The 288,358-nt window shown below is 48.7% G+C and overlaps 3 protein-coding genes across 3 annotated transcripts; all 3 read left to right on the forward strand.

Annotated features, from left to right (window-relative positions):
* The first annotated feature begins 6,406 nt into the window (after nucleotides 1–6,406).
* On the forward strand, nucleotides 6,407–99,004 carry LOC147105795 (golgin subfamily B member 1-like). The gene is made up of 23 exons (XM_086010554.1): nucleotides 6,407–6,505; nucleotides 22,230–22,338; nucleotides 23,682–23,834; nucleotides 24,993–25,148; nucleotides 27,798–27,968; nucleotides 28,919–29,041; nucleotides 35,725–35,838; nucleotides 43,610–43,895; nucleotides 46,267–46,376; nucleotides 55,456–55,570; nucleotides 56,269–56,351; nucleotides 59,405–59,489; nucleotides 61,963–62,039; nucleotides 64,017–69,454; nucleotides 71,302–73,249; nucleotides 74,428–74,606; nucleotides 80,250–80,385; nucleotides 81,060–81,200; nucleotides 84,357–84,515; nucleotides 85,870–85,967; nucleotides 94,735–94,869; nucleotides 95,988–96,096; nucleotides 97,601–99,004. Exons 2-23 carry the CDS (start codon nucleotides 22,237–22,239, stop codon nucleotides 97,730–97,732), a joined length of 10,050 nt encoding a protein of 3,349 aa, XP_085866680.1. The 5' UTR covers nucleotides 6,407–6,505; nucleotides 22,230–22,236; the 3' UTR covers nucleotides 97,733–99,004.
* Nucleotides 99,005–102,919: 3,915 nt separating this feature from the next.
* On the forward strand, nucleotides 102,920–181,850 carry hcls1 (hematopoietic cell-specific Lyn substrate 1). The gene is made up of 17 exons (XM_086010555.1): nucleotides 102,920–103,030; nucleotides 123,349–123,434; nucleotides 131,968–132,041; nucleotides 137,927–138,056; nucleotides 138,973–139,083; nucleotides 142,878–142,932; nucleotides 143,469–143,579; nucleotides 145,625–145,735; nucleotides 147,447–147,557; nucleotides 148,352–148,462; nucleotides 151,568–151,623; nucleotides 153,449–153,518; nucleotides 155,114–155,262; nucleotides 163,254–163,490; nucleotides 170,361–170,496; nucleotides 173,291–173,359; nucleotides 180,681–181,850. The coding sequence occupies exons 2-17, from the start codon at nucleotides 123,351–123,353 to the stop codon at nucleotides 180,815–180,817; spliced, it is 1,752 nt and encodes a 583-aa protein (XP_085866681.1). The 5' UTR covers nucleotides 102,920–103,030; nucleotides 123,349–123,350; the 3' UTR covers nucleotides 180,818–181,850.
* A 9,938-nt stretch (nucleotides 181,851–191,788) lies between these two features.
* rabl2 (RAB, member of RAS oncogene family-like 2) lies at nucleotides 191,789–237,874 on the forward strand. Its single transcript, XM_086010557.1, has 8 exons — nucleotides 191,789–193,958; nucleotides 198,864–198,893; nucleotides 200,543–200,622; nucleotides 201,700–201,779; nucleotides 203,054–203,165; nucleotides 212,465–212,562; nucleotides 217,349–217,432; nucleotides 236,650–237,874. The coding sequence occupies exons 1-8, from the start codon at nucleotides 193,852–193,854 to the stop codon at nucleotides 236,728–236,730; spliced, it is 672 nt and encodes a 223-aa protein (XP_085866683.1). The 5' UTR covers nucleotides 191,789–193,851; the 3' UTR covers nucleotides 236,731–237,874.
* Nucleotides 237,875–288,358: the final 50,484 nt, after the last annotated feature.

The following is a 288,358-nucleotide window of genomic DNA, read 5'->3' on the forward strand; positions in this document are numbered from 1 at the left end:
GGGTGACAAAGCTTGTGAGGACTTAGAACTGGTCAAGAGAGTCTACTGTATAAACTGTGCCATAAGCAGACCAGATGACTCGGTGGATTCTGTAGTGAATAATTTCCAGGATGTGTTCAAAGGATTTGGAGTTCTACCATTCACTTACAAGATCCAGCTAAAGGAGGATGCTCAGCCAGTGGTACATGCTCCACGAAGAGTTCCAGCACCCTTGCGTGACCGGCTCAACAATGAGCTGGACAGAGTGACCACACTAGGAGTCATCAGGAAAGTCGAAGAGCCAACAGACTGGGTTAACTCCATGGTATGTATAAAGAAAAAGAACAATGATCTAAGAATATGCATGGATCCAAAGGACTTAAATGCAAACATAAAATGTGAACACTACCAGATTCCCAAGCGAGAAGAAATCACCAGTGAAATGTCAGGTGCCAGATACTTTACAAAGCTCGATGCCTCACAAGGATTTTGGCAACTAAAACTGGATTAAGAGAGCACTAAATACTGTACCTTCAACACACCATTTGGCAGGTATTGTTTCCTCAGAATGCCTTTCGGGATAATATCTGCATCTGAAATCTTTCATAGAGCGATGGAACACATAATTGAAGGTCTGGAAGGAGTTCGGGTCTATGTTGATGACATCATCATCTGGGGCTCCACACTGAAAGAACACAATGAGAGACTGACTAAAGTGCTACAGAGCATACGCCGGAATGGACTGAAGCTCAACAAAGCCAAGTATCAGTTTGGCATCCAGGAAGTCACTTTCCTAGGAGATAATCTATCTGGTAAAGGAATAGAGCCAGATATGGAAAAAGTAAACGCCATACTCAAAATGCCCCGACCCACTGACAAAAAAGGAGTGCTACGCATCATGGGGATGATAAACTTCATTGGAAAGTTCATTCCTAACTTGTCAGCCAAGACAGCCTGTCTGCGAGACCTGCTACATAAAACAAATGAGTTCGCATGGACAGAAAGACATGAACAAGAGTGGATAAACCTCAAAACAGTGCTGGCAATCACACCTGTACTCACCTTCTTTGACCCAACAAAAAGAATCAAAGTGTCAACGGATGCATCAAAAGATGGCCTAGGTGCGGTCTTGCTACAAGCAGAGGGTGAAGATTGGAAGCCTGTTGCCTATGCCTCCAGGTCTATGACTGATACTGAGTGTCGATACGCCCAGATTGAAAAGGAATGTCTAGGCTTGGTAGTTGGACTAGAAAAGTTTCATGGCTACATATATGGACTTCCCACCTTCACAGTTGAGACAGACCACAGCCCACTGGTTGCCATCATAAAAAAGAACCTGAATGAGATGTCTCCAAGGATTCAACGACTCATGATGAAGCTGCAAAGATATGACTTTGAACTGATCTACACACCAGGCAAATACATAGTGTTAGCAGATGCACTATCCCGAGCACCCACAATGAGTCATGTGAGCTCTACTGAAGAAGACGTGGATGTTCATGTGAGTATGGTCACTGCTGCGCTGCCCGTGTCAGACACAAAATCAAAGCAAATAGCAGAAGAAACAGTAAAAGATACAGTATTACAAACAGTAATAGAGAACATTCATCATGGTTGGCCAAAAGGTTCCTGTCCAAAATATTTTCACATAAGGTCAGAATTGAGTGTCGCAAGTGGACTATTACTAAAACAGAACAGAATAGTCATTCCACAGGCTCTACGTCAAGACATGCTCAAAAGGATTCATGAGGGACACCTCGGAATTGAAAAATGCAAAAGGAGCAAGAGACACTGTTTATTGGCCTGGCGTAAATAAGGACATTGAGAACATGATAGGCACGGTGGCATAGTGGTTAGCACTGTTGCTTCACAGCGCCAGAGCCCCGGGTTCGAATCCGGCCTCGGGTGACTGTCTGTGTGGAGTTTGCACATTCTCCCCGTGTTTGCGTGGGTTTTCTCCGGGTGCTCCGGTTTCCTCCCACAGTCCAAAGATGTGTGGATTAGGTTGATTGGCTATGATAAATTGACCCTTAGTGTTAGGGGGATTAAAATATGTGGGGTTACAGAGATGGGGTGGGATATGTGTTGGTGTAGGGGTTACGGGGATCGGGTGGGATATGTGTCGGTGCAGGCTCGATGGGCCGAAATGGCCTCTATCTGCACTGTGGGGATTCTGTGATTCTGTGATGTCAGAAACACCAAAACAAACAAGCAAAGGAACCAATGATAGTAGCTGACATACCAACAGCACCATGGCAAAAGGTTGGTATGGACCTTTTTCATTTAAATGGTAAAGACTATCTAATAGTGATTGACTACTGTTCTAACTATCCTGAGATGGCGCTGCTCTCAAGCACCACAGCAAGCAGTGTCATAATGCATGTGAAATCCATCTTCGCCAGACATGGAATTCCCAGGATTGCCGTTAGCGACAATGGTCCGTGCTTCAACTGTAAAGAGTGGCAACAGTTTGCAGCACATTTTATGACTTTCAACACATCACATCCAGCCCTTTGTATGCTCAGTCGAATGGTAAGGCAGAGAAAGGTGTTCAAGTTCTCAAGCAGCTACTGAAGAAATCGACAGAAAGCAAGTCTGATCCTTATCTCGCCCTGCTGAGCCTCACCTTTAGACTCTGGTTCTTCACCTGCTGAACTCCTAATGGGTCGCAAGTTGTGTACCACGCTACCCTGCTGTGCAAAAGAAAAGCAGAGTAAGGAACTGAGACAGAGACTTCAACTGTTAAAGCTGAAACAGAAATCATACTATGATAAGTCATCCAAAACTCTGAAACCATTGACAAGGGATGATGTTGTCAGGATTGAGGATCCAGATGCATGGAACAGGAAAGCTACAGTTCTTGAGGAAGTAGGACCAAGGTCATACACTGTTAGAACTGAGGAAGGACAGATTCTCAGGAGGAACCGCCGTTTCCTCCTAAAAACACAAGTGACTATCGAAGAGCAAATCGATGACAATGCCGCAACTGAATCTTGTCACTCACCACCAGAACAATCTAACACAAATACACATACAGGCTCTCATGAAAACACATCAGACTTACCTGTGCTGAGAAGATCCACACGTGAAGTAAAAAAGCCTGATAGACTTAATCTTTGAGTACAAAGAAAACGACATTGAAAATGTATTGACTGTTGAAGATGTTTATGTTGTTATTGATTGATATTGATTGATACTGATTTTGTTTAACCTCAAAGAAAGGGGGATGTAATGATCAGTAACCTGTCATTCTGGAATGGTACACTAGGTGGTGCTGTATGTATATGAGTGGGCTACCCACGATGCACTAGACTACCCACAAGGCAGCAGTCAAGATGGAGGCCTCTACAGATACTGTACCTAGTCCACATGTGCTCAATAAAGTGTCTAGCAAAAGCTAGCTGTTCTTAATAAAAGCAACTAGTTATTAATGAACATAACAAAACCCTCACGCTACGAAGGCCAACATACCATTTGCCTTCTTAACCACCTGCTGCACCTGCATGCTTACCTTCAGCGACTGGTGCACAAGGACCCCCAGGTCTCGTTGCACTTCCTCTTCTCCCAATCTATTGCCATTCAGATAATAATCTGCCTTCCTGTTTTTGACACCAAAGTGGATAACCTCGCATTTATCCACATTATATTGCATCTACCATGCTTCTGCCCAATCACCCAACCTGTCCAAATCATCCTGGAGTTTCTCGGCATCCTCCTCACAGCACACATGCCCACCCAGCTTTGTGTCGACTGCAAACTTGGAGATATTACATCTAGTTCCCTTGTCTAGATCATTAATATATATTGTGAATAGCTGGGGTCCAAGGACCGATCCCTGCGGTACCCCACTAGTCACTGCCTGCCACTCGGAAAAAGACCCGTTTATTCCAACTCTTTGCTTTCTGTCTGCCAACCAGTTCTCTATCCAAGTCAATACCTTGCCCCCAATCCCATGTGCCTTAACTTTATATGCTAATCTCTTATGCGGGACCTTATCGAAAGCCTTCTGAAAGTCCAAATACACCACATCCACTGGTTCTCCTTTATCTATTTTACCAGTTACATCCTCAAAAAATTCCAGTAGATTAGTCAAGCACGATTTACCTTTTGTAAATTCATGTTGACTTTGTCCGATCCTGTCACTGTTTTCCAAGTGCTCTGCTATTACATCTTTTATAATGGACTCTAGCATTTTTCCCACTACCGATGTCAGGCTTACCGGTCTGTAATTCCCCATTTTCTCTCTACCACCTTTTTTGAATAGTGGGGTAACATTAGCTACCCTCCAATCCATGGGTACTGTTCCAGATTCCATCGAATGTTGGAAGATGATCAGCAATGCATCTACTATTTCTAGGGCCACTTCCTTAAGTACCCTAGGATGTAGATTATCAGGCCCTGGGGATTTATCGGCCTTCAATCCCGTCAATTTCCCTAACACCATTTCAAACTCTTAACCTCTTTTACAGGCAGGTTCTGTCTTTATCATTCTCACCGTGTCATACTCACATTTGCACTCTCATATGCTTTCATTCTTTGTCTTCCTCAATCTCAAACTCGGTCATTCCTTCTCAATCTCAGTGTCTCAATACCCAGCCTCAGACCTGCTCATGTAGCTACTGTATTTATGTGGCTGGACCAGTTAAGTTTCTGGTCAATGGGGACTCCCCAAGATGTTGATGGTAGGGGATTCAATGATGGTAATGCCATTGAATGTCAAGGGAAAGAGGTTAGAGTCTCTCATTTTGGAGATGGCCATTGCCTGGCACTTGTATGGGCCGATAATTGACCGGATTGGATTTGTCTTGCTTTTTGTGGACAGGGCCTGTGCAATTTTCCACATTATTGGATAGATGCTGTTGTTGTAGCTGTACTCGAACAGTTTGGCTAGAGGTGCAACTAGTTCTGGAGCACAGGTCTTCAGCACTACAGCCCGGATGTTGTCGGGGCCTATAGCCTTTATTGTATCCAGTGCCCTCAGCTGTTTCTTGATATCACACAAAGTGAAGCAAATTGGCTGAAGGCTGGCATCTGTGATGGTGTGGACCTCAGAAGGAGGCCAAAATAGATTGTCTACTCGGCACTTCTGGCTGAAGATGGTTGCAAACGCTTCAGCCTTGTCTTTTGCACTCACGTGCTGGGCTCCGCCATTGCCGAGGTTGAGGATGTTTATGGAGCATCCTCCTCCTGTTAGTTGTTTAATTGTCCGCCATCGTTCACGACTGGCTGTGGCAGGAATGCAAAGCTTTGACCTGATCTGTTGGTTGTGGGACCGCATAGCTCTGACTATAGCATGCATGTAGTCCTGTGTTGTAGCTTCACCAGGTTGGCACCTCATTTTCAGGCATGCCTGGTGCTGCTCCTGGCATGATCTTCTAGATTCCTCATTGAACCAGGGTTGGTCCCCTAGTTTGTTGGTAATGTTAGAGTGAGGGATATACCGGGCCATGAGGTTACAGATTGTGGTGGGATACAATTCTGCTGCTGCTGATGGCCCACAGCGTCTCATGGATACCCAGTTTTGAGCTGTGAGATCTGTTCTTAATCTATCCCAATTAGCACGGTGATAGTGCCACACAACACGATGGAGTGTGTCATCCATGTGAAGACGGGACTTTGTCTCCACAAGGACTCTGCAGTGGTCACTCCTACCAATACTGTGAGGACGAGGTCAAGTAGGTTATTCCTTTGTGTTGGTTCTCTCATCACCTGCCGCAAGCTCAATCTGGTAGCTATGTCCTTCAGGACTCGGCCAGCTCGGTCGGTAGTGGGGCTACCGAGCCACGCTTGGTGATGGATATTGAAGTCCCCCACCTAGAGTATATTCTGTGCCCTTGCTACCCTCAGTGCTTTTTCCAAGTGGTATTCAACATGGAGGAGTACTGATTCATCAGCTGAGGGAGGGCAGTAGGTTTCCTTGCCCATGTTTGACCCAATGCCATGAGACTTCATGGGGTCCGGAGTCAATGTTGAGGACTCCCAGTGCCACACCCGCCCTCCCGTATACCACTGTGCCATCACCTGTGGTGGGTCTGCCTTGCTGGTGGGGCAGGACATTCCCAGGATTGGTGATGGAGAAGTTCGAGACGTTGGCTGTCTCTTTCGCTGTATCTCTATCTCCCTCTGTTCCTTTCGCCCCTTTTCTCTCTCTCTCTATGTTTCTCATTCTTTCCACTTATATATCCCCATTTCTCCTTCTATTTCTCTTGTTCCTCCCTGTTTCTCTCTGTTTTTGTTCTTCTATTTCTCTCTTTTGTCCTGTTTTCTGTCTTTCATTCTCTCTGTTTCTCTGTCTAGTCCTGTTTTTCTCTCTCTTTCTTTTTCACTCCTTTCGTGTTTCTCTCTCCTTTTCCTCCATTACTCTCTTTCTATTTTCTCTCTATTCCTGCTTTTTTTTCTCTCTGTCACTCTTTTTCTCTCTATCTCCCCCGGTTGTTATGGTAACGCTCCCGGAAGGGCTGTCCGTGCGGTGAGTTTTGGATCCGGGTCTCGGTGATGATGTGGCTGCTGTTGGTTCGGGAAGCGGGTGAGTGAGAGACAGAGAGCGCGGTGCCGGGGGACAGGCCCCGCCGTTCGATTACCGCCGGGCCGACTGGCCCGTTGGAGCCTACGTTACCCCGTAAATGGGCCACGGCCCAGAGGGAGGAATCCGGGCATAACATCGGGAGAGAGCGGGCCCGGCCCAGGGACACCACCATATACCAGGGCCCTGGTGGGGGAGGTGGGAGACCATATACCAGGGCCTGCGGGGGGAGACCATATACCAGGGCCCTGGTGGGGGCGGGGGAGAAACACCATCTACCAGGGCCCTGGGGGGGAGAAACACCATATACCAGGGCCCTGGTGGGGGAGAAACACCATATACCAGGGCCCTGGGGGTGGAGAAACACCATATACCAGGGCCCGGGGGTGGGGGAGAAACACCATATACCAGGGCCCGGGGGTGGGGGGGAGACCATATACCAGGGTGGTGGGGGGGCTGAGGCCATATACCAGGGCGGTGGCGGGGGGGGGGGAGCTGGGAGACCATATACCAGGGCTCAGGGATACCAGGTCCAAGGGGAAAACACCCAGGGCCCAGGGGCAGAACACCCGGATACCAGGCCCAGGGGCAGAACACCCAGATACCAGGCCCAGGGGGAGAACACCCGGATACCAGGCCCTGGGGTAACCTTGGGGGGGGGGGGGGATCCCGAATACCAGAACCTGGGGTAGGGTGGGGGGAGGAGCAAGGGGATGCCACAGCCTAAGGACACACACTGTAACATGGGGTGAGGTCTCCTTTTGGATTGAAATAAAAGGTGCGATTGTGAGTGGTCTGTGCTGCCTCCCCGTGTTCACCAGCAGCTGGTCTGCCTGTAGACTGGCGGAGGTTGTGAATTCAAATGGCAAATTGTGAAACTGAAATCAGTAAATCTGCTAATATGTGGGTTGACACCAGGAAAATGGCCACAGAACATAAGAAATAGGAGCAGGAGTAGGCCAGTCGGCCCCTCGAGCCTGCTCCGCCATTCAATAAGATAATGTCTGATCTTCTACTTCAATTCCATCTTCCTGCTCTATCCCCATATCCCTTGGTTCCCCTAGTATCCAAAAATCTATCGATCTCTGTCTTGAATATACTCAATGATTGAGCATCCACAGCCTCTGGGATAGAGAATTCCAAAGATTCACAACCCTTTGAGTGAAGAAGTTTCTCCTCATCTCAGTCCTACTTGGCTGACCCCTTATTCTGGGACTGTCCCTTAGTTGTAGACTCCCCAGCCAGGGGAAATATCCTCCGAGCACCTACCCTGTCATTCCCCCTCAGAATCTTAATGTTTGAATGAGATCACCTCTCATTCTTCTAAACTCTAGGGAATATAGGCCTAGTCTACTCAATCTCTCCTCATAGGACAATCCCCCCATCCCAGGAATCAGTCTAGGGAGCCTTTGTTGCACTCCATCTAAGGCAAATCTATCCTTCATTAGGTAAGGAGACCAAAACTTTACACAATACTCCAGGTGTGGTCTCACCAAGACCCTATATAATTGCAGTAAGATGTCTTTACTCTTATACACCAATCCTTTTGTAATAAAGACTAACATACCATTTGCTTTCCTAATTGTTTGCTGTGCCTGCATGTTAACTTTCAGTGATTTGTGTACAAGGACACCCAGGTCCCTCTGAATAACAACATTTCCCAATCTCTCACCATTTAAAAAATATTCTGCTTTTCTATTTTTCCAAGTGGGTAACTTCACATTTGTCCACATTATATTCCATCTGCCATGTTCTTGCCCACTCACTTATAACCTTTATAAATCCCTTTGCAGCTGGAAAATCCCAACTGGTTCACTAATGTCACGGACCACAAAACGACTGTCGCCTGGACATTGAGGCTGTCACAATTCACCAATCACAAGTACTATAATATAATAAACCAATTTACACCAGAGTAGGAGACAGAGAGAGGTGCTGCTGTTCCAGGCCAGACTGCGAGTGTTTGTGTTTCAGTCTGACCCGTGTTGATCCTAAATTACAATACTGGTGATACACAGCAGTCCCATCAGTATCTGTTGATCCTAAATTACAATACTGGTGATACACAGCAGTCCCATCAGTATCTGAAACAAGGAACGGCAGGTTCGTGTTTCAGGTAAAACCGTACATGGATTCCCACAGTCTCTACCCCAAACGTGAACCTGTCTTTTCCCTCTCTCTCTCTCCGATGGTCTGGCCTATACGTGCTTCCAGTCCCACGCTACGTAGTAGGTTCTTACTCCCCTCTGAAGTAGTCTAGCAGGCCACCCAGTTGTAAAACACTCGCTCAAGAAGCACCTTGGATGGTTTTACGAAGTTAAGCGGCACAGGCACAATGGGCCGAATGGCCGCCTCCTGTGCTGTATGATACTATGATTCTATAAGTGCAAATTGTTGTTGCTGTGTATAATGGTTTCTCACTCAGAAAAATACCCTGTGACTGGTTGATGGGACGTTGCAGAAATGTGGTGCTCAGGCACTCGATTGCAATACAGCCGATAAGTGTCGAAAGCCACAGGATTTGTTCTGTGATAGCGGTCGGCAGCAAATCACTTGCCCTAGGTATAATTGTACTTCCAGTGTTATTGCTAGGATTTGTTATTGTAGACCACAGGAGAGATTACAATTATGCCAATATACTCATGGGAAACAGGCCCATTTCAGACTGCTCGAAGCTTAACTGAACCATCTTGTGCATGTATGATCAGCTCCTGTGTCACACATTCATACAGTGTGTATTTAAAAGCCAGCATTCCAACACCGGACTCTCTCTGTCCTGTTTTCATTGCTCCAAACGACCAGAGTTTGGAAGGAATGAATCGATAAGTGTTATAACACTGTGAACTAAAACCCGAGCGATAACACCATTACACTGCACTGAAACGCTGGTGATAATACTGTTTCTGTCTCTTTATCCCTATTTTCCTTCCTAGAATTGCATAGAATATACAGCACAGAAACAAGCCATTCTGTCCAACTAGTCCATGCTGGTGTTTATATTCCACATGAGTCTCCTCCCATTCCATCTGCCTCATCTCAGCCCTTCAGCAGATCTTTCTATTCCCTTTTCTCTCATGTGCTCGTCTAATTTCCTTTTCAAAATATCTAAGCTATTTGCCTCATCCACTTCCTGTGGTAGCGAGTTCCACATTCTAACCACTCACTGAGGAAAGAAATCTCTCCTTCTTTCCCTATTGGATTTATTAGTTACTATCTTGTATTTATGGCCCCTAGTTTTGGATTCTCCCACAAGTGGAAACATTCTCTCCACATCTACCCTGTCCAACATATTCAAAATTTTAAAGACCTCAATCAGGTTTCCTCTAAGTCTTCTCTTTTCTAAAGAAAAAAGCCCCAACCTGTTCAATCTTTCCTGAAACCTGTAATCTCTCAGTTCTGGTACCATTCTTGTAAATCTTTTTTGCACTTTCTCCAGTGCTTCTATGTCCTTTTTATAGTATGGAGACCAGAACTGTACACAGTACCCAAAGTGCGGCCTGACCAGGGTCCTATACAAGTTTATCGTAACTTTTGAATTCTACACACCTGGAAATAAATCCCAGCATTTGTTAGCATTTTTAATTGCTTTGCTGACTGGCAATGCTGCTTTTAATGATTTGTTCACCTGTATCCCTGGATCCCTTTGCTCTTCTACCCCATTCAGTTTCTTATTTTCTAAGGTGTAGGTGATGTTTCTATTTTTCCTACCAAAGTGCATCACCTCACATTTATCTATGTTAAAGTTCATTTGCCACTTAACTGCCCAGTCTGCAAGTTTTCTTCAGTCACCCATCTAACCTATTCTTAAATATTGACATGGTCTCTGCTTCAATCATTAACTCCAATCGTGCATGCCACAGCCTTGCAACCCTCACAACCGTCTTTTGGAAGAGACGATAAACCGAGGCCCCATCTGCTCTCGTGGATGTAAAAGATCCCAAGGCACTATTTCGAAGAAGAGCCGGGGAGTTCTCCCCGGTGTCCTGGCCAATATCACTATCAACATCACTAAAACAGATTATCTGGTCATTATCACATTGCTGTTTGAGGGAGCTTGCTGTGTGCAAATTGGCTGCCGCATTTCCTACATTACAACAGTGACTACATTTCAATAAGTACTTCATTGGCTATAAAGCGCTTTAGGACTTCTGGTGGTCGTGAAAGGCGCTATATAAATGCAATTACGATAGCAAAATACTGCAGATGCTGGAAATCCGAAATAACAACAGAAAATGCTGCAAAAACTCAGCAGGCCAGGCAACATCCGTGGAGAGAAATTAGAGTCGACGTTTCGGCTCAAAACCCTTTATCAAAACCCATAAAGGGTTTTGACCCGAAACGTCGACTCTAATTTCTCTCCACGGATGTTGCCTGGCCTGCTGAGTTTTTCCAGCATTTTCTGTTGTTATATAAATGCAATTCTTTGTTTCTGTGTGTAAAAAAAAAAAAAAAAAAGTTCATCCTGCTCAGTCCTAAATCTCTTATATTTAATCTTAGATTTATGTTCCCTCGTTCTCAATCACTGGAAATAGTCTGTTTCTATCTACTATATCCTATCCCTTCATAATTTCAAACACTTCTATCAAATCATCCCATACTCTGTTCGAACAGAAACAGCCCAATTCTTCAAGCCATTCTTTGTATTTGTATTTCCTCATTCCAGGCAGCATGCTGGTGAATCTGTGCTGCACCCTCTCTATTGCTTCAACATCCCTCCTATAGTGTGGAGCCTAAAACTGCACACACTATTCCAACTGTGGTCTTACTGAGGTTTTATATAGATTCACCATTACATCTGGACTTTTATATTCTATACCTTTCCCATAAAACCCAGTATTCCATTAGAGGTGCTGCTTTAAATGTCCTGTGAGCCTGAACCTCAAAATTCCTCTGCTCTTCCACATCACTGAATTTACTCCCATAAGTATTTGATTTATTTTTACCAAAAATGTACCATCTCACTTTACGGACATTGAATTCCATTTGCACATTGCACCATCTTATCAATATCCCCTTGCAGAATCCTTTGGTCCTCTAGAATCATTTACTATTCCTCCTATTTTAGTATTGTCTCAAAATGTGGACACCACTCCTTCTAGCCCTATATCGAAATCATTGATTTCACCCTCTGGGACACCGCGACTCACTTCCAGCCACTCTGAGAAACTGCTTTATTCCCTCTCCCTGTTTTCTTCCTTCGAACCAGTTTTTAATCCAATTTGCTACCCTCCCCCTAATTCCTTACTCCTTAATCTTCTCCAGTAGTTACCCATGTGGTTCCCCTCTTTTTACTGATATATTTGTGGAATATTGTACAGTTCTTTTAAATATTTTTTGAGATTCTCGCCTTGTGCTCCCTCCTTGTTTTCCTTATTCCTTTCTTAACCTCTTTTCATATTTGCTCTGATTTTTTTTAATCATTGGTCCCCAAATGCCCTCTTCAATTTTTGTTTTTATCCTCTTTTTCTGAAACTTGACATAGTCTCCTTTTTAATGGTATATATTTATTCTGCAACTTTGCAATCTCCTTTTTAAAACCATGCCACTGTTCTACAGTCCCATGTACCAATTTCTCCTTCCACCTCACCTCTCCCCATATCCAATCTGATGCCCTTGTTTTTGGACTAACTTTTTCTTATTTCTGTTTGGACCATAAACCGCTCTCCCACATTTAACTTATCTACCTGATCTATTTTGTTATTCATAACTAGATCGAGCAACATTTCCACCCTTCTAGGCGTATGGAGGTGCTGCTTTAGAAATTCCTCTCCTGTTTCTCCGTTTACTCCCTCCCTCCCTGTCCCAAAATGAGTAATTAAAATCTTCTAAAATCATAGAATCATACACAATCATGACACAAAGATAGGCGGCATTGTAGGCAGTGTAGATGAAAGCATAAAATGACAAAGGGACATCGATAGATTAAGTGAATGGGCAAAACTGTGGCAAATGGATTCCAATGTAGGCAAATGTGAGGTCATCCGCTTTGGACCTAAAAAGGATAGAACGGGGAACTTTCTAAATGGTGAAAGGCTATAAACAGTGGAGGCCCAAAGAGACTTGGGGGTCCAGGTACATTGATCATTAACATGTCATGGACAGAAAACAATCAAAAAGCTCGTGGAATGCTGGCCTTTATATGTAGAGAACTAGAATACAGGGGGGTAGAAGTTATGCTACAGCTGTACAAAGCACTGGTTAGACCACACCTGGAGTATTTTGTTCAGTTCTGGGCACCACACCTTAGGAAGGATATATTGGCCTTGGAGGGAGTGCAGCGTAGGTTTGCCAGAATGATACCTCCACTCCAAGGGTTAAATTACGAGGAGAGATTACACAAATTAGAGTTGTATTCCCTAGAATTTAGAAGGTTGAGGGGTGATCTGATCAAAGACTTCAACATATTAAGGGGAACAGATAGGGTAGATAGAGAGAAACTATTTCCGCTGGTTGGGAAGTCCAGGACTAGGGGGCATAGTCTAAAAATTAGAGCCAGACCTTTCAGGAGTGAAATTAGGAAACACTTCTGCACACAAAGGGTGGTAGAAGTTTGGAAAACTCTTCCACAAATGGCAGTTAATGCTAGATCAATTGTTAATTTTAAATCTGAGATTGATAGATCTTTGTTAAACAAAGGTATTCAGGGATATGGGCCAAAGGCGGGTATATGGAGTTAGATCGCAGATCAGCCATGATCTCATTGAATGGCAGAACAGGCTCAAGGGGCTCAGTGGCCTACTCCTGTTCCTATGTTGCTATACAGCACAGAAGGAGGCCATTCGGCCCTTCGTGTCTGTGCCGGCTCTTTGAAAGAGCTATCCAATTAGTGCCACTCCCCTGTTCTTTCCTCAGAGCCCTGCAAATAGTCAGAGAGCAATAATTTTATTATTCCTGCTGCTCATCTCATAGAGTCACAGAGTTATACAGCACAGAAAGAGGCCCTTCAGCCCATCGCGTCCGCGCCAGCCATCAAGCCCTGTCTAATCTAATCCCATTTTCCAGCATTTGGTCCGTAGCCTTGTATGCTATGGCATTTCAAGTGCTCATCCAAATGCTTCTTGAATGTTGCGAGGGTTCCTGCCTCTACCACCCTTTCAGGCAGTGAGTTCCAGATTCCAACCACCCTCTGGGTGAAAAAGTTCTTCCTCAAATCCCCTCTAAACCTCCTGCCCCTTACCTTGAATCTATGCCCCCTTGTTATTGACCCCTCTACTAAGGGAAAAAGTTCCTTTCTATCTACCCTATCTATGCCCCTCATAATTTTGTACACCTCAATCAGGTCCCCCCTCAGCCTTCTCTGCTCCAAGGAAAACAACCCCAGCCTGTCCAGTCTTTCTTCATAGCTGAAGCGCTCCAGCCCAGGTAACATCCTGGTAAATCTCCTCTGCACCCTCTCCAAAGCAATCACATCCTTCCTATAGTGTGGCAACCAGAACTGCACACGGTATTCCAGCTGTGGCCTAACCAGCGTTTTGTACAGCTCCATCATAACCTCCCTGCTCTTATATTCTATGCCTCGGCTAATGAAGGCAAGTATCCCATATGCCTTTTTAACCACCTTATCCACCTGTTCTGCTGCCTTCAGAGATCTATGTACATGCACCCCAAGGTCCCTCTGATCCTCTGTCTTTCCTAGGGTCTTACCATTCATTGTGTATTCCCTTGCCTTGTTAGTCCCTCCAAAATGCATCACCTCACACTTTTCAGGGTTCAATTCCATTTGCCACTGTTCCGCCCATCTGACCAACCCATCTATATCGTCCTGCAGACTGAGGCTACCCTCCTCACTATTTACCACCTCACCAATTTTTGTGTCATCTGCAAACTTACTGATCATACCTTTTACATTCACATCCAAATCATTAATGTAGACCACAAACAGCAAGGGACCCAGCACCGATCCCTGCGGTACCCCTCTGGACACAGGCTTCCAGTCACAAAAACCACCTTCGACCATCACCCTCTGCCTCTGCCACTAAGCCAGTTTTGGATCCAATGTGCCAAGGCACCCTGGATCCCATGGGCTCTTACCTTCTTGACCAGTCTCCTATGCGGGACTTTATCGAAAGCCTTACTGAAATCCATGTATACCACATCCACTGCACTACCCTCATCCACACACGTAGTCACCCCCTCGAAAAATTAAATCAAATTGGTCAGACATGATCTTCCCTTGACAAAGCCATGCTGACTATCCCTGATTAATCCTTGCCTCTCCAAGTGGAGACTAATTCTGTCCCTCAGAATTTTTTCCAATAATTTCCCTACCACTGATGTTAGGCTCACTGGCCTGTAATTCCCTGGTTTATCCCTACTACCCTTCTTGAATAATGGTACTACGTTAGCTGTTCTCCAGTCCTCTGGCACATCCCCTGTGGCCAGAGAGGTTCTGAAAATTTGTGTCAGAGCCCCTGCAATCTCCTCCTTTGCCTCACACAGCAGCCTGGGATACATCTCGTCCGGGCCTGGGGATTTATCCACTTTTAAGCCTGCTAAAACCGCTAGTACCTCCTCCCTCTCGATGCTAATATGTTCAAGTATATCACAGTCCCCCTGCCCAATTTCTATGTCTACATCGTCCTTCTCCGTAGTGAACACAGATGCAAAAAAATCATTTAAAACCCCACCTACATCTTCTGGCTCCACACACACATTGCCACTTTGGTCCCTAATGGGCCCTACTCTTTCCCTAGTTATCCTCTTGCCCTTAATATACTTATAAAACACCTTAGGATTTTCCTTTATTTTGCTCGCCAGTGTTATTTCATGGCCCCTCCTCGCTCTCATAATTTCTTTTTTAAGTATCCCCCTGCACTTTTTATACTCCTCTAGGGCTTCCTCTGTCTTCAGTCCTTTGTATCTGCCAAAAGCCCCCCTTTTTTTCCTAATCCATTCTCGTATATCCCTTGACATCCAAGGTTCCCTGGGCTTGTTGGTCCCACCTTTGACCTTTACGGGAACATGTTGCCATTGTACTCTCTCAATTTCCTTTCTGAAAGACTCCCATTGCTCCGATGTGGATTTTCCTACAAGTAGCTGATCCCAGTCCACTTTGGCCAGATCCTGCCTTATCTCCCTGATCTGTCCACAGATTTCCTAATCCATTTGCTCCCCACTGTTAAGGGGTCTGTAGTACAACCTCACTAAGGCAACAACCCTTTTTATCTTTGATCTCTAACCACATTGACTCTGTCTGACCCTTTCCGTGTGGGCATTATTCCTCGACAGAATGTATTCCCTCCTTCACCAATATCGCCATTCTTCCTCTTTTCTTACCTATTCTGTCCTTCCTAAAAATATTACAACCTGATATGTTTATTTTCCATTCCTGCCCAGTTTGGAGCCAAGTTTCTGTTGGTGTTATTACATCAATATCTTCCTGTGATGTAATTGCTTCGAATTCCCTGAATTTCTTTCCCACACGCTATGCATTGCAATAAGCTCTTTATTTTTGTGTTTGTATTTAACACTACTCTTTCCCTTGATTTTTTTAACACCTCATTCCTTTAACTGTCCATTTCCTGCTTATAACTGGCTGCTTTGATTTCCCTCTTCTATTCCTTCTGTAACATCTCCATTTTATTGTTATTAACTTGAAAACTTGCCTCACCTAGTTCTACCTTCTCTACCTGCTATTTCTGATTGCTTTTATTTTTCTTGATCCCTTCCTTCCGTGTTTAAATGACTCTTCAATTCCCTATTTATGTATTTTACCATTTCATTAGCTCCCTTCTGGTTCAGGGTTACGGAACTAAGGTGGGTAAATGGAGTTAGGGTACGGACCAGCCATGATCTAATTGAAAGGTGGAACAGGCTCAAGGGGCTGAATGGCCTACTCCTGTTCCTAGATGTAGCCCATCCATGTGGAATAATGCCCCCCCTTCTCCATAAATGCCCCATAAAATGGAAACCCACTTCCTTATACAGTACCACCCTTCAGCCATGTGTTTTTGAGCTGCTAGATCTGTTCTGAATCTATCCCATTTAGCATGGTGGTAGTGACACACAACACGATGGAGGATGTCCTCCGTGTGAAGACGGGACTTTGTCTCCACAATGACTGTGTGGTGGTCACTGCTACCAATACTGTCATGGACAGATGCATCTGCGACAGATTGGTGAGGACGAGGTCAAGTACGTTTTTCCCTCATAATGGTTCTCTCACTACCTGTCGCGGGCCCAGACTGGCAGTTATGTCTCTGCCAGCTCGGTCAGTAGTGGTGCTAATGAGCCACTCTTGGTGATGGACATTGAAGTCCCCTACCCAGAGTACATTCTGTGCCCTTGCTTCTTGCAAGTGGTGTTCAACATGGAGGAGTACTGGTTCATCAGCTGAGGTTTTCTTGCCCATGCTTGACTTGAAGCCATGAGACTTCATGGAGTCAATATTGAGGACTCCCAGGGCCACTCCTTCCCGACTGTATACCACTGTGCCGCCACCCCTGGTGGGTCTGTCCTGTCGGTACAGATCAGCCATGATCTAATTGAATGGTGGAACAGGCCCAAGGGGCTGAATGGCCTACTCCTATTCCTATGTGCCTAGATGTAGCCCATCCATGTGGAATAATGCCCCCCGCCCTTCTCCATAAATGCCCCATAAAACGGAAACCCACTTCCTGATACCACCCTTCAGCCTTGTGTTGAGTTCCTGATCTTCCCTATCTTCTAGCACGTAGCTGGTGGAGTAAACCAGAGATTACCACCCTTCAAGTTCCACTCCTAAACCTGTTTCTTAAGCTCTTTTTGCAGCCATTCAGGCTTTTCCTGTCCTCGATCGTTGACTCCCAAGTGGGCCATGGTGACTGGCTACATCCCAGTAGCTCACAGTCACCAAGTGAAACCAGGAAGTAAACGTGCAGCAGTAAATGTGAGGGCAGCGATCCAAGCTGCATGACCTGCTGTTTACAGGTTCGGTTCAATATAGCAGTGGGTGTGGGACAGGATTTAAGGACTGTATTTAAAGTGGCTTTAGGATTCATTCTAATGAATGTCAGCTGTGGCTCAGTTGGCAGCACACTCGCCTCTGAGTCAGAAGGTTGTGGGTTCAAGTCCCACTTCAGAGACTTGAGTACATAAAGCTAGGCTGACACTCCAGTACAGTGCTGAGGGAGTGCTGCACTGTCGGAGGTGCCGTCTTTCGGATGAGACGTTAAACCGAGGCTCCATCTGCTCTCTCAGGTGGACGTAAAAAATCCCATGGCACTATTTCGAAGAAAGCAGGGGAGTTATCCCCAGTGTCCTGGCCAATATTTATCCCTCAATCAACATATCAAAAACAGATTATCTGGTGTTTGTGGGACCTTACTGTGTGTAAATTGGCTGCCGCGTTTCCTATATTACAACAGTGACTCCACTTCAAATGTACTGCGTTGGTCATGAAAGATGCTATATAAATGCAAGTCTTTTCTTTTAATCCAAGAATAAAAAACTTTATTTAATGATGTACTCAGCTTTTTGACCTCTGCAAACAAACCCCATCTAGCAGACTCTTTGCTAATGTACTCTGGAGTTTAACTGTTTGCTTAGTTGATTTATTATCAGATAACTACTGCTAAAGGATTATCTGTAAATTACACAGGAACAGGAGTTAGTCCATTTAACTGCTCGAACCTGTTCCACCATTCAGTTAGATCATATCTTTTTTTTATTCGTTTATGGGATGTGGCAAGGCCAGCATTTATTGCCGATCCCTAATTGCCCCTGAGAAGGTGGTGGTGAGCCGCCTTCTTGAACAGCTGCAGTCCGTGTGGTGAAGGTACTCCCACAGTGCTGTTAGGTAGGGAGTTCCAGGATTTTGACCCAGTGACATTGAAGGATCGGCGATATACTTCTAAGTCAGGATGGTGTGTGACTTGAAGGGGAACTTGGAGGTGGTGGTGTTCCCATGCGCCTGCTGCCCTTGTCCTTCTAGGTGGAAAAGGTCGTGGGTTTGGGAGGTGCTGCCGAAGAAGCCTTGGCGAGTTGCTGCAGTGCATCTTGTAGATGGTACACACTGCAGCCACGGTACGCTGGTGGTGGAGGGAGTGAATGTTTAAGGTGGTGGATGGGGTGCCAATCAAGCAGGCTGCTTTGTCCTGGATGGTGTTGAGCTTCTTGAGTGTTGTTGGAGCTGCACTCATCCAGGCAAGTGGAGGGTATTCCATCACACTCCTTACTTGTGCCTTGTAGATGATGGAAAGGCTTTGGGGAGTCAGGAGGTGAGACACTCGCTGCAGAATACCTAGCTTCTGACCTGCTCTTGTTGCCACAGTATTTATGTGGCTGGTCCAGTTAAGTTTCTGGTCTATGGTGACCCCCAGAATGTTGATGGTGGGGGATTCGGCGATGGTAATGCCGTTGAATGTCAAGGGGAGGTGGTTAGACTCTCGCTTGTTGGAGATAGTCATTGCCTGGCACTTCTGTGGCGCAAATGTTACCTACCACTTATCAGCCCAAGCCTGAACGTCATCCAGGTCTTGTTGCATGCGGGCATGGACTGCTTCATTATCTGAGGAGTTGTGAATGGTGCTGAACACTGTGCAGTCATCAGTGAACATCCCCATTTCTGACCTTATGTTGGAGGGATCGTCATTGATGAAGCAGCTGAAGATGGTTGGGCCCAGGACACTGCCCTGCGGAACTCCTGCAGCGATGTCCTGGGGCTGTGATGATTGACCTTCAACCACCACAACCATCTTCCTTTGTGCTAGGTATGACTCCAGCCAGTGGAGCGTTTCTCCCCCCTGATTCCCATTGACTTCTGTTTTACTAGGGCTCCTTGATGCCACACTCGGTCAAATGCTGCCTTGATGTCAAGGGCAGTCACTCTCATCTCACCTCTGGAATTCAGCTCCTTTGCCCATGTTTGGACCAAGGCTGTAATGAGGTCGGGAGCTGAGTGGTTTTGTGGAACCCAAACTGGGCATCAGTGAGCAGGTTTTTGGTGAGTAAGTGCCGCTTGATAGCACTGTCGATGACACCTTCCATCACTTTTTGCTGATGATTGAGAGTAAACTGATGGGACGGTAATTGGCCGGGTTGGATTTGTCCTGCTTTTTGTGGACAGGACATACCTGGGCAATTTTCCACATTGTCGGATAGATACCTGTGTTGTAGCTGTACTGGAACAGCTTGGCTAGAGGCGCAGCTAATTCTGGAGCACAAGTCTTCAGCATGATAGCCAGGATGTTGTCGGGACCCATAGCCTTAGCTGTATCCAGTGCGCTCAGCCGTTCTCACGTGGAGTGAATCGAATTGGTTGAAGGCTGGCTTCTGTGATGGTGGGGACCTCAGGTGTAGGCCGATACGGATCATCCACTCGGCACTTCTGGCTGAAGATGGTTGCAAACGCTTCAGCCTTGTCTTTTGCACTCACATGGGCTCCACCATCATTGAAGATGGGGATATTCATGGAGCCTCCTCCTCCCGTTAGTTGTTTAATGGTCCACCACCATTCACGACAGGATGTGGCAGGACTTTGATCTGATCTGTTGCTTGTGGGATCGCTTAGCCTTGTCTATAGCATGCTGCTTCTTTTTAGCATGCATGTAGTCCTGTGTTGCAGCTTCCCCAGGTTGGCACCTCATTTTTAGGTACTGCTCCTGGCATGCTCTTCTACACTCCTTATTGAACCAGGGTTGGTCCCCTGGCTTGATGGTAATGGTAAAGTGAGGGATATGCCGGGCCATGAGGTTACAGATGGTGGAATACAATTCTGCTGCTGCTGATAGCCCACAGCGCCTCATGCCCAGTTTTGAGGTGCTAGATCTGTTCTGAATCTATCCCATTTAGCACGGTGGTAGTGCCACACAACACGATGGAGGGTGTCCTCAGTGTGAAGACGGGACTTTGTCTCCACAATGACTGTGCAGTGGTCACTGCTACCAATACTGTCATGGACAGATGCATCTGTGACAGGTAGATTGGTGAGGACGAGGTCAAGAAGGTTTTCCCTCGTGTTGTTCTTTCACCACCTGTTGCAGGCCCAGACTGGCAGTTATGGCCTTCAGGACTCGGCCATTAGTGGTGCTTTCGAGCCACTCGTGGTGATGGACATTGAAGCCCCCCACCCAGAGTACATTCTGTGCCCTTGCTTCTTGCAAATGGTGTTCAACATGGAGGAGTACTGGTTCATCAGCTGAGGTTTCCTTGCCCATGCTTGACTTGAAGCCATGAGACTTCATGGAGTCAATATTGAGGACTCCCAGGGCCACTCCTTCCCGACTGTATACCACTGTGCCGCCACCCCTGGTGGGTCTGGACATACCCAGGAATGGTGATGGAGGAGTTCAGGACATCGGCTGAAAAGTATGATTCTGTGAGTATGACTGTGTCAGGCTGTTCCTTGACTAGTCTGTGGGACAGCTCTCCCAATTTTGGCACAAGTCCCCCGATGTTGGTGCGGAGGACTGTGCAGGGTGTTGGTGCGGAGGACTGTGCAGGGTGTTGGTGCGGAGGACTGTGTAGGGTGTTGGTGCGGAGGACTGTGCAGGGTGTGTCCGTAGCCGGTGCTGAGGCCGGGTGGTCCGTCCAGTTTTATTATTGTGTTTCGTGGCGGTTTGTTACAACTGAGTGGCTTGTTAGGCCATTTCAGAGGGCAGTTAAGAGTCAACCACATTGCTGTGGGTCTGGAGTCACATAGAGGCCAGACCGGGTAAGGACAGCAGATTTCCTTCTTTAGTGACAATCCGATAGTTTCTGACTGATACTCGCTTTTTATTCCAGATTTTATTTAATTAACTGAATTTAAATTCCCCAGCTGCCGTGGTGGGATTTGAACTCACGTTTCTGGATCATTAGTCCAGGCCTCTGGATTACTAGCCCAGTGACATTACCACTATGCTACCTTTGCTCGATATCCCTTGATATCCTTACCTAACAGAAGTCTATCGATCTCAATCTTGAAAATTTCAATTGAACCCCAGTATTTACAGCTTTTTGGGGAGAGAGTTCCAGATTTATCTGCCCTTTATGTGAAGAAATGTTTTGCGCTGAGGGAGGGTATAATTTGGTGATGGCTGCATCCCTTGGGTTGGGAACGGATGGCTTTGGTCTACATGGACATGTCTCCATTTCTCACCGAGCAATGTCGGCCAAGCCCCGTCACCCCTCAGGAAACGGCTCGTTGGCTGCTGGTGATTGACGTCTCACTTCTCCCTTTCACTATATCTCTCTCTGCCACAAGCTTTCTTGTCTCTGTTTTATCAATCCTTAGTCAGTGTGCCACTTAACTTTCCTCTGGTTCCTCCAACACACTGAATGCCCGGTCCTACACACACTTACAGAATCATACAGCACAGAAGGAGGCCATTCGGCCCACCGTGCATGTGCCGGCTCTTTGAAAGAGTTATCCAATTAATTCCACTCCCCTGCTCTTTCTCCATAGCCCTGCAAATTTGTCCTCTTCAAGTATTTATCCAATTCCCTTTTGAAGGTTACTATTGAATCTGCTTCCACCGCCCTTTCAGGCAGTGCATTCCAGATCATAACAACTCGCTGCGTAAAAAAATCCTCCTCACTGCATCCTCTCACTGTTTAAATCGAGACCCGTTGCCCTGCTTTGTTCTTCCTCAGGATCTAAGAACTATGGAGCTCTTCACCTCTCTCAGCCTTCCCTTCCTCCTACAAGCCCAAGCTCGGTGTCCTCCTAACCATGACTTTCTGATTCACCTCTTGTCCCTCCTACCCTTTCCAACCTGTCTTCTCAATAGAGGAGTAATCTAACATTGTGTGCTTGTCCCGTGTGCAGCTCCGCCATGTTGAGCCGTTTGTCGGACCTGGCGAAGGGGGTCAACACTATGCTGCAGGATATCTCGGGGGAAGATAGCGGAGATGGAACCAGTGCTTCTCAGGGAGCGGTGAGTAACGTACAGTCTGGGCTTAGTGATAATGGTCAAGTCGGGTGCAGTTCCTGTGTCAACCAGGTGTCGGAGTCACCAGATTTCTTTCTGCCCCAAATGTCTTCCTTAAGTTCTGTGTTGGGAGGAAGCCTTTCCTACTCTGCCTGCCTCGTAAGGAATATCGAGGAAGATATGGTTGTCGGGAATAAAGCTCTCCGGATCAGTTTGTGTCAGAACTAATAGGAATGTATCCAACTGGGCTAAATCGGGTCCGGGAATAGGGAGTGAGGCATGGTTTCCAAAGTTACTCGGGAGTGGGGTGCGTTATCAGGAGTAAAGGTGTAATCCACTCCTTATTCTGTACTGTACACGGGGCAGTTTTATCAGGAATAAAGGGGTAATATATCAGGGGCTGTAACTGGGTGAGAGGGGCTGGGCTGAAGGTGTAGGCTGGGTAACTCTCGCCTGCAGAAAGTTTGGAACAAATTAGATCTCCAACCTCTGGGGCTATAACAGACAACTGAACGAAACATGAGAACATTTACCTCGGGGGTGCAACAAAGGTTCACTAGCTGGGATAAGAGGGTTGTCCTATGAGGAGAGATTGAGTAGAATGGGCCTATATTCTCTGGAGTTTAGAAGAATGAGATGTGATCTCATTGAAACGTATAACATTTTTAGAGGGCTTGACAGTGTAGATGCTGAGAGGCTGTTTCCCCTGGTTGGAGTGTCTAGAACTAGGGGGCATAGTCTCAGGATAAGGGGTTGGCCATTTAGGACTGAGATGAGGAGAAATTTCTTCACTCAGAGGGTTGTGAATCTCTGGAATTCTCTACCCCAGAGGGCTGTGGATGCTCAGTCATTGAGTAAATACAAGACTGAGATCGATACATTTTTGGGCATGAAGGGAATCAAGGGATATGGGGTCAGAGCAGGAAAGTGGAGTTGATGTAAAAGTTCAGCCATGATCTTATTGACTGGCGGAGCTGGCTCGAGGGGCCGTATGGCCTACCTCTGGTCCTATTTTTTAGGTTCTTGGGTTCTAATATGCTCCTTATTCTGTACTGTACACAGGGCTAAAGAAGTAACATACTCCTTATTCTGTACTGTACATGGGGCAGTGTTATCAGGAGTAAAGGGGTAGACAGAAGGTTATGGGATCATGCCCCACTCCAGGGCTTAATGTGTAATTTTTCTGCTAGATGTAATATGAAAATTTAACACATGCTGTTAGACATTATTGAAATCGTTTTGACAACGCTGTTTGCTAAAGTAAGTGCAGTTTCTCTGAAGGGTCACACCCGTGGAGTGATTCCGCCTGTTCTGCTGGTTTGTTTGAGCTGTCGGTTTGTGTTGTGCAGGAGACCAGTCAGCAGCCTGAGATGGAGATCACTGCCAAGGTATCGGAGGATGTGCTGGAGCGTCTGGCACAGACCGAGCAGCTGGTCGTTCAGCTTAAGGAACTCGTACGAGAGAAAGACTTTCAGCTTCAGAGTAAAGAGGCTGCAATGAAGGTGTGTTGTGGTGTTTACACAGTCCACAGTACCCTAACTCTCCCATTGAAGCCCATCCCTCTAGTACCCTACCACCAATATTCCAAACATCTCTCATTGTTTGACAAAAGAAGTACTTTTACATATCTGTTTTCAATTTACTTTTCACTAATTTCCATTTTTCTCCTCTGCTTCTACTCTCCTGGTTTAATTTGCAGTGATATTCTTGCGATTCCATTTAATCTTTACATCCCTTGATTAGGACCCTCCGCAACAGCCTGCTCTCCAGACAGTAGAGCTGGATTTTCTCTAACCTTTCCTCGAGCTTGTCTCCCCCACACCTGGGATCAGTTTTGTTGTCCCTCTCTACATCCTTTCCAGTGCAGTTACATAAGTCAAATGGCACGGTGACCAGAACGGTACACTGTATCTAAGTGAGGTCTGCCCAGTGTGTTCTCCAGCCCCAGTGTAACCTCTAGAGCTGCTCTCCAGTACCATGCCAAGATATCCCACGATTTGATTAGCTTTTCTAATTGTTTAGTCACAAGGTGCATCCACTGAAAGTGACAAATCAAATATCTGTCCCAGGCCCTTCTCTGAGTCTCCCTCTGCCAAATCAGGCCCATTCATTGGATGCTTATGGGGTGCATTTCTGTACATGTGATCACACCACTCTCTGGGTAAAATGTTTCTCCTGAATTCCAGATTGGATTTATTAGTGAGTATCTTATATTTATGGCACCTAGTTTTAGTCTCCCTCACAAGTGGAAATGACTTCTCTACATCTACCCTATCAAACCCTTTCATAATTTTAAAGACCTCTATTAGGTCACCCCTCAGCCTTCTCTTTTCTAGAGAAAGGTGCCCCAGCCCATTCAATCTGTCCTGATAGGTATAACCTCTCCGTTCTGGTATCACCCTTGTAAATCTTTGCTGCTTCTCCAGTGCCTCTGCATCCTTCTTATGATAGAGACCAGAACTGTGCACAGTGCTCTGTGTGTGGTTTGCAGCTGAACCCAACCTAACCCTACTCTTCCCACTTTCCATTCTAGTCTGTATGACCCTGGTTCTACACCAGGCTGATGCTTTACTGACCACAGCAGCAAGGGAGTCACTTTGAGTGCACCGTTTGATAATGGTGAGGGACATCCTCAGAGTGAATGTGTGATTGTTTCACAGGAGGAGAAGGAGCTCTCTGATGCCAGACTGTCAAAACTAAAACTGCAGGCTAAAGCAAAGGTTGCCTCGTTGAATGCCCGGATCGAGGAGCTGCAGAAACGGGCTTTGCCCTCAGCCTCATCACAGTCGTCAAAGACAGAGGAGCATGATGCCAAGGTAAGGAGACAGGTATGCTTGTGTACTCGGATGTGTGTCAGGGTGTATGGTGCGGGTTCCGTCCATGTGGTTTTACACACTTGCACGAACGATCACACAAGTGCACCTGGTAATTAATCATGGTCAGTGCCATCATTTCTCAGCTTTTCTAGTTTAAAGCATCATGAACTAATTGCTTTTTCTAAGGGTGCTGACTTCATTGAGAAGCCTCAGGTGAAGGGCCAAAGGGATCCCATTGAGCTCAAACAAGGGGAGAGAGGGTGAAGTATTTCAAAAATTAGTGATCAGGTGATGCCAAGTGAGAACTGTTGCATTGCAGCTCGCCGTCCCTGTTGCGTTGCAGCTCGCCGTCCCTGTTGCGTTGCAGCGCGTTGTCTCTGTTGCATTGCAGCGCGCCGTCCCTGTTGCGTTGCAGCTTGCCGTCCCTGTTGCGTTGCAGCTCGCCGTCCCTGTTGCGTTGCAGCTCGCCGTCCCTGTTGCGTTGCAGCTCGCCGTCCCTGTTGCGTTGCAGCGCGTCGTCCCTGTTGCGTTGCAGCGCGTCGTCCTTGTTGCGTTGCAGCACGTTGTCCCTGTTGCGTTGCAGCGCGCCGTCCCTGTTACTTTACACATGCAGCTTTCCAGCACAGAGCACTGGTAAGCAATGGGGAGTATCCGATTGCTAACAGGGTTAACTGGAGTCGATTGGAAAGAATCCGAGTTCTCAGTGACCTGGGTGCCATCACTGGTTAATCATGGTGACAATACTGTGCAGCTGACTGCTGATGACCATAGCTGGACCTGCTCAGAGTTTCCCAATTAGTGGCAGTCGGTAACTAAAATAACAAGCGAGTAAAGGTAGAATCAGTGTGTGAGCAGTTTTTCTCTTTAACCTTTGTAGCTGACCTGCTCTGATAGGATTAAGGTCTTTCGGATTCTGCTCTATTTACTGTCTGCTGGGATTTGCTGATCCGCCATCACTTTAGCCACTGGCTTTTGACAGGTACTTGGGAAGGTTTGGAAATAACTGCTTTGCTTGGCTTAGTTACAAACTCTCTTCACCAAGTGAGGTATTAGCGGGTGCCAGGCTAAATGACTGACATCAAAAATATCCTGTTAGCTTTGTCTTCAAAAGGCAGCGCCGTTCCCTATCTCTCTAACCTCCTCCAGCCCTACAACCCTCTGAGAACTCTGTACTCCTTCAATTCTGGCCTCTTGCGCATTCCCTGATTTTCATCACTTCACCATTGGTCTAGGACCCTAGACTCTGTAATTCCCTTCCGAAACATCTCCGCCTCTGTACCGCTCTCTCCTCCTTACTATATTAAAGGTGCGATATAAATGCAGCTTGTTGTTGTTGTATGTATAAATGTTTTCTGAACAAATAACAGGATGTCAGCAGCAATTGTCCTTAGGATAGATTGATTGGCAAAGAGATCCCAATGCTGCATTTTCCTCCCCGTCTCTTGAGAGATAGCAGCCAAATGGGACATGGAGAGGTCACTATATCTAAAATAAGTTTGATCGGGACAGAGGGAGGATGCTGCAATAAAATTCTATCTATATTCTTTACTTGTCAATTTTTGAGCTCACGGTAAGAAATGTTAATACTGCAGAATATTTTTTTAATTTGCTTATGGGATGTGGGTGTCGCTGGCAAGGCCAGCATTTATTGCCTATTCCTAATTGCCCTTGAGTAGGTGGTGGTGAGCCGCCTTCTTGAACCGCTGCAGTCCGTGTAGTGAAGGTACTCCCACAGTGCTGTTAGGTAGGAAGTTTCTGAATTTTGACCCAGCGACGATGAAGGATCGGCGATATACTTCTAAGTCAGGATGGTGTGTGACTTGGAGGGGAACTTGGAGGTGGTGGTGTTCCCATGCGCCTGCTGCCCTTGTCCTTCTAGGTCGTAGAGGTCGTGGGTTTGGGAGGTGCTGCCGAAGAAGCCTTGGCGAGTTGCTGCAGTGTATCTTGTAGACAGTACACACTGGAGCCACGGTACGCCGGTGGTGGAGGGAGTGAATGTTTAAGGTGGTGGATCGGGTGCCAATCAAGCGTGCTGCTTTGTCCTGGATGGTGTCGAGCTTCTTGAGTGTTGTTGGAGCTGCACTCATCCAGGCAAGTGGAAAGTATTCCATCACACTCCTTACTTGTGCCTTGTAGATGGTAGAAAGGCTTTGGGGAGTCAGGAGGTGAGACACTTGCTGCAGAATACCCAGCCTCTGACCTGCTCTTGTTGCCACAGTATTTATGTGCTCAGGTACACCATGGATTAAATACAGAGTAAAACTCCCTCTACACTGTCCCATTAAACACTCCCAGGACAGGTACAGCATGATTTAGATACAGAGTAAAGGTCCCAATGCACTGTATTCAATTTCCACAGAACAGCATCCTCTGTTGTACCATAGTGCCATATCTATCTGAGTGAAATGGCCAATTTCGTGCTGTATTAGAGGCAGTTTTGTGATGTGGCCCAGTTCCTGTGGAGAACTGGGTCGAGACTCCCCAAATTCATTTAATGTAGAATCCTTACTGTCTGAAGACAGGTTCGTCCCTTCTGTTCTGGCTTCTTTTATGTTAAGGCCCACCTCTAACCTACCGCGCGTTGTTCAATCAACCAGGAAACCAACTTTAATTGGATTGAATTTTTTTTTCTGTAAACCACATTGACAGGTGAGTCTGGAGCACAGCTTGCAGCAGGATGAGATCGAGAAGCTCAAGTGTCAACTTCAGGAACAGGAGGAGAACTGTAGGACCCTGCAGGCAACTGCAGAGAGCATGAAGGACCAGCTTCATGCTACCAGTGAACTCCTGAAGCAGAAAGAGGCTGAACACGCACAACAGGTAAAGAGACTGACTTGTTGTGAAAGCAGGAAAGATACAGCATGGGTTAGATACTCAGTAAAGTTGCCTCCACACTGTCCCATCAAACACTTCCAGGGCAGGTACAGCACGGGTGAGATGCAGAGTAAAGTTCCCTCTACACTGTCCCATCTAACACTCCCAGGGCAGGTACAGCACGGGTTAGATACAGAGTAAAGCTCCCTCTACACTGTCCCAGCTAACACTCCCAGGGCAGGTACAGCATGGGTTAGATACAGAGTAAAGCTCCCTCTACACTGTCCCAGCTAACACTCCCAGGGCAGGTACTGCACGGGTTAGATACAGAGTAAAGCTCCCTCTACACTGTCCCAGCTAACACTCCCAGGGCAGGTACTGCACGGGTTAGATACACAGTAAAGTTCCCTCTACACCAACATTCCCTCTAAGCTGCAGCTGTCTGCTGGTCCCGCACAGCCCAGGACCGGCTTTTCCAAAACTTTGAATGGGCCGCACAGCCCGTTAAAGGGACCACGCACACAAATTTAAAATTAGGAGGAACATTGCTCTACACTGTCCCATCAAACACTCCTAGGGCAGCTACAGCACAGGTTAGATACAGAGTAAAGCTCCCTCTACACTGTCCCATCAAACGCTCCCAGGGCAGGTACGGCATGGATAGATGGGGTTGTATTCTCCAGCACCAAAAGAACACCCCATACTGCCCCAGTCTGGCCTTTTCCATTTCAGCTATCAGCCGTCATGTGAGCTTTGGAAGTAAGGTTGACAACTTGGTGTAAATTATTGTTGAATTCAAGGAAATATTGTGGTGTGGAAACATATGCAAAAGTGGACCATCCAAACTAATTTCACATAGGACCCCGGCGGCCAGCAGGCAGGAGGAAGGGCCTGTGTTTTTGACTCTACAACGCAAACTCATTGTGTAATTGTATATTCATGTTTTGTAACTGCAGCTCCGGTCTGTTCAAGAGGTCATTCTCGAAAAGGACACACGATTCCAAGAGCACATTCAGAAACATGAGGAGGAGCTCATACAGCTAGCATCTGGATTGGAGGTCAGCAGAGAACTGCAGCAAGTAAGTGTTGCTGGAGTAGTAATGAACTAACATGGGACACTGGTAAGGAGGGGAAAGGCTCATGGAACAGATCAAAAATTGTCTGGATAGATTGAGAATTGGCTTAGCAACAGAACAATAACAACAACTTGTGTTTATATAGCGTCTTTAACGTAGTAAAACATCCCAAAGCGCTTCACAGGAGTATTAAAAGACAAAGGCCTAGAAATTCGGTGGGCTGCGCCACCAGTTAGCGCCTAAAGAGGGCACTCAGTGGCTTTAGCGCCACTGGCCACGCTTCCCGCGATATTTAGGGGGGCGCTAATGGCGGCGTTAGCTTGTAGCGCTGTGCCGCCACCGATGACGTCATCGGTGTGCGCCCCGCTCCCGCCCCGATCGCGATATTTGGTCGCGCCCCCTGCTGTAACGCTGCGACCGGTTCACGGGGCCTACCTGTGGCGGTAGTGGCGCAAATTAAGGTGGAGGTGCGGGGCGGCCATTTTTTTCGGTGGCCGCCTGCCAGCACCTCCTCGCACCGCCGTCCCCGGCCTCCTGATCCCCCCCCCCCCACCCCGGGCAGTGCCGGCTGTGTCCCGAGAGTCCGGCACTTCTCCTCGGTGCCGGGCTCTTTTGCCGGCACTCGCGATCGGTCATCGTGCTGGTGCAGGCCCCTCCCCCTTAAGAAGGGGAGGAAGGCCTGCAGTACCGCAGCGCGCCGTGCCGCAGCATGTGGTGCTGCAGCACGTTGCGCTGCGATATTCAGTTTCAGCGCCCCAAGAGGGACGTGGGGCGCCTCAAGCAGCGCCCCGCGTCCCTCTTGGGGCGCTCCAACTGAATTTCCGGCGGGCGCAAGCGGCTCCGTTCACAGTGTTAATTCCGGTGCCCAGGCGGGCGCCACCGAATTTCTAGGCCAAAAAATTTGACACCGGAACTCTGCTGAAACTTGACTTCCATCACTGGATTCCCCGCAAACAGAACTTTCATTGACTACACGGTTCGACTCAGCGGCTGTGGCGCTGCTCTGCTTTTCAGTCACTTCAAGTCTTGTGCTGCGGAATTTCTTTTGTCAAATTGGTTTCCGATCTCCTGGACTTCTCTGGACATCTTCTACACTGTGTTTCTGCTTTGAACTACACTGGATTAGACTACGTTTCTGCACTGGACTACACGGGACTATACTGGATTACACTGCAAGACTTACCTGCCATGTCTCTATCTCTGCTGCTAAAAGATTTTTACCTTTAAACTGCGGCTGTGCCTCTGCTGAACTGGTTCTCCTGGTTTTCCAGCTCTGCTGGTTTGGAGGTAAGCAGCTGCTGTTTTCACTTAAATAGAAACAGAAAATGCTGGAAATACTCAGCAGGTCAGGCAGCATCTGTGGCAAGAGAAACAGGGTTAACGTTTCAGGTCGATGATCCTTCGAGAGAACTGGAAAAAGCTGGAGATAGAACAGGTTTTTAAGCAAGAGCAGGGGCAGGGAAAGCAGGGAGGGGAGGAACGAACAAAAGGGAAGGTCTGTGATAGGGTGGAAGGCAGGAGATTAAAAGACAAAAGGGATGATGGTGCAAGGCAAAAGGAGATGGCAACGGGACAAATTAATTCTCCACTCCACTCCCACTCAGACCTTACCATCCTCGACCTCTTACACTGTTCCAATGAAGCTCAAGGAACAGCACCTCATCTTTCGATTAGGCACTTTACAGCCTTCTGGACTCAACATAGAGTTCAACAATTTCAGACCATAACCTCGGCCCCTATCTTTTTTTCCATTTATTTATTTTTTCTCTCTCTCAGATGGCAGCTGTCTTTCATTCTGCCAGTGCCATTCACACTTCATCTAGAGCCATCTTTTGATTCTTAACTTGTCCCATTACCATCTCCTTTTGCCTTGCACCATCAGCCATCCCTTTTGTCTTTTAATCTCTCCTGCCTTCCATCCTATCGCAGACCTTCCCTTTTGTTCTTTCCCCTCCTTTCCCTGCCCCTGCTCTTACTTAAAAACCTGTTCCATCTCCAGCTTTTTCCAGTTCTGACGAAGGGTCATCGACCTGAAACGTTAACTCTGTTTCTCTCTCCACAGATGCTGCCTGACCTGCTGAGTATTTCCAGCATTTTCTGTTTTTATTTCCGATTTCCAGCATCCGCAGTATTTTGCTTTTGTATTGCTGTTTTCACTTGCTGTCTGGTGATTTGTTCTACCGGTTTTCAGCTTTGCAGAAGACAGAGATAATGATGAATGGAAAATGCTCAGCCTGGGAAAACCTAGTCAGGGATGTTCTGGGACCCTGCTATTTACAATATTTGTCAATGATATGAAATGGGGTGTCTATTAATTAGATTAAATTTGCTGATGACACAAAGTTCTGTGGTTAGGTAAGAAAAAGCTTGCATTTACGTAGCACCTTTCACGACCTCAGGGTGTACTAATGTGCTTTACAGCCAGTAAAGTACTTTTGAAGTGTAGTTACTGTTGTAATGTAGGAAACGTGGCAACCAATTTGCACACAGCAAGCTCCCACAAACAGCAATAACCAGATAATCTGTTTTAGTGATGTTGGTTGAGACAGTATTAGTAGTAGTGACCACCGCACAGTCCTTGTGGAAACGAAGTCCTGTCTTCACACTGAGGACACCCTCTATCGTGTTGTGTGACACTACCACCGTGCTAAATGGGATAGATTCAGAACAGATCTAGCAGCTCAAAACTAGGCATCCATGAGGTGCTGTGGGCTATCAGCAGCAGCAGAATTGTATTCCACCACAATCTGTAACCTCATGGCCCAGCATATCCCGCACTCTACCATTACCATCAAACCAGGGGACCAACCCTGATTCAATAAGGAGTATAGAAGAGCATGCCAGGAGCAGCACCAGGCATACCTAAAAATGAGGTGTTAACCTGGGGAAGCTGCAACACAGGTCTACATGCATGCTAAAAAGCGGAAGCAGCATGCTATAGACAGGCCTAAGCGATCCCACAATCAACAGATCTGATCAAAGCTCTGCAGCCCTGCCACATCCAGTGGACCATTAAACAACTAACGGGAGGAGGAGACTCCATGAATATCCCCATCCTCAATGATGGTGGAGCCCAGCACATGACTGCAAAAGACAAGGCTGAAGCGTTTGCAACCATCTTCAGCCAGAAGTGCCAAGCGGATGATCCATATCGGCCTCTTCCTGAGGTCCCCACCATCACAGAAGCCAGTCTTCAGCCAATTCGATTCACTCCACGTGATATCAAAAAATGGCTGAGCGCACTGGATACAGTAAAGGCTATGGGCCCTGACACCATCCCGGCTATCGTGCTGAAGACTTGTGCTCCTGAACTAGCCACACCTCTAGCCAAGCTGTTCCAGTACAGCTACAACACTGGCATCTATCCGATCTGCCCCACCTGTGACAGAGACTGTAGGTCCCGCATTGGACTCATAAGTCACCTGAGAACTCATATTTAATGTGGAAGCAAGTCATCCTCGGTTCCGAGGGACTGCCTAAGAAGAGAAGAGATCTATCTGACAATGTGGAAAACTGCCCAGGTATGTCCTGTCCACAAAAAGCAGGACACATCCAATCCGGCCAATTACCGCCCCATCAGTCTACTCTCAATCATCAGCAAAGTGATGGAAGGTGTCATCGACAGTGCTATCAAGCGGCACTTACTCACCAATAACCTGCTCACTGATGCCCAGTTTGGATTCTGCCAAGACCACTCGGCTCCCGACCTCATTACAGCCTTGGTCCAAACATGGACAAGGGAGCTGAATTCCAGAGGTGAGGTGAGAGTGACTGCCCTTCGCATCAAGGCAGCATTTGACCGAGTGTGGCATCAAGGAGCCCTAGTAAAACTGAAATCAATGGGAATCGGGGGGGGGGGGGGGGAAATGCTCCACTGGCTGGAGTCATACCTAGCACAAAGGAAGATGGTTGTGGTGATTGAGGGTCAATCACCGCAGCCTCAGGACATTGCTGCAGGAGTTCCTCAAGGCAGTGTTGTAGGCCCAACCATCTTCAGCTGCTTCATCAATGACTTTCCCTCCAACATAAGGTCAGAAATGGGGATGGTCACTGATGACTGCACAGTGTTCAGTGCCATTCACAACTCCTCAGATAATGAAGCAGTCCATGTCCACATGCAACAAGACCCGGACGACGTTCAGGCTTGGGCTGATAAGTGGCAGGTAACATTCGCACTACAGAAGTGCCAGGCAATGACTATCTCCAACAAGCGAGAGTCTAACCACCTCCCCTTGATATTCAATGACATTACCATCGCCGAATCCCCCACCATCAACATCCTGGGGGGTCACCATTGACCAGAGATTTAACTGGACCAGCCACATAAATACTGTGGCAACAAGAGCTGGTCAGAGGCTAGGTATTCTGTGGCGAGTGTCTCACCTCCTGACTCCCCAAAGCCTTTCCACCATCTACAAGGCACAAATCAGGAGTGTGATGGAATACTCTCCACTTGCCTGGATGAGTGTAGCAACAACATTCAAGAAGCTCGACACCATCCAGGACAAAGCAGCCCGCTTGATTGGCACTCCATCTACTACCTTAAACATTTGCTCCCTCCACCACCGGCGTACCGTGGCTGCAGTGTGTACCATCTACAAGATGCACTGCAGCAACTCGCCAAGGCTCCTTCGGCAGCAGCTCCCAAACCTGCGACCTCTTCCACCTAGAAGGACAAGGGCAGCAGACGCATGGGAACACCACCACCTCCAAGTTCCCCTCCAAGTCACACACCATCCTGACTTGGAAGTATATCGCTGATCCTTTATCTTCGCTGGGTCAAAATCTTGGAACTCCCTACCTAACAGCACTGTGGGAGTACCTTCACCACACGGATTGCAGCGGTTCAAGAAGGCGACTCACCACCACCTTCTCGAGGGCAATTCGTATGGGCAATAAAGGTTCACTGGATGAATTCCTGGGATGAGAGGGCTGTCCTAGGATGAGAGATTGTGTAGAATGGGCCTATACTCTCTGGAGTTTAGAAGAATGCGAGGTAATCTCATTGAAACATACAAGAATCTGAAGGGGATTGACAGGGTAGATGCTGAGAGGTTGTTTCCTCTGGCTGGAGTATCTAGAACTAAGGGACATAGTCTCAGGATAAAGGGTAGACCCTTTAAGACGGAGATGAGGAGGAATTTCTTCACTCAGAGGGTTGTGAATCTTTGGATTTCTCTGCCCCCGAGGGCTATGCATGCTGAGTCTTTGAGCATATTCAAGGCTGAGATAGATAGATTTTTGGACTCTCGGGGAATCAAGGGAGATGGCGATTGGGCGGGAAAGTGGAGTTGAGGTCGATGATCAGCCATGATCTTATTGAATGGCGGAGCAGGCTCGAGGGGCCGTATGGCCTACTTCTGCTCTTATTTTTTATGTTCTTGTAAATGCTGGCCTTGCCAGCAGCGCCCACATCCCATAAACAAATTAAAAAAAATATTGGCCAGGATCTCCCCTGCTCTTCGAAATAGTCCATGGGATCTTTTACGGGCACCGGAGAGGGCAGACAGGGCCTCGGGTTAATGTCTCATCCGAAAGACGACACCTCCGACAGTACAGCACTCCCTCAGTACTGCACTGAAATGTCACCCTAGATGATGCGCTCAAGTCTCTGGAGTTGACTTGAACCCACGACCTTCTGAATCCGAGGCAAGACTACGGCCCACTGAGCCATAGCTGACGCACTGACTATCTTTAGAGAGACTTGGAGCATCCATGTGGTTGGGCTTTGTCTGTTGCGTGCGTGCACGTGTCTGTGTGTATGGTGTGCGTGTCTGTGTGTATGGTGCGGGTGTCTGTGTGTATGGTGTCTGTGTATGGTGCGCGTGTCTGTGTGTACGGTGCGCGTGTCTGTGTGTACGGTGCGCGTGTCTGTGTGTCCGGTGCGCGTGTCTGTGTGTACGGTGTGCGTGTCTGTGAGTACGGTGCGCGTGTCTGTGTGTACGGTGCGGGTGTCTGTGTGTACGGGGCGGGTGTCTGTGTGTACGGGGCGGGTGTCTGTGTGTACGGGGCGGGTGTCTGTGTGTACGGGGCGGGTGTCTGTGTGTACGGGGCGGGTGTCTGTGTGTACGGGGCGGGTGTCTGTGTGTACGGGGCGGGTGTCTGTGTGTACGGGGCGGGTGTCTGTGTGTACGGGGCGGGTGTCTGTGTGTACGGGGCGGGTGTCTGTGTGTACGGGGCGGGTGTCTGTGTGTACGGTGCGCGTGTCTGTGTGTACGGTGCGCGTGTCTGAGTACGGTGCGCGTGTCTTTGTGTACAGGGCGGGTGTCTGTGTGTACGGTGCGCGTGTCTGTGTGTACGGTGCGGGTGTCTGTGTGTACGGTGCGGGTGTCTGTGTGCACGGTGCGGGTGTCTGTGTGCACGTGCGTTTGTCTTTCACTTGCTTTTCTGTTCCTCTTCAAACGCTGTTGATCAATAATATCTTTCAGTCTTGACAAAGGACCAGTGCAGCCAAAACACTGACTTGTGTCTTCTCTGAACAGAGGCTGCCTGACCCGCTGAGGGTTTTCAGCAATTTCTATTTTATATTCAGATTTACAGTATCTGCAGTATTTTGATTTCTGTTCTGATTGCGCTGTTGTGTGTTCCCAACACTTTCAACTTTTACTTCAGAATTCCAGTATGTAAGCTTTTCCTTTATTGATCTCTCATTGTTTCCTCTCTTGTATGTTTTGTTTTACCTGCAGACGGTGAAATCATTACAAAGAAAACTGGAAGAGCAGGAGGAAGCGTTGCTGGGACGGACCCGTGTGGTGGAGATGCTGCAGCAGGAACTAAATGACAGTGATCAGGAGAAAAAGGTATTGTGACCCATTTGTACAAAACTTATGGCTTTAAGTAGAGAGCTGTCTTAAAACAATTATTTTCCTTGTTTTTATTGAGAAACTTAGGTGAAATTGTGCAAAGATGCAAAGAGTAGCAGAGAAGAAAAGATAAATCAGGGAGTAGGGATTAGATTTTTTTTTTTTTTTAATCATTCTCGAGTCGTGGGCGTCACTGGCGAGACCAGCTTTATTGCCTAGCCTTAGTTGCCTTGACACCCGAGTGGCTTGCTAGACCACTTCAGAGGGTAGTTCAGAGTTAACCTGATTAGTCTGGGACTGCAGTCACATATAAACCAGACCGGGTAAGGACGGCAGGTTTCCTTCCCTAAAGGACATTAGTGAACCTGTTGGGTTTTTACAGCAGTGCGACAGATTCAGGATCACTTGTACTGATCCTGATGTTTTATTTTCATTACAGACAGGTGTCATGAAACTCATCTTTTGAAAGCCTGTAGATTATACTAGGAAAGAAAGACTGAGGGAGGGGAGGAGTTCCATAGTTTTCAAGTCCTGTGAAATAGTGAGTTTAATAGGAAACTGATTTGAAAACAGGGAGGATGAAGGTATGAGGCAGAGCATTCAAGGTATCTTGTTTGGAGCTTAGAAGGACCAAGAGAGGAACAATAAAGACAGTGGTATCCATAAAACAGCGAGGGAGAAGGAAGGCAGCCGCATGGGGAGGGACAGTCAAACTGGCCAGAATAGCTCATCGGATAATGCAGTTGGACCCATGGAGTAGATTGTTCTAACATTCGTGAAGCCCACTGAGGACAAGAATTCGCCAAAAACCTGGTGAGGTAAAGGGAAGTCTCAGGAGAGTTATTCCAAGTATTTCTTAAATGAGACCGAGAGGAGCCCACCTGGAGGGAGCACCGCGAGAGCGGAGCAGTTAAAAGGAGCAGCACCGAGCGGCAGGAGCCTGAGACCGGAAGGAGCGGACCTGGAGGGAGCACCGCGAGAGCGGAGCAGTTAAAAGGAGCAGCACCGAGCGGCAGGAGCCTGAGACCGGAAGGAGCGGACCTGGAGGGAGCACAGCGAGAGCGGAGCAGTTAAAAGGAGCAGCACCGAGCGGCAGGCGCCTGAGACCGGAAGGAGCGGACCTGGAGGGAGCACAGCGAGAGCGGAGCAGTTAAAAGGAGCAGCACCGAGCGGCAGGAGCCTGAGACCGGAAGGAGCGGACCTGGAGGGAGCACCGCGAGAGCGGAGCAGTTAAAAGGAGCAGCACCGAGCGGCAGGAGCCTGAGACCGGAGGGAGCGGACCTGGAGGGAGCACCGCGAGAGCGGAGCAGTTAAAAGGAGCAGCACCGAGCGGCAGGAGCCTGAGACCGGAGGGAGCGGACCTGGAGGGAGCACCGCGAGAGCGGAGCAGTTAAAAGGAGCAGCACCGAGCGGCAGGCGCCTGAGACCGGAAGGAGCGGACCTGGAGGGAGCACCGCGAGAGCGGAGCAGTTAAAAGGAGCAGCACCGAGCGGCAGGAGCCTGAGACCGGAGGGAGCGGACCTGGAGGGAGCACCGCGAGAGCAGAGCAGTTAAAAGGAGCAGCACCGAGCGGCAGGCGCCTGAGACCGGAAGGAGCGGACCTGGAGGGAGCACCGCGAGAGCGGAGCAGTTAAAAGGAGCAGCACCGAGCGGCAGGCGCCTGAGACCGGAAGGAGCGGACCTGGAGGGAGCACAGCGAGAGCGGAGCAGTTAAAAGGAGCGGCACCGAGCGGCAGGCGCCTGAGACCGGAAGGAGCGGACCTGGAGGGAGCACAGTGAGAGCGGAGCAGTTAAAAGGAGCAGCACCGAGCAGCAGGAGCCTGAGACCGGAAGGAGCGGACCTGGAGGGAGCACAGCGAGAGCGGAGCAGTTAAAAGGAGCGGCACCGAGCGGCAGGCGCCTGAGACCGGAAGGAGCGGACCTGGAGGGAGCACAGCGAGAGCGGAGCAGTTAAAAGGAGCAGCACCGAGCAGCAGGAGCCTGAGACCGGAAGGAGCGGACCTGGAGGGAGCACCGCGAGAGCGGAGCAGTTAAAAGGAGCAGCACCGAGCGGCAGGAGCCTGAGACCGGAGGGAGCGGACCTGGAGGGAGCACCGCGAGAGCGGAGCAGTTAAAAGGAGCGGCACCGAGCGGCAGGAGCCTGAGACCGGAGGGAGCGGACCTGGAGGGAGCACAGCGAGAGCGGAGCAGTTAAAAGGAGCAGCACCGAGCGGCAGGCGCCTGAGACCGGAAGGAGCGGACCTGGAGGGAGCACAGCGAGAGCGGAGCAGTTAAAAGGAGCGGCACCGAGCGGCAGGCGCCTGAGACCGGAGGGAGCGGACCTGGAGGGAGCACAGCGAGAGCGGAGCAGTTAAAAGGAGCGGCAGCAACTCAATAGAGGCAGTTTTTGAAAAAGTGATGCCAGGGTGAAAAAAAGTGACATCAGCACAAGGGAAGGAGCTGATTGGTGAGTAGCTGGTGAGTGTATTTTTTTTAAGTTTATAAGTTTATTTCTGCTAAGTTAGTTAATAGCCTATTAAATAGAGGGAAAGAGCTGATTGGTGAGTAGCTGGGGAGTGTTTTTTGTTAAGTTTTAAGTTTATTTCTGCTGGATTAGTTCTTAGTCTATTAAATAGAGGCATGGCAGGGCATCTCGGTCCCATGGAGTGCACATCCTGTGCCATGTAGGAAGTCCTGGACGCTTCGCGTAGCCTGAATGACCACATGTGTGGGAAGTGTCGCCAGCTACAGCAACTCGAGCTCTGGGTTTCGGAGCTTGAGCGGCGGCTGGCGTCACTCCGGTGCATCCGCGAGGCTGTGAGTTACATGGATAGCACGTTTCTAGAGGTGATCACCCTGCAGCTTAAGAGTACGCAGGCAGAGAGGGAATGGGTGACCGCCAGACACAGGAGTCCCCGGAGTGCATCGTGCGCTCCAACCAGTATTCTGTTCTGAGTTCTGAGGGTGAGTGCAGCCAGAGTCAAGTCCACGGCACCACGGGTGGCTCAGCTGCACAGGGGGAGAGGAAAAAGAGTGGAAGAGCAATAGTGGTAGGTGATTCGATAGTTACGGGAGCAGACAGGCATTTCTGTGGCCGTAGACTCTAGAATGGTATGTTGCCTCCCTGGTGCCAGGGTCTAGGATGTCACTGAGCAGCTGCAGGACACTCTGAGGGGGGAGGGTGAACAGTCAGAGGTCGTTGTCCATATCGGTACCAATGACATAGGCAGAAAGAGGGATGAAGTCTTGCAGGCAGAGTTTAGGGAGCTAGGAGAGAGATTAAAAAGTAGGACCTCAAAGGTAGTAATCTCCGGATTACTCCCGGTGCCACGTGCTAGTGAGTATAGGAATAGGAGGATAGAACAGATGAATGTTTGGCTGGAGAGATGGTGCAGGAGGGAGGACTTTAGATTCCTGAGGTAGTGGGACAGTTTCTGGGGAAGGTGGAACGTGTACAAGCCAGACAAGTTACACCTCAACAGAGCTGGGACCAATATTCTCGCTGGGAAGTTTGTTAGTGGTGTTGGGGAGGGTTTAAACTAACTTGGCAGGGGGATGGGCACCAGCATATAGGAGTAGAAAAGAGGAATATGGTGCATAAAAAAATGAGTGTGTTGGATAGTACTAGAGGCGGTAGTTGTACCATATTAGATAGGAGCAAACTAAGAAAGACTATGAAAAATTCGAAAATGGGTTTAGAATGCATGTACGTAAATGCACAAAGTGTGGTGAATAAGGTTGGTGAGCTACAAGCACAATTAGCTGTGTGGCAATATGATGTTGTGGCAATAACGGAAACATGGCTTAAAAACGGTGAGGACCGGGCACATAATATTCAAGGGTACAAGGCGTTCAGAAAAGATAGGGAAGGAATAAAGGGAGGTGGGGTGGCAGTGCTGATTAAGGAAGACATTGTAGTGTTGGAAAGGGAGGATGTTCTTGAGGGGACAAGGACAGAATCCATTTGGTTAGAGTCGAGCAAAAAGGGTATGATCATGCTATTGGGGGTATTCTATAGGCTTCCAAATAGTCAGAGGGAGATAGAGGAGCAAATCTGCAGGGAAATCGCAGAGATATGCAAGAGCTATAGAGTGGTGATATTGGGGGACTTTAATTACCCAAATACAGTATCGATTGGGATAATGCTAGGATAAAGGGAAAGGAGGGGGAGGAATTTCTGAAATGTGTTCAGGAGAATTTCCTTGACCAATTTGTTCTTGGTCCAACTAGGAAGGAGGCATTGCTGGATCTGGTGCTGGGGAATGAGGTGGGCCAGGTCGACCAAGTGTCTGTGGGAGAACACTTGGGTACAAGTGATCATCATATCATAAGATTTAGATTAGCAATGGAGAGGAGCAAATAACAATCTAGAGTGGAACTTCTAAACTGGAATAGGGCTAACTTCAATGGGATGCGAAAGGATCTAGCCAGGGTAAAATGGAACCAAAGACTGACAGGAAAAACTGTAACAGAACAATGGGTGATCTTTAAGAAGGAGATGTTCCAAGTACAGGCTAGGTACATTCCAACAAGAGGGAAGGGTAAGCGAACCAAAGCAAGGGCTCCTTGGATGATGAGGGAGATAGAGAAGATGATGAAACAAAAAGAGGGTGTATGATGCATGTCAGGTGAATTCTTCAAGGGAGAACCAGACCAAATACAATAAGTTGAGAGGGGATGTGAAGATGAAAATAAGATTGGCAAAGAGAGAATACGAGAGTAGAATGGCGGTTAACATAAAAGGGAACCCAAAAATCTTCTACTGGAATGTAAACAGTAAGCAGGTAGTAAGAGATGGGGTGGGGCCTATTAGAGACGAAGAAGGTGATATATGCTTAGAGGCACGGGGCAAAGCTAGAATACTCAATAAGTACTTTGTATCGGTGTTTACTAAGGAGGTGGATGCTGACAAAATATTGGTAGAAGTGGAAAAGGTAGAAGCAATGGAAGGTGTGAAAATTGATAGGATGTACTAGAAAGGCTGGGTATACTTAGCGTGGACAAGTCTCCTGGTCCAGATGGCTTGCATCCCAGGTTGCTAAGGGAATTGGGGGAGGAGATAGTGGTAGGATTGCCATCATTTTCCAATATTCCCTAGATGCGGGGGAGGTTCCTGAGGATTGGAAAGTGGCAAATGTGACACCATTGTTCAAGAAAGGGTGTAAGGACAATCCTAGTAACTACAGGCTGGTCAGTTTAACATCAGTGGTGGGTAAAATTTTAGAAACAATAATCAACGAAAAAGTTAACCGGCACTTGGAGAGGTTTAAGCTAATTAAGGAGAGCCAACACGGGTTTGTAAAAGGAAGATTGTGTTTGACTAATCTAATTAAATTTTTTGATGAAGTAACAGGGAGGATTGATGAAGGGAATGCATTGAATGTTGTCTATATGGATTTTCGGAAGGCATTTGACAAAGTACCACATAGAAGGCTGGTTAATAAAATTGAGGCTCGTAGAATAGGTGGGTCAGTGGCAGCTTGGATAAGGAATTGGCTTAAGGACAGAAAACAGCGAGTTGTGGTAAATGGCTGTTTTTCAGACTGGAAGATGGTAGACAGTGGGGTCACTGGTTTTTTTGATGTATATAAATGACCTGGATATTGGAATACAGAGTAGAATTTCTAAATTTGCCGATGACACCAAACTTGGGGGTGTGGCAAACAATGATGATACAATTGACTGCAACAGGACATAGAAAGGCTAGCAGAATAGGCAGACAAGTGGCAGATGGAATTTAATACAGAGAAGTGTGAGGTGATGCATTTTAGCAGAAGGAACAGGGAGAGGCAGTATACACTAATGTCACAGTTTTAAAGAGTGTGCAGGGACAGAGGGACTTGGGAGTTAATGTGCATAGGTCCCTGAAGGTGGCAGGACATATTGAGAGAGTGGTTAGCAAAGCATATGGGATCTTAGGCTTCATAAATAGAGGTATTGAGTACAAAAGTAGAGAAGTTATGCTGAACCTTTATAAAGCGCTGGTTAGGCCACAACTGGAATATTGCATCCAGTTCTGCTCACCACACTTTAGGAAGGATGTGAAGGCCCTTGAGAGGGTGCAGAGGAGATTTACCAGAATGGTTCCTGGGATGGGGATCTTAGCTACAAGGACAGGTTGGAGAAGCTGGATTTGTTTTCATTAGAGCAAAGGGGGTTGAGGGGTGATTTGATAGAGGTGTACAAGATTATGACGGGTTTGGATCGGCTAGATGGGGAAAGGCTGTTCCCACTAGTTGATGGTACAAGAACTATGGGACACAGATTTAAGGTTTTGGGCAAGAGATACAGGGGGGATGTGAGGAAAAACTTTTTTACGCAGCGAGTGGTGATGACCTGGAATTCGCTGCCGACGGAAGTGGTGGAAGCGGAGACACTCATTGTTTTCAAGGGGAGATTGGATAGGCACTTGAGGGAAATAAACTTGCAGGGCTACGGGAATAGAGCGGGGGAGTGGGACTGACTGGATTGCTCTACAGAGAGCCGGCATGGATTCGATGGGCTGAATGGCCTCCTTTTGTGCCGTTATGACTCGATGACTGTAAGCTCAAATTAGCCCCACTAACCAAAGGGATGCTACAATTGGCTCCAGTGTTGCAGGACTCGGGAGGTTGAAAATGACCCAGTGATGCGTGTTGGAAAGAGTGTGCGTGGGGACATTGGGTGAGGGCAGGATCACCCTCGGTTGTGATGCCCCCCCGCCCCCCTTCCCCCCCCCATCGGCCCCATAACACTCACTGTCCGGCCTCACATATAAAGAATAGCCACTGGGATGAAGTACCAAAGGGTGACTTTCTCCGATGGAACCGTACCCTAGCAAGGAGACCATGTCAAGTAGACCATGATAAACTGTTTCACCTTGTCCAGAAACAGTAGAACCAGACGACATCGCTTAAAGGGGGGAAATTCAAAACTACTGCGCAGAAAGACTATTTCATTGAGCGAGTGGTCAATCTATGGAACAGGCTCCCTAGGGAGGTGGTGGAAGTAGTTATAGTAGGAAAGAGAGGCTGAGGGAGGGGAGGAGTTCCATAGTTTTCAAGTCCTGTGAAATAGTGAGTTTAGTAGGAAACTGATTTGAAAACAGGGAGGATGAAGGTATGAGGCAGAGCATTCAAGGTATCTTGTTTGGAGCTTAGAAGGACCAAGAGAGGAACAATAAAGACAGTGGTATCCATAAAACAGCGAGGGAGAAGGAAGGCAGCTGCATGGATTTCCTGGATTAAGCATAGTCTCACACTACATTGTTGCGGTGATTTTGCAGGCTTAACATGTAATATATTTATTTGCAATTAAATAAACATGAACCAGAAAAGTTTGAAAATAGTGCAAGTTCAGTCTATAAACATATACACATTGACAGAAGTCTGAAATTGGTCAGTTACTCTATGTTGACTCATTCAAATGCAAATTATATAGATGTCTTTCAAAAAGTAATATTTTGGGATCCAGTACATGAATAATTTGAGACACGACGTATGGTGAGTGTAGCGTGCTTGGAAGGAACAGGAAAACTTGGACCTGTAGTTCCCATGCTCTCCATTCACTGGGGGTTCTCCTCATGTCTGGGCCTATTGTAGGCTAAATGATAGAGATTGATTGCTGTGATTAATCAACAATTCCATTATCGTTGTATCAAGCAACTACCAGGATGATAGAAGGTGAACTAGATGAACCTGGGTTTATGTCTAGCACTTCTTATGTTCCTTTGAGGCAGCGCCTGCAGAAGACGGAAGACAAGTGTTTTTTCAAGCAACCGATGAATATCTTACCTGCTTTTGTTCTTCAGGCCCTCACAGAAAGGCTGCAAGAGGCGGAGGCCAACAATGCTACTTTACAAGCTGCGCTAGAGTCCGAGAGACTGTCAGCTGAGACACGGCTGAAGGAGGTGACGGAGAAACACGAGACGGAGTTAGCGGAGAAGGATTGCACTGTCACACAGCTGCAGCAGGCACTGCAGGATGCACAGTCATCCTGTACTGATCTGACAGCACAAAGCCAGCGTCTGCAAAGTGCGATGGAGGACCGGGAGAGAACGTGCAAATCTCTGACCGATGAAATAAAAGAGTTGCAAGGTGAGGAAACCAAATTCTAAAGGAAAGTCATGGCGACAATTTCAAGTACTTATTGAGTTTGTTTCTCGTTCAGTGGTTCAACAGAGGTTCTCATGATCTTTCCGATAAAGTCCCTTTACAGTGGTGCTTACCCCGAGGATTAACAATAACCCTATTTGCCTATTATTTGTTTCCTGGATTAAGCATATTCTCACACTACATTGTTGCGGTGATTTTGCAGGCTTAACATGTAATATATTTATTTGCAATTAAATAAACAAACCAGAAAAGTCTGAAAATAGTGCAAGTTCAGTCTATAAACATACACACATTGACAGAAGTCTGAAATTGGTCAGTTAATCTATGTAAGAACTTCATAGCTTGAAAGACAGATTTTTGAGCAACAGGGGAGTCAAAGGTTATGGAGAGCGGGCGGGAAAGTGGAGTTGAGGCCAAAGTCGGATCAGCCATGATCTCATTAAATGGCGGAGCAGGCTTGAGGGGCCGAATGGCCTGCTCCTACTCCTATTTCTTATGTTCTTATGTAAGACAAAGCCCTGGTTACTGACCAAGCAAATTTAGTTGCTTCAGTCATTCGGTAATTTTGGTATCGGTGTAACACTGCATCAGATCGTCTTCCTACAAGCAGATAGTTCAGAATAAATCTGCATAAAAGATGATAACGCAAACAAACTCCCTTTTTAATCCATTAATTCCTTTGAACTTGAGATTTTCAGATGACTTATTGAGAAGTGCAGGTGAAAATTCAGGCCCGAGTACAAGAATGCACCATGGCAGAAAAGAGTAGGAGAGGAGGGAAGTAAATCAGGAAGCGCTGGTTTGGTGATGCCACTCTTTTTATATATTACCTTTTCTGACAACTTCACATTTGTCAAGGTTAGAGCTGTAAATTGGAAAACGGGAATCGAGTGTTGGCATCGAGTGCTCCTAGGGCAGGTACAACATGGGTTAGATACAGAGTAAAGCTCTCTCTATACTATCCCATCAGACACTCCCAGGGCAGGTACAACATGGGTTAGATACAGAGTAAAGCTCCCTCTATACTATCCCATCGAACACTCCCAGGGCAGTTACAGCATGGGTTAGATACAGAGTAAAGCTCCCTCTATACTATCCCATCGAACACTCCCAGGGCAGGTACAGCATGGGTTAGATACAGAGTAAAGCTCCCTCTATACTATCCCATCGAACACTCCCAGGGCAGTTACAGCATGGGTTAGATACAGAGTAAAGCTCTCTCTATACTATCCCATCGAACACTCCCAGGGCAGGTACAGCATGGGTTAGATACAGAGTAAAGCTCCCTCTATACTATCCCATCAGACACTCCCAGGGCAGGTACAGCATGGGTTAGATACAGAGTAAAGCTCCCTCTATACTATCCCATCGAACACTCCCAGGGCAGGTACAACATGGGTTAGATACAGAGTAAAGCTCTCTCTATACTATCCCATCGAACACTCCCAGGGCAGTTACAGCATGGGTTAGATACAGAGTAAAGCTCTCTCTATACTATCCCATCGAACACTCCCAGGGCAGGTACAACATGGGTTAGATACAGAGTAAAGCTCTCTCTATACTATCCCATCGAACACTCCCAGGGCAGTTACAGCATGGGTTAGATACAGAGTAAAGCTCTCTCTATACTATCCCATCAGACACTCCCAGGGCAGGTACAACATGGGTTAGATACAGAGTAAAGCTCCCTCTATACTATCCCATCAAACACTCCCAGGGCAGGTACAGCACGGGTTAGATACAGAGTAAAGCTCCCTCTACATTGCCCCATCAAACACTCCCAGAGCAGGTACAACACGGATTAGATACAGAGAAAAGTTTGTTCTACACTATCCCATCAAACACTCCCAGGACAAGTACAATATGAGTTAGAGACAGAGTAAAGCTCCCCTTAGCCATGTATGCTGTAAGGAGATCATTCCATGCTTCTCTAGTTCTCTACATTACTGAAGTCCCTCACCCTTGGTACCATTCTAGTAAAAATCCTCTGCACCCTCTCCGAGGCCTTCACATCCTTCCTAAAGTGTGGTACCCAGAATTGGACAGAATACTCCAACTGGGGCCTAACTCGTGATTTATAAAGGTTTAACATAACTTCCTTGCTTTTGTACTCTATGGCCAAGGATTCCGTATGTTTTAACAGCCTAATAATAAAAAAAAAATTCCGTAATTGTTTGCAGGATTTTGTTTCCACTGCCCTACGCGGAAGTCTGTTTCATGTGTTGCCACGCTGCTTGAAGTAGAATTTCCTGACATCACTCCTGAATTCATGTTTTGCCTTTTTTGAAAACAGCACCATCTGGATAAAGCAGGGAGAAATAAAATTGAGGAAAACTTTTTGTTTCTCCTGCAGATGAACTGAAGAAGGTTGAAGAAAGTGAGCAATCGGCAGCTGAACTAGCATCGCAAAGGGAGTCATCTGTCCGAGTCCAGGAGCTTGAAGAGAAAGTCCAGTCACTGCAGGTCAGTGAACTATTTCAGGAAGGGGGTTGGATGAGGAGAATGGAATTGAATTGAAACAAAGTCGATTCGCTGACTGATGGTGAAGTCTGCGGCTTAAACATGGGCTGCCCTCACACACCAGTAAGCAGGAAGTTCAGAACTGGCATAGCAGAGGTTCAGGAACTGCTCGTGGATCTGTTTGAAGCCTTGTGTATGGCATGCAGATGGCTCAGTGGTGAGTGCACGGCCCAGTGTAGAGCTGGGCAGCAGACACCAGCAAGGTCCTAGGTTTGATCCCCGCTCTGTGCTCAGGTAGCTGATCTCAGTTGGTGAGCCAGTCGAATGATGCAGCTGGATTCAGCCACTGCTGGGCTAGGCAGGTGATACATCAAGCAGGGTTCCTGCTAGAAACTTCATGTGTACAGGAAACTTTGTGCTATCCGGCACTGACGGGACCGAGCTGTTGTCGTCCCATCAAAACTGCCGGACAAACCAGCGCTAATGTTGAAACATACGGAGATTTTGAGCTCCGTATCTGGCAACAAACCCTGTTGCTTAGCAACAGCTTCTAAATAGTCGGCCATACCTTGCAAGCGTCTCTGTAGCTTAGCAACAGCTTCAGCGAGACCTTGCAGAGCCTGACTGGTGAAAAAAAGCAACGAAAAGAAAAAAGACCTAACGAAATAGCTCCTGATTTTTGCCGGTGGCTCGAGCATTCCGGACACTTAACCTCCGGATAAACCAAAGTTTCCTGTATCACTGTGGGTGGGACAGGATTGGACTCAGCAATGATGCCTCTGTAGTTGGGTTACCCATTGACACGGTCTAGCTCACATATGCAGAATGGGCATGTGAGAGAGGTACTGGAGGGTGCGAATGGAACTGTACTTGGCAAGCAGTCAGCAGCTGAGGGAGCGGAGGAGAGAAAATAAACCCTACTGGTGTAAATGAGGTGACATTGTTAAATGTACCTTACCCACACTGGCATTATGTAACAGTAACAGGAGAGGCTGTTTGCTAATGCAGAGTGGAGTAACTCTTAGCAGATTATTTTGCAAGTGAATAGTTAACACTGCATGTCCTACATCTAGCTCTCCCTCCCTCCATGCCTCCTTCCCTCCTTCTATCTATCCCTCCGTCCCTCCCTCTTTCCCTCTGTCTATCCATCCCTCCTGCTCTCTCTCTAGTCTAAAAATTAGAGCCAGACCTTTCAGGAGTGAAATTAGGAAACACTTCTACACACAAAGGTTATTAGAAGTTTGGAACTCTCTTCAACAAATGGCAATTGATGCTAGATCAATTGTTAATTTTAAATCGGAGATTGATAGCTTTTTGTTAACCAAAGCTATTAAGGGATATGGGGCAAAGACGGGTATGTGGAGTTAAATTGCAGATCAGCCATGATCTCATTGAATGGCAGAACAGGCTTGAGGGGCTGAATGGCCTCCTCCTGTTCCTACGTTCCTATCTATCCCTTCCTCTATCTATCCCTTCCTCTATCTATCCCTTCCTCTATCCCTCCCTCTATCTATCCCTCCCTTTCTTTATCCCTCCCTCCCTCCCACCATCCAAGCAGCAATTTCTTGTCTCTATTTGCTGTGTTTGGTGCTGCTGCCCTGGAGCTCGACAGCCAGTGGCCAGCACTGAGCATCTGTTCACCACAGGGTCAGCACCGGCAACACAGGAGATCGACTGGTCGTTAGAAAGCAAATGTATAATCTCAATAATGAGGGCAGGCCCTCGGGGAGTTAATCTAATCTTCGGTTTTCAGATGACTGGAAGCTTTGCTGGCACAGTTTGTGATATCAAAATCTCCCTCTCCTCTTGTAATGGGTTCTTGCCCACACTCACCCAGTTATCTCCTCTCCTGAAGACCCTGAGGCTCAAAGGGGCACGACTCCATGGCACTGGCTGCCCCCTGGTACCTCACCAGTTCTTTGTGTGTGAGCCGAGACTATGCATGTTGGCAGGCTGTTTGATCATGTGAAGCATCACAGCTGAGCATGGTCCTGACCTCACCCAACATCCACGCATGGGCTCTCTCCAGCAGGGGTCAGTGAATAAGTGCTCAGGGATGGGAGCTGAGGCCAACTGTAGCATCCCAACTGAGCCCAGCTAACCCAGGACAGATCGGGGCTGGAAGCTCCAAAGTTCTGCTTTGTCTATCAATACCACACCCTGGCGTACTTTTGGGAGCTTTTGGATTACAGCTTTTTAACTCCTCTGAAAGTTAATACGTTTCCTCGCTACAGTTCACGGGTATCGATGCTTTATTCGGTTTCCCCTGTTACTGTGCAGAGTCCCGGTACACTGTTGGGATTAACGCAGCACGTGTTCATCGTTCCTGAGTGCGTTAAGTAAGGTAATGAGGATGCAAACTAACATTGAGACCTATATTACTGCTTCAAACCTGCTGCTGAACAGCTATTTCAGGGCTGAGATTAAGCCTTAAGCAGCTTGGGTTGTAAACTGTCTCTGTGCCACTTCTAATTTCCCAGTTAGGTGTCAGTCTTGCTTATACAGCTGGATTTCACTGGTTATTGATGCTTGTTCCCGGTTGATTCTAACTGCTGAGTGAACCAGCAGGTGCTACAGTACAGTAATCGAGTGGCACCGAGACCAGGAACGGCTCAAACCATACTGCTGCTTACATTTTTATTTATGTGTCAGACATCAGCCTTTGTTTCCCCCAGACTAGACCTCTCCAAATCCCTTCTTTAGGCCTCCCTGGCCTCCTTAACAAACCCCAGCTCCTCCCAAACTCTACTATCTGCCCGTAGGCCTCCTTAACAAACCCCAGCTCCTCCCAAACTCTACTATCTGCCCATAGTCCTTCTTGCCCAGCACTCTGTACTCACCAGCTTCCATTGACTTCCATTCCTCAATCCACCCAATTCAACATCCTTGCTCTTGTTTACAATCTTTCCATGGCCTCCCCACCCTACTTCTGTAGCCTCCTCCAGTTATCTGTCCCAGCCCGTGTCCTTCTATTCTGCAGCTCTGTCCCCTTGTGCACCTTCCTTTCCCTCACCACCATTGAAGGCGGAGCCTTCAGTCATCTTCGGCCCAATCTCTAGGATTCCTCCTTAACTCTCTGCCTGCCTTCTTCCCTCCCCGCCTTTAAAAGCCTTCTCTAAACCTGATTATGCATTTAGTCACCTCTTCTGACCGTTCCACCATTCCTGCTCAGTGTCCGTTTCTCCTCGGTCAATCACCATGGGACATTCCTATGTTAAAGGTTGTGTGATGTTGGGGTGGGTGGCGAGTTTCTGCATTATTTCCATAACCAGTTCTACGTCATTCCTGGTCAGTCAGGCATGGCTTCTTATTTGGGTTTAATTTCCAAATGTGCTATGCAAATGAGAATGTAAATAAGAGTACAGTGTCTGCTGGGTGTATAATTCTGTTAATATTTGAAGCAGAGAAAGATACAGGACTATCGGGAGAGAGCGGGGCAGTGGGATTATTTTTGAACGGCCTCCTTCTGCACTGTAAGTTTCCATGTTTCTGTTCTTGGAGACTCCTGCAAGTTAGTGGGCTCGAATTTCATCGGGCCGTTGAGGCGGGATTGGAGGCGTGTGGGGGGTTAAAATCGCGAAATCGGGGGGCACGAACCCATCCCGCCCCCAACCCGCCTCCATGCCCGTTTCACAGGAGGCAGGTCCCCGACCTTTGCTGGGAGCCACCTCCCCAAGGCGGGAAGGGGATTAGTGCCAATTAACTGCCTGTTACCAGGTAGTTAACAGGCAGTTTTTAGCCTCATCCCTATTTTTATCCCTGAAGTGTGGGCTTCCCGACGGCTCCAAACCATGCCAAGTTAGCGAGGCGGACCGTCGGGCTGAAGGACTTGGAGGGTTCAAGATGTCCGGTGTTCAGGTGAGTGATGGGTGCATGAGTGCAGAGGTAAGTGTGTTTGGTGTGTGTAAAGTGTTTAAATAAGTTTTACTTACCTTTGCAGCCTTCCTTCAGGTCTCGGGAGTCCCTCATCTCACCGGCACAGAAAGCAGAATGGCCGCGAGCTGTCAAAATCTGCAGCATTCAGCTTTCTGTTCTGGAGAGATCTCTAAATCAGCCTGAGAGGAAGGAATTAACTTAGAGTACAGATTGTCAGTGTTTGACAGCTTCAAACAGTTGTCAAATGCTGATATTTCATCTGTCAAAAGCTCTTGACAGATGAAATGTCAATCTGTGACGTCACCTGTTGCCGGGTGGCCCTTAATTGGCCTGCTGAGCCCGCTGGACGGGCTCAACAAGGTCAATCAAGTGAAAATCACGTGGGTTGGCCACAACTCGATGGAGGCGGGAGTACAACCCCAAAAGTTGTAGTCCCGCCTCCTACACGCCTCCAATGATAAAATCCAGCCCCGTGTGTCTGGGCCTCCACTTTATCTGTGCTGCTATGGTTATGTCTGGGCATCATCTATTACATGTTTTCCGGCTGCCCACAACACTCAGAAATCTTCGTGCTTCTCTAATTCTGGCCTCTTGAGCATTCCCAGTTCTGTTTTAGGAAAGTACAAACTGGGACAGATTATTATAGTCCACCTGACCAGAGCCAAAGTTCAATAAATGTCATGTTCTATCTTTTGTTTCTTACACCCCTTTAAATCTTTCTCCATAGTACTATCCAGCTCTCTCTCAAATGTGCCAAAACTATCACCCTCCACTGTCCCCCCGGAAGTCTATCCCACACATTCCCCACTCTGTGTGAAGTTGTTAAATTTAAACTGTCTTATTTATTATTCGTTTATGGGATGTGGGTATCGCTGGCAAGGCCAGCATTTATTGCCCATCCCTAATTGTCCTTGAGAAGGTGGTGGTGAGCCGCCTTCTTGAACCGCTGCAGTCCGTGTGGTGAAGGTGCTCCCACAGTGCTGTTAGGTAGGGAGTTCCAGGATTTTGACCCAGCGACAATGAAGGATCAGCGATATACTTCTAAGTCAGGATGGTGTGTGACTTTGAGGGGAACTTGGAGGTGGTGGTGTTCCCATGCGCCTGCTGCCCTTGTCCTACTAGGTGGAAGAGGTCGCGGGTTTGGGAGGTGCTGCCGAAGAAGCCTTGGCAAGTTGCTGCAGTGCATCTTGTAGATGGTACACACTGCAGCCACGGTACGCCGGTGGTGGAGGGAGTGAATGTTTAAGGTGGTGGATGGTGTGCCAATCAAACGGGCTGCTTTGTCCTGGATGGTGTCGAGCTTCTTGAGTGTTGTTGGAGCTGCACTCATCCAGGCAAGTGGAGAGAATTCCATCACACTCCTGACTTATGCCTTGTAGATGATGGAAAGGCTTTGGGGAGTCAGGAGGTGAGACACTCGCCACAGAATACCTAGCTTCTGACCTGCTCTTGTTGCCACAGTATTTATGTGGCTGGTCCAGTTAAGTTTCTAGTCAATGGTGACTCCCAGGATGTTGATGGTTAGGCTCTCGCTTGTTGGAGATAGTCATTGCCTAGCACTTGTGTGGCGCGAATGTTACCTGCCACTTATCAGCCCAAGCCTGAACGTCGTCCAGGTCTTGTTGCATGCGGGCATGGACTGCTTCATTATCTGAGGAGTTGTGAATGGCACTGAACACTGTGCAGTCATCAGCGAACACCCCCATTTTCTGACCTTATGCTGGAGGGAAAGTCATTGATGAAGCAGCTGAAGATGGTTGGGCCTAGGGCACTGACCTGAGGAACTCCTGCCGCGATGTCCTGGGGCTGTGATGATTGACCTTCAACCACCACAACCATCTTCCTCTGTGCTAGGTATGACTCCAGCCAGTGAAAAGTTTTCCCCCGATTCCCATTGACTTCAGTTTTACTCGGGCTCCTTCGTGCCACACTCGGTCAAATGCTGCCTTGATGTCTAGGGCAGTCACTCTCACCTCATCTCTGGAATTCAGCTCCTTTGTCCATGTTTGGACCAAGGCTGTAGTGAGGTTTGGAGCCGAGTGGTTTTGGCGGAGCCCAAACTGGGCATCAGTGAGCAGGTTATTGGTGAGTAAGTGCCATTTGTTAGCACTGTCGATGACACCTTCCATCACTTTGCTGATGATTGAGAGTAGACTGAAGAGGAGGTAATTGGCCAGATTGGATTTGTCCTGCTTTTTGTGGACAGGACAAACCTGGGCAGTTTTCCACATTGTCGGATAGATGCCAGTGTTGTAGCTGTACTGGAACAGCTTGGCTATGTGAAGGAATAAGCCATATTTCAGAAAAATACACCATCCTATGATTTCTGACATTAATACATGAGAAACTGGGTTTAAAAATCTAAAATACCTCAGAGACACGAGCTGTAAACAGAAATACAGGCTTCTGAGATAAAGATCAGTTGTTTAACAAAGTTGTAAACATACAAGCTTTGAAATGGGAGTTAGTTAAATATACTAAAACAATGACCCTATTGAAATGGCAGTTTGGCGATTCCAGAGGGTCTGGAGTTTGGGAAAAACACAATGAAAAGACCCAAGTGAAGTTGAACAGAAACACAAACATTAAAAGAGGCATGTGCCTTTGAAAAGATGACATCAAGTAAAAGAAACACCTGCTGGTCAAATAGTTTTTATGTTAAACTTGGAAGACAGGAAACATAAGATTAAATATGCAACCAATTGAGATAGCTAGAAAACAAGTAAACACTCAGTCAAAGTGTCTTTAATTTATACATAGTAAATATGATACCAACAAGAACACTTTGACTTCAATAGATACACCAAGCAATTACATTGTGTTTGTATTGAACTTGGAGCAGTTGGGAGACTCGAAGTCTGTTAAACCAGCTAAAAGTAACATTAAGAATTGAATGGAAAATCTTCGATAAGAATGGCATCAAACAGAAATTGTTTTTATGATGGTTTTTGAAACACCTAAAGGTAGAGACATAATTATGCATGCAGCAGTTGAATTGACAGTGAGAATAGAAAGCATTCAACAGAGAGAATGAATAAGACAATTAGCTTACGTCAGCAGAGAACTTCAAAGAATAAACCACTGCAAAAAGTGTATAAAAGATAGACCTTTTCAAACAGAAAGTCAGAAGTCGCTGAACGGGCCAAGCGTTTCTCAACTTTACAGGCACCATCTGTAAGTTTTTAACTTTGAGTCTCGGGGATCAAACGGTACTATAATTTGATTTTGGTGGATAATCTGGATTTAGAAATAAGTAAGAAATGTAGAAATGTAATGAAGTTAAGATTTGAAAATAAGGATCTCTGAGAAATAAGAAATGTAAGCTATTTGTTTTTGAACTGTAATGTTGCAATGGACTCACCAGCTGTTAACTACATGTCGGTCCTTTAATAAATTTATATATTTTTAGAATTGTCTCAGAAAGTATTTCTGTATAATCTCGTGAACTCAAATCTCTGTACATTCTTTGGTGAAGAGTTGCAGAGTTCTGGGGGGTATTCCGGACCCTCATAATATCCAGAAGGTTACAGTCTAGTTAAACTTATTAAAAGTGCTATCTGGAGGACGGTAATATCTTCAGGTCGTTCCTTTCCTTTAGGGAGAGATAGCCTGAACCTTTAGACCCATTTAAGCGTCTTATAGAATTCGGCTATCTCTAACTTTAGTTGAAGGTGAACGTCTGGGGAGTGCACCTGATCTGATGTAGCCCGAACAGGGCTAGGACTTGTAATTATCCCTTCAGCTAGAGGCACGGCTAGTTCTGGAGCACAAGTCTTCAGCACGATAGCCGGGATGTTGTCGGGGATCATAGCCTTTGCTGTATCCAGTGTGCTCAGCCGTTTCTTGATATCACATGGAGTGAATCGAATTCGCTGAAGATTGGCTTCTGTGATGGTGGGGACCTCAGGAGGAGGCCAAGATGGATCATCCACTCGGCACTTCTGGCTGAAGATGGTTGCAAACGCTTCAGCCTCGTCTTTTGCACTCATGCTGGGCTCCACCATTATTGAGGATGGGGATATTCATGGAGCCTCCGCCTCCCGACTGTTCACCTCCCTCCTGAGTTTGAGTCCATGCCGTGGGCTGCACCATTTGTGGTTGTGACAAGTAATTTATTGGGGTTCAATTTATCTGCACCCCTTAGCTTCTTGAAACTTTCCATAAGGTCTCCTCTGAGCCGCCTTTTCTCCAGTGCAAATGTTCCCAGCAGCTCTTTGCCAGACTCAGGATAGTTAGACTTCAAAAAGACTCCCGTTAAGTTAGACATCCCGGATGATTCAACTTGCATTGAAACAATCTGAGGAAACAATCAAACCGTTGTCCTGACAGGCGACTGTAACAAAGAACCTACATGCTAGCCATAGATGTGGATTTTTCCACCTTCCCCAATAAAGAGAAACTTCAGACAATCTCTCCCAGAGCGCGATTACAAAAGTTAAAGTTGCTGCAATACTGGCTACCTCCCTCCCTCCGTCCTTAAAAATCTTACAGCTGCATGCACTTCCTGTCAAATTTTCCATTATAAATCCCTGTGTCCATATTTATAATGGAAACTGCCCCTGTAAACATGTCGCACCCTCCTGTCAGAGGTAGTGCTGTAGCACCTCAGTTTTGCATCTCCCAGTGAAATTTTTATACTCCAACCACCCCTGCTTCCTAACTTGTCATTAGCAATGCTATTTCTTCATCAATAATAATATAATATCAAGATATTATATAAAAATGGGGACTGAATTACCTTTGTGTGCCCTAGTCTAATTATCCCCTGTTCTCTAACCCACGTCTCCTGAAGACTGCACTTGATCTTGACTCCTAGTGTGCATTGCCACAGGAGATCAATTACTATTTATTACAAATCTTGTGTATTTGTGCATTTCCTGTTGTTACAATTTGTCCATACTTAACAATGAAGCTGCCGATGTAGACATTTAGAATGGAAATATGTAAACAGGTGCCTGTAACGGTGCAGTTGCAGGCTCTGGCCAGCAGATGGCGCTATGGGGTGAATTTCTGACGTCTCTCGCATAACTCAGTCACCATCTTGTATATAAAAAAAACTGATATTTGTCAACTGATTGTGGGCAATGTATTTAGTTCCCAAAAAATAAATCATAATATAGAGGTTTTTATGATCTGAAACAGGATGATCTGTCCCATCCAGTAATTTGTGTTTTATTTTTTATTCCTCCCCCACCCTATCTTCCAGACTGCTGCTGAGGAACAGGAGGTGACATCACAGAACAGATTGGCAGAGCTGGAGGAGGAGAAGGGAAGCCTGTTGTGGAGGACAATGGACTATGAGGAGGTCAAGACTGAAAATGGTAAATGGGTTTGTTTTAGAAAGGAGCTACAGATTCTTAAAACAGATGGATGACCATATAATCTGTATTTTGCAGATCTTGGTCGAGGGAGGTGTGTTGCTAGAACACTGGGAGAGCTCCCTGCTCTTCTAATAGTGCCATGGGATCTTTTATATCCAACCGAGTAGTAGGAGAGCATTTTGGTGTATGTGTGTGTTCTTTCCTCTTACCCACAGGAACACTGCAGGCTCTGAAAACATGCAGAGACCTGACTCTTGTGCGCGGCCTGACCCTTGTACCCGCTGTTGTACGTAGGTGTGAGAGCATTGTGGGGTTCTGGAATAAAATAAGCCATCGCAAAAATACCACTCGCGTGCGATACCGCAAAGCTCAGCACTCCACAATGAATCTCACGCATTTTTACACTTAATCTGATGAAGCACGATTTGCTGCCCAAGTATCTTACCTCACATACCTTACCTCCGGCCCCTTTAGTGCCTCGGTATATAGAACTGGGGGAGTCTGGTCTCTGTTTAAGTGTAGCGAATTGGGGTCTACCCTCTGTTTATGCAGGATTATAAATCCATGCATAGATGGGAATTGCTAGCGCTTTGAGGCACCGTTGTGTACTGTTCGGTTTGTTGCTCGGGTGCGGAAGTGTAGAGTGTCACTAAGAGCAGAAACCAAAACTGAAGAGATCCTCATTTGTGTTTCAACAGAACATCTGCGAGCCAGGATCGAAGAACTGGAACAACAGAGGGAGACTGTGGCATTGGCTCAGGACACTCAGGGGTGCATTCAGGTACTGACGTGAGACCAACTGTTTATCTTCAGGGGCCTCTTGGGGAGCATCATCTGTGCCTGGGCGTGAGCCATGAATTCACTGCTCCAGACAGTGTGATGGGCAGTACAGTTGGGAGAACAGTCTGCACCATCAGGAGACAGGAGCTGGCACAGGTACCTCAAAGTTTTCCCAGATAGATTAGGAGACTTGAAAAGAAAGAACTTCCAATTATATACCTTTTGCAAGCTCAGGACATCCCAAGTGCCTTGCAGCCAATGTAGTACTTTTGAAGTGCAGACATTGTTGTAAAGTAGGGAAACGCGGCAGTCAATTTGCGCACAGCAAGCTCCCACAAACAGTAGTGAGATAAATGACCAGATAATATTTTTTTAATGATGTTGGTTGAGATTTAAATACATTGGTCAGGATACCAGGGAGAACTTCCTTGCTCTCTTCGAAATAGTGTCATAGGATCTTTTATGGCCACCTGAGAGGGCAGATGGGGCCTTGGTTTAACAGCTCATCCAAAAGACAGCACCTCCAACAGTGCCGCACTCCCTCAGTGCTAGAGGGATGGGCTTTTGTAAGAGAGTTGGGGTACTAGAGTGCTGGACTTCAGTGGGAGAGTTGGGGTACTAGAGGGACGGACTTCAGTGGGAGAGTTGGGGTACTAGAGGGACGGACTTCAGTGGGAGAGTTGGGGTACTAGAGGGACGGACTTCAGTGGGAGAGTTGGGGTACTAGAGGGATGGACTTCAGTGGGAGAGTTGGGGTACTAGAGGGATGGGCTTTTGTAGGAGAGTTGGGGTACTAGAGGGATGGACTTCAGTGGGAGAGTTGGGGTACTAGAGGGTGGACTTCAATGAGAGAGTTAGGGTATGAAACAGATGAGCTTTGATGGACTGACCGGCCATTTCTCATCTTTGACTTTTCCTATGTTCCTGTGTAAACGGCCTGTTTCAACCTTCACCCCATTGGATTAGGCTGGATCGAAGACAGGTCGATATGAACGGTAGGGTTGTCATACCAGACTGCAACACCAATCCTTGGAGACTGACTTGTATGTTAAAGCAAGAAAAGAAATGCATTTAAAAAGAGCCTCATCACCTTGTCAGAACATCCCAAAGCCCTTCACACAATAAATACCCTTTGGAGCGCAGTCGCTGTTATGTAATCGATCATCAAACAAAAAGGAGGGGTGTCTAAAAATGGAACTCCGTGTCTGGTGCAGTGTGCCGTGTATAGGGGATCTGAGACGCTTCGAGCCTTAATGTACGAGTTAATAGGCTTTCAGTCAGAGAACATGGCATAAAATACACAGCTTGACTCAGTACTGCAGCTGGTTGAATCCCTCTCAGCTGATTAACACAGGGTTATTGGAGGTCGCTTTACTGCATCATAAGTGAGAACGATTTCATAACCTGCGCCTGCACGCAAACGGAGACGTGCGCACGCACAACACCATCTAAACTCTCCCAAGGGCTCTGCTGGTGAATGCTCCACTCAGTGTGGTTCTGAGCCATACAAACCAGGAGGTTCTAGATTCAATCCCTGGTCTGTGCTGTTAGGCGATCTCATTGGTGAGCTGCAATTGACTCCAGTGGCCCTGTGCTAAAGATGAGTTAAAATCAGTCTGGCATCCTGCTCCTACTTGGTACCCAGACTCTCAGTTGCACTGTGTAGACAGATTGAAGGGCAATGGTGTGACCAGTCCCAGTGGGGTGACCAGTCCCAGTGGGGTGACCAGTCCCAGTGGGGTGAGAGAGTCGATATTGACCCGCCATGCTTAAGATGTGGAGATTTCTCGTAAGTAGCGAAACCACGAATGAGTCATGTCAATCTCGTGGAGAGGTTTGTCTACTAGCCAATGTATATTGAAACACTTCTACGATTTCAACTGAAAATAACCAATCCTCAATGTGGAAAATTTCAGACTAGACTGTTTTGTGTCAAGCTTGCTCGCCTCCTTCTAGCTCCTCGCTGGGGTACGGTTCCATGGGCACAAGAGCCCTTTCATACCTCCTGTGAACCTAGAGGCTGAGTGACACCATGATATTCAAATGTATTGGGGGAATCATGGCTGAATCCCAACTGAGATCCACAGGTACACTCTCCAACATTGATCAAGAGCAAAGGGATACGGATCAAAGGTGGGTAAATGGAATTGAGGTACAGATCAACCATGATCGAATTGAATAGTGGAGCAGGTTTGAGGGGCTGAATGGCCTACTCATATTGCTGTGTTTGTCCCATGTCCTGCTTATTTGCTCCTTCCTCACCCAGTGCAGTGCAATGAGCCCAATTGCAGTGCCTGTATGGAGATCAGTTAACTCAGCGCAGACCAGGAACGATGGACCTTACTGGTCCGTTTAGCTGAGCACCACACTGGGCAGTACATTTTACTTATTACTTAGAATTACATTGCATTTGCAGCAGAGAAACAGGCCATTCGGCCCAACTGGTCTGTGCCGGTGTTTATGATCCACACGAGCCTCCTTCTACCACTCTTCATCTAACCCTATCAGCATAGCCTTCTATTCCCTTCTCCCTCATGTATTTGTCTAGCTCCCCCTTAAATGCATCTCTGCTATTCGCCTCAGCTACTTGTGGTAGCAAGTTCCACATTCTTGCCACTCTCTGAGAATTCTCCTGAATTCCTTTTTGGATTTATTAGTGATTATCTTATATTTATGACCCCAATTTTTGGTCTCCCCCACAAGTGAAAATATTTTCTCTACATCTACTCTATCAAACTCTTTCATAATCTTAAAGACCTCTATCAGGTCACCCCTCAGCCTTCTCCTTTCTAGAGAAAAGAGCCCCAGCCTGTTCAGTCTTTCTTTATAGTTATAACCTCTCCGTCTGGTATTCTTAAATTATATCAATTCTAATTAGAGAATTTGGCACCAGTTAGAGGGGAAAAAAAGTACAGAGAGCACAACTGAAGCTGGCTGAGGATACAGGGCCTCAGGGTTTTATAAGTTGGGGGAACTTGATTTTCTTTTTCTGTTGTATCTCTGCAAAAGCATTGAAGTTAATTATGACTTGTGCTTCTGTTCTTCTCTGTTTAGACTGGAGACACTGGCAGCAAATTATTGGATGCCACGGTACCGGACCAAGCAACCCAGTCTAGAGACATTTCACCTGGGGGTGCAGGTAATGATGATGGTTGGACCGGATTGGAGAAGTTATTAGCTGTGGTTGAAGAAGAAGGAAGGTAGCTATGGATAGGAAACATCACAGCATTATTTCTGCATGGAGTTCCCCTATAAGTTGTTACAGGTGAAAAAGGAAACCAGTCGTTGACCTGGAGCCTGAAATTTACACCGGTTCTGTTAGGCCAGGGTAGCAGCTAAACACCAAAACCGTGCTCCAGACCCTAGATTACCTGTAAGCGATGTGGCTGGAGGTCCGCTAGTATCAGTATAAACTCAGGTGTTACTTTATTTCATTGATAGGGATACCAGCTGGCCATCCAGAATGGGGATTTTACTTTGCAGGTCCTGGGGCAGATTCATTATTTAAACTTCATTAATTTTGGGCTTTCCCCCAGTTACTAATAGAATCATAAAATGATGCAGCACAGAAGGAGGCCATTCAGCCCACCGTGTCTGTGCCAGCTCTTTGAAAGAACTATCCAATTAGTCCCATTCCCATGCTCTTTTCCATAGCCCTGCACATTTTTCCTGTTCAAGTATTTATTGAATTCCCTTTTGAAAGTTACTATTGAATCTGCCACATTGGTGCAGTAGGGGGTTCTCTTCTGTGGCTGTGACTGTTGGGTTAAGTTAGAGGTAACTTTACTCTGTATCTAACTCATGCTGTACCTGCACTGGGAGTTTGATGGGACAGTGTAGAGGTGTTCCATTCTCCAGTATTGATAACCCTCACTTAGAGTACAAAGGGGTAGAAGTTATGCTGCAGCTATACAAAGCCCTGGTTAGACCACACCTGGAGTACTGTGAGCAGTTCTGGGCACCACACCTTAGGAAGGATATATTGGCATTGGAGGAAGTGCAGCTTAGGTTGACCAGAATGATACCTGAACTCCCAAGGGTTAAATTATGAGGAGAGATTACACAAATTAGGGTTGTATTCCCTCGAATTTAGAAGGTTAAGAGGTGATCTGATTGAAGTTTTCAAGATATTAAAGGGAACAGATAGGGTAGACAGTGAGAAACTATTTCCGCTGGTTGGGGAGTCTAGGACTAGGGGGCATAGTCTAAAAATTAGAGCCAGACCTTTCAGGAGTGAAATTAGGAAACACTTCTACACACAAAGGGTGGTAGAAGTTTGGCACACTCTTCCACAAATGGCAGTTAATGCTAGATCAATTGTTAATTTTAAATCTGAGGTTGATAGCTTTCTGTTAACCAAAGATATTAAGGGATATGGGCCAAAGACGGGTATATGGAGTTAGATCGCAGATCAGCCATGATCTCATTGAATGACGGAACAGGCTCGAGGAGCTCAATGGCCTACTCCTGTTCCTATGATGAATACAAAAATTCACTTAAACGAAACCATACTTTTGAAAAGGAAGGGAAAGAAATGTAAAGCAGAAGATACTCAGCAGGCCTCTCTGTATCTGAAACAGGAAAAAAGGGTTAAAGTTTTGTGTGAGCTTAGTTGTCAGAACACCCAACAAAATGTGTTTGTTTCTACATGTTGGGAGCATGGTGTAGAGGACCTCGGTGAGGGATTGTGAAAGTGGACAGGAGAGATGGGAATAATCGCTGAGACAGTTCACCTGACCTCTGTGTTAATAGGTTTAATTGAAGTGACCTGGAATAGACCCCTGGGTCAGCAGATTGATTAATCTTGAAATAACAGGAGGAAGGAGCCCGTTACCTGTAAGGAGACAGGATCAGAAGCAGTTTAATTTAGCCACTGACACAGTAATGCTTTCTCCAGCAGTTGATGTGCTCCTTCTCTTCTCTTCCTTCTGCTCTTTGAAAAAGAAAAAATCAAAAATTGCCCCCTCAAAGTCAGTCAAGACCCCAAATTCCGACTGGGAGAGGACAGAGGCAGACACTCACTGAGCAAGGAAGGTTAAAGAGAGTCAAGAATAACCCTTTCACTATTTGTACTCTCAATACCTTTCATAATTTTCAACTTTCCTGTACCCCTCTTCTCCTGCGCCCCTCTGTCCAACACAAAATTGGGTCGAGCCATTTCACAGGTGTCCCTGGCGGCCGCCTAAAGCAGCTGTTGGGTCCCTTAAACATGTAACTGAGGGGCTGAACACCTCTTTAGGTCCCCTTACAGATAGGCATCCGGCCCGCCCCTCGCAGGCGGGAGTCCGGCCTGCCCCTCGCAGGATTCTTAATCGGGTGCTGCGGCCTAAGCAGCGGCCAGCAACTAACAGTGAAGCTTAGTTGGGGTGCGTTGAGTGGCATGGCTGGGAGACTGGCGTTTTCCGAGTGCTGTGTGGCAGGCGGCATGGTTTTCAGGCTGGCAATGCCCATTAATGGGTAGAGATCAGAAAGCCGGGCTCTTCTTGCTGTAAGCAGTATGTAACAGTCACAAGCATCGCAGTGGAAGTTGGAATGCGTGTGCAAAAGTGTCTGAACTCACGAAGAAGGGTAGATAATAAATAATGGATGGAATGTTTGACTTTGGTTTGCAGGTCAGACAGACAAAATGGAGAATCTTCAGGAAATCCCTGAACCAGAACAAAAAGCAGCACAACTGACAGAATTTCAGGTACAGGAGCCTTTCAGGTACAGGAGCCCCTCGCTGTAACTCTCCCTATCTCGGCCTTGTCCCAGTGGACTGCAAATTTCCCTCATGGTACCTGCACTCATACAGCCTGTTCAATCGTCGTCATTTTTTTGCTCAATAAAAATTGGAATCATCCAGTAATTTAGATCAAACACCTTTGAATTAAGAGGAGTTGGTCGTACAGAGATTTACATAGTTTTGATATTGTCGGAGTTTCTGATTTTATGAGTTTCAGCTTGGCTCGGTTGGTAGCACTCTCATCTCTGAGATGTTTCAGAGAGACGTGCTATGTAAATACAAGTCTTGATGAGCTTCAGTTCTCTAAAGTTCAGCTTTGAATATCCAGCCATTGTTCATTTGAAGCTGCTATGGATGTGTCCTGATTGCTTCCACTCCCAGCCTTTTTGAACTTTTTTATTTAATCATTCTCGGGTTGTGGGCATTATTGGCAAGGCTGGCATTTATTGCCCATTCCTAATTGCCCTGAACTGGTGGAGGTGGTTTGATACAACTGAGTGTCTTGCTAGGCCACTTCAGAGAGCAGTTAATTGTCAAGGTGTCAAGGACTAGCATCACATGTAGGACAGACAAGGTAGGGGAGGTAGGTTCCCTTCCCTGCGGGACATTAGTGCACCAGTTGGCGCTTATAATAATCCAGAAGCTTCCATAATCATTTTTCTGGTGCCAACCAACAAATCACAATTTGCCATGGTGGGATTTGAACTTGTGCCCTCTGGGTTGCTCATTCAGTACCATAACTAGTGCACCATCATACAAGATGTGCAGACACCCATGGAGGATGCCGCAGCACTGAATGATCCATTGTGAGGGGGCACATGAGAGTTCTTGGAGGAATAAAGCTGGGATATGTGAGGGCAGCATGATGATGGAACGTGGCTTGCCAGTCACACACCAAGTTCCCAGTTTCAGCTGCACTGGAGAGCAGAGCCAAGTGGAATTCAAACTGAGGGTAACCTGTAGGGAGAATTACCCCACAGTGCTCTTGCCTACCTCCTGATGGTCAGTTTCAGAGGAGCATTGATGGAATGCTGGAGACAGGTTCTCTGTCTGTACACTCAGCTGAGATCTGGAATCAGGGCAATGAAGTAAATGGTAAAAATCTATTCTCTCTCCAGTAAACGTATAGGTGGATCACTGAGGGCTCGTGTTTCCATGATCTCCTGGAGCTTGCCTGATTGCCCTCGTGGGTTGGAAGAAACGTAGAATTTTTTCCTAACTTAGCCTGAGGTTAGCCAGTGTTGGGGGGCGGGGAATGGGGGGAGGCCGAGAGGTTTGTGAAGGGAATTCCACAGCTAGGGACCTAGACAGCTGAAGGCACGGCCACCAATGGTGGGGCGAAGGAAGTCGGGGATACACAAGAAAAAAGAAAGACTTGCATTTATATAGCGCCTTTCACGACCACCAGATGTCTCAAAGCGCTTTACAGCCAATGAAGTACAGTCACTGTTGTAATGTAGGAAACGTGGCAGCCAATTTGCACAGCAAGGTCCCACAAACAGCAATGTGATAATGACCAGATAATCTGTTTTTCTAATGTTGGTTGAGGGATAAATATTGGCCAGGCCACCAGGGATAACTCCCCTGTTCTTCTTCGAAATAGTGCCATCTTTCACGTCCACCTGAGAGAGCAGACGTGGCCTCGGTTTAATGTCTCATCCGAAAGACGGCACCTCCGACAGTGCAGCACTCCCTCAGCACTGCACTGAAGTGTCAGCCTAGCTTTATGTGCCCAAGTCCCTGGAGTGGGACTTGAACCCACAACCTTCACGACTCAGAGGCGAGTGTGCTACCAACTGAGCCACAGCTGACACAAAAGCCAAAGTTGTACCATATCAGATTATGTATGACCCATGTATGATTTAACTCTGGGTATGTGTTAAATTTCCTAGTTCCCCATTGTGCAGCAATTACTGAGTGTCTGTTCTTTTTTTAATCTAGCACGGGGAAGCAGAGGCCTTGGACTGCAGTGATCTCCACTCCTTACAGAGGGCTATCTCTGAGAAAGACAAAGAGCTTTCCACCGTTACACATCAACTAGCAGAAGCTCAAAAGGACATATCGAGGCTCAGCCTGCAGCTGTTGGACAGGCCGGGGCCGGTACTGTCAGACGATGGGGCTGGCTCCCTAATACAGATGGTGCAAGGAAACCAATTTCTGCCTCTGGAACAGAAGGCCATGTCAGCAGCAGATAAGAATTTTAATGTGTTGGTAGAGCAGAAGGAAGGAATGAGCTCCATCACGCTGATGGAAGAAAATGCTAGTTCAGGTGCTGAAATGGAGAGCACCACTGTTTCATTACAAATAGAGGGGAAGACTACCTCTGTCATACAAGTAGAACAAAGGAGTACAACAGTTGTCCATCTAGGAGAGAGCACCTACTCTACCACAGAGGTGTACAGTTCTGGGGAGCACCGAGAATATAGTTCCACCTCACAGGGAGGACTAGAGATGGTCTCGGGAGAAGAACAAGGTGGTGGGATGATAAGAGGTGTTCATGAGCTTCATGTGGTTCAGAGCAAAGAGTTTGAGAATCTACAAGCTCGCATACAGGAAATTGAAAAGAACCGTGAAGAAGTGGAGGCCTTGTACCGCAGGCAGCTGGAAGACAAGCAAGAGGAGCTTACGAGCTTAAATCAGATAGTTTTGGATTACGGGAAAGAGGCAGAGAATGCAAAGGAAACCATTAGAAATCTGAGTGTAGAAAAGGATCAGCTTCTCGATCAGATTCAGCGGTACGATGAGGAATTGTCCGCACTATCTCAACTGAAAGAGAGACTGACGAAAGCAGAGGAAGATGCGGCCGATGAAGAGAAGAGGCGTCTTTTGTTTTTGGAGAACACGAGTATGCAGAGCGGCTTGTTGGAAGAACAGCTTCACAGTGCAGAAAATGAATCTAGGTCAAAAGACATGAAAATTGAAGCTCTGGAGAAGGAGATGGACATCATCCAGCATCAGGTCTCTGAGCAGGAGGTAGTGGCTAAAGGTTTGAGAGGGCAGTTACAAGTGAAAGAAGAAGCAATCTTGAGCTTGAAGCAGCTCGTAAATGATGACGAATCTAAAGTCGAGGAGCTTGTGCAGACGCTGGCCTCCAAGGAGCAGGCATTGGCGTGCGTGCAGCAAAGTCTGTCCGAAAAAACAAGCAGAGTTCAACAGCTTCAGACGAGTCTGTCGGAAAGGGACAATGAAATGGCGGAGGTCACTATGAGCATGTCTGAGAAAATGGTTGCATTGAATGAAGACAAATTTTCACTGGGGAAGGAAGTAAAGCGGTTAAAGGAGCAGCTGTTATCGCTGCACAAAGATCAGGAGGAAAATGAAGACCAGGAGAAACCCACTGCTGAGTGCAAGCAGCCCACTCAGGAGAAAGAACAGATGGACCCCTCACAAAATGGCGCTGTCGGGTTTGAGATGTGGTTAAAGGAGAAGGACAGTTTGGAGAAACAAGTGGAAAACCTGAAGAAGGAGAATGAGCAGATAAAGAGAAAGCTGCAAGCCGCATTGATGAAGAGGAAGGAGCTTTTAAAGAAAGTGGAGGAAATGAAGCAGGAAGCACAGAATAAAGACCTTCAAACAGAGGAAAGCTCTCCACCAGGGGATGGAGCAGGACGCAGCGACCTAGAATCTTCAGAGCCAGTGAGGCCACCCGAAGAAGCACAAACCCAGGATCCACGTACTGTTGACCTGATTAAGGCACTTGCTGAAAAAGAAACAGATTTTCAGAATGTTAACAGAACGCTGCAAGATCAAGAAGCTACGGTTGGACAGCTTCAGAATTTAGTAGAAGATCTGAGACAAAACCTGCAGGAAAAAACAGATCACATGATTTCTCTGGAAGCTGATATATTGGCCAAGCAGTTGGCCATTCAACAGCTAACGTCACAGCATGAGGTGGAAAAGAAAGGCGTTGAACATGAGGGCACTGAAGTAGATTCTGGTAAGAATGTGGCTGAGCCCATTGCCACAATGGAAGGGTTGGTAAAAGATAAGCAAACTGAGCTTCAGATTAAGCTCTCCACTCTGGAGCGAGAGAAAGATCAGCTGCAGAAGAAGCTTGAGGAAGCTGTGAGCTCGCGCAAGGACACGATCAAAAAGGCTCAGGAGAAAAACAGACATCACAGGGAACAAGTGAAACAACAGAAAGAAGAATATAACGTCTTGCTGGAGAATTTTAACGTGCAAAGTCAGGAGAAAGCAAGCATCTGTGAGGAACTTTCAAAAGTCAAAGAGCAACTGCGGCTCTTGGAAGAGAAGCCTCCTGCAGCCGTAGTGTTGCAAGCAGGAAAGCTACTTCATCAGGGTAATCGTGAGGAATCGACTGTCCCAAAGGAGGAGATACCAGAGGACAATCAGCATTTAGGCTGGAGCCATGAGTGGGTAGACTCTTCAAAAATAGAACCAGTTCAGACACTTATAGACTTCTCTGAACCAAGAGGTGAGGATCTTTTGGTGGCACAGCTGAGGGAAGAGCTCCAGAAAGTACACGATGAGAAGAATGACCTTGAATTAAAACTGCAGCATTTGACAGATCTTGAACAGAGAACAAGGGAGGAATCAGCAGAGTCTCTGGATCGAATCTCTGAGCTGCAGGATACCCACCGCCTAGAGAAGGAGGAGTTACTTAAAGAAGTTGACTTTCTGAGAAAAAGATATCAAGACATAGAAGCACAAGCAGAAGACCTTAAATTAGCTTTAGAGGAAGCCAGGGCTGAAAGTTCTGTCTCCGAACACATGGCCACACTCAACAAGGAGAATGAAGAGTTAAAGGCCATTTTGCATAAAAAGGATGAATGTGTAGAACATTTCCGTATTGAGTTGAAGGAAAAAGATGCACTCCTCGCAAACCTGCAACAGAAGATATCTGATAAGGAAGATCTTGTCAAAGCTTTGCAGAATCGAATGGAAGAGCAAACCAAAGAGTTCGAAGAACAGAGCAAACGCCTCCAAAAGGAGATCCTGGAAGCTCACCAGAAGCAAGAAGAAGATACTGAAGAGGCTAAGTCCAAACAGCAGATACAGAGGAAGCTACAAGCTGCCCTGATCTCGCGTAAAGAAAATTTGAAGGCAAACAAATCACTGAAGGAAGAGCTAGCTACTGTAACAACATTGAAAGAAGAATTAAGTAGCAAAGTGGGAGAAATGGAGAAAGCCATTGAAGACCTGAGGCGGGACAAAGAAGACTTACTGGCAAAATTGTTGAATCTTCAGGAACAAAAGGAAAAATTAATCATAGAAGTGGATAAGTCACTGGCTGAAAACCAGAATCTCAGTGCTTCATGCGAGAGCTTGAAGCTCGTCATTGAAGGTATTGCACAGGAAAAAGGAAGCTTACAGCAGGAGATTGAATTCTTGAAAGAAGAACAAGTAGCAGAAAGCTCAGAGTGGCAACGCAAACACAAAGACCTACAGAAGGAATATGAAACCCTCCTACAGTCCTACGAGAACGTAGGCGGTGAGACTGAAAGGATGCGCCGTGTACTGGAGGTTGGCAAGCAGGAGAAGCAGGCGCTGCTCGGTAGGATTCGAGAGGCCGAGGCTCAGAAACTAGAAGTAGAAAAGCAACTTCAGGAGGTTGTGCAGGAGCAGGAGGGAATGAAAGAGAAAATGAGGAAGTTTGCTAAATCGAAGCAGCAGAAAATTATGGAGCTAGGAGAAGAAATTGAGAGGCTTCAGTCAGAACAGCAGCCTGAAACAAGAAGCCAGGTTAAACCATCTGAATCCTCGGACTCGACAGAAAGGCAGCTTCAGGAGGAGCTGCAGAAAGCAAAGAGGGAAACTGAAGAGGTGACAACTGAACTTGAGACATTAAAAGTTCAAAGGGATTCTTTGAACCTTGAGACCGATATGTTGAGACTGCAGCTGAAGGACATGACCAAGAAGCTGGAAACGAGTCAAAAAGAATTGGAGAAAAATCAAAGCAACGTCATTGAAGAACAGGAAGTTAAGATGCAAGAAGCGATTGTTGCATCCCTTGCAGTAGAAGTTAAACAAGAATTCACCAACAAATTGGGGTCTTCTGTAGAGTCAGCTACAGCCCATGCCTCTGCTGAGGGCTCACCAGACGTCACTGATCACAGTTTCCATGATGAAATTACCAGGTGCAGACGAGAACTGTCACAGCTGATGGAAGAACTGACACAGATGGAAAATGACAAACAAATGATAGAGGACAAGGTGCACGAATTGAAGAAAATGAATCAACTTTTGAAAAGTGAGAAAGACACCTTGGAAGAAAAACTGGTTAAAAATCAGGACGAGTTCAAACTGATGCATAAGTCTGTCTCTGAGCTGGAGCAGGAGAACCACCAGATGAAGCAAAAAGTAGAAGAGGTAAAGAAAGAGAAAGCAGCTGCAGAGTCAGATAAAGATGACCTCGAAGAGCGACTGATGAATCAGCTGGCAGAGCTGAACGGTAGCATCGCCAACTACCAGCAGGAATCAAAAGACGACAGCGACAAGGTTTCATGCCTAGAACTAACTGTGGAAGACAATCAGAAACAGCTGGACAAGCTGGAAGAAGAGGTGAGGCAGCTCACGAGGGAGAAAGCAGAAGCTGCAGCCAAGATGCAAAAGGACTTTGAGCAAAAAGTGAAGACGATGCAAAGGGGGAAAGAGGGGAGTAAGATCCACAACAAAGAACTACAGGAGCTGCTTAAGGAAAAACAGCAAGAGGTCAAGCAGCTGCAGAAAGATTGCATCCGGTACCAGGAGAAGATCAGTGATCTGGAAAAGACCATCAAAGCGCTGGAATTTGTTCAGCAAGAGACCCAGAAGAATTTGGACGCCATGAAGAAGGAAAAGGCAGCAAAAATGGAGGATTGCAAGAAGGCTCAGGCAGAGTTGTTTTCCTGTAAAGTCCGACTCGATGATACCCAAAGTGAGGCAGCTAGGATCCTAGCAGACAACCTGAAACTGAAAGAAGAACTCCAGACCAATGAAGAAAAGGCCAGAGAGCAAACCAGCAACATGGAAGAAGAGCACAAGAGAAGACTTAACCTGGAAAAAGATGAACATAGAAAGCATCTAAGAAATATGCAAGGAAAAGTGGAAAGTTTGGAGCGTGAGAAGAATCATGCTGAAGACTCTATCAATGCGCTGAAAGACATGTTGGAAAAGAAGAAAGAAGAATCCAACCAGATTCAGGCCAGCTTCAATGAAAATTTGGCCAAGCTGGCAGCCTTCACTCGTAGTATGTCCTCTTTGCAGAATGACCGGGATCGAATCATCGATGAGTCCAAAAAATGGGAAATCAAGTTCAATGATGCGATATTGAAGAAAGAGGAAGAGATCAGGGACAAGGAAGACAACTGCAACATGTTGAAGGACCAGCTAAGGCAGGCCTCCATTCACCAAGAGGAACTGGAAATCAAGCTTTCCAGGTAAAGTGAAAATGTTTTGGGGGTTATTCTCTGGGTTTGTCCTACTGTTGGGGAGCCTCACCCTCTGGCTGTGCGCATCAAAAAATCACAGGCAAACTAACCATGGTTTTCCAATATAATATAAAATAAAAACAGAAAATGCTGGAAATACTCCGCAGGTCAGGCAGCATCTGTGGAGCGAGAAACAGAGTTAAGGTTTCAGGTCGACGACCCTTCGTCAGATGTGTGGCTGGCAGACAAGGATGCTCAGAAGATTGTCCCTTTTATTCCTTAATTTAGATCAAATGCAAAGAGCCCAGTTCAGCCACTTCCCGAATGGCAGGGAAGATGAGAGTCTCAGAAACTGTCGGTCTTCTCTTCCTCCTATAAACTTTTCAAACTCAATCTAATCACTACTTCTTGATTTCCCTCATTATCACTCCCACTAGCTTAAACATCTGCTTCCTCCACCACAGGTATACAAGGCTTCTTCAGCAACACCTCCCAAAACTGCTACCTCCACCACCTAGAAGGACAAGGGCAGCAGGTGCATAGGAACACCACTACTTCCAAGTCACACCATCCCAACTTGGACATATATTGCCGTTCCCGAATCCTTGAACTTCCTACCTAAAAGCATTGTGGAAGCAATAAATGCCAGCCTTGCCAGCCCACATCCCGAGAATAAATATTTTTTTTAAAGCGATTTCAGTCTTGGTGGTGTCCTGCATGCTGGACCTTTGTCCTTCATCCAGGTTAAAGGAATATACAGAACTGGCCGGTCCTGGTGTTGAGGAACTCTTATATCCCACTATTGAATTTTCTGTCAGACCCTTGGCGAATTATTCAGGTTCCTTAATTATTTCTCCTATTCTTTTCAGCTTTGGTGGTGACCAGCAATATGGACCTTGGCCCGTCACCTAAATGTCTTCACTAAAAGTAAATCACCCCAGAAATGAGCACAATAGGAAATTTAGCACATATGAATAATATTTCTACTTTTGGTGAGAACTGTCCATTTATGTTTTAAAACAGCTCACTTCTTGGTGCAGTTAGTTAATTGATAGAGTAGCAGGCCAAAGTCAGGTGTGATCATCGACATGATTAGAAGTTTACCTTATTTGAAACAGTTTTTTAAAATTAATTAGTTGGTTGTTTTTGATGGCGTAGGACAGGCAACGAGGAGACTGGCTGCTTCTCCATGGTGGGGGGAGGGGAAGATGAAATAGGAGTGGTCACTGTGGGCTGACTTCATGCTCCTCCTAGTTGGTGGTTTATAGAGTGCTGAGGGTAGGGGCCTGCGAGTAAGTGGCCCATCCATTCGGACATGATACGAGGGGACCGAGGAGCAGAAGAGGAGAATATGTCTGAAAATAAGAGCGAGTCTCTCACTCAACAAAAAAGGCACAGTAAAGTCTTTCATTGGCAGAACTGATCGGAATTATTTTTTGGAAGTATAACCTGAACCCAGCTTAATATAGCCATCAAATGATTCCCCACTCAAATCAGGAATCTGATTTTGTTTATTCAACTGATTTTTCACAGATCAATTCTCAGATTCCACAATATCAGTTTTTAAATACTTTTTTTCCACTCGAATGTTGGCCGAATTGTCAACCCTTAGAATGTTCTGGAACTTTGCACTATTTTGTGCACCTCACGATTCTGTGCATCTCTGCATCTCCTCAGCTGCACTTGGGGCAAATAGCCTCTTCTCAGTCTATAGTTCCTGCCATTCTTATGACATGGAAGGAAGGGTTTGAGGCAAATAGAACCGGATTTGTTAGAACAGAGATTTGTAAAGTTGTGCTGGAGCTGTTTAAGTTAGCTTTGCTGCCCTGCATTAATATTGTGGATCCTTTTTCCAGGTTGGAGCACAGTGAGCAGGAATGGGAATCAAAGTTCAAGTCTGAAGAGGAAAATCACAGGCAGATGATGAAAAAAGTCGAGGAGGAAAACGGACAACTCTTGTCAAAATCGGAGGAATTCCAGAAGCTCCACAAGGATTCTCAGAACGAGCTACTGAAGCTAACGGAAGAAGCCAAGAGCCTGAGAGAACAGATCGCGGATTTGAAGAGCTCCCTGGAGAAGCTTGAGTCAACCAAAGGTGACCTGGAGAAAAACCTGAGGCAGCGAGAGGCAGAGGTGCAAAATTACCTGCTGACCTGCGAGCAGCTCCAATCTGACCTCCAGAGCTCCAAAGCGTTAACGGAGAAGCTGCACGAAGAGACCGGAGAAAAGGAGGAGAAGATTGTTGCACTCCTGGCAGCGAAAGAGGAGGCAGTTGCCAATGCCATCGGTGAAGCCCAGCAACAGCATGCCGAAGAAATCAGGCACTGGGAAAGTCGGGTTAAACGGATGGAAGAGGAGAAATCAGAGGGAGAGCAAGCAATCAGAAAGCTGCAGAGGGAAACTGAAGATCTGGATGCAAAGCTGAAGAGAACCGAAGAGGCATTAAAGCAGCACAAGATAAAGCTGGAGTCTTTTACAAAGTCCATGGCCTCCCTCCAGAATGACCGGGAGAGAGTGTTGAGTGACTACAAACAGCTCGAGCAAAAGCACATTCAGGTGATTGTAGAAAAAGATCAACTAATTCAGGAGGCTGCCACTGAGAATAACAAACTCAAGAACGAATTCAGGAGCCAGCAAGGGCAGAGGGACGATTTGAACTCAGAAAATGCCAAACTCAATGCACAGCTCATGCGATATAGGGAAGACCTCAACCAGGTGATTTCTATGAAGGATTCTCAGCACAAGCAGTCCCTGAAAACTCAGCTTGAGAAAATCAAAGTGTTGGAGAACGAGAAAACTGACGTGGAGAGACGGTTAAAAGAAGTAGACAACAGTTCAGAAGAGCTGAGTCAGGAAAACAAAACTCTGAAGGAAGAGAAGCAGAACCAGAACGAACAGTTGCAGTTAGCAGAGAAAACCACCGGTGAGCTGAAGGAAGAAGTGGAAAGGTTAACAAATGGTGGGCCTGTTCAGGTGCTTCAAAGTCAGTTGGATGAGAAGACAGAGGAGGTGGAAAAACTGACCACCAGTCTCTCCTCCATGCAGGAAAAGGTGGCTGAACTTGAGTTGAAAGTGGTCACTGTTGAGGAGGAAACTGGGCAAAAGCTCTGTGCCGCTGAAGCCAAATACGAGAAGGAACTCCAGAATCTGCAGCATAACGCCGGCATCATGAGAAATGAAACCGAAACGGCGGAGGAAAGAGTGGCCGAACTGGCAAGGGACCTCATGGAGACCGAACAGAGATTGCGGGGAACGATTGAAGAGATTGAGCAACTCAAGGGGCAGAACCAGTCTTTTGGGAAAGCCATGAGTTCCTTGCAAGACAATCGAGACCATCTCCTGGCGCAACTTGAGGAATTACAGAGCAAATACACGTCCGACTTGGAGACAGAGAAAAGCAGGAGTGAAAGTTTGTACCAAGAGCTAACCCTGTCTAAAACCAATTGCAATGAATTGGTGGAAGAGAAGAACCTTCTGTCCTCAGAGTTGGCAGCTGCGAAGAGCAGCACCATTGAAGACAGCCTCCTGGCCCGCATTGATGAACTGAGCAAGCAACTTTCCTCCAAACAGGAGGATGTGCATGACTTGACCTTAGAACTAGAAGGCTCAGCCAATCAGCTAAAAGCGTTCTCCAAGACTGTGACGACCCTACAGGATGAGAGGGACAGACTGATGGACGAAATGGTCAAAAGCAAAAAGGTTCATGAAGTTAAGCAGGGCTCCACATCGACCTCTTCAAAGCCAGGCGAGGTGCAGAGTCTGAGAAATGCTCTGTCTTCATTGCAGAATGACCGGGATAGACTGGTAACTATGGTTTCTGTCACTAGGCTTTACATGTAGACTTCCCTCACAGCTTGAAACTTTTTTTTATAGATTGTGTTTTTTCACTGAGCCTCATCCATAACTCTGCTGCCCATATCCTAACTCGCACCAAGTCCCGTTCACCCATCACCCCTGCACTCGCTGACCTACATTGTCTCCCAGTACAGCAATGCCTCGATTTTAAAATTCTCATCCTTGTGTTCAAATTCCTCCATTGCATTGCCACTCCCTATCTAGTGTAGTAAAACGTCCCAAGGCACTTCACAGGAGCATTATCAAGCAAAATTTCACACCGAGCCACATAAGGAGAAATTAGGATGGGTGGTCACAAAGGTAGGATTTAAGGAGCACCTTAAAGGAGGAGAGAGAGGCTTAGGGCCCAGGCAGCTGAAGGCACGGCCACCAATGGTGGAGCGATTAAAATCGGGGATGCGTAAGAGTCCAGAATTGGAGGAGCGCAGAGATCTCGGAGGGTTGTAGGGCTGGAGGGGGTTTAGAGATGGGGAGGAAGGAGCTAATGAAGTACGTCAGCTTCTTTTAACATTAAACTTTGTGAAGACATTTGTGGGCGTCGCTGGCAAGGCTGGTCATTTATTGCCCATCCCTCGTTGCCCTGAGAAGGTGGTGGTGGGCGGCCTCCTCCCTGAACTGCTGTCTTGTTTTGCTGATTAAACCTGAAATTACAAAATTTATTTTATTTAGGATCCAAAAAGGCCATGTATCGCCTAGCACAGAATTCACTTTATATTTTTTTACTCGGACAGATTCAGGAGAAAAACAAAACCTGAAAATCAGAAGCCACGACTATAACGCCAAAAGTGAAAGGAGTAGGAGAGAGAGACCAGGTGATTCACAAAGTAGTCGCCAGGTGACTCCAAGCTTGCATTCTAAAAGCCTGGGTTGTAGAAGGAAGGGAAGGGAAGGTGTTGCCATACAGTGCTGGTGTCCTGCACTCTGACCCCTGACTCCTCCCCCCAGTGTCACTGTACAATGCTAGGGTCCTACACTCAGATCGCTGACCTCACCCCCCACCGTGTCACCCCAGCTGGGGTCCTGCATTCGGTCCCTTCCCCACCCCGTGTTTCTGTGTAGTGCTGATGTCCTGCACCCTGTCTCTGTACCCGTGTTTCTGTGTTTTACTTTCCCAATTCTGGTTGCAGCTGAAGGAGTTGAAGAGCCTGCAGCAACAGTATGTGCGGATCGGGGAGGATACAGCTGAAATGCCACAGCTCCGGGCACAGCTCAAAGGCCAGAACCGACAGCTAGCCGATTACCAGGAGACCCAGGAGAAACTGAAGCAGGAGAGCAGTGCCTGCCAGGACGAGCTGAGACAGCTAAGGTTAATATTTGGTTGTTTGTTTAGTTATTTTCTGTAGGTTCCTGTTGCTGGCTCGCCCTTCCCTAGTCGAGTTTCCTCATTCCCCAAACACAGTGTGATCACTGCAGGCTCAAGATCATAGCCACGAGCAACAAAACATCTCCCCAATGGCTGTCGTACACAAGGAAGAAAGAAACATTTGCATTTATATAATCCTCAAAACTTCTCTCCATAATTCACACAGAGAATTACTTAGAAGTGCAGTAACTGTTGTTCTATAGGCAAAGGCGACAACCATTCTGGGCCATGAATGTCCCACAGGCAGTGCTGCAAGGAGGGAGCAATCTTAGCCAATGTCCTACCCACAGCGCATAGTGGAGGGAGCAATCTTGGCCAATGTCCCACAGACAGCACTGGGAGGAGGGAGCAATCTTGGCCAATGTCCCACAGACAGCACTGGGAGGAGGGAGCAATCTTGGCCAATGTCCCACAGACAGAGCTGGGGGAAGGGAGCAATTTTGGCCAGTCATCAGGACAACTGCTGGGCGCTCTGAAGGGGGAGGGTGAACAGTCAGAGGTCGTGGTTAACATTGGTACCAACGACATGAGTAGAAAGAGGGATGAGGTCCTGCAACAAGAATTTAGGGAGCTAGGTAGCAGATTAAAAAGCAGGACCTCAAAGGTTGTAATCTCTGGATTACTCCCGGTGTCACATGCTAGTGAGTATAGGAATAGGAGGATAGAGCAGATGAATGCGTGGCTAAAGAGTTGGTGCAGGAGGGAGGGCTTTTGTTTCCTGGATCACTAGGTCTGCTTCTGGGGACCTGTACAAGTCAGACGGGTTGCACCTGAACCGGAATGGGACCAACATCCCTGCGGGGAGGTTTGCTAGTACTGTTTGGGGGGGGATGGGATACGGAGTGGAGCTATAGTGATGCACAGCCAAATATAGAGGAAAAAACAAGTCAGCCTGGAAGGCAGAGCAAATATGTAACGGCACAAGGGAGTATGGCAAGGCTGGATGGCATTTATTTTAATGCAAGGAGTCTTGCGAGTAAGGCAGATGAATTGAAGGTGTTGATGAACACATGGGAGTATGATATTGTTGCTATCACAGAGACATGGTTGAGGGAGGGGCAGGACTGGCAGCTCAATATTCCGGGGTATAGAATCTTCAGGCGAGACAGAGGGGGGTGTAAAAGAGGAGGGGGTGTCGCAATATTAATCAAGGAGTCAATTACTGCTGTAAGGAGGGATGATATCTTAGCAAGTTCCTCTAATGAGGCCATATGGGTAGAACTCAAAAATAAAAGGGGGCAAGCACTTTGCTGGGAGTGTACTATAGGCCCCCAAACAGTCAGGAGGAGATAGAGGAACAGATATGTAGGCAAATCTCAGAGAAGTGTAGAAATAATACGATAGTAATAGTAGGGAATTTCAACTTCCCCAATATTAACTGGGATAGTCAGAGTGTGAAAGGCTTAGAGGGTGCGGAATTCTTCGAGTGCATCCAGGAGAGTTTTTTGAGCCAGCACGTAGAAAGTCCTACAAGAGAGGGGGCGGTACTGGACCTAATTCTAGGGAATGTAGCCGGGCAAGTGGTAGAAGTGTCAGTAGGAGAGCATTTTGGTGACAGTGACCATAATTCGGTGAGATTTAAAGTAGTCATGGAAAAGGACAAAGATGGACCGGAAATAAAGGCTCTAAATTGGGGGAAGGCCGATTTTAATATGATGAGGCAGGATCTGGCCAAAGTGGACTGGGATCAGATACTTGTAGGAAAATCCACATCAGAGCAGTGGAGTCTTTCAGAAAGGAAATAGAGAGAGTACAACGTCAACATGTTCCCGTAAAGGTCAATGGTGGGACCAACAACCCCAGGGAACCCTGGATGTCGAGGGATATACAAGAATGGATTAGGAAAAAAAGGGGGGCTTTTGGCAGATACTAAGGACTATAAACAGTGGAAGCCCTAGAGGAGTATAGAAAGTGCAGGGGGGTACTTTTTAAAAAAAAAAAAAAAAAAAAAAAAAAAAAATTAGGAGAGCAAAGAGGCATGATAAAACACTGGCGGGCAAAATAAAGGAAAATCCCAAGGTGTTTTATAAGTATATTAAGGGCAAGAGGATAACCAGGAAAAGAATAGGGCCCGTTAGCAAAATACTGCAGATGCTGGAAATCCAAAATAACAACAGAAAATGCTGGAAAAACTCAGCAGGCCAGGCAACATCCGTGGAGAGAAATTAGAGTCGACGTTTCGGGTCTAACCCTTTTTCAAAACTGGAAAGGAAATGAAATAGATGGAAAGGCAGGGCTGGGAGAGAACAAAAGAAGTGAAGAGACATTAAGAGGTATTCAAAACGAGACGAGATGGTGATAGGACTAGTGGAGACAAAAGACGGCTCAGATTAGGTGTGAAATGTTCTGGCAGAATGAGAGACAGCTGCCATGTGGGAGAGAAAAAAAAGGGGGGGGGGAAAAGGGCCAAAACAAAGATGTGGATAAAATATAAGCAAAAATGTAATGGGGGCCAAGGTTATGATCTGAAATTGTTGAACTCGATGTTGAGTCCGGAAGGCTGTAAAGTGCCTAATCTGAAGATGAGGTGCTGTTCCTCGAGTTTACGTTGAGCTTCCGTGGAACAATGCAAGAGCCCGAGTACAGTGAGGTCTGAGTGGGAATGGGGCGGTGAATTAAAGTGACAGGCGACCGGAAGCTCGGGGTCCCCCTTACGGATGAACGGAGGTGTTCCGCAAAGCGGTCACCCAATCTGCGTTTGGTCTCCCCAATGTAGAGGAGACCACATCGTGAGCAGCGAATACAGTATACTAGATTGCAAGAAGTACAAGTAAATCGCTGTTTCACTGGAAGGGGTGTTTGGGGCCCTGGACAGTGGGAAGGGGGCCCATTAGGGACCAAAGTGGCAATCTTTGTGTAGAGCCGGAAGATGTAAGTGAGGTTTTAAATGAATATTTTGCATCTGTGTTCACTATGGAGAAGGACTATGTAGGCATAGAAATCAGGCAGGGGGATTGTGATATACTTGAACAAATTAGTATTGAGAGGGAGGAGGTACTAGTGGTTTTAGCAGGCTTAAAAGTGGATAAATCCCCAGGCCCAGACGAGATGTATCCCAGGCTGCTGTGTGAGGCAAGGGAGGAGATTGCAGGGGCTCTGACACAAATTTTCGGAACCTCTCTGGCCACAGGGGAGGTGCCAGAGGACTGGAGGACTGCTAACGTAGTACCATTATTCAAGAAGGGTAGTAGGGATAAACCAGGGAATTATAGGCCAGTGAGCCCAACATCAGTGGTAGGGAAATTATTGGAAAAAATTCTGAGGGGCAGAATTAGTCTCCACTTGGAGAGACAAGGATTAATCAAGGATAGTCAGCATGGCTTTGTCAGGGGGAGATCATGTCTAACCAATTTGATTGAATTTTTCAAGGGGGTGACCAGGTGTTTGGATGAGGGTAGTGCAGTTGATGTAGTCTACATAGACTTCAGTAAGGCTTTTGACAACGTCCCACATGGGAGACTGGTCAAGAAGGTAAGAGCCCATAGGATCCAGGACAATTTGGCACATTGGATCCAAAATTGGCTTAGTGGCAGGAGGCAGAGGGTGATGGTCGAAGGTTGTTTTTGTGACTGGAAGCCTGTGTCCAGTGGTGTACCACAGGGATCGGTGCTGGGTCCTTTGCTGTTTGTAGTGTACATTAATGATTTAGATATGAATGTAGGAGGTATGATCAGTAAGTTTGCAGATGACACGAAAATTGGTGGAGTGGTAAATAGCGAGGAGGGAAGCCTCAGGCTACAGGATGATATAGACGGGTTGGTCAGATGGGCAGAACAGTGGCAAATGGAATTTAACCCTGAAAAGTGTGAGGTGATGCATTTTGGGAAGACTAACAAGGCAAGGGAATACACAATGAATGGTAGGACCCTAGGAAGAACGGAGGATCAGAGGGACCTTGGTGTGCATGTACATAGATCCCTGAAGGCAGCAGGATAGGTAGATAAGGTGGCTAAAAAGGCGTATGGGATACTTGCCTTCATTAGCCAAGGCATAGAATATAAGAGCAGGGAGGTTATGATGGAGCTGTACAAAATGCTAGTTAGGCCACAGCTGGAATACTGTGTGCAGTTCTGGTCGCCACACTATAGGAGGGATGTGATTGCATTGGAGAGGGTGCAGAGGAGATTCACCAGGATGTTACCTGGGCTGGAGTGCTTCAGCTATGAAGAGAGACTAGACAGGCTGGAGCTGTTTTCCTTGGAGCAGAGAAGGCTGAGGGGGGACCTGATTGAGGTGTACAAAATTATGAGGGGCATAGATAGGGTAGATAGAAAGGAACTTTTCCCCTTAGTAGAGGGGTCAATAACCAGGGGGCATAGTTTCAAGGTAAGGGACAGGAGGTTTAGAGGGGATTTGAGGAAAAACTTTTTCACCCAGAGGGTGGTTGGAATCTGGAACTCACTGCCTGAAAGGGTGGTAGAGACAGGAACCCTCACAACATTCAAGAAGCATTTAGATGAGCACTTGAAACGCCATAGCATGCAAGGCTACGGACCAAGTGCTGGAAAATGGGATTAGATTAGACGGGCCTTGATGGCTGGCGCGAACACGATGGGCCGAAGGGCCTCTTTCTGTGCTGTATAACTCTATGACAAATCCCTGCACTTCAAAAAGCACATGGGGTTTTCAACGTCTAACTGATCAGGCCGAAGAGGCCTCAGTTTATTGTCTCACCCAAAGAATGGCACCTCTGACAGTGCAGCACTCCCTCCGTGTGAGCCGAGATTATGTGTTGAAGTCCTGGAGTGGGGCTCAAACCCACAGCCTTCTGACTCAGAGGTGAGAGTGAGAACCAAGCTCAATTGATGCTGTCTCCATGTTTGTACCAAGGCTGTAATGAGGTCTGGAGCAAAGTGGTCCTGGCAGAACCCAAACTGAGCATTGGTGAGCAGGTTATTGGCGAGTAAATACAACCACTGAGCCAAGCTGACACTGAAAACAGCCTGTTGCATATATTGATAAACTATCTGTGGCCACCGCAAGGGTCACATGGAAATGTTGGAAAGTTGCAATGTGATCGAGCTGTCTGTGTGACAGAACTATGTTTCTGGTAGCAAGATGCTCTCTACAAAAATCTCTGTTGCTCTGTTACTTATTTGCCTCATTAGCTGGTGAGTGACCCAGACTAGTGATCACATACAGAGATGGAAGGGAAATTGTAGGGAGGGTCACAAGACACTCGTCAAACAAAATTATAGAAAATCAGTGTCATCTTCACACTCCCTCATTCCCGAAAAATGCAGAAAAAGGGGCCCGCATGTAATTCCGTTGCCCTGTGTGTGTGATTCCGTTGCCCTGTGTGTGATTCCGTTGCCCTGTGTGTGATTCCGTTGCCCTGTGTGTGTGATTCCGTTGCCCTGTGTGTGTGATTCCGTTGCCCTGCGTGTGTGATTCCGTTGCCCTGCGTGTGTGATTCCGTTGCCCTGTCTGTCTGTGATTCCGTTGCCCTGTGTGTGATTCCGTTGCCCTGCGTGTGTGATTCCGTTGCCCTGCGTGTGTGATTCCGTTGCCCTGTGTGTGATTCCGTTGCCCTGTCTGTCTGTGATTCCGTTGCCCTGTGTGTGATTCCGTTGTTCTGTTTTGCAGGTCTGAGAAGTTGTCTTTTGCCGTGCAGAGTGACAGACTGAAAGAACAGTATCTGATCGCTGTGTCAGATAAGGACAAACAGATCCAAGAGCTTCAGAGCCTGTGCCAGGAGATGAGGCAGAAGGTGACGCAGCAGGTATCGGCCTGGTCTTAACAGCTGTACTAGGTGTTGATCTTAACTCCGTGCTTGTTGCTGACACGAGACTCAGGAACCAAACAGAGTTATTTCTCTTCCTTTACACCTTCTTCAGGATGTTGCGAGCAATTTGGTCCCAGCCTCCAACCCTGGACTGTGCTAGAGTACGAGGGCTGCAGTTTTCCTCAGCCCACATGGGGCTAGACAGGGCCAAGGTCAGCCTAGGTTCCCGCTCCTAATCATTCTCCAGTGACTCCTGCTGTGCCTGTGTGCATGGGCATCAGGTGCGATCACGACCGACCTCAGCTGTGATGCCCTTGAGTACCACATCGGCACTCACTGTCTGGGCTCACATGTGACGAATGATCACTTGGACCAAGTACTGAGAGACAGCTGGCTCCTGTGGAGTGGTACCCAGCATGGCCAGGGCCTTCACAGGGGGAGAGGAGACACGGGAGGTATATCGGGGAGGAACGAGTACAGGACAGCATGGAGCTGCCCCTGCGTCCTGTGCCACCAGGTGAAGGGGTGTGGCATTGTGCCAACGATTCCTGCACAGGGTGAGTCACGGGGGAATGAGACAAGCCGAGGTCTTGGAGCCTCGTGACATCGAGGCAGGGAGCAGAATCTTTTTAGCAAAAAAAAATTCTAATAATATCGCACCTGTCAAACAGGCACCTGAAGAGGCAGCTAACCCTGGCGAGACCCTTAAAGGAGACCTGCAAACTGAGAACATCCAGCTGAAGTGCCAACTGAATGACAGCCTGAAAGAGCTGCATCAGAAGGAGCTTCGCATCCAGAAACTCAACAGCAAGGTGAGTGCAGCAGCAGGTTTGTTTTTATCCTGTTACGTGCCTTCCATTTCTCCTGATGTGCTTGTTCGTTTTATCTTGGGCTCAGTGGAAGCATTCCCGTCTCTGAGTTAGAAGGTGCAGGGTTCAAACCCCAGTCCTGGCGAGTGCAGATCGCAGCTCCGGCTCAGAATTCTGGGTTGACATCCAGCGGTATCCTCGCATCTGATGAGTGTGGGTGGCCCGCCCCAATTCATCATATGGGTTGTGGGAGCCCATAAAACACTACACCCCCCCCCCCCCGGTATAGGACTAACCCCCCTATCAGCTGGTATAAAGGTGACTACGGCCATGGAAGGAGCGTTGAGGTTGCAGCCTGTCAGACTGTTATCAGCCTGAGAGCCCTTCCACTACTTCACACATGAAGGGGTAGATTTTGCCGAACCCGTCGGGAAGAAGGCGGGACTTCCCCTTTCGGGTTTTTGACCTGCCTACTTAGACATCCGGCCAATCCGCGCGATTTTCCCTTGATTGACCTTGTTGAGCCCGCCCAGCGGGCTCAGCAGGCCAATTAAGGGCCACCCGGCAACAGGTGACGTCACAGACTGAAATTTCATCTGTCAAGAGTCCTTGACAGATGAAATATCAGCGTTTGACAGCTGTTTGAAGCTGTGAAACACTGACAGTCTGAGTTCTGGCATGAGTCATTCTACACAGACTCAGTTAGAACTCACACCGGCACTCAAAGCTGAAGGCTGTCACTTTTGACAGATCGCAGCCGTTCAGCTTTAAGTTCTGGCTGAGTGATGCGCTCCCGACGGCTACAGGAAGAAAGGCTGTTAAGGTAAGTACAGGTAAGTAAAAGTTCTTTACACACTTTAGACACACCAAACACACTTACCTTTGCACTCATGCACCCATCACTCACCTGAGCGCCAACATCGCGACCCCTCCAACTCCTTCAACCCGACGGCCCGCCTGCTCTACCTGGCGTGGTTTGGAGCCGTCGGGAAACCCACACGAAACCCCTCAAAATAGGGATTAGGCTAAAAACCGCCTGTTAACTACCTGTTAACAGGCAGTTAATTGGCACTAATCCCTTCCGCCTGGTTTCGGCGGGTCCCAGTGTGGGGCGGGTACCCGCCACCCCTGAAACTTACGTGGGGCGGGGTTTTGGCTGGGATGGTGTCGGGACCCCCAAATTTGGGATTTCCCCCCCCCCCCCACACGCCTGAAACCCCGCCTGACGGCTCCCCGAAAACCTAGCCTGAAGTGTTTGTTTTCTATCCCGGGTTATTTTCCCTCATTTTACCCATGTCATGCTTGCTGATTCTGGACCTTCATCTAGTCTTCGTTGCTAAGGGCCTGGCGTGGCCTGGCGAACAAGGGCTGACTTGGTTTGGTACTGAGCCTCCTGGCGAACAAGGGCTGGCTTGGTTTGGTACTGAGCCTCCTGGCGAACAAGGGCTGGCTTGGTTTGGTACTGAGCCAGAGGATTGCCGGTGCCCGGGGACCTGACCTTCAGATTAGGGAGGGGCGAGAAACGTGTCTAGCGGAGAAAAAACCTGCTGACTCTCTTCCCCCCCTCCCCTGAGGCTGCTGACTCTCTCCCCCCTCCCCTGAAGGTGCTGACTCTCTCCCCCCTCCCCTGAAGGTGCTGACTCTCTCCCCCCTCCCCTGAAGGTGCTGACTCTCTCCCCCCTCCCCTGAAGGTGCTGACTCTCTCCCCCCTCCCCTGAGGCTGCTGACTCTCTCCCCCCTCCCCTGAAGGTACTGACTCTCTTCCCCCCTCCACTGAAGGTGCTGACTCTCTTCCCCCCTCCCCTGAAGGTGCTGACTCTCTTCCCCCTCCCTGAAGGTGCTCACTTTCTCCCTCCTCCCCTGAAGGTGCTGACTCTCTCCCCCCTCCCCTGAAGGTGCTGACTCTCTCCCCCTCCCCTGAAGGTGCTGACTCTCTTCCCCCCTCCCCTGAAGGTGCTGACTCTCTCCCCCTCCCTGAAGGTGCTGACTCTCTCCCCCTCCCTGAAGGTGCTCACTCTCTCCCCCGTCCCCTGCAGGTGCTGACTCTCTCCCCCCTCCCCTGAAGATGCTGACTCTCTCCCCCCTCCCTGAAGGTGCTGACTCTCTCCCCCTCCCTGAAGGTGCTCACTCTCTCCCCCCTCTCCTGAAGGTGCTGACTCTCTTCCCCCTCCCCTGAAGGTGCTGACTCTCTCCCCCCCTCCCCTGAAGGTGCTCACTTTCTCCCTCCTCCCCTGAAGGTGCTGACTCTCTCCCCCCTCCCTGAAGGTGCTGACTCTCTCCCCCTCCCTGAAGGTGCTCACTCTCTCCCCCCTCTCCTGAAGGTGCTGACTCTCTTCCCCCTCCCCTGAAGGTGCTGACTCTCTCCCCCCCTCCCCTGAAGGTGCTCACTTTCTCCCCCCTCCCCTGAAGGTGCTGACTCTCTCCCTCCTCCCCTGAAGGTGCTCACTCTCTCCCCCTCCCTGAAGGTGCTCATTCTCTCCCCCTCCCCTGAAGGTGCTCACTCTCTCCCCCTCCCTGAAGGTGCTCATTCTCTCCCCCTCCCCTGAAGGTGCTGACTCTCTCCCCCTCCCCTGAAGATGCTGACTCTCTCCCCCCTCCCCTGAAGGTGCTGACTCTCTCCCCCTCCCCTGAAGGTGCTGACTCTCTCCCCCCTCCCCTGAAGGTGTTGACTCTCTCCCCCCTCCCCTGAAGGTGTTGACTCTCTCCCCCCTCCCCTGAAGGTGCTGACTCTCTCCCCCCTCCCCTGAAGGTGCTGACTCTCTCCCCCCTCCCCTGAAGGTGCTGACTCTCTCCCCCCTCCCCTGAAGGTGCTGACTCTCTCCCCCCTCCCCTGAAGGTGCTGACTCTCTCCCCCCTCCCCTGAAGGTGTTGTGACTCACCCCTCCCCTGAAGGTGCTGACTCTCTTCCCCCCTCCCCTGAAGCTGCTGACTCTCAGAGCAGCTAGTAATGGATAATAAATGCCAGCCGTGCCAGAGTGCCCACATCCCAAGAATTAATTGAAAAACAAGGCCTGCTGCAGATTTCCAGCATTTGCAGTGTTTCCTTGTGGACTCCACCAAAGATAAGATGAAACCGTTCTTGCCTGTTACGTGTTCTTGTGTTCAGTGGTGAGTGTATCTTTTTTTTCCCCACCCTCGCCCCCTCCATGCCATCTGCAGATGTCCCTAGTGTTTGAGGAGAAGATTGCGCTCTCTGCCCAGGTGCGGGGATCTAGCCAGAACCTGCGCGACACGCAGCACCGACTGAACGAGTTACAGGCGCGTCACGTAACCACTGAACGCCAGCTGCAGGCTGCCACAGGACTGCTGGACGAGAAGGTTGGTGAAAGGAGGATAAAGAATTGGGGAGCAAACAGCTTAATTGTCACATCTGTGTGCATCAGGGCACTGAATGATGATGATTATTGTTGGGAAAGAGTGAAAATTGAAACCTGGGAAGGATTCCAGCCTGTAACTCACTCCCTGGTATCTCTTATATTCTATGGCCTAGAAATTGAGTTTGCGCTGCGCCAGGGCTTTAGCGCCGGAAGTTAGCGCCGGCGCTAAGTCCCTTTGCGCGCGCCAAAAATTCAGTAGTGCCGCGCCCAAACGGCTGCCGGCGCTACTGAAGGGTTTTAGCGCCTGAAAACTGGCGCAACGCGCCGCATTGCGGCGCTATTCCGGCGCTGCGGCGCCCGGTGCGGCAGGCTCGGGAAGTGCAGGCCTCCTCCTTCCGTTAAGGAGGAGCTGCCTGCACCCGGCTGCGGCCCGCGCAAATCTCTTCAAAAATGAGCCCGGCACCTCGGACAAGTGCCGGGCTTGCATCTGTTCCGGGGGGAGGGGGGGGGGGGGGAGAAGTCCGGGGAGGGAGCTGCGGGCAGGCGGCCGGCCGCCGCGCCTCCTTAAAGCGCCGGCGCAGACTCCGGCAACACTCGTTTGCCGGAGTCTTAGTTGCGGCTGCCACTGGCGAGGCGGCCGCAACTGAATTTCGGCTTGGGGCCGGGTTACCACGGCAACCGGGACGCTGCGCACACCGATGACGTCATCGGTGCCGGCGCAGCGCTACCGGTCTACCGCCGCGGAAGGGCCCCAGGCAATTTAGGAACCGGCGCCAATTGCAGCGCTAGGCCCTCTAGCGCCGCAAAATCGGTGCTAAGGGCACTGAATTTCTAGGCCTATATATATAAACCCCTCGAACCCCTCAATTAGATTCCAGCCAGTAACTCACTCCCGGGTATCTGTTATTCTATATATAAATCCCTGGGAACCCCTCGTTTAGATTCCAGCCTGTAATTCACTCCTGCGTATCTGTTATTCTATATATAAATCCCCCGAACCCCTCAATTAGATTCGAGCCTGTCACTCATTCCTAGGTATCTGTTACTCTGTGTAATATAACGTAATGTTTCGGGGTTCTGTATTGTGGCGTTTCGGGGTGCTGTAGTGTGGCGTTTCGGGATGCTATAGTGTGGCGTTTCGGGATGCTGTAGTGTGGCGTTTCGGGATGCTATAGTGTGGCGTTTCGGGATGCTGTAGTGTGGCGTTTCGGGGTGCTGTAGTGTGGCGTTTCGGGATGCTGTATGGCGTTTCGGGATGCTGTAGTGTGACGTTTCGGGATGCTGTAGTGTGGTGTTTCGGGATGCCGTATTGTCCGTTTTGACCACTCTCCATGGTTGTGTTTGTTGGCCTATAGACGGACCCCACTGTTGACGCTGCCCCTGGTGGTCCCCAGGAGAAGGGCAGAATCGAGGCGCAGGTCAAGGAAACCGAACTGAGACATCTGAAGCAAAGGTAATAACCGCGACGGAGTCCCTCGGCCTTTTGTTGATACTGCACCGTGAAACGGCAAATGGACCGGTGTTCTGGTGCGGGCACCTGTCGAGCTCTTCACACAGCAGGAAACTGCTGTGGAGCACAGGGACTGTTGGTATGTCGATAAACTTTTCCTTACCCGGCGTTGATCTGCCTCTCACTCCACAATTTTCCTGCCCTTTTCCCTTAAACACTGATTCATGTTAGACACCTCTGGTGCCTCCGCCAAAAGGCCTCTCTTCATGTGAGAGCTCAGCTGTGCACAGGCTATTTGACTTTGTGAGACATCACAACAGAAGCCAAATCCCGCCCTCATTTGTCTTCACGGTGGACTTTGCAGCAAGGGTCACCGGATAGCAATCTGGAGCAGGAATCTTGCCCCTCTCTCCCCTCCCCATAAACCAGAGGACACTGAGGCACATTATCATCACTGGTATCACTTAGCATGAGGTATAACGACACATAAGGGAGGGGGAGGAATTTCTGGATAGTTTTATCCAGAACACAGTCACACCCCAGAGGAAAGCACAGGTTCAGGAAGGGGAGGATGTGACTGTCAGAGCAGCAGGTAGGAGGGGTTCAGAAGGAGGGCCTGCACTTGTCCTGTCCAACAGGTGCAATGTACTCGCTGCCTGTGACTTAGAAGGCTGTCTAAGGGAGATGAGCAAAATAGAAATTTGGTAGTGATGGGAGATTCTATAATTGGGGATAGATAGCTTCTTCTGCAGCCAAGAACGAGAATCCCGAAGGGTGTGTTGCCTACCTGGTACCAGGGTAAGGGATATCTCATGGCGGCTGAAGAGAAATTTGGAAAGGGAAGGGGAAAATCCAGTTGTCGTGGTTGATGTTGGAACAATCGATATAGGTAGGAACAGGGAGGAAGTCCTGCTGAGGGAGTATCAGGAGTTAGAAGCTAAATTAAAAAGCAGGACCTTGAGAGTAATAATCTCTGGATTATTGCCCGAGCCACATGCAAATCGGCATAGAAACAGTCAGATCAGGAGAATTAACACGTGGCTAAAGGGCTAGTGTGGGAAAGAGGAGTTCCTTTTCATGGGACACTGGCACCAGTACTGGGACAGGAGGAAGCTGTATCAATGGCAGAAGCTCCACCTGAACCGGAATGGTACCAGTGTCCTAGTGCAACAGGTAAATAGGGAGGTGGCAAAAACTTTAAACTAATGAGCTTGGGGGGTGGGGGGGTTTACAAGAATTAAACAGGCCTAAATATAAATGAAACAGGAAAGGTGAGCATAGGACAGACTAAACTAAGGGAGGTCATAAATGACCAGGGAATTAAATAGAGTTATAGAACAGGAGCAATGTTCCCGTTAAGCTGTGCCTTTACAATGGGACATTTAGCGCATGCGCGAAATTTTGAATATACTGTGCAGCCAAAAAAATTAGGGGGAACATTGAACAGGAGTGTAAAAAGATGGTTAAAAATAAAGTGAGAAGAGAAGAACTGCTATTAAAAATGAGTTAAACTGCCTGTACAGCAATGCACACTGTGCTTGTAATAAAACAGGGGAACTGCAGGCATTAATATGCTGTGAGGAACCAGATATAGTAGGGATTACTGAGGCATGGTTACAGAAAAATCAGGACTGTAGGGTATAGCATAGTTAGAAAAGATAGAGGGAAAAAGGGGAGGTGGAGTAGCTGTACTTATTAGAGATAACAGAATGGCAGTAGAAAAAAGTGACGCAGCCATCAGTAAGATAGAAATTGAATCCATGTGGATAGAGATAAAAAATAATAAAGGTTCAATCACACTAATAGGATTAGTCTACAGACCACCTAAAGGTGGAAGGGAGGTGGAGGAAGAAATATGCAAACAAGTTAGGGAAATGAGTAAAAATGTAGAAGAATAATCCTGGGGGATTTCAACTACCCTGAAATTAATTGGCCATAAGAGGTAGGTAAAGGGGATGAGGGAATGGAATTACCTGCAATGTATACAGGACTCTTTTCTAATCTAATATGCAAGAAGCCCAACAAGGGAGGATTTGCTACTAGATCTAGTAATGGGGAGTGAACCAGAGCATATAAGAGAAGTAAAAGTAGGGGAGCATCTAGGCAATAGTGACCATAATATAATACGCATTAAGATAATAATTGAGAAGGACATAAACATGACAAAGACCAGGTTGGAGAAAAGCTAATTTTGAGGGGCTGAGAATAGAACTTAGGAAAATAAAATGGACACAATATTGCCAAACAATGATGTGGAGCAGCAATGGGAAACATTTAAACAGAGTCCAGAAAAAATATATTCTGCTAAGAAACAGGAACAAAATAAACACTAATGAGAGCCTATGGATAAATAAAGCCGTAAGGGGAAAAATGAGGGTAAGGAAAGAAGCGTAAAGTAAGTACATGGACAGCAGGGGACAGCATGATGAGGGAAAATACAGAGATTGGGAGAGAAGTCAAAAAAACAATTAGGAACTATGAAATTAAATTATCAAGGAACATAAAACAAAATAGTAAAATATCCCACAGACATAAAAATAAAAAACGGAAAGTTGGGATTGAAATAGGGCCACTAAGGGATGGACAGGAGAAAATCACAGGCAGAAATATTAAATAATTATTTTGCTTCAGTATTTACCAGGGAGATGGATCAGGTAGACATGACATCAGAAAATGAGATTAAAAATGATATAACTGCATTTTAAATTAAAAAAAAAAAAGGAGCAATATTAAATAAACTAATCAAACTCAAAGAAGATAAAACCTCTGGTCTGGCCAGATTACATCTGTGCATTTTAAAAGAATCCAGAGAAAAGATAACAGGCGCTATTACACATATTTAATAATTTGTTAGAAAAAGGTATAGTGGCAGAGGACTGGTGGATAGCTAACGTTGTATCTATATTTAAGAAGGGAGATAGAACATGTCCAGGGAACTATAGACAAGTCAGCTTAACATCGGTGGCAGGAAAGAAAATGGAATCCCTACTAAAAGAGAAAATAGAAAAACATCTAGAAACCAAAAATATAATAATGAATAGTCAGCATGGATTTCAAAAGGGAAAGTCTTGCTTGACCAACCTCATTGAATTCTTTGAAGAGGTAACAGAGAGAGTAGATTAGGGTAATGCAGTGAATGTAATATATCTAGATTTCCCAAAGGGCTTTGATAAGGTACCACATAATAGACTAATGAATAAGGTCAGAGCATGCGGAGTCAGGGGACAAGTAGCAAAATGGATAGCTAGTTGGCTGCAAGACAGAAAGCAGAGAGTAGGGGTAAAGGGAAGCTATTGAGAGTGGTAGGAAGTGGGGTCCCACAAGGATCAGTGCTGGGACCACTGTTGTTTACAATTTATATTAACGATTTAGACTTTGGAATCAAAAACACAATTTCTAAATTTGCGGCAACACCAAACTGGGGGAGATAGTCAATACTGAGGAGGACTGTAACACATTACAAGAAGAAATTAATAAACTTGCAGAATGAGCATATAATTAGCAAATTAATTTCAACATAGATAAGTGTGAGGTATTCCGTTTTGGTAAAAAAAATTGAGGTCCCATATTAGTTGGAAAATAAGAATCAAATGGAGCAGAGGAGCAGCGGGTATCTGGGAATACAAATACGCAAATCACTAAAAGTAGCGACGCAAGTTAATAAGGCCATAAAAAAAGAAGACAAACCAAGCACTAGGGTTTATTTCTAGAAAGGTAGAATTGAAAAGTAAAGAAGTTATGCTAAACTTGTATCAAACTTTGGTTAGACCACACTTGGAGTACTGCGTACAGTTCTGGTCGCCATATTATACAAAGGAGATAGAGGCACTGGAGAGGGTGCAACAAAGATTTACAAGGATGATTCAGAACTGTGAGATTATACCTATCAGGAAAGGATGAACAGGCTGGGGCTCTGTTCTCTTAAAAAGAGAAGGCTGAAGGGTGACCTAATGGAGGTCTTTAAAATTATACGGTTTGATAGAATAGATACAGAGAGAGTGTTTCCACTTGTGGGAAAGAGCAAAACTAGGGGCCATCAATATAAAATAGTCACCGAGAAATCAAATAGGAAATTCAGAAGAAACTTCTTTACCCAGAGAGTGGTGAGAATGTGGAACTCGTTACCACAGGGAGTGGTTGAGGTGAATAGTATAGATGCGTTTAAGGGGAAGCTGGATAAGCACCGGAGAGAAAGGAACTGAGCGTTATAGAGATGGATGAGGAAAGATGGGAGGAGGCTCGAGTGGAACATAAACGCCGGCATGGGCTGGTTGAGCTGAATGGCCTGTTCCTGTGCTGTATATTCTATGTAATTGGTATCATTACTGATATCACGGACCGAAATGGGACTTTTTTTGACGCAAGGAGTTATCTGACACAAGTGTAGCTGACTGTCTGGTCCACGTACCTATTACTCTGCGGGAGATCTTTCTAATCTCAACACCTGCTTGAGGCTTGTTCATTTTATGCTGTTTTTAAGCTCACAGTACAAGTTCATAGAATCATAGAGTTATCCAATTAATCCCACCCACTTTCTCCATAGCCCTAAAAAAACTTCCCTTCACACATCTACATTATTTATACCTCTGAGCATCTGACAACTGAGTCTCCATTCCCCTCTTGTATGGCTTGTTAATTCAAAATTATCCAGGACCATTTTGACATAACTTTTCAATTTCTCGGTCATTACAATTAATCCCACTGAACTAATTCCTTTCCTCTGCTGCAGGGCCCATTTTTTAATGTATTTCTGATTGAAGGCTGCTTGTTTTTGCAGTCTGACTTCCTCTCTCTGAATAGCTCTCTGAAGTGCACTGAGCTCTGCGATCAGGAAGGGTAGTGGTCAGCAGTGAGATCTGAAAAGAGAGAAAGTACCGAAACAACACAGCAGGTGCGTCAGCATCTGAAAGAGAGGAGACGCGTTAACACTCTGTGAGGATTCCCTCCGTTAGATGTGATTGACCAGCTGTGCCTTTCCAGAGGGTTTGAAGGGGCAGTGTAGAAGGAGCTTTACTCTGTATCTAACCCGTGCTGTACCTGCCCTGGGGGTGTTTGATGGGGCAGTGTAGAGGGAGCTTTACTCTGTATCTAACCCGTGCTGTACCTGCCCTGGGAGTGTTTGATGGGACAGTGTAGAGGGAGCTTTACTCTGTATCTAACCCGTGCTGTACCTGCCCTGGGAGTGTTTGATGGGTCAGTGTAGAGGGAGCTTTACTCTGTATCTAACCTGTGCTGCACCTGCCCTGGGAGTGTTTGATGGGACAGTGTAGAGGGAGCTTTACTCTGTATCTAACCCATGCTGTACCTGCCATGGGAGTGTTTAATGGGACAGTGTAGAGGGAGCTTTACTCTGTATCTAACCCGTGCTGTACCTGCCCTGGGAGTGTTTGATGGACAGTGTAGAGGGAGCTTTACTCTGTATCTAACCCGTGCTGTACCTGCCCTGGGAGTGTTTGATGGGGCAGTGTAGAGGGAGCTTTACTCTGTATCTAACCTGTGCTGTACCTGCCCTGGGAGTGTTTGATGGGACAGTGTAGAGGGAGCTTTACTCTGTATCTAACCTGTGCTGTACCTACCCTGGGAGTGTTTGATGGGACAGTGTAGAGGGAGCTTTACTCTGTATCTAACCCATGCTGTACCTGCCCTGGGAGTGTTTGATGGGGACAGTGTAGAGGGAGCTTTACTCTGTATCTAACCCATGCTGTACCTGCCCTGGGCGTGTTTGATGGGACAGTGTAGAGGGAGCTTTACTCTGTATCTAACCCATGCTGTACCTGCCCTGGGAGTGTTTGATGGGGACAGTGTAGAGGGAGCTTTACTCTGTATCTAACCTGTGCTGTACCTGCCCTGGGAGTGTTTGATGGGACAATGTAAACAGTTTGGTTAGCTTTTTGGATTGCTTTAACTGTTCTTACTCTAGATATTTTTTGTTTCTGTGTTTCTGACTGCCCTTGTACATGAGCTTTTGTTCCCCGCATGCCAGACAGTGTTTACACTTGCCCCGATACCTAGGTAGCATTTAGAGCATGCTCAAGAAATGAGTGGATGCCCTGTTTTCAGATTATCTCAGCTCAAGACTCGGTCCAATATCTCATGATATTCTCCTTGTCTTTGGAAGCTGGCAGAATAACACTAACCTAGTCTGTGACTTAGACTTTAACTAGTGAATAGTAAGAGAACAAGTGAATAGTAGATTTTCACGTTAGTTGTTTAGCTTAATTAGATCCTCGTATTAATAGAAAATAACAGATGTTTCACAACTTTATGCTAAACTCTATTGCAATTAATTTTCTTACACATTGCTTCGGTTTCCTTTCCCCACTGACTATGGACATTATCTGGCTTTGCAACTTTGGAGTTTCCTGATGCACTCCAGTCTCTTCATAGGTTGACTCTCTGATTTGAAAAAGGACTGGGTGATAAATATCTTTGAAACAGTTACTGATCATAAGCTGAAGTTAAATAACTGCTTCTTAAATTTTGAAAACACCATGGCAAATATAAACATATTTGAACCAATCACATAGAATGTTTGTATTTGAATTGAGTGCTACGGCTCTTTGTTAGACACGTGGGGGCGATTTTCCCACTGGAGGCGGGTTTGAAACCCTCCTCCACTGATAGGTTTCAAAAATTTGCGATTTTCCCATGATTGGCCACTTGATTTCAGAGGTGTGGGATACCCTTGCTCAATTAGTGTTTTGGGATTGAAACTCACCTCTGTTGACAGCACTTTTCCAGTCTGATTTTGTGGCTTCTTGCTCCCTTGGCTCATTCCACAGCATTTCTGCATCTCCTGCACCACCTCTCAACATCTTTTGAGAAACCACTATGTCCAATTCCAAGGCAAGGGCCTACCCGAGGCTCTCAGATGAGGTGCTGCAAATGTTTTTGGAGGGGGTGACAGCTAGCACGGAGGTGCTCTTCCACTCATCTCGGAGGAAGAGGCCTGCCAAAGAAACCAAGGCTGTGTGGGTACAGCTGGCAAGGGATATAACCTCCAGATCTGTGTGCAGATTGGAAGACTGTTTCTGTGTATTGATGAAATGCCATCCCTGTTGGAAAGCATTAAAATGATTTGAAGCCAAAATGTTGGCGTTATGCCATCTGTTCTTTCGCCTTAGGCAGCTCCACATTGTGGGCACTGCCACACTTGCGTTGTCAGGTTGGTGGCCTGAGTGAAAGGAGCCAGAGAGTCATGTCCATTGTCAATGATGTCCTAGGATGGAGCCAAGGACATGTGCCAACTTGGGCAACCTATGCAAATCTGGCCATGATAAGTTCATCCCTTGCATCCTAGGCTCTGACCTCCTCCTCCTCCTCCTCCTCCAGATCCTCCTCCTCCTCATCTGAGGTCCATGCAGAAAGAAAACGAATGGTTCCCATGCTGCTTGTAGATGCCTCCTTTGGGGAAGCGCTCATTGCAAGCGGGGAGAGGGTCTTCCAAGGAGGTCCCACAGTTGATGGAGTCAAGCTGCAGCACCTCCGACTTCGGAAGGCTTCTAAAAGAGCTCAGAGACCTTTTAAAGCCAAGGTCTGGCACCTGCAAGTAATCCTTGCTACAATAAACGATGTCTCGTTAGACCTGCAGCAGTGAGGGGGCCACCCGCGAGTCAATCCGCCCGGTTTGCCTGGCGTGGTTTAGGAGGTGCGTGGATCATACCGAAAAGCTGGAAAAATCACGAGGGCCTCTCAAAATAGGCTTAAAGAGACCCTTAACGAGCATTTAAGGATCTTTAATAGCGCAATGGCCAGCTGGAGGCGGGAGCGTTTCCCGACCTCCAAAACCGGCACCGGCAAAATCCCGCGGAGGCGGGTTCCGAACCCGACCTCTTTGAAACTGATTTTCCCGCCTCCAAACCCGCCTCCTCCGACGTCAGAAAATCGCCCCCGTGTATTCAGACGAACAGACTACCCCGATATCTCAGTTGGTGGAGGCACTGCCCAGTGTGGAAGTGACTCACACAGACCAGGAAGGCCCTGGATTAACCTGATGGCCAGCTGGCAGTTGGGAAAGTTATAATTGGCCTCAGCACCGGGGCGGGGGGGGGGTGGGGAAAAATAATCTGGAGTTCCTGCTTTCCATTCCTATCCAGTGACTCATGCTGGAAAGTGTGGACAGGAGGTGAGGCTTAGGCTTGTGTGTGATGCTCTCGGTGGTCAAATAACCGACAGACACTCACTGCCTGAGGCCACAGATGAAGACTGGCCCTGGGGAATGTATTGGATGCTGGTCAGTACTCATTGATCTGTATCCCAGTAGATCACCAGGGGGGAGGAATAAATGGGGGGAATGGAGAAGATACTGTTCTTGAAAACAGGTTGCATAGACTTGGCTTATATTCATTCGAATATAGAAGATTAAGGGGTGATCTAATTGAGGTGTTTAAGATGATTAAAGGGGTAGATAGAGAGAAACGATTTTCTCTGGTTGCGGGGTAGGGGGGGGTCCAGAACAAAGGGGCATAACCTTAAAATTAGAGCCAGGCCATTCAGGGGTGATGTCAGGAAGCACTTCTTCACACAAAGGGCAGTGGAAATCTGGAACTCTCTCCCCCATAAAGCTGTTGAGGCTGGGGATCAATTGAAAATTTCAAAACTGAGATTGATAGGTTTTTGTTCGGCAAGGGTATCAAAGGATCTGGGGGTAAATGGAGTTAAGATATAGATCAGCCATGCTCTCATTGAATGGCAGAACAGCCTCAAGGCGCTGAATGGCCTCCTCCTGTTCCTATGAAAACCATTGCTTTTCTCGCTCTGCGTTTCACAGGCTACTTGAAGCCAAACAGGTGCAGGACAGAACTGAGCAAGAACTGAGCCGATTGGAGGGCTCGCTGGCTGAAGAACAGGAAAAGCGACTGGCTGCTGAGGAAGCCCTGCTGTCAGCAGAACATCAACTCAAAAGGTAAGAGGAGAATGGGGCGAACCATTTCAATAATAGGGGAAGGAATAGGGCATTCTACTTAATGGGGGTGAGAGAATGCGTAATCCATTTAAAAAGGGGGCAAGAGAATGGGGCGTTTGTTTAAAGGCCTAAGGATAGCAGAGAAAAGACACCATCTCAGAACTGAAACAGACTCTTAAAAGCAAAATGTGGCAAACGGAGAGGCATTAGATCCGACAAATCTGTCCCATTTTCAAAGGTGAACCCCAACTACTTCCTTCTCCCCGTATCCCTCAACCCCACCTATCCACCTTCTCCCTGTATCCCTCAACCCCACCTACCCACCTTCTCCCCGTATCCCTCAACCCCACCTATCCACCTTCTCCCCGTATCCCTCAACCCCACCTATCCACCTTCTCCCCGTATCCCTCAACCCCACCTATCCACCTTCTCCCTGTATCCCTCAACCCCACCTATCCACCTTCTCCCCGTATCCCTCAACCCTCCTATCCACCTTCTCCCCGTATCCCTCAACCCCACCTTCTCCCCGTATCCCTCAACCCCACCTATCCACCTTCTCCCCGTATCCCTCAACCCCACCTTCTCCCTGTATCCCTCAACCCCACCTACCCACCTTCTCCCTGTATCCATCAACCCCACCTACTCCCATATTTCTTCCGGTGGGACACAATCTTAAAACTAGAGCCAGGCCATTTAGGAGTGAAATCAGAAAGCACTTTATCATACAAAGGGTAGTCGAAATCTGGTACTCACTTACTCCCCAAAACGCTGTAGATGCTGGTGTTCAGTTGAAATTTTCAAGAGATGGATAGATTTTTGCTGGGTAAGGGTATCGAGGGATATAGAGCTAAGGCGGGTAAATCTAGTTGAGGTACAGGTCAGCCATGATCTAATTGAATAGTGGAATAGGCTCGAGGGGCTGAATGGCCTCCTCCTGTTCTTATGTCCCTATCTCTGTCTGCTGGCTGTGTGTGGGTCCCTCAGGGACATTCCAAGAACCCATGGCAGTAACCTGCCCTGAGTTTGACACCAGACGGGCTGTATTGTGGGGCCTGGGATGGTAAGTGGCTGTGGTAGAAGTTGTTGTAATGCTCTAGCTGATGCTTGTTTCCTTTCAGTGTGGAGCTGAGCGAGTGGGTCAATGCCCAGGAGCGGAACCTCAATGCCTCGGCCCTGGAGGAGCATTCCCTGCTGATAGACCTACCGGAAAGTGCCACTCCCAGCAAGGTCAGAGCCCCTGCACAGGATATACATCAGCATCAGTATATTCACATCAATAGCACTCACACCCCTCCCCTGGTATAACACACCCTTCCCCACCACCCCCCAATATAACATGCCCCACCCCCAGTATAACGCATGCTCCCCAGTCCCTTCGTTACAACTGTCTCTGTTACACCTGCCAACAGGCTCACTGTGGCCAGTGCAGTGCTGCCCCCTGCTAGCTCACTGTGGGCCAGTGCAGTGCCACTCACTGTGGCCAGTGAGGTGCGCCCTCCCCCCCGCCCCACTGGCTCACTGTGGCCAGTGTGGTGCGCCCCCGCTGGCTCACTTTGGCCAGTGTGGTGTTCCCCCGCTGGCTCACTGTAGCCAGTGTGGTACGCCCCCTGCTGGCTCACTGTGGCCAGTGCGGTGCGCCCCCGCTAGCTCACTTTGGCCAGTGTGGTGTGACCCCGCTGGCTCACTGTGGCCAGTGCAGTGCGTCCCCCTGCTGGCTCGCTGTGGCCAGTGCAGTGCGTCCCCCTGCTGGCTCACTGTGGGCAGTGCAGTGCATCCCCCTGCTGGCTCGCTGTGGCCAGTGCAGTGCGTCCCCCTGCTGGCTCACTGTGGGCAGTGCAGTGCATCCCCCTGCTGGCTCGCTGTGGCCAGTGCAGTGCGTCCCCCTGCTGGCTCACTGTGGGCAGTGCAGTGCGTCCCCCTGCTGGCTCGCTGTGGCCAGTGCAGTGCGTCCCCCTGCTGGCTCACTGTGGGCAGTGCAGTGCATCCCCCTGCTGGCTCGCTGTGGCCAGTGCAGTGCGTCCCCCTGCTGGCTCACTGTGGCCAGTGCAGTGCGTCCCCCTGCTGGCTCACTGGCTAGTGCAGTGCGTCCCCCTGCTGGCTCGCTGTGGGCAGTGCAGTGCATCCCCCTGCTGGCTCGCTGTGGGCAGTGCAGTGCATCCCCCTGCTGGCTCGCTGTGGGCAGTGCATCCCCCTGCTGGCTCGCTGTGGGCAGTGCAGTGCGTCCCCCTGCTGGTTCACTGTGGCCAGTGCAGTGTGTCCCCCTGCTGGCTCACTGTGGGCAATGTGGTGCGCCCCCTGCTGGCTCACTGTGGGCAGTGCGGTGCGCCCCCTGCTGGCTCGCTGTGGCCAGTGCGGTGCGCCCCCTGCTGGCTCACTGTGGGCAGTGCAGTGCATCCCCCTGCTGGCTCGCTGTGGGCAGTGCGGTGCGTCCCCCTGCTGGCTCACTGTGGGCAGTGCGGTGCGTCCCCTGCTGGCTTGCTGTGGGCAGTGCGGTGTGCCCCCTGCTGGCTCACTGTGGGCAGTGTGGTGCGCCCCCTGCTGGCTCACTGTGGGCAGTGCGGTGCGTTCCCTGCTGGCTCGCTGTGGGCAGTGCGGTGTGCCCCCTGCTGGCTCACTGTGGCCAGTGTGGTGCGCCCCCTGCTGGCTCACTGTGGGCAGTGCGGTGCGTCCCCTGCTAGCCTGTCTTGTGTCGATTCCGGTTCTAATCTGTTGTGTTTATTTTTGCTTTCAGACTCGGAGGGGCTCCGGCGTGAGGTCATTTTGTTCTCTGTTCCACGCCCGATCTCGGACCAAGTTGCTATTTGCCGTGTATTTCATTGCGCTGCACATCCTGTTTCTCCTGTGCTTCACAGGAAACCTCTAAACTCCAGGAAACTTGGTGCTGAGGACCGGTTGGGACTTGCAGACTGAATCCAGGAGCAGCGCTTCACCCTGGGAGCACCAGCTTTATCTGTACCTGGAGCTGAGGATTTCTTTCGCCTTCAAAGAGATTTTACTCTGTGAAGGTTTAACCCTGTTTGTAAAAGTGTAGGTTTTGCCTGGGGTTTTGTTTTTACAGATTTTGATTGATGGATGACGGTGTTGATTTTTACAGTACTGGAGGGGATCTGATCTTGGGGCTCGTCCTAGGTGATAACGGGCAGGGTTAGATCTCATCGGCTCATCATAGGGCACAGATTGTGAGAGGGCATCAGAAGTTAGACCTACAGGAGGCTGTGGCTGGTTTAAGTCACCTCCTGCCGTTCCCTCTGATCTCCTCCTCTACATATCAGCCATAGGGATGAGTGAGGATTGACACGTTTACCCTCTCTCCTTTCCCAAGGGAGGAATACTCCCTCCGATGAAGCACAGTGGCCTTTTCCACTTCTACATGCATTCCTACACTATTGTTATTAGTTATTTTATTATTGCTATAATTTAGATGAGCTGAAAGTGATCTGCAGTACTGGCTATGCTCCAGCAGATGGTGGTGTTGCACTGCAAATAACACTACAAATGGCTTCAGGGCGATGTGACAACCCACTTAAAGGGGAAGCGACACCCACCTAAAGGGGAAGGGACGGGTCCCAGCCATGCCATAAAATATAATATAACACATAAAACGCTTCACAATAATTCAGATCTTATTGTCCAGGAAAGGAGAGGATGAAGCTGGGGGGGGGACAATAAATCAAACTGCGATCTTTTCCAGCGGGCAGCAGCTTGTAGTACAGGCGGAGAGTGGATTCGCAACTCACAATTAAACACATAGTTAGATTTAAGGAAACGCTGGCAATACACAGCAGGTCAGGACACAACAGAGAGGAGACGGGTTGTCAGGTGGAATGCTTCACTCCAGTTGTGGGTAGTCTCGGTTTGTGTGCACTGGATACACTATCCAAATGTTTTTACCAGTTTCAGCCATTTCCCATTGCCTTGTGGTGCAGTCCCAGGGCTCATGCCTGTCAGCTGATTAACAAGTGCCTTTCTACTGCACATTTACACTTCCTTCATTTAAACTCCTTGTGATTTCGCAGCTCATCTTTGGGCTCTTCCTTCTCCCTAATAAAGGCAACTTCCCACCCCCTGCCTGGGAAAATTGGGGGGTGGAGATTGTGGGCGGGGGTGGGGATTACAGTATCGGGGGGATTGTAGTATTAGGGGGAGGGGTAGCGGGGGAGGGACAGTGGGTGGTCTGTAGTATCGGAGGGGGGTGGGTGGCAGGTGGTCTAGTATCGGAGGGGGGTGGGTGGCGGGTGGTCTGTAGTATCGGAGGGGGGTGGGTGGCGGGGAGGGGCGGTGGGTGGTCTGTAGTATCGGAGGGGGGTGGGTGGCGGGGAGGGGCGGTGGGTGGTCTGTAGTGTCGGAGGGAGGAGGGGGGCGGGGGGGATTGATCACTTGCTCTTTCTGTGGGTGAAGTGCCAGGTTATCGCTTTGCTTGCGAGGGGGGGGGGGAGGAGAGTGACGGCACGACAAGGCGGCAAGGGCATGAGGACAAGGTATGACGATAAAGGCCCGGTTCTTTGCTCTTTCTGTGAGGGGGGAATAAGAGACTTCACTCTCCTCACTGTGCTGAGGTGGTGCCTGGTGAATGGATTGTCGATCGCTTCGCTGCTGCAGAGAGGAGGTGGGGGGGGTGGATTTTAAATTATGAGGGACTGAGCACCCCTTGGGTAAATGTACTCCTGGTGTGGCACTGAGACAACATGTCAGCGGGATTGACGCCCGACCCTCACCTGGGGACACGACACGACCGGCCACACAGCCCAAACTAGAGAGGGGGATCCAAGCCCCAGCTAGCAAACCTGATCCCGATCCTGACACTGTACATATCCTGAGAGTTATCCTGATCCCGGGTGCTGCGAAGATATGCCGGTTATTGATCATGCTGGCAGTGAAGTAATGTTAAGGAATGAGGGGCATATTATGGGCTGCCCTGTCCCTATATTAAACAGAAAGTCGGGGGAGGAGAGGGTTGTTGTATTTTTAATGAGAAACTTTATAACAGTTTGTGAAATCACAAGGAGTTTAAAACTTAATTTTTTATAAATAAAGTATATGTAAATAAATATTCCATGACTTTCTAAAAGAGATTTGTACTTCTTGCGTACAGTGAATGAGAGACCAAAGCTCACCACAAGCGATCCCATTTAATTTAAATTGTCTATTTATGTTATGCTAATCAGACAAGTAACTTGTTCTTCCTTGCCCGGGCACAGTGGGTAAAATGGCTGCCGGTGGCTCCGAGCGCGGTGGGTAAAATGGTTGCCGGTGGCTCTGAGCGCGGTGGGTAAAATGGTTGCCAGTGATTCCGAGCGCGGTGGGTAAAATGGCTGCCGGTGACTCCGAGCACAGTGGGTAAAATGGCTGGCAGTTTCTCTGGACGCGGTGGGTAAAATGGCTGCTGGCAGCTCTGGCGCGGTGGGTAAAATGGCTGCTGGTGGCTCTGGGTACGATGGATAAAATGGCTGCTGGCGGCTCTGGCGCAGTGGGTAGATACCAGCGGCTCTGGCATGGTGGGTAAAATGGCTGCCGGCGGTTGAACGCCGTTTGCCACCCCTTTTCCCCATGCCTGCGGACGAAGCGCGTTGTCCTGGGTGTTGAGGGAGGGGTCGAGCGATCGGCAGCACTGGTGGGAACCAGCGGAGAGTGTGGGGGAGCCGGAGGAACAACAATGACCAAAACTTTCATGTATGGCTTGAAATAAAATATTTTTGAAAACAAACTGATGACGAGTCTTAGTCTTCGCACTCACTGCTCGCTTGCCAATGGTCTGCCCCACATCCAGAATGGGCACACCCAACCCCTGTCCCTCCCCCACCCCCACCGCCACATCCTCCCCCACCCAGAAGTGGATCACCCCCACCCCACCCCCAGAATAGGTTCACACAGCCCCCCACCCTCCACCACCCAGAAGGGGTTTGCCCCCCTACCCCGAAACTCCGGCCCTGCTCGTGATAATGAGACCACATTCACATTACACAGAATATACAGCACAGAAACAGGCCATTCGGCCCAACAGGTCAGTGTTTATGCTCCACACAGGCCTCCTCCCGCTCTACTTCATTTCACCCTATCAACATATCCTATTCCTTTTTCCCTCACGTGTTTAATTAACTTCCCCTTAAATGCATCTATTGCTCCTCACCTCAACCCCTTGTGGTAGCAAGTTCCACATTCTCACCACTCCCCTTCTTCCTCTGGGACACTCTTGCATGCAGCATTCATTTGCCAGCACTAACATACTTTGGGTTGGTGCTTTGGTCTCCATTCATCCTTCCCCCTCCCCTCACGCTGCTCCTCCTTCCCCTCATGCTCACGCACCCTCTCCCTCACACTTCCTCGCCCCACACGCTCACCCTGGGAGATGCATCCTCTGAGAGGGGCCGCTGCTGCTGTTCTCACTGGGCTCTGCGAAGATTGTGACATGCAGCAACCCTGCTGTGTGTGACTGGCCGCAGCTTCAGTCTACATGTCTGGGCACCACGGCAAGGGAGTGTCTTACTGGAAGTATGCAGCCTGTCATTGCTTGTCTGGGAGGATATTTGCTCTGTGTCTTTGTTTAATGGGGGCAGGGCTGCTGGTTTGTGATGACTGAATTCCAGGATTTTTCCTGGTGTTTTGGGATCACCTTTCGTCTTTCCATGAAAATCCTAAACAACAACTTGCATTTATATAGCGCCTTTAATGTAGTAAAACGTCCCAAGGCTCTTCACAGGAGCGTTATCAAAATTTGACACCGAGCCACATAAGGAGATATTAGATCAGGTGACAGAAGCTTGGTCAAAGAGGTAGGTTTCAAAGAGCTTAAAGGAGGAGAGAGAGGCGGAGAGGTTTAGGGAGGGAATTCCAGAGCTGCGGGCCCCGACAGCTGAAGGCACGGCCGCCAATGGTGGAGCGATTAAAATCGGGGATACGCAAGAGGCCAGAATTAGAGGAGCATAGAGATCTCGGAGGGTTGTCGAGGAGGTTACAGAGATAGGAAGCAACGAGGCCATGGAGGGATTTGAAAACAAGGATGAGCACGGGTGGTGATGGGTGAACGGGACTTGGTGCAAATTAGGGTATGGGCAGCAGGGTTTGAGATGAGCTGAAGTTTACAGAGGGTGTATGATGGAAGGCCGGCCAGCATTGGAATAAAACCAGTGGTTTAGGCGATCCCGTCGGTCCTCTCATAGTGGAGCAGTGAGCTCCTGCCCAGGGAGCATTAACCTCGGGGGCGGGTGGGGAGATGAGGTTGCGATTGCTGGCCGCGGTGGGGGAGGGCTAACTTTCATTGTTCAAGATGCCAGGCCGATGACGAGTGCGCCCCACCTCTCCCCCAACACACATTCTGTGGGCTCCCACTGACGGGGGCTGGAGATGCCGGATAATGAGTCAGCTCCCCTACATCATTTCCTGCCATGTCACTCGTGGCAATGGGAACATTGGGTGCCAGCAGTCAGTAAAGGGCTGCCTGTTCGGTGCTGGGTAATTTTCAGGCAGTGGGAGGGCTGGGGCAGTTCAGTGTGGGGGTGCGGCAGTTCAGTGGGGTTCAGTGTGGGGGTGCGGCAGTTCAGTGGGGTTCAGTGTGGGGGTGCGGCAGTTCAGTGGGGTTCAGTGTGGGGGTGGGGTGGTTCAGTGGGGGTGCGGCAGCTCGGGTTCGGTGTGGGAGTGGGGTTCAGGCAGTGGATGTCGGGGTGCCGCTGTCATTATCTGATATAGGCCCTGCCATTAACCCCAGTTCCTAATGGCGCTGGGCACCTGGAGCCCACTCACATGATCGGGGCTGGTGCCCGGTGAGGGTACAGAGTTCAGCCCCCTTTGCACTTGCTGTGCCTGAGGCCTCCCTGCCGAATAACATCAGAAGTGGGTGCTGGGTGGGCTACAGCCATCCCATGACCCACCCCTACCTGTGCCAGGGCTGGGATCTGATTGAGGGCTGAGTCTGGGATCCTGTCCCTGGTCCAGGTTCTGATCCGGGTTGGAATAGTTGCAAGCTGCAATCAAAGTTTGTACCCAGAGCGCGCCTGCCGTGCACGCGCTCCCTTAAACTTGTGTTGTTGGGTTGCCGCTTGCCGGAGGCGCGGGCGCGCCCCCTTCCTGGTTTCGATCAAAGCGCGTCCCCGCAGTACCCAGCCCAAGCCTCTTGAGAAGAACAGGTACCGAACCGTCCCGGGACCCACAGCCAGCCCCGCCGCCGGTAAGAACGTTTCCCAAACTTCTCCCAACTTTATACTAACTTTCTAAACTGCCAGGAACCCTTCCCCAGAGTTAATGATTTACATCAGAGTGACATCGGTCACTGTTGGGCAATCTTTACCCAGTACTGAGTTAAACTTCCCCTAGTCAGTGCGTCAGTGTCTGCCCGGAGACTCCACTCCACTCCACATCTGAATCCCCATCTCTCTCCAAAGGGGATAGAGAACCTTTCCTGAGACTTGTGATCGTCTCAATAATATTTATATCGAATAACAGATATCCGGGAGTGGGTCACAGGCTGGAATCTAATCGAGGGCTTCGGGTGGTTTATATGTAGAATAACAGGTACCCGAGCAAATGCAAAATACTGTGGATGCTGAAAATCTGAAATATAAAGAGAAAATGCTGGAAACACTCAGCAGGTCAGGCAGCATCTGTGGAGAGAGAAACAGAGCTAACGTTTGAGGTTGCTGACCTTTTGTCAGAACTGGAAGAAGTTAGAGATGTGGCAGAACCACTGAATGACTCTGGCTAACTGTATATAATTCTCTTTAACGATGTTCTAACACCAGCCTAAACCTGTACCATTGTGTTAGGCATTACTGTGTTTTGTATATAGAGTTTGCATATACGGGGCGTGGCCCCTTTAAGAGCGCGGGAAAACACGGGCAAACGCGATGACGTCACGTCGCAAACTACGGGGCTGCCCAGGCAGTCCTCGTGGCATCTCCGTTGAGTAAACACCTGTTTCCGTGTTCTCTTGTGTCGATCGCCATTATTCGTATGAATTCGTTAATTCCTACATTGGTGACCCCGTTTTTGTGAACGTTTTCACATAAGAAGAGCACAGCATGGAAGCAAACGCCGTTTCGCTAAAGCTACCGCAGTTCTGGGAGCAGCAAGCGCCCTCGTGGTTTATTCAGGTCGAGGCCCAGTTCGCCCTGAGGAACATCGATGCGGATCAGACCAAGTACCTTTATGTGGTCTCCGCACTCGACATCTCTACCGCCTCTCGGATCGTCAGCCTCCTCGAAAACCCCCCAACGGAGTGCAAGTATGAAACTCTCAAAGCGCGGTTACTGCAGGTTTTCGGGCTCACAAAATCGGAGCGCGCCTGTCGCTTACTCGCTATGCCCGGGCTCGGGGACTCCAAGCCTTCAGAGTTGCTGAGCCAAATGCTCACGCTCCTGGGCTCAGAACGGGAATGTTTCCTATTCCGCGAGATTTTCCTCAGCCAACTGCCTGAACAGGTACAAACTGCCCTGGCCAGATCTGAAATTGAAGACTGCGCAACACTCACTGCGGAGGCTGACAAAATTTTCGCTGTAACTCGGCAGTACTGCGCTGCCACGAGGCACCCATCCCTCGCAAACGCCACCCCAGCTCATCAGCCTGCTGGGTTGTGTTTCTACCATGCGCAGTTTAGCGCAAAGACAAAGCGTTGCCGCCCTCCCTGCAGTTTTCCCCAAAAAAACAAACAACTGACACTGCGACCACCGAGGAACGGGTCTAACGGGCACCCCGTGGCCGCGATGGCGATCGGCAACGCGGGAAAATTGCTGTTCATCACTGATACTCTCTCCGGTCGTCGTTTTCTGTGCGACACCGGAGCACAGTGCAGCATTTTACCCGCGTCCGCCCTCAATGTGCAGACGGGGAATCACGGCCCACCCTTGAAGCGGCCAATGGCGGAACAATTCGGACCTTCGGCAGACGGCGAGTGGAGGTGTGCCTCGGGGGGCAACGTTTTCACTGGGAGTTTGTTACGGCCAGAGTTTCCCAGCCCCTCCTCGGCGCGGATTTCTTGTGCGCCAACAGCCTCCTGGTCGACGTTAGGAACTGATCAACGCAGCAACTTTTAATTCTCTTCCGTGTTACCGCAGTAACACTACGTCACACACCGTCTTCTGTGCGTTCCCGACTCCTGATGAGTTCGCTCGCCTGCTCGGCGAATTCCTCGACCTGACAAGACCCACGTTCTCCTCCACAGCCACTAAACATGGTGTGGAACACCACATCACCACCAACGGCCCCCCGGTCTACGCGCGGGCCTGGCGCCTGGAACCTGGCAAGCTGGCGGTCGCAAAGGTGGAGTTCGCGACCATGGAACGGTTAGGGATTATTCGCCATTCGAATAGTCCCTGGTCTTCACCCCTCCATATCGTCCCGAAGCCTGGCGGCGGATGGCAGCCATGCGCCAACTATCGACGACTCAACGATGCCACCACTCCTGATCGGTACCCGATCCCCCATATCCAGGATTTCTCTGCCCATTTGGCAGGGAACACTGTTTTCTCAAAAGTCGACCTCGTCCGGGGCTACCACCAGGTCCCAGTTCATCCACAAGACGTCCAGAAGACAGCAGTCAACACCCCATTCAGCCTCTTCGAGTTTTTACGAATGCCGTTTGGGTTAAAGAACGCCGCCCAGGCTTTCCAACGCCTGATGGACTCCGTGCTGCGGGACCTCAAGTTCCTCTTCGTCTACCTGGATATTATTCTAATTGCCAGTCCTACTAAGGAAGAACATACCTGTCACCTACGCACCCTTTTTCGACGCCTCAGCCAACAAGGCCTGATTATCAACCCGGCCAAATGTCAGTTTGGCCTGCACCAAATTGACTTCCTGGGGCATCGCATCACCTCAGAAGGAGCGGTTCCTTTACCTTCGAAAGTAGAGGCGGTGACATCCTTTCCACGCCCGCAGACCATTAGGGCCCTGCAGGAATTCCTAGGCATGGTAAACTTTTACCACCGTTTCGTGCCTAAGGCGGCACTACTCATGCAGCCCCTGTACGAGGCCCTCAAGGGCAAGACTGGCAAGAACCCGGTAGACTGGACGGATGACATGGCCCGAGCGTTCGCCGACACCAAAAGCGCCTTAGCCAACGCGACTATGCTGGCGCACCCACTGCCAGGAGCCACCATCGCCCTCACCACCGACGTGTCGGACTACGCAGTCGGTGCCGTGCAACAGCAGTGGGTGAACGGGACGTGGCAGCCGTTGGCATTCTTCAGCCATCAACTACGGCAGAACGAGAGAGCATACAGCACGTTCGACCGGGAGTTGCTCGCCCTTTTTCTGGCCAGCCGCCATTTTCGGTTCCTACTGGAAGGACGTCCTTTCGCCGCCTTTGTGGACTATAAGCCGCTAACCTTTGCAATGGCCAAGACCGCCAAACTGTGGTCAGCCCGACAGCAGCGTCAACTGACCTACATATCCGAATTCACAGGGATATACAGCACATGGCCGGTAAGGACAACCTGGTGGCAGACTGCCTCTCCCGCGCGATCGTCAATACGGTTCATTTGGGCATCGACTATGCCCTCATGGCAGCGGACCAAGCCTCAGACCCGGAAGTCCAAGCTTACAAAACGGCCATCACTGGCCTCCAGTTGGCCGACGTCAAGTTCCATTCAGCAGGTACCACGCTGTTGTGTGACGTCTCTGTACAGGATCCTCGCCCTGTCGTGCCGGTCGTCTGGCGCCGCAAAGTGTTCGACGCCATACATGGGTTGTCACACCCAGGAATGAAGGCCTCTCAGAAACTGATGTCAGCGAAATTTGTATGGCATGGCATGCATAAAGATGTCCGCGACTGGGCCAACACCTGCGTGGTCTGCCAAAAGGCCAAGGTACAGCGCCACATCAAAGCTCCATTGGCCACCTTCACAGTTCCGGAGCGACGTTTTGACCATGTCAACGTGGACCTGGTAGGACCACTCCCACCCTCCCATGGTTTTTCACACATCCTGACCATGGTAGACCGCACCACCAGATGGCTGGAGACGGTCCCCCTGTCATCCACTACTTTGGCGGACGTGGCCAGGGCGTTCATTTCCTCCTGGATCGCCCGTTTCGGAGTGCCTGCAAATATTTCGTCCGACAGGGGACCGCAGTTTTCCTCCGAACTGTGGAATGCAGTGGCCCAAGGACTCGGTGTCAAATTACACCGCACCACAGCCTACCACCCACAGGCGAATGGCCTCTGCGAACGCTTCCACCGGTCAATGAAAGCCGCCCTGAGGACCAGCCTCCAGGACGCTGGATGGGCAGACAAGCTACCGTGGGTCCTGTTGGGCCTTCGCACGGCCCCCAAAGAAGACCTTCACTCTTCATCAGCGGAGCTTGTGTATGGTCAGCCGCTGCGAGTCCCAGGGGACTTCCTACCAACATCGACGGAGCCATGGTCTGCGTCTACCCAGCTTGCTAGTCACCAAGAGGCGGCCAGATGTTTCGCACCGGTGCCCACTTCGCACCACGGGCTGCAGAGGTCACACGTTCCCACGGAGCTTCACAAGGCTGAATACGTTTTTATTCGCCATGATGCACAAGGCCCCATATACTGGTCCCTTCCGCGTGTTGGAAGCAGGGGACAAAACCTTCATGGTAGATGCTGGTGGTAAACCGGACCACATTTCGGTCGACCGCTTAAAGCCAGCACATTTAGACCTTGACCGCCCCATCGAGACAGCACAACCGCCGAGACGGGGTCGGCCACCCATCGTCGTTACGGCAGATCGAGTGTGACCGCCCGCCAGACTGCCAGCCGACCAGCAGCCTCCGCCTCGAGAGTACAGGAGTCGTTCTGACAGGCTCGTCAGACCCCCCTCACCGTTTGACTTTGTCCGTTAAAGCGAATTCTGGGGGGGCGCATGTGGCAGAACCACTGAATGACTCTGGCTAACTGTATATAATTCTCTTTAACGATGTTCTAACACCAGCCTAAACCTGTACCATTGTGTTAGGCATTACTGTGTTTTGTATATAGAGTTTGCATGTACGGGGCGTGGCCCCCTTAAGAGCGCAGGAAAACGCGGGCAAACGCGATGACGTCACGTCACAAACCATGGGGCTGCCCAGGCAGTCCTCGTGGCATCTCCTTTGAGTAAAGACCTGTTTGATTGTTCTCTTGTGCCGATCTCCGTTATTCGTAGGAATTCGTTAATTCCTACAATGTAACAGTTTATAAGCGAGTACAGAGGCAGGAAAAGGTGGGGGGAGTAAAGAATAAAAGGGACGCTCTGTGAAAGGGTGGAAGGCAGGAGTGATTAAATGACAAAAGGGATGATGGTGCAAGGCAAAAGTGGGTGGTAATGGGACAAGTAAAGAAACAATAAATAGGTCTGGAGGAGGTGTAAATGGCAACAGCAGAACCATTACCAGCACTAGCTGTACAAAAAAATGGGAGCAGTGGTTATGATCTGAAGTGATTGAAATCAGCGTTGAGTCCAGAAGGATGTAAAGTGCCTAATGGAAAGATGAGGTGCTGTTCCTCGAGCTTCCATTGAGCTTCATTTTGAACAGTGTCGGAGACCAAGGACAGAGGGGTCAGAGTGGGAGTGGAGCGGAGAATTAAAACGACAGGCGACCAGAAGCTCGGGGTCACGCTTGCAGACTGAACGGACGTTTTCAGAAAAGCGGTCACCCAATCTGTGTTTGGTTTCACCCAATGTAGAGGAGACCGCATCGTGAGCAGCGACTACAATATACTGGATTGTAAGAAGTACAAGTAAATCGCTGTTTCACCTGGAAGTAGTGTTTGGGGCCCTGGATGGTGGGAAGGGAGGAGATGAAAGGGCAGGTGTTCCATCTCCTGTGCTTGCATGGGAAGGTGCCGTGGGAAGAGGAGTGGATTTTGGGAGTGATTGAAGAGTGAACCAGGGTGTCTCGGAGGGAACGTTCCCTTCGGAATGCTGAAAGGGGAGGGGAAGATGTGTTTGGTGGTAGCATCATGCTGGAGGTGGCAGAAAGGACGAAGGATGACCCTTTGAATGTGGAGGCCCGGGGGGCTGGAAGGTGAGGACAAGGGAAGCCTTATCACAGTTCTGGGAGGGAGCAGAAGGGGTGAGGGCAGAAGTGCGGGAAATGGGACGGACACGGTCGAAGGCCCTGTCAACCACGGTGGAGGGGAATTCTCAGTTGAGGAAAAAGGAAGACATATCAGAAGCGCTGTGGGGGAGATGGCATTGTCAGAACAGATGTGACAGAGTTGGAGAAACTGGGAGAATGGAATAGAGTCCACTAGAACTGAGGTGGGAGGAAGTGTAATCAAGATAGCTGTGGGAGTCAGTGTGCTTATAGTGAATATTGGCTGACAGCCTATTTCCAGAAATGGAGGTAGAAAAATCAAGGAAGGGAAGGGAAGAGTCGGATATGGACCATGTGAAGACGAGGGAAGGGTGGAAATTCGAAGCAAAGTTGATGAAATCTTCCAGTTCGGGGTGAGAACAGGAAGCAGCACAGATACAGTTATCAATGTACCAGAAAAAGAGGTGTGGGAGGGAACCTGAGTCAGACTAGAACATGGAATATTCCACATATCACACGAAAAGGCAGGCATAGCCAGAACCATACAGGTTGGAATCTATGGTTCCCATAATGACATCTTTTATTTGGAGGAAGTGACTGGAGTCAATGGAGAAGTTCAATGTAAAAACAAGTTCAGCCAGGTGGAGGAGGGTGGGCCTCCGTTCAAGGAAGAAGCGGAGGGCCCTCAGGCCGTCCTGGTGGGGGATGGAGGTGAAGAGGGATTGGACGTCCATAGTGAAAACAGATACCCGGGAGTGAATTACAGGCTGGAATATAATCAAGGGGTTTGAGTAGTTTATATATAGAATAATAGATACCCAGAAGTGAGTCACAGGTTGGAATCTATTTGAAGGGTTCGGGGGTTTTATATATAAAATAACAGATCCTAGGAGTGAGTTTCAGGCTGGAATCTAATCGAGGGGTCCGGGGGGTTTATATATAAAATAACAGATCCTGGGAGTGAGTTACAGGCTGGAATCTAATCGAGGGGTTCGGAGGGTTTATATATAAAATAACAGATCCTGGGAGTGAGTTACAGGCTGGAATCTAATCGAGGGGTTCGGAGGGTTTATATATAAAATAACAGATACCCAGGAGTGAGTCACAGGCTGGAATCTAATCGAGGGGTTTGGGGGGTTTATATATAGAATAACAGATACCCGTGAGTGAGTTACAGGCTGGAATCTAATCAAGGGGTTCAGGGGGTTTATATATAGAATAACAGATACCCGGGAGTGAGTTGGAGTTTTGGACACTACATTATAGGAAGGATATAAAACAATGGAAAAGGTGCAGTGTAGATTCCCTGGGATGTTACTGCTATGAAGAGAGACTTGAGAGGTTAGGCCTTTAACTATTGCTGAGTAAATGAAGGGGTGTCTGTCTCTGACCTGGTCTTTTGGGGTGTCTTAAGAACTTAAGAAATAGGAGCAGGAGTAGGCCATTCAACCCTTCGAGCCTGTTCCGCCATTCAATGAGATCATGGCTGATCTTCTGCCTCAACTCCATTCACCGGCCCTATCACCATTTCCATTGATGCCATTACTAGTCAGAAATCTATCAACTTCTGTTTTGAATATACCCAATGACTGAGCCTCCGCAGCCCTCTGGGGTAGAGAATTCCAAAGACTCACCACTCTCCGCGTGAAGAAATTTCTTCCCATCTCAGTCCCGAATGGCCCACCCTTTATCTTGAGGCTGTGGCCCCTGGTTCCAGACTCCCCAGCCAAGGGAAACACCCTCCCAGCATCCATCCCATCAAGCCCTGTAATAATTTTGTATGCTTCAATGAGATCCCCTCTCATTCTTCTGAATTCAAGAGAATACAGGCCTAGTTTACTCAATCTCTTCTCATACGACAGTCCCGCCATCCCAGGAATCAATCTCGTGAACCTTCGCTGCACTCCCCCCACGGCAAGCATATCCCTCCTTTGGCAAGGAGACCAAAACTGTACACAGCACTCCAAGTGTGGTCCCACCAAGGCCCTATACAACTGGAATAAGACCTCCTCACTCCTGTACTCAAATCCTCCTGCAACGAAGGCCAGCATACCATTTGCCTTCCTAATGGCTTGCTGCACCTGCACATTCTGTTAGTTAGCCAATTCTCTATCCATACTAATATATTATTATCCCCAACTCCGTGAGTTCTTATCTTATGCAGTAACCTTTTATGTGGCACCTTATCGAATGCCTTCTGGAAATCCAAATACATCACATCCACTGGCTCACCTTTGTCCACACTGCTCATTACATCCTCAAAGAACTCCAGCAAATTTGTTAAACATGATTTCCTTTTCATAAACCATGCTGACTCTGCTTGACTGCATTATGATTTTCCAAATGCCCTGCTGCTGCTTCTTTAATGAAGGACTCCAGCATTTTCCCAATGACAGATGTTAGGCTAACTGGTCTATAGTTTCCTTCTTTCTGTCTCCCTCCTTTCTTAAATAGGGGTGTTACATTTGCGGTTTTCCAATCCGCTGGGATCTCTCCAGCGTCCAGGGAATTTTGGTATATTGCAACCAATGCACCCACTATCTCTGCAGCCACTTCTTTTACGACCCTGGGATGCAGGCACTCTGGTCCAGGGGACTTGTCATCTTTTAGTCCCATTATTTTACCAAGTACTTTTTCCTTAGTGATAGTGATTGTCTTTAGTTCCCCCCTCCCTGTGGCCCCTTGATTATCCATTATTGGGATGTTGTTAGTGTCTTCTACCATTAAGACAGATACAAAATATTTGTTCAGAGTCTCTGCCATTTCCCCATTCCCCATTATTAATTCCCCAGTCTCATCCTCTAAGGGACCTATGTTTACTTTAGCTACTCTCTTTTTATATACCTGTAGAAGCTCTTACTATCTGTTTTAATATTTCTTGCCAGTTTACTCTCATAATTCATCTTCGCTCTCTATTATTTTTTTAGTCATCCTTTGCTGGTTTTTAAAAATTTCCCAATCCTCTGGCCTCCCACCAATCTTGGCAACATTGTATGCCTTTGTTTTCAAATTAATACCATCCTTCCATAGTTAGCCACGGATGATGCTCCCTTCTCTTAAAATCTTTCTTTCTCACTGGAATGTATTTTTGTTGAGAGTCATTGAGTATATTCAAGGCTGAGATCGATACATTTTTGGACTCTAGGGGAATCAAGGGGTATGGGGATCGGGCGGAAAAGTGGAGTTGAGGTCGAAGATCAGCCATGATCTTATTGAATGGCAGAGCAGGCTCGAAGGGCTGTATGGACTACTCCTGTGCCTAATTCTTATGTTTTTATGGGCCAGGCTTTTCATAGCTTAATCGACTACCACTACAGATGAGAACCGTTCTGTCGAAGGGTCTTCACCCGAAACATGAACTTATCTTTTCTCGATTCAATTGCTGCATTTCTTGCATTTTCTTCTTTCTTTTACCAATGGAGGAAATCAGAGAAATGTAAGTACAGGAGTCCATTCAGCCCATCAGCCCTGTACCAATGCTAGCCCCACCCTAGAGATACCTACTCCAATTCTATCTCCCTGACCTGTCCCTAAACCCTGTAATATTTTCCCTTGAAGTGTTTCCCTAATTCTCTTAAAGGCTGCGACTGACTCGGCTACAACAGCCCTTTGTGGAATGGATCCCATATTCTAATAACCCTTTGTACACAGAGGTACACAGCTCTAGGGGTATTAATACACAGGTCTAGGGGTACAGATACACAGATCTAAGGGTACAGATACACTGAAACCCCTACATCTGTGTACCTCTACCCCTGGGTCTGTGCACCTGTAGACTAGATCTGTACTTTAGGATTGCCTATTCCTTCACTCTATTGAGAGTTTAACCACAGGGTATACTTCCATTGTCCTGTCTCTCTTCCTACTTCACATGTTTCTTCTCCACTGACATGTGTGGGTGAGGTGTGGGGTTCCTATGTGAAGGTGAATTGTGGGGTCCATATGGGAAGGGGCGGTGTAGGTTCCCTATGTGAGGATGAGGTGTGGAGTCCCTATGTGAAGGTGAATTGTGGGGTTTGTATGGGAAGGGGAGGTGAGATTGTTTTTGACCTGGACATGTTGGTTTTGTGGCTTGTTCTTTCATTTAAAATCTTGACAAACAAATAATCTGTTTTTTCCGACACTAACTTCGGAGAACAGACTGCGTTTGTGAGTAACAAGGTCCCAGGTTAGCAGAGTGTCCATCGTCCCTCACCCCGCTCTCATTCTGAAACGGGGGCTAACCAACCATCTGACCAGGTGAGGCAAGACTTGACTGACACACTGAGAGAAGGCCAAATTGACCATCTTACAACACGGAACAGGCCCCCTTTAGCACTTGGTTGACTCTTAACTGCCCTCTGAAATGGCCTAGAAAACCACCCAGATGTACCAAACCGCTAGCTCCCTACCTAACGGCACTGTGGGAGTACCTTCACCACAAGGACTACAGCGGTTCAAGAAGACGGCCCACCACCACCTTCTCCAGGGCACTAGGGATGGCCAATAAATGCCGGCCTTGCCAGCGATGCCCACATCTGGGAAGAATGATGAATGATTAAATAACTAAATTCATTTGTGACTGGACTTTTCTTCCTCCTGTGATAATCAGCTCCCATTTTGTGTAACGCGCAGAGTAAAAGGCCCCATGATCCTGTCAGTTTAAGGAGCCATTGTTAAACTCGAATAAAAATGCACAATGAGTGAAATAAACAAGCTAATTAATAAAACAGACGGGAGTGTTTCTCACTGAAGCAATGAGACATGGAACTAGAAAGTCTGCCTCTGTTTACATCCACTCAGCATAGCTGGGGGGAGGGGGGGGGTTAAATTATCTTAAATCTTAGTCCCTGTTGAGTAATATTTAGTTTTAACAGTGGTTCACTTTCTGTTGGAGGTGAAGCACAGGGCTGGACAGGGTTACAGCTTTTTGGTAAGGTGAGAATTTCCCCTGAAAGGTCAAAGTTCAGCTTGGAGTTTAGCAATGAATCAGCCCCGGAAACTTCTGCAAATTTTTCAGAGATTAAGCTGAAGAAAAGAAATCCAAGTGAGGCTGCAGCTGAGTGCGAAAGTAAATCTATCAAGTAAATCGTGGCCTTTGTTTAAATCGAGAAGCGTAGACCCAGAACGCAGAGCTGGAAAGAGGAGGCCTGCAGTCGAGGTATGTCAGGAAGTGGTAGTTCGCTGAACCCATGCTCAGTCTTGAGAAGCCTGTAGCTTGTACAAAGAAGGGAAGACGGAGGGAGTTCCACAGTATCCGTGCAGTAAGGTGCTGCGATGGGGGAGTCACAGGTTTCTGTGGGAGGGTGTGTGCAGGATGGGGCAAATGGCCTCCTTCATTTGAGACCCCCGGGAAGAGTGAGTTGGAGATGGTGCGATGAATCTTGGTTTCAGTCGTGAAGATGTGGGGAGGATGAAGTGCCTGGAGCGGGAGATGGGTTTACAATGTGGGAGGAACAAAGGGGGAAGTGAGTGGCACTGACCATATTATTAGTATTGATAAACTAGAGAGAGGCAGGAAAGGTTGTGACAGATAGACAGAGGCTGGAGGTGAGAAAGGAATCACCACCAGCAGGGTAAGAGTCACTCACTGTGTAACTGTACAGAGTCACTGTTTATTCAGAGTAAGGGATACTCACTGTGTAACTATACAGTGTCACTGTTTATTCAGAGTAAGGGATACTCACTGTGTAACTACACAATTGCTATTTGTTCAACAGAAGTCTGTGAGGGGAGGTGAGTTTACGTGGTGGTATATGATCCAGTCACTATCATATGGAGTAAGAGTTCTATCGCAGGATACATGGGTCATGCTGTCATTTATCTAGATTTTGGGCGGAAAAATTTACACTCTAGATCATAAGGGACGTGAGGTCTGCTTATGGATGATGCTGGACCTGAGAAAATATCTAGTGTAAAGAACCCTATAAATGTGACAGTGTGGCAGAGCCACTGAGGGACTGCTCAGAGTCTCTCAGTGGCTCTGCCACATGCGCCCCCCCCCCCCAGAATTCTCTTTAACAGAAAAAAACCAAATGGTGAGGGGGTCTGACAAGCCTGTCAGAACGACTCCTGTACTCCCGAAGCGGAGGCTGCTGGCAAGCTGGCGGTCGCAAAAGCGGAGTTCGCGACCATGGAACGATTAGGGATTATTCGCCGGTCGAATAGTCCCTGGTCTTCACCCCTCCACATCGTCCCGAAGCCTGGCGGCCATGCGGTGACTATCGACGCCTAAATGATGCCACCACTCCTGATCGGTACTCGATCCCCCACATCCAGGATTTCTCCGCCCATTTGGCAGGGAACACTGTCTTCTCGAAAATCGACCTCGTCCGGGGCTACCACCAGGTCCCCGTTCATCCCCAAGATGTCCAGAAGACCGCAGTCATCACCCCATTCGGCCTGTTCGAATTTTTAAGAATGCCTTTTGGGTTGAAGAACGCCGCCCAGGCTTTCCAACGCCTGATGGACTCCGTGCTGAGGGACATCAAGTTCCTCTTCGTCTACCTGGACGATATTCTCATTGCCAGTCCCAATAAAGAAGAACACATCTGTCACCTACGCACCCTCTTTCGACGTCTCAGCCAACACGGCCTGATTATCAACCCGGCCAAGTGTCAGTTTGGCCTGCAACAAATTGATTTCCTGGGGAATCGCATCACTTCAGAGGGAGCGGTTCCTTTACAAGTGAAGGTAGAGGCGGTGACAGCCTTTCCACGCCCGCAAACCATTAGGGCCCTGCAGGAATTCCTAGGCATGGTAAATTTTTACCACCGTTTCGTGCCTAAGGCAGCACTACTCATGCAGCCCCTGTATGAGGCCCTCAAGGGCAAGACTGGCAAGGATACGGTAGACTGGACGGATGACATGGCCCGGGCGTTCGCTGACACCAAAAGCGCCTTGGCCAATGCGACTATGCTGGCGCACCCGCTGCCAGGAGCCACCATCGCCCTCACCACCGACACGTCAGACTATGCAATCGGTGCCGTACAAGAGCAGTGGGTGAACGGGACGTGGCAGCCGTTGGCATTCTTCAGCCGTCAACTACGGCAGAACGAGAGAGTGTATAGCACTTTCGACCGGGAGTTGCTCGCTCTTTTTCTGGCCATCCGCCATTTTTGCTTCCTCCTCGAAGGACGTCCCTTCACCGCCTTCGTGGACCATAAACCGCTCACCTTCGCCATGGCCAAGACCGCCGAACCGTGGTCATCCCGACAGCAACGTCAACTGACCTATATATCCGAGTTCACCACGAATATACAGCACGTGGCCGGTAAGGACAACCTGGTGGCCAACTGCCTCTCCCGCGCGACCGTCAATACGGTTCATTTAGGCATTGATTACGACCTCATGGCAGCGGATCAAGCCTCGGACCCAGAAGTCCAAGCCTACAGAACCACCGTCACTGGCCTCCAGTTGGTCAACCTCAAGTTCCATGCGGCAGGTACCACGCTCTTGTGTGACATCTCTGTACGGGACCCACGCCCTGTCGTACCGGCTGGCTGGCGCCGCAAAGTGTTCGACGCCATACATGGGTTGTCACACCCGGGAATGAAGGCCTCTCAGAAGCTGATGTCAGCTAAATTCGTTTGGCATGGCATGCACAAAGATGTCCGTGACTGGGCCAACACTTGCGTCGTCTGCCAAAAGGCCAAGGTACAGCGCCACATCAAGGCCCCATTGGCCACTTTCTCAGTTCCGGAGCGGTGTTTTGACCACGTCAATGTGGACCCGGTAGGACCACTCCCACCTTCCCATGGTTTTTCTCACATACTGACCATGGTAGACCGCACCACCCGATGGCCAGAGGCGGTGCCCCTGTCATCCACTACTTCGGCGGACGTGGCCAGGGCGTTCATTTCTTCCTGGGTCGCCCGTTTTGGAGTGCCCGCTGACATTTCTTCGGATCGGGGACTGCAGTTTTCCTCTGAACTCTGGAATGCAATGGCCCAGGGACTCGGTGTCAAATTACACCGCACCACAGCAAATGGCCTCTGTGAACGTTTTCACCGATCGCTGAAAGCCGCCCTGAGGGCCAGCCTCCAGGACGCTGGATGGGCGGACAAGCTACCGTGGGTCCTGTTGGGCCTTCGCACGGCCCCCAAAGAAGACCTTCACTCTTCCTCTGCAGAGTTGGTATATGGTCAGCCGCTGCGAGTCCCAGGGGATTTCCTGCCAACTCCGATGAAGCCATGGTCCACGTCAGGCCAGCTTAACAGTCACCAGGAGGCGGCCAGATGTTTCGCGCTGGTCCCCACTTCGCAGCACGGACTTCAGAGATCGCACGTTCCCACAGAGCTAAAAAAGGCTGAATACGTTTTCATTCGCCACGATGCACATCGGGATCCACTCAAGGCCCCGTATACAGGTCCTTTCCGCGTGTTAGAGGCAGGAGACAAAACCTTCACGGTAGATGTCGGTGGTAAACCGGACCACATTTCAGTCGACCGTTTAAAGCCAGCACACTTGGACCTCAACCGCCCCGTCGAGACAGCACAGCCGCCAAGACGAGGTCGGCCACCCATCGTCGTCACGCTAGACCAAGTGCAATCGCCCGCTCGACTGCCAGCCGTCTAGCAGCCTCCGCTTCGGGAGTACAGGAGTCATTCTGACAGGCTTGCCAGACCCCCTCACCATTTGTTTTTTTTCCGTTAAAGAGAATTCTGGGGGGGCGCATGTGGCAGAGCCACTGAGGGACTCTGAGCAACTGTACATAATTCCCTTTAACGATGTTTTACTCCAACCTAAGCCTGTACCAGTCTGTTAGTTATTTCTGTGTTTGTACATACTGTTTGCATGTACGGGGCGTGGTCCCTTTAAGACCGCAGTAAAACGCTGGCAAACGCGATGATGTCATGCCGCTAATCATGTGACCCCCAAGCGCGGGCAAAATGTGATGATGTCATGATGCCTTCCACGGGACCGCCCTGGCAGTCCTCGTGGAAGCTCCATCTTGTTAAGACCTGTTTTCGTGGTTCTCCTGTATCAATCTCATCAAACTGTTTGAACTCATTTAGTTTTACATTAAAGACCTGTTTGATTGATCGCCTGAGTCGACCTTAATTATTAGTTAGGAACTCGTCAATTCCTACAACAGTAGCATTCAAAGCTAGATGGGATATTAAATGGCAGATGAATTTTAACATTGATTATAAAAGGAAGGCAATGGACTTTGGAATATGATGCGAGTCTGTGATGAAGGGCTATCTGATGGTAAAGGTGATGATGGATCTAGGTGTGATTATTGACTATTCACTGATAACACCCAGTCAATATAAAACTGTTTAACAACAACGGTAACCAAATACCGGGATGCAACTTGAGTGTATATTTTTGTAATTGGTGAACCCATGTCCTCCACTACCTAAAATGTGTTCATGAGCATTTGTACAAAACTTTCCCTCAGTGGATTAAATGGGCGGGTAGGGTCCACGATAGGGTAGAGTGTACATGGGCTGTGGAAGGAGATTAAATGGGCGGGTAGAGACCACGATAGGAGAGAGTGTACATGGGCTGTGGAAGGAGATTAAATGAGTGGGTAGAGTCCACGATAGGAGAGCGTGTACATGGGCTGTGGAAGGAGATTAAATGGGTGGGTAGAGTCCACGATAGGGGGGCATGTACGTGGGCTGTGGAAGGAGATTAAATGGATGGGTAGAGTCCATGATAGAGTAGAGTGTACAGAGGCTGTGGAAGGAGATTAAATGGATGGGTAGAGTCCATGATAGAGTAGAGTGTACAGGGGCTTTGGAAGGAGATTAAATGGGTAGGTAGAGTCCATGATAGAGTAGAGTGTACAGGGGCTGTGGAAGGAGATTAAATGAGTAGAGTGTACAGGGGCTGTGGAAGGAGATTAAATGGGTAGGGTGTACAGGGGCTGTGGAAGGAGATTAAATGGGTAGGTAGAGTCCATGATAGGGTAAAGTGTACATGGGCTGTGGAAGGAGATTAAATGGGTAGGTAGAGTCCATGATAGGGTGGAGTGTACATGGGCTATGGAAGGAGATTAAATGGATGGGTAGAGTCCATGATAGAGTAGAGTGTACAGAGGCTGTGGAAGGAGATTAAATGGATGGGTAGAGTCCATGATAGAGTAGAGTGTACAGGGGCTTTGGAAGGAGATTAAATGGGTAGGTAGAGTCCATGATAGAGTAGAGTGTACAGGGGCTGTGGAAGGAGATTAAATGAGTAGAGTGTACAGGGGCTGTGGAAGGAGATTAAATGGGTAGGGTGTACAGGGGCTGTGGAAGGAGATTAAATGGGTAGGTAGAGTCCATGATAGGGTGGAGTGTACATGGGCTATGGAAGGAGATTAAATGGATGGGTAGAGTCCATGATAGGGTAGAGTGTACAGGGGCTGTGGAAGGGGATTAAATGGGTGGGTAGAGTCTATGATAGGGGAGCGTGTACATAGGCCATGGGAGAAACCAAATGAGGTCAAGGAGAAAGACTGCGGGGAGGACAGCCACAATGCAGAACAAGGCACCGTGGCTCAGAAAGCTGTCCAAGGGGGAGAAGAGCAGAATAGAAATGTGGTAGTGATAGGGGCCTCTTTACTTAGGGGGATAGATAGCGTCCTCTGCAGCCAAGAACGAGAATCCTGAAGGGTGTGTTGCCAGGGTAAGGGATATCTCACAGCGGCTGAAGAGGAACTTGGAAAGGGAGGGGGGTAAATCCAGTTGTCCATGTTGGAACAAACGACATAGGTAGGAACAGGGAGGAGGTCCTGCTGAAAGAGTATCAGGAGTTAGAGTTAGGCTCTAAATTAAAAAGCAGGACCTCGAGGGTAATAATCTCTGGATTATTGCCCGAGCCATGTGCAAATTGGCATAGAAACAGACAGATCAGGAGAATTAACATGTGGCTAAAGGGCTGGTGTGGGAAAGAGGGGTTCCTTTTCATGGGACACTGGCACCAGTTCTGGGACAGGAAGGAGCTGTACCGATGGGACGGGCTCCACCTGAACCGAGATGGGACCCGTGTCCTAGTGGAAAGGGTAAATAGGGAGGTGTCAAAGGCTTTAAACTAGTAAGATGGGGGGAGGGATCTATAAGAAACCTAACCCGTCTAATTATAAACAAAACAGGAAAAGAGAGCATAGGAAACAATAAAGCAAGGGAGGACATTGATGGCATAGGAATAAATAGAGTTATAGAACAGGAGTCTAAAAAGATGGGTAAACATAAAGTGAGAGGAAATCCTATTAAAAATGAGTTAAACTGTCTGTACAGCAATGCACACAGTGTCCATAATAAAATAGGGGAGCTGGAGGCAATCATGCGTTGGGAGGAACCAGACATAGTAGGGATTACTGAGACATGGCTACAGAAAAATCAGGACTGGGAATTGAACATTGCAGGGTATAACATATTGAGAAAAGATAGAGAGAAAAGGGGGAGGTGGAGAAGCTATACTTATTCGGGATAACATAATGGTAGTAGAAAAAAGTGATGCAGCTATCAGCAAGACAAAAGTAGAATCCAAAATAACAACAGAAAATGCTGGAAATACTCAGCAGGCCAGGCAGCATCCGTGGATGCTGCCTGGCCTGAGTATTTCCAGCATTTTCTGTTGTTATTTCAGATTTCCAGCATCTGCAGTATTTTGCAATTATAAAAGTAGAATCCATGTGGATAGAGATAAAAGATAATAAAGGATCAATCACACTAATAGGTGTAGACTACAGACCACCTAATAGTGGAAGGGAGGTGAAGGAAGAAATATGCAGACAAATTAGGGAAATGAGTAAAAAACATAGAATAATAATCATGGGGATTTCAACTACCCCAATGTTAATTGGACAGAAGAGGTAGGTAAAGGGGATAAGGGAATGAAGTTCCTCCAACTCTTTTCTAACCCAGTATGTAAAAAGCCCAACAAGGGAGGGTTTGCTATTGGGTCTAGTAATGGGGAATGAACCAGAGCAGATAAGAAAAGTAAAAGTAGGGGAACATCTAGACAATAGTGACCATAATATAATACGCTTTAAGATGATAATTGAGAAGGACATAAGTATGATGAAAACCAGCGTAATAGATTGGAGAAAAGCTGATTTTGACGGGCTGAGAATAGAACTTGGGAAAATAAAATGGGCAACAATATTGGCAAACAATGATGTAGAACAGCAATGGGAAACATTTAAAACGGTGTTCAACAGAGTCCAGGAACAATATATTCTGCTAAAAGGGAAGAACAAACTAAACACTAATGAGACTGCATGGATGAATAAAGCCATAAGGGAACAATTGAGGGTAAGGAAAGAGACATACATTAAGTGCATAGACATCAGGGGGGTGTATGATAAGGGAGAATACGAAGAGATTAGAAAGAAAGAAGTCAAAAAAATAATTAGGAAGGCAAAGGGGAACTATGAAATTAAATTATTAAGGAACATAAAACAAAATAGTAAAATATTTTACAGGCACATCAATAAAAAAAGGAAGGTTGGGATGGGAATAGGGCCATTAAGGGATGAACAGGACAATACCACAGATAATGATAGAGAGATGGCAGAAATATTAAATAATTATTTTGCTTCAGTATTTACCAGGGAGATAGAACAGGAGGACATGACATTGGATGATAAGTATAGTAATAAGATAAGTACATTTAAAATAAAAAGAGGGGATATATTAAATAAACTGATCAAACTCAAAGAGGATAAAACCCCTGGTCCGGATGGATTGCATCCACTCATTTTAAAAGAATCTAGGGAAGAGATAGCAGAGGCATTACTACACATATTTATTAATTCATTAGAAAAAAGTGTAGTGCCAGAGGACTGGCAGATAGCTAATGTAATACCGATATTTAAGAAGGGGGATAGAACATGTCCAGGGAATTATAGACCAGTCAGCTTAACATTGGTGGTAGGGAAAATAATGGAATCCCTACTAAAGGAGAAAATAGAAGAACATCTAGAAACCAAAAGCATAGTAATGAATAGTCAGCATGAATTTCAAAAGGGAAAGTCTTGCTTGACCAACCTCATTGCATTTTTTGAAGAGGTAACGCAGAGAGTAGACAATAGTAATGCAGTAGATGTAATTTATCTAGATTTTCAAAAGGCCTTCGATAAGGTACCCCATAATAGACTGATGAACAATGTCAGAGAATGCGGAGTCAGGGGACAAGTAGCAGAATGGATTGCTAGCTGGCTTCAGGACAGAAAGCAGAGAGTAAGGGTAAAGGGTAGCTATTCACAGTGGCAGAAGGTAGGTAGTGATGTTCCACAAGGATCAGTGCTGGGACCACTGTTGTTCACAATTTATATTAACCATTTAGACATAGGAATCAAAAACATCATTTCTATATTTGCGGATGACACCAAATTGGGGGGGATAGTCAATACATAGGAGGACTGCAACAAATTACAAGAGGACATTAATAAACTTGCAGCATGGGCATCCAACTGGCAAATTAAGTTCAACACAGATAAATGTGAGGTATTACATTTTGGTAGGAAGAATAGGGAGGTCACTTATTACTTGGAGGGCGTGAGTCTGGGTGGGGTAGAGGAACAAAGGGATCTCGAAGTACAAATACACAAATCACTAAAAGTTGCGACACAGGTTAGCAAGGCCATAAAAAAAGCAAACCAAGCACTAGGGTTTATTTCTAGAAGGATAGAATTGAAAAGTAATCAGGTTATGCTAAACTTGTATCGAACCTTGGTTAGACCACACTTGGAGTGCTGCGTACAGTCCTGGTTGCCATATTATCCCTGGTGTCCTGGCCAATATTTATCCCTCAACCAACATAACAAAAAACAGATTATCTGGTCATTATCACATTGCTGTTTGTGGGAGCTTGCTGTGTGCAAATTGGCTGCCACATTTCTCACATTACAACAGTGACTACACTTCAAAAGTGCTTTCATTGGCTGTAAAGTGCTTTGAGACGTCCGGTGGTTGTGAAAGGTGCTATATAAATGCAAGTCTTTATTTCTTTATAAAAAGGATATAGAGGCACTGGAGAGGATGCGGAGAAGATTTACAAGGATAATACCAGAAATGTAAGGGTATATATATCAGGAAAGGATGAACAGGCTGGGTCTCTTTTCTCTTGAAAAGAGAAGGCTGAGGGGTGACCTAATAGAGGTCCATAAAGTTATGAAAGGTTTTGATAGAGTGGATACAGAGAGAATGTTTCCACTTGTGGGGAAGAGCATAACTAGAAGCCATCAATATAAGATAACCAAGAAATCCAATAGGGAATTCAGAACAAACTTCTTTACCCAAAGAGTGGTGAGAATGCGGAACTCGCTGCCACAGGGAGTAGTTGAAGCGAATAGTATAGATGCATTTAAGGGGAGGCTGGACAAGCATATGAGGGAGACGGGAATAGAGGGTCATGCTGATAGATTTAGATGAGGAAAGACAGGAGGAGGCTCAAGTGGAGCATAAACGCTGGCATGGACTGGTTGGGCCGAATGGCCTGTTTCTGTGCCGTATATCCTATGTAATCTTATGTAGCCTGTTCCAAGTTGACACTGGTTTGTGTATTAAATCATCTTCCTTTGGTTCTCAGAGATGTGGAAATCTGCAGTGGGCCATGATGTCAAAGTGGAAGTGGAGAAGGATGGAGACGATTGGGAAACGGATCCTAACTTTGTTGTGAGTAATCCTTTTTTATCCAATCAAATTCCTACTTTTAAGTAGGCCTAGAACATTCTCAGAAAGTGAGATTGATGTGCTCGAGGGCACTGACTGACCGAGTCCTTTACCCTGCGTTTTTCTGGGTTTCAAGTTCTGCCATCGAACCCTTCCAGGTCCAGGTTAGAGCATCTGGACTGCGATAGTCCCAAACCGGTTTCATTTAACACTCGTACAATGTTCAGAAAGAATGACTCCATCCTGTTCTGTGTCTGGGCTGGGTTTCGCTTCAGCAGCCACAGCTATCGAATTCTCTACAGTGAGCCTTCCCCAGTAACTCAGTTGATTATCCAGTCAGAAGCTGAGTTGCGCAGACTAGGAGGATCCCACATTGAATCCTGGGCTGCTGTTGAGTTACTTCTTCTCAGCCAGATTGATGTCTTCAGGAAAATTCCTGCTCCTCGTCGCTATTCCTGCTGGAAATTATTGTGTGGATGTAGGTTGGGGTAAGCACAGGATTGGGCATGGCTCTCTCTGGTGGAATAGTCTGCCTGCACTGAATGCCTCGACTCCTACATTGAGAAAGGCCATTTGGGCAAGGCACAAGATGGCAGTGGACATCTGGAGAGCTGTAGCCCAGCAGAGAGCCAACGTCACCAGGAGAGGGGAGCAGGTAAGCTTGGAGGAGTAAATTGAAAAAGATAAAAACAATAAAATGGCAGATGAGAAAGTCCGCTCACTCCAGGCAATAGAAGATTAGCAAAGGGCAACTTGTTTTTTTATATAAAGCCTAGCTTATCCTCACACCGTCCCTATTCCTCCCTCCCAGTAAGCTGGTTCTTTTACCATCTCCCCTCTGCAACCCTTCAGTTTCCTCATGCCTCCTACAGCATTAAATGCTGGCTCTAGACTGTCGCACTCTCTTGGAGGCTACAACTCTCTCCTACAATTACTGGTCAGTTTGGTCGCAGAGGAGTCTGTCGGGGTCATGGTGGCTACTTTGAAAAGGCTTACATCCAATTTGACGTTTGCAGAGCACTGTTCAGGCTTCTGTACGTCCGACAACAGGTAACTCCCTGACATCTGTCCTAAACATTGATCTGATGGGTTGAGTGTGTGTAGACGGGTTGAGTGTGTGTAGATAAATTGAGTGTGTTTGTAAATCAGTTTAGTGTGTGCTCCGAAAGTGGGCGTGCGTAGTGATCTGTTGGACATCTGCTGCAGTCAGGCAATTAACACCAATATAGCCAGCACGCTAGACACAAAGTGAAGTTCTGAGACTTGAGCTGTTATCCTGATTATCTCTTCCAGATTTTAAACTGGGTTATTTTTCCAGATTTCATCTGATCCTATTAGCTTCTTAAACCGCTTCTCTCTTTCCCCTGCCGGTTGTTCCCCCTCCCGCAGCTCGTTACCATAAACCAACAGGGAGTTGTCCAAGGACGTACAAACCGCTCACTGGCATCTTCTGATTCCACGCCATCTCCAGCCACTAGGAAACACCCAAGAACAGCTTTGTGGAGTGACTCCACTCCCCTCCTTCACTGGAGCCCAATCTCCTCCCAGCATCTGCGAGATCTGGGATCTCATCTTGTGAGAAATGGGGTCCACAAACCTCTTTATAAAAATTCATTCTCGGAATGTTGGCGTCACTGGCAAGGCCAACATTTATTGCCCACCCCGAGTTACTTTGAGAAGGTGGTGGTGGGCCTTCTCCTTGAACCTCTGGTAGGGTTTTTGACACAACTGACTGGCTTCAGAGGGCAGTTTGTGTGGGTCTGGAGTCACATACGGGCCCAGACCAGGTAAGGACGGCAGATTTCCTTCCCAAAAGGACATTAGTGAACCAGTTGGGTTTTTATGACAATCCGATGATTTAACAAAAAAAAAATGAATTCAAATCCTCAAACTGCCCTGGTGAGATTTGAACTCATGTTCTCTGGATTATTAGTGCAGTAACATAACCACACACGACCAAACCACGTACTCCGACTCCACATGCAACCTTGCATGTCGATTCTGTTATTTAATAAATCTTCAGTGGAATATTTTTGAAAACTGACACTAAAAAGAAAATGTGAAGAATGCAACACAAACATCAGCGAACCAATCAACAGCAATGATGCTGATCTTAAAATACAGATCATCAGACCAAGAAACAGGAAGTGTGGTCAACTCGTACTTCCCTTTCTACCCTGTGTTGCTGCTCTGCATCAGCCTGTCTTCCTCCTCGACTGCGCTCTCTCAGCTTCCGCTCCGCAAGACGGAGGCTCAGACAGCACCAGACCAGAGTGAGACCAGTCACTGCAGCTCACTTTCCATCTCCCCCTCCCCCTCTCTGTCCCTCTCTCTCCCCTCTCTCATTCTCTACCCCTCTGTCCCCCTCTCCCATTCTCTCCCCCTCTCCCATTCTCTCCCCCTCTCCCATTCTCTCCCTCTCTCCCATTCTCTCCCTCTCTCCCATTCTCTCTCCCCTCCCCCTCTCTGTCCCTCTCTCACCCATTCTCTCCCCTGTCCCATTCACTCTCAAACTTCTCCCATTCTCTCCTCTCCCATTCTCTCTCCCTCTCTCCTATTCTCTGTCCCTCTCTCTCCCATTTTCTCTCCCTCTTCTCCCATTCTCTTCGCCTCTCTCCATCTTCTCCCTCTCTGCCCCCCCTCTCTGACCCCCCCTCTCTGTCGCCCCTCTCTGTCCCCCCTCTCTGTCCCCCCTCTCTGTCCACCCTCTCTGTCCCCCCTCTCTGTCCCCCCTTTCTGACCCCCCCTCTCTGTCTCCCTCTCTGACCCTCCCTCTTTGACCCCCCCGTCCCCCTCTCTGACCCTCCCTCTGACCCTCCCTCTCTGACCCCCCCCCGTCCCCCCTCTCTGTCCCCCCTCTCTGTCCTCCCTCTCTGTCTCCCTCTCTCTGACCCCCCTCTCTGACCATCCCTCTCTGACCCCCCTCTCTGTCCCCCTCTCTGTCCCCCTCTCTGCCTCCCTCTCTCTGACCCCCCTCTCTGACCATCCCTCTCTGACCCCCCTCTCTGTCCCCCTCTCTGTCCCCCTCTCTGCCTCCCTCTCTCTGACCCCCCTCTCTGTCCCCCCTCTCTGACCCCCCTCTCTGTCCCCCCTCTGTCCCCCCTCTCTGTCCCCCCTCTCTGTCCCCCTCTCTGTCCCCCCTCTCTGTCCTCCCTCTCTGACCCCCCTCTCTGTTTCCCCCTCTCTGTCCCCCCTCTCTGTCCCCCCTCTCTGTCTCCCTCTCTCTGACCCCCCTCTCTGTCTCCCCCTCTCTGATCTCCCTCTCTGACCCCCCCTCTCTGTCTCCCCCTCTCTGTCCCCCTCTCTGACCCCCCACTCTGACCCTCCCTCTCTGTCCCCGCTCTCTGACCCCCCTCTCTGTCCCCCTCTCTGTCCCCCTCTCTGTCCACCCTCTCTGACCCCCCTCTCTGTCTCCCCCTCTCTGATCTCCCTCTCTGTCTCCCTCTCTCTGTCCCCCTCTCTGACCCCCCTCTCTGACCTCCCTCTCTGTCTCCCTCTCTCTGTCTCCCTCTCTCTGACCCCCTCTCTGTCCCCACTCTCTGTCCCCCCTCTCTGTCTCCCCCTCTCTGATCTCCCTCTCTGTCTCCCTCTCTCTGACCCCCTCTCTGTCCCCCCTCTCTGTCCCCCCTCTCTGACCCCCCTCTCTGTCTCCCCCTCTCTGATCTCCCTCTCTGTCTCCCCCTCTCTGACCCCCCCTCTCTGATCTCCCTCTCTGTCTCCCTCTCTATGACCCCCTCTCTGTCCCCCCTCTCTGACCCCCCTCTCTGTCCCCCCTCTCTGACCCCCCTCTCTGTCTCCCCCTCTCTGATCTCCCTCTCTGTCTCCCCCCTCTCTGTCCTCCCTCTCTCTCCCTCTCCCCTGCTCCCCCCCAATCCATCTGCAGCTTTCATTGTTTCTCTATCCATTTTTTACACTACCTTTCGCTCTGTCTCTGCCATTTTCACCTTCCTCTCTACATTCATCCCGCGGAGAGGCGGAGAGGTTTAGGGAGGGAGTACCAGAGCTTAGGGCCTTGGCAGCTGAAGGCACGGCCACCAATGATTGAGCAGTTATAATCAGGGATTAAAGGCTCAAGAGGCCAGATTTAGAGGAGCACAGATACCTCGGTAGGTGGGGCTGGAGGAGATTACAGAGATAGGGAGGGATTTGAAAACAAGAATGAGAATTTTAAAATCGAGGCATTGCTTAACTGGGAGTCAATGTAGGTCAGCGAGCACAGGGGTGATGGGCGAACGGGACTTGGTGCGAGTTAGGACACGGGCAACCGAGTTTTGGAGGACCTCAACTTTACGTAGGGTAGAATGTGGGAGGCCAGCCAGGAATACATTGGAATAGTCAAGTCGAGGTAACAAAGGCATGGATGAGGGTTTCAGCAGCGGAGGCAGGGGCGGAGACAGGCGATGTTACAGAGGTGGAAATAGGCAGTCTTAGTTATGCTGCGGATGGGTGGTCGGAAGCTCATTTCAGGGTCAAATACGACACCAAGGTTGCAAACAGTCTGGTTCAGCCTCAGACTGATCCAAGGGAGAGGGATGGAGTCGGTGGCTAGGGAATGGAGTTTGTGGCGGGGACCGAAGACAATGGCTTTAGTCTTCCCAATATTTAATTGCAGGAAATTTCTGCTCATCCAGTACTGGATGTCGGACAAGCAGTCTGACAAATTAGAGAAGTGGTGGTGATGTAGAGCTGGATGTCGGCAGTGTACACATGAAAACTGACATGTTTTCGGATGATGTCGCCCGGGGGCAACATGTAGATGAGAAATAGGAGGGGGCCAAGGATAGATCCTTGGGGGATACCAGTGGCAATGATACTGGGAGCAGGAAGAGAAGCCATTGCAGGTGATTAGATAGATAAGAATGGAACCAGGCGAGTGCAGTCCCAACCAGCTGGATGATAGAGGAGAGGCTTTGGAGGAGGATGGAGTGGCCAACCGTGTCAAAGGCTGCAGACAGGCCAAGAAGGGTGAGGAGAGATAGTTTATCTTTGTCACAGTCACATAAGATGCCATTTGTGACTTTGATAAGTGGCGTTTTGGTACTGTGGCGGGGTGGAAACCTGATTGGAGGGATTCAAACATGGAGTTCTGGGAAAGATGGGCACGGATTTGGGAGGCGACAACATGTTCAAGGACTTTGGAGAGGAAAGGGAGATTGGATATGGGGCGGTAGTTTGCAAGGACGGCGGGGTCAAGGGTTGTTTTTTTGAGGGGGGGGTGATGATGGCAGATTTGAAGGAGAGGGGGACAGTACCTGAGGAGAGAGAACCGTTAACAATGTCAGCTAACATGGGAACAAGAAAAGGAAGTTGGGTCTCTACCCATTCTCTCCCCTCACTCTTAGTGTGTGTGTGTGCGTCTCTCTCTCTTTCCCTCTCCCTCTCTCTCACTCTCCGCCCCCATGTGTCTCCAGCGTTCTGTTTCTCTACCTCTTTCTCTGTCTCTGCATTTTGCTATCTCCCTCTCTATCTTCATCTCTTTCTTTCCCTCTGTTTCTTTCCCCCTCTTATATTTCTCTCTGGCGGGTTTTGTCTGTCTGCTGTGTCCTATAGGAGTTTGGCAACTGATTAGAATGAGATAGATAGTGCCATCCATCCGTCGCCTGTCCTTTGCCCCGTGCATATCAAATTTGGAGGTCCCTGACACAAAGGAATGATGGCTGATCGGAAACCGTGGAAAAGCCGTGGAGAGAGTGGGATCAAATGGGAGTCACATCGACATACCTACTGCTCACTGGAGCGTGTCCTTCTCAGTCACACCACAGTACAGAGTGCTGGGTGGTGCAGGCTATTAAACTGCTGCTCTTTCAGCCACAGGGTTCACACTGGTCCACCCTGCTGGAATGAAGGCCTCCTGTCGAATCCTTGCAAATGTTGCACAGGAAACTGATTTGATTTGATGTAAAGTTCCAAGTTAGCTGCGAACTACAATGCAAAAACTGCCCACAATTCTCAGTGAGAAAGATCACAGGATTGCACAAAAAATTAAGAATGAAGGAGGCCATTCTGGCCCCTCTTAGGTCATCCATTCACTGCATCCCCTGCCCCCACCCCTATTGAGGTGCCCAGTTGTTTCTTGTAAGATTCTGGGGTTTTTGCCTTCATTACTTTCTCTGGGAGTCCATCGATTGCTCTCCGAGTGCAGAAGAACTTCCTGATATCAGTCCTAAATTTACCATGGCCCCTTGTCCTAACTACCCAAGTTACTTTAAAGTAGGATTTTAGATTTACCATTCCTGTAACAATCTTATACCTGAATATATAAGCTTACTTTCATGGTTGAGAAGCCCAAGTATCTCCAGTATTTTCCCATACCTCTGACCTCTAACACGAGCAATCAGCCTCCTGGCTCCTCTCCCCAAGTGCCTGAATGTCTCTTTTCTTTCTTGGGGATCAGAACTGGACATAATGCTCAAGGTGCGGTCTGACCAGAGCACTGGACAATGTGATCATTACCTCCTCTGACTTGTATTCCACTGCTTAGGCTAAAGGACGTCTGATGTGGGAAATAGAATTGTCAGTCGGGGGCACTTTTTTGAGCTTTGGAATAAATCTACTTAATTGAGACAGTGTAGAGGGACCTTTACCCTGTATATAACCCGTGCTGTACCTGCCTTGGGAGTGTTTGATAGGACAGTGTAGAGTGAGCTTTACCCTGTATATAACCCGTGCTGTACCTGCCCTGGGAGTGTTTGATGAGACAGTGTAGAGGAAGCTTTACTCTGTATCTAACCCGTGCTGTACCTGCCCTGGGAGTGTTTGATGGGACAGTGTAGAGGGAGCTTTACCCTGTATATAACCCGTGCTGTACCTGCCCTGGGAGTGTTTGATGAGACAGTGTAGAGGAAGCTTTACTCTGTATCTAACCCGTGCTGTACCTGCCCTGGGAGTGTTTGATGGGACAGTGTAGAGGGAGCTTTACTCTGTATCTAACCTGTGCTGTACCTGCCCTGGGAGTGTTTGATGGGACAGTGCAGAGGGAGCTTTACTCTGTACCTAACCCGTGCTGTATCTGGCCTGGGAGTGTTTGATGGGGCAGTGCAGAGGGAGCTTTACTCTGTACCTAACCCGTGCTGTATCTGGCCTGGGAGTGTTTGATGGGACAGTGCAGAGGGAGTTTTACTCTGTATCTAACCCATGCCGTACCTGCCCTGGGAGTGTTTGATGGGACAGTGTAGAGGGAGCTTTACTCTGTATCTAACCCGTGCTGTACCCGCCCTGGGAGTGTTTGATGGGACAGTGTAGAGGGAGCTTTACCCTGTATCTAACCCATGCTGTACCTGCCCTGGGAGTGTTTGATGGGACAGTGTAGAGGGAGCTTTACTTTGTATCTAACCCGTGCTGTACCTGCCCTGGGAGAGTTTGATGGGACAGTGTAGAGGGAGCTTTATTCTGTATCTAACCCGTGCTGTACCTGCCCTGGGAGTGTTTGATGGGACAGTGTAGAGGGAGTTTTACTCTGTATCTAACCCGTGCTGTACCTGACCTGGGAGTGTTTGATGGGACTGTGTAGAGGGAGCTTTACTCTATATCTAACCCGTGCTGTACCTGCCCTGGGAGTGTTTGATGGGACAGTGTAGAGGGAGTTTTACTCTGTATCTAACCTGTGCTGTACCTGACCTGGGAGTGTTTGATGGGACTGTTTGGAGTGTTTTCCAATTATGGGGACTCGTTTGTGCAGTGGGCCAGACACTGTCCTTTCACCTCTGGGTCAGGGGTAAAATCCACAGATACAACAAAGGAATTCAATAAAATTATACCATCTCAATGCTGAAATCTAGTGTGATGGAAAGTCAACACAGCAAGATCCCACAACAGGAATGGGATTGAAGGCTGGTGGTGTTGACTGAGGGAGGAACATTGCTCAGTACACTGGGAAATCTCTCCATCCTTCTGAAGCATGATCCCAAGAGAGAGATGGGACATCGGTTTAACATCTGAAGGTTGGCCCCTCCGACAGTGCAGCGCTCCCTCAATATAGCCCCCCCGACAGCGCAGCGCGCTCTCATTACTGCCCCTCTGACACTGCAACACTCCCTCAATATGGCCCCTCCGACAGTGCAGCGCTCCCTCAGTACTGCCCCTCTGACAGTGCAGCGCTCCCTCAGTACTGCCCCTCCGACAGTGCAGCTCTCCCTCAGTACTGCCCCTCCGACAGTGCAGCACTCCCTCAGTACTGCCCCTCCGACAGTGCAGCGCTCCCTCAGTACTGCCCCTCTGACAGTGCAGCGCTCCCTCAGTACTGCCCCTCCGACAGTGCAGCTCTCCCTCAGTACTGCCCCTCCGACAGTGCAGCACTCCCTCAGTACTGCCCCTCCGACAGTGCAGCGCTCCCTCAGTACTGCCCCTCCGACATGAGTATCTCACTGGATGTCAACCAGAATTCTAAGCCGGAGTTCCAAGACTGTCGCGAGCAAGGTTTGAACCCTGTACCTTCTGATTCAGAGGCGGGAATGGTACCTCTGAGCCAAAGGCTGGCTCCGTACCCCCTGGTGATAGCTGTGCTGTTGATTGTGGTTCCAATTTTCTGCTGTTTCAGAACGATATTTCAGAACAGGAGCAGCGATGGGGAGCGAAGTCCGTCGATGGGTCCGGCCGGCCCCAGCACATCAAGTAGGTATTGGGAGAAACTGCAGATACCAAGGTACACACTGACCCTGTGGCTACTGGGAAGCGTTGCAGCAGGGCAGCAGGTGAGACTACACTGGGCACAGTGGTACTGCCAGGGATTGACCCCACTCCTCACTCCACTCAAACACTTGACGCAGGAGTGTTTAAAAAATTGATGTGCTCAGGATGTGGGTGTCGCGGACAAGGCCACATTTAATGGCCATTCCTATTTGCCCTATGAAGTTGGTGGTGGGCCTTCTACTTAAACTGCTGCAGTCCTTGTGGTGATTGTGCTCCCACAATGGGGTTTGGTAGAAAATTGCAGGATATTGACACAGAGACGATGAAGGATCTGCAATATATGTCAAAGGCACAATGGTGTGTGACTTGGAGACAAACGTGAAGGTGATAGTGTTCCTATAACGATGGTGTTCTTGTCTTTCTCAGTGGTAGAGGTCAAGGGGAGGGAGGTGCTATTGAAGTAACCTTGGTGAATTGCTGCAGTGCATCCCGTAGATCGTACACACTGCTGGTGCTGCAGGGGTGGTTATTGCGTCCAGTGGTATGGGCACCGATCAGGCGAGCTGCTCTGTCCTGGATGATGTCGAGCTTCTTGAGTGTTGTGTGAAAGAAGTTCAATAAATGGGAGGGCTTTTTTAGTGTGGGATTTACCATCTCGAGGTTTCTGGACTGTCCAGTCCAAAGCAGAGTTTAACAGGACTGGGTGGGGGAGCAGGTGAATTATCAATCGATCAGTCCCAATATCCACTGATCAGTTGGACATTGTCTGCAGCCAGTGGCTCGTGTTCCTGCTCTTGCTGCCGTATAATCTCCGAGTTTCCTTTTTTTAGCTCAATTCTGTGGTTTCCTTGATGGGGGTGGGGAGAACAAGCCATCTCCCTGACGACAGCAGCCGAGGATGTCGTGAGCAACTCCTGCGAGAGGCCTATTGCCAAATTAGGGCATCTGAAGAAAGCGCGTCGTATCTGGGCGGAGAAAGGAAGCTTCCGGGCTCTCTGATAAGATCGGAGATGACTTGTTGTGGCGCCTTTATTGATCTAAAATCTGCTCATTGAGAAGAAAAATTGCAGTCACTTCTTATCATGTGAATGACCCAATTATCACAAAATCAAAATACACTCTCACCTCCCGGGGCTGAGTGAAATGTTGAGAATTACTCCCCCCACAGTGCCCTCTAGGGGGTAAAGTCACACTACATCTGCTAACCCAGGCAGGCTGGCAGTGGGACCTGGGCCCGTCCTGGTACAATGACACCCAGCCACCGGGAAGAATGATCCGGTAGGCTTACGGTTGAGACGTTAAACCGAGGCACCACCTTCCTGCTCAGGTGAACTTGGAGATCCCACGGCACTATTCGCAGAAGAGCAGGGGAGTTCTCCTTGTGTCTTGGCCAACATCCCTCCCTCAATCAGTGCCACAAAAATAGATTCTCTGATCATTTATTTCATTGCTGTTTGTGCGACCTTGCTGTGCACAAATTGCTGCCACATTTGCCTACATAACAACAATGCATTTCAAAGTAGTTCATTGGCCGTGAGTATTTTGGAACATCCTGAGGATGTGAAAGGCACTATTTAAATACAAGTTCATTTTTTCTTTCTTTTAATTCAAGATTGCCTGATGTGTGAAGCATTTCAGATGGGCTTTTCTTTAATGGTCTCACCCAGACTAGGACCCTGAATATTTCTGGTCACCAGGCTATGAAGAGGCCCATCCCCAGGCCCGAGAGGCCCTGCACAGCCTAACAGTGAAGCTGATCCCCGTGGTTAGAGGGAAGAGCTTTGAGTGAAGATTAGACTAGCTTGGGCTCCTCAGCTTTGGGAAATAAAGACAACATAGAGGGTTTATAACAGAGAAAGTCAACCAGGTACAAGACTTTCAGATACGCCAGGTGCTTCAGTGGGGTTTCTGTGATTCTGTGATTCAGGGAAGGGAACCTCACACCTCCACCCTACACATGACTCCAGTCCCACACTACATGGTTGACTCTTAATGGCCTATGAAGTGACCTAGCAAGCCATCAACTTGTACAAACAACTGCTTACTCACGGAGGAGGCCCACCACTACCTTCTCAAGGAAACTAAAGATGTGACTTTCCAGCTTCACCCACACATCCATGAACACATCTTATAAAAAGATGGGACAGCAGAAGAAGAGGGTCCAGGGTCAGGGGGTGATGGTCAAGTTTGGGATAGGCATCAAGTATTTCCTTGCATAGAGGAAGATTGACAGTTGAAATGGGGTTGGCAGGAAGGGTGGCTGAGGTAAAGATTTGGGCCCATTTAAGGAAACAGCCTGATGATGTAGTGAAGAGATGGTAGGGCTGTGGAAGGATAGGATCAAATGGACTGAAAGGCCTTTGGTGTCCAAGTGCGATGCATTGAGCTGTCACTGTAATCAGTAAGAAGTTGGGGTGCTGTCTGGACCCACTGGGGCACTGATTTAGACACTGATTCATTGCAGCCCATTGCTGAGCCTCTGGCCCACCACCATCCTTCCCCCCTGAAAGGGGTCAAGAGTTGAGGCAGGCAGCCTATGCTGAGGGATGAGGCATCTCATGCTGCACCCAAGCCTCCAATATGAGAGTGTGGCCGTCCATCAAATGCTCAGACACGCCCACTGCTGGTCTCCTGAAGAACTGTCTTTGCAGCTTGTCTGGTGTTTCACGTGGCCAGATGCCCAGTTTCAAACTATGTCGTGTTTCGGGTTTCCAGGGTGTTTGGTTTCTGATTTCTGGGGTGCCCGGATTCTAAGATGCCCAGTTTCTCGGGTGCCTGTTTCTGGGGTGCCCAGTTTTGTTGCAGTAAAAGAACGTTGTGCGTTTTTGCGAGCAGCCAAGCTTTGAACACCTTCACTCCTGCCCGGTTGTGACTGGGTGATAAATTCATCCTTGTTCATGCTATGGATCCTGGGACAGTCCTGTGCCAGAGAGGGTTAGAAGGAGAGCGAATAAGGATATGTGAATCCTGGTATCTGCAACACCCCATACCCAAGTGGGCCCTGAACAGAGGGAAGGGAAGGAAACAAAAATGGAGAGAGTGTGCGGATAGAGACCAATGTAATTGAACCGACCTATACCTAGCGGAAGCTGCATGCCAACTCTCCGACACCTCCTCCTACCTCCACCTGGACCATGACCCCACTACCGAACATCAAGCCACTGTTTCCAAGACTGTCACTGACCTCATTTCCTCTGGAGATCTTCCCCCCACGGCCGCCAACCTCATAGTTCCCCAACCCTGTACAGCCCGCTTCTACCTCCTTCCCAAGATCCACAAACAGGACTGCCCTGGTAGACCCATTGTTTCAGCCTGTTCTTGCCCCACGGAACTTATCTCTTCCTAACTCGACTCTATTTTTTCTCCCCTTGTCCAGTCTCTTCCCACCTACACCCGCGACTCTTCCGACGCCTGGCACCTTCCCGTGCAAGCGCAGGAGATGCAACACATGCCCTTATACCTCCCCCCTTCCCACTGTCCAGGGCCCCAAACACCCCTTCCAGGTGAAACAGCGATTTACTTGTACTTCCTGCAATTTAATATACTGTATTCGCTGCTCACGATGTGGTCTCCTCTACATTGGGGAGACCAAACGCAGATTGGGTGACCGCTTTGCGGAACACCTCCGTTCAGTCCGTAAGGGGGACCCCGAGCTCCCGGTGGCCTGTCACTTTAATTCACCGCCCCATTCCCACTCAGAACTCACCGTTCTCGGCCTCTTACATTGTTCCACAGAAGCTCAGCGTAAGCTCGAGGAACAGCACCTCATCTTTCGATTAGGCACTTTACAGCCCTCTGGACTCAACATAGAGTTCAACAATTTCAGATCATAACCTCGGCCCCTATCATATATTTTCTCTTTTTTTAATCCACACTTTTGTCTGGGCTTTTTTCTTCCCTCCCACATGGCAGCTGTCCTTCATTCTGCCAGGGCCATTCACACTTCATCTAGAGCCATCCTTTATTCCTTGAATATCTCTTAGTGTCTCTCAATTTCAATTCAATTCAATTCAATTCAATTCAAATCGCTTTATTGGCATGACAAGTTACATCTTATGTTGCCAAAGCATCGAAAAACATTCATGTTTGTTCACAAAAATACAGATCTATCCATACAGTGTATAAACAGATATATCCCTGAGTGTATAAATATACTTTCATATAATTTATATATACTCTTTTCTTATATTTAGTGGTTGTCCCTCTGTTTATGGCAAGCTGTAACATAGTGTGCCGCTAGTGTTACACAATTTCTCTCTTCCCCTAGTAGGTATGGGAGTTTTTGGTCGTCATTCAAATTTCTGAATTCCGGGCATATTTTTGTGAATTTTGGGTAGAAATTCTCCCTTATGCCCTGATATTTTCTACAAGCTGTGAGGAAGTGCATCTCTGTCTCCACCACTCCCTGACTGCAGTGAGAGCATATCCTGTCCTCTCTTGGTAGCCGGGTCTGCCTGTGTCTACCTTTTTCGATCGCCAGGTTATGTTCACTAAGTCTGTACATTGTCAAAGTTTTTCTCAGTTTGCTATCCTTTACCATGGTCAGGTAATCAGCCATGTTGTATTGTCTGTTTAGGGCCAAGTAGCAATTGAGTTTGCTTTGGGTTTTTGTTGTTTCTGCCCAATATGACAGATATTTTTCCTTTTGCTTAGCGACGATTGTGTTGGGTCGAATTCTTTGTGTTACGCTGTCACTGTCCTGGGGCTGGTTATTGTTAGTAGTGTTAGTAGTTACTTCACTGAGTCCCAGGACTAGTTGACTGAGGGTATTCTTCTTTATGGTCCTCTCTTGGCATTTCAGGGCTTCGTAATGATAGCATTGGGGGTTGCTCATTTCTAAGTGTTTCCAAAATTTGGTGGCTCTTTTTTGGATAGTGATTATTAATGGATATTGGCCTAGTTCTGCCCTGCATGCATTGTTTACGGTTTTCCTTTGAGTCCGGAGGATACTTTTACAGAATTCTGCATGTAGGATCTCAATTGGGTGTTTGTCCCATTTTGCAAATTCTTGTTGTGTTAGCGGTCCCCACACCTCACTGCCATAGAGTGCAATTGGTTCAATTACTGATTTGAAAATTTTGAGCCAAATGCTAATTGGGATTTCTATTTGGATTGATTTTTTAATCTCAATGTCTCTTAATCTCTCCATCTCTGACCTTCCCTTTTGTTCTTTCATCCCCTCCCCCTTTTCCCAGCCCCCACTTGCTTTAAAATCTATCCCTTTTCCTGCTTTTTTTCCAGTTCTGACGAAGGGTCTTCGACCTGAAACGTTAACTCTGTTTCTCTCTCCACGGATGTTGCCTGGCCTGCTGAGTTTTTCCAGCGTTTTCTGTTGTTATTTCGGATTTCTAGCATCCGCAGTATTTTGCTATCGTAATTAAATTTCTTTCTGCTCTCCGCTCTCCCCGCTTGTAATTTGCATTTCTCCTGCTCACTTGGTCTCCTTGTCTGACTGGAGGGTCTGGATTAGGCCTCTGCTGCTCTCAAAACAGTGCCCGGGGTGTCTGTCCCCATTCCTCGCTAACGTACCGAGGTCACTCCCAGGCCTCTCTTTAATATTCCTGTTGCCTCGGAGACAAATATGGCATTGAGAAAACTGGGACATGGGCTGAAATCCCTCTCAGACAGAGGGGATGTTCTCTTCTCTCTGGCTGGTGGGATCCGGATGGTGCAATGCGCATTTTCACCTCCTAGGCTTGGTTCTTTTTCCAGCCAGGACTGAGGGATAAGGGTAGGTCTGGTCCCCTGCCTCTCATTCTCTCTCTAGCACCTACTAAACATCTAAAATCATATGATGGTTACACGTCCCAACAAAACATTGACCACTGCACCAATCCTGAGTAATGGGATCCTGTGTTTTTTTGCAGTGTCCATGAGCTGAGGCAGAACGTCTCAAAAGATCACGAGACCATAAAGAAGAAAGAGCTGGAGGAGGGATCAAAAGCATCATACGGTTATGGTGGCAAGTTCGGGGTCCAGAAGGATCGTATGGACAAGGTAATTGGTCATTCCAGCTTTCTGTTTCCCAACTTTCCTTTCATGTCATTAGATATGAAAACCTGGACCGTGAGCTTCATACGTTGAACTGTTTGCAAGTGCAGAACGTGCTATAACTGGGAGTAGCTGCATGCTAGAACAGGAGAATACCAGGACAAACCTGATGTAAGAAAACTACTAGGCACTTGGTCTAAGCGTTAACCAAAGCTTTAATCAACTGTTTTACAACATGGAGGTCTAGTTGTGTCCTTCACTAGTTCCTGTTAAAAATGTCCTGTGCAAGCTGGGCCCGTGCCCGAGTATTTATACTCTCCCGCCACCCGTAGGCCACTCAGTATTATTTCATGTCTTTCTTTCTTTCATGAATGACTGATTCATGTCAAAACCCATGGGCATATTTTATGTCTCCCGTCACTTCCAGTCGTGAACAATCAGCAGTGGAGTGGCAGGTGAGCCGGGAGTGGTGGGTGAGCCGGGAGTAGCGGATGATCCGGGAGTGGTGCAGTGGCGGGTGAACCGGGATGGTGGGTGAACCAGGAGTGGTGGAGTGGCGGGTGAACCGGGAGTGGCTGGTGAACCGGGAGTGGTGGAGTGCCGAGTGAACCGGGAGTGGTGGAGTCGCGAGTGAACCGGGAGTGGTGGAGTCGCGAGTGAACTGGGAGTGGCGGGTGAACCGGGAGTGGTGGAGTGGAGGGTGAACCGGGAGTGGCGGGTGAACCGGGAGTGGCTGGTGAACCGGGAGTGGTGGAGTGGCTCCGTTAACTGTCCACACTAGCTGAATTTCAGCAGGACTCAGCTTGACTGCAACCGATCATTCTGGCCCCTGGGTTATATAGGGCCGGTGGAACGCAGTCACTGGGAGCTGATGGACATGGTGTGTGCACTGCTCTAATTCCTGGTATTCCTCTTGTCCCAGTCTGCCTTAGGAAACGAGTATGTAGCAGATGTTGCAAAGCATTCATCACAGACTGATGCGGCCAAGGGATTCGGTGGGAAGTATGGAGTGCAAAAAGATCGGACGGACAAGGTAAGGGATAAAAGGGACACTGTAGCCATTGTCAATTTGTGGAGGGTTCAGATCCAGCGTGAAACGTGTACCTGCCCTGGGAGTGTTTGATGGGGCAGTGTAGAGGGAGCTTTACTCTGTATCTAACCTGTGCTGTACCTATCCTGGGAGTGTTTGATGGGACAGTGCAGAGGGAGCTTTACTCTGTATCTAACCCGTGCTGTACCTGCCCTGGGAGTGTTTGATGGGGCAGTGTAGAGGGAGCTTTACTCTGTATCTAATCCATGCTGTACCTGCCCTGGGAGTGTTTGATGGGACATAGAAACATAGAAGATAGGAGCAGGAGTCGGCCATTCGGCCCTTCGAGCCTGCTCCGCCATTCAATGAGATCATGGCTGATCATCCAAATTCAGTACCCTGTCCCTGCCTTCTCCCCATATCCCTTGATCCCTTTAGCCTTAAGAAATATATCCAACTCTTTTTTGAATATATTTAATGAACTGGCCTCCACCGCCCTCTGTGGCAGAGAATTCCACAGGTTCACCACTTTCTGGGTGAAGAAATTCCTCCTCATCGCAGTCCTAAATGGCTTACCCCTTATCCTTAGACTATGACCCCTAGTTCTGGACTCCCCGGCCATCATAAACATCCTTTCTGCATCTAGTCTGTCCAGGCCTGACAGAATTTTATAAGTTTCGATAAGATCCCTTCTCAATCTTCTAAACTCCAGTGAGTATAAGCCCAATCGACATAATCTCTCCTCATACGTCATTCCTGCCATCCCAGCTATCAGCCTGGTGAATCTTCGCTGCACTCCTTCCATGGCAAGAACGTCCTTCCTCAGGTAAGGCGACCAAAACTGCACACAGTACTCAAGGTGCGGTCTCACCAAGGCCCTGTACAACTGTAGCAAGACATCCTTGTTCCTGTACTCGAACCCTCTTGCTACGAAGGCCAACATACCATTTGCCTTCTTAACCGCCTGCTGCACCTGCATGCTTACCTTCAGCGACTGGTGCACAAGAACACCCAGGTCTCTTTGCACTTCCCCTTCTCCCAATCTATTGCCATTCAAATAATAATCTGCCTTCCTGTTTTTGCCACCAAAGTGGATAACCTCACATTTATCCACATTATAGTGCATTTGCCATGTTTCTGCCCAATCACCCAACCTGTCCAAGTCGTACTGGAGTTTAACGACATCCTCCTCACAGCTTACCCTCCCACCCAGCTTTGTGTCGTCTGCAAATTTGGAGATATTACATCCAATTCCCTCGTCCAGATCATTAATATATATTGTGAACAGCTGGGGTCCTAGGACCGATCCTTGCGGTACCCCACTAGTCACTGCCTGCCACTCGGAAAACGACCCGTTTATTCCACCTCTTTGCTTTCTGTCCGCCAACCAGTTCTCTATCCAAGTCAATACCTTGCCCCCAATCCCATGTGCCTTAATTTTGCACGCTAATCTCTTATGTGGGACCTTATCGAAGGCCTTCTGAAAGTCCAAATACACCACATCCACTGGTTCTCCCTTATCTATTTTACCAGTTACATCCTCAAAAAATTCCAGTAGATTAGTCAAGCATGATTTACCTTTTGTAAATCCATGTTGACTTTGTCCGATCCTGTCACTGCTTACCAAGTGCTCTGCTATTACATCTTTTAGAATAGATTCTAGCATTTTCCCCACTACCGATGTCAGGCTTACTATAATTCCCCGCTTTTTCTCGACCACCTTTTTTGAATAGTGGGGTAACATTAGCTACCCTCCAATCCATGGGTACTGTTCCAGAGTCTATTGCATTCTGGAAGATGACCAGCAATGCATCTACTATTTCCAGGGCCACTTCCTTAAGTACCCTGGGATGTAGATTATCAGGCCCTGGGGATTTATCGGCCTTTAGTCCCATCAATTTTCCTAACACCATTTCCCTACAAATACTGATTTCTTTCAGTTCCACCCTTTCATCAGGCCCTATGTTCCCCGGCATCTCTGGGAGGGTATTTGTGTCCTCCTTTGTGAAGACAGAACCAAAGTATGAATTTAGTTGGTCTGCCATTTCTTTGTTTCCCATTATAAATTCCCCTGATTCTGACTGTAAGGGACCTACGCTTGACTTCACCAATTTTTTTCTCTTCACATATCTATAAAAGCTTTTACAGTCAGTTTTTATGTTCCCTGCTAGCTTACTCTCATATTCTATTTTCCCTTTCTTAATTAATCCCTTTGTCCTCCTTTGTTGAATCCTAAACTGCTCCCAATCCTCAGGATTATTGCTTTTTCTGGCCAATTTATATGTCGTCTCCTTGGATCTTATGCTATCCCTAATTTCCCTTGTTAGCCACGGTTGAGTCACCTTTTTTGTTTTATTTTTATGCCAAAGTGGGATGAACAAATTCTGTAGCTCATCCATTCGGTCTTTGAATGTTTGCCATTGCCTATCCACCGTCAACCCTTTGAGTGCCATTCCCCAATCAATCCTACCCAACTCGCTCCTCAGACCATCGTAGTTTCCTTTATTTAAATTGAGGACCCTAGTCTCTGAGTCAACTACTTCATTCTCCATCTTAATGAAGAATTCGATCATATTATGGTCGCTCAGACCCAAGGGGCCTCGTACAACAAGATTGCTAATTAATCCTTTGTCGTTACATAATACCCAGTCTAAGATGGCCTGATCTCTGGTTGGTTCCTCGACATATTGGTCCAGGAAACCATCCCGTAAACACTCCAGGAATTCCTCCTCCACAATTGATAGGGAGTATAAACAACAACAACTTGCATTTATATAATGGCTTTAACGTAGTAAAATATCCCAAGGCGCTTCACATGATTGTTATCAGACAATATTTGGGGTCAAGAAACAATTAGGTGTGTTTCTAGAGAGGAGGAAGGTGGGTAGATGGGGTTGAGGGTTATGGGGAGTAGGGGGGTAGGTGGGGTTGAGGGGTATGGGGGGTAGGTGGGGTTGAGGGGTATGGGGGTAGGTGGGGTTGAGGGGTATGGGGGGTAGGTGGGGTTGAGGGGTATGGAGGTAGGTGGGGTTGAGGGGTATGGGGGTAGGTGGGGTTGAGGGGTATGGGGGGTAGTTGAGGTTGAGGGGTATGGAGGTAGGTGGGGTTGAGGGGTATGGGGGTAGGTGGGGTTGAGGGGTATGGGGGTAGGTGGGGTTGAGGGGTATGGGGAGAAGGTGGGGTTGAGGGGTATGGGGAGAAGGTGGGGTTGAGGGGTATGGGGAGAAGGTGGGGTTGAGGGGTATGGGGAGAAGGGGGTCGGTGGGGTTGTGGGTATGGGGAGAAGTTGGGGTTGAGGGGTATGGGGAGAAGGGGGTAGGTGGGGTTGATGGGTATGGGGAGTAGGGGGGTAGGTGGGGTTGAGGGGTATGGGGGGTAGGTGAGGTTGAGGGGTATGGGGAGAAGGTGGGGTAGGTGAGGTTGAGGGGTATGGGGAGAAGGTGGGGTAGGTGAGGTTGAGGGGTATGGGGAGAAGGTGGGGTAGGTGAGGTTGAGGGGTATGGGGAGAAGGTGGGGTAGGTGAGGTTGAGGGGTATGGGGAGAAGGTGGGGTAGGTGAGGTTGAGGGGTATGGGGAGAAGGTGGGGTAAGTGAGGTTGAGGGGTATGGGGAGAAGGTGGGGTAGGTGAGGTTGAGGGATCGGGGAGAAGGTGGGGTTGATCAGTGAAAAAGGGACCAGTTGTTGGTTCAGTAGCCTTTTCCTGTTCCTAAATGTTTGCCCAGTCTGTGTTGACTCGACTTTGCTGAACCAGATGGATTATTTCCCTAATAACTCAATCTCTTCACCCTCTCTTGCAGTCTGCCATGGGGTATGAGTACAAAGCAGTAGTGGACAAGCACGCATCACAGACAGGTAAAGTGCGGGCTGGGTCAAGAAATTAAAGTCAAACCCACACTTCATTATCCTGTGATGTTTTATCTCAGTATTTACCCGGGTGTGGGTTACTCGCTGTATTTACCCGGGTGTGTGATACTCTCTGTATTTACCTGGCTGTGTGATACTCTCTGTATTTACCCGGGTGTGTGATACTCATCCTATTTACCCGGGTGTGTGATACTCATCCTATTTACCCGGGTGTGTGATACTCTCTCTATTTACCTGGGTGTGTGATACTCTCTGTATTTACCCGGGTGTGTGATACTCTCTGTATTTACCCGGGTGTGTGATACTCTCTGTATTTACCCGGGTGTGTGATACTCTCTGTATTTACCTGGGTGTGTGATACTCTCTGTATTTACCCGGGTGTGTGATACTCTCTGTATTTACCCGGGTGTGTGATACTCTCTGTATTTACCCGGGTGTGTGATACTCTCTCTATTTACTTGGGCGTGTGATACTCTCTATATTTACCCTGGTTTGATATCCTGTGATATTTTCATCTTCCTCAGATTATGCCAAAGGATTTGGTGGGAAATACGGAGTAGAAAAGGACAAGGTGGATAAATCTGCTTTGGGATACGACTACAAAGGAGTGACTGAGAAACACGAGTCACAGAAAGGTATATTCCTTACATACACCTCCCATCCACTCACACAGAATGGTACCTCATAGTAACAGGAGGAGGCCATTCAGCCCCTTGAGCCTGATACATAGGAACGGCAGTAGGCCAACCAGTCCCTCGAGCCTGTGCTGCTATTCAGTTAGATCATGGCTGATCTGTAGCTTAACTCCATTTACCCAGCTTGGTTCCAGATCCCTTACCTAACAAAAATCTATCAATCTCAGTTTTGGAATTTTCAATTGACCCCCAGCTTCAACAGCTTTTTGGTGGAGAGAGCCAGATTTCCACTACCGATTGTGTGAAAAAATGCTTTTTGTTATCACCCCTGAATGGCCCCGCTCTAATTTAAGGTTATGCCCCCTTGTTCTGGATTCCCCCCACCAGAGGAAATAGTTTCTCCCTATCTACCCTCTCAAATCCTTTAATCATCTTATTATCATCCCCTTCATATAAGCCCTTTCGTATAAGTTTTATATTATCTCTCACTTCCCTTGTTGATCAAAGTTGTTTAATTACTCAAGTCGAGCTCTTGCCCTTTAGGGGTATGTACAGGTCTTGTATACTACGAAATACTGTTTTAACACCTTCCACTGTTTATCTGTTAATAGTTCTGGGTACCTGTTAATGGTTATAAGGAGTAGAATTTTGAAGTTTGTGAATGATGCAAAACATGGCAACGTAGTAAATCGTGAGCAGAATAGTAGCAGACTTCAAGAGAACATAGACAGACTGGTGAAATGGGCAAACACATGGCAGATGCAATTTAATGCGGATAAGTGTGAAGTGATGCATTTTGGGAGGAACATAGAGAGGCAGTGTAATCTAAATGGTACTATTTTGAGCGGCGGGGGGGAGGGCGCAGGGGTGCAAGAGCAGAGGGGCCTTGGGGTGCTTATTCACAAATCTTTGAAGGTGGCAGGGCAAGTTGATAAGGCAGTTAAGAAAATGTATGGGATTCTTGGCTTTGTAATCGGGCATTGAATACAAAAACAAGAAAGTCATGCTCGACCTTTACAAATCTCTGGTTTGGCCTCAGCTGGAGTATTGTGTGCAATTCTGGGCACCAAACTTTAGGAAGGATGTTAAGGCCTTGGAGCGGGTACAGAGGAGGTTTACCAGGATGACACCCGGAATGAGGGACTTCAGTTATGTGGAGAGATTGGAGAAACTGGGATTATTCTCCTTACAGCAGAGCAGGTTAAGGGGAGACCTAATAGAGGTATTCAAAACTATGAGGGGTTTAATAGAGCAAGTAGGGAGAAACCATTTCCTTTGGCAAGTGAGTCGGTAACCAGAGCTCACAGATTTAAAGAACTAGAGGGAAAAGGAGGAGAAATCTCTTCACACAAAGAGTTGTTAAGATCTGGAATGCATTAGCTGAAAGGATGGTGGAACCAGATTCCATAGGAACTGTCAAATGACAATTGGACATGTACTTGAAGAAGAATAACTTGCAGGGTTACAGGGAAAAAGATGGGCTTTGGGATTAAATTGGAATGCATATTCATGATGGGCCGAATAACCTATTTCTGTGCTGTGTGTGATACTCTGTATTTACCCAGGTGTGTGATACTCTGTATTTACCCGGGTGTGTGATACTCTCTGTATTTACCCGGGTGTGTGATACTCTCTGTATTTACCCAGGTGTGTGATACTCTCTGTATTTACCCGGGTGTGTGATACTCTCTGTATTTACCCGGGTGTGTGATACTCTCTGTATTTACCTGTGTGTGTGATACTCTCTGTATTTACCCGGGTGTGTGATACTCTCTGTATTTACCCGGGTGTGTGATACTCTCTGTATTTACCCGGGTGTGTGATACTCTTTGTATTTACCCGTGTGTGTGATACTCTCTGTATTTACCTGGGTGTGTGATACTCTCTGTATTTACCCAGGTGTGTGATACACTCTGTATTTACCCGGGTGTGTGATACTCTCTGTATTTACCCAGGTGTGTGATACTCTCTGTATTTACCCGGGTGTGTGATACTCTCTATATTTACCCTGGTTTGATATCCTGTGATATTTTCATCTTCCTCAGATTATGCCAAAGGATTTGGTGGGAAATACGGAGTAGAAAAGGACAAGGTGGATAAATCTGCTTTGGGATACGACTACAAAGGAGTGACTGAGAAACACGAGTCACAGAAAGGTATATTCCTTACATACACCTCCCATCCACTCACACAGAATGGTACCTCATAGTAACAGGAGGAGGCCATTCAGCCCCTTGAGCCTGATACATAGGAACGGCAGTAGGCCAACCAGTCCCTCGAGCCTGTGCTGCTATTCAGTTAGATCATGGCTGATCTGCAGCTTAACTCCATTTACCCAGCTTGGTTCCAGATCCCTTACCTAACAAAAATCTATCAACTCAGTTTTGGAATTTTCAATTGACCCGCAGCCTCAACAGCTTTTTGGTGGAGAGAGCCAGATTTCCACTACCGATTGTGTGAAAAAATGCTTTTTGTTATCACCCCTGAATGGCCTCGCTCTAATTTAAGGTTATGCCCCCTTGTTCTGGATTCCCCCCACCAGAGGAAATAGTTTCTCCCTATCTACCCTCTCAAATCCTTTAATCATCTTATTATCATCCCCTTCATATAAGCCCTTTCGTATACGTTTTATATTATCTCTCACTTCCCTTGTTGATCAAAGTTGTTTAATTACTCAAGTCGAGCTCTTGCCCTTTAGGGGTATGTACAGGTCTTGTATACTACGAAATACTGTTTTAACACCTTCCACTGTTTATCTGTTAATAGTTCTGGGTACCTGTTAATGGTTATAAGGAGTAGAATTTTGAAGTTTGTGAATGATGCAAAACATGGCAACGTAGTAAATCGTGAGCAGAATAGTAGCAGACTTCAGGAGAACATAGACAGACTGGTGAAATGGGCAAACACATGGCAGATGCAATTTAATGCGGATAAGTGTGAAGTGATGCATTTTGGGAGGAACATAGAGAGGCAGTGTAATCTAAATGGTACTATTTTGAGCGGCGGGGGGGGAGGGCGCAGGGGTGCAAGAGCAGAGGGGCCTTGGGGTGCTTATTCACAAATCTTTGAAGGTGGCAGGGCAAGTTGATAAGGCAGTTAAGAAAATGTATGGGATTCTTGGCTTTGTAATCGGGCATTGAATACAAAAACAAGAAAGTCATGCTCGACCTTTACAAATCTCTGGTTTGGCCTCAGCTGGAGTATTGTGTGCAATTCTGGGCACCAAACTTTAGGAAGGATGTTAAGGCCTTGGAGCGGGTACAGAGGAGGTTTACCAGGATGACACCCGGAATGAGGGACTTCAGTTATGTGGAGAGATTGGAGAAACTGGGATTATTCTCCTTACAGCAGAGCAGGTTAAGGGGAGACCTAATAGAGGTATTCAAAACTATGAGGGGTTTAATAGAGCAAGTAGGGAGAAACCATTTCCTTTGACAAGTGAGTCGGTAACCAGAGCTCACAGATTTAAAGAACTAGAGGGAAAAGGAGGAGAAATCTCTTCACACAAAGAGTTGTTAAGATCTGGAATGCATTAGCTGAAAGGATGGTGGAATCAGATTCCATAGGAACTGTCAAATGGCAATTGGACATGTACTTGAAGAAGAATAACTTGCAGGGTTACAGGGAAAAAGATGGGGTTTGGAATTAAATTGGACAGCACTTTCATGATGGGCCGAATAACCTATTTCTGTGCTGTGTGTGATACTCTGTATTTACCCGGGTGTGTGATACTCTCTGTATTTACCCGGGTGTGTGATACTCTCTGTATTTACCCGGGTGTGTGATACTCTCTGTATTTACCCGGGTGTGTGATACTCTCTGTATTTACCCTGGTTTGATATCCTGTGATATTTTCACCTCCCTCAGATTATGCCAAAGGATTTGGTGGGAAATACGGAGTAGAAAAGGACAAGGTGGATAAATCTGCTTTGGGATACGACTACAAAGGAGTGACTGAGAAACATGAGTCACAGAAAGGTACAGTATGTTCCTTAAACACACACCCCGCCCACTCACACGGAATGGTACCTCCCGTTCCCTCACACCCCACCCACTCACATGGAATGGTACCTCCCATTCCCACACACCCCACCCACTCACACGGAATGGTACCTCCCATTCCCACACACCCCACCCACTCACACGGAATGGTACCTCCCACTCCCACACACCCCACCCACTCACACGGAATGGTGTCTCCCATTCCCACACACCCCACCCACTCACACGGAATGGTACCTCCCATTCCCACACACCCCACCCACTCACATGGAATGGTACCTCCCATTCCCACACACCCCACCCACTCACACGGAATGGTGCCTCCCATTCCCACACACCCCACCCACTCACATGGAATGGTACCTCCCATTCCCACACACCCCACCCACTCACACGGAATGGTACCTCCCGCTCCCACACAAAGACCTTCGGAAGAGCCTTCCCACCCGGCACCAGAGTGCTGGTTTCCATTCCCCGCACAAATCTCTCTGATTGATGCCACCAATTTATGATCGGTTTAGTCTTGCCATGCCAGCTCACTGCAGTCTTGAAAAGTGACCGAAGCCCACTTTGTGTAACAACATGGAGGAAATTTTCACCCCATTAATATCGGCTGGACTGGAACCCAGATCGAAGAGGCGAAATCTCTTGAGTGTTCACCCTCTTTACACAAGCCACCTGAACCCATACCCCACTCACCTGACCGATCACATGACTCCTCCTGTGGCCCTTTGCACCAAGAACATAAGATCAATACAATTGCCTTGCAGATTATGCGAAAGGATTTGGAGGAAAGTTTGGAGTACAGAAGGACAATCAGGATAAGACTGCCTATGGCTGGGATCACAAGGAGGAGGTGAAGCTTCATGAGTCACAGACAGGTGAGGGGGCGAGTGGAGAACGTAGCAATAAGTGAATGGAGGGCAGGCATGCTGTCCCCCCCCCCCCCCTGCCCTGTGATGTGGACGATATCAGGGGGTAGGGGGCAATTGATAAACGGGATGGGGCGGGAGATCTTTCCCTGTGCTGTGAGTCCAGTGGATCTTCAGTAAGGTGGGACTTCAGTTGCCTCTTTCTGCCGCCCCCCACCCCCGACAACAGCCACGTCTCCATGGTCGGGATCACTTAAATACTGAGGGTGTGTGCTGGGGGCCATTGGAGGCACTGTCTGTGTGCCCACATCAGGCAGGAGGGGGTGCAGCTCATGCTCCTGGGGAAAGAAAGGGGAAGTTGGCATTGCTGCTTCGAGTGACCCAATCGATCGCTCTCCAATCAGCTGCTGCGGTCAAAGGAGCCATTTAAAATGTAACCCCTCCCCGCACAACCTACAGCAACCCCAGGGTTGCACCTCTTACCTGCACCCAGCTCCTTATGCCCAGTGTGGGTAAGCGGTGCAAATGACGGGAGTACATCATCCTGTCAACTGCACCTCATTGTAATTGGCTGGTCCATATTTGGGCAGGCAGGTGACACCACCTCTGGTGGAAAATTCCAGAAGTGGCATCATGGAGCGGGGAGCCGATGGAACGGCTCAGCTCGATGCCCCTCTCCCACCCTCCCAGCCTTACATGGCTTTACAGGCACAACTGAGGAGGAAAATATTCCCCCAGTTCAGAGTGAGAGGGAAATTAGCGGGAACTTTCTCACCCAAAGGGAAATCAGTTGGAGAATAAGTTCTCAGGGAAGGATATTGAAGTGGACTCTAAATTACATAGAATATACAGCACAGAAAGAGGCCGTTCGGTCCAACTAGTCCATGCTGGTGTTTATGCTCCACACGAGTCTCCTCCCATTCCATCTGCCTCATCTCAGCCTTTCAGTAGATCTTTCTATTCCCTTTTCTCTCATGTACTCGTCTAATTTCCTTTTGAAAACATCTAAGCTATTTGCCTCAACCACTTCCTGTGGTAGCGAGTTCCACATTCTAACCACTCACTAAGTAAAGAAATCTCTCCTTCTTTCCCAATTGGATTTATTAGTTACTATCTTGTATTTATGGCCCCTAGTTTTGGATTCTCCCACAAGTGGAAACATTCTCTCCACATCTACCCTGTCCAACATATTCAAAATTTTAAAGACCTCAATCAGGTTTCCTCTAAGTCTTCTCTTTCCTAAAGAAAAAAGCCCCAACCTGTTCAATCTTTCCTGAAACCTGTAATCTCTGTTCTGGTACCATTCTTGTAACTCTTTTTTGCACTTTCTCCAGTGCTTCTATGTCCTTTTTATGGTATGGAGACCACAGAATCACAGAATCACAGAAACCCCACAGTGCAGATAGAGGCCATTTCGGCCTATCGAGCCTGCACCGACACATATCCCACCCGATCCCCATAACCCCTACACCAACACATATCCCACCCTATCCCTGTAACCCCACGTATTTAATCCTCCTAACACTAAGGGTCAATTTATGACCAGAACTGTACACAGTACCCAGACCAGGGTCCTATACAAGTTTAACATAACTTCACTACTTTTGAATTCTATACCCCTGGAAATAAATCCCAGCATTTGTTAGCATTTTTAATTGCTTTGCTGACTGGCAATGCTGCTTTTAATGATTTGTTCACCTGGATCCCTGGATCCCTTTGCTCTTCTACCCCATTCAGTTTCTTATTTTTTAAGGTGTAGGTGATGTTTCTATTTTTCCTACCAAAATGCATCACCTCACATTTATTTATGTTAAAGTTCATTTGCCACTTAACTGCCCAGTCTGCAAGTTTTCTAATGTCATCTTGTATTATTTTGCATTCTTCCTCAGTGTTAGCTATACCCCCAGTTTGGTATCATCTGCAAATTTTAATATTGAGTTACTTATTCCTAAATCCAATAATATAAATTATGAATAACATAATCACTGATCCTGGTGGAACACCGCTTTCTACCTTCCTCCAATCTGAATAACTACCCTTTACTGCTACTCTCTGCTTTCTACTTTTTAGCCAATTTGCTATCCATTCAGCAATTTGCCCCCTGATTCCACATGCCCTAATCATTGTCACGAGTCTACCATGTGGTACCTTATCAAAGTACATGGCATCTACTGCAATAATCTAGTCTACTCTTCTGTTACCTCTTCAAAAAATTCTATCAGGTTAGTTAAGCATGATTTAACCTTTTAGAATCCATGCTGACTACTTTTTATTATATTTTCTGTCTCCAGATGCTCTTCTATCACTTTTAGTATAGATTCCAGTATCTTTCCTATCACTGACGTTAAGCTGACTGGCCTATAGTTCCCAGGTTTTGTTCTACCTCCCTTTTTGTATATAGGGACAACATTACTGCCTGCCAATCCTCTGGCACTACCCTCTCTTCTATGGATAGGGTCAAGGTGCAATTAGATGTGTTTCTGGTGGGATTGAGGTGGGTGTGGTTGGGCTCACGCTACACTGTGCCCTTACACAGGGAGCTGCAGACCATGATACCTCTGCAAGATCCCAGAACTTTCCCAATGGCTCATCTGGAGTTAGGAAAGAGATCAGCCATGATCTAATTGAATAGCGGAACAGGCTCAAGGGGCTGAATGGCCTCCTCCTGTTCCTATGTTCCTATATGTAGCGCTCAGTGTGGGACTGAGCCATTCTGAAGGCCTCAGGTTCAATCCTTGGTCCATGCTGGGTTATCCGATCTCAGCACCACTATTGGCCTCAGTTCCCCAGAATCAGGGAGGGGAAAAAAATCATTCAGGGTTCCTGCTCCCGGTCGCTATCCAGAGAGGCCCGCTGGAGCGTGCGTGGGAGTGGACAGTGGGCAAGAATGGGGTCCAGCTCGGCCTTGATTCATCACCACAGTCAAATAGCTCGGTGCTACTTGGGTGAGGCACCAGAGGGCTACTGGTGAATGTGGAACCGTACCCAGTGAGAGTCAGCACCCTTGCGAAAGGAGGGGTGGAATTGGGGTCAAAAGCCAGCTTCTGTGCCATTACACTGGTCACCTTGGTAACGTTTTTCTTCACCTCTCTGTTATCTGCCCTCTATCTGTAGATCATGCCAAGGGCTTTGGTGGGCGATATGGAGTACAGCAGGACCGGATGGACAAGGTAAGCCCTTAAAGATTCTAAACTCCATGAGAGGCGCTACAACTCTCTGTAACAAAGCAAGGCGCAGCCTCAGGCTTGTGGAACTCATCCCCGCTGTCAGTCCTCCTTCCCTCCGACAATCTTGAATACCCAAGCTTGGCTTCACAACTTCTTGATTTACCGGGGAGAGGAAGTGAGGTAAATCAGGAAGTTGAACCTTGGCTCTTCACCCCAGTGTCTCAGTGGACTAGAGACATCAACTATTCTGACACACAGCACCGATAGCCAGGATTGGTGCTATAATATTTCCATGGCAATGACCAGCCATAGCTGCAATAATAAATCGATGGTCATCAACATATTTGTATCTCTTTATACTTCCAGTTTACGTAAATATTACGTGGATTGGGTACAGTGCAAATTCACCAGAATAATACTGGGGCTTAAAGGGTTAACTATGAGGACAGGTTGCATAAATTTGGTTTGTATACCATCGAGTTTAGAAGGTTGAGTGGTGATCTAATTGAAATGTTTAAAATGATAAAAAGATTCAATAGGGTAGGACCAAAGAAACTATTCCTCTGGTGGGGGAATCCAGAACAAGGGAGCACAATTTTAAAATTAGAGCTAGGCTATTCTTCTTCTTCTTCTTAGGCAGTCCCTCGGAACCGAGGATGACTTGCTTCCACACTAAAAATGAATTCTCAGGTGACTGATGAGTCCAATGCGGGACCTACAGTCTCTGTCACAGGTGGGGCGGGCGGGTGGGTGGGGTGGTTGGGTTGACATGTGCTCCTTCCGCTGTTTGCGCGTGGCTTCCGCTTGCTCCCGGCGAAGAGACTCGGTGTTCGCACCTTCCCGGATGCTTCTCCTCCACTTCGTGTGGCCTAGGGCCAGGGATTTCCAGGTGTCGGTGGGGATGTTGCACTTTTTCAAGGAGGCTGTTCAGGAGTGAAATCAGGAAGCATTTTTTCACACAAAGGGTAGTGGAAATCTGGAACTCTCTCACCTAAAAGGCTGTGGACGCTGGGGGTCAATTGAAATTTTCAAACCTGAGACCGATAGATTTGTGTTTGGTGAGGGTATCGAGGGATATGGAACAAAGGTGGGTAAATGGAGTTGAGGTACAGATCAGCCATGATGGCCTAACTGAATGGTGGAGCATGCTCGAGGGGCGGAATGGCCTTGACCTGTCCCTACACTCCTATCTGTTCCGGTGGATGGTTAAGCTGTAATGGGGCGGGGTGGGATGTGGCGGGAAACAATAGGGTTGGAATTCTGGTAGACAAGGGTTTTATTTATCCAGCCGGATCTTGTAACATGTCTGCTGCTGGTACATGGGGTGTCCCCAGAGGCCAGCTGATACCAGCTGGATTCAGGTGATTGCCCCCCTGATTATCCTGGGGTCGTGGCCACGGTCTGAGGGTGAGAACTCTTGGGAGCCGAGTGGAGCAGGAATGTTGTTTCCGAGAGTTCACCGAGAGGTCACTCACGCTCAGCACCCTCACGCCTTGTATTTTCATTACTATTTTTTTAAACGCTCGCCCTCCTCCCCGAGGTTTTCTCTTTCAACATTCTTTGTCTCTCAGTTAACTGACCCGACTACAGGAGGACAAGCCTCTGCTCTGGAGCTGGGGTTTCTGACCTGCATGGGTCAAATTGTGTTCCTCTTGTCTTCCCCCTGAGGGGAGGGGCTGCTCTCGCTGCCCCTCGGGCGGTGGGGCTGGTGTGCAGTCGTACTGCCAGCCTCTGGGTGTGCCAACTGTGTGTAGCTCAGGTCTGTCTGCACCGGTCTTTTTCCTCTGGTTAGATTGGCGGTTGACCGTTTTACCGATTCACGTTGCAGAACGCGGCCTCCTTCACCGAGATGGAGAGTCCGACCTCGTCCTATCAGAAGACGATGCCAGTGGAAGCCGGTGAGTTGCTCTATGAAGCTGCCCTGGGCCGATGGGCGCGGTTCCGGATTCAAATTCCAGATGTTGCCAGGCTGGTTCTGGCATCCAGGACGACAAAAACACCCACATATTTAATTTTCAGTTCCCTCCTCCCTCTTTTCTCCTGGATGCTCTGCTCTGGCTGTGTGTAAACATTGTTGGCTGTAAAGCATTTTGGGATGTCTGGTGGTGGTGAAAGGTGCTATATAAATGCAAGTCTGTCTTTCTTATCACGGTACACTTCCACGGGCATTGCCCAACCCCCAGTACCTCACCAAGGTCTGAGCCAAGTCGGGGAGTGTCGGCAAGAGGAGGTGTCACAGCCGAGATTGATCCTGTCTTTCCGCGCCAGTCATACACCCACCCCTCGGGGGCATTGTCCTCATACCTGCCCCTCGGGGGCAACGTCCTCATACCTGCCCCTCGGGGGCACTGTCCACACACCCGCCCCTCGGGGGCACCGTCCTCACACCCGCCCCTCAGGGGCACCGTCCCCACACCCGCCCCTCGGGGGCACCGTCCCCACACCCGCCCCTCGGGGGCACCGTCCCCACACCCGCCCCTCGGGGGCACCGTTCACACACCCGCCCCTCGGGGGCACCGTTCACACACCCGCCCCTCGGGGGCACCGTCCCCACACCCGCCCCTCGGGGGCACCGTCCACACACCCGCCCCTCGGGGGCACCGTTCACACACCCGCCCCTCGGGGGCACCGTCCTCACGCCCGCCCCTCGGGGGCACCGTCCTCACACTCGCCCCTCGGGGGCACTGTCCACACACCCGCCCCTCGGGGGCACCGTTCACACACCCGCCCCTCGGGGGCACCGACCACTCCTAGCAGCAGCGTGCCATCGATCAGCAGCTGGAACCCTGGTGCATGGATTTTTTTCTCTCTTCCCCACATCCCCCCCCCCCTCCCGCCATGGTTGTGATACGCAGGCTCCTGCCTGCTCTCCGCAAGATGCGAGAGGTCTGATCCCCACAGCGGGTCTTGTCTCCATGTAACTGACCCCTGGGCTGCGCTGTTCACTGTAACTCCCTCCCACATCTATAATCTGTTAAATTCCAATTCCATTAAAGGGGATGGGAACTCCAATTTGCCAGTGTTCCCTCACCCTGTGCCCATTTTTCTTTGTTCTTTGTCCCTCGATCTGCACTCACTGTTTTGTGGACTGATTTCAATACCTTGGGCTCTCTCTGTCGCTCTCTCTCTCTTTCTTTCTTTGTCTTCGAATTCTTCTGCCGCTTGATCTCTTCCCCCCGCCCCCCCTTCTGGCCCCCTCTATCCCTATATCTGTCTCTCTTTGTTTCTCTCTTTCTCTTTAAATTTATATCTCTCACTTTGCCTGTCTCTATCTTTCTGTCTCATCCTTTTTCTCTCTTTGTTTCTCGTTCTCCCTGAATCTCCCTCTCTAACTGTGTGTGAATTTCTCTCTCTGTTATCCTCTCTTTCCCCTCCATTTTCTCTCTCCCTCTCCCGTTCCCCCTCTCTCCCCCTTCTCTCTGTCTCGTTCTCCCTCTCTGTCTCTCTCTTTCTCCATTTCTCTCACTCTTCCTCTCTGCTTCTGTGTCTGCAGCCAGCAGTGGTGCGAGCAGCCTGAAGGCGAGGTTTGAGAACATGGCCAAAGCCAGTGATGAGGAAAACAGGAAGAGAGCAGAGGAGGAACGTGCTCGTAGACAGGCCCGAGAGAGACAGGAGCGGGAGGAGGCGCACAGGAAGCAGCAGGTGAGTCGGGGTGGCAGGTGATGGTCAGCGGGTAACTGGTTGGATCAGCTCAGGGCTGCGTAAATTTATACGCAAGAGCCCAACGTTGGAATGAGTTTATCGCCTCAATCTAGTCTCGTGAGGAAGGAGCACACCTGTAGCACCTGCCTGCCCTTTGCCTCTTCCTGTAACGCGATCTCCCCTGTGTTGATAAATACAGCTAGAGACAGGTTTTGAGCACTGTCTGTGTGCCAGGAATGAGAGTTCCAGGTACAGAGGGGGAGAAAGTCAGTTGTTAGCGCCACCCGTTAGCGCCTTAAGAGGGCGATAAGTGGGGCACGATGCGGCTAGCGCCTGGGCGCGGCGCGACCTGTGCCTCTCGCGAAATTCAGCGGGCATTTAGCGGCGGCGTAAAACCGCAACGCCCGCTCAGCTGCGCGCGCAGATCCTGACGTCATTTCATGGTGCAACGCCCTTGGGGCGCCCCGAGCCGGAACTTCAGTGGCGCCCCCCTCCTTTCCGCCTGGCGCTCCCAGCGACTGGTTGACTGGAACGGTTCCCAGTCGCTGTGGGGCTGGGGTGGCGCTATTTAAAGGGGGCTCTTCCTGGCTTCTTTGTGGTAGCCATTTTTGGACCACTCCTTCTGTGAGAGAGAGAGAGATTTGCAGAGAGACAAAGGGAGAGAGCTTTCTGCATTGAGTCAGCGCTCGCACAGGTACTTCTGGCTTCAGCCCAGAGCTTTGTAGTTGGTTTGCTTTTTCGCTGGCATAACCTTGAGTGGCCACATATTATGGGGGCTGCACTGGGTGGAAACGTTGGGTTTCTACATTGCATTGAGAGGGCTCAGAGACGCCGAGAGAGAGTGCCAATCATGGCCAGACGGAGGAGGGCCAACAGGCGTCGGCACAGGAGACCTTACCCTCCCAGGGTATTCCGCCAACAGTTCTCATACCTCAGCATGTCTGAGGAGCAGTGTTTCCGGAGGCTGCGATTCAGCAGGGAGGTGGTCACTGAGCTCTGCCACCTGCTTCAGCCAGATCGGCAGCCTCAACTGAGGAGCAGGACATCTCTGTCGGGTGGCAGTGAAGGTGACAGTGGCTCTCAACTTCTATGCCACCGGTTCCTTTCAATCCGCTACTGGGGACATTGCCAATGTCTCCCAGTTTGCGGTGCATTGCTGCATCCGCCAAGTCACGAATGCCCTCTTTAAAAGGAGACGTCAGTACATTTCCTTCCCCATGACCCTGGACAAGCAGCAAGAGCGCGCAATGGGATTTGCAAGAATAGCGGGCTTCCCCATGGTCCAGGGCGCCATTGACTGCACGGATGTGGCTTTGCGGGCGCCGCAAGAGAACGCAGAGGATTACCGCAACCGGAAGGGGTTCCATTCGTTGAACGTCCAGTTGGTGTGTGACCACAGACAGCTGATACTAGCTGTCAATGCCCGCTTTCCAGGCAGCAGCCATGACGCCTTCATCCTGCACCAGACTTCTGTGGCAGACCTTTTCGAAGCCCCGGCTCACCCAGGAGGCTGGCTTCTCGGGGACAAGGACTATCCTCTGTGCACCTGGCTGATGACCCCGCTCCATGCGCCCAGCACCCCTGCTGAAGAACGATACAATGAGATCCATCAAGCGACCAGGAACATCATTGAGCACACAATCGGCGTGCTAAAGCAACAGTTCCGCTGTCTGGACCATTCCGGGGGAGCCCTTCAGTACTCATCTGAGCGAGTCTCCCATTTCGTTGTAGTGTGCTGCATGCTGCATAACCTGGCAATCCTCAGGACTCAGCCACTGCCACCAGACATTGGAGCACCAGCAGAGGAGGAGGAGCAGGAGGAGCACCAGGACGGGAGGGAGGCACAAAGTGCAAGGGCCGTCCGTCAGCAGCTTATTGCAAGTCGGTTCTAGGCCCCCTCTGAGGGAATGGCTTGTGCCATTGAAAGAACATGAATGGAACCGTTCCATAACCCTTGAGCCGGTCAAGGCAACAAATAGTTCAAAGAGCAAACATGCACAATCTGAATAAAGACACTTCTTTATTTAACAAACTGTGTGCCCTTCCCGCATGACAAAGTAATAGAGAGAAACCCCCAAAAAAGCAGTCAGACACATAACTGGCTCTCACAACCTGGAGACAATGAACAAAAGAGTAAACAAAAAATGACCACGATCCTCGGCCTTCACGAAAAAAAATTAACAGCATTTTGCTACACCTCCTACTTTTTGCCCTTCGACGGTGATCTGCTTCGCTTGCGAGATTGGCCCCTTCCCACCCTGCAGCTCCTCCGCAATGGGACCCCAGTGGCTACAGCAAGGCTGGGGGAAGGCTGCTGAGAGTCAGAAACTGAGTCGGCAGATGACCTTGAGGTACGGCCTGGATCAGCTCTGGGCCTGGAGGGCCCGGCTGCTGACTGCTCCAACTCTGCATGGGCGGCAGCAGTCTGTCCTACAGGTGGTGGCAGCTGCAGTGGAGAAGTGACAGTGTTGGCAGCAGGAATGCTGCCATCCTGACAGAGGAGAGCCACTCCCTGGTCGGACGACACACTGGCACTCCCACAGGGCAGCACTGCAGCATGCGGAGCAATCTGCTGAAGCACAGACTGCTGGCCTGCTGCGGCGCGGCGAGGGCCCCGGAGATTCGTGCCCGATCCAGCGAGGGTGGCAGCAGTCAGTGCTCGTGTGGTCTCAATCTGCGTCTGCATCAGACCAGCCACTGACTGCATTGCACCACTAAGCACTTGCGTGGAAGCTGCCTGTGCTGCACCGAAGTCCTGCAGACTCCTTGCCAGTGCTGCGCCGAAGTCCTGGACACTCCTTGCCAGTGACTCAATAGATTCGGGCATCCTTGCCACAGCCGCCATGAGCTCAGTGTGCCTCTGCTCTGCCTGGGCGCCCATTTCAGCGAGGAGCCGCACCTCTTCTGCGCTCACTGTAGCAGGACTGGAAGCCAGACTCTCCCTCCAGGGAGAAGGCCGCCCAGCTTCCCTACCCCCCCTGCATTGCTGCAGCCCGCTGGGCCCCGGAGCTTCACCCTCCTCAGACCCTTCCCCCCTGCTCCCCTCCAGGGAAGACATGTCCCCATTATGGCCATGGGCTGCCTCGGCTGAGGGTGGCACTGATGGTCCGGCTTCCTCTTCCTCCTCGCCTTCAGAATCACTCACAGTGGCAGCTTGAGGGCCCGCCTCCTCACCTGGCGAATCAGCATCTGAAAGCAGGGAGGTACAAGAGCTGCTTTAGCATGAGGACAGGGCGGCAGCGAGGGAGGCATGAGTGCTGCAATGCACTGTATTGGTTCGATAGTGGCAAAGGATGCTGGTGTGAGGCACAAGTGGAAGGAGAGAGGTCAAAAAGGTGATGACCTTACCATTGCTGTCCAGAACGGGGTCGGCATCTCCAGTGGCGACGGGGCCAATCATCCGGCCTGCCATATTCCGCTGGACTCGCTGCTCCAGATTGCTGAGGTCTTGAAGGTGAGGCCGGCCTCCCCCGGTCCGTTGCTGCTGCCTCCTGTTATGGGCCAGCTTGCCCTACAAGAGAAAGGACGGGCTCTGAATACAGTGTGAAGCCCTGATCTTGGCTGCACTGCCTCCCATGGTGGAATAGCCCTTACAGTGTGTAAAGTGCTGAATGTGCTTGTGAGTTTCATGAAAGGCCCATAGGTGTTGGATGAGGGCTGGGCATTGGGGCTTTCAGGACCCTTTGGCCATAAAGTGAGGTGAACATGCAGGGATGAGGAGGATACTGAAAAGGGTACTCACCCTGACGACCCGAGTGAGGTCGTTGAACTTCTTCCTGCATTGCACAGGGGTCCTAGGCACATGCTGCTGGAGGTCACTCTGTGAGCCACCTCCCTCCAAGCTTTGCGATAGTCGTTGGGCAGAGGCCTCCTGCCACTGTCCGGAAACAGCATAGATCGCCTGCGCTCCACTGTGCCAACCAGAACCTCCAGGGCCCCCTCACTGAACCACTGCGCTCGCTCCCTGGCCCTCTCCATAGTCCTAGGCGTTAGAATGTGGCAGCAGGTCTGTCCAGGCTGAGAATCAGGGCTCCGATGCGCAGGGTGTGGCTGCAAGCCAAGATCGAACCTCCCCTTTAAGAGCTGACCGGCGCCAGCGTGTCTGCGTGCAGTCGCTAACTGGCCGCACCTGCGCTGCGCCCGCCCTCACTGGTAGTGCCTCGCTTCTCCGGCTTAGTGCCTTAAGACAGTCGTGCAGCGCCTGTTTTAGTGATCCAAGCACCTCCTGGGGCAAAGCAGGTCAATTTAGCAGTAGGTGGCGATAATTTAGAGGGTGAGAAGGTTGGATCTCAAACAAGCGTGCTGAGCTTGAATAAAGGAGACTATGAAGGTATGAGAGTGGAATTGAGTAGAGTGGACTGGGGAAATAGATTAAAGGGTAAGACGGTACATGATCAGTGGTGTACAATTAAGGAGTTATTTTACAACTTCCAAAAAAAATATATTCCACTGAGGAAAAAAGGGTGTAAAAGAAAAGATAGCCATCCGTGGCTAAGTAAAGTAATTAAGGATAGTATCCGACTAAAAACAAAGGCATATAAGGTAGCCAAATCTAGTGGGAAGATGGAAGATTGGGAAGTCTTTAAAAGACAGCAAAAAATAACTAAAAGATTGATTAAGAAAGGGAAGATAGATTATGAAAGTAAATTAGCAAAAAATATAAAAACAGACAGCAAAAGTTTCTATAGTTATATAAAAAGAAAATGGGTGGCTAAAGTAAATGTTGGTCCCTTAGAGGATGAGACCGGGAAATTAATGGTGGGAAACATGGAGATGGCAAAAACGCTGAACAATTATTTTGTATCAGTCTTTACAGTAGAGGACACTAAGAATATCCCAACACTGGACAAACAGGGGGCTCTAGGGGGGGAGGAACTAAATACGATTAAAATCACTAAGGAAGTGGTACTTGGTAAAATAATGGGACTCAAGGCGGATAAATCCCCTGGACCTGATGGCTTGCATCCTAGGGTCTTGAGGGAAGTGGCGGTAGGGATTGTGGATGCATTGGTAATAATTTTCCAAAACTCCCTGGACTCAGCAAAGGTCCCGGCAGATTGGAAAACTGCTAATGTAACACCCTTATTTAAAAAGGGTAGTAGGCAGAAGGCTGGAAACTATAGATCTGTTAGCCTAACATCTGTGGTTGGTAAAATGTTAGAGTCCATTATTAAGGAGACAGTAACGGGACATTTGGATAAACATAATTTAATAGGACAAACTCAGCATGGTTTCATGAAGGGGAAGTCATGTTTGACAAATTTGCTTGAGTTTTTTGAGGAAGTAACATACAGGGTGGATAAAGGGGAACCAGTGGACGTAGTGTATTTAGACTTCCAAAAGGCATTTGACAAGGTGCCACACAAAAGATTATTGCTCAAGATAAAAAATCACGGGATTGGGGGTAATATTCTGGCGTGGGTAGAGGATTGGCTCTCTAACAGAAAGCAGAGAGTTGGGATAAATGGTTCGTTCTCAGATTGGCAACCAGTAACTAGTGGTGTTCCGCAGGGGTCAGTGCTGGGTCCCCAACTCTTTACAATCTATATTAACGATTTGGAGGAGGGGACCGAGTGTAACATATCAAAGTTTGCAGATGATACAAAGATGGGACGGAAAGTAGTGAGTGAGGAGGACATAAAAAACCTGCAAAGGGACATAGACAGGCTAAGTAAGTGGGCAGAGATTTGGCAGATGGAATACAATACTGGAAAGTGTGAGGTTATGCACTTTGGCAGGAAAAATCATAGAGCAAGTTATTATCTTAATGGCAAGAAACTGGAAAGTACTGTAGTATAAAGGGATCTGGGGGTCCTGGTGCACGAAACTCAAAAAGTTAGTATGCAGGTGCAGCAAGCGATCAAGAAGGCCAATGGAATGTTGGCTTTTATTGCTAGGGGGATGGAATATAAAAACAGGGAGGTATTGCTGCAGTTGTACAAGGTATTGGTGAGACCGCACCTGGAATACTGCATACAGTTTTGGTGTCCATACTTAAGAAAAGACATACTTGCTCTCGAGTCAGTACAAAGAAGGTTCACTCGGTTAATCCCGGGGATGAGGGGGTGGTCATATGAGGAGAGGTTGAGTAGATTGGGACTCTACTCATTGGAGTTCAGAAGAATGAGAGGCGATCTTATTGAAACATATAAGCTTGTGAAGGGGCTTGATCGGGTGGATGCGGTGAGGATGTTCCCAATGATGGGTGAAACTAGAACTAGGGGGCATAATCTTAGAATAAGGGGCTGCTCTTTCAAAACTGAGATGAGGAGAAACTTCTTCACTCAGAGGGTGGTAGGTTTGTGGAATTTGCTGCCCCAGAAAGCTGTGGAAGCTACATCATTAAATAAATTTAAAACAGAAATAGATAGTTTCCTAGAAGTAAAGGGAATTAAGGGTTACGGGGAGCGGGCAGGAAATTGGACATGAGTCTAGGTTCGGAATGGTCATGGCCCTGTGGGTAGTGGAGTGGGCCCAGGGGCCGTGTAGCCTGGTTCTGCTCCTACTGTGTTCTAATTCTGTGTTAGATTTCAGGAGATGGTTTTATTCCTGTTCCTGGCTGGGGTGGCGATCGCCTTTACAGAAGGTAAGTACTGTAGAAAATATAGGGACAGAGTGATCTCCTGGAAGAATTTCGATCGCCTAGATGGGTCGGAGAGGAATTTCCCAGATTTTTTTCTCCCAAATTGGCCATTGGGTCTTTTATCTGGTTTTTCGCCTCTCCCGGGAGATCACATGGGTTCGGGTGGATGGAGAGTGATAGAAGATTTGAGGTTAGGATCAGATCAGCCATGATCTTATTGAATGGTGGAGCAGGCTCGAGGGGCCGATTGGCCTACTCCTGCTCCTATTTCTTATGTTCTTATTTGCGCCGGGCACTAAATTTCGCGCCCGCTCAAGTATAACGCCCTCAACATGGCGATACTGAATTTCTCCCCCAGAGTCATTTGCTCACAGACAACACACAAGATTATGCAAAGGCTGTGGGATCTTTTACATCCACCTGAGAGGGCAGGGGTTTAACGTTTTATCTGAAAGACGGCACTTCTGACAGTGCAGCACTCCCTTAGTACTGCCCCTCCGACAGTGCAGTGCTCCCTCTGTACTACACTGGAAGTGTCAGCTTGGATTATGGGCTCAAGTCTCTGGAGTGGAGCTTGAACCTATGACCTTCTGACTCGGAAGCGAGAGCACTGCCACTGAGTCAAAGCTGGCACTCAGCTTTTCTCTCTCCTCACACTGTTTACTATCAGCCATCACTTGTATAGTCAGCTCCTTCTCATTGCTAGCTCCCAGACCAGCTCCAGACAGCTCCCTGGCTCTGCAGTATTGAGAAACGGGCCAAGTGATGTGTCAGCGAGTTTGTTCAGTGAATGGCTGAGTTGTACGGACCAGGATGAACCAAATTCTAATCCCCAGTCTATGCCGAGTTATCTGATCACCATCAAAGCAATGGACCTCAGTGCCCCCAACCTTACCAATGGGGAGAACCAGCCACAGATCCCACTCCTGATGGCCATCCACTGACTCCTGCTGGATGGGCAGTTGTGTGGGGCCCCCATGAAGGAATAGCCTGCTGACACTCATCATCTGGGTTCACACGTGAACAAACAGTTGTTGAGGTGAGGTACGGAGGGTGCCAGGGCCTTCGGAACCTGTACCCAGCCCGGCAAGAGTTGGGGGTCTTTGGGAATGGTTGCGGCGGGGGGGGTGTTGGATTAGGAGACGGTGCGATGAGTCGACTTCAAAAGAGCGAGGGGGCAGGGAGGAGGAAGTGTGCGTAGGACGGCGGGGGGGGGGTCTCTGAGCTCAGGAGGAACAGCAGAAGAGTACTGACTGGAGTCGGATGGATAAAATAGAGAGAGACAAGATGGTAAATGACAGAGAAGCTCGAGGTGAGAGGTCACCAATCAGATGAGATGGGAATTGATTGCTTGCACAGTGTAGTCGGGTTCAAAGGCTCCCACCTTGACCCTCTTCTTCATTCACAGGAGCAAGTGGAGCAGGAGAAAGAGGCGGTAATACCGGAACCCGAGAGGACGAATCAGCTTCCACCGATTCCTCGGAGCCGAGGACAGAAACCGGTGATGGAGCCGAAGCAGGAGCAGGAGCAGGAGCAGAAACCGAAGCCGGAGGCAGAGCAGGAGCAGGAGCAGGAGCCAGAGCCGGAGCCAGAGCAGGAGCCAGAGGAAGCCCCAGTCTATGATAACCCTGATTCTTACCATGAGGTAATGGTCTTCGAACGCCAGCCATTGAAGCACAAGGACCAATATTAAGATTTCAGTGGACAGGTTCTCGTGCATTTTCCAGTATTTTCTCCCTAAAATAATGTTTCCATGTGAAATGATTTTGTGCAATCACAACAAAGCTACCAGTCACCACGGTAACTCAGCACAACAGCAGCCCTAATTTGGAGCTAATTGGCATTGGAAGACCACAAGATGGCAGCTTTGGGAAATGGAGAAACACACTAACCCTACAGTAGTGACACTGCTAAAGGGAGGCTCATTGTGGAAACACAGTGGAGGGAGCTTTACTCTGTATCTAACCCATGCTGTACCTGCCCTGGGAGTGTTTGATGGGACAGTGTAGAGGGAGCTTTACTCTACATTTAACCTGTGCTGTACCTGCCCTGGGAGTGTTTGATGAGGCAGTGTAGAGGGAGCTTTACTCTGTATCTAACCTATGCTGTACCTGCCCTGGGAGTGTTTAATGGTGTTGAATCCGTGAATCTTAAGGTATGGTGTTCTTCAATAAATAGACGGAGACTGCAGATCAACAATCAACAGGTGTTTACTGGATGAGGGTAGTCTAAAAACTCACAGTACAGATGCTTGCTCAAGGCTTATATACAGGTGTGGTCACTGCCAGTACTACAGTATACAGGAGCTGTAAAAGTAGTTCTCTCTTAAAGGTACATACACTACAATTCCTCCCCTTTTAGATTAACAGTACCATAACATTCAAATAACAGTTAACACTTTAACATGCACATTAATTGAAATAGTCCATTTATAGATTCAGTCTTTGGGGCGGCTTCCTGATCTTTTCTGGATAGCGCCTTTCCTGAGTGTCTTGTTCTTGGTGCGGAGGCGATTCTGGCCCCCTGTCATTGGTTAGTTCATCAGTTTCCGCTGCTACTGTTTCTGGGGGGTATGCCGGGTTCATCCCCAAATACGCGAGACATGGGGTTGACTCGTTCCTGTGACGCTAGGATCTGGTCGACATGGCGTCTCACAATGTTCTCCCCGACATCCACTGTGTACATTAGTGGCCCCTGCCGTGTGCATATCGTTCCGGGTTGCCATTTCTCTGTTCGGTAGTCGCGGGCCAAGACTGGTTGTCCTACATTGAAGCTCCTTGTCGGCTTCTCATTGATGTGCTGGAATTGCTTATTCTCAACATTTCTTCGCACATTTGGTCTGAGCAAATCCAGATGAGATCTCAACCGTCGGTTAAAGAACATCATGGCCGGGGTCTGGTTGGTAACTGCATGTGTCACATTTCTGTAGGCTAACAGGAAATTGTCCACCTTATGCTGTAGTGGAATGTCATCATCGCACATTGCCCTTACTGTCTTTTTAAAGGTTTGTACGAACCTCTCAGCCAATCCATTTGTGGCTGGATGATACGGGGCAGATGTGTAATGCCTTACCCCATTCCTTCTCATAAATTTCCGAAACTCTTCGGACACAAACTGTGGTCCATTATCAGAGCAAATCTGCTCTGGCAAGCCGTTCCTGGCAAATATGGTCCGTAGGACTGCAATCGTTTTCTCCGTAGTAGTGGAGGACATTTTGATCACCTCAGGCCATTTCGAGTGCGCATCCACTGCTATTAAGAACATTGAGTCCATGAATGGACCAGCAAAATCAATATGCACCCGTTGCCATGGAGATGAGGGCCACTCCCATGGGTGTAGAGGGGCATGTGGTGGTGCATTTTGGACCTTCTGGCATCCTGAGCAGCTCTTTGTTAGGTCCTCGATTTGTTGATCAATCCCCGGCCACCACACATAAGCCCTAGCAAGGCTTTTCATTTTCACCCCTCCCAGATGACCTTCGTGAAGCTCATTGAGCACTCTCTCCCTTAACTTGGGTGGAATTACCACTCGGGATCCACACATCACTGTCCCCTGGCATACTGACAGCTGTTCTCTTCTGGATGAGAATGCTGGCAACAGTGAGTCGCCATGTGTTGGCCATCCCTTCACCGTCAAATCATATACCCGAGACAGTGTCGGATCATTTCGGGTCTCCTCTATATCCGCGTTAGTTACTGGCAAGCGTTCAATTATCGACGAATAAAATATTTTGACAGGGTCCACTGCTGGTGCTTCCTCCGCAGTAGGCAGTGGCAGGCGTGATAGCCCATCAGTGTTTCCATGCTGTTTCGTGCCCTTATACTCTATTTCATATTGGTTCGCCCCTAGAAAAAGAGACCATCCTTGTAGCCGTTGTGCAGTCATCACTGGAACGCCCTTCTTTGGATTAAAGATGGAGACAAGTGGTTGGTGGTCAATCAGCAAGGTGAACTTCTGCCCATGCAGATAGTGGTTGAATTTTTTTACTCCCCATACTAGGCTGAGGGCCTCCCTGTCAATCTGGGTGTAGTTGCGCTCGGCTGAGGTTAGTGACCGAGACGCAAAGGCTACTGGCCTCTCCAACCCGTCTGGGAATTTGTGCGACAGCACCGCTCCAATACCATAGGGTGATGCATCACACGCCAACCGAATTGGTAGTGCTGGGTTGAAACGGGCCAACACCTCTTTTGATGTGATCAATTCTTTGCACTTCTGGAAAGCTCGTTTACATTCATCATTCCACTTCCATGGTACCCCCGTTTGCAGTAGGGTGTTCAGTGGGTGTAATACTGTAGACAAATTTGGTAAGAACTTATGGTAGTAGTTCACCAGCCCGAGGAACAACCTCAGTTGTGACACATTTTCCGGTGCTGGAGCCTTGACTACTGCCTCAATCTTTTCAGGGGACTTATGTAACCCCTCTTCATCAATAACGTGGCCACAATACGAGATCTGCTTCTGGAAAAACTCGCACTTGTGGCAATTAGCTCGTAGCCCATATTCCTTCAATCTAGTGAGCACCTTCTCCAGGTTGGCAAGGTGATCACTGTCCTTTTCACCCGTGACCAGGATGTCGTCCAAATAACACTGGGTCCCTGGAATCCATTGCAGGACTTGATCCATTGCCCTTTGCCAAATAGCCGGAGCCGATGCTACCCCGAACACCAGCCAGTTGTATTGGTAGAGACCTTTGTGAGTGTTGATCATGAGGTATTGTTTCGAGGCTTCTTCTACCTCCATTTGCAGGTACGCCTGGGCCAGATCAATCTTAGTGAAGCGTTTTCCTCCAGATAGCGAGGCGAAAATATCTTCAATCCGCGGAAGCGGATATTGTACCGTGTGCAGGACTGGGTTCACTGTCACCTTAAAGTCCCCACAGATGCGAACCTCCTTTGGTTCCCCAGGCGTATTACTCAACGACCTCTTCATTACAGGAACGATGGGTGTAGCCCACTCGCTCCAGTCCACTTTGGACAGTAGTCCTGAACGTTCCAAACCTTCCAGCTCTGCTTCGACGGCTGGGCGGATCGCATAAGGCACCGGTCTGGCCTTAAAAAACTTTGGGCTTGCATTTTCCTCTATTTTAATCATCGCTGTTATGCCTTTTAGTGTTCCAAGTCCCTCCTGGAACACTTCTTGTGCGTCAGTTAGCATTTTTGACAGTCGTCCAGGTGTGACGCCGTCATCCTTTTTGGCCTCAACCTTCAGTGCCTGTATGGAATGCCAATCTAATTGTATCTTCCGGATCCATTCACGTCCTAGTAGTGGTGGTCCTCCATCTGGCAATACATATAGGTCCATTTTTGGTATTTCCTGGCCGTTGTATATCACGTTCCCTTTGGGGTAGACTTTTTGCCCCGTGTACATCTTCAAGACAATCTCTGTAGCTTTCAAGGGTATATGTGAGAATAGCCGCTTGTAGTCCCTTCGGTTTATGACTGTTAGGGCTGATCCTGTGTCCAATTCCATTTTCACTTGGACTCCGTCTATCTTGAGCGTGACCCAGATAGTCTGGTGATCCTCCATTTTGATTACCTTATGTAGTTTCAGACAACCCAGCTCCTTGCTTCCAGAGTCTGTATCACTTTTCTGTTCGTCTGAACTACTCTCCGTCACCTTATGTACCTTTTTGTACTTCTCCTGTGGAGATTTCTTGCTGCTGGTTTTCTTCCCTGACCTGCAGACTCTTGCTATGTGTCCTGCTTTTCCACACTGTCTGCACACTTGGTCCTTGAACCAACAATCCTTCTGGTCGTGTGTTGTTCTGCCGCAGCGATAACACTTCCCTGCTCCATATGACATTTCATTGGTGCCATATTCTTGCGGTCTCCGTTGTATCTCTGCAGCGCTCCGTGTGGCTGCTTCGTGTGATACTGCCATGCTGAAAGCCTTGTCCAGCGTAAGATCCTTTTCTGATAGAAGCCGTTTCTGGGTTCCTTCACTTTGAAGTCCACACACAAACTTGTCCCTTAACGTATCTGCTAGTCCCATTCCAAACTGGCAGTGTTTCGATAGCTTGCGCAGTTCCGTTAAATACTCAGCATTACTTTTGTCTTTATGCTGGTTCCTTTTGTGGAACTTAAATCTTTCTGCTATCAGCAGCGGTGTGGGGTTTAAGTGGTCCTGTAGGATTTCCACTATGCTTTCGAAATCCTTATCCACTGGCTTCTCTGGGGTTACTAGGTTTCGCAGTAAGCCATACGTTTTTGCACCCATGGAATTCAACAAAACCAGTGCTTTCCTGGCATCTGGCACTTCATTCGCCTTGCAGTACACCTCAATGCGTTCCACATATGCCGCCCAATCTTTGACTTCATTGTCGAACGCTGTGACACTGCCACTCTTTGGCATCCCTGGGTGTGGTTAGACTGGCTAAAATGGCGTCTCCCACGCTCTCCCTTCTTCTCCGCTGGCTCAAAATGGCGTCTCTCGCGCTTTCCTTTCTTCCCGCGCTCGCCCTTCTTCTCCGCTGCGTCTTCAAAAATGGCGTCTCCCGCGCTCTCCCTTCTTCTCCGCGGCTCAAATGGCGTCTCCCGCGCGTCCTTTCTTTCCCCGCGGACGCTGCTCAGCCCTTGAGCCCTGGCTGCGCTCTGCGCGTTCTCCTGTGCGCCTCTCTCGTTGCCGCCGCTCGGTCCTGAACCCCGGCTGTGCTTTACCCTCTCTCTCTTTTTGTTTTCCGTCGACGCCGCTCGGTCTTCAACCCCCGGCTGCGCCCTGTGCGCATTACCCTCTCTCTTACCCCGTCGACGCTGCTCGACCTTTTCTGTGCCGTCGGTCAGCTCCAGCCGCCGCTGTCCGGGAAGGGTCTGCGCTGTACCTGTTGCCAGCCTGTTGCTGGATCGTCGTGGCTTGAGAACCAAGCTCAGCTCTCAACAGCCTCCCCTGCGATGTTCACTCTCTGCTGGATGACTGGGCGGTTGCTCCTGGTCGACGCCCGTGCTTCTGGCCTCGACTTTCTTCCACTGTCCTCCTGGAGCGAATCCTTGGAAGGAAATGCAGAGTTGCAGGTAGATTCGAATCGACCTCATCGCCACTGTTGAATCCGTGAATCTTAAGGTATGGTGTTCTTCAATAAATAGACGGAGACTGCAGATCAACAATCAACAGGTGTTTACTGGATGAGGGTAGTCTGAAAACTAACAGTACAGATGCCTGCTCAAGGCTTATATACAGGTGTGGTCACTGCCGGTACTACAGTATACAGGAGCTGTAAAAGTAGTTCTCTCTTAAAGGTACATACACTACAAATGGGACACTGTAGAGGGAGCTTTACTCTGTATCTAACCCTTGCTGTATCTTCCCTGGGAGTGTTTGATGGGACAGTGTAGAGGGAGCTTTACTCTAGATCTAACCCATGCTGTACCTGCCCTGGGAGTGTTTGATGGGACAGTGTAGTGGGAGCTTTACTCTGTATCTAACCCATGCTGTACCTGCCCTGGGAGTGTTTGATGGGACAATGTAGAGGGAGCTTTACTCTACATCTAACCCATGCTGTAGCTGCCCTGGGAGTGTTTGATGGGACAGTGTAGAGGGAGCTTTACTCTGTATCTAACCCATGCTGTACCGGCCTTGGGAGTGTTTGGTGGGACAGTGTAGAGGGAGCTTTACGCTGTAACCTGTGCTGTACCTGCCCTGGGAGTGTTTGATGGGACAATGTAGAGGGAGCTTTACTCTGTATCTAACCCGTGCTGTACCTGCCCTGGGAGTGTTTGATGGGACAGTGTAGAGGGAGCTTTACTCTGTATCTAACCTGTGCTGTACCTGCCCTGGGAGTGTTTGATGGGACAATGTAGAGGGAGCTTTACTTTGTATCTAATCCGTGCTGTACCTGCCCTGGGAGTGTTTGATGGGACAGTGTAGAGGGAGCTTTACTCTGTATCTAACCTGTGCTGTACCTGCCCTGGTAGTGTTTGATGGAGCTGTGTAGAGGGAGCTTTACTCTGTATCTAACCTGTGCTGTACCTGCCCTGGGAGTGTTTGATGGGACAGTATAGAGGGAGCTTTACTCTGTATCTAACCTGTGCTGTACCTGCCCTAGTAGTGTTTGATGGGACAGTGTAGAGGGAGCTTTACTCTGTATCTAACCTGTGCTGTACCTGCTCTGGGAGTGTTTGATGGAGCTGTGTAGAGGGAGCTTTACTCTGTATCTAACCTGTGCTGTACCTGCCCTGGGAGTGTTTGATGGGACAGTATAGAGGGAGCTTTACTCTGTATCTAACCTGTGCTGAACCTGCCCTAGTAGTGTTTGATGGGACAGTGTAGAGGGAGCTTTAGTCTGTATCTAACGAATGCAGTACCTGATATGGGAGCTCCTGCCTGAAATGGAAAAGTGATCCTTTCCTCACCAGGAACGGTGGAAGAATTTCTTTTTGAGGACGAACCCGGGAGACCCCGTGCCCCTCGGCGCTGACCCGGGAGACCCCGTGCCCTTGGGGTCCCCTACTGTGAGCCTGGCCAAGATCAGCTGACTGTGATATTTAATTACTCTGCCTGTCTCTTGTTGTTCTCATTGCAGGAGGTGAATGAGGGAGACTATGAAGATATTTCAGAATGTTCTCACCAGCCAGTCTCCAACAACGATGTGGAGGATCAGGGAGACTATGAGGAGCTGTCGCCAATCCCAGAAATGGGAACCGACACGGCCAAAGCTGGTGAGTTGCCCTCTCCAGCTCCTGTAATGCGGCCTGTTTTTTTTGAGGGATAATGTGGTGCTGAATCATGCTATGTTGATTAACTCTTTCAAAATAGAGATGGATAGATATCTGGTTGGGGATGGACATTGGAGGTACAGAATGAGATAATCAAATACTACAGGGTACAATGGTTCCTGTGCCATTGGTTCTGGTGAGAGGATGGAGGAGATGGTTTTGGAGGGTTCTTGGGGTTTGTTTGATACCTGGGATTTCAGGAAGTTTTAATGCAGAATTTTCCATCAGGCGTTTAAATGGGTGGGTAGAGTCCATGATAAGGTGGAGTGTACATGGACCGTGGAAGGGGATTAAATGGGTGAAAAGGTGGGTAGATGGGGTTGAGGAATATGGGGAGAATGTAGGATTGGGGATATGGGGAGAAGGTGGGATTGGGGGATATGGGGAGTGTGGTAAACCACTGTTTGTTATTGTTGTTGTTGTTGTTGCACACTGTTGTGCCTATGCATGCCTCAGCTGACTCTGCCCCTGGCTCCACCCACATGCCCGGGTATAAAGGTGACTGCTCTGCAGCCCCCTGCCCTTTTGGATACCAGGCAACCACGAGAGGCATGCTCTGTTCTTTGCTAATAAAAGCCTATTAATTAACTCTGTCTTTTATGAGGAATTGATAGCGCATCAGGGAGAATGTGGGATTGGGGGATATGGGGAGAATGTGGGATTGGGGATATGGAGAGAAGGTGGGTTTGGGGGATATGGGGAGAATGTGGGATTGGGGGATATGGGGAGAATGTGGGATTGGGGATATGGGGAGAATGTGGGATTGGGGGATATGGGGAGAATGTGGGATTGGGGGATATGGGGAGAATGTGGGATTGGATATGGGGAGAATGTGGGATTGGGGATATGGGGAGAATGTGGGATTGGGGGATATGGGGAGAATGTGGGATTGGGGATATGGGGAGAATGTGGGATTGAGGATATGGGGAGAATGTGGGATTGGGGGATATGGGGAGAATGTGGGATTGGGGGATATGGGGAGAATGTGGGATTGGATATGGGGAGAATGTGGGATTGGGGATATGGGGAGAATGTGGGATTGGGGGATATGGGGAGAATCTGGGATTGGGGATATGGGGAGAATGTGGGATTGGGGATATGGGGAGAAGGTGGGATTGGGGGATATGGGGAGAATGTGGGATTGGGGATATGGGGAGAAGGTGGGTTTGGAAGATATGGGGAGAAGGTGGGATTGGGGATATGGGGAGAAGTACTGAAAGGATAATTACTAGTCCTAGCCCCTTTCAGGCTTCCCCAGATCAGGTGTATTCCCCAGACGTTCACTTTCAGCTAAAGTTAGAGGTAGCCGAATCCTAAAGATGCTTAATTGGGTCTAAAGGTCCAGACTATCTCTCCCTAAAGGAAAGGAACAATCTGAAGATGCTACTGTTCTCCAGATAGCACTTTTAATAAGTTTAGCTAGACTGTAACCTTCCGGATATTATGAGGGTCCGGAAAACTCCCCCAGAATTCTGCAACACCTCACCAAAGAGTGTACAGAGATTGAGTTCGCAAGTTTGATACAGAAGTACTATGTGAGACAATTCTAAAAAAATATAGATTTATTAAAGAACCGACATGTAATTACAGTTGGGGATTCAATCATGACATTAACAGTTCCAAATACAAAAAACTTACAATTCTTATCAGAGATCCTTATTCTCAAATCTTAACTTCGTTACATTTTTACATTTCTTAGTCTTAATCCAGGATATCCACCAAAATCAAATACAAGTACCTTGATCCCCGAGATACAAAGAGTTGAAGACTTACAGAGCTTGCCTCTGAAGCCTGAGAATCGCTTTGCCCCTTCAAGCGAATCTGTCTTCCCATTTGAAAGTCCAATTTTTATACCCTTTCTCAGTGGTATATCCTTTGAAGTTTTCTGCTGATGTAAGCTAATTATCTCTAGTCATTTTTCTGTTGATCTCTGCTATTCTTACTGTTAGATCAGCTTGTAGCAAGCAGACTTGTGTCTCTACCTTTAGGTGTTCGAAGCTTATCATAAAAAATGGTGTGGAGCTGATGCATCTATTTGATGTCATTCTTACGAAGGTCTTCTGTTTGTATCTTTTGCATTTAGAACACCTCGACCGGGTGCACCATTGTCTTCTCAGTTACCTCAGTTGGTTGCAACACATAATCATGTCTCCGTGTTTCATTTGATGTTATTTTTACGAAGACATATGTTTCTTTATTTTTCTGTGCCTCTTTCCGAAGTGTTGGTTTAAGACACTTTAACTGGGTGTTCCATTGTGTTCTTTCCAAGGCTTCAGACTTTCTGGAACCTCTAACCTTCTACTTCAATAAGGCTATTGATTCAGTATCAACAACTTATCTTATCTCAACAGCCTGTATGCTGTTCACTGCTTTAGATTGTTGAGGCTTCCAGATTTTCAAGCCCAGTTTGTCATGTTTTAATAAAATCAAAATTCTTTCATAGGATGGTGTATTTTTCTGAATATGGCTTATTGCTTATTCCTTCACAGTGGAAGTTGGGGGATATGGGGAGAAGATGGGGTTGGGGGATATGGGAAGAAAGTGGGATTGAAGGATATGGGAGAAGGTGGGATGGGGGTTATGAGGAGAAGGTGGGATTGGGGGATATGGGGAGAAGGTAGGTAGATGGGTTGAACAATATGGTGAGACGGTGGGTAGGTGGGTTGAAATCATCAAAATTAGGGTTCTTGGACCTTATCCTGTTCCTAAAAATCTTTCTGTTGCAATTTGTCCGTAGGTGCCGAGAATGTTTACGACATTGCGAATGCTGGTGTGACTGCAGTAGCTTTGTATGATTACCAAGGAGGTAGGTCAGCAATGAAAAATAAATGCAATTGGTAGCCAATGTATTTTGTACAGTTCCCTTCTCCTTAGCTTCCTCTGTCCAGTCCCTGACGGAGAGTGAGGGCAGGAAACTGCTCCTTGCAGTCTGACAATACTCCATGTCACCTGTCAGTTGGTTGCCTGTAGGAGAACATAGGAACAGTAGGCCATTCAGCCCCTCCAACCTGTTCTGCCATTTTATTAGATCACAGCTGACCTGTGCCTCTGCTCCATTTACCTGCCTTTTCTCCATGTTCCTTGATATGTTTGCCTATCAAAAATCTATTGGTCCCAGTCTTGTAAATTTCACTTGATCCCTAGTATCCACAGCCTTTTGGGGAGAGTTTTGCAGATTTCCACTAGCCTTTGTATGAATAAGTGCTTCCTGATTTCACTCCTGAACAGCTTGGCTCTAATTTTAAAATTATGCTCAACTGTTCCAATCATTTAACCAGAATGTGCTTTGAGGGTTAAATAATGAGGAAAGGTTGCATAGACTAGGCTTGTATTCCCTTGCATATAGAAGACTATGAGGTGATCTAATTGAGGTGTTTCAGATGATTAAAGGAGTTGATAGGGTAGACAGAGAGAAACTATTCCCTCTGGTGGGAGAGTCCAGAACAAGGGGCCATAACATTAAAATTAGAGCCAGGCCGTTCTGTTGGGTAAGGATGTTAAAAGAAAAGAAAGACTTGCATTTATATAGCGCCTTTCATGACCACCGGATGTCTCAAAGCGCTTTACAGCCAATGAAGTACTTTTTGGAGTGCAGGAAATTAAGGGATATGGAACCAAGGTAGGTAAATGGAGTTGAGGTACAGATCAGCCATGATCTAACTGAATGACAGAACAGGCTTGAGGGGCTGAATGGCCTACTCCTGTTCCTAGGAATCCTTTTTATCATTTCATACACCTCAATCAGACCATCCGTCAACCTTCTAAACTCAGTTGTATACAAGCCATATTTAGGCAAACTCTCCTCATCATTTAACCATTTTAGCCCCAGCATCATTCTAGTGAATCACAGAAATCACAGAAACCCCACAGTGCAGATAGAGGCCATTTCGGCCCATCGAGCCTGCACCGACACATATCCCACCCGATCCCTGTAACCCCTACACCAACACATATCCCACCCTATCCCCGTAACCCCACGTATTTAATCCCCCTAACACTAAGGGTCAATTTATCATAGCCAATCAACCTAACCCGCACATCTTTGGACTGTGGGAGGAAACCGGAGCACCCGGAGAAAACCCACGCAAACACGGGGAGAATGTGCAAACTCCAAGGTCGGTATATCCTTCCTGAGGTGCGGTGCCCAGAACGGAACGCAGTGCTCCAGGTGGGGTCTGACCAAGGCTCGGTACAACTGAAGCATCACTTCCACTCCTTTGTAAATTAACCGCCTGAGATAAGGGCCAACATTCCATTGGCCTTTTTGATTACTTTGATTTGTGTGCAAAAACACCTAAATCCCTTTGTTCCTCCACAGTTTCTAGTTGCTCACCATTAAGAAAATGTTCCAATTTGTCTTTTTTGGATCCAAAATGGATGACCTCTCACTTCCTCACATTGAACTCCATTTGCCATGGTTTTTCCCACTCAGTTAATCTGTGTATGACCCTTTGTAACTTGCTGCTCGCATCTATAAACAACTTACTATGCCTCCTAACTTTGTGTCATCTGCATACTTGGATATTCTCTATTCCATCAACCGAGTCTTTGCTAAATACAGTGAAAAGCTGAGGCCCCAGTACTGTAAAGTCTGTGTGTTATATTGCGAATTATTACACAGACTACAAGAGTAAACTTTAACAGGACTTTACTATTCGAAGGTCAGGGCGAATCTGCCCAATAACTCATTACACAGCACTTATATACCGGTGTGGTCACCACCGGTATTACAGTATACAGCAGCCAAGATAAAGTAGTGCAACCCCTAAAATAGTTCTCTTAAAGGTGGACGGTTACATACAATAGTTCTCTTAAAGGTAGAACGTTACATACACTACAATCCTCCCTTTTTAGTTTACAATATACCTATTCCCCATTAAACATAACATCATAACATATATCCAACTTCATGTAAAAACAGTTCACAGATGCAGTCTCTGCGGAAAACAGTTCACAGATTCAGTCTCTGCGGAAGCGCCTCCTGCGCTTCCTGACTCGGTCCGGATAACGCCTCGGTGGTGTAGTAGGTTCACGTTGCTGGGGTGACTCATCTAATAGTCCCTCACTAGACTTAACAGCTTGAACTTCCGTAACTTCAGAACCAGCCTTGCTGACTTCTAAAGGCTCGAGTACCTTGGGAAGTTTTTCTACTTCCAAACGGATTTGACTCAGTTCGGAAGGACCACGTGCGTGACCTGGTAGAGGTGATAATGGTTCAGATGGGTCATCATCTTCTGCTTCGTCTTTTCCTTTTCTGCTTCTTGGAGACTCTCTGGGCTCCACTGTCAGCTGCCAGCTGCATGCACAGTTCCTCCTTCTCTTCCTCCTTTTTCCGTAGTAGCGCCACCATCTCCCGGTGTTCCTTAGACTTTTTGTGATTCTTCATGGTTTTTGCACTTTGGGAGTTTTCATCACAAGCTGGGCAGAACAGGTCATCGTAATATTCGGTGTCGTCCAACAGGTCATGGTAATATTCGGTGTCGTCCTGAGCTAGGCCAGCGAGAGGGTCTTCTATTTCCTCCATACCCAGCTGGACGTTAGCCAGCTTTTGTTCCAAATCCAGACATCTTTCCTGAAGAGACTTCTTCATGCGTTCAGCTTCATCCAGCTTTTTCTGGGCTTTCTGCAAGTCTTTTACTAATGACATCATTTGTGATTTCAATACTTCAACTTCATTCGGAGATTGATTGATCGGACTATTCAATCCCTCTACTGGAGCAGCTGTTTCAGCATTCTGTTGTTCTACATTGACGTGAGTCAGCGTACTTTTGGCATCCAAGGGCTGCTCTGCTGCAGTCTTCTCAGTCTGTGTTGCAACCTCAGCTATTTCAATAACTTTTGAGAGCTCCGAACCCCTTTCCTTTGAAGATTGAAGCTCGTGTTCAAGTTCTTCCCATTTCAGAGTCTTGTCCCTCAGCATATGAAGGAGTTGGCTGACCATTAACTCTTCTGACATCAGACGTTTCCCAGTATCGTCATCCTGTGTTTTTGACGGATAGGCTACAGGGCTGTTTGTAACCTTGCACTGGGGCCCCTTTGCTGCTTTTAATTCTCCATCATCTGCAGCCTCCATCATTCGAATTTCAACAAATGAATCGTCCGGTGATGCTGCACCCAACTTCAGTAGGAGCTCGGAATTCATGGCAACCAAATCAGCCTTTTCTGCCTGCAACCTGCTAACAAGCGCCTTCAGTTGCTGAACATCTTGCTCCACCAGATTAGAGCACGCACCTTCAGAAACCGAATCAGCTTTGATTTGTTTGGCCTCCTCGCGCAGACGGTTTGTGTGCTCCTGCTCCATTTTCTCCATCAGCTGCTTCTGTTGTCTTTCCAGATTCTCCCACTCTGTGTCAAAGAACTTTTTTGTTGCATTCATCTCTTGCTCAAGACGGCGAATCATTTGTTCTAATTGCTGTTGTAGTTTGAAATGGAGTTGAGTTCGAGCCCGGTGTTCCTCAGAAATGTGCATGTCTGTAGACTGGACAGACTCAGAATTCTCTGTCAAACTATGTTGTTGTTGTTCAGTGGAATTCTGTTCTGAAACTTTGTTCTCCTCTGAAGCATAAGCATTTATGCACTCCTTCGTTTTTCCAACATTAGTCTGCAAGTCCATTTTAGCCTTGTCTTTTGCACATGGGTTGGTCTTACCATCATCAGTTCCAGAGTCTGAGCTGATTGTCTTCACCGAGTTCTCACTCTTTATGGCTTTTAGGAAGTGCCAGTCCATATTTACTTTCTTGATCCACTCCCGTCCCAGAAGTGGTGGACCCCCCTCAGGTAGTACATATAAGTCCATTCCTTGGTGTTCTTTGCCCTTGTCTCTCACCTTGACTTTTATCTTTCCGATGGGGTATACTCTTCGCCCCGTGTATGTCTGCAATACAATCTTGGTATCTCTCAAGGGAATATGTGAGAATAGCCTCTTGTAGTCCTTTCGGTTTATGACTGTTAGGGCTGATCCTGTGTCCAATTCCATTTTCACTTGGACTCCGGCTATTTTGAGCGTGACCCAGATAATTTGTAGGTCAGCTTCCTTACTCACATTGTGAATTCTCAGACTACCCAGTTCCTGGCTGTTGGAGTCTGAATCCGAATTCTGTTCATCTGAATTCTTCTCAGCCACCTTGTGTACCTTGCTGTACTTTTCCTGCGGTGACTTTTTTTTGTTGCTGGTCTTCTTTCCTGACCGGCATACTTTAGCTATGTGACCAAGCTTGCCACATTTTCTACATTCCTGGGTTTTAAACCAGCATTGGTTCTGGTCGTGTGTTGTCTTCCCACAACGATAACATTTCGTTGTACCCGAAGTCATTTGATCCACGCTGAGTACCGCTGCCTTCAGCTGCATTTCCGCAGTGCCTCTCGCTGCGGCTTCGTGCAATGCTGCAATAAGGACAGCCTTATCAAGTGTAAGATCGTTCTCTTCGAGCAGTCGCTTTTGTGTTCCTTCGACAACCCGCACACGAACTTGTCTCTCAATGCCTCTGTCAGATTTTCCCCAAACTGACAGTATTTCGCTAGTCTACGCAGTTCAACCAAGTATTCCGCGTTGCTTTCCTCTTTCCGTTGCGTTCTCGCATAAAATTTGAATCGTTCCGCCAACATCGGCGGTGTGGGGTTCAAATGATCCTTCAGGACAGCAACAATATTAGCGAAAGTCTGATCCGCCGGTTTAGCTGGTGATAGAAGATGCTTCAATAGCCCGTATGTCTTCGCCCCCATTGAGTTTAGTAAGGTTAGAGCTTTATCATCATCTGCTATTTTATTGGCCTCACAATATATCTCGATGCGTTCTACATACGTGGCCCAATCTTCCACCTCGGAATCGAAGTCGTTGATGTTACCATGCTTAGGCATCTTCACTATCTTTCTGAGAAACAACAACGAATTTGTTCGTTACTTTTTTTTCCCCAAAAATGGCGGTTTCCCGCGCTTGTCTTCTTCCCCGCCCACTTTCAAAATGGCGGTTTCCCGCTCCTGTCTTCTTCCCCGCCTACTGGCGGCTTCCCGCGTTTCTTCCCCTGGCGGGAGGGGTAAGCTTTGCCCTCGGGCGACGACCGCTGGCTTTCGGGGTTCGCAGCCTGCGCGCCGGCTTCAGTTTATTCCGAAGCGCGAGAACAGCTGATTGCGCTCCTTGTTCCCTTCTCTCGGCAGGGCACCCGGGCGCTGGGGACAACCAGTTGGCGGCGAACAGTTCCAGCTCCCGATCCTTTATGGACGCTGCTGTAAGCCGCTGGGCGGAGTCTCGCTCGGTCTCCCTCGCTCGGTCCCGTTCCCCCCTCGCTCGGGCTCTGTCTCTCCCGCTCGCTCGGGCTCTGTCTCTCCCTCAGCGGCTTTCAATCGTGCCTCCCAGCCCTCTCGCAGTCCGGTCCTTTCCTCCCCCGGCTGCGGCTGAGTTCTCCGCGGCGCGCCGGCTTCAGTTTATTCTGAAGCTCTCCCGCTCGCTCGGGCTCTGTCTCTCCCTCAGCGGCTTCCAATCGCGCCTCCCAGCCCTCTCGCTGTCCAGTCCTTTCCTCCCCCCGGCTGCGGCTGAGTTCTCCGCGGTTTGAATTATTTATTATTATCTCCCGCGCCTTACGATCCCGGTCGCAGCGCCTCGCGGCCTCGGTAGCTGCCCGGCCTTTTTCACCGGTCGCGGTCGAGCTGTCTCACGACGCTGTCGCGTCTTCCAGCCCGCTTGTAGCCCGGTCTCTCACACCGGCTGCATTCCCGCTTGTAGCCCGGTCTCTCACACCGGCTGCGTTCCCGCTTGTACCGCGGCTTCCGTGCCCTACGCTGCCCCAGTCTCAGCGCCTCTGGCCCCGACTTCTGTCTGGCTCCTTTCCCCTGGCCGTGGTCGAGTTCACCGCCCTTGTCCTCCGTTTCTTTTTATTTTTCCCCCCTACTCACAGTCAACGTGGCCGACTTGCTTCTCGTGGCTGATTGGCGCACTCACCACCGTGACAGAAGGGACGATCACTGCCTGTTGCTGATGGAAGGCTCCGTGTCAGAATTCTTTCTTCTTCCTTGCTCTGCAGACTCGAGTCTTCTCTCAGCAGAACGACGAGGGCGGATGCCTCTTCTCGACGCTCGTTAACTGCTTCGGATGTATCGCTGCCGCAGGGTAAGATCGAACTCGTCGCCACTGTAAAGTCTGTGTGTTATATTGCGAATTATTACACAGACTACAAGAGTAAACTTTAACAGAACTTTACTATTCGAAGGTCAGGGCGAATCTGCCCAATAACTCATTACACAGCACTTATATACCGGTGTGGTCACCACCGGTATTACAGTATACAGCAGCCAAGATAAAGTAGTGCAACCCCTAAAATAGTTCTCTTAAAGGTGGACGGTTACATACAATAGTTCTCTTAAAGGTAGAACGTTACATACACTACAAGTACAGATCCCTGGGGAACACCACTTGTCACATTCCACCAATCAAAGTACAATTGGGGCAGCACCTCAGCCCTACACAGTTCATCATCCACAACATGCTCCCTGTATCTCTGTTACTCTCCCAATCCTCCTAACTACCTTTATTACATACCTAGCCCACATTGATGCACTTCCTGGTACAACCCATCCTCAGGTGTCAGCTGCGGCTCAGTGGGCAGCACTCTCGCCTCTGAGTCAGAAGGTTGTGGATTCAAGTCCCACTCCAGTGCAACACTGAGGGAGTGCGGCACTGTCGGAGGTGCCGTCCTTCAGGTGAGATGTTAAACTGAGGCCCCATCTGCCCCCTCAGGTGGATGTAAAGAAAGAAAAAGGAAAGGCTTGCATATATATAGTGCCTTTCATGACCTCAGGACGTCCCAAAGGGGTGTCCTGGGCCAATATTTATCCTCGACCAACATCACTAAAACAGATTATCTGGTTATTATCATATTGCTGTTAGTGGGAGCTTGCTGTGCGCAAATTGGCTGCCACGTTTCCTATATTATAACAGTGACTACACTTCAAAAGTACTTCATTGACTGTGAGGCTCTTTGGGACGTCCTGAGGTTGTGAAAGACGCTATATAAATGCAAGTTCTTTCTTTAAGAATCACGTAACCCAAAACAGGAGTGTCCGGTTCAGAGCCAGGTGTTCAGCAGCTCTCAGCTTCGCTATTGACCACTGATTCTCTTTTAAATGTGTTACAGACGGCGATGATGAAATCTCCTTTGACCCCAATGACATCATCACAAACATCGAGATGATTGATGAGGGCTGGTGGCGGGGCCATTGCAACGGGAAAGTCGGGCTCTTTCCAGCCAATTACGTGCAGCTGTCGCAGTGAGCGCTGACCAATCCCAGTGGAGTTCACCTCTCCCACTCTCCATGGATACCAAACTTTCAAACCTTTGGACGCTGAATTTAAAACTTTTTATGATTTTTTAATTATTTTGTACCTGCCAAGCATACATTTTTTTTTCTCTCCCAGTGAAACCTGAATTCTGCTGTTGCCAAGATTGAAAGAGTCGCCATACCGACAGGGAGGTCACAGCACAGAAGGTGGCCATTTGGCCCATCGCTCTGTGCCAGTGCTGGCTCTTTAACCAGAGCTGCCTGTTCTAATTCCATTTCCCCGTATCCTTTTATATTCTTCCTGTGCACATCGTAACCAAATTACCAAACTTGCCGGCTCTGCCTGGGGAGCGAATGCCTCCACTTTCCACTCATCTGCCCTCATATTCTGCTATTCAGTGTGGAATAATGGGCTCGTATTTTGGCTGGCTCACTCACCACACACTAAACTGGGGGATACTCAACTGCATGTAACTATGTGTCTTGTTTCAGGCACATTGCGGTCTACTCGCTCCCACGGTCCTCTGTAATACAGCTCCTCAACATCTTCCTCATTCAAATGCATCAGCAAGATTGGTGAATAGACTTTGTGACAAACTCCCATTGCTAATTGACTCTGACTTGTTCCAGCCACCTCCATCTTCGAGACACCCATATGGTCAGCCTTTCCTTTGACTTTTCCTTACCGACTCGCTGGCATGGAGTAGGTAGCAGATGTCCCTAAATCACCGTATCATCTCCGAACCTACAGCCCGTCAACCAGGATTCAACTGGTCACATTGCAGTTGGGCATTTCTCAACCGCTGTCAAACTGAACAGGGACAGTGCGCCTCAGATCTTCACCCAGGGGGGCCTACATGACGACGACAACTGCCCTTGTGGACAAATGCAAACCACGCCCCATGTTGTTGAATTATGCAGTCTAACTAAACTATCTGGGGGCCTGTGCACTTTGCTCACAATGCTCCAAGATGCTGGAATTATATGCTCTGCATACGCTAAATAAATAAATGTTTACACCCTCATTCAATTCCTTTTAAAATTATGTTCTGGTCTCTGCCTCAATAGCCCCTTGTGGTAAAGCATTCAATCTTTGAATAATCCTCTGTGTGAAAATATTTCCTCTGATTTCTCCCTTCATTCCTGTAGTGATAATCCTGAGCCTTGTTCCCGATTCACCAATCAGTGGTGTATTCCCACTCATCTGTAGAGGTGAGGACCCTTTGTTATCCAGTAATCCCTGCCACTGCCGTAATACAGTTACAGCCCCCTCACTAGACTGGGGAAGTAACACAACAGGCTTTGCAAGCAGTTCACACAGCTTGGCTTAACATCTTCTGGATCATATTTTATTTAATTCAACCCAGTGGGGGACTGGGTTAACACACTGATCTTTCACCCTGTAATTGAGGAGTTAGTGGCCAGTTCCTAGTGGGATGTTACCCACAGCAGAAAGGTTTGCAATAATTGTACTAAACTGGCAAATTCACTCAGTACTGTCATAGCTTGGCTGGTGTGGGAAATGGGGAAATGTCACTTTGGTGCAATATGTAATTGAAGCTCAGGCACATGTAGAGGGAGCTTTACTCTGTATCTAACCCCCACTGTCACTGCCCTGGGAGTGTTTGATGGGACAGTGTAGAGGGAGCTTTACTCTGTATCTAACCCCCACTGTCACTGCCCTGGGACTGTTTGATGGGGCAGTGTAGAGGGAGCTTTACTCTGTATCTAACCCGTGCTGTACCTGCCCTGGGAGTGTTTGATGGGGCAGTGTAGAGGGAGCTTTACTCTGTATCTAACCCGTGCTGTACCTGCCCTGGGAGTGTTTGATGGGACAGTGTAGAGGAAGCTTTACTCTGTATCTAACCCCCACTGTACCTGCCCTGGGAGTGTTTGATGGGACAGTGTAGAGGGAGCTTTACTCTGTATCTAACCCATGCTGTACCTGCCCTGGGAGTGTTTGATGGGACAGTGTAGAGGGAGCTTTACTCTGTATCTAACCCATGCTGTACCTGCCCTGGGAGTGTTTGATGGGACAGTGTAGAGGGAGCTTTACTCTGTATCTAACCTGTGCTGTACCTGCCCTGGGAGTGTTTGATGGGACAGTGTAGAGGGAGCTTTACTCTGTATCTAACCTGTGCTGTCCCTGCCCTGGAAGTGTTTGATGGGACATTGTAGGGGGAGCTGTGATGAAAGCTGCTGGAATACATCCAATCAGAGTTGATAACCCTACCAACACGCCGCAGTCAGATTTGACAGTGCGGGGGAGGGTTTCGGGACGTGTGAGGCTCCATTTGATCGGTTCCTTTAAATACATTTGGAAACGTCAGACAGAGTATATAATGTGGGGCTCCTTGGCCATCAACAGATGGAGATCATTACTTTCCGATAGCAATGGACACGGCTTGTTTAAGGAAGAGCTGGAAGCTGTGATGAGGAGACAGTCCACAGTCAATACATTGACATTACAACATGGAAAGACATCATTCAGCACTATCCCACACGAATGGCTTGTGTCCACGTTGGTGTTTACCCTCTGTGTGAGCAAATACTTCTAATCACATTTACCTGCCCTGTCTCCATATCCCTTCTTCCCCTTTTCCTCTTGGAAACTATTTTTATCTTTCTGGCTCAAAACCTGCATTGTTCTAATAAAAAAAATGCCCAGTTTTTCAAGTCTTGCTCCATATTTGTTTTTTCTCCTACCAGACAGCATCCTAATGAATCTGCGTTATATCCTCTCTAAGGCTTCAATATCCTTCCCATTTAATATCCTTCCCATTTAATCTTCTCCCACAGCTCATGTACACTCTACCTTACCATGAACTCTGCCCACCCATTTAATCTCCTTCCACAGCTCTTATAAACTCGACCTTATCATGGATTTTACTTAATCATTTAATCTTCTCCCACCACCCATGTACACTCTACCCACCTATTTAATCTTCTCCCACAGCCCATGTACACTCTATTAATAATTACCTGTTGTCAAATTACACACTAGAAAGATGTACTGGATGGGCACCGGAGTCTCACCACTGCTAGGTGGGAAATCACCACATTGACAGGTCATATATTTCCAGCTAAGCTGCAAATTATGTTTATCATAAGAGGTAAATTTATATAGAATCAAAATAAATCAGCAGATAGAGCACTTAATTTTTAACATAAGAACATAATAAGAACATAAGAAGTAGGAGCAGGAGTAGGCCATACGGCCCCGCGGGCCTGCTCTGCCATTCAATAGGATCATGGCGGATCCGAACCTAGACTCACGTCCACTTCCCTGCCCGCTCCCCATAACCCCTAATTCCCTTATCAGCTAGGAAACTGTCTATCTCCATTTTAAATTTATTTAATGTCGCAGCTTCCACAGCTCTCTGAGGTAGCAAATTCCATAGATTTACTACCCTCTGAGTGAAGAAGTTTCTCCTCATCTCAGTTTTGAAAGGGCAGCCCCTTATTCTAAGATTATGCCCCCTAGTTCTAGTCTCACCCATCAGTGGAAACATCCTCACCGCATCCACCCGATCAAGCCCCCTCACAATCTTATATGTTTCGATAAGATCGCCTCATTCTTCTGAATTCCAATGAGTAGAGGCCCAACCTACTCAACCTTTCCTCATACGTCAACCCCCTTATCTCCGGAATCAACCGAGTGAACCTTCTCTGAACTGTCTCGAGAGCAAGTATATCTTTTCTTAAATATGGAAACCAAAACTGTACGCAGTATTCCAGGTGTGGCCTCACCAGTACCCTGTATAACTGAAGCAAGATTTCCCTGCTTTTATACTCTATCCCTTTTGCAATAAAAGCCAAGATTCCATTGGCCTTCCTGATCACCTGCTGTAACTGCATACTAACCTTCTGTGTTTCATGCACCAGGACCCCCAGATCCCTTTGTACTGTAGCACTTTGCAGTTTCTCTCCATTTAGATAATAACTTGCTCTTTGATTTTTTCTGCCAAAGTGCATAACCTCACACTTTCCAACATTATATTCCATCTGCCAAATTTCTGCCCACTCACTTAGCCTGTCTATGTCCTTTTGCAGGTTTTTTATGTCCTCCTCACTCACTGCTTTCCCTCCCATCTTTGTATCGTCGGCAAACTTGGATATGTTGCACTCGGTCCCCTGCTCCAAATCATTAATATAGATTGTAAAGAGTTGGGGTCCCAGCACTGACCCCTGCGGAACACCACTAGTTACTGATTGCCAACCCGAGAATGAACCATTTATCCCAACTCTCTGTTTTCTGTTAGATAGCCAATCTTCCACCCATGCCAGTATATTACCCTCAATCCCGTGATTTTTTATCTTGTGCAGTAATCTTTTGTGTGGCACCTTGTCAAATGCCTTTTGGAAGTCCAAATACACCACATCCACTGGTTCCCCTTTATCCACCCTGTTTGTTACATCCTCAAAGAATTCGAGCAAATTTGTCAAACATGACTTCCCCTTCATAAAACCATGCTGACTCTGTCTGATTAAATTATGCTTATCCAAATGTCCTGTTACTGCTTCCTTAATAATGGACTCCAACATTTCACCAACCACAGATGTTAGGCTAACTGGTCTATAGTTTCCAGCCTTTTGTCTACCTCCCTTTTTAAATAAGGGCGTTACATTAGCAGTTTTCCAATCTGCTGGGACCTTTCCTGAATCCAGGGAGTTTTGGAAAATTACCACCAATGCAACCGCAATCCCTACCGCTACTTCTCTCAAGACCCTAGGATGTAAGCCATCAGGTCCAGGGGATTTATTCGCCTTAAGTCCCATTATCTTACCGAGTACCATCTCCTTAGTGATTTTAATCATGTTTAGCTCCTCCCCCCCTATAGCCCCCTGTTTGTCCAGTGTTGGGATATTTTTAGTGTCCTCTACTGTAAAGACTAATACAAAATATTTGTTCAGCGTTTTTGCCATCTCCATGTTCCCCACTATTAATTTCCCGGTCTCGTCCTCTAAGGGACCAACATTCACTTTAGCCACCCTTTTTCTTTTTATATAACTGTAGAAACTCTTGCTATCTGTTTTTATATTTTTTGCTAGTTTACTTTCATAATCTATCTTCCCTTAATTAATCTTTCAGTTATTCTTTGCTGGTTTTTAAATGCTTCCCAATCTTCTATCCTCCCACTAGATTTGGCTACTTTATATGCCCTTGTTTTCAGTCGGATACTATCCTTTATTACTTTACTTAGCCACGGATGGCTGTCTTTTCTTTTACGCCCCTTTTTCCTCAGTGGAATATATTTTTCTTGAAAGTTGTGAAATATCTCCTTGCATGTACACCACTGCTCATGTACCGTCTTACACCTTAATCTATTTTCCCAGTCCACTTTAGTCAACTCTGCTCTCATACCTTCATAGTCTCCTTTAATCATAATCATAATCAACTTTATTGTCATTGTTAGTGCACAAGTGCAGTACAACGAAATGTAGGCTTGCGGCTCCCGAGAGTGTACATTTAGATTAGTACGCTGGTTTGAGATCCAACTCTCTCACCCTCCAACTGAATTTGGAATTCAACCATGTTATGGTCACTCATTCCAAGGGGATCCTTTACTAGGACATTTTTTATTAATCCTGTCTCATTACACAGGACCAGATCTAAGATTGCCTGCCCCCTGGTTGGTTCAGTAACATACTGCTCAAGGAACCCGTCCCTAATGCACTCTATGAACTCTTCCTCAAGGCTGCCCTGCCCAATTTGATTTGTCCAGTCAATATGAAAGTTAAAATCTCCCATGATTATAGCTGTTCCCTTATTACAAGCCCCAACTATTTCCTGATTTATACTCCGACCAATAGAGTTGCAACTGTTAGGAGGCCTATAGACTATGCCCACTAGTGACTTTTTCCCCTTATTATTCCTTATCTCCACCCAAACTGTTTCACTATCCTGATCCTTTGAACCATTTTCTGAGACCAAAATAGGAATGTTCAAAATTCCCAGTGTCCTTTTTTATAGTTCTTGAACTCTGATTTGGATAACCATTACATGGTGCTTAGCTCTATGGAGTTTTATCTCACCCCTGTGTGTCATTCAGTTAAATGACTGAAACAAATGCTATGCTTAATGCTAACCTGAAAGTGTGTTGGATACAGAACTTCCAGTCAAGCCAGATCAAAGACCCAATAGTTGAAGGAGCTTGCATGCCATTAATGAGCACTGCACCCAGCATCTGTGTGACCCAGAGGTTTCTAAAGCCAACACAAGGCCATGCATGGCCAGTTTTTGTAAAACAAAGCTGATATTTGATGGCTCCATCAACAAATAAAATCACTGTTGACCTTCAAAGGATCCATACTTTGACCAACTCTATTTCAGAAGTTACTGAAGCATCCATAGTTTCATAACTGTGTAATTTAACATGTACTCACTCAAGACTGGAGTGTGCGTTTGCTCTGCCCATGGATTCTCAAGACAAAGATAATGGAAACCTTATCATAAACTGCAGCCCCAGCGTCTTTCTTAAAACTCCCTTTGCCTAGCCACAATTTACAGGAAACTTTCTGGTATCCGGCACGGACGGGACTGAGCTGGTGCCGGTCTAGCAACAATGCCGGAGAATCGAGCACTATAGTTAAAACATACGGAGCTTCTGAGCTCCGTATCTAGCAACAAACCCTGTTGCTTAGCAACAGCTTCAAAACAATCAGCACAGCTTGCAAGCGTCTCTGTAGCTTAGCAACAGCTTCAGTTAGATGCTTGTACAGCCAGAAATGAGTAAAAAAAAGTAACTAAAAGTAAAAAAAGTTACCTGAACCGACTCCTGAATTTTGACGGTTAACCGACATTTCCAGTTATTTAGTGGCCGGTTAATTGAAAGTTTCCTGTAAATGAAAATATATCATATAGAACTATTTATTAACATAAATATTCCCGATCCCGCGACCTCCACCACCTCGAAGGACAAGGGCAGTAAGTGCATGGGTACACCACCACCTCCAAGTTCCCCTCCAAGTCACAGACCATCCGACTTGGAAATATATTGGCCGTTCCTTCATCGCTAGGTCAAAATTCTGGAATTCCCTACCCAACAGCATTATGGGAGCACCTTCACCACACGAACTGCAGCGGTTCAAGTAGAAGGCCCACCACTACCTTCTCAAGGGATGGGCAATAAATGCTGGCCTTGCCAGTGACGTCCGTTTCCCCGAGGCAGTAATCCTCCCACAACCAACATCACCAGAAGCAGATTAATTGGTTATTGCTCTTCGTGGGCTCTTGCTGTGTGCAGAATGGCGACTGCATTTGCTGTTTGTGGATGTTTTGAGCGATGTGATTAGGTACTGTATAAAAGTAAGCCTGTCATGTGCTTTTAATAGTTGTCAGCCGTGGCTCAGTGGGTAGCACTCTCGCCTTCTGAATCAGAAGGTTGTGGGTTCAAAGTCCCACTCCAGAGACTTGAACGCAAAATTCTAGGCTGACACTCCAGTATAGTGCCGTCTTTCGGATGAGACATTAAAAAACTGAGGCCCCGTCTGCTCTCTGATCCCATGGCACTATTTCGAAGAAGAGCTGGGGAGTTATCCCCTGGTATCCTGGTCAATACTTATCCCTCAGCCAACATAACTAAAAAAAAAAACAGATTATCTGGGTCAGCGCTAAACAAAGTAAGTCTGCAGCCCAGCGAGTAGCTGACGATGGCGATGCTTTTCTGGCAGGAAGAGAGACACACGAGCAAGTTGTTAACTGGAGCAGGGTCTGTGCCAGGACCCAGTCCCAACTGTTGAGCACACACCAGAGCTTTGGACGCATCCTCCGCCAAGATCAACTGGGAGAAATGTTCCGGACTCCTGGTGGGTCAGTGGCGGGTGGACTCCCTGCTGGAGGAGTTCAGGCCCTTCGCCTGGAGCACCACGCACCTCCTCTACTTGGGAGTCTACCTTAGCCCTGCTGAGGACGCCTGGCCGGCGAACTGGCAAGAGTTGGAGGCCAAAGTCACCACTCGCTTAGGACGCTGGACAGGACTGCTCCGAGTGTTGCCCTACAGGGGTCGAGCGCTGGTCATAAACCGGCTGGTGGCCGCCATGTTGTGGTACCGGTTGGTCACTTTGATCCCTCCCCCTGCGTTTGTCGCCAAGATGCAGAAGAAGCTCATCGACTTCTTCTGGGGCAAAAGGAAGCACTGGGTCTCTGCTGCGGTTCTGAGTCTCCCGCTTAGGGAGGGCGGTCAGGCGCTGGTGTGCCTTTGCACCCAGGCTGCGACTTTCCGTCTTCAGACGCTGCAGAGATACCTGTACGTCGAGAATCCTCCGAGATGGTGTGCGCTGGCGACGTATTTTTTCCGCCAGCTGCACGGCCTCAATTACGACATGCCAGCCTGCGGGAGCTGCCTGTCTTCTACCAGGAACTACATCGCTTCCAGGTGGAGCTCTCCCCCATCAGGAATGGCGGCTATCCTTCGGGAGCCGCTGCTCAGGAATCCGCACCTCCACGTCCGCGGGTTCGGGTGGCTGGCGGAGCACAGGGCTGTGCCTGGCAAGGTGACTAGAGTCAGGGACCTGCTCGATGGCGGAGGAGCAGGCTGGATGGCGCCGGAGGAGTTGGCACAGCGCATGTCTTGGGCCAACGTCCAGCTCGCGGTCAATGCCATCGAGTCGATGAAAGTGACACTGCGCCCCGGCGCCACAAGGTGTATCGAGGCGGCCCAAGTGCGTGGGGTGATCCCGCCCGAGCTTTCCCCCGTTCGGACGGAATTCCTCATCGGCGCCCAGCCCCGAAACTCCCCTCGGGAACCGGCGCCTCACAACTTGAGCCGTATCGAGGAAATACCCTCCGTGCCTTTTCATTCCGCATGGAGGTGTTTCCTGTACGGGCTGCTCCTGCACACTCTCCACTTTGCCATCTTCACCTGCCGTCCGGGCCGTCTTGCCTTCCGGCGGAGGCGAAGGTCCCCAATGGAGGGCTCTCTATGCGGGAGTCTTCCCTTGTTCTATTGGGGACTTGGCCTGGAGGGTGTTGCACGGAGCAGTCCCGTGCAATATATATTTAAGTAGGTTCATGGACTCCCAGGCCGTCTGTCTTTTCTGCGGCCTGGAGGAGTCCGTGTTTCATATATATACGGAGTGTGAGAGGTTGCAACCCCTCTTCCATTATTTGAAGGGGCTGCTCCTCGATTTTTGGTTGCACTTCAGTCCCACGCTCTTGATCTACGGTCACCCGGTGCGGAGGGGAGCGGGCAGGTTGGAGGACCTCCTCGTGGGTCTGCTCCTGGGCCTGGCTAAAAAAGCCATCAATTGGTCCAGGCAGCGGGCGGTCGAGGGGGTCGTCCAGCCAGATTGCCTCCCTCTCTTCCGCGGCCATGTTCGCGCCCGGGTGGCCCTGGAGATGGAGCACGCGGTGTTCGCCGGCTCGCTCGAGTGCTTCCGCGACCGGTGGGCACCGCAGGGACTGGAGTGCATAATTGATTTGGACAACCAAATTTTAATTTGATTTGTTAAGGTTTATTTAAAGTTTTATTAGTTACAGTCTATTTGTTTATGTTTGGCTCAACCAAAAGAGTGCCCCTCTGGATCCTTTGGATTGGTGGGAGTCTTACTTATAAGAGCTGAGTCAGAAGGTTGTGGGTTCAAATCCCAATCTAGAGCTTTGAGCACATAATCAAGGCTGACATTTCAGTGCTGCACTGGATGAGATGTTAAACCGAGGCCTGGTCTGCAATCTCAGGTGATGTAAAAGAGCCCATGACACTATTCGAAGAAGTGCAGGGGAGATCCCCCTGGTTTCCTGGCCAATATTTATCCCTCAACCAACATCACTGAAACAGATTGTCAGCCTGGATTATGTGCTCAAGTCTCTAAAGTGGGACTTGAGCCTGTTGTATCTATGCTTTAATGCGTTCAATCAAGCATGTAGATACGTCAAATTAAATCAGAGTCAGGCAGACAGGCTTCTAACTGTGATCTTTACTTTATTCCTAAAATGGCTGACTGCAGCTTTCCCGGGTAATTCCCATAATGCAATGCACATTACATTACCGTATTAACTGGTGTTAAACTCGCACATTACATTACCGTATTGACTGGTGTCAAACTCGCAATCAATACACGACAGAGCCCACAACCTGGTCATTACCTAGCTCTGTGCAAATCGGCTGCCACCTTTCCTACATTACAACAGTGACTACACTTCGTTGGCTGTAAAGTGCTTTGGGATGTTGTGAAAATTAGGGTTGCCAACTCTCGTTGGACATATACCTTCATCACATACAAAAGCAAAATACTGCGGATGCTGGAAATCTGAAATATAAACAGAAATTGCTGGAAATACTCAGCAGGTCAAGCGGCATCTGTGGAGAGAGAAACAGAATTAACGTTTCAGGTCGATGACCCTTCGTCAGAACTGGAAAAAGTTGGAGATGGAACAGGTTTTTAAGCAAGTGTAGGGACATGACCTCCTGTCTCCAACTGCCCCACCCAGTCAAACAGCCTTTTCCTCCACAACGTTTTTTTTTATAAAGAATAGACAAAAGTGTTCAAAGAAAATGAAAAAGCACCTAATGTTTTTAATGCCCCTATTATTTTTCTCCTGGGTTGCTTGCAGCAGTGACCAGGAGATTAATCTTTAAAACCGAATGTAGAGATGCCAGTTGGTTCATTCTTAATAAAATCTATTCCTGAGAAGGAGATGAAATACATATTAAAAATGGCCAGCGATTTAATAACAGCCACCAGCTCTGTGTCTGACATGTTATCGCTGCTGCTCCTGTGAGCAGGGAATTTACATTTTAAATCACCAGCGTTCCTAATGCAATAAATGGGAGTTAAATGGCAGGGCGCTGAGTCACTGTGGGGAGGGGCTGCCGCTTGCTGCAGGCGGGGCTTGGGCAGCCCGGCCGGGGTCCTGCGGGCCGGTGCTGGGATTTAATTCTTTGTTAATATGTTGTCTTGTTAATAATATTTGTTCTATTAATTCCATTTACAGATCGTTATAAAGCGGCGGGCCCGGCACGGAGTGTGCAGGCGGCGCTTAAACAGCTTCGGTTGAGGTCCTTCCTGGCGTCTGTTGCATAGCTGCAGAGAAGCTGAGTGACAAAGAGACAGTCAGACTAGAGAGAGAGAGAGAAAAAGAGAGGGTGTGAGAGAGAGAGAGAGTGAGGGAGAGGATAGAGAGAGGGGGAGAAATAGAGAGAGGGGATAGAGGCAGAGAGATAGAGAGTGTGAGTGAGTTAGAGGGGAGAGAGATATAGATATAGAGAGGGGTGGGAGAGATAGAGAGGGATAGAGGGAGAAGGAGAGAGAGATACAGAGGGGAGAAAGAGAGAGGGAGAGAGAGCTAGATAGAGAGAGGGTTTTAGAAATAGAGGGTTATACAGAGGAGAGAGTGATAGGGGGAGAGGGAAGGATAGAGTCCAGTTTAGTGATAGATATGCAGGGGAAAGAGACAGAATCTAGTCCAGTCTAGAGAGAGTCAGAGAATCTAGTGTCGTATAGAGTTCAGTATATAGGTATACAGGAGGAGAGAGAGGAATAGAGCAGGGTCAGGGATAGAGACTGGGTGAGAGGTAGAGACCAGGACAGGGAGAGAGGACTGGGCCTGGTACAGAGAGAGAGAGCGACATACACAACACAGCCTGATCTAAATATACAGGGGAGGTAGAAAGATAGTGACAAGGCCTGATGCACAGGGATTGAGAGAGGGGGAGTCTAATCTATGGAGAGAGAGAGGATTTTATGATATACAGTGAGAAATACACAGATTGAGAGCGAGAGAGGCTGGGAGACAGACAAGAGAGAGAGGCTGAAACATATGTTCCTACATACAGGGAGAGAGATGCAGGGAAAGAGGGCGGCTCTATACATGCAGATTTAGCTGCAGAGAGAGGCTAAGACACAAGACTGACCTGCTGTATATTTTCTTTTTATTTATAGTTTTACTGGGACTGAGAAGGGCTGAAAGATACTCATATGGCCAGCAAGGTTGTCTTGTAGTGCGAGTGAGAGGGGTAGGAAGATAAACATAGGGACAGCTATGGGTATAGAGTGAGAGAGGGGCAGGAAGAGAGAGATGGAGCCAGTTAGACAAAGAGACAGCTAACAGCAATTGAGAGAGGCAAAAATATATAGCGGCAAAAAGAAAGACCGTGTGAGAGATAGATGCACAAAAATAACATCAATATACAAGGAAGACATATTCAGAGATACAGAGCAGGGACAGGCTCAGGGAAATGTTGAAAACAGGGTCAAGAGGCAGTGTCCCAGACAGAGGCTATTGAGAAGCAGTGAGAACGAGGTACATAGGACAGAAATAAGGCCCTCAGAGAGAGAGAGAGAGAGAGAGTGACATGAGAGTGAGGCAGTGAGGGTATTGATAGGAGAGCCAGGGATATCGTGCGACTCAATCTTGCAGACAAGCAAAGCACGGGGATAGAGGGAGAAAAACGAGACTTGGATAAAGACAGAAATAAATAGGGGGGGCAGATAGAGAGTGAAACTGATTAACGCAGAAAATGATTTAGAAAGGGCAGGGAGAGCCAGGCCAATAGAACTTATTGTGAGGTTGATACGTGGCGAAGAGAGAGAGAGAGAGAGAGAGGGAGGGACTGGATCACAGGAAAAAAGAGGAGTCTGAGATAAAGAGACAGACACAAACTGAGTCAGGACATAAAGGGACAGAAATAGTCAGGGACTGGGGAAGATTTATAGAGCCTGATATTGTGAGTGAATTGGAGAGATGCATGCAGAGGAGTCCAGCAATAAAGTACTCGGTCTATTTTAGGAATAATACACTGGTCACAAGTTTATAACTGGGAGAGAATGGGGGCAGATTAGGTTTGTGAATAATACAGGAAAAGAGCAGTGCACAGGAGGGATTGAGGGAGGGGATGTAAGGGAAGAGAGTGGCATATTCAGCAGCAGTTGTGTGCAGATTAATGGGCAGAGTAGGGGCAGGACAGGAGCAGTAGAGTGTGTAAAGCCTGTGGGAGCAGGCAACAAGCTCGGAGCAGTCGGTGGAGGGACCAGCGGGTGAAGGCCAAGGCCAGACGCTCGAGCCTGTGACTGGTGAGGAGAAGTATGGCCGCAGAGAACAGCAGCCCGTCCGACCTGGATCAAGACAAGTACGATGGGGACGAGCACATCAAAATCATCTGTTTGGGAGACAGTGCCGTGGGGAAATCCAAGTGAGTAAAAGCATGGCTGGGCACGGGTGTTGGGGGGCGAGGTTTAAGAAATAAAGTGGGGCTGATTACAACAAAATTCTTGGGCTCTGCTTTCTCCCCTCCAGACCTGAAGGAGCAGCTCCTTGCTGTGGTACGGATTGTCTCGGTCGTCAGCCGCCCTCGAACACCTCACCCAAATGTCCCTTCCTGCTGTCCGGGCCCAGACGAGAGGGCTATTTGACCAGTGGGGGGGAGTGCGCGGATCATAAACCAAGCCTGATCTGCTCTCACCCAACATGCGCATATTTGCCCCCTCTCGGTAGGACTCACTGGATAGTGATCAGAAGGGAAACCCTTGCAGACTTTCCCCCCTGCCCCCCCCCCCCCCCCCCCCACTACCCCTATCCTCTCCCAGGGGTTACTGAACAGAAGCGAAGGGTCTGTACAAGGGGAGATCGGCTAATTCAGCACAAGCTGAGACCTGGGACGGGCCTGGTCTGTGTGACGCTGTACCACACTAAGCAGGCATTACACACCCGGGGAGCCGATAAATTCAAAATAGGAAAATGACAGATCAAAATGACATAGAATGTACAGCACAGCACCGGGTACAGTAGCATAATGGTTATGTTACTGGACTAGTAATCCAGAGGCCTGGACTAATGATCCGGAGATGTGAGTTCAATTTAAATTCAGTTAATTAAATAAATCTGGAATAAAAAGCTAGTATCAGTAACAATGACCATGAAACTATTGGATTGTCGTAAAAACCCATCTGGTTCACTAATGTCCTTTAGGGAAGGAAATCTGCTGTCCTTACCCGGTCTGGCCTCTATGTGACTCCAGACCCACAGCAATGTGGTTGACTCTTAACTGCCCTCTGAAATGAAACCGGACAGACCTCCCGGCATCGACCTCGGCACTGGCTACAGACACGGCAACGCCACACCCAGCCCAGTCGACCCTGCAAAGCCCTCCTCACTAACATCTGGGGACTTGTGCCAAAGTTGGGAGAGCTGTCCCACAGACTAATCAAACAACAGCCTGACATAGTCATACTCACAGAATCATACCTTTCAGCCAATGTCCCAAACTCCTCCATCACCATCCCTGGGTATGTCCTGTCCCACTGGCAGGACAGACCCACCAGAGGCGGTGGCACAGTGGTATACAGTCGGGAGGGAGTGGCCCTGGGAGACCTCAATATTGACTCCGGACCCCATGAAGTCTCATGGCTTCAGGTCAAGCATGGGCAAGGAAACCTCCTGCTGATTACCACCTACCGCCCTCCCTCAGCTGATGAATCAGTACTCCTCCATGTTGAACACCACTTGGAAGAAGCACTGAGGTAGCAAGGGCACAGAATGTACTCTGGGTGGGGGACTTCAATGTCCATCACCAAGAGTGGCTCGGTAGCGCCACTACTGACCAAGCTGGCTGAATCCTGAAGGATATAACTGCCAGTCTGGGCTTGCAACAGGTGGTGAGAGAACCAACATGAGGGAAAACCTACTTGATCTCGTCCTCTCCAATCTACCTGTCGCAGATGCATCTGTCCATGATAGTATTGGTAGGAATGACCACCGCACAGTCCCATCTTCACACTGAGAACACCCTCCATTGTGTTGTGTGGCACTACCACCGTGCTAAATGGGATAGATTCAGAACAGATCGAGCAGCTCAAAACTGGGCATCCATGAGGCGCTGTGGGCCATCAGCAGCAGCAGAATTGTATTCCACCTCATGGTCTGTCATATCCCTCACTCTATCATTACCATCAAGCCAGGGGACCAACCCTGGTTCAATGAGGAGTGCAGAAAAGCATGCCAGGAGCAGCACCAGGCGTACCTAAAAATGAGGTGCCAAACTGGGGAAGCTGCAACACAGGACTACATGCATACTAAACAGTGGAAGCAGCATGCTATAGACCGAGCGAAGCGATCCCACTACCAACATATCAAGCTCTGCAGTCCTGCCACATCCAGTCGTGAATGGTGGTGGACCATTAAACAACTAACGGGAGGAGGCGGCTCCATGAACATCCCCATCCTCAATGATGGCGGAGCCCAGCACACGAGTGCAAAAGACAAGGCTGAAGCGTTTGCAACCATCTTCAGCCAGAAGTGCTGAGTGGATGATCCATCTCGGCCTCCTCCTGAGGTCCCACCATTATAGAAGCCAGTCTTCAGCCAATTCGATTCACTCCACGTGATATCAAGAAACAGCTGAGCACACTGGATACAGCAAAGCTATGGACACCGACAACACCCCGGCTGTCGTGCTGAAGACTGGTGCTCCAGAACTAGCACCTCTAGCCAAGCTGTTCCAATACAGCTACAACACTAGCATCTATCCAACAATGTGGAAAACTGCTCAGGTATGTCATGTCCTCAAAAAGCAAGACAAATCCAATCCAGCCAATTACTGCTCCATCAGTCTACTCTCAGTCATCAGCAAAGTGATGGAAGGTGTTGTCGACAGTGCTATCAAGCGGCACTTGCTCACCAATAACCTGCTCACCGATGCTCAGTTCAGATTTCGCCAGGACCACTCAGTTCCAGACCTTGGTCCATGGACAAAAGAGCTGAATTCCAGAGGTGAAATGAGAGTGACTGTCCTTGACATTAAGGCAGCATTTGACCGAGTGTGGCATCAAGGAGCCCTAGTAAAATTGACGTCAATGGGAATCGGGGAAAACTCTCCACTGGCTGGAGTCATACCTAGCACAAAGGAAGATGGTTGTGGTGGTTGGAGGTCAATCATCTCAGCTGCAGGAGTTCCTCAGGGCAGTGTCCTAGGCCCAACCATCTTCAGCTGCTTCATCAATGACCTTCCCTCCATCATGAGGTCAGAAGTGGGGATGTTCGCTGATGACTACACGGTGTTCAGTTCCATTCGCAATGCCTCAGATAATGAAGCAGTCCATGCCCGCATGCAGCAAGATCTGGACGACATTCAGGCTTGGGCTGATAAGTGACCAGTAACATTCGCTCCACACATGTGCCAGGCAATGACTATCTCTAACAAGCGAGAGTATAACCACTGCCTCTTGACATTCAATGGCATAACCATCACCGAATCCCCAAACAATCAACATCCTGGGGGGTCACCATTGACCAGAAACTTAACTGGGCCAGCCACATAAATACTGTGGCTACAAGAGCTGGTCAGAGGCTGGGTACTCTGCGGCGAGTGTCTCACCTCCTGACTCCCCAAAGGCTTTCCACCATCTACAAGGCACAAGTAAGGAGTGTGATGGAATACTCTCCACTTGCCTGGATGAGTGCAGCTCCAACAACACTCAAGAAGCTCAACACCATCCAGGACAAAGCAGCCCGCTTGATTGGCACCCCATCCACCACCTTAAACATTCACTCCCTCCACCACCGGCGCACCATGGCTGCAGTGTGCACCATCTACAAGATGCACTGCAGCAACTCACCAAGGCTTCTTCGACAGCACCTCCCAAACCCGCGACCTCTACCACCTAGAAGGACAAGGACAGCAGGCGCATGGGAACACCACCACCTCCAAGTCACACACCATCCTGACATGGAATTATATCGACGTTCATTCATCATCGCTGGGTCAAAATCCTGAAACTCCGAACAGCACTATGGGAGTACCTTCACCTCACGGACTGCAGCTGTTGAAGAAAGCGGCTCACCACCACCACCAGCTCGAGGGCAATTTGAGATGGGCAAGAAATGCTGGCCTTTTCAGTGACACCCACATGCCAGGAACGAAATTAAAAAAAAAAAAACTCCATTTGGCCCAACTGGTCTGTGCCGGTGTTTATGCTCCATACAAACCTCCTGCCCTACTTCATCAAACTCTATCAGCATAACCTTCTCTTCCTTTCTCCTCATGTACTTATCTAGTTCATGATAAAATACCCTTTAATGCCATCACAGCTCAATATGTTTGACATGAAGACTCAATTCTACACCAAACTGGTGCGGCCTCTCATTAACCTCGGGGAAGGGGTAGTGTTGCACAGTTGGAATTGGTGGTCTTGCTGGATAGGATGTTGGAGGGAGGGAGAGAGAGGGTGGTCTAGAGCAGGAGGAGAGCGGGGAAGGGGCCATAGCAGAGGCAACCGTATGGATGGCCTGCTTCTTCGAAGGAAGAAATCCTCAAGCTCCTTGCCCTTGGTGTTGGAGGGGAGGGTGGAGTGAACAGGGTCACGCCAGGAGTTGTTTTGCCCTCCAGGACGATCCTGGAGTGATGGGTGGTCTTGGCTGGAGAATGAGGTATGGTAATGCTGTGGTAGAACTAAATCTGGCGATCTATATCTAAACCCCATGTGCACGAGCCACACTGCAGCTCACAGCACACTGACACAAGGGAACAAGGATGGTACACATTCCGGGGGATCAGCAGCAGTGGGACATGGTGAGTCATTTGGAGGGGACCAGGGAAGCGAAGGTAGAGGTGAGGGAACGGTTAAGCTCCTAATCTGCTCTTTTCAAAGTTCGAGGAAGCAACAACAGTCGGACTCGCTCACTCTTCAAAATCAATTGCCCCAACGGTAACATCGCCATTCAAATTCAACAGGAATACAGGCTAAAGAAACCCAGGAGAATGTTGTTGACTTTTGGGAGTTCTGGAGGGTTGGGGGGTTTTCCCAGATAGCAGAAGTGGAGTTCCTCTTTCCCAGGGTTTTCCCTCATTGTATTTAGCTCCTTGTCATCCGCCTCTCGGTGTGTGACCAGCAGACACAAGACCTCACCAGCAAACCATGTGTGAGTCTGAAACAGATTAGCCTGTTGTTTTACTGCAGGACCTTATCTCCAGAGTGGGATGAAAGGTCAGCGTGGTGGAACTGGCACTACATGAACTGTGGTATTGATGAAATGGGGATGCAGTCAGTCCCTGAAGACCTGAAACCTGCACTAACTTGTTTTGGGTGATGTGTGTTTACAGGTTGATGGAGAGGTTCCTGATGGACGGATAGTATCCTTTCTGAGCTTTGTACAGGGCAACGAGGTCACTGACTGAGGGAGGGGAAACAAACCCTGATTGCCTGACCTCACCGGTTCTGATCATCTGACCTCACCGGTTCTGATCTGATTCTTTCCCTAACAATAACCAGATGAAGCCTGTTTTTATATCATTCGCCTGCTTCTCCTCACCACATCCTGAAGGACAAATACCCTTTGATCAAAGTACCCTTGTAATAAAAGTACTGTTTCATACTCGAGCAGGGTTGGCCAATAGAAATTGCTGACTAACCACAGGTGTTGCTATGGAGACACTTTTTTAGCTGCATGCACTAATTTTAGTATAAAACGCTGTACACACACTCAATTGTGAAGTGTACTTCACACGTATAAATTTACTTAACAGAATTCTACTTGCATTCACTAACCAAGGAAGTAAAACACTTAACAATCAAACACTCACACACACTGCTTTTCGTTTTACCATTTTACCAACAAACGCACAAAAATGTTAAAGTTCACATACCGTGCAAATGAGTATTGAGATCACAGGTCCAACAATGGTATTTAGTACTCATTTTTTTTATTTACTCATCATACAAGTCCGGTAGTGTAGTGTTTACCAGACTAGTAGGCCAGAGGCCCGGACTAGTAGGCCAGAGGCCCGGACTAGTAAGCCAGAGAATGTGAGTTCAAATCCCACCCTGGCAGTCTAAGAATTCGAATGAAGTTTAAAAAAAATCCGGAACTGAAAAGCTGGTAAAAGTGACCATGAATTTGTTAGAATGTTGTAAAAACCCTTGTTCACTAATGCCCTTTAGGGAAGGACACGTGCTGTCCTTACCCGGCCTGGACCTATTAGTGACTCCAGTCCTATGCCAACATCCCTCCTGAAGTGGCCAAGCAAGCCACTCATTTGTATCAAAACTGCTACCAGCGGTTCCAGAAGATGGCTCAGCACCACCTTCTCAAGGCAATGAGGAATGGGCAATAAATGCCAGCCTTGCCAGCAATGCCCGCATCCTGAGAATTAATTTTTTATAAAATGCAATTAGCCACATCTGGATTCCCAATTAGCCACGTGACTAATGTATTTGACAACTTTGGCTCGGAGGCGCTACTGTGGCGTTGTGCTCACGGGCTCTGTGGCGTCTGAATCACTGTTGTGATGTTTAGCTGCTAGCTGGCCTGTCCCTTTAAGGCCACTGTTCAGGTACTTGTTTTGGGGAAGTGGTCTAACTAGGCCCGCCCAGCTAATTGTAGCTGTTCATGAACTCCTGAGGTTAATTCAGGCATTTGTAACTGCTTGTAACGTTCTGGCTCCTGGTCAAAGGACCTCCGCATGAAATTTGAAAGCGTTGGGCGCGCTCAGCAGATCAGGCAGCATCTGTGGAATGAGGAAGGTAGGTCAAAGTTTCAGCTGGCTGACCGTGCAATGATGCTTCACCTGCACAGTGTTTCCAGCATTTTCTGCTTTCATTTCAAATTTCCAGCATCTGCAATATTTTGCTTTATGTTCCCAACATGAAATTCTTTTCTCTTTTTTAAAGATTATTTTGCATCCATAACCAAGTGTAAATGCAAGTCTGGTATATCATTTGATTTAATCCCTGGCATTGTTTTTTTCTGTGTCAATCTTTTATACCTTAACTTGGATTACAGTCGCCCCCAGCAGTTGTCCACTTACGCACTGACGCTGTACAAGTACACCACCACTGTCAATGACAAGACTGTTCTAGTAGGTATGTATTGCGTTCTTCAGTTGGTCTTGGTTTTCACTGTGAACCAAAATAAAGGGTGAGTCCCGCCTATAGCAAAAACCTCTCTGCCACTAAAGGTATCTTGGGGTTGGTTGACTGGTCGAGTTCTCAAGTCACCAACCTTTTCATCGAAAGGATAGTCAGTCAATAGTTCCCATTAGAACCTGGCCATTCAGGGGTGAAATCAGGAATTGCTATTTTACACAAAGGGTAGTGGAAATCTGGAACTCTCTCCCCAAAAGGCTGTGGATGCTGAGGGTCAATTGAGATTTTCCAGACTAAGATTGAGAATTTTGTTTGGTGAGGATCAAGGGATATGTATCCAAGGCGGATAAATGGAGTTGTGGTGAAGATTAGCCATGATCTAATTAAATGGTGGAATAGAAGAAAGACCATTCATTTATATCGTGCCTTTCACAACCATAGGACGTCCCAAAGTGCATCACAGCCAATGAAGTACTTTTGAAGTGTTATAATGTAGGAAATGTGGCCATTTTGCACACAGCAAGATCCCACAAACAGCAATGAGATAAATGACCAGAGAATCAGTTTTAATAATACTGGTTGAGGATAAATATTGGCCACGACACCAGGAGAACTCCCCTGCTCTTCTTCAAAAAGTGTCATGGGATCTTTTACATTCACCTCGGAGGACAGATGGGTCCTCAGCTTAACGTCTCATCTGAAAGACGGCACCTCTGACCGTGCAGCACTCTCTCAGTACTGCACTGAAGTGCAGCTTCGATTATGCGCTCAAGTCTCTGGAGTGGGGCTTGAACACATGACCTTTTGACTCGGAGGTGAGAGTGCCACCACTGAGCAACGAGGCTCGAGGGGCTGAATTGCCTACTTGTGTTCCTATGGAAGGACAATGATGCGAACAGTATCAATGGGTTGGAGACAATTCGATCTGCTTCTGGAGAGAGAAGGGACTGAGGGTAGGTAATGTTTAGAGATATTGAAAAGAACTTGTTGGGATGAATCTCTTTTAGCATTCATTTTTTTTTTTAAATGATTTAAAATTACAAGCATTGAAACTGTGGGTGTTTCCTTTCACAGATTTCTGGGACACAGCGGGACAGGAGCGTTTTCAGAGTATGCATCCATCCTATTACCATAAGGCACATGCCTGTATCATGGTGGGTCTTTAGAGATTCTACTTTAGTGTAAAAGGTCATTTCAAAAACACGATGTGTGTTTTTAGTCAATGTCTGACAGTGAAACCCATCACCACGTTACTGTCCGAACCCCACACAGCGAGAGGTTCTGTTTGCCTGATATGAAGTAAACACTTGCTCTGTATAGGGACATAGAAAACTTAGCAAATTCCCGGGAGTTCAGGCACAGATTGGCAGAGCCGAGGCTTCGAGAGCTCCAAGCGTTGAGCTAAAACTGTGCAACCTACCAGCGCAGCACCTTGCTCCCCCTGCCACTGCTCATCCAGTCAGGTCCCATCGAGGCATTGGCTTGCAGGGTTATCTGGAGCTGAGTGGAAAGGATTCCAGCCTCCACTGACACACCTACCCCTCCAGGACTGTTGGTCACCAACAGTGTCCTGGAGTATCACACACCCACCTGCCTCAAATATCGAGCCTGCCATGGAGGTTGGCTTGGTTCAAATCTTCCATCATCATTTTGGTGACCCTCGAGCTACCTCAGCCCTGAGGAGACCCTACCTGGCTTTCAGATAATGTCTTCCCACAGCCGCTGTCACAAGGCTCAGATTTTCTCATCAGCTGGTCGATGGACATCAGCTTTCAGCGAGCCAGCAGGGCAGCCTGTGACCTGTCTGCCACTTCAGTATTTTAAACATCCATGCTCAGCGTCAAATACCAGCTTTACTCTGTATCTAACCCATACTGTACCTGCCCTGGGAATGTTTGATGGGACAGCATAGAGGGAGCTTTACTCTGTATCTAATCCATGCTGTATCTGCCCTGGGAGTGTTTGATGGGACAGCATAGAGGGAGCTTTACTCTGTATCTAATCCATGCTGTATCTGCCCTGGGAGTGTTTGCTGGGACAATGTAGAGGGAGCTTTACTCTGTATCTAACCCGTGCTGTACCTGCCCTGGGAGTGTTTGATGGGACAGTGTAGAGGGAGCTTTACTCTGTATCTAACCTGTGCTGTACCTGCCCTGGGAGTGTTTCATGGGACAGTGCAGAGGGAGCTTTACCCTGTATTTAACCCATGCTGAACCTACCCTGGGAGTGTTTGATAAGACCGTGTAGAGCGAGCTTTACTCTGCATTTAACCCATGCTGAACCTGCCCTGGGAGTGTTTCATGGGACAGTGTGGAGCGAGTTTTACTCTACCCTGTGCCAGCCAAGGCCATGAATGAACAGGACAGATACTTTTTAAAAAAAAAAAAAAAGAAAACTACTGTAATTTCCTTTTTAATTTTGAGTTTAGGTGTTTGATGTCCAGAGGAAGATAACTTACAAAAACCTGAGTAACTGGTACACGGAGCTGAGGGAGTCTCGGCCAGAGATCCCCTGTGTGGTCGTCGCTAACAAAATAGATGGTGAGTTCAAAGGTTATGTGTCTGGCACAGTGAGACCTGAAGCCTGGTTCATTTTGCCCTGTAATCTCTAACTGAAATTTTAACTGAGCAGGAAAGGAAATCATACGCTGACGTGGAAGGCCATTCAGCCCATCTTATTCATCGAGAAAGATTCCACAGTTCCTCAATCACCGTATCCAACTGTTGCTTAAATGCTCCCAGGGGTTCTCCCCCCCCCCGCCCCCCCCAACTACCCTAAATGGAAGTCCATTCCACTGTTTCTGTGAAGAATTTCCTGAGATCAATCCTAAATTTGCTTTTTCCCCCACTCTGAGCATGTCCCCCTCGGTTGGTCATAGTTTAATTTGAAGAAGTGTTTCTCATTTATCTTTCCTAAACCATCTACTGCCATGTATTCCTCTGTAAGGTGCCCTCTCAGTTGCTTCTTAAGAACATAAGAAATAGGAGCAGGAGTAGGCCATATGGCCGCTCGAGCCTGCTCCGCCATTCAATAAGATCATGACTGATCATCGACCTCAACTCCACTTTCCCGCCCGATCTCCATATCCCTTAATTCCACTAGAGTCCAAAAATCTATCTACAGGAAACTCTCTTTTAACTGGCAAAATTCAGGAGTAGGTTCAGGTAAGTTTTACTATATATTAGTGGCCATGTAACTGGGGTTCCTGGATCTGTGGCTGTGTAACCGGGGTTCCTGGATCTGTGGCTGTGTAACTGGGACTCCTGCACAAGTGCCGTGTAACCGGGGCTCCTGCACCTGTGGCCGTATACGGGGCTCTCATACCTTGGTAAGTAATACCTCTCTGTAATCCGGACTTTTTGCTCAACCGGCACCACGCCGGTCCCGTCGGTGCCGGATAAAAAAGAGTTTCCTGTATCTCAGCCTTGAATATACTCAAAAACTCAGCATCCACAGCCCTCTGGGGCAGAGAATTCCAAAGATTCACAACCCTCTGAGTGAAGAAATTCTTCTTCATCTCAGCCTTAAGTGGCCTACCCCTTATCCTGAGACTGTGCCCGCTAGTCTAGACATTCCAGCCAGGGTAAACAACCTCTCAGCATCTACCCTGTCAATCCCCTTCAGAATCTTGTATGTTTCAATGAGCTTGTTAAGTCTGTGTGTTATAGTGAGAATTACGACACAGACCACAAGAGTAAATTTTAACAGGTCTTTACTAGTCGAAGGTCAGGGCGGAACTGCCCAATAAATCATTACACAGCACTTATATACCGGTGTGGTCACCACCGGTATTACAGTATACAGCAGCCAAGATAAAGTAGTGCAACTCTTAAAATAGTTCTCTTAAAGGTGGAACGGTTACATACACCACAATCCTCCCTTTTTAGCTTAACAGTATATATTCCCCATTAACATAACATAATAACATATATACACAACTTCATGTAGAAACAGTTCACAGATTCAGTCTCTCTGGAGGCTTCCTGACTCGGTCCGGATAACGCCTCGGTGGTGTAGTAGTTTTCGGTGGTGTAGTAGGTTCTTTTGGCAAGGTCGATTCGGCTTGAATGCCAGTGTCGGGTTCATCTGATTCCAGTATCACCGGATCGGAGGTAGATACTATGGGTATCTCTGCTTCATCATTAGGCGTATAGAGTTGTGGAGTAGGTTGTCCCTTTTCGGATGACTCTATGATCTGGTCAACATGGCGCCTTATTATGCTTTCACCAATGTCCACGGTATACATCAGCGGTCCTAGTCGTGTGCAAATAGTTCCAGGCTGCCATTTCTCGGTACGGTAGTCCCGGGCCAAAACTTGTTGACCTATCTGGAAGGTTCTCGTTGGCCTTTCATTCATGCCTTGAAATTGCCGGTTCTCTACGTCCCTTCTGATGTTTGGCTTGATCAAATCCAGCCGGCATCTTAGTCTTCTATTGAAAAACATCATGGCGGGAGTTTGGTTTGTAACCACATGTGTTGCATTCCTGTACGCCAACAAGAAGTTATCTACCTTATGTTGTAGATTTATGTCTTCATTACCCATGTCCTTTATGGCCTTCTTGAAGGTCTGGACAAACCTTTCAGCTAATCCATTGGTGGCGGGATGGTATGGGGCGGACGTGTAGTGCTTAACCCCATTGTTTTTTAAGAACTTCCTGAATTCTTCGGACACAAATTGCGGTCCATTATCAGAACAGATCTGTTCCGGCAGCCCATTCCTGGCAAATATGGTCCTTAATACTGTGATGTTTTTTTCCGTGGTGGTGGAGGACATCTTTATTACCTCCGGCCACTTGGAGTGTGCATCCACCGCGATTAAGAACATTGAGTCCATAAATGGACCAGCAAAGTCGATATGTACCCTTTGCCATGGAGATGAGGGCCACTCCCATGGATGTAGAGGGGCTTGTGGTGGGGCGTTTTGGACCTTCTGGCATCCTAGACAGCTCTTGGTCATTTCTTCGATGTCTCCATCGATACCTGGCCACCACACAAACGCTCTGGCTAGGTTCTTCATTTTCACTCCACCCAGATGCCCCTCGTGAAGCTCCTTTAGCACTTTATGCTGGAGTTTGGGTGGAATCACCACTCTGGATCCACACATCAAAGTTCCTCGGCACACTGACAGCTGCTCTCTTCTTTGCGAGAATGCTGGCAACAGTGGTTCGCCATGTGCTGGCCATCCCTTCACCGTTAAATCGTAGACTCGTGAGAGTCGGGTCATTTCTCGTTTCTTTTTCGATGGTAGAATTTGTTACTGGTAGACATTCCACTATGGTTGAGTGGAACATCTCCACTGGGTCCACTGTAGGCGCCTCTTCTACCGTTGGCAACGGTAGGCGCGATAAACCGTCAGCATTCCCATGCTGTTTTGATCCTTTGTATTCTATGTCATATTGGTGTGCCCCTAGGAAAAGGGACCACCTCTGTAGCCTTTGCGCTGTCATAATGGAAACGCCCTTTTTAGGGTTGAATATGGATACCAACGGCTGGTGGTCTGTCAGCAGTGTAAACTTCTGGCCCTGCAGGTAATGATTAAACTTCTTTACTCCCTACACCAGGCTGAGAGCCTCCCTATCTATCTGAGCATAGTTGCGCTCAGCGGAGGTCAATGATCTGGATGCAAATGCGACTGGCCTTTCCAAGCCATTTGGCAACTTGTGTGAGAGTACTGCTCCAATACCATAAGGAGAAGCATCACAAGCTAAACGAATAGGTAGCGTTGGGTTGAAATGAGCCAACACTTCCTCTGAGGTGATCAATGCCTTGCTTTTGCGAAAGGCCTTCTTACAGTCCTCGCTCCACTTCCATGGTGCAAAAGAGCATTCAGCGGATGCAGCACCGTGGATAGATTTGGCAGAAACTTATGGTAATAGTTAATCAACCCTAGGAACGACCTCAACTGGGATACATTTTCCGGAGCGGGAGCCTTCACAACAGCTTCGATCTTGTCAGGTGACTTGTACAGCCCCTCCTGGTCAATGACATGACCACAGTACGAGATCCGTTTCTGAAAGAACTCACATTTCTGGCGATTAACTCGAAGTCCATATTCCTTCAATTTGGTGAGCACCAGTTTCAAATTTGCAAGGTGTTCCTCATCGTCATCTCCTGTAATCAGGATATCGTCCAAGTAACATTGAGTGTTTGGAATTCCCTGTAACAATTGCTCCATGGCCCTCTGCCAAATTGCTGGAGCCGAAGCCACTCCAAAAACCAGTCTATTATATCGATACAAGCCTCTGTGCGTGTTGATTGTGAGATACTGGCGCGACTCTTCCTCAACTTCCATCTGTAAGTACGCTTGCGCCAGGTCTATCTTGGTGAAGTGTTTCCCGCCAGACAATGAAGCAAAGATATCCTCAATCCGCGGAAGCGGATATTGCACCGTGTGAAGCACCGGATTAACTGTGATCTTGAAGTCTCCACAGATGCGGACCTTCCCCCGGTTCCCCTGGCTTGTTACTCGATGAACGCTTCATGACGGGAACAATGGGCGTGGCCCACTCACTCCAGTCCACCTTAGACAGTACTCCTGAACGTTCTAGCCCTTCCAGCTCAGCTTCCACAGCAGGTCGTATCGCATAAGGTACCGGTCTGGCTTTGAAAAATTTTGGGTTTGCATGTTCTGCAATCTTGATTTTTGCCGTAATTCCTCTCAGTGTTCCCAGTCCCTGTTGGAACACCTCTTTAGCCTCATCCAATATTCTGGACAATCGTTCAGGTTTGACTTTTTTTTCCGGAATCTACCGTCCTTGCTTTTAGGGAGTGCCAGTCCATATTTATTTTCCTGATCCACTCCCGTCCCAGAAGTGGTGGACCTCCCTCAGGTAGTACATATAAGTCCATTCCTTGGTGTTCTTTGCCCTTGTGTATCACCTTGACTTTTATCTTTCCGATGGGGTACACTCTTTGCCCCGTGTATGTCTACAATACTATCTCCGTATCCCGTAGGGGAATATGTGTGAATAACCTTTTGTAATCTTGCTTATTCATGACCGTCAACGCCGATCCGGTGTCCAATTCCATCTTCACTTGGACTCCTGCTATCTGCAGTGTGACCCAGATAGTTTGTCGGTCAGCTTCCTTACTCACATTGTGAATTCTCAGACTACCCAGTTCCTTGCTGTTGGAGTCTGAATCCGAATTCTGTTCATCCGAACTCTTCTCAGCCACCTTATGTACCTTTCTGCACTTTTCCTGCGGTGACTTTTTGTTGCTGGTCTTCTTTCCTGACCGGCATACTTTAGCTATGTGACCAAGCTTGCCACATTTTCTACATTCCTGGTTTTTAAACCAGCATTGGTTCTGATCGTGTGTTGTCTTTCCACAACGATAACATTTCGTTGTACCCAAAGCCATTTGATCTACGCTGAGTACCGCTGCCTTCAGCTGCATTTCCGCAGTGCCTCTCGCTGCGGCTTCGTGCGATGCTGCAATAGTGACAGCCTTATCAAGTGTAAGATCATTCTCTTCAAGCAGCCGCTTTTGTGTTCCTTCTTTCGACAATCCACACACGAATTTGTCTCTCAGTGCCTCTGTCAGACTTTCCCCAAACTGACAGTATTTCGCTAGCTTACGCAGTTCAATTAAATACTCCACGTTGCTTTCCTCTTTCAGTTGTGTTCTCGCATAAAATTTAAATCGTTCCGCTAACATCAGCGGTGTGGGGTTCAAATGATTCTTCAGGACAGCAACAATATTAGCGAAAGTCTGATCCGCCGGTTTAGCTGGTGATAGAAGATGCTTCAATAGCCCGTATGTCTTCGCACCCATTGAGTTTAGTAAGGTTAGTGCTTTATCTTCATCTGATATTTTATTTGCCTTACAATATATCTCTATGCGTTCTACATACGTGGCCCAATCTTCAACATCGGGATCGAAATCGTTGATGTTACCACGCTTAGGCATCCTCGCAATCTTCTTGAGAAACAAAAAGACATTTTTCTTTTATTTTTTTTTCAAAATGGCGGTTTCCCGCGCTTGTCTTCTTTCCCCGCCTACGAAAATGGCGGCTTCCCGCATTTGCTTTTCTCCCCCGCTGGCTGTAATGGTGATTGCCGTATTGCTGCGTTCGCCCTCCCCAGCGGTTTTCAAATCGTGCCTCCCAGCCCCCCTCTTGCAGTCCGGTCCTTTCCCCCGGCTGTGGCTGAGTTCTCCGCGGTTTTTTTAAAAAAATTTCTCCCGCGCCTTACGCTGACCCGGTCGCTGCGCCTCGCGGCCTCGGTAGCTGCCCGGCCTTTTTCACCGGTCGCGGTCGAGCTCTCTCTCGACGCTGTTGCGTCTCCCAGCCCGCTTGCAGCCCGGTCTTTTACACCGGCTGCGTTTGCATTCACCGCGGCTCCCGTGCCTTACGCTGCCCCAGTCTCAGCGCCTCTGGCCCCGACTTCTGTCCGGCTCTTTTCCCCGGCCGTGGTCGAGTTCTCCGCCCTTATATCCTCCGTTTTTCCCTCCCCTACTTCACAGCCAACGTGGCCGACTTGCTGCTCGTCGCTGATCGGCTTACCCACCACCGTGATAGAAGGGATGATCACTGCCTGTTGCTGATGGAAGACTTCGTGTCAGGATTCTTCCTTTGCTCTTCAGACCTGCGTCTTTTCTCAGCAGGATGATGAGGGCGGATGCCTCCTCTCAACGCCCGTCAACTGCCTTGGATGTATCTCTGCCGCAGGGTAAGATCGTACTCGTCGCCACTGTTAAGTCTGTGTGTTATAGTGAGAATTACTACACAGACCACAAGAGTAAATTTTAACAGGTCTTTACTAGTCGAAGGTCAGGGCGGAACTGCCCAATAACTCATTACACAGCACTTATATACCGGTGTGGTCACCACCGGTATTTTACAGTATACAGCAGCCAAGATAAAGTAGTGCAACTCTTAAAATAGTTCTCTTAAAGGTGGAACGGTTACATACACCACAGAGATCACCTCTCATTCTTCTAAATTCCAGAGAGTACAGGCCCATTCTACACAATCTCTCATCCCAGGAATCAATCTAGTGAAGCTTCGTTGCACTGCCTCCAAGGCAAGTATATCCTTCCTTAGATAAGGAGACCAAAACTGTGCACAGTGCTCCAGGTGTGGTCTCACCAAGGCCCTGTACAATTGTAGCAAGAATTCCTTACTCTTATACTCCAACCCCCTTGCAATAAAGGCCAACATGCCATTTGCCTTCCTTGTTGCTTGCTCTACCTGCATGCTAGCTTTCTGTGTTTCTTGCACGAGGACACCCAAATCTCTCTGAACACTAACATTTAAAAGTTTCTCACCATTTAAAAAATATTCTGTTTTTCTATTCTTCCTACCAAAGTGAATAACCTCACATTTCTCTACATTATACTCCATCTGCCACCTTATTGCCCACTCACTTAGTCTATCTATATCCCTTTGCAGACTCTGTGTTCTCCTCACAGCTTACTGTCCCACCTGCTTTGTAACATCAGCAAACTTGGATACATTACACTTGGTCCCTTCATCTAGGTTGTTAATATAGATTGTAAATAGCTGAGGCCCCAACACTGATCCTTGCAGCACCCCACTAGTTACAGCCTGCCAACCTGAAAAAGACCCGTTTATCCCTACTCTCTGTTTTCTATCCGTTAACCAATCCTCTATCCATGCTACTATATTACCCCCAACCCCATGAGCCCGTATCTTGTGGCACCTTATCGCATGCCTTTTCAAAATCCAAATATACTACATCCACTGGTTCCTCTGCTAGTTACATCCTCAAAAAACTCTGCCTAATCATATTATGATTTTCTAAGTGCCCTGATACCACTTTCTTAACAATGGATTCCAGTATTTTCCCCGACGACTGATGTCAGGCTAACTGGCCTGTAGTTCCCTGTTTTCTCTCTCCCTCCTTTCTTGAATAGTGGTGTTACATTTGCTACATTCCAATATTCTGGGACCGTTCTAGAATCTAGGGAATTTTGCAAGATCAAAACCAATGCATCCACTATCTCTTCAGCCACCTCTTTCAGAACCCTAGGATGTAGGCCATCAGGTCCAGAGGATTTGCTGGCTTTTAGTCCCATTAGTTTCTATAGTACTTTTTCTTTACTTATATTAATTACGTTAAGTTCCTCACCCTCATTAGACCCTTGGCTCCCCACCATTTTTTAAATGCTTTTTGTGTCTTCTACTGTGAAGACAGATACAAAATATTTGTTTAACGTTTCTGCCATTTCCTTATTCCCCATAATAATTTCTCCTGTCTCAGCCTCTAAGAGACCAATGTTTACTTTTGCTACTCTCTTCCTTTTTACATACTTGTAGAAGCTCTTACAATCTGCTTTTATATTTCTTGCTCGTTTTCTCTCTATCTTTTCCCTTTTTATCAATTTTTTGGTCATCCTTTGCTGGTTTCTGAAACTCTCCCAATCCTCAGGCTCACAACTATTCTTCGCAACATTACAAGCTTCTTCTTTCAGTCCAATGCTATCCTTAACTTCTTTCGTTAGCCACGGATGGATCACTTTTCCCGTGGATCCTTTGACTCTCTGGTTCAGCCTTGTGACTCTTCATTGCAACATCTTCAGGCCTTGGAGGCCTCACCTGTGTGATGGCAACTAGAAGTTGAGGCAGAAGACTCGCAAGTGTCAGATTGCTCAGTTGGTAGTACTCTCCCCTCTGAGTCAGAAAGCTGTGGGTTCGAGCCCATAATCCAGGACTTGAGCACATAATCTAGGCTGACACTGTCTGAAGGAGTGCTGCATTGTCGGATGTCTTTTGGATGAGACAGTAGACCAAAACCCCCATCTGCCTCTTCAGTGATTCAGGTGGATAATTAAAGATCCCTATTGGAAGAAGAGCAGAGAGTTCTTCGGTGTCCTCCCTGAACTAACGCCACCAAAACTGGGTGTTCATCCACTTGTTTGTGGGATCTTGCTGTGCACATGTTAGCTGCTGGTTTTGCCTACCTAACGATCCAAAATAATTCATTGCACGTGAAGCACCTTGTGGTGATTTGAGGGATGAGAAAGAACTAAAAATTCCAGGCCTGTTCGTTCAAGAGTGGACACAGATGTCAAAGATGGTCTTTATAAGATCTTCCAGCTTTCATTAAAAAGCCTGATTTAATTGTGGCCATATAACCATGTTGGCCTGTAACCTAGACCCTCCCCTTTCTAAAAAGGTTTTCTATAAACCCCCCCCACCCCCGGTGTTCAGACCTATGTTCACTTGCAAAGTGGCCATTAGAAATGGACATTTTCTGCTTCCCCCCCCCCCCCCCCCGGCCACTCAAGATTGCTGACCTTTCGCCTCTCCGGGTTGCTGACCTTTCCCCACTCTAACCCAGGATTGCTGAGGCCAGTTGTAGTGCCCCCCCAGTGCTGGCCTGGCTGAGATCAGCCAGCTCTGCACTGGGCACCGACCCTCGTCCCCCGGCCCAGAAATAAAAACATCCCTTCAGACTATGAAAATCGTTCTTTTGCTCTTTCCTCTTCCTTGTCTTCTACCCATGTGCACGGTTTAGTTCAATTTCACCTGGGTGAGAGAGGACCCCCCCCAGTTGTCCCGGCGGTGAGGTGAGCTCCGCTGTACTGTTCTTGAGAGCCCTACTTCATTTTACCAAAGGTTAAGGACCCTTCTCTGTTTCACCGAGCTCACCTTCCTGGGGCTTTGCCTGGTGGATGGGACGGTGGGCTGGGGGAGGGGACAAAGGGCTGGGGGAGGGGACAGTGTGGAAGGGGAGGTGGAGTGCGAAGGATTGAGCACCTTGCTCGGGGGCGGGGCGGGGGGGGTGAAAGCAGAGCTTCTAATGGGCACAGTGACTGGTGATACACTCCTGAATAATCCTGAATGAACCTCTCGCTGCTCCCTGTCTTCCAGCCGATCTGAAAATCACACAGAAAAGCTTCAGCTTCGCCAAGAAACAGGGGCTGCCCTTTTATTTTGTGTCAGCGGCAGATGGGACCAATGTTGTAAAGGTAAGTGTGGGGAGGTATGGGGGAAACTCATTGTTGTGTAACTGAAACGCTCTCGGGCACTGCCACAAGTGGTGGCCATGCTGTACACTACTGCCTAATGGTTGGCGGGGGGTCAAATTATATAACCTGCCGTGCAGTTGGAAATCTTATTCTTGTCTTTCGAATTGGCTCTTTGTTCAGTAATAACTCACCCTGTGGGGCAGAGGGAAACTTCACTATAAGTAATGATGCAAGTTAATAAGGCCATTGAAAAAGCAAACCAAGCACTGGGGTTCATTTCTAGAGGAATAGAATTGAAAAACAGAGAAGTGATGTTAAACTTGTATTGAACCTTGGTTAGACTACACTTGGAGTACTGTGAACAGCTCTGGTCTCCATATTATAAAAAGGATATAGCATTGGAGAAGGTTCAAAAAAGATTTTACTAGAATTATACCAGAAACTGAGAGGTTATACTTATCAGGAAAGATTGACCAGGCTGGGTCCTTTTCTCTAGAAAAGCGAAGACTGAAGGGTGACCTGATAGAGGTCTTTAAGATTATGAAAGAATTTGATCGGGTAGACGTAGAGAAGATATTTCCACTTGTGGGACAGTCCAAAGTTAGGGGCCATGAATATTAGATCGTCACTAATAAATTCAATAGGGAATTCAGGAGAAACTTCTTTACCCAGAGAGTGGTTAGAATGTGGAAGTCATGCCACATGACTTAGTTGAGGCGAATAGCAAAGATGCATTTAAGGGCAAGCTAGATAAACACATGAGGGAGAAAGGAATAGAAGGATACATTGATGGGGTGAGATGAAGTAGGGCGGGAGGAGGCTCACGTGGAGCATAAACACTGGCATAGACCAGTTGAGCCAAATCGCCCGTTTCTGTGCTGTTCATTCTATGTAATTCTACGTAAACTTCACCACAGTGGGAGGCTGTTTGACTGGACAAAGTCTGTGCAATTCCTATCTGTACATCTACTCCAATCCCATCTCCCTGCTCTTTCCCCAGACCCTTTCATATTTTCTGTTCAAGTGTTTCTCTAATTTCATTAAATGCTTCGACTGACTCTGTTCCAGCAGCCCCTCGTGGAATGGATCCCAGATTCTAATAACCCTGTGTAATACATTCCTTTTTTTCCTGCCCCCTTTTTTTGCTTTTGTACTAATGCTGAGTTTATGCCCCCTAGTTACTGCCAAAGTCAATGACTTGGACCCCCAGCAATAACACGGATTTCATCCCCCTCCCTGGCCGCGCTCTCAGGCTGTTTGAACCCTCTGGGTCCTGTTCAGCCTCAAGCTGAGATTCTGACTCCAAATCTTCTCCATAACTAACTCCTACCTTCATAACATCGTTCATACCCTGTTCCGCATGTGTTGCATCTCCTGCGCTTGCATGGGAAGGTGCCAGGTGAAGGAGCAGGGCTGTTGGCAGTGATTGAGGAGTGGACCAGGGTGTCGCGGAGGGAGCGGTCCCTTCGGAATGCCTTTTACCTCCTCCCTTCCCACTGTCCAGGGCCCCAAACACCCCTTCCAGGTGAAACAGCGATTTACTTGTACTTCTTGCAATTTAATATACTGTATTCGCTGCTCACGATGCGGTCTCCTCTACATTGGGGAGACCAAACGCAGATTGGGCGACCGCTTTGCGGAACACTTCCGTTCAGTCTGTACGGGTGACCCTGAGCTTCCGGTCGCCTGTCACTTTAATTCACCGCTTCACTCCCACTCTGATCTCTCTGTCCCCGGGCTATTGCATTGTTCCAATGAAGCTCAACGTAAGCTCGAGGAACAGCACCTCATCTTTCGATTGGGCACTTTGCAGCCTGCCGGACTCAACATTGAGTTCAACAATTTCAGATAATTATCCCTGCCCCCATTTTTCATGCAGTATGATTTTTGCCATTCCCATTTGCAACATTTTATCTTTCCTGCCTCTTACAAAAGTACAGGATGTTCTTTCTATTTCTTCCTCCCCTCCTAACCCCCCCCCCCCCCCCCCCCGTCTCTGCACCTGCTTAATATCTGTTACATCTCCAGCTTTTTCCAGTTCTGATGAAGGGTCCCAGACCTGAAACGTTAACTCTGTTTCTCTCTCCACGGATGCTGCCTGGCCTGCTGAGTATTTCCAGCATTTTCTGTTGTTATTTCAGATTTCCAGCATCCGCAGTATTTTGCAATTGATAACTAAGATGCTTTAAACTGGGAATTAGTCTAGTGGCCCTCCTTTGTACCCTTTCCCAAGCCTCAATATCACCCACCATGTGAGGAGACCAAAACTGGATACAGTATTCCAAGTGCAGCCTGACCAACATCGTGTACAAAGGCAAAATAGTATGTCTTGTCTTCTTATCAATTGTCCTATGAATGCACCCCAACACCCTATTTGCTCTAGCTATCGCTTCACAGCATTGCTCGTATACCTTTAAAGATGTATGCACTAAAATGCCCAAATCTCTTTCTATCTCCACCTTCAATGCTTTTCCCTGAAAGGTGTATGAATGTTGAGCACTTGCCCTGCCCACATGCATAACACATATCTAAGTTATACATCATTTTCCAGTCATGAGCCCAATCTCCCAACACATTAAGATCTGCCTGAGGCAGACGAGCATAGATCTTTGTATCTTCTTCAAATTTGCAGATCGTGCCCCCAACACCTACATCCAGATTATTAATAAATGTAGTAAAGAGCAACAGTCCCAACACTGATCCCTACGGGACACCACTGGCAACCGGTCTCCAAACAGATCCAAATCCATCTATAACTACTTTTGCCTACGTCCTGCCAGCTGCATCTCAATCCAGCTCAATACATTACCACTAATACCAGAGGTTTCGATCTTATAGAGAAGCCTCTTGTGTGGTACCTTTATCAAAAGTTTTTTGGAAGTCTTAAGTAGACAATGTCTACTGGACTTCCCTCATCCACCAACTTTGTAACTTCTTCAAAAAATACAATTAGAGTTGTAAGACACAGCCTCCTTTTTATATCCCTAATATGTCCCTCCTTATCCAAGCATTCATTATTGCATCCCTAATAATTCCCTCAAGCATCTTACCTATTACTGATGTCAAACTAATGGGCCTATAGTTACCCGGGTCTGTCTTGTCACCTTTTTTTAAAGATGGGGACTACATTAGCCCCATTTCAGTCTACAGGAACCATTCCAGAGTGCAGTGAGCTGCTAAAAATATACGGTAGGGGCTCGCAGAGCACATGTCCCATCTCCCTGAGGACCCTAAGTGGCTATCAGCTGGCCCAGCTGCTCTATCTATTTTCAAGTTCTTAATTCTTTCTAAAACAATATGTTCATCTATGTTAATATTACTAGTTTTATTAGTAACATTATTAAATTCTAATAGTCGAGCATCATCTTCAAGGGTGACGACGGATGCAAAGTACTCATTTAATATTTTTACTATACCCAGTGAGTCCTTTGTAACCTGTCCTTGAACATCCTTCAGTGGCCCAATACAGTCTTTGACAGTTCTCTGACTCTTTACATAACTAAAAAAGCTTTTCCCATTACTTCCACAGTTGTCTACGGTCCATTTTTCCATTAGCCTTTTTGCTGATCTAATAGCAGCCTTTGTTTTCTTTAGTTGTTCCTTGTACTCAACTCTGTTTAGTTGAGTATTAACTGCCCTCAATTGATAGAAATATTTCTGTTTATATCTTGTTTGTCTTTGTACATAACGAGTCAGCCACCCTGGCTTTTCCTTACCACACTTCATTCTTTTGACTTTGGCTTAGCGTCTTTTTTTCTTGCACCTCTGTAAGAAGTAGTGCCTTGGGATGTTTTTCTACGTTAAAAGCGCGACCTAAATGCAAGTTGTTACACCATTTTGAGAGTGTCTGTCTATCTTAGCCTTGCGATCTAGGTAAGCTTTCAGTAATGTGTCCAGGATAATGTACAGTAAATTCTATCTGGTAATTATTTTTAATCTACTGGAATTTATCCTTTCCCTCCACAGCATCTCTATATCTCTGGTCTCCGAAATAGAGCAGTACATCGGGCTTTGTTTTAAGTTTAAAATATTAAGTGAATTTATTAGACAATGAAAAATTGCATTCAGTCGAAAGTCTATTATCTAACACTTAAGGGGAAGCTTGATGCATGCATGTGGGAAAAGGGATTAGAAGGATATGGGGGCGGAGGGGGTGGGGAGATTAGAGTGGGAGGAGGCTCGAGTGGAGAATAAACACCGGCATAGACCAGTTGGATTAGAATGGCCTAATTCTGTGCTGTAGAGTCTCTGAAACTCCTTGAATGGAAGAGTGTCAGCCTAGAATTCGTGCTGAAGTCTTGAGTGCAGCTTGAGCCCACAACGTTCTGACTCAGAGACGAAAGCGCTACCACTGAGTCACAGCTAACACACAGTGCAGCACTGAGGGAGAGCGCTGCACTGTTGGAGGTGCTGTCTTTTGGATGAGACATTAAACCGAGGCCCTCTCTGATGAACATAAAAGATCCTATGGTGCTATTCAAAGACGAGCAGGGGAGTTTGCCCCTGTATCCCGGCCAGTATTTATCCCTTAACCAACATCACTTTTAAAAAACCAAACATGATGCGGTGATTATCTCCTTGCAGTTTGTGGAATCTTGCTGTGTGCAGAAAGGCTGTCATGTTTCTACAACATTACAACAGTGCCTACACTTCAAAAGTACTTCATTGGCTGTAAAGCGCTTTGGGACATCCTGAGGTTGAGAAAGGCGCTATAGAAATGCAAGTTCTTCCTTAAATGTCGACACTTGGGCCATTGACCCGTTTCTCTCTGTCCCTTTTTCTGCAGCTATTTCGTGACACGATAAAATTGGCAGTGTCCTACAAACAGAACACCAGTGATTTCATGGACGAAGTCATGCGGGAGCTGGAGGTGAGTCTTCACGTGCTGCGCCGCAGGCTGGAGTAGGCCTGAATTCACCGGGAAAATCGTGGCAGCTCATTCGGCCTCGGGAATTAGCCGGAGCAGAGCCGAGGCCGCTTGCCAGATTCCCTGGTTTCTCTGCTGCTCTTCTGCAGGCGCTGGTTGTGGCTGGGGTCCAGGGGTCAGGTCGACAGGCCCCCTCACCCCCATGTGTGGGCGTATAGTGGTTAAGCTTTACCCTGTCTACACCAGAGGCGCAGTTTCCATCAGGGACCACTGGGTAATGATTAGAAGTGGAAATACAACAGAAGAAACTGGAATTGCTGAAAATTTGCAATAAAACCATGAAGCACAGCAGGTCAGTCAGTATGTCAGAGGGGGAAGGACAGGTTAACATGTCTGGTGTTGGTGCTTCATTACACCTGGATGACAAGGTGATCCTTTAATGGAACTGAACAAAGAACAAGGGGGCGGGAGAGGAGAGGAAGGCTTTGTGGGTAGAAGAGGTTTTTGGAAAGCGATGAGACTGCGGGATGATGGAGTCAAAGATTATCTCAATGAGGCAATGAAAGGGGGTGATGAAAGTAAGATGGTGAGAAAGCATCGAGAGGAAAATGGAGCGGAGGGGGAACTAGACTCCCAGAAAGAGATGAGACAAGGCTACATGCTGGCTGTGGACCCCCAGCCTGCACTGTGCTGGCAAAGAGTTCCCCCCCTGAAATGCTAACTCTTTGAAGCTGACTGGACCCCCCAGCACCCCCACCCCTGAAAAAATAGGAGGGAAAGCTAAGGTGTGAAGTCACTCATGTTGGTATTTTGACCAGAGGGTTACAAGGTTCCCAGAGGGAGAGGCGACACTGTTCCTGAAACCTGCATTGAGCTTCATTGGAACAGTGTAGGAGGCCACAGACGGAGAGGCATTAAGTGGGAATTCTGGCTGATTTTCTTTAACCCAGTGACACCGAGGCCATTATATGGTCTCTACTTTTGCCCCAGCTGTCGTCAGCTAACTGGGTCAGACTAGGACTGCATCTGGGAGCTTCTGGGCCAGTGTGGCTCAGTAACACACCAGGAGTTAAAGCCTTGAACTAGGGTACGAAAGAAGATCGCAAAGCTATGGTGACTCTTCACCGTCCCCAAAGCTTTTGTAACTTGGCCCCAATAAATGGTATGACCCCTCCCCCTTAACCCCGGTGTGCTTCGACCTGAGTCCTGTTGGTTTCCCTAGACTGTGGGGCGATGGTGATCAGTTTGTTGGAGTGCTGTGTTGGAAGGAAGGGAGGGTTTAGTAACGAGCCACGCATGCTGGCAGGTGGATTACCCAGCGAGATGTGAGTGGGGGCCTGAGCTTGTTGCCTTTGGCCCATTTATGCTGTGTTGGGGCCCAAGCCCTGCCAACTGGTGAATGGAAAGCAAATTCCTGTCACCCGCTGCACCTTCTCCCCCTCCTGTGTACTCTCCACTTTGTGTTTCTCCCCCTGCTTCCCCCACAGGCTGCTCATTGTAACAGGGGGGCTTTCTTACAGCTGACAGCCGTCCTCCTGTATCCCACCCTGCCGCCCGTCCCCCTGTATCCCACCCTGCCGCCCGTCCCCCTGTATCCCACCCCGCCGCCCGTCCCCCTGTATCCCACCCCGCCGCCCGTCCCCCTGTATCCCACCCCGCCGCCCGTCCCCCTGTATCCCACCCCGCCGCCCGTCCCCCTGTATCCCACCCCGCCGCCCGTCCCCCTGTATCCCACCCCGCCGCCCGTCCCCCTGTATCCCACCCCGCCGCCCGTCCCCCTGTATCCCACCCCGCCGCCCGTCCCCCTGTATCCCACCCCGCCGCCTGTCCCCCTGTATCCCACCCCGCTGCCCGTCCCCCTGTATCCCACCCCGCCGCCCGTCCCCTGTATCCCACCCCGTCCCCTGTATCCCACCCCACCGCCCGTCCCCCTGTATCCCACCCCGCCGCTCGCCCCCCTGTATCCCACCCCGCCGCCCGTCCCCCTGTATCCCACCCCGTCCCCTGTATCCCACCCCGCCGCCCGTCCTCCTGTATCCCACCCCGTCCTCCTGTATCCCACCCTGCCGCCCGTCCTCCTGTATCCCGCCCCGCCGCCCGTCCCCCTGTATCCCGCCCCGCCCCCCTGTATCCCACCCCGCCGCCCATCCCCCTGTATCCCACCCCGCCGCCCCCTCCCCCTGTATCCCACCCCCGCCGCCCGTCCCCTGTATCCCACCCGTCCTCCTGTATCCCGCCCGTCCCCCTGTATCCCAGCCCGTCCCCCTGTATCCCACCCCGCCGCCCATCCCCCTGTATCCCACCCCGCCACCCGTCCTCCTGTATCCCGCCACCCGTCCCCCTGTATCCCAGCCCGTCCCCCTGTATCCCACCCCGCCGCCCATCCCCCTGTATCCCACCCCGCCACCCGTCCTCCTGTATCCCGCCACCCGTCCCCCTGTATCCCGCCCCGTCCCCCTGTATCCCGCCCCGCCCCCCTGTATCCCACCCCGCCGCCCCCTCCCCCTGTATCCCACCCCGCCGCCCGTCCCCTGTATCCCACCCCGTCCCCCTGTATCCCACCCCGCCACCCGTCCTCCTGTATCCGGCCCCGTCCTCCTGTATCCCACCCCGCCGTCCCCTCCCCCTGTATCCCACCCCGCCATCCGTCCCCCTGTATCCCACCCCGTCCCCCTGTATCCCGCCCCGTCCCCCTGTATCCCGCCCCGTCCCCCATTCTTCATGTAACAGTCAAGATAGCTATTCAACTATAGAGTGCAGCACCGTGCGGTCTGATCCTATCACATTCTCACCTGGCATTCACAAACCAACTTTCCAGCAGGGGTAACAGGCTAGCACCGGGGTGGGAGAGGGAATCCTGGTTGATTTCCACACCCCCTGCCCTTCCAAGCTCCGGGCACTGAGGCTAATTGCAACAGCTGCTGCTCTGGCTAAGATCAGCTGACCCAGTACAAACTGCCTTGATCCTCTCTGAAAGTTTGAATTTACTAATCTCATTTGCAGGGTGATTGCTGGGAGAGTGGATCTCATTCCGAGCTCAGTGAGGCACAGAGTAGATGTCAGCGTGTGAGATTAACCTGCTCCCAGCAATTTCTGTTCCATCCCATCTCCTGTACCAGCTGTGACAAGGCCCTGTATTTCTGCATAAATTATTAACTGTGTAGTTTCACACTGTGGGAGCCAAACCCAGTAAATAAGAGCCAGTTTGAAGGAGAATGTGCCTCTCCTGCCTGGCCCTGCACCCTCTGTCAATTCAAATACCTTTAAACGAGTCGCTCTCTGCCTGTGTGTCCCTCTCTGTGTCTCACTGTATGGCCCTTTCTCTGTGTGTGTGTGTGTGTGTTTCTCCTATGTAGCTTGCTCTGTTTCTCTCTTTCTCAGTTTGTTACAGTCTGTTGTTCTCTCATTGTGTCCCACTGGTGCCAGTCTCTGCTTACCCATTGCTCTGTCTTTAATCTGCTCTGGCATTATTTCATTATTGGGTTGCAGTACCAGTGGCCACCCAACAGATGGCAATGATGTGCTGTAGTGAGTGGCCGAGACCTCCTTTGCCCAGCAGCATTGAGCTGCACTGGGAGCGGCTGTATAATGAAACTCGGCTAATGCTGAGCCGTGTGTGGTTAAATGCGCTGCCTTTCTCTCCAGGGACGCCGGCTGCTCTTTGATAGGTCATTGTCCACAGGGATGGCATCTCAGCCAAGCCTGATCCACCACACTGAGGCCTCCCCCGTGTATGTGTGTGGCACGCTTGCATGTGTATATGTGCATATGCATGTCTACATGTACATGTATACGTCCACAGACAGATACTTGCGCACCCTCCCAGAATCACTGGAGCAAGATCCCTGGCCCCTGGCTGATTTTCTTCCTTTGCCGGGTCCAGACTCCAGGGGTACTGAGGCAAATAGATACACCACCATGTCTAAGATCAGCCAGCTGGGCTGAGGGTGGTGATTGAACCCAGGAGCTGGCTTCGTAGCCAGGGATGCATTTGGCCACTGGGCCATTGGGTGTCCTTCTCTTTCCTCCCCTGCTCTCAAGGTAGCATTGCCTCTGACTGGAGCGGGCCTTCCACCCTCTGGGACCTCGCCCCGGCCATTCCTCAAGTGTGCGACTCCATGATGGACATGGAGCCGTGGCGGGAGAGTTGGGAAACGTGAGTGACCGTTTGGCCAAAGAGATGGATTTAAAGATACAGGAAGGCAGCGGGGTTTAGGGAGGAAGTTCCAGAGAGGAGAACCAAGGCAGCTGCAGGAGGGGTAAAGGGCAGAGGGCGATGTACAGAGAGGGTCCGAGTGAGGGACCTGGAGGGTGCAGGAGGGGTGCTCTCGTTACTATGGTGAGCATCGTGGTGCTCTTGTTACCGTGGTGAGCATCGTGGTGCTCTTGTTACCATGGTGAGCATCGTGGTGCTCTCGTTACCATGGTGAGCATCGTGGTGCTCTCGTTACCATGGTGAGCTGGGTTCCAGCCCCTCCCACTATCGTAGAACTAAATGTGCAAATGATGGAACTCGTTTTCACCCAGATCCAGGAGTGTGGATATCATTCCCGCAGCTCCGGGAGCCTGGATATCATTCCGGGAGCCTGGATATCATTCCGGGAGTCTGGATATAATTCCCGCAGCTCCGGGAGCCTGGATATCATTCCCGCTGCTCCGGGAGCCTGGATATCATTCCCGCTGCTCCGGGAGCCTGGATATCATTCCCGCTGCTCCGGGAGCCTGGATATCATTCCCGCTGCTCCGGGAGCCTGGATATCATTCCCGCTGCTCCGGGAGCCTGGATATCATTCCCGCTGCTCCGGGAGCCTGGATATCATTCCCGCAGCTCCGGGAGCCTGGATATCATTCCCGCAGCTCCGGGAGCCTGGATATCATTCCCGCTGCTCCGGGAGCCTGGATATCATTCCCGCAGCTCCGGGAGCCTGGATATCATTCCCGCAGCTCCGGGAGCCTGGATATCATTCCCGCAGCTCCGGGAGCCTGGATATCATTCCCGCAGCTCCGGGAGCCTGGATATCATTCCCGCAGCTCCGGGAGCCTGGATATCATTCCCGCAGCTCCGGGAGCCTGGATATCATTCCCGCAGCTCCGGGAGCCTGGATGTTATTCCTGTTGCTCGAGAGTGGGGTTATCATTCCTGCTGCATTAAAAGGCAATTTACTGACTCCAATTATAAGAGTCCCTGCTGCTAAAAATGAATTTGTGGCAAGGCTCGAGTTTCATTTCATGCTGCTCTAAAATCTACAATTGCTGACAAACAACTGGTGCATTATGGAGCCTGAGTGGGTTTACGGAACGGGTCAATTGCAGCAGGTCTGTTCAACATTCGATCGGCCTCTGCACCTCATTTCTCGGGCGTGTTGCTCTCTCGAAACAAATCACTTAAATGAGGAAAAGCAGAATAAGGGTTACTCACTGTGTAACTGTACCGAGACACTGTTTATTCAGAGTAAGGGTTACTCACTGTGTAACTGTACAGAGACACTATTTATTCAGGGTAAGGGTTACTCACTGTATAACCCTTACTCTGAATAAGAGACACTGTTTAATTAGCAGGGTAAGGGTTGAAGAAGGGGCGATAGTCTCCAGGGCAAAGGTGGGTGTTTTGAGCAGGGTGTTTATGATGGTGGTTTTGAAAGGGAGGGGAACAGTACCTGAGGGCAGGGAACTATTTACAATGTCAGATGGTCTGGCGGCTAGAATGGGAAGTTAGGTGGTCAGTAGTTTAACTGGTGGAAGTGAAAATGTAGGTATATTAGAGGAGGATACAGACCATCCAGGACAAAGCAGTCCATTCATCACCTTAAACATCCACACCCTCCATCACCAGCGCACCGTGACTGTAGTGTGTACCCTCCACAGTATGCACTGCAGCAACTTGCCACAGCTTCTTTGACAGCATCTCCCAAATCCGTGACCTCTACCACCTAGAAGGACAAGGGCAGCAAGTGCATGGGAACACCACCACCTCCAAGTTCCCCTCCAAGTCACATCATGCTGACTTGGAAATGTATCACCTTTCCTACATTGTCACTGGGTTAAAATGGGAAGAGAGCGGATCAGTCGGATTAGTTTTGGATTGACACGGCTTTAGGGAGAGAGTGGGACAGTGGGATTAGTTGGGGATTGATACAGGGTGTGAGAGAGCGGGGCAGTGGGATTAGTTGGAGATTGATACAGGGTGATGGTGAGAGAGCGGGGCAATGGGATTAGTTGGGGATTGATGCAGGGTGATGGTGAGAGAGCGGGGGCAGTGGGATTAGTTGGGGATTGATGCAGGGTGATGGTGAGAGAGCGGGGGCAGTGGGATTAGTTGGGGATTGATGCAGGGTGTGAGAGAGCGGGGCAGTGGGATTAGTTGAGGATTGATGCAGGGTGATGGTGAGAGAGCGGGGCAGTGGGATTAGTTGGGGATTGATGCAGGGTGATGGTGAGAGAGCGAGGCAATGGGATTAGTTGGGGATTGATGCAGGGTGATGGTGAGAGAGCGGGGCAATGGGATTAGTTGGGGATTGATGCACGGTGATGGTGAGAGCGGGGCAATGGGATTAGTTGGGGATTGATGCAGGGTGATGGTGAGAGAGGGGGGCAATGGGATTAGTTGGGGATTGATGCAGGATGATGGTGAGAGAGTGGGGCAATGGGATTAGTTGGGGATTGATGCAGGGTGTGAGAGAGCGGGGCAATGGGATTAGTTGAGGATTGATGCAGGGTGTGAGAGCGGGGCAGTGGGATTAGTTGGGGATTGATACAGGGTGAGAGAGGGGGGCAGTGGGATTAGTTAGGGATTGATACAGGGTGTGAGAGCGCGGGGCAGTGGGATTAGTTGGGGATTGATACAGGGTGATGGTGAGAGAGCGGGGCAGTGGGATTAGTTGGGGATTGATGCAGGGTGATGGTGAGAGAGCGGGGCAGTGGGATTAGTTGGGGATTGATACAGGGTGATGGTGAGAGAGCGGGGCAATGGGATTAGTTGGGGATTGATGCAGGGTGATGGTGAGAGAGCGGGGCAATGGGATTAGTTGGGGATTGATGCAGGGCGATGGTGAGAGAGCGGGGCAATGGGATTAGTTGAGGATTGATGCAGGGTGATGGTGAGAGAGCGGGGCAATGGGATTAGTTGGGGATTGATGCAGGGTGTGAGAGCGGGGCAATGGGATTAGTTGAGGATTGATGCAGGGTGATGGTGAGAGAGCGGGGCAGTGGGATTAGTTGGGGATTGATGCAGGGTGATGGTGAGAGAGCGGGGGCAGTGGGATTAGTTGGGGATTGATGCAGGGTGTGAGAGAGCGGGGCAGTGGAATTAGTTGGGGATTGGTACAGGGTGATGGTGAGAGAGCGGGGCAGTGGGATTAGTTGGGGATTGATGCAGGGTGATGGTGAGAGAGCGGGGCAGTAGGATTAGTTGAGGATTGATGCAGGGTGTGAGAGAGCGGGGCAGTGGGATTAGTTGGGGATTGATGCAGGGTGATGGTGAGAGAGCGGGGCAATGGGATTAGTTGGGGATTGATACAGGGTGATGGTGAGAGAGCGGGGCAATGGGATTAGTTGGGGATTGATGCAGGGTGATGGTGAGAGAGCGGGGCAATGGGATTAGTTGGGGATTGATACAGGGTGATGGTGAGAGAGCGGGGCAATGGGATTAGTTGGGGATTGATGCAGGGTGATGGTGAGAGAGCGAGGCAATGGGATTAGTTGGGGATTGATGCAGGGTGATGGTGAGAGAGCGGGGCAATGGGATTAGTTGGGGATTGATGCAGGGTGTGAGAGAGCGGGGCAGCGGGATTAGTTGGGGATTGATGCAGGGTGATGGTGAGAGAGCGGGGCAATGGGATTAGTTGGGGATTGATGCAGGGTGATGGTGAGAGAGCGGGGCAGTGGGATTAGTTGGGGATTGATGCAGGGTGATGGTGAGAGAGCGGAGAAATGGGATTAGTTGGGGATTGATGCAGGGTGTGAGAGAGCGGGGCAGTGGGATTAGTTGGGGATTGATGCAGGGTGATGGTGAGAGAGCGGGGCAGTGGGATTAGTTGGGGATTGATACAGGGTGTGAGAGCGGGGCAGTGGGATTAGTTAGGGATTGATACAGGGTGTGAGACAGCGGGGCAGTGGGATTAGTTGAGGATTGATGCAGGGTGATGGTGAGAGAGCGGGGCAGTGGGATGAGTTGGGGATTGATGCAGGGTGATGGTGAGAGAGCGAGGCAATGGGATTAGTTGGGGATTGATGCAGGGTGATGGTGAGAGAGCGGGGCAATGGGATTAGTTGGGGATTGATGCACGGTGATGGTGAGAGCGGGGCAATGGGATTAGTTGGGGATTGATGCAGGGTGATGGTGAGAGAGCGGGGCAGTGGGATTAGTTGGTGATTGATGCAGGGTGATGGTGAGAGAGGGGGGCAATGGGATTAGTTGGGGATTGATACAGGATGATGGTGAGAGAGTGGGGCAATGGGATTAGTTGGGGATTGATGCAGGGTGTGAGAGAGCGGGGCAATGGGATTAGTTGAGGATTGATGCAGGGTGTGAGAGCGGGGCAGTGGGATTAGTTGGGGATTGATACAGGGTGAGAGAGCGCGGGGCAGTGGCATTAGTTGGGGATTGATACAGGGTGATGGTGAGAGAGCGGGGCAGTGGGATTAGTTGGGGATTGATGCAGGGTGAGAGAGAGCGGGGCAGTGGGATTAGTTGGGGATTGATACAGGGTGATGGTGAGAGAGCGGGGCAATGGGATTAGTTGGGGATTGATGCAGGGTGATGGTGAGAGAGCGGGGCAATGGGATTAGTTGGGGATTGATGCAGGGCGATGGTGAGAGAGCGGGGCAATGGGATTAGTTGGGGATTGATGCAGGGTGATGGTGAGAGAGCGGGGGCAGTGGGATTAGTTGGGGATTGATGCAGGGTGATGGTGAGAGAGCGGGGCAGTGGGATTAGTTGGGGATTGATGCAGGGTGATGGTGAGAGAGCGGGGGCAGTGGGATTAGTTGGGGATTGATGCAGGGTGTGAGAGAGCGGGGCAGTGGAATTAGTTGGGGATTGGTACAGGGTGATGGTGAGAGAGTGGGGCAGTGGGATTAGTTGGGGATTGATGCAGGGTGATGGTGAGAGAGCGGGGCAGTAGGATTAGTTGAGGATTGATGCAGGGTGTGAGAGAGCGGGGCAGTGGGATTAGTTGGTGATTGATGCAGGGTGATGGTGAGAGAGCGGGGCAATGGGATTAGTTGGGGATTGATACAGGGTGATGGTGAGAGAGCGGGTCAATGGGATTAGTTGGGGATTGATGCAGGGTGATGGTGAGAGAGCGGGGCAATGGGATAAGTTGGGGATTGATACAGGGTGATGGTGAGAGAGCGGGGCAATGGGATTAGTTGAGATTGATGCAGGGTGATGGTGAGAGAGCGAGGCAATGGGATTAGTTGGGGATTGATGCAGGGTGATGGTGAGAGAGCGGGGCAATGGGATTAGTTGGGGATTGATGCAGGGTGTGAGAGAGCGGGGCAGCGGGATTAGTTGGGGATTGATGCAGGGTGATGGTGAGAGAGCGGGGCAATGGGATTAGTTGGGGATTGATGCAGGGTGATGGTGAGAGAGCGGGGCAATGGGATTAGTTGGGGATTGATGCAGGGTGATGGTGAGAGAGCGGAGAAATGGGATTAGTTGGGGATTGATGCAGGGTGTGAGAGAGCGGGGCAGTGGGATTAGTTGGGGATTGATGCAGGGTGATGGTGAGAGAGCGGGGCAGTGGGATTAGTTGGGGATTGATGCACGGTGATGGTGAGAGAGCGGGGGCAGTGGGATTAGTTGGGGATTGATGCAGGGTGATGGTGAGAGAGCGGGGCAATGGGATGAGTTGGGTATTGATGCAGGGTGATGGTGAGAGAGCGGGGCAATGGGATTAGTTGGGGATTGATGCAGGGTGTGAGAGAGCGGGGCAATGGGATTAGTTGAGGATTGATGCACGGTGATGGTGAGAGAGCGGGGCAATGGGATTAGTTGTGGATTGATGCAGGGTGTGAGAGAGCGGGGCAATGGGCTTAGTTGAGGATTGATGCAGGGTGATGGTGAGAGAGCGGGGCAGTGGGATTAGTTGGGGATTGATGCAGGGTGATGGTGAAAGCGGGGCAATGGGATTAGTTGGGGATTGATGCAGGGTGATGGTGAGAGCGGGGCAATGGGATTAGTTGGGGATTGATGCAGGGCTATGGTGAGAGAGCGGGGCAATGGGATTAGTTGGGGATTGATGCAGGGTGATGGTGAGAGCGGGGCAATGGGATTAGTTGGGGATTGATGCAGGGTGATGGGATTAGTTGGGGATTGATGCAGGGTGATGGTGAGAGAGCGGGGCAGTGGGATTAGTTGGGGATTGATGCAGGGTGATGGGATTAGTTGGGGATTGATGCAGGGTGATGGTGAGAGAGCGGGGCAGTGGGATTAGTTGGGGATTGATGCAGGGTGATGGTGAGAGAGCGGGGCAATGGGATTAGTTGGGGATTGATGCAGGGTGATGGTGAGAGAGCGGGGCAATGGGATTAGTTGGGGATTGATGCAGGGTGATGGTGAGAGAGCGGGGCAATGGGATTAGTAGGGGATTGATGCAGGGTGATGGTGAGAGAGCGGGGCAATGGGATTAGTTGGGGATTGATGCAGGGTGATGGTGAGAGAGCGGGGCAATGGGATTAGTTGGGGATTGATGCAGGGTGTGAGAGAGCGGGGCAATGGGATTAGTTGAGGATTGATGCACGGTGATGGTGAGAGAGCGGGGCAATGGGATTAGTTGGGGATTGATGCAGGGTGTGAGAGAGCGGGGCAATGGGATCAGTTGAGGATTGATGCAGGGTGATGGTGAGAGAGCGGGGGCAGTGGGATTAGTTGGGGATTGATGCAGGGTGTGAGAGAGCGGGGCAGTGGGATTAGTTGGGGATTGATGCAGGGTGATGGTGAGAGAGCGGGGCAATGGGATTAGTTGGGGATTGATGCAGGGTGATGGTGAGAGAGCGGGGCAATGGGATTAGTTGGGGATTGATACAGGGTGATGGTGAGAGAGCGGGGCAATGGGATTAGTTGGGGATTGATGCAGGGTGATGGTGAGAGAGCGGGGCAATGGGATTAGTTGGGGATTGATACAGGGTGATGGTGAGAGAGCGGGGCAATGGGATTAGTTGGGGATTGATGCAGGGTGATGGTGAGAGAGCGGGGCAATGGGATTAGTTGGGGATTGATGCAGGGTGATGGTGAGAGAGCGAGGCAATGGGATTAGTTGGGGATTGATGCAGGATGATGGTGAGAGAGTGGGGCAATGGGATTAGTTGGGGATTGATGCAGGGTGTGAGAGAGCGGGGCAATGGGATTAGTTGAGGATTGATGCAGGGTGTGAGAGCGGGGCAGTGGGATTAGTTGGGGATTGATACAGGGTGAGAGAGGGGGGCAGTGGGATTAGTTAGGGATTGATACAGGGTGTGAGAGCGCGGGGCAGTGGGATTAGTTGGGGATTGATGCAGGGCGATGGTGAGAGAGCGGGGCAATGGGATTAGTTGAGGATTGATGCAGGGTGATGGTGAGAGAGCGGGGCAATGGGATTAGTTGGGGATTGATGCAGGGTGTGAGAGCGGGGCAATGGGATTAGTTGAGGATTGATGCAGGGTGATGGTGAGAGAGCGGGGCAGTGGGATTAGTTGGGGATTGATGCAGGGTGATGGTGAGAGAGCGGGGGCAGTGGGATTAGTTGGGGATTGATGCAGGGTGTGAGAGAGCGGGGCAGTGGAATTAGTTGGGGATTGGTACAGGGTGATGGTGAGAGAGCGGGGCAGTGGGATTAGTTGGGGATTGATGCAGGGTGATGGTGAGAGAGCGGGGCAGTAGGATTAGTTGAGGATTGATGCAGGGTGTGAGAGAGCGGGGCAGTGGGATTAGTTGGGGATTGATGCAGGGTGATGGTGAGAGAGCGGGGCAATGGGATTAGTTGGGGATTGATGCAGGGTGTGAGAGCGGGGCAATGGGATTAGTTGGGGATTGATACAGGGTGTGAGACAGCGGGGCAGTGGGATTAGTTGGGGATTGATGCAGGGTGATGGTGAGAGAGCGGAGCAGTGGGATTAGTTGGGGATTGATGCAGGGTGATGGTGAGAGAGCGGGTCAATGGGATTAGTTGGGGATTGATGCAGGGTGATGGTGAGAGAGCGGGGCAGTGGGATTAGTTGGGGATTGATGCAGGGTGATGGTGAGAGAGCGGGGCAATGGCATTAGTTGGGGATTGATGCAGGGTGATGGTGAGAGAGCGGGGCAGTGGGATTAGTTGGGGATTGATGCAGGGTGATGGTGAGAGAGCGGGGCAATGGGATTAGTTGGGGATTGATGCAGGGTGATGGTGAGAGAGCGGGGCAGTGGGATTAGTTGGGGATTGATGCACGGTGATGGTGAGAGAGCGGGGGCAGTGGGATTAGTTGGGGATTGATGCAGGGTGATGGTGAGAGAGCGGGGCAATGGGATGAGTTGGGTATTGATGCAGGGTGATGGTGAGAGAGCGGGGCAATGGGATTAGTTGGGGATTGATGCAGGGTGTGAGAGAGCGGGGCAATGGGATTAGTTGAGGATTGATGCACGGTGATGGTGAGAGAGCGGGGCAATGGGATTAGTTGGGGATTGATGCAGGGTGATGGTGAGAGCGGGGCAATGGGATTAGTTGGGGATTGATGCAGGGTGATGGTGAGAGCGGGGCAATGGGATTAGTTGGGGATTGATGCAGGGTGATGGGATTAGTTGAGGATTGATGCAGGGTGATGGTGAGAGAGCGGGGCAATGGGATTAGTTGGGGATTGATGCAGGGTGATGGGATTAGTTGGGGATTGATGCAGGGTGATGGTGAGAGAGCGGGGCAGTGGGATTAGTTGGGGATTGATGCAGGGTGATGGTGAGAGAGCGGGGCAATGGGATTAGTTGGGGATTGATGCAGGGTGATGGTGAGAGAGCGGGGCAATGGGATTAGTTGGGGATTGATGCAGGGTGATGGTGAGAGAGCGGGGCAATGGGATTAGTTGGGGATTGATGCAGGGTGATGGGATTAGTTGGGGATTGATGCAGGGTGATGGTGAGAGAGCGGGGCAATGGGATTAGTTGGGGATTGATGCAGGGTGATGGTGAGAGAGCGGGGCAGTGGGATTAGTTGGGGATTGATGCAGGGTGATGGTGAGAGAGCGGGGCAATGGGATTAGTTGGGGATTGATGCAGGGTGATGGTGAGAGAGCGGGGCAGTGGGATTAGTTGGGGATTGATGCAGGGTGATGGTGAGAGAGCGGGGCAATGGGATTAGTTGGGGATTGATGCAGGGTGATGGTGAGAGAGCGGGGCAGTGGGATTAGTTGGGGATTGATGCACGGTGATGGTGAGAGAGCGGGGGCAGTGGGATTAGTTGGGGATTGATGCAGGGTGATGGTGAGAGAGCGGGGCAATGGGATGAGTTGGGTATTGATGCAGGGTGATGGTGAGAGAGCGGGGCAATGGGATTAGTTGGGGATTGATGCAGGGTGTGAGAGAGCGGGGCAATGGGATTAGTTGAGGATTGATGCACGGTGATGGTGAGAGAGCGGGGCAATGGGATTAGTTGTGGATTGATGCAGGGTGTGAGAGAGCGGGGCAATGGGCTTAGTTGAGGATTGATGCAGGGTGATGGTGAGAGAGCGGGGCAGTGGGATGAGTTGGGGATTGATGCAGGGTGATGGTGAGAGCGGGGCAATGGGATTTGTTGGGGATTGATGCAGGGTGATGGTGAGAGCGGGGCAATGGGATTAGTTGGGGATTGATGCAGGGCGATGGTGAGAGAGCGGGGCAATGGGATTAGTTGGGGATTGATGCAGGGAGATGGTGAGAGCGGGGCAATGGGATTAGTTGGGGATTGATGCAGGGTGATGGGATTAGTTGGGGATTGATGCAGGGTGATGTTGAGAGAGCGGGGCAGTGGAATTAGTTGGGGATTGATGCAGGGTGATGGTGAGAGAGCGGGGCAATGGGATTAGTTGGGGATTGATGCAGGGTGATGGGATTAGTTGGGGATTGATGCAGGGTGATGGTGAGAGAGCGGGGCAGTGGGATTAGTTGGGGATTGATGCAGGGTGATGGTGAGAGAGCGGGGCAATGGGATTAGTTGGGGATTGATGCAGGGTGATGGTGAGAGAGCGGGGCAATGGGATTAGTTGGGGATTGATGCAGGGTGATGGTGAGAGAGCGGGGCAATGGGATTAGTTGGGGATTGATGCAGGGTGATGGTGAGAGAGCGGGGCAGTGGGATTAGTTGGGGATTGATGCAGGGTGATGGTGAGAGAGCGGGGCAGTGGGATTAGTTGGGGATTGATGCAGGGTGATGGTGAGAGAGCGGGGCAATGGGATTAGTTGGGGATTGATGCAGGGTGATGGTGAGAGAGCAGGGCAATGGGATTAGTTGGGGATTGATGCAGGGTGATGGTGAGAGAGCGGGGCAATGGGATTAGTTGGGGATTGATGCAGGGTGATGGTGAGAGAGCGGGGCAATGGGATTAGTTGAGGATTGATGCACGGTGATGGTGAGAGAGCGGGGCAATGGGATTAGTTGGGGATTGATGCAGGGTGTGAGAGAGCGGGGCAATGGGATTAGTTGAGGATTGATGCAGGGTGATGGTGAGAGAGCGGGGCAATGGGATTAGTTGGGGATTGATGCAGGGTGATGGTGAGAGAGCGGGGCAATGGGATTAGTTGGGGATTGATGCAGGGTGATGGTGAGAGAGCGGGGCAATGGGATTAGTTGGGGATTGATGCAGGGTGATGGTGAGAGAGCGGGGCAATGGGATTAGTTGGGGATTGATGCAGGGTGATGGTGAGAGAGCGGGGCAATGGGATTAGTTGGGGATTGATGCAGGGTGATGGTGAGAGAGCGGGGCAATGGGATTAGTTGTGGATTGATGCAGGGTGATGGTGAGAGAGCGGGGCAGTGGGATTAGTTGGGGATTGATGCAGGGTGATGGTGAGAGAGCGGGGCAATGGGATTAGTTGGGGATTGATGCAGGGTGATGGTGAGAGAGCGGGGCAATGGGATTAGTTGGGGATTGATGCAGGGTGATGGTGAGAGAGCGGGGCAATGGGATTAGTTGGGGATTGATGCAGGGTGATGGTGAGAGAGCGGGGCAGTGGGATTAGTTGGGGATTGATGCAGGGTGATGGTGAGAGAGCGGGGCAATGGGATTAGTTGGGGATTGATGCAGGGTGATGGTGAGAGAGCGGGGCAATGGGATTAGTTGGGGATTGATGCAGGGTGATGGTGAGAGAGCGGGGCAATGGGATTAGTTGGGGATTGATGCAGGGTGATGGTGAGAGAGCGGGGCAATGGGATTAGTTGAGGATTGATGCACGGTGATGGTGAGAGAGCGGGGCAATGGGATTAGTTGGGGATTGATGCAGGGTGTGAGAGAGCGGGGCAATGGGATTAGTTGAGGATTGATGCAGGGTGATGGTGAGAGAGCGGGGGCAGTGGGATTAGTTGGGGATTGATGCAGGGTGTGAGAGAGCGGGGCAGTGGGATTAGTTGGGGATTGATGCAGGGTGATGGTGAGAGAGCGGGGCAATGGGATTAGTTGGGGATTGATGCAGGGTGATGGTGAGAGAGCGGGGCAATGGGATTAGTTGGGGATTGATACAGGGTGATGGTGAGAGAGCGGGGCAATGGGATTAGTTGGGGATTGATGCAGGGTGATGGTGAGAGAGCGGGGCAATGGGATTAGTTGGGGATTGATACAGGGTGATGGTGAGAGAGCGGGGCAATGGGATTAGTTGGGGATTGATGCAGGGTGATGGTGAGAGAGCGGGGCAATGGGATTAGTTGGGGATTGATGCAGGGTGATGGTGAGAGAGCGGGGCAATGGGATTAGTTGGGGATTGATGCAGGGTGATGGTGAGAGAGCGGGGCAATGGGATTAGTTGGGGATTGATGCAGGGTGATGGTGAGAGAGCGGGGCAATGGGATTAGTTGGGGATTGATGCAGGGTGATGGTGAGAGAGCGGGGCAATGGGATTAGTTGGGGATTGATGCAGGGTGATGGTGAGAGAGCGGGGCAGTGGGATTAGTTGGGGATTGATGCAGGGTGATGGTGAGAGAGCGAGGCAATGGGATTAGTTGGGGATTGATGCAGGGTGATGGTGAGAGAGCGGAGCAATGGGATTAGTTGGGGATTGATGCAGGGTGTGAGAGAGCGGGGCAGTGGGATTAGTTGGGGATTGATGCAGGGTGATGGTGAGAGAGCGGGGCAATGGGATTAGTTGGGGATTGATGCAGGGTGATGGTGAGAGAGCGGGGCAATGGGATTAGTTGGGGATTGATACAGGGTGATGGTGAGAGAGCGGGGCAGTGGGATTAGTTGGGGATTGATGCAGGGTGATGGTGAGAGAGCGAGGCAATGGGATTAGTTGGGGATTGATGCAGGGTGATGGTGAGAGAGCGGGGCAATGGGATTAGTTGGGGATTGATGCAGGGTGTGAGAGAGCGGGGCAATGGGATTAGTTGAGAATTGATGCAGGGTGATGGTGAGAGAGCGGGGCAATGGGATTAGTTGGGGATTGATGCAGGGTGTGAGAGAGCGGGGCAGTGGGATTAGTTAGGGATTGATACAGGGTGTGAGACAGCGGGGCAGTGGGATTAGTTGGGGATTGATACAGGGTGTGAGAGCGGGGCAGTGGGATTAGTTAGGGATTGATACAGGGTGTGAGACAGCGAGGCAGTGGGATTAGTTGGGGATTGATACAGGGTGATGCTGAGAGAGCGGAGCAGTGGGATTATTTGGGGATTGATGTAGGGTGTGAGAGAGCGGGGCAATGGGATTAGTTGAGAATTGATGCAGGGTGATGGTGAGAGAGCGGGGCAATGGGATTAGTTGGGGATTGATGCAGGGCGCTGGTGAGAGAGCGGGGCAATGGGATTAGTTGGGGATTGATGCAGGGTGATGGTGAGAGAGCGGGGGCAGTGGGATTAGTTGGGGATTGATGCAGGGTGATGGTGAGAGAGCGGGGCAATGGGATTAGTTGGGGATTGATGCAGGGTGATGGTGAGAGCGGGGCAATGGGATTAGTTGGGGATTGATGCAGGGCGATGGTGAGAGCGGGGCAATGGGATTAGTTGGGGATTGATGCAGGGCGATGGTGAGAGAGCGGGGCAATGGGATTAGTTGGGGATTGATGTAGGGCGATGGTGAGAGAGCGGGGCAATGGGATTAGTTGGGGATTGATGCAGGGCGATGGTGAGAGAGCGGGGCAGTGGGATTAGTTGGGGATTGATGCAGGGTGATGGTGAGAGAGCGGGGCAGTGGGATTAGTTGGGGATTGATGCAGGGTGATGGTGAGAGAGCGGGGCAGTGGGATTAGTTGGGGATTGATGCAGGGTGATGGTGAGAGAGCGAGGCAATGGGATTAGTTGGGGATTGATGCAGGGTGATGGTGAGAGAGCGGGGCAATGGGATTAGTTGGGGATTGATGCAGGGTGATGGTGAGAGAGCGAGGCAATGGGATTAGTTGGGGATTGATGCAGGGTGATGGTGAGAGAGCGGGGCAGTGGGATTAGTTGGGGATTGATGCAGGGTGATGGTGAGAGAGCGGGGCAATGGGATTAGTTGGGGATTGATGCAGGGTGATGGTGAGAGAGCGGGGCAGTGGGATTAGTTGGGGATTGATGCAGGGTGATGGTGAGAGAGCGGGGCAGTGGGATTAGTTGGGGATTGATGCAGGGTGATGGTGAGAGAGCGAGGCAATGGGATTAGTTGGGGATTGATGCAGGGTGATGGTGAGAGAGCGGGGCAATGGGATTAGTTGGGGATTGATGCAGGGTGATGGTGAGAGAGCGGGGCAATGGGATTAGTTGGGGATTGATGCAGGGTGATGGTGAGAGAGCGGGGCAATGGGATTAGTTGGGGATTGATGCAGGGTGATGGTGAGAGAGCGGGGCAATGGGATTAGTTGGGGATTGATGCAGGGTGATGGTGAGAGAGCGGGGCAATGGGATTAGTTGGGGATTGATGCAGGGTGATGGTGAGAGAGCGGGGCAATGGGATTAGTTGGGGATTGATGCAGGGTGATGGTGAGAGAGCGGGGCAATGGGATTAGTTGGGGATTGATGCAGGGTGAGAGAGAGCGGGGCAATGGGATTAGTTGGGGATTGATGCAGGATGATGGTGAGAGAGCGGGGCAATGGGATTAGTTGGGGATTGATGCAGGGTGATGGTGAGAGAGCGGGGCAGTGGGATTAGTTGGGGATTGATGCAGGGTGATGGTGAGAGAGCGAGGCAATGGGATTAGTTGGGGATTGATGCAGGGTGATGGTGAGAGAGCGGGGCAATGGGATTAGTTGAGGATTGATGCAGGGTGTGAGAGAGCGGGGCAGTGGGATTAGTTGGGGATTGATGCAGGATGATGGTGAGAGCGGGCCAATGGGATTAGTTGGGGATTGATGCAGGGTGATGGTGAGAGTGGGGCAATGGGATTAGTTGGGGATTGATGCAGAGTGATGGGATTAGTTGGGGATTGATGCAGGGAGATGGTGAGAGAGCGGGGCAATGGGATTAGTTGGGGATTGATGCAGGGTGATGGTGAGAGAGCGGGGCAATGGGGTTAGTTGGGGATTGATGCAGGGTGATGGTGAGAGAGTGGGGCAATGGGATTAGTTGGGGATTGATGCAGGGTGATGGGATTAGTTGGGGATTGATGCAGGGAGATGGTGAGAGAGCGGGGCAATGGGATTAGTTGGGGATTGATGCAGGGTGAGAGAGAGCGGGGCAATGGGATTAGTTGGGGATTGATGCAGGGTGATGGTGAGAGAGCGGGGCAATGGGATTAGTTGGGGATTGATGCAGGGTGATGGTGAGAGAGCGGGGCAATGGGATTAGTTGGGGATTGATGCAGGGTGATGGTGAGAGAGCGGGGCAATGGGATTAGTTGGGGATTGATGCAGGGTGATGGTGAGAGAGCAGGGCATTGGGATTAGTTAAGGATTTGGGGATTGATGCAGGGTGATGGTGAGAGAGCGGGGCAGTGGGATTAGTTGGGGATTGATGCAGGGTGATGGTGAGAGAGCGGGGCAATGGGATTAGTTGAGGATTGATGCAGGGTGATGAGATTGTGAGGCAGTGGGACTTGTGCAGCAGTCCGGAGGAGGATGTATGTGTCCCTATCACATTGGCTAATACCAGACTCTCTCTCTTTCTTCCTCCACCAGAATTTCGACCTGGAAGCAAAGGAGGATACCGCTGCCAAGGATGACAACCAATCAAAAGACGAGAAATCCGAATCGCCGTGATGATGTTCGTAGAGGGGAGGAGCCTTGATATAGGAGCGGAGACTTGGATGCGCTCTGCTGCACAGTGCAGGAAGGGACTCGGCTCTAACCTCTCAACTTTAGCACCCATCTGTATAGACTGAGTAAGGAAGCTGCTTCACAGCTTGTCTGAAGTACGAGGGTGATGTTGGATTGGATCGCAGGTTTGGAAGGGACTTTATTCTTCCCTCCTCTCCCCCATGCTCGAGCTGTTCACCTATTTTTAAAAAAAAAGGGTGCAGGTGGAGAAAGGAGTGGAATTGTTCAGTATTTTGGGTGCAGGGAGGGGATACGAATGAGAAGAATGTAATGTCCTGTAGCTCTGAAATTTACATCTGATGCCATTTCTGCAGCTTTTCTCATGGTAGCGGTGTGCAGCACTGTTCCCCACGCCCAGACCTCTGTGTCCTGGTTGTGTGTTGTTATAGTGACCTTGGCCGTGCAGTTGATGAATTGATTGTAAATTGCTGTTTGTTGCGTGACCCTCTCTGTGGGGCTTTTTTATTACTTAGTGGAGCTGCTCTTGCCCATGACGGGTGTGAAGCCCGGTGGAGTCTCGGCACCACGCGTGCCCAGGATCGGTGAACCCACCCCCCCGGTGCAGGTTAGAAACACAAAGGTTCGGGAGAGAAAGAAGACGAGCAGTTTGGAGTTCTCCAGGTAACTGGGTTGGGGAGGCCCCAGCCACTGGCTCAGCTTATCTCTGTCAAGGCAGAGGTCAGGGGTCATGCAACTGGCCTCAGCACCCTTGGGCTATGAAGGGGAGAGGAAGTTGAGGTTCCTGCTCCTGATTATTATTCCGTATCTCCTGTTGGAACGTCGGTGTGTTTGTTTGTGTGCGTGGATATCTGGTGAGTGCAGGATCAGCCTGGGCTGCCAGCCACTGCACAGTGGAGTAGCCTGCCCACACTCCCCCTGTGGGCGAGGTACCAGCGGGAGGGCGACACTCGTGGAATCCATACGCCAGCGAGAGTCCGCACCTTCAGGAGGGCTGGGAGGGTTCAAAGAGCAAGTTCCACATAGTTGCTATATTTACGTTTTTGTTTGATGGAGTTTGTATTGCTCATCTCTCCTTACTGTGAATCAGCTCGGTGTGGCATTAATTAAAAAATATCCGATTGCTCTCTGGGGTTTGTTCAGCGTCTAATGGAACCACTTATAAAGTAACGGCTCGATGTGAGTCTGAGCAGCTCAGCCCAGCACCGATTCCCTGCTCGTATCTCAGCCAGGACGGCAGTGCGACTTGCCACGACTGACCTGTTCCCCTCATACAGCAAAGAGGAAGATCAGCAGGGGTTCAGATCCAGGTTGTCCCATCTTGCTTATGATACTTTCTACATTGAATAGCCTGCTGTCGAGGATCGCACCTGAACAAGGGCCACTTGGGTAAGACCGGGGAGGGAATGTGGAACCTGCAAACAGTACCACGGAAAGAGTCAGCACCTACAGGGAGCAGGGAAGCATTCTGCAATTCCTCCGACTCTCGGGCAGATTACAGACCAAAGAGTCCAGACCCACCAGCTGGCTTCAGTCCACAGACTCCTTCAGTTGGTTTGGTTCTTGCATTGAAATTTGGCGGGGGGGGAGAAGAGGACTGACACTCTCTCCAACTAATCTGATGACTGGTTTTATTGCTTCATTTGGGAGGTGACCTATGTCTGAATACCAAGCTAATACAGGTACAATGAAAGGCCGCTCTCCTCTTTTGACATTGAGTGCCATGTGAGATGAGTTTGGGCCAGTCTCAACCCAGTTTCTACTGGAGATGGATCCACAGCATGTAAGTGACCTTGATCTGACACCGAGCAGCAGCCTCATCCAGAGAATGTCACACTGGGGTGATGGGGAACACTCTTTTCAATGTGAATTGTTGAGACAGTATAGAGGGAGTTTTACTCTGTACCTGCCCTGGGAGTGTTTGATAGGGCAGTGGGAGCTTTACTCTCTATCTGATGTGGGATGGGGCAGCAAATGTGAAAATCCTCCATTTCCTGGTGCAAGTGCCCTCTATTGTGAGTGCTAAAGTTCTCTCATCCAGGCAGCAGCCATAATTCGGGCGATCGCTCAGTGAGTCTTCAACCAGACAGCTCAGTAACTTGGTCATCAGATATCACCAAAAACCTAAGTTTTCATTGCTGTCTTAAAATGCACGTGCAAATAGGCCAACCTGCGTTTGGGCGGGTGGGCCGGGCCTGCGTTTGGGCGGGTGGGCCGGGCCTGCGTTTGAGCGGGTGGGCCGGGCCTGCGTTTGGGCGGGTGGGCCGGGCCTGCGTTTGGGCGGGTGGGCCGGGCCTGTGTTTGGGTGTTTGAAGGTGGGCTGGATGTGTTTGTACCAGTGGGCTTCTGTGTATACACAAGTTGACTTGATTATGTAGATGCTGATGGAGCCTTTTTATGTTTGTGTCTTTAGACACCTTCTCAAAGGAAATACCCATTCCCTCATCTGAGCCTCGCCCTCTGTGGTGTTTAACTCGGGCACAGATTGCAGGCCCTGACCCAGAGTTTGACCTCATATCAGTGCTCACCTGTAGATTATTTTTTGATTTCTTAATATTGTTGCCATATGATTTCAGACAGATGATGCATCTTATGAGTGGCAATTCTGCCGAGTCATTAACTGCCTTGTGTTGGGCAGTTTTCCAGAGAAATAAATCCTTGTTTGTTTCAAACCTGCAGCCAGAATGTTGAGTGAGTATTCTGCATTTATTACCGAAAGGAAAGTCTCTGCAAAGGAAACCATGAATTAGTCTGAACTTCAACTCTTGTGTTTTACTCAGGAAATTTCAAGAGCTCGGTCACCGCCCCCCCGCCCCTCCATCAATCCCACACCCATGATCCTTCAGAGGTCCCAGCATAATCTGTGCATAACTGCAGTTATTTCATTATTAGTACCTATACCTTGAATCTTTTAACTAGATACACATCAAGCTCCTTTTCAAGAGGGGTTTTGTAGTTGGGATGTAGTTAAGAACGCAAGAATTAGGAGTAGGAGCAGGAGTAGGCCATATGGCCCCTCGAGTCTACTCCGCCATTCAATAAGATCATGGCTGAACATTTACATCAACTCCACTTTCTCGCCTTATCCCCATATCCCTTGATTCCCTTAGTGCCCAAAAATCAATCGATCTCAGACTTGATCAACGGCTGAGCATCCACAGCCCTCTGGGGCAGAGAATTCCAAAGATTCACAGCCCTGAGTGAAGAAATTTCTCCTTATCTCTGTCCTTAACGGCTGACCCCTTATACTAAGACTATGACGCTTAATTCCAGACTCTCCAGCCAAGGGAAACAGCCTCTCAACATCTACCCTGTCAAGCTCTCTAAGAATTTTATACGTTTTATTCTTCTAAACTCCAGAGAATATAGGTCCATTCTACTCAATCTCTCCTTATAGGACAGTCCTCTTATCCCAGGAATCAGTCTAGTGAACCTTTGTTGCACCCTCTCTCAGACAAGTATATCCTTCCTTAGGTAAGGAGACCAAAACTGTACACAGTATTCCAGGTGTGGCCTCACCAAAGCCCTGTATAATTGCAGCAAGACTTCCTTACTCTTATACTCCCAACCACCTTGCAATAAAGGCTAACCTATCATTTGCTTTCCGAAATGCTTGTTGTACCTGCATGTTAACTTTCTGTGATTTGTGTACAAGGACACCCAAATCCCTCTGAATGCCAACATTTACTATTCTCTTAACTTTTATAAAAAAAATTAAAAAAAATTCTGCTTTTCCATTTGTGATATCCGAGTGGTAAGGTCAGAAACTGAGATCAGCCAGACTTCAGGAACCAAAACTCAACTGTTTAATTATACATATGTAGCAGAGAAACATCTCTTACAGGCTGCAGCAACCACACTCTATTTCTTACTGTGCGATCACAAAGATGGAGGATCAACCTCTGAGTCATACCCAGAATGTAATGCCACTACCTTAATAAGTGGTGTGCCAGAACATTACCTTAATACTGGTAAATATGATCCCTTAATATTTGTCTCCATCTGGTGGATAACTTAAGCATTACATCCCAGATTACTATATCCCCCCCCCTCTTATGTTTACAATAATTTCTTAACATTCTTAAAAAGTCCATAAGGAAACTCCTTTAACGATAGTCCATACTGAACGAATCTAGCAGGTCGTGATCAATCTCTCTGGCGGCTTGTGAGTCCTTGGTGAACGTCTTACAGTCAAGTCCCTGCTTGGTTGTGGTATAGCCACCTGCTGCTCCTGAGCAGTACTCAGAGTATCTGACTCTGCTACGATGGTTTCCTCATGACGAAGGGGTCCAGGTATACCTGGCTCTGTTCGTGGTCTTGGTACCACCAATGCATTTGGATAACTGGGGACCAACTTGTCCTCCAACATTTCCTCTGGAACCTCCAGTTTGATTTCCCTTTGGTCAGTATCTGATCCACATGTCTGCGTACTACCTGACCAGTTCCCACCATGACCGTATATGAAACTGGACCGGTCATTGAGTCTATGATGCCAGGAATCCATTTTGGACCATAACTGAAATTCCTGGTAAGGACCGCATCTCCTTCTCCAAAACTGCGGCTCTTTGTCCTTCTGTCATGGTTCTCCTTTTGTTTGATTTGTCAGTTTTCCACCTTCCTTTTTAGATCTGGGTACACCAGGTCAAGAGTGGAGCGTAGTCGACGTCCTAACAACAACTCAGCAGGAGAGAGTCCTGTGGTAGATTGAGGTGTTATTCTGTAGCTGAACAGAACTCGTGACACTTTTGCTGCCAAACTCCCTTCCGCACTTTTTTTCATCATCTCCTTAAATGTTTGTACGGCTCCCTCCGCAAGTCCATTTGAAGACGGATGATATGGAGCTGAAGTCACGTGCACTATGCCATTGTTTCTCATGAACTCTTTTGTTTCTGTACTCACAAAACACGTGGCATTGTCACTTACTACGATCTCCGGTATCCCTTGATTACTAAAACTCCTACGCAGGCAGTCTATAGTAACAGTAGATGAAGCAGAATTTACAGGATACACATCCATCCATTTGGAATGTGCATCAATGATTATGAGGAACATCTTTCCCATAAATGGACCCGCATAATCTACATGTAATCTTCTCCATGGTCTATCCGGCCACTCCCAGGGGTGGAGTGGAGCCGCTGCTGGTGCCTTCCTGTGTACTTGACAAGTGCTGCATGTCTTGACTAGATTTTCTATCTCCTCATCTAGCTTTGGCCACCACAAGTAACTCCTTGCCAATGCTTTCATACGCGAAACTCCAGGATGACACTGATGTAGTTGCACTAGGATAGACTGTCGTGCTGGCTGTGGAATAATCACTCGGCCCCCCACAACACTCAACCATCCTGCACACTCAGCACTGTTTTCCTGACACTGTAAGGTATGAAATCAGTCCTTTCCGGATGCTGTGGCCATCCCCTCATCACATATTCTCGGATTCTAGACAGTACTGGATCTTTACCTGTCCATGTCCTTACTTGTTCTGCGGTCACAATTGCCATGTCCGTGTCCTCCAACACCAAAACTCTGTCCTCTGGAGCTGCACGGATAGGTGTACCTGGTAGTGGAAAACGGCTCAAGGCATCTGCGTTCCCATGGTACTTGCCCGCCTTGTAAACGATGACATACTCATACGCCCTTAACGTCACTGCCCACCTCTGGATCCGGGGTGACACCGTCTGTGGTACTGCTTTCATCTCATTAAAAAGAGATAGAAGAGGTTTATGATCGGTGCATATGGTGAATTTCCTGCCATATATGTACTTGTGAAACCTCTGTAACCCAAACATTACTGCTAATCCCTCTTTATCTAACTGGGAATAGTTTTTTTCCATTGGGGTCAGAGTTCGAGACATAAACCCTATCGGTCTTCCTGTTCCATCTTCCAAGCTATGTGAAAGAACTGCCCCCACCCTGTAAGGTGAAGCATCACAAGAGAGAATGATGTCTTTCTCTGCATTGTAGTGAACCAACACATCCGAGGACGGTATCAGTTTCTTGGACTGTTCAAATGAAACCCTCTGTTCCTCTTCCCACTGCCACTGTGTCTCCTTGCGCAGAAGTTTGTGAAGAGGTGCTAATACTGTTGCCAAGTTTGGTAAAAACCTGTTATAATAGTTTAGCAGTCCTAGGTAAGCTTTTAACTCAGTCACATTTGTAGGAGCTGGGGCCTCCTGCAGTGCTTGTACCTTCTCCTTGATTGGATGGAGCCCGGTGGCATCCACTCTGTCCCAGGAACACGGCTTCATTCCCCAGGAAAGAGCACTTACTCCTCTTGAGCCGTAACCCAGCCTTATCCAATCTTTGTAGTACCTCTCTGAGTGCTCAGATGCTCCTGGTCGGTTCTTCCCATCGCCAGAATGTCATCCAGATAGATTGAAACATGTGGAATCCCTTGCAGTACACCCTCGATAGTCCTCTGGAAGATAGCTGGACTGGATGAGACACCGAATGGCAAGCGGTTATAGGTAAACAAACCCTTGTGTGTATTTATGGTTACATACTTCTTGGATTCCTCATCTAGTGTAATCTGCAAGTATGCATGACTCATATCCAGCTTCGTGAATTTCTTCCCTCCAGCCAGGTTTGCAAAAAGATCCTCAGTTTTAGGAATAGGATACTGTTCAGGTTTAGACACCCTATTTACTGTAAATTTATAATCTCCACAGATTCTTACCGAATTGTCCGGTTTTAAAACAGGTACAATGGGAGCTGCCCATTCTGAACATTTCACGGGTTCCAGAATGTTCTCTCTCATAGATACATAGATAGATACATAGAAGATAGGAGCAGGAGTAGGCCATTCGGCCCTTCGTGCCTGCTCCGCCATTTAATGAGATCATGGCTGATCCTTTAATTCAGTATCCCGTCCCCGCCTTCTCTCCGTAACCCTTAACCCCTTTTGCCCGTAGAAATATATCTAATTCCCTCTTAAATATATTTAATGAGCTGGCGTACACTGCCCTCTGTGGCAATGAGTTCCACAGGTTCACCACTCTCTGAGTGAAGAAATTCCCCCTCATCTCTGTCCTAAATGGTTTAGCCCTTATCCTTAAATTATGTCCTCTAGTTCTGTTCTCACCCGCCAAGGGAAACATTCCTTCTGCATCCAGTCTGTCTAGACCTGTCAGAATTTTATACACTTCTATGAGGTCCCCTCTCAATCTTCTAAACTCCAGTGTGTACATCCCTAAACTACATAGTCTCTCCTCATAGGTCATTCCCGCCATTCCTGGTATCAGCCTGGTGAATCGCCGCTGCACCCCCTCCATGGCAAGAACATCCTTCCTCAGATGAGGCGACCAAAACTGTACACAGTACTCGAGGTGTGGTCTCACCAGTGCCCTGTACAGCTGCAGCAAGGTATCCCTGTTCCTGTATTCTAACCCTTTTGCTATGAAGGCCAGCATACCGTTTGCCTTCTTGACCGCCTGTTGCACCTGCATGCTCGCCTTCAGTGACTGGTGTACAAGAACACCCAGGTCTCTCTGTACTTCCCCCTCTCCCAATCTATTGCCATTTAAATAATAATTTGCCCTCCCGTTCCTGCACCCAAGGTGGATAACTTCGCACTTGTCCACATTATAGTGCATCTGCCATTTATCCGCCCAATCGCCCAGTCTGTCCAAATCGCTCTGGAGCTTCCTGGTCTCTTCCTCTGAGCCCACCCCACCTCCTAGTTTAGTGTCGTCTGCAAATTTGGAAATGCTGCATCCGACTCCCTGATCCAGGTCATTAATGTAAATTGTGAACAGCTGGGGGCCCAGGACAGATCCCTGTGGTACCCCACTTGTTACTGCCTGCCATTCAGAAAATGAGCCGTTTATTCCAACTCTCTGTTTTCTATCTGACAGCCAGTTCCCTATCCACGCCAAAACTTTCCCCTTTATCCCATGAGCCTCAATTTTCCATGCTAATCTTTTATGTGGGACCTTATCGAAGGCCTTTTGGAAGTCCAGGTACACCACATCTACTGGCTCTCCCCCATCTATTCTACCAGTTACTCCCTCAAAAAATTCCAATAGATTAGTCAAGCACGATTTACCCTTTGTAAATCCATGTTGACTCTGTCCTATCCTGTCCCCATTTGCTAAGTGCTCCGCTATTTCATCCTTAATGATGGACTCCAGCATTTTGCCCACAACTGATGTAAGGCTTACAGGTCTGTAATTACCTGCTTTTTCCCTACCCCCCTTTTTGAATAGTGGGGTAACGTTAGCTACCCTCCAATCCATCGGCACTGTTCCCGAGTCTAATGAATTCTGAAAAATCATCCTTAGTGCATCCGCTATCTCTAGGGCCACCTCCTTCAGTACCCTAGGATGCATGTTATCAGGCCCTGGGGATTTGTCCACCTTCAATCCCTTTAGCTTCCTTAACACCATATCCTTAGAGATATTGATTTGCGTCAGTTCCTCCTTTGCCAATGTCCCTATTTTTCCCGATATCCCAGGGAGGTTTTTTGTGTCTTCCTTCGTAAAGACTGACCCAAAGTATGCATTTAGTTGATCTGCCATTTCCTTATTTCCCATTATATATTCCCCCGTATCTGACTGCAATGGACCAACTTTGGTTTTCACCAGTCTTTTCCTTTTGATATATTTATAAAAGCTTTTGGAGTTAGTTTTTATATTTTCCGCCAGCTTGTTTTCGTAAGCTATTTTGCCCCTCTTGATCATGCCCTTTGCCCTCCTTTGCTCTATCTTAAACTGTTCCCAATCTTCCGCTCTGGCGCTTTTTTTGGCTATTTTATACGCCCTATCTTTGGATTTTATGCTGTCTCTAATTTCCCCTGTTATCCACGGTTGAGTCACCTTTTTAGATTTCCTTTTATGCCAGATTGGTATAAACAATTTTTGCAATTTTGTCATTCTATCTTTAAATGTTTGCCATTGTTTATCTACCTCCAGTCCTCTCAGGAACGTTGTCCAATCAGACCTACTCAGTTCCCGTCTCATGGCATCATAATTCCCCTTGTTTAAATTCAGGACCTTAGTCTCTGAGTCAATTTCTTCGCTCTCCATTTCGAGTGAGAAATCGATCATGTTATGATCGCTCTGACCCAAGGGTCCCCGTACAACAAGATTACTGATTAGTCCCTTCTCATTGCACAGTACCCAGTCCAATATAGCCTGTTCCCGAGTTGGTTCCTCGACATATTGATCCAGATAACCATCCCTTAAACACTCAAGGAATTCCTCCTCCTCATTATTTTTACTGATTAGGCTCAAAAGACGGTCAAGCTCAGCCTCTACCTTCGGTTTCATGGCATACGGCACAGGTCGTTGTTTAAAAAACCTTGGCAGTGCCTCCTTGTCGACATAAATCTTAGCTGGGGGGCCATTAAATGTTCCAAGTTCTTCCTTGAACACGTTCTCATGTTCAATCAACACTTCTTGCAAATACAATGGTTTGCCACCCTCTAGTTGATTTATTGCTCCCCAATCGAATTTAAGTTCTTGTATCCAGCCCCGACCTAACAAGTTTGGTCCAGAACCCGATACTACAACTACAAGTAGCTGTTCCATGGTGTCCCTGTGTTTCACATTTACAGTAGCTGTACCCAATGTCGCTACTTGTTCACCAGTATATGTTTTAAGCTGCATAGAGCAAGACTTTAACTCTGGAACTTTTGCACGGTTTCACAATTTTGAGTACTCTTCCCTGTTCATTATGGTAACACCACATCCGGTATCCACCTCAAAGTTCACCTTAGAGTCATTTACTATCAGTTGCAAAGTGATAGGATCCACTTTTAGAATGTCCTCTACCATACTATGCAATATGAACATGTCGTCTTCTTTCTCAGCTTCTCCGCTGATGTGATGTGCTCCCTGTTTTTTCACTTCTCTTACTAGGTTTTGCTTTTCACCCCCTTTTGGTTTGTAACTCTCCCTGGGGCCTTTTGCTCTGCATGCACGTTTTATGTGTCCTTTTTTCCCCACACTTGTGGCACTTTTCCTCCAGAAACCTGCATTCCCTTGCCAGGTGATCTCCATTGCATCTATAACATGCCTTTACATGCTCACGTTGTGGTTTCTGACTCAAATTTAACTTGTGCACAACCGGACCTCCAACTTGTCTCGTAGTAGCCCAGTCTGAACCTTGCATTTCTTTTACATCTCGGTTAGCTGTCTCTATGGCTTGAGCATGTTCCAACGCTTTTCCATACATAAGCCCAGTCTCAGACAATAATCTCTTCTGCATTCGAGCATCCATTATCCTGCAAACAAGCCTATCTCTCAGCATGTCTTTCAAACTGTTCCCGTAATTGCAATCGTGTGCCAGTTTTCTCAACACCGCTACATAATCTAATACAGTCTCTCCCGGTTTCCTGTTCCGTGAATTAAATTTGAAACGCTGTACAATTTCACTCGGTCTGGGATTGAAATGTTCCTTTAGCAAGTCCACTAAGTTAGCAAATGGTACGTCTCCCGGCTTTTCAGGACTGCATAAGTTTCTCATCAAACTATACGTCTGACTTCCCACGGAAGTGAGCAAAATAGCTCTCCTTTTTCTGACATCAACTATATCATTTGCTACAAAGAAATGCTCCAGCAACTCACAGTATTCATTCCAGGTCTGCATCTGAACATCAAAAGCAGAGAGCTGTCCTACCATAGCAGCCATGATTCCTTGATTCAGTGCTTTTCTTTTCTTTTTCCTTCTTCAAGATGAGATCTGTTCAGCCTCGTCGCCAAATGTGATTATCCGAGTGGTAAGGTCGGAAACTGAGATAAGCCAGACTTCAGGAACCAAAACTCAACTGTTTAATTATACATATGTAGCAGAGAAACATCTCTTACAGGCTGCAGCAACCACACACTATTTCTTACTGTGCGATCACAAAGATGGAGGATCAACCTCTGAGTCATACCCAGAATGCAATGCCACTACCTTAAGTGGTGTGCCAGGACATTACCTTAATACTGGTAAATATGATCCCTTAATATTTGTCTCCATCTGGTGGATAACTTAAGCATTACATCCCAGATTACTATACCATTCTTCCTACCAAAGTGGATAATTTCACACTACCCCACATTATAGTCCATCTGCCATGTTCTTGCCCACTCACTTAACCTGTCTATATCCCTTTGCAGACTCTTTGGGGGAAAAATTCAGTTGTTTGCGCCTCCCGTTAACGCCTTAAGAGGGCGCTAATGGGGCGCAAAGTAACTCGCACACGGGCGCAGTGATGTTTGCGCCACTCGCGAAATTAACTAGACATTTTGCGGCAGCGCTAAACACTACCGCCACGATCTCCTGCGCCAGCAGATTGTGACGTCAGTCGAGTGCGCAACGCCCCATTAGTGCCCCGGACCGGAAATTGAGTGGCGTCCCCTGCCTTACCGCCTGCCGCTAGCAACGACAGGTTGAGGGAAGCGATATGCTGTCAGAAAGGGACTAGGGGAGCGCTATTTAAAGGCGACCGCTTCCTGCCTTTTTTTGTCGGTGACATTTTTGCACCACACATTCTGAGAGAGAGAGAGACAGACTTCTGGAGAGATTCAACGCTGTGTGAAGGAGTTTTGGGTACTGAGCAGCACTTTGCAGGTTGATTTTGATTTGCCCTTGTATCGATTTAGAAGAGACTATGGGGGCTGCATTCTGAGCTCTTTCCCTGGTTCTCTCCATTGTTCTTTCCAGCAGATTTGATATACAGGTCTCTCCAGGCTGAGATTCAGGCCGAGATTCAAGGCTGCAATGAGCAGGATGTGGATGGAGAGCAAGATCAACCCTCCCCTTTAAGATAAAAACAGAAAATGCAGGAGAAACTCAACAGGTCAAGCGGCATCTGTGAAGAGAGAAACAGAGTTAACGTTTCAGGTCAATGAACATTCGTCAGAACTCCCCTTTAAGAATTGGACGGTGCCAGTGTGTCTGTGTTCCATTGCTGACTGACATCACATGAGCTTCACCAGCGCTGTGAGGTAGCGCCTCGCTCCTTGGCCTTTGCGCCTTAAGACAGGTGTGAAGTGCCTGATTTAGCGCTCCAATCACCTCCAGGGGCAATAAAAGCCAAGTTTGCCGTCGGAGGCGATAATTAGCGCCAGGCGCTAAACTTTGCGCACAGCCGCTAATGGCGCCCCAAACAGGGCTATACTGAATTTCTCCCCCTTTGTGTCCTCACAGCTTACTTACCCACGTAGCTTTGTATCGTCAGCAAACTTGGCTTTATTACACTTGGTCCCCTCAACTAAGTCACTGATATAGGTTGTAAATAGGTGAGGCCCAAGCACTGATCCCTGCGGCATCCCACTAGTAACACCCTGCCACCCCAAAAATGGCCCGTAAATCCCTACTCTGTTTTCTGTCCATTAACCAATCCTCTATCCATGCTACTATATTACCTTCAATCCCATGAGCCCTAATCATGTGTAACAACCTCTTATGTGGCACCTTTTAAAAAATTCATTGATGGGATGTGGGCGTTGTAGGCAAGGCCAGCATTTATTGCCCATTCCTAATTGCCCTTGATAAGGTGGTGGTGAGCCGCCGCCTTGAACTGCTGCAGTCCTTGTGGTGAAGGTACTCCCACAGTGCTGTTAGGTAGGGATCGGGGTGGGGACAGGGGTGTGTGGGGGGGGCGGGGAAGGGTGGTATGTGGGGTGGGGAAGGGGGGTGTGTGGGGGAAGGGGTGTGTGTGCGGGATGGGGGGGGATGTGTGCGGGGCGGTGAAGGGGTGAGGGTGTACGGGATGGGGGGGATGTGTGTGGGATGGGCTGTTTGTGCATGTGTGGGAGGTGTGGGTGAGTGTTTGATTGGGTGGGTGTGTGTGATTGTGTAACACGATTATCATCACTGGATTCATGTCCACAGTAGCAGAGTTGCTGACTCGGGTAACTGGTAGCTGGTGTACCTCTGCCTGTTATAATCATGCTGAGCTCCCACGCTCCCCACAGGCACTTGTTAATAAGCAGTAAGACAGATTTGACCTAATTACACACAGTGTCTGAGCCGAGAGTCGGTGGGTTCCCTCTGCGGACTGAGCAGAACAGCTGTCAGACCTGAATAGTGATTAAAAACCTGGGCTCACTACCCACTCACTGCCATAGAAAGGATGCTCTCTGGCTGCACTGTGCAGGGAGATGCAGGGCTGGGGGTGTGATGTCTGTATCGGAAGGCATTTGGGATTCATACACTGTAGGTTAGGTTACTTACTAAAGATATCTGTGTCTTAAGCAGCTGTACAAATCAGTTTCTGCAGCCCAACCTGCTGTCCTTCTGTATCTCTCTGTCTCCCTCTATCTTTCTGGTGTCTCCGTCAAACAACAACAACTTGCATTTATATAGCGCCTTAAATGTAGTAAAACATCCCAAGGAGCTTCACAGAAGCACTATCAATCAAACATTGACACCGAGCCACAGAAGGAAATATTAGGACAGGTGACCAAAAGCCTGGCCAAAGAGGTAGGTTTTAAAGAGCGTCTTAAGGGAGGAGAAAGAGGTAGAGAGGCGGAGAGGTTTAGGGAGGGAATTCCAGAGCTTTGGGCACGGCCACCAATGGTGGGGCAAAGGAAATCGGGGATGCGCAAGAGGCCAGAATTGCAGGAGCGCAGAGATCTCGGAGGTTGTAGGGCTGGAAGAGATTACAGAGATAGGGAGGGGCGAGGCCATGGAGGAATTTGAACACAATGATGAGAATTTTAAATTTGACACATTGCTGGACCGGGAGCCAATGTAGGTCAGCGAGCACAGGGATGATTGGTGAATGGAACTTGGTGCGAGTTTCGATATGGGGCCCGGGACTTTTTTTTAATTCATTGATGGGATGTGGGCGTCGCTGGCTAGGCCTGCATTTAGTGCCCATCCCTAATTGCCCTTGAGAAGATGGTGGTGAGCCGCCTTCTTGAACCGCTGCAGTCCATATGGTGTAGGTACACCCACAATGCTGTTAGGAAGGGAGTTCCAGGATTTTGGCCCAGCGACAGTGAAGGAACGGCGATACAGGTCCAAGTCAGGATGGTGTGTGGCTTGGAGGGGAACTTGTAGGTGGTGATGTTCCCATGCGTCTGCTGCCCTTGTCCTTCTAAGTGGTAGAGGTCGCGGGTTTGGAAGGTGCTGTTGAAGGAGGTTCGGCGAGTTGCTGCAGTGCATCTTGTAGATGGTACACACTGCAGCCACAGTGCGCCAGTGGTGGAGGGAGTGAATGTTGAAGGTGGTGGATGGAGTGCCAATCAAGCGGGCTGCTTTATCCTGAATGGTGTTGAGCTTCTTGAGTGTTGTTGGAGCTGCACTCATCCAGGCAAGTGGAGAGTATTCCATCACACTCCTGACTTGTGCCTTGTAGATGGTGGAAAGGCTTTGGGGAGTCAGGAGGTGAGACACTCGCCGCAGAATTCCCAGCCTCTGGCCTGCTCTTGTAACCACAGTATTTATATGGCTGGTCCAGTTCAGTTTCTGATCAATGGTAACCCCCAGGATGTTGATAGTGGGGGATTCAGCGATGGTAATGCCATTGAATGTCAAGGGGAGATGGTTAGAGTCTCGCTTGTTGGAGATGGCCATTGCCTGGCACTTGTGTGGTGCGAATGTTACTTGCCACTTGTCAGCCCAAGTCTGAATGTTGTCCAGGTCTTGCTGCATATGGACACGGACTGCGTCAGTATCTGACGAGTCTCGAATGGTGCGGGAACTTGCCCGACTGAGGGTGTGAGTCTGAGTGACAGGGACTGAGGGAGTGAGTCTAGCGACAGGGACTGAGGGAACTTGCCCGACTGTGGGAGTGAGTGAGTGACGGGGACTGAGGGAGTGAGCCTAGCGACAGGGACTGAGGGAACTTGCCCGACTGTGGGAGTGAGTGAGTGACGGGGACTGAGGGAGTGAGTCTAGCGACAGGGACCGAGGGAACTTGCCTGACTGGGAGTGAGTCTGAGTGATGGGAACCGAGGGAGTGAGTCTAGTGACAGGGACTGAGGGAGTGAGTCTAGCGACAGGAACTGAGGGAACTTGCCTGACTGAGGGAGTGAGTCTGAGTGACGAGGACTGACGGAGTGTGTCTGAGTGTTGAGGACTGAGGGAGCAAGGCAGTGAGTCTGAGTGACGGGGACTGAGGGAGTGAGTCTAGTGACAGGGACTGAGGGAGTGAGTCTAGTGACGGACTGAGGGAGTGAGTCTAGTGACAGGGACTGAGGGAGTGAGTCTGAGTGACGAGGACTGACGGAGTGTGTCTGAGTGTTGAGGACTGAGGGAGCAAGGCAGTGAGTCTGAGTGACGGGGACTGAGGGAGTGAGTCTAGTGACAGGGACTGAGGGAGTGAGTCTGAGTGACAGGGACTGAGGGAGTGAGTCTAGTGACAGGGACTGAGGGAGTGAGTCTAGTGACAGGGACTGAGGGAGTGAGTCTAGTGACAGGGACTGAGGGAGTGAGTCTGAGTGACGAGGACTGATGGAGTGTGTCTGAGTGTTGAGGACTGAGGGAGCAAGGCAGTGAGTCTGAGTGACGGGGACTGAGGGAGTGAGTCTAGTGACAGGGACTGAGGGAGTGAGTCTGAGTGACAGGAAGCCCTGGGACTGGGGTTGTGATCTTAATGTAGGAATTTGAACCCTTGTATGGAGTGACGATTTGGTTAAGAAGCTTCCTAAGGCTGTGTTTATCCAGGAGAGAGGATTAAGTACTTGTTATCTTTGGATCCAGTGTAGACGATCGTCCTGTTAAATGCTTTACATTTTTCTATATCTTTCACAGTCAGTTTGTCCTGTTTAATTGGAGAATTTCCCTGTGGATACAATATGTCAGTAATCCTCTCAGTCATTCACTGAAGGATTAACAAGACCTTGGCTCTGACAATGACTATTAATTGTTGTATTTTACACCTCCGGTTTTATTTCCAGTTTTGAAGCAACATGAAAGTGAACCATGGAAACTTTCCCATTGAACAACAACTTGTGTTTATATAGCGCTTTAATGAGTAAAACATCCCAAGGCGTTTCACAGGAACATAATCAGATAAAATTAGGAAATACCAAAAGCTTGGTCAAAGAGGTAGGTTTTAAGGAGTGAAGGAGAGGCGAAGAGGTTTAGCCAGGGAATTCCAAAGCTTAGCGCCTAGACAGCTGAAAGCACAGCCACTAGTGGTGGAGCGATTAAAATTGGGGATGCACAAGAGGCTAGAATTGGGGCAGTGCAGAGATCGGCGGGTTGTAGTGCAGGAGGAGGTTATAGAGATGGGGAGGGGTAAGGCCATGGAGGGATTTGAGCACAGGGATGAACATTTTAAAATCAAGGCGTTGCCGGACCGGGAGCCAATGTAGCTCAGCCAGCCCAAGGATGATGGGTGAAAGGGACTTGGTGTGAGTTAGGATACGGGCAGCAGAGTTTTAGGTGAGTTCAAGTTCATGGAGGGTGAAAGATGGGAGGACGGCCAGGAGAGCATTGGAATAGCCAAGTGTAGAGGTAATAAAGGCATGGATGTGGGTTTCAGCAGCACATGAGCTGAGGCAGGGGTGGAGTCGGGCGGTGTTACGGAGGTGGAAGTAGGCGGTCATGGTGATGGAGTGGATATGGGGTCGGAAGCTCAGCTCAGGATCAAATAGGATGCCAAGTTGGTGAACGGTCTGGTTCAGCCTCAGTCAGTGCCAGGGAGAGGGATGGAGTCAGTATCTAGAGAACGGAGTTTATGGCAGAGTCCGAAGACAGTGGCAGCAGTCTTCCCAATATTTAATTGGAGGAAATTTCTGCTCATCCAGCACTTGATGTCGGACAAGCAGCGTGAAAAATCAGTGGCAGTGAAGGGGTGGAGAGAGATGGTGGTGAGGTAGAGCTGGATGTCGTCGGCGTACATGTCGTCAGGTAAGGGTGGGTCAACCTACTTGGAGGGCAGGAAGTATTTTGTGTTATTTTATCCAACAAGATTTCATAGGAACTGCTAGACCAGAAAGATCAAGGTTCATCTTCTATCATCCTGTTAGTTGCATGATACAACGATAATGGAGTTGTTGACTAATCACAGCAATCAATCTCTAACAATTGGTCTACAACAGACCCAGAGATGAGGGAAACCCCCAGTGTGTATAGAGCTTTGGGAACCTTAGGTCCGAAGTGACCTGTTCCTCCTAAGTACGCTACACTCATCACATGACATCTCAAATTACTCATATTGCATCCCAAAACGTTATTTTCTGAAAGACATCTATCTAATTTGTGTTTGAATGAATCAGCACTAACTGCTTCCACCGCCTCCCTAGGGAGCCTGTTCCATAGATTGACTACGCGCTCACTGAAATATTGTTTCCGTAGATTAGTTTTGAAATTACTCCACTTCAAGCGCAGGCCGTGTCCTCTGGTCCTACTGTTCTGGACAAGGTGAAACAGCTCGGCATGGTCGACATTATCCAGTCCCTTCAGAATCCTAAAAACAGCAATCACATCACCTTTCCTTTTGCTATCAGTGTTTTCTTCCTGTTCACATCTTGTTTGGGTTGAGTTGTGACAGAAAGTGTTCTGATTTATTAAAAACCTATTTTGAGTGCACTATTATCTCTTCATGTGAAAACGACAGACTGTTCAGATGCAGAGAGCTTCACGCTGCTCAGTGTATCACACAGTACACGAGGATCTCACCAGATCTGCAATAAATCTCAAAACATTCAAAATATATGAATAATTTTTTCACACTTGGCTCACATTCTCCCATCTCTAATCTGCATCCAGATACATTTGTTTTGTGCTTTCATTGCAAAAAAAAATATACATTAGTTGTGATGAAAAATAGCCTCACTGACTCCCACACCATGACTATGAAGTAAGCTGTATGAACAAATGAAAATCTCTTTTCCTTGCCTCATTAGACTTCGGTACAGAATCATTGTAATGCAAAGTCTGTAAATTCTGTGAGCTCTCCAAGACATAGCCATAATCACACACTCCCAGGGCAGGTACTGCAGGGGTTAGATACAGAGTAAAGCTCCCAATACACTGACCCATCAAACACTCCCAGGGCAGGTACTGCAGGGGTTAGATACAGAGTAAAGCTCCCAATACACTGACCCATCAAACACTCCCAGGGCAGGTACAGCACAGGTTAGATACAGAGTAAAGCTCCCTCTACACTGCTAGTATCAGTAATGGTGACCATGAAACTATCGGATTGTCATTAAAAACCCATCTGGTTCACTAATGTCCTTTAGGGAAGGAAATCTGCCATTCTTACCTGGTCTGGCCTATATTTGACTCCAGACCCACAGTCATGTCGTTGACTCTAAACTGCCAAGCCAAGCAAGCCTCAGTTGTACCAAACCGCTATGAAAAACAATAAGAATAAAACAGGACAAACCACCCGGCATTGACCTTGGATATGGACACGACAACAGCACACCCAACCCAATTGACCCTGCAATGTCCTCCTCACCAACATCTGGGGACTGTCCCACAGACTAGTCAAGCAACAGCCTGACATAGCCATACTCACAGAATCATACCTTTCAGCCAATGTCCCAAACTCCTCCCATCACCATCCCTGGGTATGTCCTGTCCCACCGGCAGGACAGACCCACCAGGGTGGCGGCACAGTTTTATACAGTCAGGAAAGAATGGCCCTGGGAGTCCTCAACATCGACTCCAGACCCCATGATGTCTCATGGCTTCAGGTCAAGCATAGGCAAGGAAACCTCCTGCTGATTACCACCTACCGCCCTCCCTCAGCTGATGAATCCGTACTCCTCCATGTTGAATGCCACTTGGAAGAAGCACTGAGAGTAGCAAGGGCACAGAATATACTCTGGGTGGGGGACTTCAATGTCCATCACCAAGAGGGGCTCGGTAGCACCACTACTGACCGAGCTGGCCGAGTCCTGAAGACATAACTGCCAGTCTGGGCCTGCGACAGGTGGTGAGAGAACCAACACGAGGGAAAAACCTACTTGACCTCATCCTCATCAATCTAGCTGTCGCAGATGCATCTGTCCATGACAACAATGGTAGCAGTGACCACCGCACAGTCACTGTGGAGACGAAGTCCCGTCTTCACACTGAGGACACCCTCCATTGTGTTGTGTGGCACTACCACCATGCTAAATGGGATAGATTCAGAACAGATCTAGCAGCTCAAAACTGGGCATCCATGAGGTGCTGTGGGCCATCAGCAGCAGCAGAATTGTATTCCACCACAATCTGTAACCTCATGGCCCAGCATATCCCTCTACCATTACCATCAAGCCAGAGGACCAACCCTGGTTCAATAAGGAGTGTAGAAGAGCATGCCAGGAGCAGCACCAGGCGTACCTAAAAATGTGGTGCCAATCTGGGGAAGCTGCAACACAGGACTACATGCATGCTAAAAAGCGGAAGCAGCATGCTATAGGCAGGGCTAAGCGATCCCACAATCAATGGATCAGATCAAAGCTCTGCAATCCTACCACACCCAGTCGTGAATGGTGGTGGACCATTAAACAATTAATGTGAGGAGGAGGCTCCAAGTGGCACTTACCAATAACCTGCTCACTGATGCCCAGCTTGGGTTCCGCCTGGACCACTCAGCTCTAGACCTCATTACAGCCTTGGTCCAAACATGGACAAAAGAGCTGAATTCCAGAGGTGAGGTGAGAGTGACTGTCCTTGACATCAAGGCAGTATTTGACCGAATGTGACATCAAGGAGCCCTAGTAAAATTGAAGTCAATGGGAATCTGGGGGGGGGGGGGGGTGGAAACACTGCACTGGCTGGAGCCATACCTAGCACAAAGGAAGATGTTGTGGTGGTTGGAGGTCAATCATCACAGCCCCAGGACATCGCTGCAGGAGTTCCTCAGGGCAGTGTCCTAGGCCCAACCATCTTCAGCTGCTTCATCAATGACCTTCCCGTCATCATAAGGTCAGAAGTGGGGATGTTCGCTGATGACTGCACAGTGTTCAGTGCCATTCACAACTCCTCAGATAATGAAGCAGTCCATGCCTGCATGCAGCAAGACCTGGACGACATTCAGACTTGGGCTGATAAGTGGCAGGTAACATTCGCACCACACAAGTGCCAGGCAATGACTATCTCTAACAAGCGAGCATCTAACCACCGCCTCTTGACATTAAACGGCATTACCATCACCGAATCCCCCACCATCAATATCCTGGGGGTCACCATTGACCAGAAGCTTAACTGGACCAGCCACATAAATACTGTGACAACTAGATCAGGTCAGAGGCTGGGTATTCTGCGGCGAGTGTCTCACCTCCTGACTCCCCAAAGCCTTTCCACCATCTATAAGGCACAAGTAAGGAGTGTGATGGAATACTCTCCACTTGCCTGGATGAGTGCAGCTCCAACAACACTCAAGAAGCTCGACACGATCCAGGACAAAGCAGCCCGCTTGATTGGCACCCCATCCACCAGCTTAAACATTCAGTCCCTCCACCACCGGCGTACTGTGGCTGCAGTGTATACCATCTACAAGATGCACTGCAGCAACTCACCAAGGCTTCTTCGGCAGCACCTCCCAAACACGCGACCTCTACCACCTAGAAGGACAAGGGCAGCAGACGAAAGGGAACACCACCACCTCCAAGTTCCCCTCCAAGTCACACACCATCCTGACTTAGAAATATATCGCCGATCCTTCATCGTCGTTGGGTCAAAATCCTGGAACTCCCTCCCTAACAGCACTGTGGGAGTACCTTCACCACACGGACTGCAGCGGTTCAAGAAGGCGGCTCACCACCACCTTCTCAAGGGCAACTAGGGATGGGCAATAAATGCTGGCCTTGTCAGCGACGCCCACATACCATGAACTAATAATTTTAAAAAAACTCCGAGGGCAGGTATAGCACGGATACAAAAGCAAAATACTGCGGATGCGGGAAATCTGGAATAAAAACAAAATGCTGGAAATACTCAGCAGGTCAGGCAGCATCTGTGGAGAGAGAAACAGAGTTAACGTTTTAGGTCGATGACCTACAGCACAGGTTAGATACAGAGAAAAGTGCCCTCTCCACTGTCCGATCAAACACTCCCAGGGCAGGTACACACGGGTTAGATACAGAGTAAAGCTCCCTCTACACTGTCCCATCAAACACTCCCAGGGCAGGTACACACGGGTTAGATACAGAGTAAAGCTCCCTCTCCACTGTCCGATCAAACACTCCCAGGGCAGGTACAGCACGGGTTAGATACAGAGTAAAGCTCCCTCTCCACTGTCCGATCAAACACTCCCAGGGCAGGTACACACGGGTTAGATACAGAGTAAAGCTCCCTCTCCACTGTCCCATCAAACACTCCCAGGGCAGGTACAGCACGGGTTAGATACAGAGTAAAGCTCCCTCTACACTGTCCCATCAAACACTCCCAGGGCAGGTACACACGGGTTAGATACAGAGTAAAGCTCCCTCTACACTGTCCCATCAAACACTGCCAGGGCAGGTACAGCACGGGTTAGATACAGAGTAAAGCTCCCTCTACACTGTCCCATCAAACACTCCCAGGGCAGGTACACACGGGTTAGATACAGAGTAAAGCTCCCTCTCCACTGTCCGATCAAACACTCCCAGGGCAGGTACACACGGGTTAGATACAGAGTAAAGCTCCCTCTACACTGTCCCATCAAACGCTCCCAGGGCAGGTACAGCATGGATTAGATATGGAGTAAAGCTCCCTCTGCACTTCCTCAACACTGCCTCAGTCCCCATGTCAGAACAACGGCCCCTCACTGCAGCAGTTTGCCCTTTCCTTTGTTCTGTGCTGGAATCGAGTGTCAGCCTAGGTCACATGCTTAATTATGATATAGCACAGAAGGAGGCAATTCGGCCCATCCTGCCTGTGCCGGGGCTTTGAACCCATGAGCTGAGTCAGTGGGCCCACTGGGCCAGACTGAGAATCCCAGAGAAAGGCCCAAATGGAACCTGCAAAGTTGAAACGGGTAAAACAGATGATGTGGAGAATGAGGTCGCTGAAAGGCTGGTTTTTAAATCCTGTGGATTGTAGGAGGAAGAGAGGACTGAGGGAGGTGCGGACTTAGCATCAGAGACTGGCTGAGCAGTCCCAAATTCAGACATTGTGCAGGGGGAAACCCGCAAGTTAAACTCCACCCAGTGACCTACCCGCCGATGTCCAGCTGATGTACCGCCAATGTTCCGCCGATGTACCGCCAATATTGGCTCAAAGCCCCGCTCTCATCCCCACTCCCAACCCCCGCTCTCATCCCCACTCCCAACCCCCGCTCTCATCCCCACTCCCAACCCCCGCTCTCATCCCCACTCCCAACCCCCGCTCTCATCCCCACTCCCAACCCCCGCTCTCATCCCCACTCCCAACCCCCGCTCTCATCCCCACTCCCAACCCCCGCTCTCATCCCCACTCCCAACCCCCGCTCTCATCCCCACTCCCAACCCCCGCTCTCATCCCCACTCCCAACCCCCGCTCTCATCCCCACTCCCAACCCCCGCTCTCATCCCCACTCCCAACCCCCGCTCTCATCCCCACTCCCAACCCCCGCTCTCATCCCCACTCCCAACCCCCGCTCTCACCCCCACTCCCAACCCCCGCTCTCATCCCCACTTCCAACCCCCGCTCTCCTCCCCCTCCTCTCCCGCTCCCGCTTCCCCTCCCCTCCTGCTCTACCCCTCCTCTCCCGCTCTCCTCCCCCCCACTCCCAAACCCCCCTCCCCTCCCGCTCTCCTCCCCTCCCCTCCTGCTCTCCTCCCCCTCCCCTCCCGCTCTCCTGGTGATAGTAAATTAATTTAAATTAAGTAAAGGGAAGGTCATGCCAGGTGAGCCCAGCCCCGTGATATGCTCCTCTTGCTCTATGTGGGAATTCAGGGACCCCGGTGCCCCTGATGACCACGTGTGCCAGAGATGCATCCATCTGCAGCTACTAGCAGACCGCATTGAGGCGCTGGAGCTGCGGGTGGATGGGTTGTTGAGCATTCACGATGCTGAGAGGGTCGTGGATAGCACGTTTAGTGAGTTGGTCACACCGCAGGGAAGGGCTGCACAGGAAGATAGGAAATGGGTGACCACCAGGCAGAGCAATAGAAGCAGGCAGGTAGTGCAGGAGACCCCTGTGACCATTCCCCTCTCAAACAGGTATGCCGCTTTGGATACTGTTGAGGGGGATGACTCACCAGGGGAAGGCAGCAGCAGCCAACTTCCTGGCACTGGGGGTGCTCCTGCTGCCCAGGAAGGGGGGAAAAAGAGTGGGAGAGCAATAGTGGTAGGGGATTCTATAGTAAGGGGAACAGATAGGCGTTTCTGTGGCCGTAGACGTGAATCCAGGATGGTTTGTTGCCTCCCTGGTGCCAGGGTCAAGGATATCACTGAGCGGCTGCAGGGCATTCTGGAGGGGGAGGGTGAACAGCCAGAGGTCGTGGTCGACATTGGTACCAACGACATAGGTAAAAAGAGGGATGAGGTCCTGCAGCAAGAATTTAGGGAGCTAGGTGAAGGATTAAAGAGCAGGACCTCAAAGGTTGTAATCTCTGGATTACTCCCGGTGCCACGTGCTAGTGGGTATAGGAGTAGGAAGATAGAACAGATGAATGCGTGGCTAAAGGGATGGTGCAGGGGGGAGGGCTTTAGTTTCCTGGATCACTGGGTCTGCTTCTGGGAAAGGTGGGACTTGTACAAGTCGGACGGTTTACACCTGAACCAGAGGGGAACCAATATCCTTGCGGGGAGGTTTGCTAGCACTGCTGGGGGGGGTTTAAACTAACTTGGCAGGGGGATGGGGTGCAGAGTGGAGCTATAGTAGGGGGTGATTTACAGCCAAATACAGAGGAAAAAACAAGTCAGCTGGGAAGGCAGAGCAAATATGTGAAGGCAAAAGGGAATATGGCAGGGCTGGAAGGCATTTATTTTAATGCAAGGAGTCTTGCAAATAAGGTGGATGAACTGAAGTTGTTGTTGAACACATGGGAGTACGATATTGTTGCTATCACGGAGACATGGTTGAGGGAGGGTCAGGACTGGCAGCTCAATATTCCGGGGTATAGAATCTTCAGGCGAGACAGAGGGGGGTGTAATAGGGGAGGGGGTGTTGTAATATTAATTAAGGAGTCAATTACTGCTGTAAGGAGGGATGATATATTAGCGGGTTCCTCTAATGAGGCCATATGGGTAGAACTTAAAAACAAAAAGGGGGCAAGCACTTTGCTGGGAGTGTACTATAGGCCCCCAAACAGTCAGGGGGAGATAGAGGAACAGATATGTAGGCAAATCTCAGAGAAGTGCGAAAATAATAGGGTAATAATAGTGGGGGATTTCAACTTCCCCAATATAAATTGGGATAGTCAGAGTGTGAAAGGCTTAGAGGGTGCAGAATTCTTAAAGTGCATCCAGGAGAGCTTTTTGAGCCAACATGTAGAAAGTCCTACAAGAGAGGGGGCGGTACTGGACCTAATTCTGGGGAATGTAGCCGGGCAAGTGGTGGAAGTATCAGTAGGAGAGCATTTTGGCGACAGTGACCATAATTCGGTGAGATTTAAGGTGGTCATGGAAAAAGACAAAGACGGCCTGGAAATAAGGGTTCTAAATTGGGGGAAGGCTGATTTTAATATGATAAGGCAGGATCTGGCCAAAGTGGACTGGGAGCAGCTACTTATAGGAAAATCCACATCAAAACAGTGGGAGACTTTCAGAAGGGAAATAGAGAGAGTACAACGCCAACATGTTCCTGTAAAGGTCAAGGGTGGGACCAACAAGCAAAGGGAACCTTGGATGACAAGGGATATACAAAAATGCATTAGAAATAAAAGGGGGGCTTTTGGCAGTTACAAAAGACTAAAGATGGAAGAAGCCCTAGAGGAGTATAAAAAGTGCAGGGGCATACTTAAAAAAGAAATTAGGAGGGCGAGGAGGGGCCATGAAATAACACTGGCGAGCAAAATAAAGGAAAATCCTAAGATGTTTTATAAGTATATTAAGGGCAAGAGGATAACCAGGGATAGGGTAGGGCACATTAGGGACCAAAGTGGCAATCTGTGTGTAGAGCCAGATGATGTAGGCGGGGTTTTAAATGAATTTTTTGCATCTGTGTTCACTATGGAGAAAGACGATGCAGACATAGAAATCGGGCAAGGGGACTGTGACATACTTGAACATATTAGCATCGAGAGGGAGGAGGTGCTAGCGGTTTTAGCAGGCCAAAAAGTGGATAAATCCCCAGGCCCGGACGAGATGTATCCCAGGCTGCTGTGGGAGGCAAAGGAGGAGATTGCAGGGGCTCTGACACAAATTTTCAGAACCTCTCTGGCCACAGGGGATGTACCAGAGGACTGGAGAACAGCTAATGTAGTACCATTATACAAGAAGGGTAGCAGGGATAAACCAGGGAATTACAGGCCAGTGAGCCTAACATCTGTGGTAGGGAAATTATTGGAAAAGATTCTGAGGGACAAAATTAGTCTCCACTTGGAGAGGCAAGGATTAATCAGGGATAGTCAGCATGGCTTTGTCAAGGGTAAATCATGTCTGACAAATCTGATTGAATTTTTCGAGGGGGTGACTAGGGGGGTGGATGAGGGAAATGCTGTGGATGTGGTTTACATGGACTTCAGTAAAGCTTTTGACAAAGTCCCGCATAGGAGACTGGTCAAGAAGGTAAGAGCCCATGGGATCCAGGGTGCCTTGGCGCGTTGGATCCTAAACTGGCTGGGTGGCAGGAGGCAGAGGGTGATGGTCGAAGGTTGCTTTTGTGACTGGAAGCCTGTGTCCAGTGGGGTACCTCAGGGATCGGTGCTGGGTCCCTTGTTGTTTGTGATCTACATAAATGATTTGGATGAGAATGTAAAAGGTATGATCAGTAAGTTCGCAGATGACACGAAAATTGGTGGGGTGGTAAATTGCGAGGAGGAAAGCCTCAGGCTACAGGACGATATAAACGGGTTGGTCAGATGGGCGGAAAAGTGGCAAATGGAATTTAACCCTGAAAAGTGCGAGGTGATGCATTTTGGACGGACAAATAAGGCAAGGGAATACACAATGAGTGGTAGGACCCTAGAAAGTACAGAGGATCAGAGGGACCTTGGTGTACATGTACATAGATCCCTGAAGGCAGCGGAACAGGTAGATAAGGTGGTTAAAAAGGCATATGGGATACTTGCCTTCATTAGCCGAGGCATAGAATATAAGAGCAGGGAGGTTATGATGGAGCTGTACAAAACGCTGGTGAGGCCACAGCTGGAGTACTGTGTGCAGTTCTGGTCGCCTCACTATAGGAAGGATGTGATTGCTTTGGAGAGGGTGCAGAGAAGATTCACCAGGATGTTACCTGGGATGGAGCGCCTCAGCTATGAAGAAAGACTAAACAGGCTGGGGTTGTTTTCCTTGGAGCAAAGAAGGCTGAGGGGGGACCTGATTGAGGTGTACAAAATGATGAGGGGCATAGATAGGGTAGACAAAGAGGAACTTTTCCCCTTAGTAGGGGGGTCAATAACAAGGGGGCATAGATTCAAGGTAAGGGGCAGGAGGTTTGGAGGGGATTTGAGGAGGAACTTTTTCACCCAGAGGGTGGTTGGAATGTGGAACTCAATGCCTAAAAGGGTGGTAGAGGCAGGAACCCTCACAACATTCAAGAAGCATTTGGATGAGCACTTGAAATGCCATTGCATACAAGGCTATGGACCAAATGCTGGAAAATGGGATTAGACTGGACAGGGATGGATGGGCGGCGCAGACACGATGGGCCGAAGGGCCTCTTTCTGTGCTGTATAACTCTATGACTCTATGACTCCTCCCCCTCCCCTCCCGCTCTCCTCCCCCTCCCCTCCCGCTCCCCTCCCCCTCTCCTCCCCGCTCCCCTCCCGCTCTCCTCCCCCTCCCCTCCCGCTCTCCTCCCCCTCCCCTCCCGCTCCCCTCCCCCTCTCCTCCCCGCTCCCCTCCCGCTCTCCTCCCCCTCCCCTCCCGCTCTCCTCCCCCTCCCGTCCCGCTCCCCTCCCCCTCTCCTCCCCGCTCCCCTCCCGCTCTCCTCCCCCTCCCCTCCCGCTCTCCTCCCCCCTCCCCTCCCGCTCTCCTCCCCCTCCCCTCCCGCTCTCCTCCCCCTCCCCTCCCGCTCTCCTCCCCTCTCCCCACCCGCTCTCCTCCCCCTCCCCTCCCGCTCTCCTCCCGCTCTCCTCCCCCTCCCCTCCCGCTCTCCTCCCGCTCTCCTCCCCCTCCCCTCCTGCTCTCCTCCCCGCTCCCCTCCCGCTCTCCTCCCGCTCTCCTCCCCCTCCCCTCCCGCTCCCCTCCCGCTCTCCTCCCCGCTCCCCTCCCGCTCTCCTCCCCCTCCCCTCCCGCTCTCCTCCCCCTCCCCTCCCGCTCTCCTCCCCCTCCCCTCCCGCTCTCCTCCCCTCTTCCCACCCGCTCTCCTCCCCTCTCCCCACCCGCTCTCCTCCCCCTCCCCTCCCGCTCTCCTCCCGCTCTCCTCCCCTCTCCCCTCCCGCTCTCCTCTCCCTCCCCTCCCGCTCTCCTCTCCCTCCCCTCCCGCTCTCCTCCGCTCTCCCCTCCCGCTCTCCTCTCCCTCCCCTCCCGCTCTCCTCCCCTCTCCCCTCCCGCTCTCCTCCCCGCTCCCCTCCTGCTCTCCTCCCCCTCTCCTCCCCCCTCCCCTCCCGCTCTCCACCCCTCCCGCTCTCAAGATCTCCTCTCTACCCCTTCTCCTCCTCTCCCTCCCTCCCCTCCCACTCTCCTCTCCTTCCCTCCCTCACCTGCTCTCCTCCTCTCTTCCCCTTCCACTCTCCCCCGCTCTCCCCCCTCCTGTTTTCCTCCCCCTCCCCTCCTCTCCTGCTCTCCTCCACCCTCCCCCTCCCCTCCCACTCTCCTCCCACTCCCGCTCCTACCTGAGGTTCCACTGCCAGTCAGACAGGCGGCCTGCAATTGCAGGCTCCTGTGGGACCTGTGGGGTTGTGACAGATTCCGGCAGCTCCCCCAGAGTATTTGGATGAGGCCTGAAGGGCGATTTTTCACGATCCCTTGACCTCCAGGATTGTTCCCTCCATCCATTTACCACTTTAAAAACGGGCTGAAGGAATTTTCGGTGGGTGTCTGTCTGAAGAGCAACTGAAGGCGAGCTGTCTCCCGGCAACCGTTGTGCTCTTCCCCAGATTTATGTATTTCATTTGTTTCAATTTACTGACACTCAGAAACTCACAGCCTGAATGAGCCTCCTCAAATCATTTAGACAGTCCCAATCTGGTTTGTAATTCAGCGGCAGACTGGCCTGTGATCACTGGCCCACAGACTTTGCTAAGTGTGGTGTTGCGTGTTACTGTGTTGCGGCCAAGGTGAGAATGTGATTGTGTTCAAGGCCGTCACAATCTGACTCCCTGTGAGTCTGTCCTCTCCAGCATCAGCCAGTCTCACGGCCATTGCAAGTGTGATCGCAGCGCCTTTCACCACCTCAGGACGTCCCAAAGCACATAACAGCCAATGAAGTACTTTTGAAATTGTAGTGTATGTGCTTTAAGTCAGAACTATTTTTTACAGCTCCTGTATATTGTAGTACCGGCAGTAACCACACCGATATATAAGCTGTGCGCATGCCTCTGTACTCCAGTCTAGAGATTGCCCTCCTCCAGTAAAGACCTGTTATTTGTTTATGTACGGCATCCGTGTAATTATCCACTGAACCACGGATCTAACAGTGGCGACAAGTGTTGATGCGAATCTACCTGCAACATTAAACAAAACAAACAAAAAAAAAAATAGTCGAGTCCAGGAACACGTGCGTCGACCGCGAGCAACCGCCCAGCAGTCAGGCAGAGATCCAACTTCACTGGGGAGGCTGTGGAGAGCCGGGCTTGGTTCCCCAGCCACAACGAGCAGTAAGAGACCGACGACAGGTCCAGAGCAGACCCTTCCCGAGCAGCGGCGGCTGGAGCCGACCGACGGCAGAGAGAGAGAGCCGGGCAGCGTCAACGGGGTAAGAAAAAGGGTGAAGAGAGCAGGGCGCAACCGGGGGTTGATCACCGAGCGGCGTCGAGGAAAAATACAGCAAAACCGGAGAGAGAGAGGGTAAGAAACAGCCGGGTTCTAGACTGAGCGGCGTCGACAAATATCAAGAGAAGAACGTGCAGAGTACAGCCAGGGATCACGGGCTGATCAGGGTCCGCGGGGCGAAGCAAGGGGAGACGCCATTGAGCCGCGGAGAAGCAGGGAGAGCGCGGGAGGCGCCATTGAGCCGCGGAGAAGAAGGAAGAGCGCGGGAGACGCCATTTTGCGAAGCCGCAGCGGAGAAGACGGGCGAGCGTGAGAAGGAAGGAAAGCGCGGGAGATGCCATTTTGTGCCAGCGGAGAAGAAGGGGAAGCGCGGGAGGCGCCATTGGTGATAGTTAACGCACAACCAAGGATGCCGAAGAGTGGCAGTATCTCTACGTTCGACAATGAAGTCGAAGATTGGGCGACATATGTGGAACGTATTGAGGTGTACTGCAGGGCGAATGAAGTGCCAGATGCTAATAAAGCACTGGTTCTGTTAAATTCCATGGGTGCAAAAACTTATGGGTTACTGCGAAATCTAATAACCCCAGAGAAGCCGGTAAACAAAAATTTTGAAAGCATAGTAGAAATCCTACAGGACCACTTAAACCCCACACCGCTGCTGATAGCAGAACGATTTAAGTTCCATAAAAGGAACCAACACAAAGACGAAAGCAATGCTGAGTACCTAACGGAACTGCGCAAGCTATCGAAACACTGCCAGTTTGGAGCGGGACTAGCAGACACGTTAAGGGACAAGTTTGTGTGTGGGCTACAAAGTGAAGGAACCCAGAAACGGCTTCTATCAGAAAAGGACCTTACGCTGGACAAAGCTTTCAGTATGGCAGTATCACACGAAGCAGCCGCAAGGGGCGCTGCAGAGATACAACGGAGACCGCAAGAATATGGCACCAGCGAAATGACCTATGGAACAGGGAAGTGCTATCGCTGCGGCAGAACAACACATGACCAGAAAGATTGTTGGTTCAAGGACCAAGTGTGCAGACAGTGTGGGAAAGCAGGACACATAGCAAGAGTCTGCAGGTCTGGGAAGAAAACCAACAGTAAGAAATCTCCACAGGAGAAGTACAAAAAGGTACACCAGGTGATGGACAGTGGTTCAGATGAACAGAAAAGTGACACAGACTCCGGAAGCAAGGAGCTGGGTTGTCTGAAACTACATAAGGTAACCGAAATGGAGGATCACCAGACTATCTGTGTTACACTCAAGATAGACGGAGTCCAAGTGGAAATGGAATTGGACACAGGGTCAGCTCTAACAGTCATAAATCAAAGAGACTACAAGCGGCTATTTTCACACATACCCTTGAAAGCTACAGAGATTGTCTTGAAGACGTATACGGGGCAAAAAGTCTACCCCAAAGGAAAAATAAGGGTGGAAGTGACATATAAAGGTCAGGAAATACCTAAAATGGATATATATGTATTGCCAAATGGAGGACCACCACTGCTAGGACGTGAATGGATCCAGAAGATACATTTAGATTGGCATTCCATACAGGCACTGAAGGTGGAGGCCAAAAAGGATGATGACGTCACACCTGGACGACTGTCAAAAATGCTAACTGACGCAAAAGAAGTGTTCCAGGAGGGACTAGGAACACTAAAAGGAATAACAGCAACAATTAAAATAGAGGATAATGCAAGCCCAAAGTTTCTGAAGGCCAGACCAGTGCCTTATGCGATCAGACCAGCGGTTGAAGCAGAGCTGGAAGGGTTGGAACATTCAGGAGTACTGTCCAAAGTGGACTGGAGCGAGTGGGCTACATCCATCGTTCCTGTAATGAAGAGGTCGTTGAGTAATACGCCTGGGGAACCAAAGAAGGTCCGCATCTGTGGGGATTTTAAGGTGACAGTGGACCCAGTCCTTCACACGGTGCAATATCCACTTCCACGAATTGAGGATATTTTCGCCTCGCTATCTGGTGGTAAACGCTTCACAAAAATTGATCTAGCCCAGGCGTACTTGCAAATGGAGGTAGAAGAAGCTTCGAAACATTACCTTACGATCAACACCCATAAAGGTCTCTATCAATACAACCGGCTGGTGTTTGGAGTAGCCTCGGCTCCGGCTATCTGGCAAAGGGCGATGGATCAGGTCCTGCAAGGGATTCCAGGGACCCAGTGTTATTTGGACGACATCTTGGTCACGGGCGAAAATGACGGTGATCACCTCGCTAACTTGGAGAAGGTGCTCGCCAGATTAAAGGAATATGGGCTACGAGCTAATCGCCACAAGTGCGAGTTTTTCCAGAAACAGATCTCGTATTGCGACCACGTCATCGATGAAGAGGGGTTACATAAGTCCCCTGACAAGATAGAGGCAGTAGTCAAGGCTCCAGCACCGGAAAATGTGTCACAACTGAGGTCGTTCCTCGGGCTGGTAAACTATTACCACAAGTTCTTACCAAATTTGTCTACGGTATTATACCCGCTGAACACCCTACTGCAAACAGGGGTACCATGGAAGTGGGATGACGAATGTAGATGAGCTTACCAGAAGTGTAAAGAATTGATCACATCAAAAGAGGTGTTGGCCCATTTCAACCCAGCACTACCAATTCGTTTGGCATGTGATGCATCACCCTACGGCATTGGAGCGGTGCTGTCGCACAAATTCCCGGACGGTTTGGAGAGGCCAGTAGCCTTTGCATCTCGGTCACTAACCTCAGCCGAGCGCAACTACGCCCAGATTGACAGGGAGGCCCTCAGCCTAGTATGGGGAGTAAAAAAATTCAACCACTATCTGCATGGACAGAAGTTCACCTTGCTGACTGACCACCAACCACTTGTCTCCATCTTTAATCCTAAGAAGGGCCTGCACAGCGGTTACAAAGATGGTCCCTGTTTCTAGGGGTGAATCAATATGAAATAGAATATAAAGGCACGAGACAGCATGGGAACGCTGATGGGCTATCGCGCCTGCCACTGCCTACTGTGGAGGAAGCACCAGCAGTGGACCCTATTGAGATATTTTATTCGTCGATAATTGAACGATTGCCAGTAACAAACGCGGATATAGAGAAGGAGACCCGCAATGATCCGACGCTGTCACGGGTATATGAATTGACGGTGAGGGGATGGCCAACACATGGCGACTCACTGTTGCCAGCATTCTCATCCAGAAGAGAACAGCTGTCAGTATGCCAGGGGACAGTGATGTGTGGATCCAGAGTGGTGATTCCACCCAAGTTAAGGGAGAGAGTGCTAAATGAGCTACATGAAGGTCATCTGGGGGGAGTGAAAATGAAAAGCCTAGCTAGGGCTTATGTGTGGTGGCCGGGAATTGATCAACAAATCGAAGACCTAACTAAGAGCTGCTTAGGATGCCAGAAGGTCCAAAATGCACCACCACATGCCCCTCTACAACCATGGGAGTGGCCCTCCTCTCCATGGCAATGGGTGCACATTGATTTCGCTGGTCCATTCATGGACTCAATGTTCTTAATAGCAGTGGATGCTCATTCAAAGTGGCCTGAGGTGATAAAGATGTCTTCAACCACTACAGAGAAAACGATTGCAGTCCTACAGACCATATTTGCCAAAAACGAGTTGCCAAAGCAGATCTGCTCTGATAATGGACCACAGTTTGTGTCCGATGAGTTCCAAAAATTCATGAAAAGGAATGGGGTAAGGCATTACACATCCGCCCCGTATCATCCAGCCACCAATGGATTGGCTGAGAGGTACGTACAAACCTTTAAGAAGGCGATAAAGGCCATGTGCGACGAGGAAATTCCACTACAGCATAAGATGGACAATTTCTTATTAGCCTACTGAAACGCGACACATGCAGTTACCAACCAGACCCCGGCCATGATGTTCTTTAACCGAAGGTTGAGATCTCGTCTGGACTTGCTCAGACCAAATGTGCGAAGAAATGTTGAGGACAAACAATTCCAGCACATCAACGAGAAGCCGACAAGGAGCTTCAATGTAGGGCAACCAGTCTTGGCCCGGGACTATCGAACAGAGAAGTGGCAACCCGGAACAATATGTATAAGGCAGGGGCCATTAATGTACACAGTGGATGTCGGGGAGAACATTGTGAGACGCCACGTTGATCAGATCTTAGCATCACAGGAATGCGTCAACCCCATGTCTCGAGTACCTGGGGATGAACCCGACATACCGGTAGTATCTACTTCAGACCCAGTAGCAGTGGAACCCGATGAACTACCCGATGAAAGGGGGTCAGAATCGCCTCTGCACCAAGAACAAGAACCTCTGGAAAGGCGCTATCCCGAAAGGGTCAGGAAGCCACCCCAAAGACTGAATCTATAAATGGACTTTTGTTATTGAATGTACATGTAAAAATGTAATTGTTATTTGAATATTAAGGGGGTATTATTAATCTAAAAAGGGAGGAATTGTAGTGTATGTGCTTTAAGTCAGAACTACTTTTTACAGCTCCTGTATACTGTAGTACCGGCAGTAACCACACCGGTATATAAGCTGTGCGCATGCCTCTGTACTCCAGTCTAGAGATTGCCCTCCTCCAGTAAAGACCTGTTATTTGTTTATGTACGGCATCCGTGTAATTATTTATCCACTGAACCACGGATCTAACAGAAATGTATTCATAGAATCGTAGAATGATACAGCACTGAAGGAAGCCATTCGACCCATCGTGCCCGTGCCGGCTCTTTCGTAGAGCTATCCAATTAGTCCCACTCCCCTGCTCTTTCCCCATAGCCCTGTAATTCTTTTCCCTTCAAGTATTTATCCAGTTCCCTTTCGAAGGTGACTATTGAATCTGCTTCCACCACCCTTTCAGGCAGTGCATTCCAGATCATAACAACTCGCTGCACAAAAAAAGTGTCTCCTCGTGTTGCCTCTGGTACTTTTGCCAATCACCTTAAATCTGTGTCCTCTGGTTACTGACCCTCCTGCCACTGGAAATAGTTTCTCCTTATTTACTCTATCAAAACTCTTCATGATATTGAACACCTTTTTCAAATCTCCCCTTAACCTTCTCTGCTCTAAGCAGAACAACCCCAGCTTCTCCAGTCTCTCCACAGAACTGAAGTCCCTCATCCCTGACACCATTCTGGTCAATCTCTTCTGCACCCTCTCCAAGGCCTTGACATCCTTCCTAAAGTGTGGTGCCCAGTATACCAGCTGAGGCCTAACCAGTGTTTTATAAAGGTTTAGCAATAACTTCCTTGCTTTTGTTACTCTATGTCTCTATTTATAAAGCCCAGGATCCCGCGTGCTTTTATAACAGCCTTCTCAACTTGTCCTGACATGTTCAAAGATTTGTGTACATATACCCCCAGATCTCTCTGTTCCTGCAACCCCTTAAAATTGTAAGTATTGTAGTTTATATTGCCTCTCCTCATTCTTCCTACCAAAATGTATCACTTCACACTTCTCTACATTAAATGTCATCTGTCATGTGTGGTGTATGTGCCTTTAAGAGCAATTATGGTGTATGTGCCTTTAAGAGCCCCAGGTGTGCGTAATGCCGGTAATTGCCACTTGGGCTATATAAGCCTGTGTATTGTGTATATCCTTTAGAAACCCCCCCCCAGACTTGCTTAGTAAATACCTATGAACCAACTCCTGTCTTCAGTGTCTTTATCTACACACGGACACTACAGTGGCGACGAAGTGGAAACGGACTTACCTGCAATTCGGCAGCACCTCAAGGACATCGATTCCTCCAGCGTCCAGAAGACTCAAGGAAGTAAGAGAAACTGTGGTTTCACCAGCTGGCCAAGCTGGTGACAGGTACTGCGCTAATCCTTCCTGGGCGTCAGGCTGGAGCTCCAGCGGCGGGCTCTACAGCTGAGACAGGCAGCGAAATCGGAGGCAAGCAATAACGGACTGGGAGGGTGCACTCGAGAGACGGCCGGCGCGGCAAGCAGGTCAGCGTTTAGACCTCCGTCGGGAACGAGTCTCCAACAGTGAATAAACGGAAACCACAGTAAAACAGCGTTGTTATCGGTAGCAGCGGCGGGAAAGCGCGGGAAGCGCCATATCGTTGCTACAGAGAGAAAAAAAAAAGCGCGGGAAGCGCCATATCTTTTCTGAAATGCCTAAATCTGGTAATATTGAGGCTTTTGATGGCAAAATAGAAGATTGGACCACATACGTGGAAAGAGTAGAGGTTTATTGCACTGCAAATGGAATAACAGATGAAAAAAAAGCTTCAGTACTTCTGAACTTAATGGGCGCGAAGACATACGGGCTGTTACGAAATTTAATCACTCCAGCCAAACCAAAGGACAAGACTTTTAAAGAAATTGTTGATACCCTGCAGGAGCATTTAAACCCAACACCGCTGCTGATAGCGGAACGATTCAAGTTCTTCAAGAGAAATCAACACAAGAATGAAAGTAACGCTGATTACCTAACCGAATTAAGAAAGCTATCAAAGTACTGCCAATTCGGAGCAGGACTATCGGATTATCTTCGAGACAAATTTGTTTGCGGTCTCTTAAGTGAAGGAACACAAAAAAGACTGCTTTCTGAAAAAGATTTAACATTGGACAAAGCTTTCAGTATGGCTGTATCATACGAAGCAGCAGCAAAAGGAGCTGCAGAGATACAAGAGACACAGGACTTCGGCACCCATAAAATGACACAGGAGTTCGGAAGATGTTATCGCTGCGGCAGATCCACCCATAACCAGAGGGACTGCTGGTTCAAGGGCAAAGCATGCAGGCAATGTGGTAAGATTGGACACATTGCACGGGTATGCCAATCTGGACAAAATAAATCCACTGACAGAAAACAAAAAATCAATAAAGAAAAGTACAGGAAGGTACAAATGATGACGGACAATAGCTCCGAAGACCAGAATAGCGATAGCGACTCCGGAAACAAGAGACTAAGCTGTCTCAAATTACATAATGTACTTGCCAAAGAGGATTACCAAACCATTTGGGTTACCCTCACAATAGCAGGGTCCCCAGTTAAAATGGAGCTAGATACAGGATCAGCTCTAACCGTAATAAATCGACGAGATTACGAGAGGCTATTTTCGCATATACCTCTAAAAGACACATCCATTATCTTAAAAACATATACGGGGCAGAAAGTCTACCCCAAAGGAAAAATAAGGGTGCCTGTGGTATACAACGGCAAAGAAATACAAAAGTTGTATTTATACATTCTACAAGATGGTGGTCCACCGTTGTTGGGACGTGAATGGATAAGGAAGATACGTTTAGACTGGCACTCCATTCAGGCACTGACGGTAACCAGTAAGGAAAAAAACAATGATGACATCATACCTGAACGATTAAAAGACATCTTGGCCAACGCCAAAGAAGTGTTTCAAGAGAAACTAGGAACCTTGAAAGGCATCACCGCCTCAATAAAAGTGGAAGATACAGCAATTCCAAAAATTTTTAAGGCAAGACGCAATACGTCCGGCAGTCGAGGCAGAGCTGAAGAATTTGGAAAAGGCAGGCGTATTATCCAAAATAGATTGGAGCGAATGGGCAACACCCATCGTTCCAGTCATGAAAAAAACATTGAAAAATAACTCTGAGGAACAGAAAAAAATTCGCATCTGTGGGGACTTTAAGGTGACTGTAAACCCGGTCCTTCACACGGTACAGTATCCTCTTCCGAGGATAGAAGATATTTTCGCCTCACTATCCGGAGGGAAACGTTTCACAAAAATTGACTTGGCACAGGCATATCTACAGATGGAGGTTGAGGAGACCTCTAAAAAGTATCTCACAATAAACACACACAAAGGCCTGTACCAGTACAATCGACTGGTTTTTGGAATAGCATCAGCTCCAGCTATCTGGCAAAGAGCTATGGAGCAAGTCCTGCAAGGGATTCCGGGGACTCAATGCTACCTAGACGACATCCTTATAACAGGAGAAAATGACAACGAGCACCTTGCCAATTTGGAGCAGGTGCTCACTAGGCTGAAAGAACGGGGCCTACGAGCAAATCGCCCCAAGTGCGAATTTTTCCAAAATCAGATATCATATTGTGGCCACATAATTAATAAGGAAGGGTTGCATAAGTCACCTGAAAAAATTGAAGCAGTTATAAAAGCCCCAGCACCTGAAAATGTTTCACAATTAAGGTCATTCCTGGGATTAATAAATTACTATCATAAATTTTTACTGAACTTATCAACTATTCTACACCCTCTTAATGATCTTCTACAGACAGGAATGATTTGGAAATGGAACGAAGACTGTAAACGTGCATTCCATAAATGTAAAGACTTAATCACATCCAAGAAAATTTTGGCTCATTACAACCCATCACTACCAATCAGACTGGCGTGCGATGCATCCCCTTACGGCATAGGAGCGGTATTGTCCCATAGATTCCCTGATGGCTCGGAACGGCCGATAGCTTTTGCGTCACGCTCATTGAACTCAGCTGAGCGTAACTATGCCCAGATAGACAGGGAAGCACTCAGCCTGGTATGGGGAGTGAAGAAATTCAACCATTACCTACACGGACAAAAATTTACCTTACTGACTGACCATCAACCCCTCATCTCCATATTCAACCCTAAAAAAGGTGTCCCCATTATGACGGCACAAAGACTACAGAGGTGGTCCCTTTTTCTAGGGGCACACCAATACAACATTGAATACAAAGGGTCAAAACAGCATGGGAATGCTGACGGTTTATCACGCCTACCGTTGCCAACGATAGAAGAGGCACCTACAGTAGACCCAGTAGAGATATTCCACTCTACCATAGTGGAATGTCTACCGGTGACAAATTCTGCCATTGAAAGGGAGACAAGAAATGACCCTACTCTCTCACGGGTCTACGATTTAACAGTGAAGGGATGGCCAGCACATGGCGAACCACTGTTGCCAGCATTCTCGCAAAGAAGAGAACAGCTGTCAGTGTGCCGAGGAACCTTGATGTGTGGATCCAGAGTGGTGATTCCACCCAAACTCCAGGATAAAGTGCTAAAGGAGCTTCACGAGGGGCATCTGGGTGGAGTGAAAATGAAGAACCTAGCTAGGGCGTTTGTATGGTGGCCAGGTATCGATGGAGACATCGAAGACATGACCAAGAGCTGCCTAGGATGCCAGAAGGTCCAAAATGCTCCGCCACAGGCCCCTCTACATCCATGGGAGTGGCCCTCATCTCCCTGGCAAAGGGTGCACATCGACTTTGCTGGTCCATTTATGGACTCAATGTTCTTAATCGCAGTTGATGCACACTCCAAGTGGCCGGAGGTAATAAAGATGTCCTCCACCACCACGGAAAAAACCATCACAGTATTAAGGACCATATTTGCCAGGAATGGGCTGCCGGAGCAGATATGTTCTGATAATGGACCGCAATTTGTGTCCGAAGAATTCAGAAAGTTCTTAAAGAACAATGGGGTAAAGCACTACACGTCCGCCCCATACCGTCCCGCCACCAATGGATTGGCTGAAAGGTTTGTCCAGACCTTCAAGAAGGCCATCAAGGCCATGGGTAATGAAGACATAAAACTTCAGCAACGCATATGGTTACTAACCAAACTCCCGCCATGATGTTCTACAATAGAAACCTAAGATGCCGGCTGGATTTGGTCAAGCCCAACATCCGAAGGGACGTGGAGAACCGGCAGTTTCAGGGCATGAATGAAAGGCCAACTAGGGCCTTCCAGATAGGCCAACCGGTTTTGGCCCGGGACTACCGTACCGAGAAATGGCAGCCTGGAACTATCTGCACATGATTAGGACCACTGATGTATACCGTGGACATCAGAGACAGCATAATAAGGCGCCATGCTGACCAAATCATCAAGTCATCCGAAAAGGGACAACCTACACCACCACTCTATACATCTAACGATGAAGTAGAGATACCCATATCTACCTCCGATCCGGTGATACTGGAGCCCGATGAACCCGACACTGGCCTTCAAGCCGAATCAGCCTTGCCAGAAGAACCTACTACACCACCAGAAACTACTACACCCCCGAGGCGTTATCCGGACCGAGTCAGGAAGCCTCCTGAGAGACTAACTTATAATTAATTAATACAGCAATGTATATTATTTTGCATATAACGTAATTAATAATTACTTAAAATATGATGTACTAGTTAGCTAGAAGGGGAGGAATTGTGGTGTATGTGCCTTTAAGAGCAATTATGGTGTATGTGCCTTTAAGAGCCCCAGGTGTGCGTAATGCCGGTAATTGCCACTTGGGCTATATAAGCCTGTGTATTGTGCATATCCTTTAGAAACCTCCCCCCCAGACTTGCTTAGTAAATACCTATGAACCAACTCCTGTCTTCAGTGTCTTTATCTAAACACGGACACTACATCATGTGTCTGCCCATTTCACCAGTCTGTCTATATCCTCCTGAATTCTGTTACTAGCCACCTCATTGTTTACTACATTTCCGAGTTTTATATCATCTTCAAACTTTGAAATTATGCCCTGTATACCCAAATCCAGGTCATTAATATATATCAAAAAGAGCCGTGGTCCTAATACCGACCACTGGGGAATACATCCCTCCAGTCTGATAAACAACCGTTCACCACTAGACTCTGCTTTCTGTCCCTTAGCCAATATTGTATCCACGCTACCACTGTCCCTTTATTCCCATGGGCTTTAATTTTGCTTACAAGTCTATCATGTGGTACTTCATCAAACACCTTCTGAAAGTCGATATACACAACATCCACTGCACTACCCTCTCTGTCATTTCATCAAATAACTCAATCATGTTAGTCAAACACGATTTGCCTTTAACAAATCCATACTGACTTTCATTTATTAGCCCATACTTTTCCAAATACCAATTAATTTTGTCCCGAATTATTGTCTCTAAGGGGGAAAAATTCAGTTGCTTGCGCCTCCCATTAGCGCCCTAAGAGGGCGCCAATTGGGGCGCAAAGCAACTAGCGCCCGGGCGCGGCGATGTTTGCGCTGCTCGTGAAATTAACTAGACATTTTGCGGTGGCGCTAAACACTACCGCCACGATCTCCTGCGCCAGCAGATCGTGACGTCAGTCGAGTGCGCAATGCCCCGGTAGCGCCCCAGACCGGATATTGAGTGGCACCCCCTGCCTTACCGCTGGCCGCTAGCAATGACAGGTTGAGGGGAGCGTTCTGCTGTCAGAAAGGGACTGGGGGAGCGCTATTTAAAGGCGACCGCTTCCTGCCTTTTTTTGTTGGTGACATTTTTGCACCACGCATTCTGAGAGAGAGAGAGAGACTTCTGGAGAGATTCAACGCTGTGTGAATGAGTTTTTGGTACTGAGCAGCACTTTGCAGGTTCATTTTGATTTGCTCTTCCTTGCTTCGCCTGCGCTCTGAGGTAGCGCCTCGCTCCTCAGCATTTGCGCCTTAAGACAGGTGTGAAGCGTCTGATTTAACGCTCCAATCACCTCCAGGGGCGATAAAAGTCAAGTTTGCCGTCGGAGGCGATAATTAGCGCCAGGCGCTAAACTTTGCCATGGCCAATAATGGCGCCCCAAACGGGGCGACACTGAATCTTTCCCCCTAAAAGTTTCTCCAGCACCGACGCTAGGCTGACTGGCCTGTAGTCAATGTTCCCCTTAATTTTTCTTTGGGTGTGCGGTCCTTTTAAGGGGTTGTGCAGCCCATTCACAATTTCACACATGCGTGTAATTTAACATTGGAAAAGCCGGTCCCGGGCTGTGTGGGACCGGCAGAGAGCTGTGCGGCCAGGCGGCCACGCAGCTTAAAAGGAGCGTTGCCTGTAGTTGCTGGGTTTATCCCTCGCCCTCTTTTTAAACAGGGGTGTAACATTTGCAATCCTCCAGTCCTCTGGCACCACCCCCATATCCAAGAAGGATTGGAAGATTGTGGCCAGAGCCTCCACAATTTACACCCTTACTTCCCTCAGTAACCTACGATGCAGCCCATCCAGACCGGCTGACCGTTCTACTTTGAGAACTGCCAACCTTTATCTATTTTTATCCTATCCAATATCGCTGCTGCCTCCTCCTTTACTGCTATATTGGCAGCATCCTCTTCTCTAGTGAAGACAGATGCAAAGTATTCTTTTTGCACCTCAGCCATGCCCTCTGCCTCCACAAGAATATCTCCTTTTTCCCTAATCAGCCCCACCCTTCCTTTTACTATTTATGTGTTTATAAAAGACTTTAGGGTTCCCATGTATGTTTTCTGCTAATCTATTCTCATATTCTCTCTTTACCCCTCTTATTCCCTTTTTTAGATTGCCTCTTTACTTTCTATATTCACTGTTGTAATGTAGGAAACGTAGCAGCCAACTAGCACACAGCAAGCTTCCACAAACAGCAATGTGATAATGACCAGATCACCTGTTTTAGTGATGTTCATTGAGGGATAAATATTGGCCAGGACATTGGGTAGAACTCCTGCGCTTCTTCTTCAAAATAGTGTCCTGGGATCTTTTGCGTCCACCTGAGAGAGCAGATTGGGTCTCGGTTTAATGTCTCATCCAAAAGACAGCACCTCTGACAGTGCAACACTCCCTCAGTGTTGCACTGAAGTATCAGCCTAGGTTATGTCCGCAAGTCTCTGGCGTGGGACTTGAACTCACAGCTTTCTGACTCAGGGCAAGAGTGCTGCCAACTGAGCCACAGCGGAAACAAGAAGATAATCTTCTCCAATCTGGCAAAACAGGCCACTATGGCAACAGGATTGAGAATCCATGGTGGAAGTTAATAGCATTCTTAGGGCCTCAGTGGTGAGGACCTCTGCTGTAGATTGGCCTGGTGCTGCCCAGTGTTTCAGGTCGGATACAGCACTGTAACCCATCAAGTGTCACAGATGTGGATAGTGGGCACCTCCAATTGACTTGCCACCTGTTGCACATTCTCAGACACCAAACTCAGCATCCGAATACGGTTTGATGTCCTGTAAGACTTCTAGTTTTAAAAGTGGGACCCATGCCAACTGGGTCCATCTCCTGACCCTTGGGCGTTGACCTCTGCCACATTCCTCGACCTCCTGCTCATTCTTGTTGTGTATGCCATCCTGCATGCTGGTTTTCAGCACACCTCCGAATGCTTGATTTTTATGAAAGAGTAGGATACAGTCGCGTTGGCAGACCAGGTTCTCCAACGTACCTCACTCACTGTTCCGCCTGGAATGAGGAGAATGTTCTAGGAGAGCTCAGCCCTACGTAAAACTTTATATCACCAATATATTGTCCAAAGCTACTGCAAAATCATGGGATTTTATTGTTTTGAACCTGATACTGTGTGTTAAGTGAACTATTGTAATCCAGTTAAACCTGCCATGTTTGCTCTTGTTTCAATTTACTGTCACTTCTTAATAAACTCGGTTTATAGCTTTTAGCCTGAGTCACATGGTGTATCTGTACAGTGTATACTGTCGGAGATCAGGTGGGGTTGCTATTTTCAGTCTATACTCCCAACACTTGAGTGATATGGGGAGAAGCTGGGTAGGGGTGGGGTTGAGTGATATGGGGAGAAGCTGGGTAGGGGTGGGGTTGAGGGATATGGAGAGAAGCTGGGTATGTGGGGTTAATCTGTGGAGAATGGGCATGCCTGTTGTGCTAATGCTTTTTTTGATTTCTTAAAAAAGGTGCAGATCGCATGAAAGTCTTTGATTTGTAAATCCCTGGTTCAAGAAAGTGCCTGAGCCCAGCACCCAATGAGATGGGAGTTATTCAGCACAATCTGAACTGATAGACTTCCTAACTAAGGGGCTTTGACCCTGCACTGCCCCTGCAGCCTACTGCACTTTGGGTGCTCGCTCACTCCCGATGTATCAGTTATTCTATATATTAACCACCCGAACCCCTCGATTAGATTCCAGCCTGTAACTCACTCCCGGGTATCTGTTATTCTGTATATAAACCCCTCGAACCCCTCGATTAGATTCCAGCCTGTAACTCACTCCTGGGTATTTGTTATTCTGTATATAAACCCCGCGAACCCCTCGATTAGATTCCAGCCTGTAACTCACTCCTGGGTATTTGTTATTCTATATATAAACCCCTCGAACCCCTCAATTAGATTCCAGCCTGTAACTCACTCCCGGGTATTTGTTATTCTATATATTAACCACCCGAACCCCTCGATTAGATTCCAGCCTGTAACTCACTCCCGGGTATCTGTTATTCTATACATAAGCCACCCGAACCCCTCGATTAGATTCCAGCCTGTAACTCACTCCCGGGTATCTGTTATTCTATATATAAACCCCTCGAACCCCTTGATTAGATTCCAGCCTGTAACTCACTCCCTGGTATCTGTTATTCTATATGTAAGCCACCCGAACCCCTCGATTAGATTCCAGCCTGTAACTCACTCCTGGGTATCTGTTATTCTATATATAAACCCCCTGAACCCCTCGATTAGATTCCAGCCTGTAACTCACTCCCAGGTATCTGTTATTCTATATATAAACCCCCCGAACCCCTCGATTAGATTCCAGCCTGTGACTCACTCCTGGGTATCTGTTATTCTATATATAAACCCCCTGAACCCCTCGATTAGATTCCAGCCTGTAACTCGCTCCCAGGTACCTGTTATTCTGTATATAAACCCCCTGAACCCCTCGATTAGATTCCAGCCTGTAACTCGCTCCCAGGTATCTGTTATTCTATATATAAACCCCCTGAACCCCTCGATTAGATTCCAGACTGTAACTTGCTCCCAGGTATCTGTTATTCTATATATAAACCCCCCAAACCCCTCGATTAGATTCCAGCCTGTAACTCGCTCCCAGGTATCTGTTATTCTATATATAAATCCCCCGAACCCCTCGATTAGATTCCAGCCTGTAACTCGCTCCCAGGTATCTGTTATTCTATATATAAACCCCCTGAACCCCTCGATTAGATTCCAGCCTGTAACTCACTCCCAGGTATCTGTTATTCTATGTATTAACCATCCGAAGGCCACAATTAGATTCCAGCCAATATTCACAATACACCAGTTGGGATTTAAGTGAGTTTTTCGCCCGTAGAATGTTAATAGCCTGTGAGGAACATTAATTACAGAGTCCCTGACGACTTGCTCCATCCCTCTCCTATTTTTCTGTTAAATCTGATTTGAAAGGTCTTTCCTTCCCAGAAGATCCTGCTATTTTTTAAGTTTAATTGAATTGTCCTCTCTGCGTCTGCTCATCTGGTGCTGGCATTTCAAGTGAGTCCCTTCATTATTAAACAAGCCCAATGACCTTTTCAGGCTGTCATTTACTGGTCGTAGCCGTGTGTTTGGAGCTATATGTCCTTAACACTCACCAAAGGATTAACCACAACAGGTACATCTCTGACTCCCAGCCTTCCAAATGAACTCTCTCACTTTCTCTCATGAACTCTCACTCTCGCTCTCTCACTCGCTCTCATGATGACCTCTCTCATGCTCTCACTCTCTCTCTCTCTCTCTCTCTCTCTCTCTCAACTCTCTCACTCTCTCTCTCTCACTCTCTCTCTCTCTCTCTCTCTCCTCTTGTCAAGAATTATTTTATTCCAGACCAACAAGTTGGAATCATTTACCTCTGTTGGACCTTTGAGAAGGTTTTGCCCAACATGTCCTCTTTCCTGTGGGGCATTTCCCCCTTTCGGAGGCCAAATGTGCTATTAAATATTGCCTGGCCTCAACTTTAAAATTTGAAAAGAACAACAACAACAACTTGGGGGAAAAATTCAGTATCGCCCCATTTGGGGTGCGATTATCAGCCGTGCGCAAAGTTTAGCGCCTGGCGCTAATTATCGCCTCCGACGGCAAACTTGGCTTTTATCGCCCCTGCAGGTGATTGGAGCTCTAAATCAGGCTCTACACACCTGTCTTAAGGCGCAAAGGCCGAGGAGCGAGGCACTAACTCAGAGCGCGGGCGCAGCGCAGGTGCTGTCAGTTAGCCATGGAACACAGACACACTGGTGCCGGACAGTTCTTAAAGGGGAGGGTCGATCTTGCTCTCCAGCCACACCCTGCTCATTGCAGCCTTGAATCTCGGCCTGGAGAGACCTGTGCCTAAATCTTCCAGCCAAGGACTATGGAGAGGGCCAGGGAGCGAGCACAGCACTTCAGCGAGCAGGCCTTGGAGGCTCTGGTTGGGGTGGTGGAGTGCAGAAGATCAATACTGTACCCAGAGAGTGGCAGGAGGCCTTTGCCGCGCGATTACAGAAGAGTGTGGAGGGAGGTGGCACAGAGCGTCTCCTCCAGGAGCATGGTGCCCAGGACCCATATCCAATGTAGAAAAAAGTTCAACGACCTCACCCGGGTTGTCAGGGTGAGTGGCTTTTTTTCAATACCTCTCCATCCCGCCATCTCAACCTCACTCTATGGCCAGAGGGTCTTAAAACCCCAATGCCCAACACTCATCCAACATCTATGGCCCTCTCATGAAACACACATGCGCATTCCACACTTTGCATACAGTAAGGGCTATTCAACTATGGGAGGCACATCAGGCAAGACCATGGCTGCATACAGTAAGAGCTATTCACCTATGGGAGGCACATCAGGCAAGACCATGGCTGCATACAGTAAGAGCTATTCACCTATGGGAGGCACATCAGGCAAGACCATGGCTGCATACAGTAAGGGCTGTTCACCTATGGGAGGCACATCAGGCAAGACCATGGCTGCATATTTACTCAGACGCTGTCCTTTTTCTTGCAGGCCAAGCTATCTCATAATAGGAGACAGCAGCAGCGGATGGGTGGAGGGCGGCCTCAGCTGCAACCCCTCAGCGATCTTGAGGACCGCGTCCACAGGATTGTGGCAAGCCGGGTGGTCAGTCCCGTCGTCACTGGAGAGGCCGACCACGTTCTGGACAGCAATGGTAAGGTCATCCCCTTTTTGTCCTCTCTCCTTCCACTTGTCCCTCAGAACACCAGCCTTTGACACTTTCAATCCAACTTACTAAACCGCTGCATTCATTCCTCCCTTACTGCCACCCTGTCCTCATGCTAAAGCCACTCTTGTACCTCCCTGCTTTCAGATGGTGATTCACCAGCTGAGGAGACGGGCCCTCAAGCTGCCAGTGGGAGTAAAGCTGCAGGCGAGGAGGAAGATGAAGCTGGAGCATCAGCGCCACCCTCTCCCGAGGAAGCCCATGTCCACACTGGGAACACGCCTTCCCTGGAGGGGAGCAGGGGGGAAGGGTCTGATGAGGGTGAAGCTCCAGGACCCAGCAGGCTGCAGCAACACAAGGGGTGTAGGGAAACTCGGGGGCTTTCTCCCCGGAGGGAGAGTATGCCAGCGAGTCCTACTGCAGTGGACGCAGAGGAGGAGTGTCTGACCGCTGAAATGAACACCCAGGCAGTGGACATGCACACTGAGCTCATGGGTGCAGTGGGAAGGGTGCCCGAATGCATTGAATCACTGGCAAGGAGTGTGGAGCACTTCGCTGTAGCACAGGCGGATGCCGCGCAAATGTTCAGTGCTGCAATTCAGTCACTGGCTGCCATGACCCCATCTCTGACTGCTCTCATGCAGACTCAGATTGAGGCCACGCGAGCACTGACTGCTGCCATCCTTGCTGGTTCGGACAAATTTCCCCGGGGCTCCAGCAGATTGCTCCGGATGCTGAAGTGCTGCCCCGTGGGAGTGCCAGTGTGTTGGTCAAGCAGGGAGTTGTTGTCCTCTCTCAAGATTACAGCATTCCTGCTGCCACCACTGTCACTTCTCCACTGCACTTGCCACCACCTGTAGGACAGACTGCTGCCGCCCATGCAGAGTTGGTGCAGTCAGCAGCCGGGCCCTCCAGGCCCAGAGCTGGTCAAGGCCATCCTTCAAGGGCATCTGCAGTCACAGGTTCTGACAATCAGCAGCCTACCAGCAGCATTGCTGCAGCCACTGGGGTCCCATTACGGAGGAGCAGTAAGGTGGGAAGGGGGGAAGTGCGCAAGGGAAGGAGATCACCCTCGAAGGGCAAAAAGTAGGAGGTGTGACAAAATGTTGGTCATTTTTTTATTAAAGGCCGAGGTTCGTGGTCAAACGTTTGTTTAGTGTTTTGGACATTATCTCCAGGTTGTGAGAACCAGTTATGTTAATGACTTTTTTTGTGTTGCTTTCTATTAGTTTGTCATGAGAAAATGACGCACACAGAGTTTGTAAAATAAATAAGTTTTTGTGTTCAAAATGTACATGTTTGGTCTTTGCAATCATTGCTGCCTTGGTTGGCTTAGGGGTTGTGGGTTGGTTTCATTCATGTTGTTCTCAATGGTAGAAGCCATTTCCTCAGCAGGGGCCTAGAAGCGGCTTGCTATCAGCCGTTGACGGATGGCCCTTCCAGTTTCTACATTGTGGGCCTCCCTCCTGCCTTGGTGCTGCTGATGATCATCCTCCTCCTCTTCCTCCTCCTCCTCCTCTGGTGGTGCTCCAAGGCCTGGTGGCATTGGCTGGGTCCTGAGGATTGCCAGGTTATGCAGCATGCAGCACACAACAATGAAGTGGGAGACTCGCTCAGGCGAGTACTGCAGGGCTCCTCCAGAATGGTCCAGGCAGCAGAACCGTTGCTTGAGCACGCCGATTGTGTGCTCAATTATGTTCCTGGTAGCTTGATGGCTCTCGTTGTACCACAGCTCAGCAGGGGTATTGGGCGTATGGAGCGGTGTCATCAGCCAGGTGCACAGTGGATACCCCTTGTCCCTGAGAATCAACCACCTGGGTGATGCGGTGCCTGGAAAAGTTCTGCCACAGTAGTCTGGCGCAGGATGTATGCATCGTGGCTGCTGCCAGGATAACAGGCACTGACAGCGAGTATCAGCTGTCTGTGGTCATAGACCAACTGCACGTTTAAGGAATGGAACCCCTTTCGGTTGCGGAAATCCTCTGCATTCTCATGCGGAGCATGCAAAGCCACATGCGTGCAGTCAATGGTGCCCTGCACCAAGGGGAAGCCCGCTATCCTCCCAAAGCCCATAGTGCGTTCATGCTGCTTGTCCGGGGTCATGGGGAAAGAGATGTACTCTCGTCTCCTTTTATAGAGGGCATTTGTGACCTGACGGATGCAGCAATGGACCGCGAACTGGGAGATATTGGCAATGTCCCCAGTAGCTGATTGAAATGAGCCGGTGGCATAAAAGTTGAGAGCCACTGTTATCTTCACTGCCACCGACAGAGACGTCCTGCTCCTCAGTTGAGGCTGCAGATCTGGCTGCAGCAGGTGGCAGAGCTCAGTGACCACCTCCTTGTTGAAGCGCAGCCTGCGCAAACACTGCTCCTCAGACATATTAATGTAGGAGAATTGTTGGCGAAAAACCCTGGGAGGGTAAGGTCTCCTGTACCGAGGCCTGTTGGCCCTCCTCCGTCTGGCCATGATTGCCACTCTCTCTCTGCATCTCTGTGCCCTCCGAATCTGATGGCGCAGGACGACGCCCCCAATTAGTGCAGCCCCCATAGTCTCTTGGCAATCAAAGTAATGAAGGTCAAAAACCAAAGTACCTACAAAGTTATGGTCAGAAGCCAAAACTACTTCACACAGCATTGACTCAATGCAGAAGTCTCTCTTTCTCTCTCTCAAAATCGCGCTCTCTCAGAACGAGTGGAGCAAAAATGTCTACCACACAAAAAGCCAGGAAGAGGCCCCCTTTAAATAGCGCCCCCCAGCCCCACAGCGACTGGGAAGCGTTCCAGTCTACCTGTCGTTGGTTGCGCCAGGCGGAAAGGAGGGGGGCGCCACTCAATTTCCGTTCCGGGGTGTCACAAGGGTGTTGCACGCTCGAATGACAGCAAGATCTGCGTGTGCAGGAGATCGAGCGGTATTGTTTAGCGCCGCCACAAAATGTCCGGTCAATTCTGCAAGAGGCGCAGATATCACCGCGCCCGGGCGCTAGTTGCTTTGCGCCCCATTAGCGCCCTGTTAAGGTGCTAACAGGAGACGCAAACCAACTGAATTTTTCCCCCCTTGTGTTTATATAGCTCCTTTAACGTCTTAAAATGTCCCAAGGTGCTTCACAGGAGCGTTTTCAAACAAAATTTAACACCGAGCCACATAAGGAGCAATTAGGGTAGATATGACCAAAAGCTTGGTCAAAATGGTAGGTTTTAAGGAGCATCTTAAAGGAGGAAAGAGAGGTAGACAGGCGATGAGGTTTAAGGAGGGAATTCCGAGATTAGGGCCTTGGCAGCTGAAGGCACGGCAACCAATGGTTGAGTAATTAAACTCAGGGATGCTCAAGAGGTCAGAATTGGAGGAGCGCAGATATCTCGGAGGCGGAAGTGGGGGGGGGGGGGGTGGGGGGTGCGGTGGGTTGTGGGGCTGGAGGAGGTTACAGAGATAGGGAAGGGCAAGGCCATGGAGTGATATGAAAACAAGGATGAGACTTTTAAAATCGAAGTGTTGCTTAACCGGGAGCCAATGTAGGTCAGCGAGGACAGGGGTGATGGATGAATGGGACTTGGTGCGAGTTTTGGATGACCTCAAGTTTATGTATAGTAGAATGTGGGGGGCTGGACAGGGGTGCGTTGGAATCGTCAAGTCTAGAGGTAACAAAGGCATTGATGAGGGTTTCAGCAGATAACGCTTCTGGATTTCAATGTAGGCAAATGTGAGGTCATCCACTTTGGACCTAAAAAGGATAGAACAGGGTACTTTCTAAATGGTGAAAGGCTAAAAACAGTGGAGGTCCAAAGAGACTTGGGGGTCCAGGTACATAGATCATTAAAATGTCATGAAGAGGTACAGAAAATAATCAAAAAGGCTAATGGGATGCTGGCCTTTATATCTAGAGGACTAGAGTACAAGGGGGTAAAAGTTATGCTGCAACTGAACAAAGCCCTCGTTAGACCATATCTGGAGTACTGTGAACAGTTCTGAGCACCACACCAGACCATATTGGCCTTAGAGGGAGTGCAGCGTAGGTTTACCAGAATGATACCCAGACTTCAAGGGTTAAGTTACGAGGAGAGATTACACAAATTAGGGTTGTATTCCCTAGAATTTAGAAGATTAAGGGGTGATCTGATCAAAGTTTTCAAGATATTAAGGGGAACAGATAGGGTAGACAGTGAGAAACTATTTCCACTGGCTGGGGATTCTAGGACTAGGGGGCACAGTCTAAAAATTAGAGCCAGACATTTCAGGAGTGAAATTGGGAAACACTCTTACACACAAAGGGTGGTAGAAGTTTGGAACTCTCTTCTGCAAATGGCAATTGATATGGGCCAAAGGCGGGTATATAGAGTTAGGTCGCAGATCAGCCATGATCTCATTGAATGGTGGAGCAAGCTCGAGGGGCTGTATGGCCTACTTCTGTTCCTATGTTCTTCGATGAGCTGAGGCAGGGGCAGAGTTGGGAGATGTTACGGAGGTGGAAATAGGCGATCTTAGTTATGGCACGGAATGAAAGGACTTACATTTATATGGCACCTTTTATGCCCTCAGGACTCCCCAAAGTGCTTTACAGCCAATTAAGTACTTTTTGAAGTGTAGTCACTGTTTTAGTGTAGGAAACACAGCAGCCAATTCGCGCACAGCAAGATCCCACAAACAACAATGTGTAGCGACCAGATAATCTGTTTTGGTGATCTTGGTTGAGGGCTGTGTTTTGATATCTCATTACGAATAAGCAGCAAAAGAATAACAGAAATCTAATCAAGAGATTCGGATGGTTTATATATAGAATAACAGATTCCCAGGAGTGAGTTACAAGCTGGTATCCAATTTAAGGGTTCGGGTGGTTTATATATAGAATAACAGATTCCCGGGAGTGAGTTACAAGCTGGTATCGAATTGAGGGCTTTGGGGTTTTATGTGCAGAATAACAGATAACCCGGAATGAGTTACAGGCCTGAATCTAATCAAGGGGTTCAGGCATTTATATATTGATGGCATGCTGAAATGCAATGCCCTTTGATTGTGGAATCTCACCGATCCCAGAGCGACAGGCCACGGCTGGAAAATGCAATGGAAGTGATGGTTGGATTTGATCTCGCTGGTGCTGCTGTCTGTGTGGGACCCTCTGAGTAATATATAAAGCATTATAACAGCTTTGGAGAGTTTCCCCTCTATGGCAGTGTTTAATATTTTATTTTGAATAGTGAAATGGCCACGTCACAATAAGGATAAGCCGATAGATTTTGACTTTGTACTAAGTCAATGGTAATAAAAATGGGGAGGGATGTGAATTGGGCTGCCGACTCACTATCACCCGTTTTATGCTATCGCGCAAAGTCAAAATGACCCCATTGCTGTCTGTCTGTAGGGAGATTGTGCAGCTGACAAGAGGTCATCTGGATAACTTTTAAATGAAGAATCGTCAATTCAGGCTTCTGCACATGTGTCCTTTGAGAATTGTGTCAGGCGTGTGAAGGTGAAGGTTGTGGAATTGTGACAGCTGCTGTCAGATGTGGATTGTTTAGAGATAGAACAAGGGTCTACTGCAATAAAAATACACTTGGGCCTGCTTTTTGGGCAGTCTGCGCCATTAACGATTAACTAACAGGAAGGCCTGAAAGGGAAGTCAGATGGAGCGGAAACAGAAACCAAATACTGGAGCGATAGCACGGGTAGGGGGAGGACAGACAGACGGAGCTGAGGTCCAGCCAGACGGAGCTGAGGTCCAGCAGATTGAGCTAAATGACAGCCAGACGGAACTAAGGGGCAGCAGCATTGAGCTGAGGTCCAGCATTGAGATGAGGTCCAGCATTGAGATGAGGTCCAGCATTGAGCTGAGGTCCAGCATTGAGCTGTGGACCAGCATTGAGCTGAGGTCCAGCATTGAGATGAGGTCCAGCATTGAGATGAGGTCCAGCATTGAGCTGAGGTCCAGCATTGAGCTGTGGACCAGCATTGAGCTGAGGTCCAGCATTGAGATGAGGTCCAGCATTGAGATG

This window comes from Somniosus microcephalus, chromosome 17 (assembly GCF_052327205.1).
Source record: "Somniosus microcephalus isolate GS21.2 chromosome 17, FLI_Smic_1.0, whole genome shotgun sequence".
Classification (NCBI taxonomy): Eukaryota; Metazoa; Chordata; class Chondrichthyes; order Squaliformes; family Somniosidae; genus Somniosus; species Somniosus microcephalus.

Coding starts and splice junctions, on each gene's coding strand:
- LOC147105795 (XM_086010554.1), top strand. CDS start 22,237: ATGTTGAGCCGTTTGTCGGACCTGGCGAAGGGGGTCAACACTATGCTG. Junction 74,607..80,249: donor GACGAGCTGAGACAGCTAAG/GTTAATATTTGG, acceptor TCTGTTTTGCAG/GTCTGAGAAGTTGTCTTTTG. Junction 85,968..94,734: donor CTGAGACATCTGAAGCAAAG/GTAATAACCGCG, acceptor TGCGTTTCACAG/GCTACTTGAAGCCAAACAGG.
- rabl2 (XM_086010557.1), top strand. CDS start 193,852: ATGGCCGCAGAGAACAGCAGCCCGTCCGACCTGGATCAAGACAAGTAC. Junction 203,166..212,464: donor CGTCGCTAACAAAATAGATG/GTGAGTTCAAAG, acceptor CCTGTCTTCCAG/CCGATCTGAAAATCACACAG. Junction 217,433..236,649: donor AAGTCATGCGGGAGCTGGAG/GTGAGTCTTCAC, acceptor TTCCTCCACCAG/AATTTCGACCTGGAAGCAAA.
- hcls1 (XM_086010555.1), top strand. CDS start 123,351: ATGTGGAAATCTGCAGTGGGCCATGATGTCAAAGTGGAAGTGGAGAAG. Junction 148,463..151,567: donor GCTTCATGAGTCACAGACAG/GTGAGGGGGCGA, acceptor CTCTATCTGTAG/ATCATGCCAAGGGCTTTGGT. Junction 173,360..180,680: donor TTTGTATGATTACCAAGGAG/GTAGGTCAGCAA, acceptor AATGTGTTACAG/ACGGCGATGATGAAATCTCC.